Here is a 288,358-nt window from a genome sequence, read left to right as displayed (position 1 = left end):
CCAGATCTTAACTCTTAAGACTCCAGGAAGGAAGGAGTGCTGCGGGGGCCTGAGGACGGCCACTCACTGGGGTTCCCTGATTGAACCTGGTCCCCAGATTCCTCAGGTGACTCCTCAGCCAGGCCTGGGGTGAGGAGTGAGAGGGAGATGGGGACTGGGGTAGGGGGAACGGCGACTCCCCAGCCTCAGGATCCAGGATCTGGAGAAGCATTCTTCCTGCATTTAGCAGAGATGTGGAAGGAAGCCATCTCTTGACTTGGCCCCATTCATTCCATTTGTTTGGGAAGCTTTTTTATTCCCCCTTTCCTTAGTTCAAGTTCATTTAACAAGCTGAATTTCTACAACTGGCTGAGATCTGATTTCCTGCTTTAAAAAAAATAATACACAGAAACAACAAAAGTCATTCTAACCATCCGTGAGCCTGACAGCAACGAGGTACCCCTGCTTCAGCAGTCACCTAGATTCAGGTCAGCAGGGGCTGGGGGATGGAGGTGGAGAGTTTCTCTGAGTCCTGAGGTCCAGGGTAGGTAACCCAGGAAACCTATGGGCTATTTGGGACAAGTCAGACCTCAGAGGGTCATAGTGGGTTGTTGGAGCGACGATTCGAGCTGACATGGTGTTCCTGGGAGACTCTCCCCGTCCCAACACAAATCATTTGGTGTTTTCAGTCCCCGTTTGGCAAAGCACCACTGAACACAGAGGCTTTATCGTCTTCCTTTGGGACCCCCACTCCCATAGCTAGACAGGAAGCGTTATTGGTTGATGAGCTTGGGCTGTGGCCCAGCAGCATCCTAAAGGGAAAGCAAAAGTGACTTTTAGGGAACAAATCAGATCATAGCTGCTTATCTAGAATTTTTCCTAACCCTTAGCCCAGACCTAACAGGGAGAAGGAGGGGACTCCCTGCATGTATAAAGGAAAGAGAAAGAGCTGACTAATGTTTTTGAGCCTTGTATGCTAGGAATGGTGCCTGACTATGTATTATAATACTAGCCAAAATGTGATGGACACATTCTGTATGCCAGTCTGTGGTGAGGGTCCCAGTTTGATTCAAGTGGACCTGGACAAGTCTGGAATACCACAAAGGAGGACTCCATTAGAAATCTATTTGCACATGGACTGAGAGGTCTCCTGGGAGAGAATCTATCCCAAGTGAAAGGAGGAATTACATGGCTTTGCTGTGGCACCATCCATTAGGATTCATTTTAGCTGAATGTAGCATGGGGCAAAACCCCCTAAAATTACCTACAGGTTAAACAAAATTGAAACTTATTTTCTGGCCAGGTGTGGTAGCTCACATCTATAATTCCAGCACTTTGGGAGGCCGAGGTGGGAAGATCACTTGAGCCTAGGCATTCAAGACCAGCCTAGGCAACATGGCAAAAAACGCCATGTCTACAAAAGATACAAAGATTAGCTGGGTGTGGTTGCATACACCTGCAGTCCCAGCTACCCAGGAGACTGAATTGGGAGAACTGCTTGAGCCCAGGAGATAGAGGCTGCAATAAGCTGAGATTGTCCCACTGCACTCCAGCCTGGGCAGCAGAGTGAGACCCTGTCTCAAAAAAAAAAGAACAACAAAAAAAGAAATTTATTTTTCTTTCATGCAAATAAGGTCCAGAACCAATGGTACAGCACCGGACTGATCCCACTGTATTATTAAGAACATAAGTTTCAGGCTGGGCATGGTGGCTCACGCCTGTAATCCAAGCACTTTGGAGGCCAAGGCGGGTGGATCACCTAAGGTCAGGAGTTCAAGACCAGCCTGACCAACATGGTGAAACCCTGTCTTTAAAAAAAAAAGAAAGAATATAAGTTTCAATATTTCTGCTCCACTCTTTGAGAACATAACCTCCACCAACAAGCTTTCCTCATGGTCCAAGATGGCTGTTGGAGCTCCAGCCATTTCATCTCAGCCTATTGGCTGAAAGAAAGAGCGAGGAGGGCAAAAGGGGCATGCTTCAAGGTGAGTCAGTTCTTTAAACAGACTTCTTTACACACAGAAGTTTTGCTTACATCCTGTTAGCCAGAACTTGATCACATGGACATATTAAGTCCCAGGGGAGGCTGAGAAATCTTGTCTTTTGCCCCAAGTGGCAAGAGGCCCAACTGGGAATCAAGATTCACTTCTTAAGGAGAACTGAGAGGGCAGATTTTTGGTTAGGCAATGAACAACATGCCTGAAGTGACCCAACCAAGAAACCTAAGCTAAGCTCTGCTCTACGCCCTGCCCCATGGATACCTGGCTGAGTCTCGGGGAGATAACACGGTGTAAGAAAACTCTAAAAGTTGGGGGCCTGAGTGCTAAGCTGGGGTTCCTCCCACTGAGAGTAACATAAAAAGAGGGTAGAAGAGCTTTTTACCTCCAGGAGCAGTGGTTCACGCCTGTAATCCCAACACTTTGGGAGGCCAAGGTGAGTGGATCACTTGAGGTCAAGAGTTCGAGATCAGCCTGGTCTACACAGTGAAACCCCATCTCTACTAAAAATGCAAAAGATTAGCCAGACGTGATGGCGGACACCTGTAATCCCAGCTACTCAGGAGGTTGAGGCAGGAGAATCCCTTGAACCTGGGAGGCAAAAGGTGCAGTGAGCCGAGATTACGCCCCTGCACTACAGTCGGGGTGACATGAGCAAAACTCTGTCTCAAAAAAAAAAAAAAAACGAGCTTTTTGTCTACAATGCCCTTAGTTAGAACATAGCTCAGCTTTGATATTCTGAGGACTCCCAGGCCCAGTGAAAGATGGTCCAGGTGTCTGGCAAGGTGTCACCAATGCCAGGGAGTAAGCACATGGGCAGGGCATCCCCAGATGCCCTCATTAGTCCTTGAAACAGGGGAAGGAGGAGAATCTGCAAGGCTTAGGTGACCACTGTCAAAGTGACCCATTCATACTCAAGACTAATGAGACTGGGAAAATGCCATGACTCATACACTAATCCTCACAACCAACTGCCCGGTGCTTAGGATTATTCTCATTCTAACGGTTGAGGAAAAGTAATGGAAAGTAATGGAAACATCACAGAGCTGGTCAGCAGCAGAACTATGATTAACCTGGTGTGGAGACCTCAAGAGCCCTGTTTTTTTCACGCCATGCCCCACAAGCCTTCTGTCTGCTCAGAAGAGTCAGGGGCTGGAACAGGGAGAATGAAATGGAAGAACAGATGAAGCCAGAAGGACACTTCTGAGTCTTTCCTTCCCAGATCACTCCCTTTGGGGAAGGATCCTGCCCCAGTCCATATACTTTGGGGGGTGTCAACTGTGGAACCCCATTTCCCTGACCATCCAATGGGCAACTAGGCTAAACATACATTTAGGCTCTCCTCCTGGGAATTCGAATCGAGTGGATATTCTCAGGGAATGAAGGCAGAGGCAGAGTTATCCTACAGCAGCCCCCTAAAGAGACATTCTGTGGGTTCCTGAGATGTTCAGATTCGCCCTGGTCCTATCCTTCCGTTCCAGGAGTTACCAGAATCCCAACGAGGCAGAGATGCCAGTACCTAATCTCCCTTTTTCCTTAGAAAGAAAACATGGGGCTGAGGCAGGAGAATTGCCTGAACCCAGGAGGCGGAGGTTGTGGTGAGCTGAGATCACGCCATTGCACTCCAGCCTGGGTAATGAGCGAAACTCCGTCTCAAAAAAAAAGAAAGAAAGAAAACATGGAGTTTACTGTGTGTATAATGTACCCCAGCTTTAAAGGCACTAACTCCTCTGGGAGACGCACTTTTTTTTGGTCTATTCTCTCTTCTTTTTTCTACCTGGAATACTGATGAGATGGTTGGAGCTACAGTGATTGTATTGCAGCCATAAAATGAACTTGAGGATGGAAACCAGCTTTGAAGATGGTGGAGAGAAAGGAAGGAGGAGCCCGGCCCCTGAGGAGTTTATGAAACTACCACACCAGTGCTGTATCATCTGCCTTCTGGCTGTAGGAGAGAGGAAAAAAAAAAAAGTCTTCCATCTTACATAGGCCAATATGATCACAGGTCTCAGTTATTAGCAGCCAGAATGAATCCTAAGCAATACACCCATTCTTTTGCTTAAATTAGAATCAGTAACTTTACTTCTAATTATAGATGAGTCAGGTTCCTTGGAATTAATGACAGTGTAACTAGGAGCCCCAGGGGCAACAGGCATCCCTCAAAAACTATAATACTAAGGTCGCCTCCCTCTCTCCTAATACTTCTGCCCTTGGCCCTGTGCTGCTGAATCTCCCACTGACAGGTGGGACACTGTGCAGGTGAAGGGGAACTCCCAGTCTTGCAGATGCAGGCACACACTTAGAACGCTGCTGACTGGGACTGGTTCTAGAAGATGGTAAAGACATACATCTTGAAATCGGCAGGCGAGGCACAAGGTCTTGGCCTCTCTATGCCTCAGTTTTCTCATCTTTGAAATGGAAAGGAAGTAACATCCTATCAGAAGATATAGCTGAGGGTTTCAAGTTACTGGATATAGACATGCTTTGTAGCCAGGGATGGTGGCCCCTGCCTGTAATCTCAGCTACTCCAGAAGCTGAGGTGGGAGGATCACTTGAGACCAGGAGTTTGAGACAAGTCTTGGCAACATAACTAGACCTCATCTTTATAAAAAAAAAAAAAAAAAAAAAGTAATGCTTTGTAAACTATTATGCTCTTTACACATTATTACTATTAATATTACTTTTTTAGCTGAATTTGGCCGTGGTAATAGGCAAATGGGCTTGTGATCTAGCGTAGGAATTCAAACAACATTTACAACATTAATTGTGTTGTGAAATTAGTTCTGAAGCTTCAAACAACTCACTTACTTTTGGGCCAGGCACAGTGGCTCACACCTGTAATGCCAGCACTTTGGGAGGCCAAGGTAGGTGGATCACTTTAGGTCAGGAGTTCGAGACTTGCTTTTGAAATCCTACTAACTTTAAGCTGGAGAAGGCCTCTGCTATTACCAGTTACTCTCTAGCTGTTGCATGTGTTAACGTAATGTACATTTAATGATTTAAACAACCTTTAAGTGAGATATATTCACACCCACTGCCTGTCTTTAAAGGTGGTCAAAATTCAAAAGTCTTGTAACCTTATGATTGAATTAAGTTAGGACCAACACCCGAATATTATACTGTCTTCATTGTTCTGTGCACTCAGCCACTGTAGCAAAGGACCCACATAAAATGAATTTATCATAAGCTGAGAGAAAGTTTTGTCTAAGTTTTTCCATTTTTTAAAGATAATCCTTCGCATTTGCAAATTAACAATTTCCAAAGTGCTTTTGGACAGTGGGTCATCCAGACTCACAATGACCCATTATAAGGACAGGTATTATTTTGCCCGCTATACAGAGGAGCAGATTATTTCAGAAGAGTTAAATGAAAGTAAAATGATTTGCTCAGCATCACACAGCTGGTACGCTACAGAAGTGAGACTCGGAGCCACCTCTGCTTCCTGTTGCCTCCCCAGGAAATGGTGTGGAATTGCTGTGTGATGTTGAAGTCTCCCTTTGTTTGGGCTGTAGCTTAAATTTAAAAAGCAAGAGTAAGGTGAGCACTGAGAGAATAGCTTTCCTACTTTAGTCCATCAAAGGATTACCTGAGGAAATTACAGGATAGGTCCAGGCAGGGCCAATAAATTTTTGTGTTAATAGTGGGCCGGGCACAGTGACTCATGCCTGTAATGTCAGCACTTTGGGAGGCTGAGGCAGACAAATCATCTGATGTCAGGAGTTCAAGACCAGCCTGACCAACATGGGGAAACCCCATCTCTACTAAAAATACAAAAATTAGCTGGGCATGGTGGCGCATGCTTGTAATCCCAGCTACTCGGGAGGCTAAGGCAGGAGAAACGCTTGAACCCGGAAGGCAGATTATAGTAAGCCGAGATCATGCCACTGCACTCCAGCAGAGACTCTGTCTCAAAAAAAGTTTTTTTAAAGAAAAAAAGAAAATAAATTTTTATGTTGACATTGTTCTAGAATTCTTGCTATTCTCAGTATGGTCCTGGGACTGGCAGCATCAGCACCACGTGGAGAGTGTTGGAAATGTACATTCTCAGCCGTCCACACTGGCTCATGTCTGTAATTCCAGCTGCTCAGGAGGCTGAGTGGAGGATCGCTTGAGCCCCAGAGGTCGAGGTTGCAGTGAGCTATTGTGCCACTGCACCCCAGCCTGGGAGACAGAACAAGACCCTGTCTCAATCAATCAACAGAAATGCAAATTCTCAAGCCCCATCCCAGACCTACTATATAAAAATCTGCATTTAAACAAGATCCCCAAGTAATGTGTGCACACTAAAGTTTGAGCAGCCCCGCCCGAGATGATTGGGATGCGGGTCTTCTAGACCCCACATTCCCAAACAGTGTCTTGGAAAAAAAAAAATTCCAATTCATTTGGTTAATCCACTTGATTCCACAGGGTAAGTCAAGCAATTAAAACAACCAAAAACAGCTTTCTAATTGGTGCGACAGCCGCAGTTGGACCCTTGATTGCAGACTGGGAAATGAGCCTTAAGGGCCAACATTTGGGAAAGCCATCACAAACATTAGCGCTCATCTGCTCAGCAACCCTGCAGAGTGAGGCCGTTATCACCCCTGTGTACATGGAAAACTGGTTCTCAGAGAACAGGAGTGACTTGGAGGAGACCACGTTGTTGTAAAGAGCAGAATCAGATTCAAGTTCAGCACTGTCTGGTCCTGCATCGTAGGGCCCACCCGGTGCCCTGGTTTCAGTTACTCTATAGCAGTGGTTGGAAAGTTATTAGAAATGCTAAATTTTGGGCCCCGCCCCAGAACTATGGAATTCGAAAGTCGGGGACGGGGGCATTCAGTCAGCTGTGTTTTACAAACTCTCCCGGCGATTCTAAAGCAGCTGGGGCTTGGAAACCTCTGTCTACAGATCCAAGCCTGATGAGACTCAGGGGAGGAGTACCAGGTACCTACCAGGGCTGACTAGAGGCCCACAGTACTCAAAAACATGCCAGCTTTCCCGGTACCTGAAATTCCAGCATGGGTACCTGTCCCTTAACACGACGCTGTGGGGCCTGAAAGTGCATGAACTACCTTCAAGCTGTTTTTGTTTTTTTTTTTTTCTTTTTGAGATGGAATCTCGCTCTGTTGCCAGGCTGGAGTGCAGTGGCATGATCTCAGCTCACTGCACCCTCTGCCTCCCTGTTTCAAGTGATTCTCCTGACTCAGCCTCCCGAGTGGCTCGGACTACAGGTGCGCGCCATCATGCCTAGCTAATTTTTGTATTTTTAGTAGAGATGGGGTTTTGTCTTGTTGGCCAGGATGGTCTTGATCTCTTGACCTCGTGATCCGTCCACCTTGGCCTCCCAAAGTGCTGGGATTACAGGCATAAGACACCACACCAGCCTCTTTGAGCTGTTCTTAGCAGCTGGGAATTTGTTTCCATGACCTGGGCATTTGTTAGAAATTCGGAGTTCAGAACCCCTCCCCAGACCTACTACATCAGAATCTGTGTGTTAAGGAGATCCCAGTGCACCTTACAGGGTTGAGGAGTCCCACAGTAGATGAGCCCTAAGTTTGCAGTCCTCACTCCTGCGTATAAATTCCAAGTTTACTTCCTCCTTAGGTCTTCCCATCCGACCCAGTTACTAACTCAGTAGGTAAAACTTTCATGAGCCCATGAGTTCATGCAGTGTGTGCCAGAGCTCACTCTGAGAAACTGAGATAAGTGAGTCTCAGCCAGTCACTGCCGCCTCTTGGGATCCTACTCTCAACCCTAAGAAAAGTCCTGGGATGGTGACATTGCCCTGAGAGTCTCCAGTGAGAAGGCAAAGCCAAGAAAGAGATGAAAGACTACCTAGCATGAAACTCAGAGAAACCGGGTGAGTGAGTGAGGTGAATGGGGAGGTTGGCAGCAAGGCGAGGGGCTAGAACCTGGGAAAATAGAGCAAAGGGTCAGGGATGAAGTCAGTGGCTTTGAAAATGGACTCTGCAGACACGGGCTATGCACCATGCTGGGCACCCTCCACGGCGTTGAACCCATTTCTCCTCCTTGATTTGAGTTCTGCCTCAGTCCCCCACTGGGCACACCAGCTCCCACCCCAGGCCCATCCTTACGAGCCAGTCAATGCCCAGTTTGCCCCACCCACATGCCCTTGGCAGTTGCTCTCAGCCTCCTCCTTCCATTGACCCTTGCTTACCAGATTCTATTTGCCTACAGCACAGACTATCTGAACAATAACTAGGTCTTACAGAAATAAGCGATCTGTGGACAAATCCAAGAGAGAAAAGCAGCTAATCTGGAGGACAGGGAAGGAAAGACTGACATACAGACATCAGAAATGGCCAAGAAAAACCACCCAAATTCGGGACAAGGAGAAGAGAACAGAAGAGGTGGAGTTCAATGCCTGTGGCAAAACCATACGCACTTGGAGGGAAATCTGATAGGCGCACGTCTGGGACTTTGAAATCAAAATGCTCTTCAGCGAGGGCCATCTGATATTCAGGAAGCCTTTGGAATTATTTTAGTAGGCTTCCTTAAGCTCTTTATTTTCAACATCAGGAACTTGCATTCTGCCAGAAGAGGATTACGTGCACATCAGATTGAAGCCTGTAAGCTTCCAGAAAAATGTAGCATGGCCCTGGCCTATATGGGATCCTCTTGGCCAAAACGACCATCCATGCACCCTGGCCTTTCTCTCTGAGTTCTCCTCCATCTGTAGCTTTTCTAATCCGGGCATCTTAGTTTGCTAAGGCTACCATCACAGAACATCACAGTTTGGCTTGAACAACAAAAATGTATTTTCTCACAGTTGTGGAAGCTGGAAGTCCATCATCAAGGTGCCAGCAGGTTGGTTTCTGGGGAGGCCTCTCCTCCTGGCTTGCAGACGGCTGCCGTCTTGCTGGGTCCTCACACGACCTTTCCTCTGTGCATGCGCACTCCTGGTGTTTCGTCCTCCTCTTAAAAGGACACCAGTCCGATTTGATTAGGGCCCATCCTTATGACCTCATTTAACCTTAATTACCTTCTTAAAGCCCCCATCTCCGAATACAATAACACTGAGGGTTAGGGCTTCAACAGGTGAATTTGGAGGGGAAACAATTCAGTCCATAACACTAGGGATGAGCAACTAGGCTGCAATCACTTGGTAAAATACAGCAAGGGAAGCCTGTTATGCAGTGGGCTGTGCTCCAAAGGCTGCAGTCCTAAGAAAGTCTCCTCACCCTCTATTCAGTTAGGAAAAGAGGGAGTCAAATAGTCTCTATTTGCAGACAACATGATTGTATATTTATTTATTTGTTTGTTTTTGTTTTTTGTTTTTTTTGAGACGGAGTTTCGCTCTTGTTACCCAGGCTGGAGTGCAATGGTGCGATCTCGGCTCACCGCAGCCTCTGCCTCCTGGGTTCAGGCAATTCTCCTGCCTCAGCCTCCTGAGTAGCTGGGAACTACAGGCACACACCACCATGCCCAGCTGATTTTTTGTATTTTTAGTAGAGACGGGGTTTCACCACGTTGACCAGGATGGTCTTGATCTCTTGACCTAGTGATCCACCCGCCTCGGCCTCCCAAAGTGCTGGGATTACAGGCGTGAGCCACAGCGCCCAGCATGATTGTATATTTAGAAGACCCCTTCATCTCAATCCAAAATCTCCCTAAGCTGATAAGCAACTTTAGCAAAGTCTCAGGATACAAAATCAATGTGCAAAAATCACAAGCATTCCTATACACCAATAACAGACAAAGAGAGAGCCAAATCATGAGCAAACTCCCATTCACAATTGCTACAAAGAGAATAAAATACCTAGGAATACAACTAACAAAGGATGTAAAGAACCTCTTCAAGGAGAACTACAAACCACTGCTCAAGGAAATAAAAGAGGACACAAACATATGGAGAAACATTCCATGCTCATGGTTAGGAAGAATCAATATCGTGAAAATGGCCATACTGCCCAAAGTAATTTATAGATTCAATGCTATCCCCATCAAACTACCATTGACCTTTTCAGAACTGGAAAAAAAAAACACCTTAAACTTCACATGGAACCAAAAAGAGCCCACATAGCCTAAGCAAAAAGAAAAAAGCGGGAGGCATCATGCTACCTGACTTCAAACTATACTACAAGGCTACAGTAATCAAAACAGCATCGTACTGGTACCAAAACAGATATATAGACCAATGGGACAGAACAGAATCCTCAGAAGTAATGCCACACATCTACAACCATCTGATCTTTGACAAAACAAGCAATAGGGAAAGGATTTCCTGTTTAATAAATGGTGTTGGGAAAACTTCACCATGCACAGAAATCTGAAACTGGACACCTTCCTTACACCTTATACAAAAATTAACTCCAGATGGATTAAAGACTTAAACATAAGACCTAACAACATAAAAACTCTAGAAGAAAACCTAGGCAATACCACTCAGGACATAGGCATAGGCAAGGACTTGATGACTAAAACACCAAAAACAATGGCAACAAAAGCCAACATTGACAAATGGGATCTAATGAAACTTAAGAGCTTCTGTACAGCAAAAGAATCACTATAATGAACCAGCAACCAACAGAATGGGAAAATTTTTTGCAATCTACCCATCAGACAAAGGGCTCATATCCAGAATCTACAAAGAACTAAAACAAATATATAAGAAAAAAACAAACAACCCCATCAAAAAGTGGGCAAAATATATGAACAGACACATTTCAAAAGAAGACATTTATGTGGCCAACAAACATATGAATACATGCTCATCATCACTGGTCATCAGAGAGATGCAAATCAAAACCACATTGAGATACCATCTCACGCCAGTTAGAATGGCGATCATTAAAAAATCTGGAGACAACAGATGCTGGAGAGGATTGGAGAAATAGGAACACTTTTACACTGTTGGTGGGAGTGTAAATTAGTTCAACCATTGTGGAAGACAGTGTGGCGATTCCTCAAGGCCTTAGAAATAGAAATTCCATTTGACCCAGCAATCCCATTACTGGGTATATACCCAAAGGACTATAAATTGTTCTGTTATAAAGACACATGCACCCATATGTTCATTGCAGCACTGTTTACAATAGCAAAGATGTGGAACCAACCCAAATGCCCATAAAAGATAGACTGAATAAAGAAAATGTGGCACATAGACACCATGGAATACTACGCAGCCATAAAAAAGGATGAGTTCATGTCCTTTGCAGGGACATGGATGAAGGTGGAAACCATCATTCTCGGCAAACTGACACAAGAACAGAAAACCAAACACTGCATGTTCCCACTCATAAGTGGGTGTTGAACAATGAGAACACATGGACACAGGAAGGGGAACATCACATACTGGGGTCGTTGGAGGTGGGGGGCTAGGGGAGGGACAGTAGCAGGTGGGGAGATTGGGGAGAGATAACATTAGGAGAAATACCTAATGTAGGTGATGGGGGAATGGAGGCAGTAAACCATCATGGCACGTGTATACCTATGTAACAATCCTGCACGATCCATACATGTACCCCAGAACTTAAAGTCAAATTTAAATAAATAAATAAATAAAAAGAAAAGAAAGTATCCTCGCCCTCTGGACCTCGGCTTCCACCTCTGTAATGAACGAAGGGTGACAAGGAACCCTGTGGGGCCTAGATTCTGGCCCTGGCTCGCCAACATCCAGCTGAGTGTTGTTGATTGAGTGTACCCTTTCTACAAGCCATCTTTCTCCTGCATAAAAAGAGGTATCAACTCAACAACAGCAAAAACAAAGAACCCAACTCAACAATGGGTAAATGACTGGAATATGGACATTTCTCCAAAGATACACAAATGGCCAATAGGAAGGTGAAAAGATGCTCAACACCACTAATTGTTAGGGAAATGCAAATCAAAACCATATTAAGATACCACTTCACACTCATTAGAATGGCTATTATCAAAAAACAGGAAACAGCAAGTGTTGGAGAGGATGTGGAGAAATTGGAAACTTTGTGCATGGCTAGTGGGAATGAGAAATGGTGCAGCCGGTGTGAAAAAGTTAGATACAGAATTACCATATGATCCAGCACTTTTGCTCCTGGGAATATACTGAAAGAATTGAAATCAGGAACGCAAACAGATATGATACACCCACGTTCACAGCAGCATTCACAATGGACAAAAGGTGGAAGCCACCAATGAATGAACAGATAAACAAAACATAGTGTATACACAGAGTGAATATTATTCAGCCTTAAAAAGGAAGGAAATTTGGCTGTGCGCAGTGGCTCATGCCTGTAAACTTAGCACTTTGGAATGCCAAAGAGGGTGGATCACCTGAAGTCAGGAGTTCGAGACCAGCCTGACCAATATGGCAAACCGTCTCCACTAAAAATACAAAAATTAGCCAGGCGTGGTGGCATGCACCTCTAATCCCAGCTACTCGGGAGGCTGAGACAGGAGAATTGCTTGAACCCAGGAAGCAGAGGTTGTGCTAAGCCAAGATCGCTCCACTGCACTCCAGCCTGGATGACAGAATGAGACTCTCAAAATAAAAAGAAGAAGGAAAATTCTATCACATGCTACAACATAGATGAACCTTGAAGACATTATGCCGAGTGAAATAAGCCAGTTGCGAAAGGACAAATATTGTATGATTTCACTTATATAAGGTACTATATAAGTGAGTACTAGTCAAATTCATAGAGACAGAAAGTAGAATGGGCCAGTAGAATGGTGGCTCATGCTTGTAATACCAACCCTTTGAGAGCCTGAGGCAAGAGGATCACTTGAGCCCAGAAGTTTGAGACCAGCCTGGGCAACGTAATAAGACTTCGTCTCTACAAAAAATTAGCCAGGCATGGTAAAAATTAGCCAGGCATGGTAGTGCACACCTGTAGTCCCAGCTACTTACGACACTGAGCGGGGAGAGTTGCTTTAGCCCAAGAGGTCAAGTGAGCCATGATTGTGCCAGGGCACTCCAGCCTGGGCAACAGAATGAGACCCTGTTGAGAGAGAGCGAGAGAGAAAGAGAAGAGAAAGAAAGGAAGGAAGGAGAAAAGAAAAGGAAAGAAAGCAAGCAGAATGGTGGTTACTGGGGGCTGGAGGAAGGCATTGCGAGTTAGTGTTTAATGGATACAGTGTTTTACTTTGGGAAGATGAAGAGAGTTCTGGAGCGGGATGGTGGTGACGGTTGCATAACGATATGAATGCACTTAATGCCACTAAACTATGCAGTTAAAATGGCTACGATTCTAAATTGTATGTTATGTATATTTTACCACAATAAAAAATAAAACAAAAAAGAGTCATTGGACCCCATCTAAGGTGTCATCCAGCTCTAAAATTTTATGCCTCTTGTTACTTAACAGAATATAAGAAGAGATTATCTTGTTTCCTTCACCAAATAGCAAAATCGAATCCTCAGCTTTTTTCAGCCTGTGCTGACCAGACCTGTTTGGAAAACAAAACCCCTGAGAATCTGTGGGTTTGGCTGGTCTCTTGTTTAGCCAAGGGGAGACTGGGAGCCCCTGAAGAATCCTGCAATTTGCAGGCAAATCAGGGCAGGTATTTTGTGGTCCTTGGGGGAAATTTTTTTTAATCAGTGTTCTTAGACTTTTGGGTGAGTCTTGTTTATTGTATTTCTGAGCTGGACGAGACATACCTTCGGAGAAACTCAGAGCCCATCTGTTTAGTATTTAGTGCAAACTCATGGAGAGTACTCAGGCTGAAAATTGGTTTGGGGTTTGGGTGTTTAAAAAACAAACAAAACTCCTTTAACTATCATGCAGATGAGTGTAGTGACTTCAAACACAACTTAAAACGTACGCCTGGCCTCTGAAAGCATGCAAAATGTCATCTTCTGCTTTCCTGATCTTTTCGCATTCTAATTTCAGATGTCTGCCCTTCAATGAGATGAGTGGCTGTCAGTTTAAATACCAGACTCTCGATTGTGGATATCCTTAAGGCACCCAAGGAATTTCGTAGCTACACAAAGAACCAGTTTCCAACTTGGGTGCCTACCTGTGTCGGTGCTAATTCCACGGAAATCCTCCGCTGGAATACACAGTGGAGCACGGTAGGTATGTGTATTGCAGGTTTTGACAATCCATCTTCCAACTCCAGGAAAAGTCTGTGGTGATCTCCAAGAGCCTGCCTGCAACCTAGAGTTTAGAAAAATCGTCTCATTCACCTCACTGTTCCCAGTTTGGGATCCCCAGGGCTTGGTGCGAAATAGAAACTCACTATCTACTGATAAAAGAAAAACTTCAGCTGAATTAAATTTAAAGGAGTGTAATTGAGCAATGAACCCTTCGTGAACTGGGCAGCCCCCCAGAATTACAGCAGATTCACAGAAACTCCAGGGTTGCCTCGTAGTCAGAACAAATTTGTAGGTAAAAAAGGTAAAGCGACGTACAAGAATCGGAAGTGAGGTACAGAAACAGCACGATTGGTTACAGCTCAGCATTCGCCTTATTTGAAGGCAGTCTGAGCCCTCCGCAGTCTAGAGTGGTAGAAGGATGGCCGCTGGGATTGGCTAACACTTAGCTATTGTTACAGTGCATACTATTCAGTTCAGTTACCAATTTTGTCTGACTATTAAGCTAGGCTATAGTTCATTCACAAATATAGAAGTACTGAGTCCTTCTCGGGTCATATTTACTTTGCTTTAACACTATTGAGTTGAACTGTCATCTTGGGTGGGACAGAATGGAACATAAAGGTCAAACTCTCAATTCAAAATCAGCCAACTGCAATAGAAATCCTTCACTAGCCAGGCACGGTGGCTCACACCTGTAATCCCAGCATTTTGGGAGGCCAAGGTGGACAGATCACGAGGTCAGGAGATGGAGACCATCCTGACCAACATGGTGAAACCCCATCTCTACTAAAAATACAAAAAAAAAAAAAAAAATAGCCGGGTGTGGTGGTGCATACCTGTAATCTCAGCTACTCAGGAGTCTGAGGTAGGAGAATTGTTTGAACCCAGGAGGCAGTGGTTGCAGTGAGCCGAGATCATGCCATTGCACTCCAGCCTGGGCAACAAGAGCTAAACTTGGTCTCAAAGAAAAAAAAAAGAAAGAAAAAAGAAATCCTTCACCTTCTGAGTATGGTAGAAAGAAGAAATTCCCAAATTTGTTATTTGCCCTAATTAATACCCAAATTAAAAATTGCATACGTGGTGTTATTTGTAATCCTAGTGTCTATTAATCCTAAAAAGCAAAAGCAAACATAATAAGGGGCTGATGATTAGTTTTTCTCATTTAGGCTTACCATCCTAGCTAATTTGGTCTTGACAAATTCAGAACAGGGGATCTGTATGCAGCCAGCCACATCTGCAGGTCCCGTGTGACTTAGTCAAGCCTGACTGACTATAGAGCCATCCGCTGATGCCTTCCCCCAAAATGTTGAGAGCCCTGTCTTGCCACCAGGCAGGCATGTTTCTTTCCTTTTTTCCTTTTTCTTTTTGACATGGAGTCGTACTCTGTCACCCAGGTTGGAGTGCAGTGGTATAATCTCAGTTTACTGGAACCACCGCCTCCTGGGTTCAAGCAATTTTTCTGCCTCACCCAAGTAGCTGGGATTACAGGTATGTATCCATCACACCCAGCTAATTTTGTATTTTTAGTAGAGAGAGGGTTTCACCACGTTGGCCAGGCTGATCCTGAACTCCTGACCTCAGGTGATCCACCTGCTTCAACCTCCCAAAGTGCTGGGATTACAGGCATGAGCCACTGCACCTGGCCATAGTAGGTGTATTTCTGAATAAGTTCCTATATAAATCTACCTGGGTGAAACTCTTGCATTTTATATTACACTATGTACTTTTCGAAGTGTAACATATTGTAGGTGTATCATTTTATACATGATACAAAATATATCATTTTTTACTTTTTATACATGATACATCACTAACCATGTGGTGAAATCAAAAGGATTCCCATTTTGCAGAAGAGAAAACTGAGGCATGAAGAGGTGATTTCTTCCCCTGAGTTAGTAGTGGAGCTTGGATCCTAATTATTTCCCTACTTCTCTGGTTTAATCCTTTCCTATGCACATTTATAAGTTTAAAACTTAGCATCAGGCCAGGCGTGGTGGCTCACGCCTGTAATCCCAGGAGATTGAGACCATCCTGGCCAAAATGGTGAAACCCTGTCTCTACTAAAAATACAAAAGTTAGCCAGGCATAGTGTCGGGTGCCTGTAGTCTCAGCTACTCAGGAGGCTGAGGCAGGTGAATCGCTCGAACCCGGGAGGCGGAGGTTGCAGTGAGCCTCGATCACGCCACTGCACTCCAGCCAGGGCGACAGAGTTTGACTTTGTCTCAGAAAAAAAAAAAAAAGCTTAGCATCTCCCTGCCAGTTTTTAAGACAGTCTGCATATCATTTCTTCTCTTGGACATACAACAGCCAGCGGAGATACCCAGGATGCCTGCCAGCTGCCAATCATTTCTCTTCTGGGACAAGGGCTTTCTTCCAAGTCAGCGGGCTTCTTAGACTATGCCATCTAGCCACTTTTGTTGCTAGGCACAGAACCCCTCTAGGAATTTGGAGATTTATGGCCAGAATTCACAGGAAGGAGAACTCAGTACAAAACAAAGAGCTGGGCCTCAGGAGGAATGTCAGGAGGGCTGGCTGGTTCCGGGTCCAAAGTGGCCCGGGGTCCGCAGCAGCAGTTTGGCAGAACTTCTCCCTAGTCTAGAACTCTCCTATTAATGAGACTTAGCTTACCCAAGACACACAGGGAGTTTCTGTCTTGCTACCGCCTGCCTAATGCCTCGCTGCTGCTCAGAGGATAGAGAGTTAATTTTCTAAAGTCAACATATTAGATGAAATTCCAGTAGAGTCCAAATTTGCCCTTGAAAATTCTTTAAATCTCCAGAGAGTCCAGTTTGTGTGGTTTTCTGCATGTGGCTCTCTTCGGTAACGTGTATTAGATGCAGAATGTATGGAGTACTCTCCTTCAAACTTTTTATCTGGCACTGTCCTTTAAACTTGCCTGTAGGGAGCATCTTCTCCTGTTCTTGGATGAACATTTGCGACAGCCCTTTGGGTTTTTTCTTTGTTTTAGTTCAGAAAAAAAATTTACATGCCATAGACCCATGGTGTCTCTCACGCCTGTAATCCCAGCACTTTGGGAGACTGAGGCAGGTGGATCACGAGGTCAAGAGATCGAGATCATCCTGGCCAATATGGTGAAACTTTGTCTCTACTAAAAATGCAAAAATTAGCTGGGTGGGGTGGACGGGCCTGTAGTCCCAGCTACTCAGGAGACTGAGGCAGGAGAATCGCTTGAACCCGGGAGGCAGAGGTTGCAGCGAGCTGCTGAGATCGTGTCTGCACTCCAGCCTGGGCAACAGAGCAAGACTCTGTCTCAAAAAAAAAAAAAAGGAAAGAAAGAAAAATTACATGACATAAAATTAAACATTGACCATTTCAAGTGTAAAATTCAGGGACAGTTAGGACATTCTCAGTGATGTACACCCACCAGGTCTGTCTGGTTCCGGGGCATTTACATCATCCCGGAAGGAACCCACATACCCATCAGCAGTCCCCATTACCCCGTACCTCAGGCCCTGGCAACCACAAGTCTGCTTTCTGACCCTATGGGTTGACTTTCCCGGATATTTCATATCAATGAACCCATGCATTCTGTGGCCTTGTGTCTGGCCTCTTTAATTCAAGACAATATTATTAAGGTCCATCCACGCTGTAGCACGGATCAGTACTTCATTCCTTTTCATTAGCCCTTTCATTTTGGTTTACTCTTTGGTTTTAAAAAGTCCTAGGGTAACTTCCTTTTTTGTTTGTTTGTTTGTTTTGTTTTGTTCTGAGATGGAGTCTCCCTCCCTCTGTCGCCCAGGCTGAAGTACAGTGACTCGATCTTGGCTCACAGCAACCTCTGCCTCCCAGGTTCAAGCCATTCTCCTGCCTCAGCATCCCGAGTAGCTGCGATTACAGGCAGCCACTACCACACATGGCTAATTTTTGTATTTTCAGTAGAGATGAGGTTTCGCCATATTGGCCAGGCTGGTTTCAAACACCTGACGTCAGGTGATCCGCCCACCTCAGCCTCCCAAAGTGCTGGGATACAGGTGTGAGCCACCACGCCCAGCCTTAAGGTAACGTTCTTTGCAAACATGGTCTCCATTCAGAAAATCAAACCTCCAGTCCAATCCACACTTAAGTCTTGACTCACAGATGAGCCTCCTGCCCCTGCTCTTGCTATGGCCACCAGCAGGAAGGCCACCACCCTTGGGGACAGCAGACAGTGTCCTTCTTTCTCTCTTTTTTCCTCCTTAGTTTGCTCACTTCTGTTTCTGGTTTCTGGCCCCTCTGGGCTGGAGCATGAGGAATGAAAGAATTTTCTGCCCCTAGAGAGGGGAAGAAAATTTGCCACTTACTTGGTTCTATAGTGAACTGGCTCTAAGCTCTCTGAGTCTGATGGACATTTCACAACCTTTCTCAACATCTGCTTTGTGCTCTTCCACAGCTCCCACTGGGGCCCTGAAGTTGTAAACATCTTGAGGTGGGCAATGCATTTTCCCCTTTTTCCTGCTGCCCAATGACTTCATGCAGTCTTTGGGACATCCCATGGCCTCTCCAAATAGCCTTCTTGGGCAGGATTTAAAACTCTATAGACTTATCGCTCTCCCACGGGAGTACAGGACCCTAAACATAATTGAAATTACATAGAAGTATTTATAGAGAGACAAACAAATTGGTTTTATCACATTAGTGGGCTATGAAATCATTCTGTTCAAAAACTGTATTTGAAAGTAAAATTTGGCTGGGCATGGTGGCTCACACCTGTAATCCCAGCACTTTGGGAGGCTGAGGCGGCTGGATCACTTGAGGTCAGGAATTTGAGACCAGCCTGCCCAACCTGGTGAAACTCCATCTCTACTAAAAATACAACAATTAGCCAGGCATGGTGGCACATGCCTGTAATCCCAGCTACTCGGGAGGCTTAGGCAGGAGAATCACTTGAAGCCAGGAGGCAGAGGTTGCAGTGAGCTCTATTTTCAGTTTTCTGAGGAACCTACAGACCGTTCTCCATGGTGGTTGCACTCATTTACATAACCACCAACAGTATACGAGGGTTCCCTTCTCTCTGCATCCCTGCCGGCATTTGTTATTGCCTGTCTTTTGGATAGAAGTCATTTGAACTGAGGCAAGATGATACTTCACTGTAGTTTTGATTTGCATTTCTCTAATGAGTGATATTGAGCACGTTTTCAAGTTACAATTTGCGAAAGCACAGTAGTGGATTGCACTATGAATCTTCTCAGCCTTGAATATGTCCAGTTCCTTTCAGAAGGCTGTTGGGCTGATTTACAAAGTCCTTCTGCAAAAGTTCAAACATTTCTAAAATCTGTTTAATGACTTGCAGCAAAGAAAAAATTATATGCTACGTTGCCAAAGTTTTTTTTTTTTAAATACTATTTCAGCTTAATCATAATTACTCTGAGTAGGTATAAAAATATTTGTAACATTGAACAATTGCAGCTTGGAGTTCAGTTGGTAGACTATCACAGCTGGTTTGAATAAAGTAGAATTACATGTTCATTGCAACCAATTCCAAGGTCATTGCTACTCGGTAGTCAAATTTAGCAAAACATTGTTTTTATCATGAAGCTGTGTTTTGGCAAAATATATATTTGTATTGAGACCACAAAAACAATCTTATCTTCAAGGCTGAACATTTTAACTAAATTTAAAATAATGTTTACATTTATTTTGGATGTTTCATCTTTGACAAAATGAACTTCCCAAAGCTTTATTTTGATTCTGTGAGTTGGCTGAAAAATATCAAACCCTTCTGAGAGCGAGCTGATACTTGGAATATTGGATAACACTAATGACAAATTGGCATCATTTATCTGTTTGCAAAGTTGTTCTGCCAATGAAACCCACATATTAAGTTACCACTTTTTTGTTCAGCTACAAAAATACTTGGAATATAAAAAGAGCAAGATTGATTTTTTTTATTGTGGCAAAATACAGATACCATAAAATTTACCATTGTAGCCATTTATTTTTAGACTGAGTCTCACTCTGTTGCCCAGGCTGGAGTACAGTGGTGCAATCTCAGCTCACTGCAAGCTCTGCCACCTGGGTTCAGGCAATTCTTCTGCCTCATCCTCCCGAGTATCTGGGATTAGAGGCACGTGCCACCGCACCTGCCTAATTTTTGTAATTTTAGTAGAAACGGGGTTTCACCATCTTGGCCACGCTGGTCTTGAACTCCTGACCTCGTGATCCACCCACCTCAGCCTCCCAAAGAGCTGGGATTACAGGGGTGAGCCACGCCATTTTTAAGTATATTATAGTTGTCATTAAGTATATTCACATTGTTATGCAACCATCACCTTTATTCACCTCCAGAACTTATATTCCCAAACTGAAACTCCATGCCCATTAAACACTAACTCGAATTTCCCCCCACCCTAGGCCTTGGTAACCACCATTCTACTTTCTGTTTCTATGAATCTGACTCTCTAGGTACCTTATGCAAGTGGAATCATACAATATGTGTCCTCTTGTTACTGGCTTTTTTCACTCAGCCTAATGTCCTCAGGGTTAATCCATGTTGTAGCATGTACTAGAATTCCCTTCCTTTTCCGGGCTGAATAACGCTCACTCTAGGTACACGCCACATTTTGTCTCTCCCTCCATCCACTGACAGACAGTTGGGTTGCTTCTACTTTTGTCTGTTGTGAATGATGCTGCTACGAACATGGATGTACAGTATCTGAGTTCCTAATTTCAATTCTTTGGGGCTGATATCTAGAAAAGAAGTTGTTGGATCACATTATAATTTAGGTGTAAATTTTTGAGAAACTGGCATACCGTCTTCCACACAGGCCGTCACATTCTACATTCCATTCATCATGCGCAAAGTTTTCACTTTCTCCCTATCCTCTTCAACACTTGCTATTTTTGTTGTTTTCTGCTTTTTTTGTGGGGGGTGGGCGAAGTCTTGCTCGGTCCCCCAAGCTGGAGTGCTTGGGCTCACTGCAACCTCTGCCTCCAGGGTTTAAGCGATTCTCCTACCTCAGCCTCGTGAGTAGCTGGGACTACAGGCATGTGCCACCACACCCAGCTAATTGTTGTATTTTTAGTAGAGACAGGGTTCACTATGTTGGCCAGACTGGTCTTGAACCCCTGACCTTGTGATCCGCCCACCTCAGCCTCCCAAAGTGCTGGGATTACAGGTGTGAGCGACCACACCTACCTATTTTCTGTTGTTTGGTAATAGCCATCCTGATAGGTGTCAGGCACATCTCACCATGGTTTTCATTTGCATTTCTCTCATAATTAATGATGTTGACCATGCTTTTTGTGTGTTTACTGGCCATTTGTATATCTTCTTTGGAGTAACGTCTTATTCAAGTACTTTTCCCCCCAAAAAGAACATGATTAATTTTAAAGAACAATCTTTTGATAGAAACAAAAAAATCACAGTTCACAAAGTGGAGTGTAAGTGTATTTTTCTGTAACTGCACATGTTAAATCATCTTCTTTGGGTACAGCTGCCTACAAATAGTCACTCGCTTTTGCCTTAGATGTTGATACTTCTGTGGCAGATTTGTGACTAACTGGTTTTCAGATGGTTGGTGACTTCAGCCCTGTGGTGTGTTGGCACACATCAGCGCTTTGTGCTAGGTGCATGCTTATCATCAACTTGCTTGAGAAACAGAAATGTGGTGTTTAAGTTTTTACTAAATATGCACAGAAATGTTTCTGAGCTCATTATGGCCTGCAGGGTTCATTGAAAAATGTAAAAATCATTACCAAACAATACAATGAATAAGGAGAGCTGCACCACATGGTAAATGACAGCACAACTGTAGCAGAAGCACTCAGCCTTCTCGCTATATACCACCCCTACCCCCGTAGGACTGTTGAGCCTGAATTTCCCACACATATTTTAAAACGTCTGGTCTACAGGTTCCCATCTTCCCATTGACACCATCAACTGGCAGGCTGGTGGCTTTGAGCATTTTGCAGGCCATAGCCCAGGCTATTGGTACAGGCCATTGGCACAACTGGCTGGCATGCCAACTGCCCATGAAGTCAGCAGCATCACATCAAATACTTTCTCCTCCCACCAGGCGCAGCTGGCAGCAGTTAGCTTTACCGAATCACTCGTGTCATAGTGCGCTTCATTTGGGAGTGCCCTGTGTGCTGTCCTGACAAGAGGGGTGTTGGTTATGACATGCAACAAAGAGAGATGTTGCTAGGCAGCTTCTGGGTTTAACCACAGATCAAACTGTCCCCATGCAGTCCCCATAACTAGATGAGGCCGTGGTGTAGAGCTAGAAGTATCAAGTGGTCTCCAGCCCCATCCAGTCTGCTTGAATGCAACTATTATTATAATAGTTTACTTGGAAGTTTGCTTCGCAACTATGATTATAACACCTTGCTTGGAAGTAAAATGGTGAACCAGATGGGGACTATGAGACGACACACCTAAACAGGAGCCGTCCTGTGCAAACTAGGGACAGTGGCTGCACACCAATGGTTCACAACCGATTCATAGGAAAACACACACATCCTTTGCCCACAAAAACTCTGGTCCCTGCAGAGCAGCAAGTCCCATTTGCTCCTCTGCCAAGCGAACACTAAGAGTCCTCTCTCTTGCCTTAAAGATTTCCCAGGTAGGAATCAAACACCAATCGTGATACTCCTCAACTGCTTGGGCACAAAAAATAAGCGATGGGTATATTGAATATTGGCCCCCACTCTCTTCTAGCTTGTAGGGTTTCCGTTGAGAGATCTGCTGTAAGCCTAATAGGCTTACCTTTATGGGTAACTTGATCTTTCTCTCTGGCTGCCCTTAATATTTTCTCCTTCGTTTCGATCTTGGTGAATCTAACGATTATGTGCCTTGGGGTTGGTCTTCTTGAGGAATATCTTTGTGGTGTTCTCTGTATTGCCTGGGGTTGAATAGTGTCCTGCTTTGCTAAATTAGGAAAATTTTCCTGGATAATGTCCTGGAGAGTATTTTCCAGCTTGACTTCATTCTCTCCGTCACATTCAGGTACACCAATCAAGCGTATATTAGGTCTTTTCACATAGTCCCATATTTCTTGGAGACTTTGCTCATTCCTTTTTATCCTTTTTTCTCTATTCTTGTCTTGTCGTTTTGTTTCATTAAGTTGGTGTTCGACCTCTAATACCCTTTCTTCTGCTTGATCCATTCGGCTGTTTAAGCTTGTACATATTTCACTCAGTTCTCGTGTTGTATTTTTCAATTCCATAAGTTCATTTGTATTCCTCTCTATATTGTCTATTCTTTTCAACATTTCATCGAACCTTTTTTCCAAGTTCTTCGTTTCTTTACATTGGGTTAGAACAAGTTCCTTTAACTCCCAGAAGTTTCTTATCATCCACCTTTTAAAGCCTACTTCAGATAATGGAACACAGTCCTTTTCCATCAGGGCTTGTTCCGTTACTGATGAGTCCTTTTCCATCAGGGCTTGTTCGGTTGCTGATGATATACTTAAAGAACAAAACTTTCAGCCCAGAATTTCATATCCTGCCAATTTAAGCTTTACATTTGAAGGAAAAATAAAATCTTTTAGGAACAAGCAAGTACTCAGAGATTTTATTACCACCAGGCCTGCTTTACAAGAACTTCTAAAAGAAGCATTATACACAGAAAGGAACAACCAGTATGATCCTTTCTAAAAATACACCAAAAAGTAAAGAGCATTAACATAAAGAAGAATTTTTATCAACAAAAGGACAAAATAGCCAGTTAATATCAAATGGCAGCAACCCTAAAGTTAAATCAACCAAATCTCCCAATCAAAAGATACAGACAAAATCCAACGGTATATCCAAAGATATACATAGACTCAAAATAAAGGGTTGGAAAAAAAAAAACGTACCAACCAAATGGAGAGCAAAAATAAATAAATAAAAAGCAGGAGTTGCAATTTTCACATTTGACAAAATAGATTTCAAAGCTATAAGGATACAAGGGTAAAAGGATTAATGTAACAATAAGAGATCTTAACACCCAGATACGTAAGACACATAGTGAGATTCAACGAGACAACAAATTGATAACGATATCCAGTATTTGAACTCAGAGCCAGAACAAATAGAGGTCTCCATTTTAAACACATAAAATATGCATTAACCACTTTAAACACTCAAAATATTGATCGGCCATTATTGAAACCCATTTTAGGAATGAAGTAATATTCCTTTTTCCCTCTTTTTCTTTTTTTTCCCCTTCTTTTTCTCTTTTTCCACAAAAAAAGAAATAAGCGATGGGGAACTCACTCCTTTGAGAGACAACTCACCTCACTTCTGGGTGATACGGGACCGGTAAAGGTATTGAAGAGGCAGCTCAGAGGGCAAGCTCTAGAGTCAGACTGCCTGGGGCACAGCCCAGCCCTACCATCTAGCAGCTGTGGGAACCTGGATAAGTTACTCACTTGCTGCTTCCCCTGCTGTAAAACAATAAGAGAACATGCCTTATATGACAGTATGTAGAATTGCCAGATTAAATTTAAATTCACTACATTTGAATTTTAGATAACAAATAATTGTTTAGTATATCTATGTCCTATGTTTAACTGGGCATCCTGAATTTTTATTTGCTAAATCTGGCTACCCTACTGGCATAGAGGTTAAGACAGTGCCTGGCAGGTAGTAAGTTTTATAGAGTCAACTGTTGCTCAGATCCTTCGGCTACAAGGAACAGAAGCCATGTAGCAGAAGACGAGATTGTGGTGCGGGGAGTCAGAGTTCTTCCCCTTGTCTCGCAGGTGACTTCTGGCTTCTATCTCCTTGTCTCTCAGAGGCCATGGGGACCTTCCCAGTCAGGTTCCCTCCACTCCATCTTTCTCTAAGCTTGGCTTCCCACTAATATCTGACCCAACATCGTCACCAGCTTCAAGTCTACATGACCTAGTAGATCCAACCTCGTCTTTGTTTGAGTTGTTCCAGGAGTAGACGCTGAAAAAAAAAAAAAGGTTTTAGGCAAATAGTTTATTTGAAAGGAATCCCTTTGTAAAGGAGTGGGGAAGTGAGACAGGGAAGATGGATGTCAATTAGAGGACATTATCAAATGAATTACCACCACGGACAACTGAAACTTATCCTCCTGGGAAACTCTGGAAAAGAGAGTTATTTCAACCAACGGGTGAGGAAGCCAGGCATTTACCTGCTAAATCAGCTTATCGCGGTGAGGGCTGCTTCTACGGTCACTAACTTGATAGAGACCACACAGGTATGGCCACGATGCTGCCTTGAGCATGTAGAGGTAAGAGTGGAGGGGACATGCGTGGGGCACTGATCACATCATCTTCTGCAAGCATGCCTCCCGGCCCCTCCATGGACCAATCTGTGTCTCTTAGACAAATTCTTAAGAGAGAGCACCTGGTTGGCACTGGTCAGCCAGAGGACTGGCTGGCCCCAGGTCAGCTGGTGGCCCTCACCCCATCCATCCACTGCTCAGTCGTCAGAGTCTATGGAAGTGTCATGACCTGGTCCTCCCACAGAAGCTCTGGGCTTCAGTAGTCACCACGGAGACAGACAGAGGCGGGGGAAACTCCATGCACAACCACTGCATTCTGATAGTTTGTCAAGTTTGTGTTTACATACAGAGCTAAAATGTATCTCTTGAGTCTGACCCCCTCTAGGTCAGAAACCTTCCAGAACAGCCCTAGTCAATCATTGGCTATGGGAAGAGAGTACCTTTCTCATACCTGAGGCTGCATTTATGGGTCCTTCTGTCTTCTCTCCAGATTAAATCAACATCCTCACCTTCTTCATCTCCTCTTCATACCATGCTTGTGTTTTCATTTGGACAGAAGAACCCTCAGTCCAAAAGAGCAAAAGGGTGGAGGCGAGGAACTCAGGTTCTGCACTGGGCTCTGAGTCTGGCAAGACCTGCAAGCCCAGCTGGATGGGAACATGGGGCAGAAGGCCCAGCCTTAGTGCCAGCCACCTTGTTATGAATGCCTGAGATGGCAGTGTATTCGTCCATTTCCACACTGCTGATAAAGACACACCCCAAGACTGGGTGATTTATAAAGAAAAAAAGGTTTCATGGACTCACAGTTCCACGTGGCTGGGGAGGCCTCACCATCATGGTGGAAGGTGAAAGGCACATCTTATATGGCAGCAGGCAAGAGAGAATGAGAGCCCAGCAAAAGGGGTTTCCCCTTATGAAACCATCAGATCTTGTGAGACTTATTCATTGCCAGAACAGTATGGGGGAAATCGCCCCATGATTCAGTTATCTCCCACTGGGTCTCTCTTACAACACATGGGAATTATGGGAGCTAAAATTCAAGATGAGATTTGGGTGAGGACACAGCCAAACCTTATCAGAACTGCAGCCTGCTGTCTCTGGCAGGAGCCACTCAGCAGAGAGGTGAGGAACCTGCTCTCGGCCACCCAGGCCAAGCCGGCTGTCCAGGAAACAGAAGTAAACAATCCTCCTGGTGGCCCACGGAGCCCACACCACTGCCAGTGGGATTCCAGGAAGCTGAGGAACTGTCTTTGTCAAGAGAACGTCCCCCTGAGATGGACCCATAACTAGGCCATTTCTCTTCATGTGAAACACTTCATTAAAGAATGTTTTCATCAGGGGCATGAACCAGGATCATGACAAATAACAAATAAGAGAAGCAAACGAGAGCCAGCCAGGCAAGAGCACAAACTCCCACGCATGCTTAATAAGGCTCCGTGCTGGCCCCTGGCTTCATCCAACTCACTCTGACCTTCCCTAGAACAGAGCTCTCCAGAGTCCACCAACAACTCAGTCCCACGCCAGGGCTTTCTTCAGACACGAGAGGCTTCTCCATCATCATCAGAGCTAGCCTTTCCTTTAGCAAAGGTTGCCACCTCTGCTAGCAACCTGGGTTTGTAGCGATAACAAATCGCTACAAACTGGGCAGCTTACCCAACAGGAATGTATTCTCTCCTGGTTCTGCAGGCCAGAAGTCTGAAGTCAAGGTGTCAGCAAGGCTATGCTCCCTCCTAAGGCTCTAGGGGAGAAGAATTCCTTGGCTCTGCCAGTGCCAAGTGGCTGCCATGCCGTCCTTGGCCTCATTCGCTTGGGGCGAGATCACGCCAATCTCTACCCCCATCTTCACACGACGTCAGTATCATCTTTCCTGTCTTTTTATATGGACAATTGTCATTGGGTTTAGGGCCCGCCCTGTTAATCCAGGACAATTTCATCTCCAGATCCTTAACCTAATTACATCTGCAAATGGGACCTTTTTTCCAATAAAGGTCCCATTCACAGATTCCCAGGATGTGAACGCAGATGTAACTTTTTGGAGGCCGCTGTTCAACACCAGCTCAAAAGTCCAGAAAAGGTCACTCATGAAGGATTTCTTGAATGCCAGCTCTATGCTGGACTCAGTGTCTTCTGCAGCCTCCCCCCCCGCCACCACCGGAGGCCTCGCAGCTTCTTGGACCATTACTGCACCTTCATTCTGTGGTCAGTGCCTGGCCACGCAGATATTGGCAGCTGTCGCCCTCCATCCACCCAGGACCCCAAACAGTAGGGGAGGGCTAGGGTTTGCCAAGCAAGTGGCCACTTCTTCCTGGTCAGTCTGGCTGTGAAATTATCACAGGCACCCAGGAAAATAACCCAAGTTGGGAAGTCAGCACAATATAGCCAGACGTCAGCCAAGCAGCCTGAGAGCCTCTCATCGGGCATCTGAACTGAGAGAATGTGTCAGTTTCCTAGGTGATAGGGTTTGGCTGTGGCCCCACCCAAATTTCATCTTGAACTATAGCTCCCATAATTCCCACATGTTATACAAGTGACCTGGTGGGAAATAACTGAATCATGAGGCTGGTTCCCCCATACAGTTTTTGCAGTAGTGAGTAAGTCTCACAAGATCATATGGTTTTATAAAGGGTTTTCCCTTTCACTTGGTTCATTCATTCTCTCTTCTCTGCCACCATGTAAGACATGCCTTTTGCCTTCTGCCATGATGGTGAGGCCTCCCCAGCCACATGGGACTATGAGTCCATTAAGCCTCTTTTTCCTTTTTCTTTTTCTTTTCTTTTTTTTTTTGAGACAGAGTCTCACACTGTCACCCAGGCTGTAGTGCAGTGGCATGATCTCGGCTCGCTACAGTCTCTGCCTCATGGGTTCAAGCAATTCTCCTGCCTCAGCCTCCTGAGTAGTTGGGACTACAGGTGTATGCCACCACACTCAGCTAATTTTTTTGTATTTTTAGTAGAGACAGGGTTTCACCATGTTGGCCAGAATGGTCTTGATCTCCTGACCTCGTGATCTGCCCACCTCAGCTTCCCAAAGTGCTGGGATTACAGGCATGAGCCACCATGCCCGGCCAAGCCTCTTTTTCTTTATGAATTACCCAGTCTCAGGTATGTCTTTATCAACTACTGAAAATGGACTAACACTCTAGGACTGCCAGAACAAAGCCCCTCAAATTGGATGCCTTCATCAGTGGAAACTGATTCTCTCACAGTTTTAGAGACCAGAAGTCCAAAATCAAGGTGTCAGCAGGGCTGTGTTCTCTGTGAAATTCTGGGTAGAATTCTTCGTCGCCTCTTCTGGTTTCTTTCGGTGGTGGCTGCCAGCCCCTGGCATCATGCTGGTCTCTGCCTCTGACTGCACAAGGCCTTCTCCCTGCGTGCCTTGCGTCTGTCTCTGCGCCCCGTCCCTCTTCTTATTAGGATACTGGTCATGTCGGATTAAGGGTCTACCCTTCTCCAGGGTGATCTCATCTTAACTGCACCTGCAATGGCCCTATTTCCAAATGAGATCACATTCTGAGGTATTAGGGGAGAGAATTTCAACGTATTTTGGGAGGGCACGATTGAGCCCACAGCAATAAGCAAAGGGCAACACACGGTCCAACTCGGGCTGCATGAGGTTCCCGTGGGACAGCCACACCCACATACCTGCTGTCCGTGGCAGTCCTTTGCGGGGCCCAGGACTACCTTACAGGTGGAGACTAAACTCAGATCCAGAGCACTCCTCTCAGTGGGGAGGAGGACAGCCCTGGTGGACCCAAGCTGCCCCGGGCTGGAGGTACTGGGGGCTGAGCACCTGTCCCTCCCCACCTGGCCTGCACAAACCACCTGCTCTCATTCCCTACGCCTCCTTCTCTACCCACCTCCCTTCTTCAGCTCCTGGTCACTAGTACTGGTACTGGCAGCTGGTACTTATTTGTGATGTCAGACGATGTCACTCTGTCCAGCACCCCAGGGGCTTGTGTCTCACTCAGAGGGGAAGCCCAAGTCCTTCGCTGGCCCCAGTGCCCTGCACTGGCAAGGCGCCTCTGGTTGGCCTCTCCGTGTCCACCCCCCACTTCTCCACTCTGCTCTCTGCAGGTCCCTGACCCAGGAGGCCAGCCTGCAACGGGTCCTCTGGCTTTGCATTGGGTTCCAACAATAAGGGAACCTGTGTGGGAGAAGAATGGAGTTTGGGTGTTCATTCCCCCAGCCTTCTCCCTGCAGGGGTCCCCATGGGCCAGCAGTTGCCAATCAACCGGAAGCAGCCCTCTCCTGTCTCCCCAGGTTCCTGTGGCTTCTCTTTTCTTTTTCTTTTCTTTTTGAGACGAGTCTTGCTCTTGTTGCCCAGGATGGAGTGCAATGAAGTGATCTCATCTCACTGCAATCTCTGCCTCCTGGGTTCAAGCAATTCTCCCATCTCAGCCTCCTGAGTAGCTGGGATTACAGTCATGTGCCACTATGCCTGGCCAAGTTTTGTATTTTTAATAGAGACAGGGTTTCTCCATGTTGGTCAGGCTGGTCTTGAAACTCTCAAGCGCAGATGATTCGGCCTCCCAAAGTGCTGGGATTACAGGCATGAGCCACCGTACCCAGCCTAGTTTCTCTTTTCTTGCCTCTTTAATTCCAGGGGTGGTAATGGCATCTGGGATAGGGGGTACTGTGCTATTCCTTGGGGTGTCTCTACATCTGCCTACTCTTTGCAACAGTCCCTTAGGTAAACTCCCCCCGATTCCTCCAATGTGAGCAGGCCATCTGCTTCCTGCCAGGATTTTAACTGACATCCCCTTCCTGTCTCTCTGGCCTTGCCTTCCAGCATTCTCCCTCTCCATCACTCCCACCTTTGCACAGGCTTTCTTTTCTTGCCTTCTCTTTCCTAATACTCTTATCCACACAACTGACTCTCTCGCCCCTCGACAAGGCCTCTCTCAGCTATGGCATGCGAAGTGCTGCCTGCCCTGACGACTTTCAAACTGAGCAAACTCAGAAACTCCGGCTTCAAAGAGCTCAGCCTCAAGCAGCTGCAACGACCAGCAGCCCCAGCATTTCTGAGCCCCCTCAGCATTCTCGATTGTGGTCAGAACGCTGTCCCCTTCTAGGACACTACACAGCATGAGCATCTGCTGTATTTGTCATCTGTCTTCCCTGCCTCTAGGATAGAAGTTCCACGGGGGCAGGAATGTTGGACTATTTGGTTGGTTCTGGATGGATCCCCAGTACCGAGAATGGTGGCATGGATGAGGCATTCCTGCATTCACGCATCCATTCCACAGACAGGACTGCCCGTCCGCAATGTGTCAGGCGCTATCTAGGGAAACGCAGCCTTCATCCTCATTCCTTGCCCCTTTGATTTCTTTCCCTTACTTGGCCTCTGCTGCCAGACCCTCTGGCCCCACGCTGCCATCCAGAGTGCCAGCCTTCCAGGCGGCAGTCAGAGCTAGGCCTGCCACCTGCTGTGCTCCATGGCTGGATCTTGGAGCGTAAGCGAGCCCCTTCCGTGCGACAGGAGCACAGGTGGGCCTCTCCTGGCTGCCTCCCCTGCTGTGTGAGGCTGAGCTCTCTGAAGCCCGAGTTTCTGAGTTGGCTCATTTTTAAACAATGATAGGATTTCCACATTCAGCACTTCCTCACAGGCCCTGGGCAACTGCCTTGGCAGGCTTCCTTCCAGCCCTGTCATAAATCGCTCCTGAGTCAACCTCTTTCTGTTCAGTGCGAGCTTAGTAGCACCTCACCTCCAAAACGCACATCATCAGAACGTGGCAAGACCGTATCTATGGAGATGAGGGGTTTCTCTCTAGCATCTCTCGGGCGCAATGAGCATGGAGGTCACCACAGAGTTAGGAAACTTAAAAATGAGCCAACTCAGAAACTTAAACTTAAAAATGAGCCAACTCAGAAACTCCGGCTTCAAAGAGCTCAGCCTCACACAGCAGCGGGAGCAGCCGGGAGAGGCCCGCCTGTGCTCCGGCCACACGGAAGGGGCTCGTTTACGCTCCAAGGTCCAGCCACAGAGCACAGCCACGGAACCACTTTCCCTCAGGGTTCTGGAATGTAGCTAAAAATGTAAGCCAAAAAGAAACAAGAAAAACAAAAACAACTGCATGCAAAAGAACCTTGTTTCAGCAGGCCTGTTGCACCTTTTATTTTATAAAAGCGAGGGGGGCTGCTGATTGATTGGAGTTTTACCTGCTGAAGCCCTAAAGATGGCAAACACCCTCAAAGAGAACTGCAAATAAAATGAATTCTAAGGCCCGGCATGGTGGCTCACGCCTGTAATGCCAGCACTTTGAGAGGCCGAGGCAGGAGGATCACTGGAGGTCAGAAGTTAGAGACCAGCCAGGCCAACATGGCTTTAGTAGAAACCCCGTCTCTACTAAAAATACAAAAATTAGCTGGGTGTGGTGGTAAACACTTGTAGTTCCAGCTACTCAGGCTGAGGTAGGAGAATTGCTTGAACCCAGGAGGCAGAGGTTGCCGTGAGCTGAGATCGCATCACTGTACTCCAGCCTGGGTGCAGAGCAAGACTCTGTCTCCAAAAAGAAAAGAAAAAAGTGAGGAGGAATTCTAGGACCTGTCTCAAGCTTCACTGAAGAGAGTAGAAGCTAGGTGGGTCAGTGACACTCAAGGTGTTGCATGCGGTGGGTGGCAGGCATCCGTGGTGCCTTCCAAGGGCGGGCAGAACAAGGGAGACAGGACATCTTCACTCTGCTCCAGTTCCAAGATATGGGGGAAAAGGGATCATGCTGAGAACCCTGCGGGATTCCCCTGGGCACACAGTGAAAAGACATTGCCCTCGGACAGCACACAGAGCTTCTGTGATCTTACCGCCTTCATGGTAAGGACAAAGGGAAAAATGTGGCTGAAGCAAACTGAGAGAAAGAAAAGTGACTGCACACAGGGATACACCTGATGAGCCCGCGCCCCTCCCTCCTCTAAACCCAGGAGTGTGTGGTGCACCGCCTGCCGCCCAGTGGATGGGAGCCCAGGAGAAACCTGGGGGCACAGGTCAGAGCTCTGGGGCACTCCCGGCATGTAGAGAACTAGGAGTGGCCCGATGTGGGATGCAGTGCACTTTTTAGACAGAAGTCTCCTCCCACCCTCCAGCCCTAAGACCAGGAAAGACCCTGCAGAGGCTGGGGTTTGCCTGTGAAGGCTCCACACCTCCTTAGGGAAACTGCAGGCTCCACATGACCTGAGGTTTCCCCAGGTGGTAGGACCACAGCCCCAGTGCAAAGGGCTTCTCCTCCCCTCACCATGGCATCACAGCAGCACCCCTGCATGACACCCCCCAGCAGCCTGGGGAGCCCCGGAGGCAACGCCTGCATACTCAGGAGGGGTCCTCCGGGATTCCTCTGCCCCACCCTGCTGAAGCCAGCTGCCTGGGAAGCCATTCTCACAGGCACTCTTAGGGAACCGCAGCTCAGGGAGCTGTCCCTCAGTGCTCCCCAGCTGCCAGTCCAAAGGGGCACAGAGTGTGCTGCCCTCTGGGGCATCCTCATGGAGCCCCCCTGCGACCTGTCAGCAGGGAGCAGAGTTCTCCTCTTCCTACTTCTCTTCTTCTCTTCCTCCCCATTCACCTCAGCTGACACCAGGGAACAAATCAGCTCTGGTGGTGCCCTTGTGTCCCCAAAAAGTGCCTTGCCTGGGCAGGGCCAGGCCAAGAGGGACCTGAGAGAAACTCTACCTGTGTTCAACTACTCCGCAGAGCCCGGAGCCCATGCAAAGCTCCTCCCCTCCAGCCTAACTCTCTCAGGGGCATTGTTCATGGTCCCCGCCCTTTGTTTCACTGCACTTGCTCAGAGGGCACTAAACCACCACAGCACAGGCCCACCGGATTCTTAGCTATTGTTTGTCTCTGTTTCTCAAGTCAGCTTTTCTCAACACTGGATTAGAAGTGTTTGCAAGGTGTGGAGTGCCAGGGAGGCCAGCGAGGTGGCCCAGGGCGCTTGAGCTGTTCACAGCCTGGGTCTGAACATTGCCCTGTCCACCCACACCCTCCCTCCCTTTCTACTCTTGAGTCTCCTGGCAAAGTCCACCCTGGGTTGTGTCCTGGGTTCCCATTCTCTCTTTGCCTCTTGCACTTGGCACGGTCTTCCTGGCCTTGACCTTGGCTTCCCCTTGACAGTTTTCAGGTTCACACCCCAACACGTCCTGCTGTGCTGTCTTTAGCAAATGTTTCACCAGCTCATCCTGGTCCCAACACCCTCTTATTCTGGAACCATCCCTCACTTCCACCCTTCACCCGCTGTGGGTGGTGCTCAGAGCAGCACCCCAAGTAGGAACAGACACTATTCCTACACTTGCTGGAGCAGGGCGGAGGCAGGTGTTATGTCAGCCTTAGATGTACCTCCCGGCGGGGCTGAGGGCGTGGAAACAGTGGATGGGTGCATCATTCATGTGGCTATAGCTTCAGTGTAATCTAGAATACGAACAACTCAGTCTAATTAGACTGACGGGGCGGGGAGAGGGACTGGTTCTAGACCTGTCCATGGTGGAGTTGCAAGGAATGGAGCCAGGAGTAGGCCGGGAGAAGGAAGCAGTGGAAAGTGCCTCCCAAAAGCCCTCCTATACTAAGGAGATACTATGGTGCCTGGAGAGGACACTGATTAGCAACAGACAGTAGTCCAAATAACGAGGGACTAAGGAAGGTCAGGTGATGTTGATAGAGGACCCAGGTGCAGGAAATAACTAACACTCCAATGTAAACAGGTGGTAGAGTGGGCAAGTAAAAAGGAACAAAAAGGCTAGTGATGGTCCCACACAGTGGCTCAAACCTGTAATCCCAGCACTTTGGGAGGCCAAGGCGGGAGGATCATGAGGTCAGGATATCAAGACCATCCTGGCTAACACGGTGAAACCCCATCTCTACTAAAAATGTAAACAATTAGCCAGGCATGGTGGCACAAGCCTGTAGTCCCAGCTACTCAGGAGGCTGAGGCAGGAGAATCACTTGACCCCAGGAGGCGGAGGTTGCAGTGAGCTGAGATTGCGCCATTGCCCTCCAACCTGGGTGACGGAGCTAGTGATTATGCCTGAGGAGTGACACTGAGTTATTAAATGGTGAGTGCCAGAGAGCTGGGCATAGAATGCTTCACATTCTCCTGCTCAATGGCAGGTAACATAAAATGTAAGACAGTAGGGAGGGGTGGGATCATGCCAGCTGCAGAGGGCACAGCTGTGGTTGTCATCAGTGCCGTGCACATTAGAGCTGATCAGCTCTCGAGGCATCTGCTAGGGTTTACCTTCCCCTCCTCCTCTGAAGTTAGGAGAGTCATGCAGCTTGCCCTGGCAATGAAATCTGGACAGAAGGGGCAGTGTCCTTCCAGGACAAAGATTCAAGAACCAGAAAGCCAGTCACTCTGTCTCCTTCCCCTCACTGTGGCCGTGGTCCTGCAAGCCCATGTCAAGAGAAAACTGCTAAGAGCCTGAGTCCCTGAGTGGACGCTATGAGAAGAATACATCCTTGGACAGGTGACATGAATCAGAAATACACTCTAGTTGTGTTCGGCCCCTAAGGTGTGGGAGTTACTTGTTTTTTTGTGGTTGTTGTTGTTGAGACAGAGTCTTGCTCTGTCACCCAGGCTGGAGTGCAGTGACGCAATCTCGGCTCACTGCAATCTCCGCCTCCCGGCTTCAAGCCATTCTGCTGCCCCAGCCTCCCGAGTAGCTGGGATTACAGGTGTGCATCATCACACCTGGCTAATTTTTTGTATTTTTAGTAGAGACGGGGTTTCATGATGTTAGTCAGGCTGGTCTTGAACTCCTAGCCTCATAATCTGCCTGTCTCGGCCTCCTAAAGTGCTAAGATTACAGGTATGAGGGGAGTTACCCGTTACTTCAGTACAGCCTAACCTAGCCCAGCCACTGGAAATGCAAATATTTTTAAAACACCTGGCTGGCAAAACAAAATCAGTAGTGGTGGAACCTGGCCCATGGCAGAGCCAGATTATCACCCCTGGCTAGAAATTGTCAAAATACTGAATCTCAGTCAGCTGTCCCATCTTTGGTAAAATAACAGTCCTAGATCCTGAAGCATAAAGGACCCAACAGATGACTTACCAATGAACACTGTTGCCGCCTTTCCACTTCTCTCCTTTCTGCCCTTATCCACTCCTTCTACTTCCCATCACCATTCTTCTGTGACTTTTCTCCCATTCATCTGTCCATGAGTTACTGTAACAATTAAAGTTTTTCTTCATCCGGAACTCCCAGGAGTTTCTGAGTCCTTTGCCAGCCTTATGTGGTTGAAAAGACTAACCACCAAAAGGCAATTCCTCAGTACCTGGGATTTCCCATTTCATGGTGGAATCATAGAATCAGCATCAAGAGTGTTCAGGGGTGTCCACTAGGAATAGGATGAAACCTGGTCCAGGCAGGAGCAGATGTGGGGAAGAGCTTTGGCTGCATGAGTGGTCCCTAGAAATAGACACCGCCTAATACGTAATTCTTAGAGTGGGAGAGGGAATGATACTGAACTTGAATCTGATTGGTAGCACCCTCCTAGGAGAGCGTTTATCCCGAGTGGATCCATCAAGGCAGGAGACAGCATCGAGGTTTGGAGGCACCAAGCCCCAGAGATGGGAGGCTCCCTGTCTTAGTCCATTTTGTGTTGCTATACATAACCTGAACCGGGTTACGTATGAAGAAAAGAGGATTATTTGGTTCACTGTTCTGCTGGCTAGAAGATGGGGCATGTGGTGAAGGCCTCGGGCTGCTTCTACTCATGGCAGAAGGGGACCTGTGTGTGCAGAGATCACATTGCAAGAGAGGGAGCAAAAGAGGTGGGGGGAGGTGCCAGGCTCTTCTTAACGACCAGCTCTGGAGGGAACTAACGGAGTGAGAACCACTCCTCTCACTTCCTCCCACAGGGAGGGCATTAATCTACTTATGAGGGGTCCACCCCACTACCCAAACACCCGCCTTAGGACCTGCCTCCAACGTGGGAGATCACATTTCAATGTGAGATTTGGAGGGGACAAACACCCCAACTATCGCACCACCTCCATGTTCCTGTTTCCTCCTCTGTACAATGGGACAATACAGACTCACCAAGTGCCTCCTCTGAACTAGACTCTGTGCCAGGCCCTGATGAATGTGCCTGGGACCTTTCCTCAGGGATCTCATTGAGTTGAGCACAGTGTGGCATAATGTGCTGGTCTGTGAATTGTTCATTCCCAGTATGCAATATGATTAGGAGCGTTCACCAGGATACAAATCCATTTTCATCACTAGGCACACCGTCTAGATCAGCTGACTTTTTATAGCATGCAAGGGAGTGATTTACAAATTCTTCATTTTGAAAGGTAGCACACAGTTGGTGACACAGATCTATGGACCACACTCTGAACAGTACCGTCTAATGGCTTTGAGACTTGATCTAAAGAATTAGCAGAAGTAAAAGCATGATGCTGGTACAGCAACAACAGAAATTAAGGCCCCTCCACATCCTCTTGGCACTCACCGCCAAGTTCCTCCTGAAAAACCTGCGAGGCTCCACCTGCAGGCTTTCTCTGAGGGCCAGCATGAAGGGCCAAAAGATGCTGGAGCGTTGATGTCCCCCAGGTGCACCCTTCAGTAAATGATGAGCAGGACATGGAGGATAAATAGCCCAGTGTTGCTGGGCGTGATGGCTCATGCCTGTAATCCCAGCACTTTGGGAGGCCAAAGAAGGTGGATCATGAGGTCAAGAGACTGAGACCATCCTGGCCAACATGGTGAAACCCCATCTGTGCTAAAAATACAAAAATTAGCTGGGCATGGTGGCGCACACCTGTAGTCCCAGTTACTCCGGAGGCTAAGGCAGGAGAATCACTCGAACCCGGGAGGCAGAGGTTGCAGTGAGGCGAGATCACACCACTGCATTCCACCCTGGGCAACAGAGTGAGACTTGGTCTCAAAAAAAAAAAAAAAAAAACAGCCCAGTGTTTGCCCAGGGTGGGACAATTCCGTGCACATTGTATGCTTTCTCTAAGATGTCCCGGCAGGACCACACCCAGTTGTCCATGGTATGACCTGCTTGTCAGCAAACCCTGATTGGTTCCTTCCTTCCCTCCCTGACACACCCATTCTTCTGCCAGTGCCTTCTGAGGTCGCCTCCCAATCACACTCCTTGCACACACACTCATCTCAGGATCTGCTCCCGGGAAAGCCCTATCCAAGACACTGGACCAAGGTACCAACCCCAGTGGTCAAATGGTAGCACTTCTCTTTTCTGAACACTGTTGAGGTGATGAGAAAATGGGCCCTTGGAGTTTGTGCTGTCCGTGAGAGTCTCGCGTGTTTCCTAGTACCACGGCCTTGTCACCCACCACTTAGATTTGCCCACAGGTCCAGGTTTAACGTTCTGATATTATTAACTTTAGGGAGATGATGGAGTGAAGTGGAAAGAGAAAAAGAGGGCACTGTCTGGAGACCCCAGAACAGAACTCTTGATTTTGCCCCAAACCTCTTCCTCTCCATGAGGCCTCACCATCCCCCGCACCCTCTGTCCCCTTGCCCAAGCCCCCACCTCTAGGAGTCAGCCTTGATTCTTCCCTATTCTGCAGCCTGCACATCCAACCCATTGGCAGGCCCTGTGGTTTGTGACTTGAGAACCTGGGTGGAATCTGTTCATGTCTCTCTAAACCACTCCCAATTCCCAACCACCATCAGCTCTCTCTGGGGCTACACCAATGGCCTCCTAATGGGTCTTGCTGCCTCCATTTTGCTCCTTAAAATCCAATTTCCACATGGTGTTCAGAGAGACCTGCCAAAAATGTAAATCAGATATGCCTTTCAGTGACTTCTCATCTCAATCAGAATAATATCCAGACCCTTTACTGTGACCCACCAGGCCCCACGGGATCTGGCTTCTGACTTTCTCCAACCCAAGCCTCTGAGCTCTAATTGCAATGGCCTCAAATGTCCCCAGTTCTTTCCTGCCACAGGGACTTTGCCCTTCTTACGCTCTCTGCCTGGAAAGCCCTTCCCTGTGCCTTCACATAATGATGGGAGCTCCTTCTCATCTGCCAAGGCTTCATTCAAATGTGACTCCTCAATGAACTTAATTACCCTATCTAAAATGCCACCTAACACACACCAGAAACCCCAATTATTTTCCATCACAGCACCTATTTATTACCGTTCTAGCGATGATCACTAATCTGCAGGGGTCCTATTAGTTTACCTGTGTATTGCCAGCCTCCCCTACTGGAATGGAAGTTCCACAAAAGCCCAGATTCATCCATCTCCTTTGCATTACATCCCCAGCCCTTGCAGGGTGCCCAACGTCATACAGGAAGTGCTTAAAACATTTTGTTTTTCCTTAGAGCAGAGGTTTCATTACATCTTTTTTAGTTTTTGGGGGGTAAAGTGTACATAGCATACAATTTACCATTGTAACCACTTTTAAGCAGCTAGTTCAGTGGTACCAAGTGCATTCACAGTGTTGCCCAACCAACACCACCATCCAGCTCCAGACCTTTATTTTCCCAAACTGAAACTCTTCCTGTAAAATAGTAACTCCTTGTGTTAGTCTGCTTTCATGGTGCTAAGAAAGACATACCCAAGGCTGGGTAATTTATAAAGAAAAGAGGTTTAATGGATTCACAGTTCCATGTGGCTAAGGGGGCCTTACAATCATGGCAGAAGGTGAAAGTTACGTCTTACATGGTGGTGGGCAAGAGAGAATGAGAGCCAAGCAAAAGGGGAAACCCCTATAAAATCATCAGATTTCATGTGACTTAGTCACTATCATGAGAAGAGAATGGGGGAAACTGCCCCTGTGATTCAGTAATCTCCCACTGGGTCCCTCCCACAGCACATGGGGATTATGGGAGCTACAGTTCACGATGAAATTTGGGTGGGGACACGAACCACATTGCTTCCCGTTCCCACTCACCTAGCCCCTCATACCCACTATTCTACTTGCGACCTCTATGCATCATCTCCTCTACCTAGTTTATATAAGTGGAATCATACGATGTTTGTTCTTCGGTATCTGGCTTATTTCACTCAGCTTTTTTCAAGCTTCATACATGTTGTAAGATGTACCAGAATTTTCTTCCTTTTTAAGGCTGAATAATATTCCATGTATGTATAAACCACATTTTGTTTATCCATTCATTTGTTCATGAACAATGCTTCTGCTTTGTTCTGTTTTTTAAGTCACAATCTATAGTTCTGCCTCTGGCACTTAAAACATAACCTTATGCAGGTTATTTAACCTAAGACTCTATTTCCTCCCATGTAAAACAGGGATAAGGTACCAATTGCCTTACATAAAGCCCTGGTGCAGTCTTACACACAGGGAAATTTAGCAAATGCTGTTTTCTTCTGTGTCTGTCAGAATATTTTCAACTGGCCGTGCATGGTGTCTCATATATCTTTTTAGTTTTTTAGGCAGAAAACTAAAACAAGAGATGCAATAAAATGTCTGCTCTTAAAAAAAATGTATTAAGCATTTCCTGCAGTGATGTCGGGCACCCTGCAAGTTTTGCAGAAGTAATCCCAACATTTTGGGAGGCCGAGGCAGATGGATCACTTGAGCCCAAGAGCTTGAGACCAGTCTTAGCAACATAAAAAGACCTCACTTCTACCAAAAATAAAATTAACCAGGTGTGGTGACATCACGCCTGTGGTCCCAGCTGCTCAGGAGCCTGAGTGGGGAGGATCACTTGAGCCCTGGAGATTGAAGCTGCAGTGAGCTATGATGGTGCCATTGCACTCCAACCTGGGACAAAATACACAACTGCTAGAGGATTAAATAATAAGGGGCTTTGGTGTCTCACATAATCAGAAAACCTACCTTAGGGGAGTTCCAGGGTTGATTCTCAAGGATGTCATCGGGGACTCAGACTCTTTTCCATGTGTCTGCTCAGCCTTCCTCATGACTTCGTCCTAGGCTTGTCCTTGTGTTCCCAAGATGATGTTTCCAACATCACATATGGGTATGACAATATTTGGAGGGAGAAGATGAGCACTTCCAGGCAGGCATCTCCTTGAATTAGGGAAAAAAACCTTACCCAGAAGACACCAAGAAATCCCTCCTCCTATGGGTCCCACATGCATCCATTTTTGTTGCAAAGGAGGATGGGAATGTCATGTATCTGGCCATTTCAGTCCTTTACTGGGGGAGAGGAAGAAGGGCCTGGACGGTTGGTAGGCTACACCCAAGTGCTTCCCTAATCTTTCTTCCCTTTCCTCTCTGCTCTTGCGTTTCCTTTTCCCGAAGCACCCTCAGCCTTTGTTGGTTTTGAATTAGGGATTCCACACCTTTCTCACAGCTGTGTTATTCTGTTTGAAAAGAGAGGCTGCAGGTGTTGTTTTGCAGGTGTGTGGGCGTTTGAAGAATGAGGCCCCGGACTGTTGGAGTATTGAGAGCATGTGCTGGGGGATAGAAAGAACTCCTCAGAAAGAAATCCAGGTGTCACTGGAGGGAGGAAGCAGACAGACCGCTAAGCAGCCTGGGGGTCAACAGAGGCTGAGACAGGAGGAAGGGGGAGAAGCCTGCCTGGGCTTGAGTTAAGCCAGAGGTTCTCTGGGAACAGTTTAAGGAGGAAAGAGGGGAGAAAAGCAATTTTATTTCAAAACTTTCATTTGGCCTCTGCTCTTCCTCCTCATACCACCCTGCCCTTCGTCTCCACCTTCCTGTTCCTTCTGGACTCTGATGCTACTCAAAGCTCCAGCCTCAGCTGTGCAGGTCCAGGGAGGAGCCTCTCCCGCTCCTCCTTCTGTTATTAGAGGACTTGTCTGCTCCTAAGCCAAAAAAGGACATAATGGACATTCCTGATTTTTTGTTTCTTGAGACATAGTCTGACTCTGTCACCCAGGCTGGAGGGCAGGCAGCCTTTAATTGAGACGAATCTCTGCTCACTGCAACCTCTGCTTCCCAAGCTCAAGCGATTCTCCTGCCTTAGCCTCCCAAGTAGCTGGGATTACAGGTGCATGCCACCACACCTGGCTAATTTTTGTATTTTTTGTTGAGACAGGGTTTTGCCATGTTGGCCAGGCTAATCTTAAACTCCTGACCTCAAGTGATCTGCCCACCTCTGCCTCCCAAAGTGCTGGGATTACAGGTGTGGGCCACTGAGCCTGGCCTGAAAAAGGACATTCCTTACATGGTAATGAAGGGACCTGAGGAGACTTCAGCGTGGGCAGGGTTGATGGGACCAGCTGAAGCCATCGGGAAGCCTGGAGCTCTCCACTCTCACGGAGGACAGAGTGCATGTATATATTTCATAAAGACATGAAAATCAAAACGCAAGCCACAGACTGGGAGGAAATATTTCTTTTCTGTGAGGAAATCCTGTCTTTTTATTTTCATAAGTCTTTCAAAGAGCAGAAGTTTTAAATTGATGAAGCACATCTTATTATTTTTTCTTTTATGATTCATCCTTTTTGTTTCCTAAGAAATATTGACCTAACCCAAAGTATCAAAGATTTTCTCCTGTTTTCTAGAAGTTTTATAATTTTAGCTTTTATATTTACATCTATGACCTATTTAAAATTAATTTTTTTTTAATTGAGACGAAGTTTCGCTCTTGTTACCCAGGCTGGAGTGCAATGGCGCGATCTTGGCTCACCGCAACCTCCACCTCCTGGGTTCAGGCAATTCTGCCTCAGCCTCCTGAGTAGCTGGGATTACAGGCATGCGCCACCATGCCCAGCTAATTTTTTGTATTTTTAGTAGAGACGGGGTTTCACCATGTTGACCAGGATGGTCTCGATCTCTTGACCTCGTGATCCACCTGCCTCGGCCTCCCAGTACAATTAATTTTTGTTGTTGTTTTACAAAGTCTCACTGTGTCACTCAGGCTGGAGTTCCACTGCATGACCTCAGCTCACTGTAACATCTGCCTCCTGGGTTCAAGTGATTCTCCTGCCTCAGCCTCCCACGTAGCTGGGATTACAGGTGTACACCACCATGCCAACTAATTTTTGTATTGTTAGTAGAGACAGGGTTTCACCATGTTGGCCAGGCTGGTCTCCAACTCCTGATCTTAAGTGGTCTGCTTGCCTCGGCCTCCCAAAGTGCTGGGATTACAGTTGTGAGCCACTGCGCCCAGTCTCAAATTAATTTTTGTTTATGGTATGTGGTTGTCTGTCCATAGTTTTTAACCCAGAACTAAGTGGTTCTGGATCCTGGGAGTGTCATTTAGGCATTGTCTTAAGCTCTGCTACATAGTATGCAGTTCACAGCTTAGTCCTTGTTGGAAAGATACAGCTGGAAACCCAACTTTCATACTTACTGGCCATGGTGTGCATGTATTATTCTGCTTCCCAGCATCTGAACCGCTTTATTTTGTGGTTAATCTCCCATCTGAAAAGCTGGAGCCTGCCTCCCACTCTAGCAGTTGAAAATGCCAGATTCTCCAGTCCCTGCCTCCCTTGCATCTAAGGCATAAGAACATGATCCAGGCCCCATGGATTCCTTGAATTCAGCCTGTGTTGACTGTCTCTGCCTGAAAACCCGGGGTGTTTTCTGCTTTCCTGGCTGAGCGCTCGCTGATGCTGGCTGAGCCTAGTGTGCACTGTGATTCAGACATTTTCGTGACCGTCGCGGCTTCTCTGGCCCACTGACCTTTCTTTTTCTTCAGGTGCATTAGAGTATATTTCATGTGAAGTGACATTCACTCTTTTTAAGTGTACAGTTCTATAAATTTTGGCAAAATTATACAGTTGCTTAACCACCCCCGCAACGAGTTACAGACTATTTCCTTCACACCAAAAACTTCCCCTTTGCCCCTTCGCAGTCACTCCCCTCTCCCAGCCTCCACACCTTTGCAACAATTGACCTGATTTCTTTCCTGCAGTTTTCCCCTTTCCAGAATGTTATGGAAATAGAATCCTGCAGTGTGCTGCCTTTTGTGTCTGGCTTCTTATACTTGGCATCATGCTTTGAAGCCACTCACGCTGCTGCATACGTAAGTAGCTTGTTCCTTTTTACTGCTGAGTAGTAATTCCATTTTATGAGTTTATCAGAATTTGTTCATCCTCTCACCAGTTGATGGATGTTATGAACATTTGTTTCCAGCTTGGGGCGATTATGAATGAAGCTGCTGTAAGCTTTCACATATAGATATTGGTGTCCACATGTCTTTATTTCATCTGGATAAATACCAAGGAGTTGAATGACTGCACCGTATAGTAAAATACACATTTACATAACTTTATAAGGAACTGCTAAACGGTTTGCCAAGATGGCTGTGCCAGTTTTCATTTTCACCAGCAATGTGTGTGAGTCCTCATTGTTCCATATCCTCTTGATATCATCAAGTTTTTAAAATTTGAGCCATTTTATGGCCAAGAAACATATGAAAAAATGCTCATCACTAACGATCAGGGAAATACAAATCAAAACCACAATGTGATATCACTGTACTCCTGCAAGAATTGCCATAATCAAAAAATAAGAAAAAATAGACAGAGTGCAGTGGCTCACACCTGAAATCCCAGCACTTTGGGAGGCCAAAGTGGGCAGATCATTTGAGGTTAGGAGTTCGAGATCAGCCTGGCCAACATGGTGAAACCCCATTTCTAACTAAAAATACAAAAAGTTAGCCGGGCGTGGTGGTGTACACCTGTAATGCCAGCTACTTGGAAGGCTGAGGCAGGAGAATCACTTGAACCCAGAAGGCAGAGGTTGCAGTGAGCCAAGTCGCACCATTGCACTCCAGCCTAGGCAACAAGAATGAAACTGCGTCTCAAAAAATAATAAATAAATAAATAATGTTGGCAGGAATGCAGTGAAAAGGAAACACTTCTACACTGCTGGTGGGAAACTAAACTAGTACAACCACTACGGAAAACAGTGTGGAGATTTCTTAAAGTACTAAAAGTAGAACTACCATTTTTGATCCAGCATTCCCACTACTGGGTAACTACCCAGAGGAAGAGAAGTCATTATACAAAAAGGATATTGCACACACATGCTTATAGTAGCACAATTTGCAATTGCAAAAATATGGAACCAGCCTGAATGCCCATCAGCCAATGAGTGGATAAATTGTTTTATACACACACACACACACACACACACACACACACACACACACCGTGGAATACATTCAGCCATAAAAGGGAATGAAATAAAGGCATTCGCAGCAACCTGGATGGGATTGAAGACCATTATTCTAAGTGAAGTAACCCAGAAATGGAAAATCAAATGTCGTATGTTCTCACTGATAAGTGGGAGCTAAGCCATGTGGCTGCAAAGGCATAAGAATGAAATAGTGGACTTTGGGCACTTGAAGGAAAGGGTGGGAGGGGGTCGACAGATAAAAGACTGTAAATTGGGTACAGTATACTCCCTGGGTGATGGGTGCACTACAGCTTCACAAATCAACGCTAAAGAACTTACTCATGTAACCATATACCACCTGTTCCCCAAAAACCTATGGAAATCATATAAATTAAAAACATTTTGAGCCACCTTAGTAGGTGTGTGGTGATATTTCATAATGATTTTAATTTGCATTTGTCTAATTACAAATGCTGTTGAGCATCTTTTCATGTGATATTTGCTTTTCTCATATCTTCTTTGGTGAATTATCTATTTAAATCTTTTGGTAATTTTTTTTTTTTTTTTTAGTTTTAAGAGTTCTTTACACATTCTTGTTACCAGTCCTTTATCAGATTTTTTTTTTAACAAATATTTCCTCCCAGTCTGTGGCTTGTCTTTTTGTTTTCAGAAATCTTTCAAAGAGCAGAAGTGTTCAATTTTGATGGTTCATCTTATTTTTTTGTGTGTGATTCATAATTTTTGTTTCCTAAGAAACATTTACATAACACAAAGTATCAAAGATTTTCTCCTGTTTTCTAGAAGTTATATGATTTTAGCCTTTACATTAATATCTATGACCTATTTCAAATTAATTTTTATGTATGGTATAGACTGAGGTTTTTTGGTTTTTGCATATAGATAGCCAATAATCCTAGTACCATTGTTTAAAAGACTGCTTTCTTTGTTGAGTTACTGTGGCATTTACGACAAAAATCAATTGATATATGTATGGGTCCATTTCTGGGTTCTATTTTTGGTTGTATTGATCCATGCATCCAACCTTTCACCAATATCAAACTGTACTGATTACTATAGTTATATGGTAAGTCTTGAAATCAGGTAATATAAATCCCACAATTGTGTTCTTCTTTCTCAACATTGTTTTGGCCAATTTAGGTCCTTTGCTTTTCTATATAAATCTTAGAATCACCTTGTCAATTTCTCCAAGAAGCCTGCTTAGATTTTGATTGAGAGTTCATTGAACCTGGAGATCAATTTGGGGAGAACTGGCATCTTTGTAGTGTTGAGTTTTCAGACCCATTAACATGGTATATATCACTTAAGTCTTTTTAAAATTTCTCTCATCAGCGTTTTGTAGTTTTCAATTTACAAATACTGCATATTATTCATCTTTAAGTACTTTATGCTTTTTGGTACTATTGTAAATGGTATCATTTTTTAAACTTTCATTTCCACTTGTTCATTCTAGCATTTAAAAAAAACTAAATAAATACATAGATTTTCGTATATTTATCTTGTATCCTGCATTCTTGCTAAACTGACCTGTTACATCTAATAGTGTCTGGAAATTCTCTGGACTTTTCTATGTAGACAACCGTATTGTCTATAGTTTTATTTCTTCCTTATCCTTATGCTTTCATTTCTTTTTCTGATCTTATTGTACTCCTAGTTAAGATATTAACTAGGAGTGGTAAAAACAGACATCTTTACATATTCTCCAATCTTTGAAGGGAAGTGTCCAGTGTCTCATCACTAAATGTGATGTTAGCTATAGGTTTTTGTAGATGCTCTTTATTAGAATGAGGAAATTTCACTTTATTCCTAGTTCACTGAGATCCTTTATCATGAATACATGTCCAACCTTTTAGTACTTTTATTTTATGCTTAAATCAGTCAGAGATGGTGTCTGTTTCAAGTAGAAACCCTAACTGATATACCAGCCCTGCAATATTGGTTTGTAAGTTCCTTAACCTCACCTGAACCAGTATCTGAATTGAAGCCTAGTGATGACAAATTTAAGTCCTCTTAATTTTACCACCCAAAGATAGTCGCCATAACAATCTTCAAAGGTATCCATTGTGTTGAATAAATACCTTGACTTCAAGTGATTATTTTTCTCTCACTCCATCCTCAGTAACTTCACTGATTGTAATTGTGTAAATAATATAAACCCATTGTCAAGAACCTGAACAATTCATAAAGATATAAAGAGAGCAAAGGTCACCTGGATGTCACCATCCTGAGATAACTGCAATTAACAATTTGGTGATTATCTTCAAGCCCCTCTTCATACATGCTCACATGTACATATATGGTCTTCCATAAATGAGCCCAGGACATACATGCTGTTTTATCCTAGGTGTGCTGCCTCCTCCTCTCTCCTCCCACATCAGAACCCCACTTGCCTCGCTCATGGTTCTTTGGATGACTGGGCTCAACTGCCTGGTTCCCACATGGAGTTTCTCACGTAGTTGTAGTCAAACTACATGGAGTCTGGAGCAATGGTCATCTGAATTCTTGTCTGGGCTGGATGTCCAAATTGGTTCCCTATTGTGACCAGCAGTTGATGCTGACTGTGAGCTGGGAACGCCACTGGAGCTGTTGATTGACATGCCTACATGTGGCCTCTCCATGTGCTTCAGACTATTCAAAGCAAGAAGGCCAGGTTCTAAGAGGGAGCATTCCAAGAGTAAGAATTTTAAGAAACCCCAATGGAACCTGCAATGCTTTTTATAACTTGGCTTCAGAAGTCCCAGAGCATCACTTCTGCCCATGTTCTTATTGATCACGAGTCATCAAGGCAAGACTGAATTCAAAGAGAGGAGAATTAGACCCATGTTTCAAATGAGAGAATTAGCAAAGAATTTACGGCCATCTTTAACTTGCCACATTTATCAAACTGTATATATGTATTGAGCACCTCCTACCTGGCAGGCATTTTGTAAGTCCTGGGGATGCAGAGGTGACAAGATAAAGTTCCTGCTCTTATGGAGCTTACATTTGAGTGTGAGGGATGCAGACAATAGACAAGTGAGCAAATAAAGCTAAACAAGCAACATATATATATATATGGTTACACACATATATATTGAATTCGCTAATTAAATGTTCCCCCTTGCTCCAAAGTCCCCGAAGCTTTAGCTGTACTTTGCTTTGGGCACCGTTGCCTTTCTCCCTCATACTTCAGGTATTGATTTTTCAGTTAGTATCTTTTGGGGGACTGGCCATTTCTATCCCAGCCATCTCTGAGAGTTGCGTGGGGGGCAGACTTCCAACAGTGACTGCACAGTTCCAAGCAGGGGGCTCTGGAGTCAGATCGTGTGGGTGAAATCCCAGCTCTGCCAATCTGCCAACCATGTGGCCTTGGCAAGTAACTTCATTTCTCTGTGCCTCGGTTTCCCCACCCATAAACAGAGGAACTGGGGCTAATCACAGAACCCATTTCCTAGAGTTGTTATGACAACTAACATTCCTGAGCCTCTCACAGCAGTGCTGGCACATAGTAGGTGCTAGACCAGTGTTTGTTGAATGAGTGGACAGCTCTTGAAGCCTCTGACGGACTTCAGTCAGCTCTTCTGCTGCAGGTGGTCCAGCCAGCATGTATCAGCCACACTCTCACACATTGGCCAGCGCAAGCGTGCACCAGAGCCAGGCTAAAGTAGGCTCCATGGCGCATGTTTCAAAATAAGCCTTCACGATGAGCAGGCATGCTGCACCTGTCATTTCAAGAAAACTAAGCAGATATTCCCCTCAGGGGCTGCAGCGAGGCCAGCTCCACAGCCAGCACATTCCTGAGAAGGTGGACAGGCTCCAGGAGCAGGAGCAAGCCTTATTAATAATTAACACCTCACAGCGAGAGATTTTTTGCCAAAGTCAGAGCTTCGTAGCGCAGAGTCAGAATTTAAATCCCATAACTGCATGGCCCGGGACAGCGACTCAACCTGGCACAGCCTCAGTTCCTGGTCTGTGAATCAGGAGTGCACCACCCTTCTGGGTGGTTTGTGCTAACAACATGGTGTGAGTTCTGAGTGTTGCCACACCAGCGTTAAGCCGAATGGCTTACCTCATGTGCCTTCCAGGCCCCGGGGAAGTAGGCTAAGGCCAGCCTGGGAAGATTATTTGCAGGGAATTAAAGTGGGAGAGAGCAGGATTAGGGCAACCTTCCAACCAGGGGCCCAGCAGCTCCCATCTGCAAAGGACTGATGCTCCCTTTAGCTGAGAATGAGCACTCGCTGCTCTAAATGTTTACAAAGCGTTGACAGGAGGAAGAGTCAGTCATGAGCTAGAGAAGCTGGCTGAGGGGATGCCCTCACCTAAGGAGGCAATACCTTTAAGGCCAGCGCTGCTATGTTCCCCACCTGTCCCCTCCTCCACAACCTCTCACCAGCAGGGTTACAGCCAGCATGCATCAGTTCTGCAGATGATGGCTGGTGTCATCCGGAAATGAGGAGACCTGGCCTGGTCCCTGCCCTGCCACTCACCAGGACACCTGGGCAAGCCACCTTCCCCTCTGGGCCTCATTCCTCACCTGTATAATGAGTGTGCTGGGCCAGTGACCTATCCAACCACCTAGCTCGCATGCCCTGAGACAGCATGATTCAAATGGGAAGGGAAGGGATTGAGGAGAAAGCAGGGAATTCCTACCAGGTTTAAAGGCAATAACGAACAACAAAAAAAGATACCAAATTGTCACCTAGAGGGAGAAAGAATTCACAGTTGAATGATGATGTGGTTTGGATCTGTGTCCTCACCCAAATCTCATGTTGAAATGTAATCCCCAATGCTGGCAGTGTGGCCTGGTGGCAGGCGATTGGATCATGGGGGCAGTTTCTCATGATTTAACACATCCCGCCTCAGGTGCTTTGTCACAATAGTGAGTTCTTGTGAGATCTGGTTGTTTAAAGTGTGTGGCACCTCCCCTCTCTCTCGCTCCTCCTGCTCCAGCCATGTAAGACGTGCCTGCTTCCCCTTCACCTTCTGCCATGGTTGTAAGTTTCCTGAGGCCTCCCCAGAAGCAGAAGCCACCTTGCCTCCTATACAGCTTGCAATTAAACCTCTTTTCTTTATATTACCCAGTCTCGGGTAGTTCTTTATAGCAATATGTATAGGTTAGTAGACTAACATAAATGAGTAAATGATAAATGAATTAATGAATGCATAAAAGAGGAGATGAGGATGATATATGGGACTGACTGCTAACAAGCAACAGACTTTCCTCCCAGGGACATGGAAAGGATGTAACTCAATTTACCTCCAAAGGTAAATTATATAATCCATATGAAATCAATACGATCAGAATTATTCAAAGATATTTTCAATAATATAAATAATTAGCATTTATTGAGCACTATTTACCAGAAGACATTGTTCTTTGTGTTTTACAACTATAAGCTCATTTAATCCTTGCAATAATATCAAGTAGGTAATATTATAACCCCAATTTACAGATGAGAAACTGAGGCACAGAAACATCTAAGGGTAGTCTTGTAGTCTTGCTTCAGAGCTCAAGGGATAACACTCCCAGTACTGTTTTATGGTAGTCAGAATGGCACTGAGCCCGAAGTATCCCCTGGCTATGATGTTACTGAGGAGGGTATTGTCTACCCGTGCCCCACCTCCATCATTCCCTCAAGAGTCAGAGTCCACACCGAATGGGGCCAGAGAAGGTCTAAGCTTCAGGACCCCTGGCTTCTCCAGTTAGAAACCCTGGGGTTTCCCACTGTCCTGCACCAACTCTACCTAGTGCCACCTTCATAACTCTGCTGGCCGCATGGGGAATCTGGGACCCAGAGCTCCTTCCCTGAGCACCAGCATAGGCAAGGCAGAAGCCCTTTGCTTCCCTGAACCACATACAGGCTCGGGCCCCATCCAGGATTGATACCCCACCTCCAGAAATGCATTTCCCCAAGATCGGGGGTGCCAGGCTTCCTGCAGGATGATTGCATTGGCACAGAGACCCCAAGTCTTGCATAACAGTTCAGGGCCTTAGAAGGGTAGATGAGAGTTCATGTTGGGTTAGGATCTTCATGTTAGTTCTACTACTTAAAACTGACTTCAGGCTGTAATCTCAGCACTTAGGGAAGCCAAGGCAAAAGAATTGCTTGAGGCCAGGAAGTCAAAACCAGCCTGGACAACACAGCAAGACCCCATCTCTATTTGAAAAAAAAACAAAAAACTCTGACTTCGAGTTGGTCACAAGCCTTTCTCTGACTACCAGGACACACTCTACTGGTGAGACTGAAATAGATGAATTCTTCTTTGGTCACACTCTTGGGATTTCAAGCCCCTACAATAACTTTAAGAGGTAAAAACATTACCATTTTTTATCAACTCTACGAGGCACCATTATTTTATATACCACTAAGAAAAGGAAAGGCGAAGCTACTAAAACTTTGATGTGCAAAACATTGTAATACTCTCCCAATTTCAGAAGCGTTGAAGTATGGGCTTCCCAGAATGGATGAAATGTGGTGTCATCACCACTTTATGGATTAGAAAACTATGAACTTGGGGTAGGTTATTGAGCCAAGTTCATGTGGAAAATTAAGACAACCAGTTTTTGAAGCTTGCTCTGCCACCAAATCCTACGTCTTCTGCCACTTGACCTGCCTCCCTGAGAGGTGTGTAAGACAGAAGAAACGGGCAGGCCATCCCTGCAGAGAGACACACACATCAGTGATGGGCTATTTATGGGGAATCAGACTTTGCCTTGAGCTGCTTTGGGACACTGTAATTGAAGTGAAATCAGAGTGCAGATGGAAGGGCTTGTCATGCAGCAGGCAAGGCCAGGAAAAGGTGATTGAAGAGCAGGGAGGAAAGAGCCCTGGGAGGAAAGAGGGAAGAGGGAGGGTGTATCCCTGGACCCCACCCTCAGCTCTCCAATTTATCAGCTGGGTGATCCCTTCCCTGAGCCCCATTAATAGAAGATGAGCCAGGCCTAGTGGCTCATGCCTGTAATCCTAACAACTTGGGAGGCTGAGAAAGGAAGATCAGTTGAGGCCACAAGTTTGAGACTTGCCTAGGTAACACAGTGAGACCCCCATCTCTAAAAATAAACTTAAAAATGAGCCGTGTGGTGGTGCACGTCTGTAGTCCCAGCTACTCCACAGACTGAGGTGGGAAGATCACTTGAGCACAGGAATTCGAGTCTGCGGTGGGCTATGACAGCACCACTGCACTCCAGCCTGGGTGACAGGGCAAGACCCTGTCTCAAAACAAAACAAACAGAAACCAGAAAAACCAAGGGGAAATCAATTTGAGGAGGATCTTCAATGAGATGCTGAATAACAATGCATTTTAAAAATTATAAAGCATTCTGGTCAGGCAAGGTGGCTCACTCCTATAATCCCAGCACTTTGGGAGGCTGAGGTAGGCAGATCACCTGAGGTCGGGAGCTCGAGACCAGTCTGACCAACATGAAGAAACCCCGTCTCTACTGAAAATACAAAATTAGCCAGGCATGGTGGCAGGTGCCTGTAATCCTAGCGACTCGGGAGGCTGAGGCAGGAGAATCACTTGAACCCAGGAGGCGGAGGTTGCAGTGAGCCCAGATCACACCATTGCACTCCAGCCTGGGCAACAAGGGCGAAACTCCATCTCAAAAAAAAAAAAAAAAATTATAAAGCATACTGGCCGGGCACAGTGGCTCACTCCTGTAATCCAGCACTTTGGGAGGTCACAGCAGGCAGATCACCTGAAGTCAGGAGTTTGAGACCAACCTGGCCAACATGGCAAAGCCCGTCTCTACTAAAAAATACAAACATTAGCTGGGTATAGTGGCTGGCTCCTCTAATCCCAGCTACTCGGAGGCTGAGGCAGGAGAATCGCTTGAGCCCAGGCGGAGGCTGCAGTGAGGTGAGATCACGCCACTACACTCCAGCCTGGGTGACAGAGTGAGGCTCTGTCTCAAAAAATAAAAAATAAAAGTGAAAAATCATAAAGCAGTCAACAAATTTAAGTTTCCTAAAATAACAAGTAAATATACACAAATCCAAGCAGCAAGTGGGACCCATCTCACATGGGATAGCACGCTATCACACTGAAGAGAAACCCCAAAATGAACTGAAACACAAGCCTTTATTTACTCTCATCTTTTGAAAATTGCCAAAAAGGGATTCCATTCTCTTGCTTGTCTTGTGTGGTACAAGATGTATCTGTAACTGATAGCTGTGCTGAAACTCTATTCAGCCTTTAGGCTCAATCTCTGTCTCCTCCTCTCCCTCCCTTTCTCTCACCCTGAATTCCCAAGACTTAAAAGAAAACATAACCCATGAAGGCATTTCTTACAATTCCACCCATTTCAGAATGTACCTTTTTTTTTTTTTTTGAAACAGAGTCTCGCTCTGTTGCCCAGGCTGGAGTTCAGTAGTATGATCTTGGCTCACTCCACCTCCCAGGGTCAAGTGATTCTCCTGCCTCAGCCTCCTGAGTAGCTGGGACTATAGGTATAAGCCACCACACCCAGTTAATTTTTGCATTTTTAGTAGAGGCGGGGTTTCACCATGTTGGCCAGGCTGATCTTCAACTCCTGACCTCAAATGATCTACCCACCGCAGCCTTCAAAACTGCTGGGATTACAGGCATGAGTCACCACGCCCAACCTCAATCTACATTTTTTGACCCTTAAAATTTCTGTGATTTCATCTACCATCATGTAACTATGATGGTTATATTAGCCATCATAGACCCATAACCACCAACCACCAAGGCCCAGAAGCTGCCCATTAGGCAAGGGTGTGGGGAGCATGTGAATATTTCCTGTTCCTGGCATATAAACATAAGCATCAAGGATCTCTTGACCTATCACACAGCAGCTGTCAGATTCCTGACTGGGAGGTAAGAATAATGCAAGGTCTAAGTTCTCCCAGTGACCAAGCTATTTCTATAGATACATAAGCTTAAGATTTTGCCAGGCGCTGTGGCTCACGCCTATAATCCCAGCACTTTGGGAGGCCGAGGCGGGCAGATCACGAGGTCAAAAAGTCGAGACCATCCTGGCCAACATAGTGAAACCCCATCACTACTAAAAATACAAAAATTAGCTGGGCGTGGTGGCACGCACCTGTCATCCCAGCAACTTGGGAGGCTGAGGCAGGAGCACTGCTTGAACCCGGGAAGTGGAGGTTGCAGTGAGCCAAGTTCATGCCACTGCACTCCAGCCTGGCACCTGGCAACAGAGCAAGACTCTGTCTGAAAAAAAAAAAAAAAACACTTAAGATTTCTCCCCAAACTCTCCCTCAAAAACAGCGAGCTACCTTACATTCAAGACCTTACAAAATCTGGCATGTTACAGAAAAAGCTCTTTTGTTATCCTGCACATTTAAATACTATTTTGAGAAGCTACATTAGTCTGAAGAAAATCAGTCAATGCCAATTTGGAATGCTTGTAAAGATGCTGATAATCGCACGATAAAAATAGTGAAAAGGAGACAGAAACACTTAATACTGATTTGGTCCTCACAGGGAGGGGCCTTACAATTGTGTGAGAAGTGGTTAAGAAAAAACACACACACTTTTAAAAGACTATAATGCTTACGATATGGAAGTTATAAATATGTTTCCACTTCCATAGGGAGGAATTTTTCCCTGTTTCCGATGACAGCATCATGTATAGTTTCAAAACATGTGGCCTCTCAACCAATGTGTACTGAGGTGTTAAACTGTTAGAGAACTCCAGGGAATGAGGATGAAGATGCTGATGTCAGCCAGGCACCATGGCCTGTGCCTGGAATCTCAGCACTTTGGGAGACCAAGGAGGAAGGATCATTTGAGGCCAGGAGTTCAAGACCAGCCTGACCAACATGGTGAAACCCAGTCTCTACTAAAAAAAAAAAAATACCAGAAATTAGCCAGGCATGGTGGCACGTGCTGGTGATCCGAGGTACTTGGGAAGCTGAGGCAGGAGAAAAGCTTGAACCCAGGAGGCAGAGGTTTAGTGAGCCAAGATTGCACCACTGCACTCCAGCCTAGGCAAGAAAGCAAGACTCAGTCTCGAAACAAAAAGAAAAGAAGAAAAATATTTTTAAGATATTTGGTTTCATATTTTCATATGTATGAAAAATCCTTGATTTGGCAACATTTCTGCTCTACTTAGAATTCTCTGAAGACTCTTTGGTTAGAGAGAACAGTTGACTGTAAATCACCTACCGCTATAGTTGTGTGATGTTTTGATTTTTCAAAGGGCTTCTCTGTCTGTCATATTTGATCCCCATCCCCAGCAACCCTGCGTGGTAAACAGGACACTTTCCTCCAGTTTACAGGTCAGAGGAAGCTTAGGTTTAGAAAAAAAATAAAAACTAACAAACATTTGTGAGCTCTCACAATTGCTTTGTTCTATGGGGTGGGCACTTTTTAGTGAGAACTCCTCTATTGTAAATTTTGGAAAAACCAGCTTGAACTAGCTTATACCAACAAACCAAAGAACAAAAAGGAGGCCGGGGGAATTTATTGGTTCATATAAATTCAAGAGGTGGGTTGAGGGTACCTCAAACAATATCATATTCTCTCCCTGACTCCTGTGTGGGTGCCATTCTCAGGTAGGCTGCCCCCAAGATGTGGCAAAGAGGCAAAGATGGTCATCATCCCTAGGGCTGGATCCTGCCAGCTTGGCAGCCTGGTGGAAAGCAAGGTTCTCTTCCACTGTTTCCTTTTGTTCTGTTTTGTTTTGTTTTGAGATGGAGTTTGGTTCTATTACCCACACTGTAATGCAGTGGCATAATCTCAGCTCACTGCAACTGCCTCCTCCCAGGTTCAAGCGATTCTCCTGCCTCAGCCTCCCAAATAGCTGGGACTACAGGCACACACAACCACACTTGGCTAATTTTTGTATTGTTGGTACATACGGGGTTTCGCCATGTTGGCCAGGTTGGTTTCGAACTCCTGACCTCAGATGATCCACACAGCTAAGCCTCCTAAAGTGCTGAGATTACAGGTGTGAGCCACCATGCCCAGCCCACCCACCACTGTTTTTTAGCCTAGTTCTGGTGCTGGGACTCTAAATACTGATGCCAAACCAAGTGTACATGTTCTTAAGCATCTCATGTAAAACCATATTTAATATCAGAACCTGTCCAGACTTTTAAAAATGCAATGAATCATATATTGGAAATGAGAGGGGCATAGATTGGACTCATTGTTATGTCCTCAGAGACAAGGGTCCACTTAATGCAAGGCCAGGCAGTGCTTTGGGACACGGGGGGCCCAAGGGTGGTGATGCCCTGGGGGAAATGCCTCCAGGCAGTCTCCTCCACCTCCTGCTCATTCTTCCTCCTCTCCTCTTTCTCCATCACCTCCTCTACTGCCTCTCTCCAGCTCCATTGTACACTGGCACTGAGAACACAGGAGGTAAGGATTTTCATGTGACATCTATATCATTTCCTTTCAGATTAGGTACTCATTGAGGAAAAAGAATTAGCAAAATCCATTGAACATGTGGAAAATTTTTATCTTTAATGCAGACCTGGGTTAGAATCTTCCCTCAGCCATTTAAATATATAAGTTCTTTCTCTTTCTTCCTTTCTCTCTTTCTTTCTCTTTCCCCCTCCCCTCCCTTCCCTTCTTCCTCCTTTCTTTCTTTTTATGGTGGTCACACTTTGTTGTCCAGGCTGGTCTTGAACTTCTGTCCTCAAGCAACCCTCCCACTTGGGCCTCCCAAAATTTGGGAATTACAGACATGAGCCAGTGTACCCAGCCTCACACCCACCTCTAGAAAATATATTACTCTGTCAAGACCAGCCTGGCCAACATGGTGAAACCCTGCCTCTACTAAAAATATAAAAATTAGCTGGGTGATAGTGGCACATGCCTGTGATCCCAGCTACTGGGGAGGCTAAGGCCAGAGAATGGGAGGTGGAGGTTGTAGTGAACTGAGATTGTGTCACTGCACTCCAGTCTGGGTGACAGAGTGAGACCCTGTCTCAAAAAAAAAAAAAGAAAAGAAAAAGAAAATATATTACTCTGCAACTTAGTCATTTTAACATAAACATCTTTTCGGATCAGTATACAATATCCATCTCTCAATCTAAATTGTTTTTAATGTATTAGATATCCTGCATGTAGATATACATCATCAGCTCAACCACTCCCCTATTTATGAATGTAGTTGGGCTTGCTATTGCACACAATGCAGTAATAATGTGCTTGACCTGCGTCTGCCATATAGTAAATCCAAATGTTAGGTTTTCCATCTTCCTTAGCTATCTGGATGCCCTCACAGTCAGATAGAGAATTAGAATGGACAGTGAGGTTAGCAACTCCAAATACCGCACTGCTAACTGTGGTCTACATCTCTCCTTCCTGAGTCCGGAAGTTGTCCTTGGTTTCTGAATTTGCATTTGGCACTAGTCCTTTGCCTGCTTTATTTCAAAGGCAGAAATCTCAAAATGTTAAATGTCTGGAGTAGCTCTAACAGCAGTAGAAAAATGCTCCAGAAGCGAGACAGGTGGAGCAGCATCACACTGTGAAAGCGTTTAGAACAAGGAAAACACCATGCAATTCTGAACTAAACTCCAGCTTTGGCCGGGCACGGTGGCTCACGCCTGTAATCCCAGCACTTTGGGAGGCTAAGGTGGGCAAATCACGAGGTCAGGAGTTTGAGACCAGCCTTACCAACATGGCAAAACCCCATCTCTACTAAAAATACAAAAGTTACCTGGGCGTGGTGGTGCATGCCTGTAATCCCAGCTACTCGGGAGACTGAGGCAGGAGAATCACTTGAACCTGGGAGGCGGAGGTTGCAGTGAGCTGAGATAGTGCCACTGCACTCCAGCCTGGGCAACAGAGCAGACTCCATCTCAATAAATAAATAAATAACTCCAGCTTTAACTAAGTTGACCATTGTTTCTATTTTGAAATGGTGGTGAGGAAAAGCAAGTCAAAGCCCTAGAAACAAAAGGATCCCGAATTCTCAATCCAACAGAAACATGGAGGTTTCCTTTCCTAAAGGATAGGAAATACACTCGTCTTGTCTTACAAGTCTCCTTTCAATCTATACAAACGAGTCCTCTTTTTTGAATGCCTATTTGTTGCCACATTAGATCTACAATCGTAGTTACTCCCTTGAAATCCTTAACTATCCTAGTCCAAGAGTGTGAACTTGGGAATACACAGAAATCCAAATTCGTATCCTGGTTGTGGCTCTTATTTACTAGTGATTGCTACCCAGAGAAATGCTCAGCCTCTCTGAGTCTTCACTTACTCATCTGCATCGTGGGGATAACTTGTGAGGTGTGGCATGGGCTACTATAAAAGGATTAAACCAAAGTAATATACGGCAAGTATGTGACACATAGTAAGTTTTCAATAATAGTGCTCTTCATTCTAGGCCAGCAACTATATGGAAACACTGGGCCTAGTGTATTAAACAGTGTATAACGTGCCCTATCACATGGCTTACAATTTATTTGCTGTCCATCGATTTCCATGGAATTGCCAGTAGAAGTTAATCCTTTCAGAGCACTCCAGAGCTAATGAAGGTGACATTGGCCTCACATCCAAGGAAACCTAAGTTACAGAATGAAGAATTCACCCAAAACTTAATCACTGCATTTCTAGGGATGTCTGCTTGAGGCTGAAACCTGTAGGTGACTTTTGGACAGTTTCACAACAGCCCTGCTTGTTCCCATTGTGAAACACACTAAATAGTAATTAGGTCTGGGTGCAGTGGCTCACGCCTGTAATCCCAGCACTTTGAGAGGCCAAGGCAGGCAGATCACCTGAGGTCAGGAGTTTGAGACCACCCTGGCCTACATGGTGAAACCCTGTCTCTACTAAAAATACAAAAATTATCCAGGTGTGGTGGCAGACACCTATAATCCCACCTACTCAGGAGGTGGAGGCAGGAGAATAGAGCCACTGCACTCCAGCCTGGGTGACAAGAGTGAAATGCCATCTCAATAATAATAACAGTAGTAGTAATAATAATTAGCAATTTAAAGTAATGAGGAAAGTGACAGTTCTAACAAATCTTTTAAAAGCTTGTACTCTCTTCCCTCAGCTGATCAGGGTCTAATATGGTCTTGTAAGTTTTCTGAGAGAGAGAGAGAAAGAAATCTTTAAAAAATAGGAGGAGGAAAGGCAAACGGAGATAATTCACATATAAGATGCTGGCACAGGAAGCAAATACTTGAAGCAGTGATGTATTTGCAAGGACAGTGGTAGACTACTGATGCTCTCATTTAGTTGTTAAATATTGAAGACTTGCCTTCTCCTTCCCAAAGAGAGTTTACTACATGTAGAACACATAAAGCCAGGTCACCACTGAGCATGAAGGAATGCTGCAATTTTCCTGATCAGCTTCGTGGAGGCTTTTAGTGATCCTGAGCTCGTTCCTTCGTAAGGTTCCAGCTCTTCCAAACATGACCCGTATTGTCTACTCTAACGTAAATCAAATACCTTTAGTTCCTATTTGTTACTGTTTCCAGGTCCTTCGAAAAGCTGGTTTCTTTCCCTCTGGACCAAAGTCAGTTATTAGTGTTCTTAAAAAGTGAGACTTGCCAGGCGCAGTGGCTCATGCCTGTAATCCCAGAACTTTGGGAGGCCAAGGTGGGCGGATCACCTGAGATCAGGAGTTTGAGAACAGCCTGACCAACATGGAGAAACCCCGTCTCTACTAAAAATACAAAATCAGCCAGGTGTGGTGGCATATGACTGTCATACCAGCTCCTTGGGAGGCTGAGGCAGGAGAATTGCTGGAACCTGGGAGGCAGAGGTTATGGTGAGCTGAGACCGTGCCATTGCACTCCAGCCTGGGTAGTAAGAGTGAAACTCCGTCTCAAAAAAAAAAAAAGTGGGACTCAGGGGCCGGGAGCAGCGACTCGTACCTATAATCCCAGCACTTTGCGAGACTAAGGCTGGCAGACTGCTTGAGCCCAGGAGTTTGAGACCAGCTTGGGCAACATGGCGAAACCCAATCTCTCTAAAAAAAAAAAAAAAAAAAATTAGCCAGTCTTGAGTCTTGGTGGTACACACCTATAGTCCCAGCTACTCAGGAGGCTGAAGTGAGAGGATCCTTTGAGCACAGTTGGTAGAGGTTGCAGTGAGCCCGGACTGAGTGACTGAACTTCAGCCTGGATGACAGAGTCATCTCTGTCTCAAAAAAGAGAAAAGAAAAGAAAAAGAAGTGGGACTTACACCATTTGCAAGTATTTGCTAGTATTCACCATGAAGCATGATTTTATTAATAAATGTCTGCATTTCAGATTACAGAGAAAAAAAAATGGAAACCATCCAAAAATTGAGAACTGAATAATGGTATAGCCACATGATGAAGTATTTGCAGCCATTAAAAGACGTTTTAAAGAAAAAAATACGTTATAAACATGGAAAGATTTTCTTTAAAGGCATGATACAAAATTATATACATATTATATAAACATTTCACAGAAAAAAAGATGGAGACATGACAAAATGATAAAAGCACTACATTCTGTGTAGGGCATTTTCCTGTTTGTTTCTCTATGCCTTCTAAATTTTCTATAATGTGCATTTACTTCTCATTAGAGTGGAAAGTCAAATAAAGAAATGGAGAATGTTTCCTGAATGAAGGGCTTTAATCAGGGTCTTTCTTACCAGTAGAATGAAGCAGCACCACCTTGACCTTTATTCAAAATAGTGTATTAGCAATTACAGAGTCTGTTTGTTTCTTAGTAGTGTGGCCCTAAGTCCATTAACTTTTTTGGCTGCCATCTTTATACTCAGCTTATAGTCCAATAAAGGTTTTTCCGTAAAGCCTAGAATTCTAGGCTTTATCTCTCCATTAATTTGCAACTTTTCTTAATCTGTCACCGATATCCTCAAACCAGAAACTGATTAAAATGTCAAGTAAAGTAAAAAGAAGACAGAACCTGCTAATTCACACCACCACAGATCCATCAATGAACAAACTTTGAAAACAGCTTTGGAAGGGTGAGACATCTACTTCATTAAATTCCTACCCAACCCTCCTCTCTCCCTTATCCAAAGATTTCATGAGAAATTGTTTGGTGACTCTTTGGTACCAACATATAAGCATTCCTGAATAAACATCTTACAAGATCCACATACAGCCTGTGGATTTTCTTATTTTTGACCAAGGAATACTTGTTTTCTGCTCTTCTATGTGGAATAGCATAAAATCATCAGTAAAGATGAGAAAATAATCTAGTATCTCTAGATTAATGAATGATCACATTGACCAAACCAGAAAGTTTGGTGCATTTAAATTGTCTTAGGGCCAGGCATGGTGGCTCACACCTATAATCCCAATACTTTGGGAGGCTGAGGCAGGCAGCTCACCTGAGGTCAGGAGTTCGAGACCAGTCTGGCCAACACAGAGAAACCCTGTCTCTACTAAAAATACAAAAAATTAGCTGGGTATGGTGGCTGGAGGCTGAAGCGCAAGAATCACTTGAACCCAGGAGGTGGAGGTTGCAGTGAGCCAAAATTGTGAAACTGCACTCCAGCCTGGGCAACACAGCAACACTCAGTCTCAAAAAAAAGGGCCTTAGAAAATAGTTAAAGATAAAAATGTGTTAAACCTCTATTAGGTCATATGGTATAAATTCCACTATTATCTAGAGGAAATTATAATACATTGGAAGCTACCTTAAAGGATTCTTGTCTAAAAGCTAAAAGGATAAATACTAGAGCACTTTTCTGTGTAGGTCACATAGCATGGTAAAGGTACTGATTCACCAGTGATCATCTGCGTGACTTTGAAAAAGCCACTTGGACTCCCCACCCCGGGAGCAAGCTTCTTTAAATTGTAAAAATGGAGGTGATACCTAGCCTTAGAGGGTGCACTAAAGACAAACTGAGGCAATTAATAATCGGTAGCATATATTATGGTGCTGTGTGCCATACACTCCAGTACTTTGCACGGTTCACATTATTTAGTCCTCACGTGACCCTGGGAGGTGGTACAATAACCATCCCCATATTCTCGACGTGCTAAGATATGAGGTAACTGGCCTGATCCACACAGAAAGTGGTGGTCCTGGCATTTGAAGCCTGACTCCAGAGACTGCACTCTTAGAAGACTACAGCTACTGAGTAAATTTTTTTTTTTTTAGTTTTATATATTTATTTATTTATTTTGGTGAATATTTCTTTTTGCCTCCCAGCATTCACTCTTCTATCTTTTGATAACAGACCCTTAAGTTCTTAGACTCTCCCTATCTGTGTCTAATCCTGGTGAGACTAACAATCAGGATGTTCATCTCTAGCCATGACAAAAGCCAGTCTCAATTTCCCTCATGACATCACACATGGAGGTACCCAAGCTGATCCATTCCCTTAGGAATGCCTTGAAAGGCTACTGGAGGTGGGTACAGTGGCTCACACCAGTAACCCAGCACATTGGGAGGCCAAGGCAGGAGGATCACTCGAGCCTAGGAGTCTGAGATCAAGCTGGGCCACATGGTGAGACTCAGTCTCTACAAAAAATACAAACATTAGGCCAGGCACGGTGGACCTCCTGAGGTCAGGAGTTCAAGATCAGCCTGGCCAACATGGCAGAACCCCACCTCTACTAAAAATAAAAAATTAGCCAGGCATGGTGGTGCACGTCTGTAGTCCCAACTACTTGGGAGGCAGAGGCGGAATTGCTTGAACACAGGAGGTGGAAGCTGCAGTGAGCAGAGATCGGTGCCACTGCACTCCAGCCTGGGTGGAGTGAAACTCTGTCTCAAAAAAAAAAAAAAGCTGAGCATGGTGGTACATGTTTGTAGTCCCAGCTACTTGAGTGGCTAAGGTGATAGGATCACTTGAGCCCAGTTCGAGACTGCAGTAAGCCATGTTTGTGCCACTGCACTCCTGCCTGGACAAGGGCATGAGACTGTGTCTCAAAGAAAAAAAGATTATAGGGCCTGCTACCTGGATTCAAAGAGCTACCTGTGGTTAGTGTCCCAGTAAACCCTCTTTTTTCCTAAGTTAGCTAGAGATAGTTTCTTTTGTTCAAATCTGAAGAAGTGATATGTCAAAACCACTACACACTGTAATATGTATCATGTGTGAGAAGTGGAGGACTACCAACAACTAAAAGCCTCAGTTTCCTCATCTGTAAATGGGGATAATAACAGTACCCAAACTGCCCATAATTGTTATGATTAAATAAGACAATGCATACAAAGTACTTAGCGCAGCATTTGGTATGTAGAAAGTACTCAGTGACACCCATTATTGCGAAGTGCTCAGTTATTTTTTAGAAAAGGGGCACTTAAGTAATTATTCCCATTAGATGAACCAAATCTCTGAAATGGAAATAATTACGGCCAAAAACTCCATTTTCCCACAGATAAGGATAAGTTCGAATGATTATTATGCAGGTTGCCTACCGTTGTTACGTAAGTGGACTCCAACCTGAGCTTTCCAAGGAATTATTTGTCCAGGGACATATTATTCCTCCCACTACAAATCGTTAAGATTGAAGACTAGCTGACTGTTTAATAAAAGAACACCTCAGCACTCAATACAGCTAACTTGGTCCTGACACTCCTAAAACTTAAGAGTCAAGCGGGTGGAAAATCCAAATGAACTGACAAGTAGGGTTTTTTTTTTTGCAAGGAGAGTTACAAAATAATATTAACACATTACTTAAGATCTCTGACTGTGAATGTATCCTGGCACGGAGAGCATTTCTGATTGAGACAGCTACTCCAGCCTTACCCATTTCTCCTCTCAAGTCTGAATTTACGACTTCTTCCTTTTCATCTTTTCCTTCCTAACTCCACCCCAAAATGATCATTATTTTGTCTGACACCTGCTTGAATATTATGTGTAAGACTTAGCTATAGAGCAGAAAGTCATCAGGAAAACATTTTAACAAAATAAGCAAGACAAAAACCCAAAGACTATACACACACAGTCCAGGAGATCTTCAGAATCTATTTCACAATTGCTACAGCACCATGTAAATTGGAACATCCATTCTGGCACTGCCATCTGAGCCAAAAGTGCCTTCTTTAAAATCCCCACTGTGGGGTTCAGTTGGCAGGTGCTGTCATGAATCGAGGAAAGGGAGGAAACTCAGTCCTCACAGCAGTGATGCACGGTAGGGGGTGAGGGGTAGAGATGGAGCAAGGGAGCCAACCATATGGTCAGGAGGTTGGTTAATCACAGGGAGAATGAACAAGTAAGCAAATATATTGAAGATTTGGGGAGTCTAGTTTTTAAACGTAGGGTGGAGAAGACACAATTGTGGAAAGGGAGAAGACTAGAATAAACCCCGTGAAGCAGATGTGAAATAGATCAGCGTGTGCTTGTTTTTAATATACATATGGATGGATGAGGTAACAAGCATAGATGCATACATTTCCAAATCTGTCCACTGGGAGAACGCACAGTGGCAATGCTAGCACAGGGGCAATGAGCACAGCCTTAGCATCCAGATCTTGCTTTTAAATACCATTCTCCACTAATATGAACCAGGACCTCTGGAGACATGGCTGATGTCAGGACTGGGGTAGGGAAAATAAAAGATGAGCCTGGAACATGGTGCCAGAATGCAAGGAAGTGCTCAGTGAACCATGGGGATGTGTCCAAAGGACATAGGAGCTAGCTGGAAAGTGATCCCATTAGTCAAATCTTGGACAACAGGGGCATCAAAATAAATCATGATAACGTATAGATAATAAAACAGGAACCCATCTTCTATACTCATATAAATACTAAATAAATGGGGAAGAAGACACCCTGTCTCTACAGAAAATTTAAAAATAATCTGGGTGTGGAGGTGCATGCCTGTAATCCCAGCTAACTCCAAAAGCTGAGGGGAGGATGGCTTGAGCTCAGGAGTTTGAGGCTGCAGTGAGCTATGATCTCACCACTGTACTATAGCCTGGGCAACAGGGCAAAACCCTGTATCAAAAAAAAAGAAAAGAAAAAGAAAACCATTTGGCAATAACTGATTCAGACAGGGGATCATCAAAATGGATGCTAAAAGTAAAGGGCAAAATGTTGAGGAATAGGATATTGACAGTCTCAAAATAGCTACCCAAAAAATACCTAATTCCTCATTAATAAGTACCTGTAATAATCATTTCACTAAGTGTGTATGTGTGTGTGTGTGTGTGTTTGTATACATAAACATCATGTTGTACTTTTTAAGTTTATACAAAAAAAACAAATACAAGGGGAGAAAATACTAACTTAACAGTGGAGAAATCTTGAAAACATCATAACCAACTGTTAAAAATTAACATGACCAGTAATGGGAAAAACTGACATGATGTTCCTGATATAATGCAGAAAAGACAGCATCGCCTCTCTGGTATTCCTGCCCAAAATTCATAACCTGAATCTAATCATGAGGAACTATCAGAGAAACCCAAAGTGCAAATCATTCTACAAAGTACCTGGCCTGCATTCTTCAAAAATGTCAAGGTCACAAAAAAGGAAAAACCAAGGAACCACTCCAGATTGAGGAAGACTAAAGGGAAAAGGGAACCAAATGCATGTGTCGTCCTGGATCGGACCATGGGCCATAAGACAGAAGGGTTATTATAAAGATATTTTTGGAGTAAACAGCAACATTTGAATGGGGTTCATGGATCAAATGGTAGAATTTTATCAATGCTGGTTTCCTGATTTTAAGTACTGTCATCATGGAGGAGTCTCCTTGTTTTTAAAAAGTATACACTTAAGTATTTAGGACTAACAGGACATCACAATTGCAACTTAGTAATAAATCATTCAAAAAATAATGTGTATACCTAGCTATAGAGTGATATGGGCTGGATGTTAACAACAGAAGGATCTAGGGGAAGGATTCTTTTGAACTATCCTAACTTCTCTGCAGGTTTAAAATTATTTCAAAATAGTTAACAAATAAGACAAGTAGTCTTTAACCTGTTAGGAATCTGTTACCCTGGGATTTTCGTGGTTTCTGAGACAGGGTCTCACTCTGTCACCCAGGCTGGAGGGCAGTGGCGCCCTCATTAGCTCACTGAAGCTTCAAGGGCTCAAGGGATCCTCCTGTCTCAGCCTCCTGAGTAGCTGGGACTACAGGCATGAGCCACCACACCTGGCCAACTTTTCTGATTTTTAATAGAGATGAGGTCTCATTATGTCACCAGGATTGGTCTCAAACTCCTGAGTTCAAGCAATTCCCCCGCCTCAGCCTCCCAAGGTGCTGGGATTACAGGTGTGAATCACTGTGCCCGGCCTACACTGATTTTTATACTATTACAAAAATCTCTGCTTAATGGTTTCATCATCGTAGGTAAACGTGTTCAACAGAAAAGTTGAAATAAATGTAAAGCTTTTCTTAATAGGCAGTAATGTAGATAAAATGAATATTCTGAATCCTCTTCATGACACAATCTCTTCAGACATTTGTTCTTTGATATTTAAATACAAAATTTCAACTATACCATGACCTATGGGTGAAGTTGGAAATTATAGTAACTTTATAACTTTATCATTATCTACATAATTTGATACTTTATAAAAGTATAATTTCACTACTTGTATTTTAGTTATAGTTTGGTATTTAAAAGTTAATGTAAAATTTAAAAATCACCTATGGTAGCAAATGTTTGTCCTTAGAAGGTTTTTAAAGTCCTTTTTCTTTTTAGGGGGTGAGGGGTCATGTAGTATCAAGTGGCAGTACCACCTGAGGCCAAGACCACAATGTGTTTCTAAAATAATTTACAATATTTCTAGTAAGTTTGGTAATTAGACCTGAAGAGAAATGAAGTTGCAAAGATATTTAAAACAAGGGCAGTGGCAGCACCCTTGGAACAAAGTGTCCCACAGGGACATGTTTGAGAGACTTCACTAGTTTTCAATGTACAGTAAGTGGTTCCTTTTTTGTTTATTTTTAACGTAACAATTATGTCAGGGGAAAAAAACACCTATGATAAACTGGACATTAAAGTTAACATAATCTCAGAAAGTGAGGTAGGAGGGCCTCACGAATCCTTTAATATTCTCCACTTGAAATTATCACCCAGTATCAAAAATTTTAGTAGGATCCAAGGAATCCTTAACAATTTCACAAAAAAAGTACATACACTTTTGGTTCTCTTTGACTATAATGGAGAGAGAGAGAGAGAAAAAAGGATTCATTCATTCAGGGCTCACTGCAGCCTCAACCTCCCCAGGCTCAGGTGATAGTCTCACCTCAGCCTCCCAAGTACCTGGGACTACAGCCACCAAGCCCAGCTAATTTTTCTATTTTTTTGTAGAGACAGGATTTCACCATGTTGCCCAGGCTGGTCTTGAACTCCTGCGTTCGAGAAGTATGCCTGCCTTGGCCTCCCAAAGTGCTGGGATCACAAGCGTGAGCCACTGTGTCCAGCCACGAGGAGAGATTTCCAACTCTCCAAACTTCTGCTATTTGGAATCACATTTTTACTACAAGAGCCAAAATAAAATGGGAGTGAGTAATGAATGAAAAACACTAAAAAATAGAGCTGTGTGTGCATGTGTGTATATTGGTGGGGAGGAAAAGAAACAGAAAAGCCAACAAGCCTCACTTCCAGCAAAGCCCTGGGTTTTTAGATTTTGGTAATTTTTGGCATCTTCCTATAATTACAAAGTGATTAAAGTGAGACAAAAACAAAAGAGGAAGTTAAAAAAAAATACACCTTTGCTGGCCAGGCGTGGTAGCTCACACCTGTAATCCCAGAACTTTGGGAGGCCGAGGTAGGCAGATCACCTGAGGTCGGGAGTTCAAGACCAGCCTGCCCAACAGGGAGAAACCCCGTCTCTACTAAAAACACAAAATTAGCCAGGCATGGTGGCACATGCCTGTAATCTCAGCTCTAGGGAAGTCGAGGCAGGAGAATCACCTGAACCTGGGAGGCGGAGATTGCAGTGAGCCAAGATCACACCATTGCACCCCAGCCTGGGCAACAAGAGAGAAACTCCATCTCAAAAAAAAAAAAAAAAAAACAAGAGTGGGCTTTTTTGCAGAAATTGATAAGCTTAATCTCAGTCTGGGCATGGTGGCTTATGCCTGCAATCCCAGCACTTTGGGAGGCCAAGGCAGCCAGAGGTAGGAGTTCGAGACCAGCCTGGCCAACATGATGAAACCCTGTCTCTATTAAAATACAAAACTTAGCCCAGCATGGTGATGCGTGCCTGTAATCCTAGCTACTCAGGAGGCTAAGGCAGGAGAATCTCTTGATCCCAGGAGACAGAGGTTGCAGTGAGCCAAGACTGAGCCACAGCATTCCAGCTTGGGCCACAGAGCGAGTCTTTGTCTCAAAAAAAAAAAAAAAAAAGAAAGAAAGAAAAAGAAATTGATGAGCAGAATCTTAAACTCACATGAAAATGCAAGAGACGCCAGGCGTGGTAGCTCACGCCTGTACTCCCAGCATTTTGGGAGGCCAAGGCAGGTGGATCACGAGGTCAAGAGATTGAGACCATCCTGGTCAACGTGGTGAAACCCCGTCTCTACTAAAAATACAAAAAATTAGCTGGGCATGGTGGCACATGCCTGCAATCCCAGCTACTCAGGAGGCTGAGACAGGAGAATTGCCTGAACTCAGGAGGCGGAGGTTGCGGTGAGCCGAGATCGCGCCATTGTACTCCAGCCTGGGTAACAAGAGCGAAACTCCATCTCAAAAAAAAGAAAAAAAAGAAAGAAAATGCAAATAGCCAAAGCAAACTTCAAAGAGAACAGAAATTGGGGAAGTCACAATTCCCAATTTCAAAAATTACTACAAAGCTACAGTAATGAAGACATGTAGTACTAACATAGATATATAGATCAGTGAAACAGAATTTCAACTCCAGGAGCAAACCCATACACTCATGAGCAACTAACTTTAAACAAGGGTGGGAGAAAAATTCAATGGAGAAATAGTCTTTTCTACAAATGATGCTGAGATAACTGGATATCCACATGCAAAAAAAAATGAAACTGGACCCCTACCTCACACCATATACAAAAATTAAAGCTAGGAATGGTGACTCATGCCTGTAATCCCAGTACTCTGGGCAGCTGAAGTGGGAGGAATGTTTGAGTCTGGAAGTCTGAGACAATCAGGTTGGGCTGATTTAGTGAGAACCTGTCTTCACCAAAAAATTTTTTTAATTAGTCAGGCATGGTAGCACACTCTTGTAGTCTCAGCTTCTTGGGAGGCTGAGGTGGGAGGATCACTTGAGGCCAGGAGGTTGAAGCTGCAGTGAGCTGTTACTGCACCAATGCACATCAGCCTGCGTGACAGAGAGAGATCCTGTCTCAAAATAATAATAATTCAAAATAAATGAAAGACCTAACTATAACAGCCTAAATTATAAAACTGTTAGAAAAAAAAAATTAGTGTAAATCTTCATGACTTTAGATGAAGGAATGGTTTTTTAAATAGGAAAAAAAATTAAATCTTCATGACTTTGGATGAAGGAGTGGCTTTTTAAGATATAAAACAAAAGCTGGGCAAGGTGGTTCTCACCTGTAAACCCAGCACTTTGCAAGGCCAAGGTGGGTGGATCACTTGAGGTCAGGACCAGCCTTGCCAACATGGAAAAACCATGTCTCTACTAAAAATACAAAAATTAGCTGGGCATGGTGGTGGGCACAGAATTGATAAGATTCTGCATATCAATTTCTTTTTCTTTCTTTCTTTCTTTTTTTTTTTTTTGAGACAAAGACTTGCTCTGTGGCCCAGGCTAAAATGCTGTGGCTCAGTCTTGGCTCACTGCAACCTCTGTCTCCTGGGTTCAAGAGATTCTCCTGCCTCAGCCTCCTGAGTAGCTAGGACTACATTACTCGAGAGACTGAGGCAGGAGAATCACTTGAACCCGGGAGGCAGAGGTTGCAGTGAGCTGAGATCGTACCACTGCACTCCAGTCTGGGTGACAGAGCGAGATTCCATCTCAAAAAAATATGTGTGTGTGTGTGTGTGTGTGTGTGTGTGTGTGTGTATATATATATATATATATATATATATATATATATATATATATATATAAAACTAAACACAAAAAAACTGAAGGGAAAAAACTAAATTAGACTTGGTCAAAATTAAAAACTTTTGGGCTCCAAAGTACACTGTCAAGAAAGTGAAAAGACAAGCCACAGAATGGAATAAAACATTTGCAAATCAATACATAATGGTTTAGTATCCAGAATATATAAAAAACTTTCAACTCAACAGGTAAAGATAAACAAGTTTAAAAATGGACAAAGGATTTCAAAAGACATTACTCCAAAAGATATAAAACAGAAAATAAGCACATGGAAAGAGGCTCCACAGCATCAGTCATTAAGTAAATGCAAATCAAAACCTCAATGAGACATTTCACACACACTAGGATGACTAAAATTTAAAAAGGGAGTAATAAATGTTGCCAAGAATGAGGAGAAAGTGGAACCCTCAAACACATACTGGTGGAAATGGAAAATGGTGTGGCCATTTTGGAAGAGCCTGGCAGCTCCTCAAAAGGTTAAGAATTACCACATGATCCAGCAATTCTATTCTTAGATATATACCCAAGAAAATTGAACACACGTTTGTACAAAAAAAAACTTGAACATGAATGGTCAGAGCAGCATTCTTCATAATAGCCAGAATTTGGAATCAACTCAAATGTACATCAATGGGTGAATGGATAAATAAAATATAATATATCCATTCAATGGAATGGAATAATATTCAGTCACAAAAAGGATACTGATACATGCTACAACATTGATACACTCTGAAAACATTATGCTAAGTGAAAGAAGTCAAACATAAAAGACCATATATTGTATTATTCAATTTGTATGAAATGTCCAGAAAATGCAAATTCAAGGAGACAGAAAGTAGATTAATGGTCACCAGGGGTGATAGGAAGGGGACATGAGGAGTGACCGCTAGTGGGCATGGTGTTTCTTTTTGGAATGATGAAAATGTTATGGGATTATATAGTGGTTAATAGTTGCACAACTTTGTAAATATACTAAAACCATTGAATTGCACACTTTAAAAGAGTGAATTTTATGGTATGTAAATTGTATCTCAATTTTTTTAAAAAGGCAAATGGCTCACCTTAAAAAACTGATTTCCTCACTTCTCTTTCAGGCCACCTAAGAGATTTCAAAAAATACAGAAATGTTTGCAATGATATTTGACATTTATAATCCTACTGCAACAAATACTATAATCAAATTTATTTTTAGCCAAATTATTTGCAGTTATCAGTTGATAGCCCAAATGTTATACCTATTCTTGCTTCTAAATAATAAAGATCTGAAAATTCCTCTGAGTTCATGATTTATCTCAGTCATTTTTTTTTTTTTTTTGAGACGAGTCTCACTCTGTCGCCCAGGCTGGAGTGCAATAGTGCAATCTTGGCTCACTGTAACCTCTGCCTCCCAGGTTGAGGTGGTTCTCTTGCCTCAGCCTCCCGAGTAGCTGGGACCACAGGCACCCACCACCACACCCAGCTAATTTTTCTATTTTTAGTAGAGATGGGGTTTCACTGGGTTGCCCAGGCTGGTCTCAAACACCCGACCTCAGATGATTCACCCGCTTCAGCCTCCCAAAGTGCTAGGATTACAGACATGAACCACCATGCCCAGCCTCAGTCATTTTTAAAATTTATATTTTTCTGAAGTAACTGAAGCCAAAACAAATTTTCGTTTGAGAAATTTTAGTAATGTTGTCATCTAGAAACAGGTAAAACTCATTGCTCTTGAAATGATTATTTAGCACAGCCATCTTAAAGTAGTACTTTAAAATTTAATTCTTCTTCCTAGGACAACAAAAAAGGCAAGAAACAATTTTTCAATATTGGTATTCATATAAGTATGTTCTCATGCTGCTATAAAGAACTGCCCAAGAGTGGGTAATTTATAAAGGAAAGAGGTTTAATTGACTCACAGTTCCACAGGGCTGGGGAGGCCTCATGAAACTTACAATCATGATGGAATGGGAAGCAAGCATGTCCTTCTTCAAATGGCAGCAGGAAGAAGTGCCAAGCAAAGGGGGGAAATACCCTTGTAAAACCATAAGATCTCATGAGGACTCACCATCACAAGAACAGCATGACGGTAACCGCCACCGTGATTAAATTACTGCCCACTGGGTCCCTCCCACAACATGTGGGGATTATGGAAACTATTAACACAATTCAATTTGGTGGGAACACAACCAAACCATATCAGTATTACAATATAATATGTAAACCAGATACTTTAAACCATAAAACAAATTCAGATTTCCTTTCCCTTGGAATAGAAACAGCACTATAGGGCTTAATCTATATAGTAATAAGAATTTAAGTGAAATATTTTCAAAGCACTAAAAAATATATATATACTCTTTATATTTGCCTTTTATAACATTGTTTTGTGTATCTGGTTTTCCATATCAAAAGTCTGTAAACTTTGCATTCACACTATAATCTATAATAGAAGCTTTGGAAGCATTTGAAACAGAATGACATTGTAATTCAAGTCTGATATTACTGGCTTGTTCTATATATAGTTAAATAAGAAGATTGAGTCTCCCAAAAATCCAAGAGTAGGCCAGGCATTGTGGCTCATGCCTGTAATCCCAGCACTTTGGAAGGCATAGGTGGGTGGATTGCTTGAGGTCAGAAGTTCGAGAACAGCCTGGCCAACATGGTGAAACCCTGTCTCTACTAAAAATACAAAAATTAGCCAGGTGTAGTGGTACACACCTGTAGTCCCAGCTAGTTGGGAGGTTGAGGTGGGATAATCACTTGAACCTTGGAGGCAGAGGTTACAGTGAGCCAAAATCTCACCACTACACTCCAGCCTGAGTGACTCTGTCTCAAAAAAAAAAACAAAAAAAAAAACTAAGGGTAAAGAGGAGGGCTTAACCATTTGAGAAATAAACATCAAGGTCTGCCATGATTAAGCTACTTTCTAAAAAAGCATCAGTGGATTATAATAGGGCAACATGGCTTTCACTGCTTAAATTCAATGAAAATTGCATATATTGTTTTTACTCTTGAACACAGTGGTTTATACTATATCAGAGTGGTTAATCACAAGAAAGACATGAACACAAAAAGGAAAACCTTTTCCAACTTCAGTATTATTTTAGTAGCAATGTATATAAAATCCAACCACTGCTTTGGTGACCTTAGGAGAGAGCAAGCCTAAGAGACAAAAACATTTACACCTTTTAATTAAATTATACCATCACCTCATAAAAGTGTGAGGTTCAACATTTGTTTTCTTAATAACAAAGCACTTGGCCGGGCACGGCGGCTTATGCTTGTAATCCTAGCTAGCACTCTGCGAGGCTGAGACAGAGAGATCACAAGGTCAGGAGTTCAAGACCAGTCTGGCCAAGACAGTGAAACCTCATCTCTACCAAAAATACAAAAATTACCTGGACGTGGTGGCAGGTTCCTGCAATCCCAGCTACTCAGGAGGCTGAGGCAGGAGAACTGCTTGAACCCAGGAGGCAAAGGTTGCAGTGAGCCGAGATAGTGCCACTGCACTACAGCCTGCGCAACAGAGCTAGGCTCTACCACAAAAACAAAAACAGAGCACTAAACAGTTTAATACAGAACCTAACTGATGGTTAAGATGTTTCTAAAATGTATGCAGAACTCTTAAGACGATACTGCACCAAGGAGTTCTTTTAAATTATGTATATTGAAATGATGGTGTTATACTTTAAATTAAAATGCAACAAAATCTTGATAAAACAAGACATAGGAGAAATAAAAATTGATTTCTAAATGAAATGTGTACTACCTTACCCTCGAGTGAATCACTGGGAAATACGAGTGGAAAACAGATATCCTGGCTGTGAAAACAATTGCATACTCAAATTGGAAGGAGTCATAACACATATTAAGCTTCAAAAAATTGCTTTAACAGTTTTCTTTTTTGGAGCATGTCTTTTCTAAATAATTCTCACTTATCTTTCCAGAAAATATAACAGTTTGTAAGAACCCATGCAAAAATGTTTCTCTAAGGCCATGAATTGGTTTGCTAAGTTGCATTGTTTTATTCAAGTAAAAAGCCCTTCCAGAACAAGGAGTATGCAAAGAAAACCAATCACCGTCAACTCTTGGGCCTCTATACCTGTTAGAACTCTACCACTTTGGAAGCCAAAAGATAGAATGCTCATGTGAGCATTTGCAAAATGTTCTCTATTTACATTTTTAAAAATCTAATACATGTAAGTTTTTCTGGCAGATTCTTTTCGTATGTTACAAAACAAAACATCAAAAGCTCAGAGTAAGATAAGAATCCTTTTTCCTTAGAAAGGTCAAGCAGATACTTCTTGACATCATGTCCTTTACACAATGGCATATTGTTCATATAAAAGGTCTCTTATCCTATAAAAGTCTTGACAAAGGCAGCCTTCTAATCCAATGCGTCCAGTTTCCGTCTAGAAAGCAAACAAAAAAACTTCTTTAGTACATTTTCTATTCATTAATATGCAGACACAGTAACTGAAATAATATGAAATAGATTACTTTATGATTGGTCAGGACATGGGTTTCTCTGATTCACAGCATATGGATATAATATTGAAGTCATGAATTTTACATAGACACATAAATGTCAGAGGATTCAAATAATTAAAATTTACACTGAAATTATGTATCATTTCTTCAAGAGTCTTTCATGAGCCTTCAAGTCAATAAGACTTTTGTAAACCTTTGAGGTCATCATCATGAATATAAATTACTGATCTTCAGTTTTGTGAAAATACCAATCAAGAATTACAGAATTTCAAAATGACAAAACATCAGAGGTATGTGTTCAATTCAGCCCTTATTGAAACACACTTACTCTACGGACTGCTACTTGATTGTTGCAAACAAGTACACCGCCTACAAATTCAGCTTGAATTCCCTCCCGTAAAAGAACTTGTTTGAAGTCTGACAGTCTTGGTTCATTCATAAAAACTGACTGATGTCCAGGAACCTTAGATAAGGACAAAGGGGAAAGAATAACTTCAAGTAAAACACCAGACACACAACTTACTGAATAAAGTAAAATATTACATAATCTCTAAGAGATTTTCTATTATTCCCTGAAGTCCTCTGACAGATCATTTCAAGACTATAAACCACATTCCAACTTGTTATTCCAAATTTTACCCCATTATTTAACATTACAAAGCCCTTCACATTTTCTGTTTCACAATCAGTTTTATTAGTCATACCTCATCATTACAGAGACATTGCGTAATGTTATGCTTCACTCACCCACTTGCCTAAGGGTGTCAACTAGAGTGCCATGGGCAGGACTGAATCAAAAATTCATTTTCTAGATTCCAGTTGTTGGCTTACTTCAAAGGCCAGTTCCTCCCTAATCCCATTTTCCCTGTCACTCCTCCCTCAGAGCAAACGCAATGGATGCCACAGGTTCTACAGTCAGCAAGGAAAGTGGTTATTGCCTAATGCTGCTGCTTTCTGCTTTGATAATACTTTGAAGAGCACTAACTTTAGCACAGAAGAAAAGAATATTCTAATTCCTCCTCCCAATTTTGAGCGTTATACTAGAAAGGAATCTAGCAACAGAGACTGTTTCTCTGTTCTGAATTTCATAGTAGGGCTAAAGACATAAACTGACATGCATGTAGGATTCATAGCTTTAATATTTTCCCAAGTTTAAATATCTAGAGCCTTTGCTAATTAACTAGGTATCTATCAATATTATGTAAATGCTAGACTAAATTATATCTAAACTTAATTAAAGATTTCTAACTATATCAAAACCAAAAGTTCTTTCAACTGAATGAACAACATTAAAAAATGGAGTGCAACAGTATGACTTTTGGCTGGATGCAGTGACTCATGCCTGTAATCCCAGCACTTTGGGAGGCTAAGGTAGGTGGATCACCTGAGTTCAAGACCAGCCTGACTAACATGGTGAAACTCCATCTACTAAAAATACAAAAACTAGCCAGGGATGGTGGCAGGTGCCTGTGATCCCAGCTACTCTGGAGGCTGAGGCAAGAGAATCACTTGAACCTGGAGGTAGAGGTTGCAGTGAGCCAAGATTGCGCCACTGCACTCCAGCCTGGGCAACAGAGCGAGGCTCCTTCTCAAAAAAACAAACAAACCAAATAGTATAACTTTCTTAGAAAATTATAAATCTCAGGTCGGGAGGGGTGGCTCATGCCTGTAATCCCAGCACTTTGGGAGGCCAAGGCGGGTAGATCACAAGGTCAGAAGTTTGAGACCAGTCTGACCAACATGGTGAAACCCTGTCTCTACTAAAAATACAAAAATTAGCCAGGTATGGTGGCGCATGCCTATAATCCCAGTTACTCAGGAGGCTGAGGCAGGAGAATTGCTTGAACCTGGGAGGCAGAGGTTGCGGTGAGCCAAGATCGTGCCACTGCACTCCAGCCTGGGCAACAAGAGTGAAACCCTGTCTCAAAAAAAAAGAAAAGAAAAGAAAACTATAAATCTCCTGATTGGAAGCAGGCAGGTGATCCTCACAATCATCAAACTTAATATTTAAAAATCTATACCAAAAAAACAAATCATGAAACAATTATGTACCTTAAAAGACTTGCTAAAGATATTTCATTCCTTAGCTATATAGAATTGACATATACACAAAGACATATACACAGAAACATGTCGTGAGTTCTTTTTAAAACTCCAAAATCAGTCTACATGTGAGACATATTTTATTTTCAAGACAGGGTCTTGCTCTATCATACAGGCTGGATGCAGTGGCACAATCATGGCTCACTGTCGTCCTCACTCCTGACATCAAGCAATCCTCCTGCCTCAGCCTACTTAGCTGAGACTAAGGCGCACTCTATCATGCCCGGCTAGGTTTCTGCCATATTTCGTAGAGACAGGGTGTCACTGTGTTAATCAGGCTGATCTAGAGCTCCTGGCCTCAAGCAATTCTCCCACCTCAGCCTCCCCAAAGTACTGGGATTAAAGGCGTGAATCACTGCTCCCAGCTGACATGTATTTTAAATGGTTAAAAATATATAGACGCACTTAGTTTTGGAGTAGGGGAAAAAACCCAAAAGATATGAAAACTTGAAGGATGACAAATTCAGGAAGAAATCAAAAAAGCACATGCTTTTTTTACCTCATGAGGTGGCAAGGGTTCCAAAGTAGGAATGATCTCACTTTCTTCACCTGTTTCTTTTTCATCATCTCCGAACAGACTTTTCATGGCCTTTTGTTGCGCTATAACGCTGGCATCTGAGGGAGCATCCACTTGCATTTCTGAGTCTTCTCCATCATCCTTTAGTTCTCCTTCTTCTAAAATAACCCCTGTGTCCACTTTGGAAACTCTCATATCTAAGACACCATCTATCCAAGCCAATTCAGCATCTTTTGCCTTACAAAACTGAAGAGAGCTGACAAGTGAGTCTTTTAATCTCACCTAGATATGCAAAGGAGGGGGAGAGAAATAAAACCCACAGAATACAGATTAACAAATTAAATAAAACCTATTATCACATTCTAACTCTGGTAACATACTAAAATTGGAAAATCTTTCACTCATCTGAGCCTCACAATGACCTGCAATGACCTCATTACCTGTAGATCACTGGGCCCCAGTCTACTTTCCAAAAGAGAGATACTTAACCCTGACTACACAATGAAATCACAGGGCAATTAAAACATCTAAATCAGGACCTCTAACATAACTGGTAAGATTAAGACCAGAGCACTGAGTTCCTCTGACTCTCTGACTCTCACAAAGCTCTCCAGATGATTCTCACGTGCAGTCAAGGTTGAGACCCACTGATCGGTCCCATCCTCTAGTACTTGGCATACCTCAGGAGTTACTGAACTGCTTGTCCTTTCCTGAATATACCATACTGTTTCACATCTCCATATTCTTGGAATGTTGCTTCCTCTTACTCTGCCCAGAATAAATTTCCTGTCTGGTATGTTCGCACCCATTTCTTCCAGATATAGACATTACTCCGGCCTTAAACTGACACCAGCTACCCATTATCAGACAGAGTTCATTTCTGTACTGTGCTAGTCCTGTATTTGGTATCCATCTCCATTTGTTCCAATTAGGAGTAGAACCCTGATATCTGGGAATTTTTCTAAAACTTTTGAATTCTTTTATTTTCCTCACCTTTGTACTTTTGCAAATATGGTTCCTTCTGCCTAGAATATTCTTCCCTGCCTTTCTTACTCTATCTGTTCTGGCAACCCATCAAAACATCACATAGAATTAGTTATCACTTTCTGCAGGAAACCCTTTCTAAACCTCTAAATGTGGGTGGTTTCCCCTCTTGGTACTCTTATAGTATCCTATACTTCCTATCTCAGCGGCACAACAACGTGATAAATGGTATTTCCTTGTTCTAAGCCCCTTACCCTATCAAGTCTGAGGGCAGGAGACCATCCATGTCTGTCTCACACATCTCTGTATTTCTAATGTATCTGTCATAACCTGCAACAAAAAGTACTTATTTCTACTCAGTGGCAACTCCTGGCATGTTTACCTGGTAGATGTGAGTTTCACTAGTGGCATCAACTGTTTCATGTAGCTTTGGCATGTACACTTTAATATCTTTCCCACCAAAGGCACGGCAGCACTCTGCCAGATCTTGACTGGCCTCTGGTGGGCCATGGACGATGATCAACTGTCGTGGCTTCATCTGATTTATGATTTTTTTAATGGAATCCCCATCAGAGCGTCCTTCATAGTCTATGTAGGTAACACGGGCTCTGTAATTAAATATGATTATTCAGTATTACCTTTCTCATAATTCTAAAAAAGATGGCTTTTACCATGTATACAATATATAAAACTAGGATTTGAGAAATACACATTATATTATCTGTATTATTATTTTTATTTATTTTTTCTAAGATGGAGTCTCACTCTTTTGTCCAGACTAGAGTGCAGTGGCATGATCTTGGCTCACTGCAACTTCTACCTGCTGGGTTCAAGCAATTCTCCTGCCTTGGCCTCCCAAGTAACTGGGATTATGGGCGTGCTCCACCATGCTGGGATCATTTTGAATTTTTAGCAGAAACGGAGTTTCACCATGTTGACCAGGCTGGTCTCAAACTCCTGATCTCAAGTGATCCACCTACCTTGGCCTAACAAAGTGCTGGGATTATAGGTGTGAGCCACCTCTCCCGGACCTATCTGTATTATTTAGACCTTATCCACACTCAAAAATATATACTAAATGATATTACTGGACAAATAAAACACTTTGTTCTCTGATGATTTAAAAAAGATTCCAAAATGATCATTTGCTGGTAATATTTAACTAAGTAGAAGGGGGGAAAAAAGGTTTCTTAACTACTTCAGATCACAACAGTATTTTCTAGACATCTGGGTACTAGAGATGTTTAAGTCAAGGAGTATATTTTATGAGACAAGCAATTACTCAGAAAAATTAAATTGTGAGTTACATACACTATTCCCTTTCACCTGCTTACAGACTAAACAGGCCAGAAATAATATTTCCTCATATAAATGTACAACTTAATGGTAGAATTTAAGCACCCCATCCCCAGCATCACCAATTCAATTCCTCTGGCATTCACATACCATTAATGAAGAAAAAATACCATGCCACCATACTTCACAAGTCTCTTCATACAAAAAGAAATGAAATTTTAAAAGCACAAACTTACTAAAGAATATTCAGAAATTTTGCTTGAAATAACGTAAATTACATAATTCAATTGCTTGAAATTTTATCTTATAATCTATTTTCAAAATGTCACAAAACCACTTACTTTATTTCAATAGACTCTGTTGTAGAAATACATTTAGTAGGAACATCAGATAAATCCTGATCCATGGGTTCATCTCCATTTGTCAAACCAGATTCTAATTTGCTTTTTTCTTCTTCAGTAGCTTGAAGCTCTGGCACCAAGAAATCCTCTGGTCTAAAAAACATGTCTCTAATTAGAAGTAGTAAAAACCAAGCTAATACTACATAACATATATAACTAACTAGTAGGTGGCATAATTTTTGGAGTCCTCACATATCTCAAGATTTAAATATACATTTGATCCAAAGCCGATGCTATTTCATAATATCAATTACCAGATGACTGTATGTATTACTTTTTCATAACCATGTACAAGTGTTCTTTAAAACACATTGTGTGGGCTAGTGAAAGGCACTAGCCCACACAATGGGCAGGTCATTAGATGCTCTTAGTGGCTATCCCAAGTACTGTTGCAATCTGGTCCTGCTTTTTTTTTTAAAAGAGGCAGGGTCTCACAATGTTACCCGGGTTTGTAGTCTCGAAGTCCTGGTATCAAGCAATCCTCCTACCTTGGCCTCCCAAATAGCTGGGACTACAGGCACAAGCCACTGCAACCAGCCCTGTATACTTTTCAATTAATTTTCTTGATTTCTGTGGTTTCCTTTGCCAATTCCCAATACTTGTAAATCTTAGAACTCCTCTTAGGTCCTTAAGGCCCCATTATTTCCTCTCTATCCAAAGAAAGTGGATACCTCTCCATTTCCACATTATCAAGAAAACCAAGACAAAATCATTAGCTTCCACATAAGCCTTCATCTTGATTTCAATGTACTATTAACACATCTATCTTCCCATTTTTACTTCCAATGAGAGTGTTCTACTTTTTAATATAACCACACTTTAACATCCTTTAGCCTCTTGTAATTGTCTTTGTCCCACCCACAAATCCACTCACACATTCCTCTCTGAAAATTCCAGCCTCTATTTCCCAAGACCCAGATTGGAGTCCAGTATCTCCATGTGTAATCCACATAATAACAAGAGCAGTGGCAACCACTTAAAGCACATTTACCATGAGCCAGGTTCTAGGCTAAGTACCATATAAACATGACCTCATTTAATTCTCATCCCCATTTTTTTAGCTAAGGGAATTGAAGCTAAAGATTACTGTCCATATGTTAAACAGACTGGCCACTTGTTAAGTGAAATGGTAAGCAAGCCCAATCAATGTTGTTATGTTTCCTCCCTATCGTTTAAGGGCCAAATAGACAGTGGATTTTTCTTTTTTTTTTGTTTTTAAGAGACAGGGTCTCACTCTGTCACCCAGGCTCTACAGTACAGTGGCACAATCATAGGTCACTGCAGCCTCAAACTCCTGGGCTCAAGTGATACTCCCATCTCAGCATCCCAAAGCAATGGTTTACAGGTGTGAGCCACCACGCTTGGCTGGAAATTTCCTAATTAAACCCAATAATGACCTAAATCCACTATATGCTCAAGAGGGCATTATAGGCATACAAACAAAATACAAGAGAGGGACCTGATTGTGTTGGAAGACAGGAAAAGTTTCTAGTAGTTTCTGAGGCCAAATTCAGCACCTGGAAATCTGGGATGGAAGGTGAAACAGGGCTGAAGAAAAAACATGTGCAAAGACATGACATAAAAAAACCAAGCACAAGGAAAAAAAGAAACCAAGCAGAAGGAAACAGAGAAGGCTGATACCACCAGAGAGGAAACACACACTGAAACACACAGAAACATGATGGAAAAGTAGGGAGGAATCAGATAGTGAAAGACACTGCATTATACAATTTACATTTACCAGGGAAATAAGATTCCTGAAAGACTTTTTTTTACCCAGGATGGTAGAGTTTTCAAATTTGCAATGACAACATGTGATTTCAGTTGTTTTTCTAATGCTAAGTATAGATTTTGTAGATTTTCCATGGTTCCACTCATGCTATCTCATATTTCTCTTAATCTCAAAAAACCTGTATAATATTTAAGACATAAGCCATTGGTAATGTGATCACCAGCCACCCAAAGTTCTTTTACTTTTTTGAAGATAGAGATGGGGGTCTCACTATATTGCCAACTCCTAAGCTCAAGTGATCCTCCCATCTTGGCCTTCCAAAGTGTTAGGATCACAGGTGTGAGCCACCACTTAAACAGTGCCAAAGTTCTTCCTATCCTACATCTTCCTCTCTTTTTAAGTGGGGAAAAAAAGTCTTGATCATGTTTTTAAACTTTTAGCACAACTAAGTAATAACACTGCCAGTTTTCTCTTAATATTCTCTAGATGTTCCTCAGCATCTCTATTTTCATGTTTAAAACTACAAGTCTTCTGTGTCTTCAGGCTGAAGTACTCAGAAATTAACCAAGTACACATGACTAGAAAGATCAAATCCACTGAAGGGAAATAACACCGTTAATAACTCCAATTTGTAAGAGAAAAGTTTGTTTTGCTCACATACTTGATAATCTCTCCATATTCATCCCATTTAATTCTTTCTTCTGGGGCAGGAAACATAGGATAAGACTTTTTTGCCTGTTTGAAAAAACTTCCTTTACGACTGCCTTCACCTTTCATCATCAAGTCATGCTTCGTCTTATGAGCTGATGGCTGGTCAATATCTTCCTCAATGTCACTCTCATCACTGGAATCTATATCTGCCCTAGGAGGATTTTAGGATAGATCAAGGTCATAAAGTTTCAAAGGTATTTTAAGTTAATATGTATAAATTTATTACTGAATCAATACTAAAATTAAATATTAACTCAAATAATATACAGTTACGTCAGTCAACAACAATGGGCCACACATACAACAGTGGTCTATAAGATTACTGTACCTTTTCTATGCTTAGATACATTTAGATACACAAATACTTAACACTGTGTTACAATGGCCTACAGTATTCAGTACAGTAACATGCTGTACAGGTTTGTAGCCTAGGAACAATGGGCCATATCATATACCCTGGATACATAGTAGGCTATACCATCAAGGTTTGTGTAAACACACATCCTAATGTTCACACAATGACTAAATCCCCTAACGACACTTTTCTCAGAACATATCCCCATCGTTAAGTGACACATGACCGAAATAACATTCAATATTATTGGACTGACATTTTATAAAGCATAACAAATAAATGTATAAAAATATTAGCACTGACAGGATCTGGTATTCCAGCCATTTGAAAGATGCCTGTAACAAAATTAAGTCTTATGAAGATTTAAAAAATATTTTCATGAAACATTTAAGTCAAAGACACATTATTCTCAAATTGCATCCATAGACTTATAATCGTCTGAAAATGACTCACTCTTTTGACTGCTCAAGCTTTTTAGCAGCTTCTTTCTTTAGTTTCTCTTTTTCCAAGTATTCCTCAAGTTCTTTCCCTTCAAGCTTCACACGTTTCCTCAGCTAAAGAAAAATAATAGACAAAAGGAAATGTTAATATTAGGGTTAAAACAGTGGCCATCATCTTTAAACTGATTTTCTTCTGAAATTAATCAAATTTCTATTACATGCGATTATAGGTCCTATTTAGATTAGTATTAAAATTGAGCTGTCACACATCATCTAGGATGGGTTTGATTTAAATCAAACTGGTTGGCCAGGCACAGTAGCTCTTACCTATTATATAATCCTAGCACTTTGTGAGGCCAAGGTGGGAGGACTCCTTGAGGTCAGGAGTTCAAGACCAGCCTGGGCAACACAGGTTGACTCTGTCTCTATGAATAATTTAAAAATTAGCTGGGAGGCTGGGCACAGTGGCTCACACTTACAATCCTAGCATTTTGCAAGGCAGGAAGATCACCTGAGTTTGAGATTAGCCTGGTCAATACAGTAAGACTTCATCTCCACAACAAGAAAAAAAAAAAAAGGCCTGGCATGGTGTCATGCATCTGTAGTCCCAGCTACTCAGGTGGCTAAAGTGGGAGGATCACTTGAGCCTGGGAGGTCAAGGCTGCAGGCCACTGCACTCCAGCCTGGGTGACAAAGTGAGACCCTGTCTCAGAAAAAAAAAAAAAAAAAAAAAAAAAGCCACGAGTAGTAGGTAGCACACACCTATAGTCCCAGCTACTCAGGAGGCTGAGTCTGAGGATCACTTGAGTCTGACAGAACAAGACATCAAACTGGTTAAAAATCACCAATCAGGAAAAGAAAATAAAGATACATGTTTTTATAATTTGGAGTAGTGAGGCCCAAAAGCCATGATGGGAAAGATAAATAAATGCAGCACATGAATAAGGAAAATCTCCCTTTGACATTTTAAATCCATTAAATAAGAAACTGAAAAGAAAACAAAAAAACTAAGAAAAATATTTTCAGCACTATACCAACAGAAACTATTTTTTCCTAAGAGCTCTTCTAAATTAGTTAAGAAAAAGATAATCAACATATGAAAAAATACAAAATACTTAAAAAGGCAATTTACAAAATAAGAAAGACAAATAACTACTGGCCATGAAAAGATACTTAATTTTACTAATTTTCAAAAAGTACAAAATATTAAAAACGTAATTGTTTTAATCTATGAGATTGGCAATGACATACATGGGGAAAGAGTAACTTCCTCCACTGTCTGTGGGAAAATTAGTGCAACTATGTTAAAAGGCAATTTGCTAACATCTAAAAATAAAAATTTTCTTGTCATTTGACACAGTATTTCTACTTCTAGGAATTTATCCTACTGAAACAATCATAAATGTGTAAAAAAAGTGCAATAGTACATTGCAGCAATGTTTATAATAGTAAAAAAACTGGATAAAACTTTAAAATCCATCCAAATGGAATGATTAAATCAGTAGTTCTCATATATTTATCTCAGGACTGCCTTAGACTCCTAAAAATTAGAGAGCCCCAAAGAGCTTTTTGTTTTTGTGGGTTATATTTATCAATGTTTACCTTATTAGAAATTAAAACTAAGCAATTTAAAAATATTTATCTATTCATTAAAAAATAACAAAACTGGCTGGGCGCAGTGGCTCAAGCCTGTAATCCTAGCACTTTGGGAGGCCGAAGTGGATGGATCACCTGAAGTCAGGAGTTCGAGACCAGCCTGGCCAATAAGTGAAACCCTGTCTCTACTAAAAATACAAAAAGTACCCAGGCATGGTGGCACGTGCCCATAATCCCAGCTACTCAGGAAGCTGAGGCAGGAGAATCGCTGAAACCCAGGAGGCAGAGGCTGCAGTGAGATTGCACCATTGCACTCCAGCCTGAGCAACAGAATGAGACTCCGTCTCAAAAAATATATAAAAATAAATAAATAATACAAATAAAACCACATGGCAACATTAACAGATTCTTACAAAAAAAAAAAAAATTACATTTTCCAAAGCAAAAAAAAGACAGTAAGAATGGCATTAGTTTATTTTTTGGAGACAGGGTCTTGCTCCATTGCTCAAGCTGGAGTGCAGTGGTGCAATCATAGCTCTCTGCAGCTCAATCTTCCAGGCTCAAGCAATCCTCCCACCTCACCCTTCTGAGTAGTTGGGACTACTACAAGCACCCACCACCACACCCAGCTAATTTTTTTTTTTTGGGTAGAGATGGGGGTCTTGCCATATTGTCCCAGCTGGTCTCAAACTCCTGGGGTCAAGCAATCTGCCCTCCTCAGCCTCCCAAAGTGCTGAGATTACAGTCATGAGCCATTGCACCTGGCCTATAGAATTATTTTATATTTTTGCAAATCTCTTTAATGTCTAGCTGAACCAAAGACAGCTGGATTCTCACATTTGCTTCTCCATTCACTCTCTTGCAATATGTTGTTTTGTTTAAAGTATACGAAAAAAATTCAGGCTTACGGACATGTATAGTTGGAAAGGGAAAAATATGTAATTAGTCCTTTCATGAATATCATTTTTTGATACTACATTAAAACTCAGAAAGTGGTTGTTTCTTAAAGATTAGTTTTAATGTAGAATCTGAAACCATACTGATAGACTTTTTGTACTCCGTTATGTTAGATTTTTTTTTATGTATCTTCCATTTTGTGGGGTTTTTTTTTTTTTTTTGAGACAGGGTCTCGCTTCTGTTGCCTATGATGAGTACAGTCATGTGACCACTGCTCACTGTAGCCTTGAACTCCCAGGTTAAGCAACCTTCCCACCTCCCAGCCTCTTGAATAGCTGGGACCACAGATGTGCACCACCATACCCAGTTAATCTTTTATTTTTTGTAGAGACAAGGTCTTGCTATGTTATCCAGACTACTCTTGAACTCCTGGACTCCAGCCATCCTCCTGCCTCAGCCTCCCACAGTTCTCAGATTACAGGAGTGAGCCACTGTGCCAACCCTGTCTCTTAAACTTTGAATGGATCTTTTAATTTGTGTATTATTTTGTAATATAATTAACTGGTTATTTGGAAAATACTAGTTCACCAAGTTATCCAGATCCTACAAACATTGATAATATTTTTAAAATCACGTTTACAAACCACCAATCTTATCAAAAGTCTTTTCAAAAGTCTTTTCAGTTTAAATTGTCAATGTCAGTGCTGGGTATAAGTTTTCCAAAATTCTAATTTTCATTTGAAAGTTAGAATTTTATCAGATTTAAGCCAACAAATGCTGTCAATTGTTTTCTTTAGAGTGACAGGCTTTATTAATTTTCAGGAAAATGTCTGCCAAACACCCAAATCTGAATAACCCTGTCATTATTTCTTTCTTTTTTTTTTTTTTTTTAATGAATGAGAGGTTCTTATGTTGCCCAGGTTGGCCTTGAACTCACAGCCTCACCTCCTCAAGCGCCAGGACAACTGGCCCAAGCCACCACGGCTCCCAACCCTGCCATTATTTCACATAAAAATGGTGTTCCAAGGGCCGGGCGCAGTGGCTCACGCTTGTAATCCCAGCACTTTGGGAGGCCGAGGCGGGTGGATCATGAGGTCAAGAGATCGAGACCATCCTGGTCAACATGGTGAAACCCGGTCTCTACAAAAAATAAAAAAATTAGCTGGGCATGGCGGCGCGTGCCTGTAATCCCAGCTACTCAGGAGGCTGAGGCAGGAGGATTGCCTGAACCCAGGAGGTGGAGGTTGCAGTGAGCCGAGATCATGCCATTGCACTCCAGCCTGGGTAACAAGAGCGAAACTCCGTCTCAAAAAAAAGAAAAAAGAAAAATGGTGTTCCAGACTGGGCACAGTGGCTTATGCCTGTAATTCTAGCACCTTGAAAGCAGGAGGTGAGAGGATTGCTTGAGGCCAGTTCATGAGCACTATAGGCAACATAGCAAGACCCAGTCTCTACAAAAAAGAATTAAGAATTAGCCAAATGTGGTGAAACACACCCGTGGTCCCGCTGATAGGAAGGCTGAGGCAAAAGGGACACTTGAACCCACAAGTTCAAGGATGTAGTGAGATATGATTGTGCCCCTGCACTCCAACTTGGGCAACAGAGACCCAAACTCAAAAAAAAAAAAAAAAAAATAGGTGTTCCCAGAAAAAAAGTGGCTAGTTTAACTCACGACTCAAATAAACATACAAGTGTTTTTCTTGGAAACAGCTATTATGCTTTAGTACACAACACAAGTTCTTTATTAATACTTCCCATCTTACAACCCAAATTATTTTTTAAAATCTTTTACTAAAAGAACTTAGTAACTTTTACTACTCCCTCAAGGAAATTTTTTTTTCTTTTTTGTAGAGACAGGGTCTTGCTATGTTGCCCAGACTGGTCTCAGACTCCTAGCCTCAACCAACCCCTTCCACCTCAGCCTCCCAAAGTGCTGGGATTACAAGCATAATCTAGTACGTCTGGTCCCTCAAAGATATTCTCTTTAAAATGTCTTTTGTTTAATACACATTTATACTTTGTAGAGACAGAGTCTTGCCATGTTGCCCAGGCTGGTCTCAAACTCCTGGCCTCAAGTGATCCTCCCACCTCAGAGTCCCACAGTATTGGGACTACAGGCGCATGCCACCATGCCCAGCTAGTTTTTGTATTTTTAGTAGAGACAGGGTTTCACCATGTTGGCCAAGATGGTCTTGATCTCTTGACCTCATGATCCGCCCGCCTCGGCCTCCCTAAGTGCTGGGATTAGAGGGGTGAGCCACCATGCCCGGTCTCTCAAGGATATTCTTAAGTGAAAGTACTATTTTTTTTTTTTAATGACAAATGTATGGTGGTGAAAACTGCAGTGACTACTAGTGGAGCTTCAGGCCAAGGTGAAAGCACTTTATGCACCACTGATCTTACTCCTCAGTATAAACATAGGCACAGTGACAAGGCAAATATCACCTGACCAGTATTACCAAAAATATTTTGGCCTTGTGGACTCCCTGAAAGGGTCTCAGGGACTCCCATGGGTCGTTAAACCACACTTTTGAGAACCGCTAGATTAAATAATCACAGTACACATATACAATGTACTATCATAAAATTACTAAGAAGCATTCATTTATTTATTCAAAAACATTTAAACGTTTCTAACACACTGGGTACTATGAAAGGTAGACCTATATCTTCTTACATTTTTCAAGAAGGACTCAAGTGAAAATACAAGTCTTAAGAATATGTGGAATATGTGATAATTTGGTTCCATCTCTCTCTTTTTTTTTTTTTTTTTTTTTTTTTTTTTTTTGAGATGAGGTTTTGCTATGTTGCCCAGGCTGGCTTCAAACTCCTGGGCTCAAGCAATCCTCTTGCCTCAATAGCTGGGACTATAGCCACATGCCACCATACCTTGCTCGCAGCTTTTTTCAAAAACAAAAATAAAAACCAGATATTAGTATATCAATAAGAAAAAAAAAACAGAATATATATGCTTCAAAAAATGTCAACAGTCATAACAATTAATTGCAGTATGTAGTCGTGACCTGGACAAAAAAGGTAAGGGTAATTATAAAGGATATTGTGGTAATCGGTAAAAGGTGAATGTTGAAGGGGGTCAGTGGGTAAAATGGTAGTATGGTGTTTATTTCCTGATTTCAATGGATGTAAAATGGTTTTGCTGGAGATTGCCCTTGTTTTTAGGTAACACACATTGGCAATGTTTAGAGGTAATGATGAAATATTTGAATTTTTTCTTCAAATGATTCAGAAAAAATAATATTGTGTCTATAGGTATAAGTGAAAAGCAAATCCATTAAAATGGTGACAACTGGGGAATCTGAGTATAATATATTTGTAGCGTTCCTGTTAAGTTTGAATTTTTTTCAAAATTGAAAGTAATGAAGAAAGGGGAATCTCTCTGAAACTATTCTGGTTCAGGGGCTGCCCAGTGGGGTAAGAGAAGGGGAGACAAGTAAAAACAAAAAAATCAAGCCAAAATCAGATGATTTTCATGTAGAAAATAAATAGGTGATTTACATGTTTAAGGCCAGGAGCAGTGGCTCACACCTATAATCCCAGCACTTTGGGAGGCCAAGGTGGGAAAACTGTTTGAGGCCAGTAGTTCAAGACCAGCCTTGGCAACACAGCAAGATCCCATCTCTATAATTTTTTTTTTTTGAGACGGAGTTTCGCTCTTGTTACCCAGGCTGGAGTGCAATGGTGCGATCTCGGCTCACCGCAACCTCCGCCTCCTGGGTTCAGGCAATTCTCCTGTCTCAGCCTCCTGAGTAGCTGGGATTACAGGCATGCGCCACCATGCCCAACTAATTTTTTGTATTTTTAGTAGAGACGGGGTTTCACCATGTTGACCAGGATGGTCTCGATCTCTTGACCTCGTATAATTTTTTTTTAATTAGCTGGGCATAGTGGCACGTGCCCGTAGTGCTAACTACCTGGGAAGCTAAAGCAGGAGGAGCACTTGAGTCCAGGAGTTCAAGACTGCAGTGAGCTATTATCATGCAACTGCACTCCAGCCTGGATAACAGGGCATGACATGACCCTGTCTCAAAAAAAAAAAAAGTTAAAAAAAAAAAATACATGTTTATATCCGGCATCCCACATTTGCCTACTATATTCTTTGAAAATAAGTTTTATTTAGAAAATAGTGGGTTTTTTTGCAGTCAGCAACGTATTTATCTCTGATTTAGTTTGTGCCTGTTGCTATAATACATTTTGCTCTCCATCTTATTTTTCATTTAAAATATGTAAGATTAATAACTTATTCAGAAACAGATTTCTAGAATAACCAACTCTAAAATCTATTTCTTCCTACTCCTTCACCATATTACCTCCAACTTACTCCTTTTTCTAATCCAAAACTACTTTGACCTATTAATCCTTATTCATTTATCATTTTTCCTTTCTAAATAAGACTTGATTTAGAAGGGCATCAGACACAGATGAAAAAATACCAAACTTAGTAAACTTTTCTTGTCTAACACAATCAGAAATCTGGTTTATTCCATATTCACTTTTTTGATCATCCATGAATGAAACCAATACACTCATTGAGGGCTTCCAATATGTCAAGCACTGTTCTTCTGGGTGCTAGGGATACCAAAAAACAAGGCCTTTTTCTCATGGAATTTCTCATCATATTGCAGTTGATGGTGGGAAGAGGAAGACAACAAACAAGGAATACATCAGGTGGTGATGAGTGCTGGAAAGAATAATTAAAGTAAGGCGATGGGCAGCTAAACCAGGCAGGTATTTTAAATCTGTAGTCAGAGACCTACCTGAGGGAGTAGGCCTCAGGTTTAACCTGAGACCTGAATGACCAGGAGCCAGCCACATGCAAAGCCAGGAAAGAACACTATAGGCAGAAGAACAGCTAGTGCAAAGATCCTGATGCCCTGTAGGGCATAGAGAAAGTAGAATGAGCTAAGGTCAAAAGGTAGGTGGTGATCAGATCATGTGGGATCTCAAAAGCCTGGTAAGTAGCATGGATTTTATTCAAAGAGAAGAAGAAAGGCTTTGGATCCATTTAAGCAACTGAATGACATGAAATGATGAATGTTTAAAAGATCTCTGGGAGTTGCTATCCAATAGGTAGAGTTTCAGTTTTGCTACATGAAAAAGTTTTAGAGATCTGTCATACAACAATGTACATATAGTTAACACTACTATACTGTAATGGTTAAGATAGTGAACTGCATGTGTTTTTTTGTCTGCTTTTGTGGGACACAGTCTCTCTCTGTCACCCAGGCTGGAGTGCAGTGGCACCATCCAGGCTCACTGCAACCTCCACTTCCCAGATTCAAGAGATTCTCCTGCCTCTGCCTCCCAAGTAGCTGGGATTACAGGTGCACACCACCACACCTGGCTATGTATGGGGTTTTCACCACCAAAAAAAAAAAAAAAAAAAAGATCTCTTCATTTGCTGTGAGAAGAGGAGATTAAGGGAGTAAAAAAGTAAAAACATATTAGCTTAGGAAACATAATGTGACTCAATCTCTACAAGAAATTTTAAAATTAGCTGGCCATGGTAGTGTGCGCCTGTAGTGCCTGCTCAGGAGCTGAGGTGGAAGGACAGTTTGAGCCTGGGTGGGCAAAGCCACAGTGAGCCATGATCACGCCACTGCACTCCAGCCTGGGTGACAGAGTGAGACCCTGTCTCAAAAAATAAACAAACAAAAAATGCAGAAATAGAAAAGCCAGTTAGGAAACTACTGCACAAGTCCAGGCAAGTCCATTTAGCACAGGCTAGGATAACCATGGTGGAGAGAGAAGAGCTGACAAATTTAGAATATGTCTGGAAGATTTGCTCACAGATTGTGAAGTTTAAAGAAAAATGAAAAAATGAGTTGTAATAACCTGTGTATTACAAGTCAAGACAGTATTTTCCCTTTCAGGGGAGGGAAGGAGGGTCAGAGAGGGGTTTGTGGGGTGCTGGTGATATTCTATTTCTTTATCATTTCTATTTTTTATCTTAGTTGGCTCTGCCCAACATGCTATAGAAATATTCTATTTCTTAATCAGGGTACAGGCTAGACAGGTATATTCAATTTGTGAAAATTCATCACGCTATACACTTAACATACATTTCAGTATATATTACACTTCAGTGAACATTTTATAAACTTCCAGATTTTTGGCTTGAATATGTGGGAAGTGCTGCATTCTGTAAGACGGAAGAACAGTATTGGGAGTAGGAAAAGAGTAAAAATTATTTCAGATGTATCAAGTAGAGGGAAAAACTGATAGATAACGAAGACAGGTGGGATAACTGCAAAATAAATATCACTAAGAAAGTGAGCAAGAAAAGGTCCCTGGGCATCAGCATTGGTTATTAAAAAGATCAGAAACTTAACAGTCGATGTTTTGGCTGTTTCTCATTTCCTCAGCATGCTTCTGAACATCATTTCCTACGGTTTTCCAAACTTAAATCATTTTTCTTTTACTAATTCCTCAAACGGTTTATTAGACCTAACTGAATATCTAGTAATTAAAATTTTCAAATTCAGTATTTCATGTCTGATGAAATCGTTTAAAGTACTTGAGTTCTTTTAACTTTGTATTTCTAAGCTACTAAATAACCCCAAAGACACCATTTTACTTTCCTATACTTGCTCAAAATTTTTGCTCAACAATTCTGTAATCACAGTACATGTATCTCAGATTTTAGATACTGATATTACACTTTTCTTAAGTATAGTTAAGAAAAGTGGTACAGATAACCCTACCACATAGCTTTTAATGAACTAAACCTTCCTTAAAAATGATTGCTAAGGGCCAGGTGTGGTGGTTCATGCATTTTGTATAATCCCAGCATTTTGTAAGGTGGAATGGGGTGGGGGTGGGGGTGGGGACAGCTTGAGCCTAAGAGTTTGAGATTACAGTGAGCTATGATGGCATCACTGCACTCTAGCCTGGGTGACAGAGTAAGAATCTGTCCCTAATTAAATAATTAAATGAGTGCTACAGCTGGGGACGGTGGCTTACATCTGTAATCCCAGCCCTTTGGGAGGTCAAGGTGGGTGGATCACTTGAAGTCAGAAGTTCAAGGCCAGCCTGGCTGAAATGATGAAAACCCTGTCTCTACTAAGAAAAAAAAAAATCAGAAATTAGATGGGCATCATGGCAGGCACCTGTAATCCCAGCTACTCGGGAGGATGAGGCAGGAGAATTGCTTGAACCCTAGAGATGGAGGCTGCAGTGTGAACCAAGATCGGGCCATTGCACTCCAGCCTGGGCAACAGAGTGAGACTCTGTCTCAAAAAAAAAAAAAAGTGCTACGAAAACAAAATGAGAAGCAGCTTTATGATACTGCTTTATGTTAAAGGTTTAGTCACCTTCATGTTAAGGTTTAGTCACCCAAATCTTCGCCCAACTCTGGCAGTTATTAACCATCCTATTATATCAATTGCTACAAACTTTAATGATATACTAGTTTTAAAAAATTGATAGATTTGATGGGCTGGTTATTAAGCAAATGATCTTTGGGTATATTGGTCATTGAGCTAATTGTCTTGTTCCTATAACAGGAGATAAGGCAGCAAATGCAGATGCAGAATCAAGTTAGTAAACTTAGTGGTGGAAAGATAAAGGAATTCCTGACTCACTGCTTCAACTTCTATGTTAAGTTTGAGACAAGATCATGTGCTATAAGTGAAGGCTAAGAACGAGCTGTGGGATGTTTGAGAAGAAACAAGATATAAAATTGCCTTACCATGAGAAAGGGAACATTCTACTGAATGCTGAGCACTGGTGTAGGGTCTCCTTTTGAGATGTGAAGTCATGAATGTGAGAACAGATCTGTATGTACCATAGTGTTTAACTTCAGTAACGTAAAGCTGCTAAGTACAGGCACAAACCAAGCAAATGGTTTAACTAAGGTCAAAGCCTTTCCAGATGACTAAAATAAAAGTGTAAGAGAGTTAAAGGTATTTGGAAAATTATGATTAATTATGGACTACTGACTTTAAGGCTGGAAGGATGATGGACAGTAAAAGGTGAGGTTCATGAACTGAAAGTCCCAATGGAAGCAAAAAGTTGTTGTCATGGGAATAACAGAAAAAGTCAACTGTAAATTCAGAATGGGATGCTCAAGGTGGAGATCTGGAGACTGTTTAGCCATAAGAAGGTTTCAGGTATAACCACAGGAGCAGACAACTTGATAGCAGGAATGAGGTAAGATGAAGGAAAAGATTAAGAAATAGGGTGTCAAGTAACTGAGAATTGGACAGATTGTACACATGAATGCTAAAGTCAATGAGAATGAAGTCCTGAATACCAGTCAACAGGAATACTCTCAGGCAGGGTTAAATGTCACCAATGAGTAACAGAATGACCAAGAGATCATTAAATGTCAGAAACAAGGAGGGGGCCAGCATATCAGCAGGTCTGAAGGCAAAAACTAAAAATGGAAGACAAATAGCTAGGAAGCCGTAATACAGAACAAGGAAGACATGTACTTCACTCAAAGTACATGAAACATAGAAAGAGTACTTACTTCAGGAAGCTACAGGATAAAGAATATCTTTAGGAAACAGTCTGATTTAAATTAAGCAAGAGACAGGAAAGAAACCTTTCAGAGATTGAGAAAACATTGTATATGCTTACCCTCTGGGTAAACTGGAGGGTACCAAGGAAGAGTTTAAGAATGAGAGCTTCTTTTGAGACCACTCACGGCAACATAAAACAACGTCTCTATACAAAAAATATGAAATCCCATCTCTACTAAAAATACAAAAATTAGTCAGGCATGGTGGCACGTGCCTGTAGTCCCAGGAGGCTGAGGCAGGAGAATTGCTTGAACTCGGAAGGTTGAGGCTAGAGAATCACTTGAACCCGAGGACAGAGGCTGTATTGAGCCGAGATCACACCACTGCACTCCAGCCTGGCGACAGAGCAAGACTCCAACTCAAAAAAAAAATTGCCAGACATGGTGGCACATGTCTGTAGTCCCATCTACTTGGGAGGCTGAGGGAGGAGGATCCTTTAAGCCCAGAAGTTTGAGGCTGCATGGATCTATGATAGCACCACTGCACTGTAGACTAGGTAACAAAGCAAGACCCCATCTCAAAAAAGAAGAATGAGAATCTCCAGTTAAGGAGCTCTAAAATTTGTGCTATTAAAGGCTCTCTTCTACAGTAATTTTTTTTTTTTAGAGATAGGGTGGTGGGTCTTGCCATGTTGCCCAGGCTGACCTCAAATCCCTGGGCACAAGTGATCCTTCCAACTCAGCCTCCTGAGTAGTTGGTACTACAGCACACACCACCACTCCTGGCTCTCAAGAGTAATTCTGATAAAAATCCTAAAACAACTTCAAGTTTTATTTTTGGTCACTGTTTTTTATACATCATGCATAATGTATCCCCCAAACAGTTTTAAAATAAAGTTCACATGCAAGTACTTACCTCTATTTCTGTAATTTTTTCAGAAGGATTATCAATTAGGAAACGTGCTAAAGTGCCCGGAGTAGTTCTGTAAGTTAGGATGATTGAGTTTTTAGGGTCTTGACACCATTGAATGAAGAGATCCCTTGAAAATCCACATTCCAGGTCAGGTTGGCTGGCAAGTACAACTTTAGGGCTAGGTACCCGAGCCAAGTCAGAAAGACCATGACATAGAGAGAGATGGCGAAACTGAAACGGATTATTTCTTTTGTCTTCAAAACATCTCATCAATTTATCACTCATCCATTCTACCTAATATGGGGGAAAAGATGACAATAATTATAAATACTATATTATAACTTCAATATATTATCTAATAGACAAGGAACTTAAGTTCTATCTTTTACCCCCACTGGTTGCTTAAATTTGTACTGTTTTGACAAGAAGCTTATTTTCCGCTTTCATTTCCCTTTAGATTCTCCCACCCTAGTTTTCATCCCCCCAAAAATCAATTTTGCTTATATTTCACATATAAATCACCTTAAATCTTTTTTAAAAGGCAAGGTATATGTTCTAAATGAAAACCTTACTCCCAGAGATTGCTATTTCAAGGCAAAGAGCTTATTTAAAAGAAAGAACAATGAATAACATGTATATGCTATGAGGTAGGTTCTACTTTTGTCCCCATTTTACAGATTAAGATACTAAGAGTCAGAAGAGAAGCAATTTGCCTAATCTTTAAAACAGGGACAAAAATAAAAACTACTTAACAGAATATATAGGGATTAAATGAAATAATACATTTAAAGCACACAGAACAGTAAATGATTAACGACAAGTTATCACCATTATTAACAATCTCTTCAAGAGAAAAATAAAATCCGAAAAACAATTAAGACACTCACTTCCAGGGACCCAATCACTGTCGCAAACTTCTTTATTACAAGTGATAACATGAAAACAAACCTGGGACTTAGAAAACTCCACCACGTTATAACTGACATTATTCAGGAGTGCCAATGAGTAAACACCCAATCCTGCATCTTTAGTTCTCCAAATCTGATCCAGAAGTTGAGCAAGTTCCAAAACTCTGCCTGCTGTGTCCACTGCTATTAAAACATTTCCATCACCTCGAAGTGTTTCCAGGACATTTGCTAGAAAACAAGAATGTAAAATCCCTATAGTACATAATAGTACGCTACAAAACTAAATTTCAACTCCCTTTTTAAAATGAGAAAGACTGTAATTTACAAATAAGCAACTACACTAAGCCAGGTACTAAATGAAAGAATTTTGTTCAGATCATTACAACTGCTTTTAATTCTGCTGAATATCTCTTCATATATTCAGTGTCATTAACTCTCAATCTTTTTTCATTGAAAAATTATAAATCAGTAGTCCTCAACATTTTATACATCATAATACACATAGAAAATGGTGTATCACTGAGAAAATTGTATGACTAGGCCAGATGTAACCAGTCTGGTGCTTCCAGGCTGCCCTGGTCTCACCTATCCACCCCAATGAACTTTGTTATGATAAATTCCCAAATTTATATACGCACATATACACCCTCACATAATTATAATATGGTCATCCCTCAGTATCCATGGGTACTGGCCCCAGGACCCCCCACAAACACCAAAATCCATCAGATGCCCAAGTTCCTCATTTAAAACGGTGGCCAGGCATGATGGCTCACACCTGTAATCCCAGCACTTTGGGAAGTCAAGGCAGGAAGATGGCTTGAGCCCAGGAGTTCGAGACCAGCCTGGACAACACAGGGAGATCACGTCTCTATAAAAATAAAAAAAAACTGGCAGGCACTATGGCTGACACCTGTAGTCCCAGCACTTTGGGAGGCCGAGGCAGGTGGATCACGAGGTCAGGAGATTGAGACCATCCTGGCTAACACAGTGAAACCCCGTCTCTACTAAAAACACAAAAAATTGGCAGGGCGCAGTGGCTCACGCCTGTAATCCCAGCACTCTGGGAGGTGGAGATGGGCAGATCAAGAGATCAGGAGATCAAGACCATCCTGGCTAACACGGTGAAACCCCATCTCTATTTAAAAATAAATAACTAAAGGCCGGGCACGGTGGCTCACGCCTGTAATCCCAGCACTTTGGGAGGCCAAGGCGGGTGGATCACGAGGTCAACAGATCGAGACCATCCTGGTCAACATGGTGAAACCCCATCTCTACTAAAAATGCAAAAAATTAGTTGGGCATGGTGACGCATGCCTGTTATCCCAGCTACTCAGGAGATAGGATAGGAGGCAGGAGAATTGCCTGAACCCAGGAGGCGGAGGTTGCGGTAAGCTGAGATCGCGCCATTGCACTCCAGCCTGGGTAACAAGAGCGAACCTCCGTCTCAAAATAAATAAATAAATAAAATAAAAATATAAAAATACAAAAAATTAGCTGGCATGGTGGCATGCACCTACAGTCCCAGCTACTCACAGGAGGCTGAAGCAGAAGAATCACTTGAACCCAGGAAGTGGAGGTTGCAGTGAGCCGAGATCTCGCCACTGCACCCCAGCCTGGACAACAGAGTGAGACTCCATCTCAAAAAAAAAAGAAAAATTAGCCAGGCGTGGTGGCACACACCTGTGGTCTTAGCTATGTGGGAGGCTGGAGGGAGACTGCTTGAGCCAAGGAGTTTGAGGATGTATAGAGTTGTGATTGTACCACTATACTCCAGCACATACAACAGAGAGAGACATTGTCTAAAAAAAAAAAAAGTAACTGCAAATAACCTATGTACATACTCCTATGTACTTTAAATCATCTTTAGATTGCTTACAATACCTAATACAATGTAAATGCTATGTAAATGGCTGTTACACTGTATTTTTTAACTTATTTTAAATTATTGCATTATCATTTTTTATTGTTTTTTAAAATATTTTCAATCCACAGTTAGTTGAATCTTCAGATGTGGAACAGCAGCTACAGAGGGCCAACTATGTATAATATATAGTTTGTATGTATATATCCCTACAGAATAAAATATACATCATAGTCCCTTCTAATAAGTGTATCTTTATGGATTTCCTTGCTCAAATGAAAGTCCCCTTGGAAATATGTGATAAAACTGAACTCTAACAAAAATAAGAATTAAAAAGCTGCTAATATTTTTGCTTTTTCTTTTTTTTTAAGACAGGGTCTTGCTGTCACCCAGCCTGGAGTGCAGTAGTGCGATCATACATCACTGCAGCCTCAACTCCCTGGCCTCAAGCAATCGTCCCACCCCCACCTGCCAAGCAGCTGGAACTACGGGCCTGTACCACCATGCCTGGCAAAAAAAAAATTTTTTTGGTAGAGGTGGGGTCTCACTATGTTGCCCAGACTGGTTTCAAACTCCTGGCTTCAAGCCATCCTCTCGCCTCAGCCTCTCAAAGTATTGATCAACATGTCAGGCATGAACCACAGTGTCTGGCTTGAGCTTCTTAAAATTAGCACAACACAGTGTATTATTAATAGTTATACTTTTAAAATAGATAAACTAAAACAATGATTACAAACATGTTTAAAAATGGAATCTAATTTTCCCTGCTGAAATCCCGTATAGCTTATTTAAAAAGAGTATAAGGCCAGGTGCAGTGGCTCATGCCTGTAATCCAGCACTTTGGGAGGCATACGCTGGCAGATCACCTGAGGTCAGGAGTTCAAGATCAGCTGGCCAACATAGTGAAACCTGTCTCCAATAAAAATACAAAAATTAGCCAGGTATGGTAACACATGCCTGTAATCCCAGCTACTCGGGAGGCTGAGGCAGAAGAATCACTTGAACCCAGGAGGCGGTGGTTGCAGTGAGCCAAGACTATGCCATTGCACTCCAGCCTAGGCAACAGAGCAAGACTCCATCTCAAAAAAAAAAAATAGAATATAAGATGAAGCAAGCAGCAATGGCCTACTATATTACAGTGTAAAACACCCAAAAATTAGCGGACTATTTGTATCCTCATTTATCCATTTATCTCTTTGTTCATTTTCTTTTAGAGTGCATTTTTCTAATAGATTTGTATGAAGTCTTTATACATAGACATATGCCAGTGAGTGCCTGGGATAGCTAGCTATGTACTGACTGGCATAGAGAAGCCAACCTTTACATTCTTCCACAAAAGTTATATTCAAACCAGCTAAAGTTTCTTCTTATACAAAAACTGATGATGACTTAATTTTTTTTTCAAAAATACTGAAGTTAATCAATCTCTTATGACCAAGAAAAGTGTTAAACAGAATAAACAGTCATTCCCACTACCATGTATTTCCACAGCTCCTTAAAAAGGACATTATACATTCGGTACAACATTCACAATTCTGGGGACAGACATAGTAAAAGGCCAGACTTCACCATTGTGCATTATATGCGTTAAGAAACCTGTACTTGGCCAGGCGAGGTGGCTCATGCCTATAATCCCAACACTTTGGGAGGTCGAGGCAGGCGGATCACAAAGTCAAGATATCGAGACCATCCTGGCCAACATGGTGAAATCCCATCTCTACCGAAATACAAAAAGTAGCTGGGCGTGGTGGCGTGTGCCTGTAGTCCCAGCTACTAGGAAGGCTGAGGCAGGAGAACTGCCTGAACCCGGGAGGTGGAGGAGGTTATAGCGAGCCAAGATCGCACCACTGCACTCCAGCTCGGCACCTGGCGACAGAGCAAGACTCTGTCTCAAAAAAAAGCAAAAAGAAAAAAGAAACCTGTATTTGGCCAGGTGCAGTGGCTCACACCTGTAATCCCAGCACTTTGGGAGGCTGAGGTAGGCAGATCACAAGGTCAGGAGTTCAAGACCAGCCTGGTCAACATAATAAAACCCCATCTCTACTAAAAATACAAAAATTAGCCGGGCATGGTGGTGTGAGCCTGTAGTCCCAGCTACTCAGGAGGCTGAGGCAGGAGAATCGCTTGAACCCGCGAGACGGAGGTTGGGGTGAGCTGAGATTGCTCCACTGCACTCCAGCCTGGACAACAGAGCAAGACTCCATCTCAAAAAAAAAAAAAGAAAGAAACTTTTACTTGTGGCCAGGCATGGTGGCTCACACCTGTAATCCCAACACTTTGGGAGGCCAAGGCAGGCAGATCACCTGAGGTCAGAAGTTCAAGACCAGCCTGGCCAACATGGAGAAACCCCATCTCTACTAAAAATACAAGAATTAGCCAGGTATGACAGTGCACACCTATAATCCCAGCTACTCAGAATGCTGAGACATGAGAATCGCTTGAACCTGGGAGGCAGAGGTTGCAGTAAGCTGAGATCGCGCCACTTCACTCCAGCCTGGATGACAGGGCAAGACGCCGTCTCAAAAAACAAAAAAACTGTGCTCCTATTCCCTAAATATACAAAAAGTTACAAAATAATAATAATAAGAAGAAGAAGGACATTAAAGAATACATACTCAGAAGCTGCTCATCTCTCTGTTTTCTTCTAGGCTGCACATATGTAGCATTAAATGAATCTGTGATAAGTAAGGAGGGCCTGCTTAGCATTTCCAGGGAACATCCATTTAAATGGCTATAAGAAAGTTTAAGAACAGAAATATTTTATATCATTTCAAGTAAACAATAGTCGCTTCTTACTTAAAAAATAAGCAGCTTCATTTATAAGGTGTTCCATCCTCTAACTGTAAATTAGACATGCTCATTGATAAGAAAAAGTATAAAGAAGAAAATAAAAATCTTTCAGAGTACCATTACTCAGAAATAACTGATACAATATTTTGGTGTACGCCCTTCTAAGCATATGTTTTTCTATGCACGTATATATTTTTTTCTTTTCGCCCTGCCTTATGGTGCTAACATACATATGTATTTTACAAAGCTGGCATCCCATATACATTCCTATATACTCAGTTCTATATCCTGGTTTTTACCTATGACACAAAAATGTTTTTCTAAACTAAATGTTTGACAATTATAAAAACATTTTACTCTGTCTACACTGTATTTATTTGATCCTTTCCCCTTACTGATATTTAGGTCATTTATTTTTGCCATTATAATCTTTCAAAGAACATTTTTAGAAAAAGCTTCAATTACATTTCTGATTGTTTCTTTAGGTCACACTCCTAGAAATGTATTGACTACAATACATAGTACTGCTAAAAGGCTTTCCAGAAAGATTTAATCTTTTCCAGAAAAGTTCAACCAAAAAGACTCACCAACTCTACATACTTCACTGAAGAAACTCACCATTTAAAAATAATTTTGGCCTAGTGCGGTGGCTTATGCCTGTAATCCTAACACTTTGGGAGACAGAGGTGGGCAGATCATTTGAGCCCAGTAGTTCAAGACCAGCCTGGGAAACATGGTGAAACCTCATCTCACACAAAATAGCCAGGCATGGTAGAGCGCACCTGTAGTCCTAGCTACTCAGGAGGCCAAGGTAGGAGGATCGCTTGAAGCTGGGAGGTTGAGACTACAGTGAGCAGTGTCTATGCCTCCAGCCTCGGCAACAGAGTGAGACTCTGTCTCAAAAAAAATAAATAAAAATATCAATAAGAATAGTAATTTTAATGATATCTAATTAAAAAGATCATTTAAATTTTATTTTTTGACTTTATAACTTTTGTCCATCTTGCAACTGGTATACTTTTTATTTTTTGTTAATCTTTCTCCTTTTTTTTTTTTTTGAGACAGAATCTCACATTGTCACCCAGGCTGGAGTGCAATGACGCAATCTTGACTCACTGTAACCTCCGCCTCCCAGGTTCATGCAATTCTCCTGCCTCAGCCTCCCAAGTAGCTGCACACCACCACACCCAGCTAATTTTTTGTATTTTTAGTAGAGACAGGGTTTCACTATGTTGGTCAGATTGGTCTCAAACTCCTAACCTCATGATCCACCTGCCTCAGCCTCCCAAAGTGCTAGGATTACAGGCGTGAGCCACCACGCCCAGCCATTAATCAATTAACACCTGCTCTTATATCTACGTTATAAATTTTGGGGCAACTTGTTTCCAAGTTTGATTTTTTTTTTTTTTATTTTGTTGTTTCAGACATTAGAACCTGTATGTCATCAAACCTAGCAAACTTTTCTTTCATAACTTGGTCCATTATCTCTATGCTTACAAAGTCTTTTCCAAATCAGAGCTCAGAGTCACCAATATTGCTTCATTTCTATTTAGTTCTAATCCATCTGAAATTTATTTTGTTATATAAAGACACAAATTGATTTTTTTCCAAAATGGTTGAATCCTTCAATACCAATTATTCACACAGCCATCTTTCATTAATCTACAGTTCTAAGTGTCTAAAATTCAGTCTGTTTCTCTTAAATGTTTTAGATCCTCAGGCTACTGTAATGTAACACAAAATACCTATGAACTTAATGTGTGGATAAAACAAAATACACCTGTTAAGAGACTAACTACCAAAATGTTTTATAGTAATGCACTCAATACCAAATAAAGTGCATAAAATAGTAACTAGCATTGTGTTCTCTCTCAAAGGAACTGACTCTGAACATACAGGGCAGTTAGGTTAGATGGTAATTACATTACATGCAGGACAACTCTTGTTGTTAAAACCATCAGATCTCATGAAACCGATTCACTATCACAAGAACAGCATGGGAAAGAACTGCCCCCATAATTCAGTCATCTCCAACTGTGTCCCTCCCACAACAAATGGAAATTATGGGAGCTACAAGATGAGATTTGGGTGAGGACACAGAGCCAAACCATATCACGTTACGAAATAAAAGAACAACCCCATCCACAAAGTTTTGTTAAACAGCAAATCAAGAACGTATAATTTAGTAGGTAAAAATTCATCTCCTTTGCAACATCTCCAAGGAGGTATCTGTTTTGTAGAGTGTATACTTACATGTAAATTTTTTAAATCTCTTATGTCTTATACCAAACTTTCCCCCTTACTATGCAAATAATTAATTTTGAAAACATCCCCTATTTGATGCTTTTAAATTGCTCTAGATTTCTGGTTAAAAACAAAACTGTGTTTCTGATTTTCCCTCCAAAGAATAAAATAATACCGACTGCATTTCCTTTAGCTTTCGCCTTGATATACCTACATCTCCCTCTTGTGGTTAAAGTCAACTGCATAAACAATTTCTTCTTCTCCATCTTTGACTATTTTCCATATTGTTCCACCTATCATATGACCGGCTGGCAGAGGTGTGATAGACAGGCCATGTCCTTTACCTATGTCAACAAGATAATAATACTCAGATTTATTTTACAACCCTAAAGAAAGGTTAGTTCAATAATAAACTCTTAATGTCCAGTGCTAAAATTCAGTCATTTTCTACTTTGCTGCCACAGCACTTCATTTACCCCAATCACTACACTTAGCCATCTCAGCTACTCTCTCTCCTCAACCTAACTGTAAGCTCGGAGGAGGAGGAAATGCCCATGTTAACTTTTGTTTACTATACACAGTAAACACTAAATGAGTCTTTCTTAAGCTAAATATGAAAAGGCCTGAGCTATTAACATTTATTCTGAAATTTTTAAAATTCAAATGGAAATTAAGAGTTCTGTATCAAGGCAGAATGTGCCAACTTATTTATTCTTCAGACCATAATGCCTATAATTTTCACTCCAAATTCTCATCAGTATTTTCCAGCAAGTTAAACCCCATTCATCTAACAATTTACTACTAGAAATTCTTTTTACCTTTCAAATTCACAATTTGAGAGAATTTTAGCTGCTGTATTTTATCAAAGGCTGCATCCACATCATCTAACGTGAAGAGTGTAAAATCTTCTGTATTGTGTCGAGACTAAAAGAATAAAACAAATAAAGGTGAAAAATAACCACTGAAGGAGTGCTAGCAAATTTTTTAACTTGCTTAAATTACCTGATAAAGATCATACATGAACATCTGTCCCATTTTATAAACAGGAATGGTTGCGTAGATAGCACAGTTCAGACCCAACTTTCCGACAGCATACGGGAGGGCACCAAGGTGGAGAGGATCGGGGTGAGACAACAGTACTGCATCAATCTGGTGAACATGCCTATAGGAACACAATCCAAAGGACTACTTCTTGAATCTTTTTAAGGGTAAAGGCAGGATATTCAAAATTATTCACCAATTCTGGATTGAAGACTACGCTGGGGTAGAAGAGCAAAACTAAGACCTAAAATTATGATTACCTGTGAATTTCAATTATTACTACCTGTGCTCTGCATAGCTATAAAAACTGTGGTATAAGGTACACTTAAATATATGGTTGTAGACATATTTTAAAAAGAAGAAAAGGCCAGGTGTGACGGTACACACCTGTAATCCCAGCGCCAAGGCAGGCAAATCGTTTGAGCTCAGGAGTTCAAAATTAGCCCGGGCAACATGGTTAGCCCAAAAAAAAATACCCAGGTATGGTGGCATCAGCCTGTAGTCCCAGCTACTCAGGGGGATGAGGTGGGAGGATCACTTGAGCACAGGAGGTTGAGCCTGGAGATATCACACCACTGCACTCCAGTTTGGGTGGCACAATGAAACCCTGCCTAAAAATAAAACCAAGAATAAAAACAAAATAGAACAGTAGATATCACAAATAAATTGATTTTTTAATAGCTAACCTGCATACTATTTCTTTTTTTGAGACACAGTCTGGCTCTATTGCCCAGGCTGGAGTGCACTGGCATGACCTCGGCTCACTGCAACCGCTGCCACCTGGTTCAAGCGGTTCTGCTTGAGACTTCTGAGTAGCTGGGATTACAGGTACCCACCACCACGCCTGGCTAATTTTTATATTTTTAGTAGAGAATGGTTTTATCACGTTGGCCAAGCTGGTCTTAAACTCCAGACCTCAGGTGATCCCCTCCCAAAGTTATGGTATTATAGGCATGAGCCACTGCACCCAGCCTTGCTTAACTCTTTTTTTTTGATATGGAGTTTCACTCTTGTTGCCCAGGCTGGAGTACAATGGTGCGATCTCCGCTCACTGTAACCTCCGCCTCCAGTGTTCAAGTGATTCTCCTACCTCAGGTTCCCACGTAGCTGGGATTACTGGCATGTGCCACCATGCTCGGCTAATTTTTGTAATTTTAGTAGAGACGGAGTTTCTCCATGTTGGTCAGGCTGGTTATGAACCCCTGACCTCAAGTGATCCACCAACCTCGGCCTCTGAAAGCTGGGATTATAGGCGTGAGCTCAGCTTAGAATTTCAGAAATTATTATTGGCCGGGTATGGTGGCTCGCGCCTGTAATTGCAGCACTTTGGGAGGTGAGACGGGCAGATCACCTGAGGTCATGATTTCAGGAAAGGCTGGCCAACATGGTGAAACCCCATCCACTAAAAATAGAAAAACTGACTGGGCACAGTGGCCCACGTCTGTAATCCCAGGACTTTGGGCGGCTGAAGTGGGCAGATCACCTGAGGTTGGGATTCCCAATCAGCCTGACCAACATGGAGAAACCCCGTCCCTACTAAAAAGTAAAAAATTAGCCAGGCGTGGTGGTGTATGCCTGTAATCCCAGCTACTTGGGAGACTGAGGCAGGAGAATAGCTTGCACCTGGGAAGAGGAGGTTGTGGTGAGCCAAGATCACGCCATTACACTCCAGCCTGGGCAACAAGAGTGAAACTCTGTCTTAAAAAAAAAAAAAAAGTGGCCAGGCATAGTGGCCCATGGCTATAATCTCGGCTACTCGGGAGGCTGAGGCAGGAGAAATATTTAAACCCGGGAGATGGAGGTTGCAGTGAGCTGAGATCACGCCATTGCACTCCAGTTTGAGCAACAAGAGCAAAACTTCGTCTCAAAAAAAAAAAAAAAAAACAATTTCAGAAATTATTAAGGATATTATAGACTTATATGGCCACATATTTACAATAGATTTTTGTCCCACCTTTTTCCGCATGGTAACCACTGACGGTTTTGTTAATTGAATAGTAAAACTTCAATTAATCAGGGAAGCATATGTTCTCATTGACACAAGAAATTAATAAGATGGTTTGGAATTTTTTTTTTCAAGTTCTAGAGTTTTTAAATATTTAAGTCCTTGGGCCAGGAGCGGTGGCTCACGCCTGCAATCCCAGCACTTTGGAAGGCTGAAGCAGGCGGATCTCAAAATCAAGGAGTTCGAGACCAGCCTGACCAACATAGTGAAACCCGTCTCCACTAAAAATACAAAATTTGGCTGGGCGAGGTGGCTCACCCCTGTAATACCAGCACTTTAGGAGGCCGAGGCAGGCAGATCATGAGGTTGAGATCGAGACCATCCTGGCCAACATGGTGAAACCCCGTCTCTACTAAAAATACAAAAAAATTAGCCGGGTGTGGTGGCACGCGCCTGTGGTCCCAGCTACTCAGGAGGATGAGACGGAAGAATTGCTTGAACCCAGGAGGCGGAGGTTGCAGTGAGCCGCCACTGCACCATTGCACTCCAGCCTGGTGACAGAGCAAGATTCCATCTCAAAAAAATAAATAAAAATAAAAATACAAAAATTAGCCAGGCACGATGGCGCATGCCTGTAATCCCAGCTACTCTGTAGGCTGAAGCAGGAGAATTGCTTCAACCAGAGAGGCAGAGGTTACAGTGAGCCAAGATCTTGCCACTGCACTCCAGCCTGGTGACAGAGCAAGACTCTGTCTTCAGGAAAAAAAAAAAAAAATATATATATATATATATATATATATATATATTTAAGTCCTCTTTTCTTGCAAAATTAGTATAATACTGAAAACATAATTGGTTTATTTTATTTTATTTTTTTAAGACAGAGTCTTGCTCTGTTGCCAAGGCTGGAGTGCAAGTGGTACGATCTCAGCTCACTGCAACCTCTGCCTCCCAGATTTAAGCAATCTCCTATATTGGTGGTGGTGGTGTGGTGGTGCATGCCTATAGTCCAAGTAGCTGGGACTATAGCTGTGCACCACCACACCAAGCTAATTTTTGTATTTTTAGTAGACTTAGGGTTTCACTATGTTGGCCAGACTGGTCTCAAACTCCTGAACTCAAGTGAACTGACCGCCTCAGCCTCCCAAAGTGTTAGGATTACAGGCGGGAGCCACCGTGCCTGGCCAATAATTGATTTTTTTTTGGATGAATCAGTATCTCATGGTCATTCTGAGAGCCAGTTCACAATGTTTAGCATCAAAAGATGTAGAAAGTAAGCTAATGTGATCTGACCACAGAACTTTCACAGGGAAAGTGCTTCATCTTCTCAAATTCTTAGGTATTCTCGTTCTCTCCAAAAATTAGCATGCAAAAATCTCTACTAAAATCCATTAGCTTAAGATTTTGCTCAATTTCAACAAGCAAAGCTTGTAAGTCAATCAAAACTTTACAAGTTAAAATGGTCACTATAGCATTTCGGCATAAGTAAAATTAAGCCTTTTGCTATAAACTAGTATAAAAAGGCAATATTTATCACATATAAATGGTATTATAGTACAGAAAAGAAAATTGATTTAATCAAAACCTAAAATTATGAAATGTAACTTACTTCCTCAGGGAATCTATAATATCCATAGAAAAGTGTTCATCCCAGCCGCAGTCCAGTAAAAATCTAAACTCATCAACTTGGAGAAGATAGCAAAGGGCGGATTCTTCTTGGACCCCAGAAAGGGTAGTTAATTTGATAATAGATGTCATTTTTTTTTTTTGGTCCAGAGACAGCAGGCTAAAAGGATCTTTCAAAGGAAATGAAAATATAATTAAACATCAAAGTACAGTCTGGCATATAATATAATAGACAAACTGATTAAAATTATTTCAAATATTTAAGTGCATAGAAATTCCATTAACACGAAAAGCAGTTCAAAGGCCCATTTCCATCATTGCCAAGTTTATTTTTAATTTATTTTTTAACTGAAAGCAAGCTTATTAAGTCATTGCCAAGTTTAAAAGCACAAACATAATCTTAGATACAATGAGTCCTTTGGTGGCTCCCCAGTGGGGTTTAATAAAAGGTAGTGAATGTTGCAATCAAATAGGCTGATATATGAATGTACTCCTATGTCATTTGAAGCAAGTTAATTAACCTTTCCTCACCTATGTATCTCAGTCTATAAAACATTAATATTAATATATATGTAAAAAGGATATTGAAGTATTTCAAATAATGTGTAAATTACCCATAACAGATACTACTGCATCCAAGTTCCTCAATAAATAAATGTTTAGGAATTAATTATCTCATCCTTGAAAGTGAATTTCTTACTTTTTATCTTGCTCTGTGATGGCACTGATTTCACTGTTATTACAATGATTAGTTTACATGCCTTTCTCTCCTATTAGTTAGACCAGTGGTCCTTGAGAATCCGGTAAAAACCTATGGACCTTCCCCTCTCCCCCACCAACTCTCAACACACCAAAACGAAAAACAAGAGTACATATATATGTAGAAATCCACAAACTTTTCAGGGAGTTTAACATTAAGAACGCTTGCATTGGAATGTGAGCAACTGAAAAACAGAGGTGGCATCTTATGTTTGCAACTCCCAAATAGAACCTGATGCACAATCAACATATATCTGATGAAATGCAAATTGGGATGCCTACTATATGTATTTCAGGAACATGTAACATGAACACATTTAGAGGCCAGGCACGGTGGCTCACGCCTGTGATCCCAGCACTTTGGGAGGCTGATGCAGGAGTTTGAGACCAGCCTGGACAATATAGTGAGACTCTGTCTCTAGAAAATACTTAGTGCTCTATAATTGCTACTTATTTATTTACTTCCTTTGTCTGTCATCTTCTCTCCACCTGTGCCCACACAGGAATGTGGACTCCATGAAAGTAAAGACCTTCTCTATTTTGATCACAGTTATATTCCAGCGCCTCCACAGTGCCTAATAGACAGTGATAGTAGATAAATTAAGAAATGGGGCATGGCTAGTATTAAGTAAGCTCATTGTCCTTACCACACCATAAACCAGAACCTATTTACATGTATCTTTAGTATATGGGCACATCCCTGCACATAGTGTTTGTTCAATAAATGTTGGTAAGTTAAAATTTAAAATATATTGACTTGTTTTTTTTTTTTTAAAACGGGATCTTTCTGTCACCCAAGCTGGAGTGCAGTGGTACAATCATGGCTCATTTGCAGCCTCAACCTCCTGGGCTCAAGTGATCCTCCCACTTCAGCCTCCTGGGTAGCTGGGACTAAAGGTATGCACCACCACATTCAGCTAATTTTTCTGGAGAGACAGAGTTTCACTATGTTGCCCAGGCTGGGCTCAAATGATCCACCCACCGGGGCCTCCCAAAATGCTGGAATTACAGGTGTGGGACATTAATTATCTATTTGATGAAAAACGTTTATAAATAAAATTTGGGGAAGGACCTTGGAAATTCTCCTTGCCAAAAAGCTTACTGTGCCACAATTATATTAATGGCCTAAAGGAAACTCTTTTCTACTTAAGTCTTCCTTAATTCCCACTTTCTTCATTTAGGCTATGAAGTAACATGCAAAGTATCTCGCAGCTAGAACTGAGTAAGTTCATGCTAAAACTTATTTGCAGGCAGATCAAGACTTCAACAGACAAAAAGGTATTTTTACTACAATTGTTCATTAAAAAAAGCTGTATCTTTATTAAACATTCATTACTTACTGATACCTGATCTCAGTTGTATGTATGATGAAACACCAGGAATTCTCAAGAGTTCTTTATAAATCTAAAAAATAAATAAGAGCCTTATGAATGTGGTATTATGATTTCACTCTGTTTATAATTACGGTGTTTAACTTGTATCTTGCCCTAACACATCAGGAGCAGCAGCAAGTGGTATAATATATGGTCCTTTTTTAAAAGAGATTTGTCATGATTTTAGAAAGCTTAAGCTTACATAAACATAAAATAATAAAAGACATAAAAATATTTAGGAAGGTTAAGTTGACATAACCTCATGCTATTGAGAATCATAGAAGAGGTGGGATTTAAGATGACTCACTCAGGATTGGTAAGACATGGGTAGAAACAAAGAGAAGGTACTCAAAACAGTAATAACAGGATTGGAAAGGCACAAAACAAAAGCTTAAGAGTACCAGAAATCTCAGATCTCTGCACTTTTGAGTAAAAACTTTTAAAGTACCAGTGGAAAAAATAGCCTGGCACACATTCACAAAAGCAAAAAATAAAAGGCCTAATGAACAGTAAGGGGCCATATGATAAAAGGGCTTGGAAATTTCGAACCTAGTCCTACAGGCAACAGAAACATTTTAAGATTCATTACCAACTAGAAAGATGGTATGATACAGGTAATTCTGTATTTTGGGGAAATTAGAGGGTGTGTATGATTGATAAGATGATACAGAAAGCATGGAGATAAAAATAGAAAGTATTTAGTGGACCACTCCCTCCTAACGTTGCTGATTTTATCCTGGGACCAAATTTCTTCAGTCTCAAATGTATTTTATAGCTCTGTGACATCAATACATTAGTTGCTATCTAAATAATCAAGGCTTGAAATGCTACATGCTGATTCTTCACTTCTGAGAGTCTATTACCAGCTCCTGATTATTCTTCCCTCAGGAACGCTTTGCCTATCATTCCCTTTCTATTCCTACTGCCAGCACCCTAATACAGGAAGGGCCTCATTACCTTACATTTGGGCTTCTCAGTTTCTCTGCCTCTGGTCTTTCCTCCCTTCATCCAACCTAAACATTGCTACCATATTTATCTTCAGAAACACCCTGCACATATTACCCTTTGCCCAGAAATCTTTTAAGTACTGCTTAAGAAAAGACAAACCGAATGCCTTAACTGGCAACGGAGGAAGTCATCCTGACATCACTGCTCAAAGTCTTCAGGCCCAGCTGAAGACATTTCCACCTCCTTACAAATCCCCACATCTAGTATAGACTAGAACACCTCTGTCAACAGACATATAATACATGCCACAAATGTACTTTTATTTCTTCATGGCCACATGGAAAAGTGAAAAGAAACAGGTGAAATCAATTTTAACGTATTGTATTTAACCCAATAGATCAAAATATTATTTCAACATGTAATCATGTTGAATATTTTACATAAATATGAGTTACGTTCATATTAAATCTTCAAAATCCAGTGTGTATTTTAATATTGACAGCCGATTTGAATTAGACCAACCACATCTGAAGTGCTCAGTAGCTACACGTGGCTAATGGCTACTGTAATAGTGCAGATCTAGACTCCAAGCCATAAAAATCAATGCTTTCCACTAGATAGAGCATCGTGTTGTCACCCCTCAGGAGCAGGTTGGCACCATCCTATTTTTGTGTACATGTCTCAGACTGGATTTTCAGGGTACTGCCAAATATTTACTCTCCCAGATTAAAAACTCAAGTCGCCTTCTTACCATCAACTTGGCAGTGACCAGGTGAATCCCATCTGACATTTACTTCATCTCTCTCTGATCTTCACTGTCATGCCTCCATGGAGACACTCATTGCCTCTGGTCTTTCCTCCCTTCATCCAACCTAAACATTGCTACCATATTTATCTTCAGAAACACCCTGCACATATTACCCTTTGCCCAGAAATCTTTTAAGTACTAAAATTGTACTTAAATCTTTTAAGTACAATTCATTTTTAACTGAATGATTGTCAATTTCCTTTCATCTAGATTTCCTGTTCCCAGTTGATCCTCCATACAGCTGTCAGAGACCATCCTAAAAAAACAAGTATCCTCCTGCCCACTCCTTGCACAAAATATCCACTGGATTCCTGCTAACTACTGAATAAAATCTGAACTCCCTACTGAAAATCAAGATCCTCCAAAGCTGATCTTAACCTACCTCTTCCTTCACCAATAACTCTTGCATTAAATGCTCAAACAGGTTATTATCCCATTCTCCCTAAGTATGCTAAAGCTTCTCAAAGCTCTGTATTCTGCACCGAATCCCGGAATTACCTTCTCCTTTTGAGCTCAGCAAATTCCTTTCCATCCTAATAACCCAGCTCAAATATTTATTCCTTTACAAAGCTTTTTTGTTGCCCTAGGCAAAGTTATTTTGTTATAAAGGGGGCACGAAGAATATTTGTTGAATGAATGTCCCATGTATAAAGGAGTAAAAGTGATCATCTTTGTATATCCAATGCCAAGCTCAGTGGTCAAGGCAGCATAAATGGGTACTGCAGGAAGGAATGAAGCCTCATCATATCATAAATTCCTTCAGGGCCCTGGTTTTCAGATAGTACTTCATCACAAATATCTATCACAGTTAACTTGCCCTCTCAATAAAGATCAAATGATCGTGCATGTTGCTGGGTGCAGTGGCTCACATCTGTCATCTCAACACCTTGGGAGATCAAGGAGGACAGATCGCTTGAGCTCGAGTTCCAGACCCGCCTGGGCAACATGGCAAAACCCCATCTCTACTAAAGACACAAAAAAGTAGGCAGGCGCAGGGGCTGCGCTGGTGACCCCAGCTACTTGGGAGGCTGAGGCGGGAGGACTGCTTAAGACCAGGAGGTGGAAATTGCAGTGAGATGGCACCACTGCACTCCAGCCTGGAAGACAAAGCGAGACCCCATCTCAAAGAATAAAAAATCATGACCATGGCCTGGCAAGGTGGCTCAGGCCTGTAATCCCAACACATTGGGATCCTGGCCATGGCAGGTGGATCACCTGAGGTTGGGAGTTCAAGACCAGCCTGATCAACATGGAGAAACTCCGTCTCTACTAAAAAATACAAAATTAGTCAGGACTGGTGGTGCATGCCTGTAATCCCAGCTACTATGGAGGCTGAGGCAGGAGAATCACTTGAACCCAGGAGGCGGAGGTTGCAGTGAGCCAAGATCGCGCCATTGCACTCCAGCCTGGGCAACAAGAGCGAAACTCAGTCTCAAAAAAAGAAAAAAAAAAAAAATCATGACCGTACATATTGATGACAACTAAGGTGAACCAATCAAAATCCAAGGGAAAACAGAAGAGTTTGGGTTAGCCTTGGAGCTCACTTAGTGGGAGGTCTCTTCCCGGTCAGTTGAGGGTTGCAAGGCCGGGTATGGTGGCTCATGCCTGTAATCCCAGCACAGGCCAAAATGGGAGGATCTCTTGAGCCCAGGAGTTCTACACCAGCCTGGGCAACATAGTGAAACGCCGTTTCTAAGAAAAGAAGGAGGGGGGGAGGGAGAGAGAGAGATTAAAGGGATTGCAAAATTAAATTAAATATTAGGGGATGGGGCTGGACGCGGTGGCTCACACCTGTAATCCCAGCACTCTGGGAGGCCGAGGCTGGCGGATCACGAGGTCAGGAGTTCGAGGCCAGCCTGACCAACATGATGAAACCCCATCTCTCTTTAAAACCTTTTAAAAATAAAAATAAATAAGGAAATGGGTATAAATGATAGCTCAGGTTCACCTGGTCACAGGAGGCCAGACTTGCCGGTGTTGGAGCTAATCTGAGCTCCTGTTTTCTAAAGAGCACGTAAAATAACACGAAGTCAAAAAAAATTAGGACTTGGGATTTCACAGTGATAGTGGAAGCACTCGAGGGCGACGGTGGGGAGGGCTCGGAGGGCCAAGACCCTTTTAGTACAGCACGGTACAAACATCCGAAAGGTCTCTGGAATCGATGAACAAAAAGGACCCCTACGTGGTATGGTCTCGCAGCCCAAAACGACGGAAAGAGCCCGAGCGCTGGAGGCTGAGAACGCCGCAGCCACGAGGCCAAGGACTCAAAGCTGGCGTCGGTTTAACTCCTCCAGCGCCGAGAGATGGAAGGGGGAAGCACAGGGAAACAGAAAGGAGGGAAGGAGATCCCGGGAGGGAACAGCAAAACAGCCGGGAGCTTGAGACCCATGGAGAAGTCACTTCTCTTTCCCTCGCTGACCACTTCTGCCGGAAACGGCCGGGACAGTCGCAGCCGGGAACGCGTACTCTGGAGAGACCCGGTCGGAGACAGGGCCCGGCGCTCCCGGAGGGCCTAAGACGCCGCCTCCCCCAGCCAGAGGCTCGCTCCTTTCTCCCGCCCTCACTTGCCTCGTCAGGCCTCCCCTAGTGTCGTCCACTGCCCTTCCCAACCCCTGGGCGAATCCAGGTTCAAGAGGGAAAAAAGCTGATGCTGGCTCAGCAGCGCCGGAGACGACCGGCCGGCAGAAACCCCACAGTTGCGGCCGCCATTTTGGAGCTGGAAGCGAGCGGCGGAAGCAAAGAGCACCCAGGACGAGACCATCTCCGGGGGGTGGGCACAGGGCTGTGGGAAGAAGACGGCTTACGCCTGCATGCCTCTTCGGCATTGAGCCAAGTTTTACTCAGAAATTATTGGTAGTGTTTAGTAGCTAAGAAAAAATGAGAGGAGTCAACCCTCAGGAGGAAGAAGTAATGTGATTTGCCGGCGCCACCCCTCTGCTCCCTGCGGACGCTGCGAATGGCAAGTCCCGAGGTCGCAACTTCTACGGAGGCGGGTGGCTGAGTTCTCCGTTGTCCTTGGGGTCTCCGGTCGCTGTTGCCACTGGGCCTGCAGGTGGGTTTGGGGAGCCCGGGCGGCCGCGGCGCAGCCGATCACGGCAAGGGTGGAGGGGTCCTGGCGAGGGTGGAGAGGAGGGTTCTAGACAAGCCTTCAGTGCTGTGCGTGTATGGAGCGGGGTCTGCGCTTCCCTGGGCCTTCCTAGCTAAGATGACAGGAAAGGGAAAGGTTTCTTTGGGTGGGGGATGGGGTTTCCGGGCCGGAGCTTTTGGAAAGGGTTTTCTGAGGCTTTCATAGCAGAAAACGTCCGGATAGAAGTGACCCAGTGACCGCCTGCTAGCCGGACTGGAGAGGAGACCAGCCGCGATCCCACCATCTGGCCTGAAGCGAGCAGCTTACATTCGTCCAAGCCCCAGCCTTCTGTCACCTCGCTAACCTCGCTGTCTTCCAAACCGCAATCCTCTTGAACCGACACCGTTGCACCAAAATGATGTGCTTACCCTTTTGCTTTGCTTTTCTATTTTTATTTTTATTTTTGAGTCAGAAATTCACTTTTGTCACCCAGGCTGGAGTGCAATGGCGCAGTCTCGTCTCACTGCAACCCGAGTCCAAGCGATTCTCCTGTCTCAGCTTCCCGAGTAGCTGGGATTACAGGCGAACAGCACGCCCGGCTAATTTTTGTATTTTTAGTAGAGACAGGGTTTCACCATGTTGACCAGGCTGGTCTCGAACCCCTGACCTCAGGTGATCTGCTCGCCTCGGCCTCCCAAAGTGCTGGATGGATTACAGGCGTGAGCCACCGCGTCCGACCAACCTTTTGCTTTTTTTAAAACGTAGTATTTAAAATCGATCTTGGTTTCCAAGACCTCAAGGAGTTCCAGGCGTCAAATAATTTGATTCCTCCCGTGCATCCTGCAAAGTTTTCGCAGGTTAAATCGACAGTTTTTAAGCAATACATCTACAAGTACTGCGGGGACTGGTTAGACAGTGTCTCCTGGTTTACAATGTGAATTTGGAGTGATTTATTTAAAAAGATACACACCAGATGCGCTTTTCTTTTTAGTGGTTGAGTGAGGGAAAGCATGGGGTTGAAGAAAAATATTAGGAAAAATAAGAAAAAAAGAGATTTATATGAATGTTTATCTCTATACTTAGTATTAGAGACAGTAATATACAAGAGCTTGGGCCACAGTGGCTCAGGCCTGTAATCCCAACACTTTGGGAGGTCAAGATGGGAGGATCTTGAGCCCAGGAGTTTGAGACCAAGGAGCCAGACTGCCTGGGTACTAATCACAGCTATACCACTTACCTGTGTCTGTGACTATAGGCAGATTACTTAATCAGGATTGTCCCCAGATTTCTTCATATGAAAAAAATAAGCCTATTGCTTTGAGGACATTGTATTAGCTAAGATGTATGTAGTGTTATCGTGAGGATTATATAAGTTGGTGATTATGAAAAGCATCAAGAAGGATGCCTGGCAGTGCTTTAAGATTCAGCTCTTGCCAGGCCTGGTGGCTCACGCCTGTAAACCCAGCACTTTGGGAGGCGGAGGTGGCCGGACCACCTGAGGTCCGGAGTTTGAGACCAGCCTGACCAATATGGAGAAACCCCGTCTCTACTAAAAATACAAAAAATTATCCACGAACACAGAGACATGTATTGTCTGGTGTTCTGCAGTTTAGTGCTTTCAACTTTATCTTATTTAAGGCACTCATTATTCCCACACTTGACTGGCTCAAGGTTATAAAGCAAACAAGTGGCTGACATGGCCACTTGGTCTGTATCACAAAAAGTACCTAAAGATATAAATACAAATAATGTTGCTTAATGAAGGCACCATCTTTTAGGAAATAAAGTCAGGTTGATTACACTTAGATTTATATGTCGAAGAACCATTTGCATCAAAATCTGTGGGGGAGTTCTTTGAAGTACAGATTTTCCAGCCACACCCTGGAGATAAGGCCAAGAAATCCCTAGACTGAAAAGGGGCTCCTCCAGTGATTGTTATGTACAGTCAAGTTTAAGAACTCCAGCTGTAAATAACAGACTAAGACTTAAAACGAATTGATGGCAGTTGTAAATTAACTATTTAAATATCTAATCCTTAACCGCTGTCATAATTTTCTAGACCAGTGATATGCTGGAACATGTGTAGCATTACACTTTATAAACTACAGTATATAATAATTATGTGACTTGTAAGTTCATGACCACTTTCTAAACCAGACACTTTGGAAGACTGAGAAATAATTTGAATTGTGAGGTCAGGTGCTGTGGCTCAATCCTGTAATCCCAGAGCTTTAGTAGGCTGAGGCAGGAGGATCACTTGAGCCCAGGAATTTGAGGTTCCAGTGAGGTATGATCATACTACTGCATTCCAGCCTAGGAAACAGAGCAAGACCTTGCCTTTTAAAAGAAAAGTATGGCCAGGCACAGTGGCTCATGCCTGTAATCCCAGCACTTTGGGAGGCCAAGGTGGCCAGATCACGAAGTAAGGAGTTCAAAACCAGCCTAGCCAACAGTGAAACCCCATCTCTACTAAAAATAGAAAAATTAGCCGGGAATGGTGGCGCGGCTGAGAATTTGCTGGACGTGGTTGCTGAGGCAAGAGAATTGCTTGAACCCAGGAGGCAGAGGTTGCAGTGAGCTGAATTTGCACAACTGCACTCCAGCTTGGGCCACAGAGGAAGACTCTGTCTCAAAAAAAAAAAGAAAAGAAAAAAGTATGAATTGGATTACTATGCCACCCAGTATCAGAGGAGAGGCAGAAATTTAGTCTACATAGTCCTAGCACAGCTTAGTGCTGAGCAAGTGCTGACAACAATAATGTATTGATTGTCTTTGTACGATGATATGTCTTCTCAGTCATTGTACATGATTTATTAATTTAGGTCCAAATGCACACAGGTGTATTTTGACTTCCTCTGTATATACAAATTTTTGCAGAAAATTGGCAATCCAACTATATTTTTATTGAATTAGTGCAATTTATTTTTCACATGATAATTATTGCAGGTTCAGCATTCCTTTTTTATTTTTTATTTTTTTTTGCCAATCAGTTTGAGCTTATGAGGTTAGCCTTGAACTGATGACCTCGCCTTCGCGAGCGCCATGACCTCTGGCGGGAGCCACTTTGGACCCCAGCATTCCTGATCAGAATATTGAAAATCCAAAATGCCCCCAGATCTGAAACTTGGGACCACAAGTTTGAGACCAGCCTGGGCAACATAGCAAGAGCTACAAAAAAAATTTAAGAATTTTTTTTTTTTTTTAATTAGCATGTGTAGCTCCAGCTACTCAGGAGGTTGAGGCGGGGAAGATGACTTGAGCTCAGGAGTTAAGACTGCAGTGGGTTTTGATAACTCCACTGCACTCCATCCTAGGTGACAGAGTGAAACTTAAAAAAAAAAAAATTCGTATAAGATTACCTTCAGGCTATAGGTATATATATAAAGCACAATTGAATTTTTTTTTTTTATGAGACAGAGTTTCACTCATGTTACCCAGGCTGAAGTGCAATGGTGCGATCTCGGCTCACCGCAACCTCCACCTCCTGGGTTCAAGCAATTCTCCCGCCTCAGCCTCCTGAGTAGCTGGGATTACAGGCACGTGCCACCATGCCCAGCTAATTTTTTGTATTTTTAGTAGAGACAGGGTTTCACCATGTCGACCAGGATGGTCTCGATCTCTTGACCTCCTGATCCACCCACCTCAGCCTCCCAAAGTGCTGGGATTACAGGCTTGAGCCACCGCGCCCGGCCCACAATTGAATTTTATCTTTAAATTTTGTCCTATCCTCAAGATAGCTCATGTATATGCAAATATTTCAAAATCTGAACAAATCCAAAATACTTCAGGTCCCAAGCATTTCAGATACAGAAAACCCTATAGTTTAGAACCGTATAGTTCTATTCCCACCTTCAGCATTTAAAAGCTTTTAAGTGGACCAAGATGGCCGATTGCTAACATCTCAGGACTGCAGCTGTCAGTGAAGGCGCGGAGAACTAGACGACGCCACACTTTCAGACAAATTCTGGTCGCTCACGGAGCAGAAGATCCCCAGTGGAGGAATCACACGGGTCGCCAGTGCAACTTTCGTGGCCGGCGCAGCAGTTCCACCTGCGCCTCAGCACGGCAGCTCTTGGAGCAGAGTAAAGAGGTTCGGAGGACCCACAAGGGCTGCCAGCGCGACACCAGAGCCCGGCGCAGCAGCTGTGACGGCACCTCGGCGCGGCAGCGCTCAGCGCAGAGGCGCAGAGTAAACGGGACCGGCTCCCCTTCTGACCGAGGTTTGGAGCCCCGGGAAGGCAGAGTCACCCACTACGGACACAAGAAGGAAGCCACACAAGAGAATCCTGGGCAGAAAAGCACCATCAGTTTTAACACTGCTGCTCTGGCCCTGGGAACTAACAACCTGGACGCCCACTCAAGAGACCTAATCTGAAAGTTGGTAAATTCAAAGACCACAGGAGGATAAACTTACAATGACGGGAAGAAACCAGCGTAAAAAAGCTGAGAATACTCAAAGTCAGAACACCTCTCCCTCTAAAGATGATCACAGTTCCACATCAACAATGGAACAAGGCTTGATGGAGAACGAGCGCATCCCAACGCTAGAATATCGCTTCAGGGAATGGATAATAACAAACTTCTGTGAGTTAAAAGAACATGTAGCCCAACGTAAAGAAACTAGGAACTTTGAAAAAAAAGTTTGATTAAATCCTATTGAGAATAGACAACTTAGAGAGGAGTATGAGTGAAATAATGGAACTGAAGAATACAATACAGGAACTCCGAGAAGTTTGCACAGGTTTAAACACTCGAATTGTTCAAGCAGAAGAAGGGATATCAGAGGTCAAAGTCCAACTTAATGAAATAAAACGCGAAGAAAAGATTAGAGAAAAAAGGATAAAAAGGAATGAGCAAAGTCTCCAAGAAATGTGGGACTATGTGAAAAGACCAAATCTACGTTTGATAGGTGTACCTGAATGTGACAGGTAGAATGAATCCAAGATGGAAAATACCCTTCAGGAAATTATTCAGGAAAATTTTCCTAACCTAGCAAAGCAGGACAATATTCAATCCCAGGTAATACAGAGAACACCACAAAGATATTCCTCAAGAAGAGCAACCCCAAGGCACATAATGGTTAGATTCACCAGGGTTGAAACAAAGGAGAAAATACTAAGGGCAGCCAGAGAGAACAGTCAGGTTACCCACAAAGACAAGCCAATCAGACTTACAGCAGATCTCTCAGCAGAAACTCTACAAGCCAGAAGAGAGTGGGGGCCGATATTCAACATCCTCAAAGAACAGAACTTTCAGCCCAGAATTTCATATCCAGCCAAACTAAGCTTCACAACTGAAGGAAAAATAAAATCTTTTATGAACAAGCAAGAACTCAGAGATTTTATTACCACCAGGCCTGCTTTACGAGCTTCTGAAAGAAGCATTACACATAGAAAGAAACAACCAGTATCAGCCCTTCTAAAAATATACCAAAAAGTAAAGAGCACCAACATAAAGAAGAATTTACACCAACGAATGAATAAAACAGCAAGTTAACATCAAAGGGCAGTAACCTTAAATTTAAATCGACTTAAATCCCCCAATCAAAAGACACAGCCAAAACCCAACGGCATGTTACATCCAGACCTGTTCCACATGCAAGGATACACAAAGACTCAAAATAAAGGGATGGAGAAAGATTTACCAACCAAATGGAGAGCAAAAATAAATAAATAAAAAGCAGGAGTTGCAATTCTCGTATCGGATAAAATAGATTTTAAAGCAACAAAGATATAGTGGTAAAAGGATCAATGCAACAACAAGAGCTAACGATCCTAACACCCAGATACATAGAGACTTAGACACAATGAGACAGAAAATTAATAAGGATATCAAGGACTCAAACTCAGATCCGGAACAAGTAAACTTAATAAATATTTATAGAGCTCTCCACTTCAAATACACAAAATATACATTCTTGTCAATACCACATCACACCTACTCATAGGTTTAAATGAAACATTGATTGGCCATTATTAATACCCACTTTTTTTTAAGAATAAAGCAATATTTCCACTCACTCTCCCTCTTTCTCGTCCTCTTTCTTCCTCTCCTTTACTCATTTTTTTCTTCTTTACTTCACTCAAAAAAAAAGAAATCAACTTGTAAACCTCTAGATCCAGGTTGGCAACGTCTTTCTCATTGCTTGAATTCCTTCCTTCCCTTCCCTTCCTCCCTCCCTTTCTCCCCCCTTCATCCCTTCATCTCTCCCTTCCTAAAAAAATTAAAAAAATAAAATAAAAAAAAAAAAGCTTTTAAGTACCATAAACATCAATTCAGGGAGGGGTTTCTTAGGCACAAGCTATGATATAATAGGAGCCAAAGCTGTAGAGTGAAGCTGAATTTGAACTCCAGCTCTATTCTTAATAGTTATTTGGATTAAGCTATTTTATTTTGTGTGTGTGTGTATGTGGCATGAGTCTATGAAGGATTAAGCTAATTTCTTATCTGTAAAATGTAGGTAATAGTTATTTCACATTACATACAGAAATGTATGATGGCTCTGGTACCTAGTAGTCGTTCTTTTTTTTTTTTTTTTGAGACAGCGTCTTGTTCTGTTACCCGGGTGATCTGTGATTTCAGCTCACTGCAACCTCCATCTCCTGGGGTCAAGCAGTCCTCTCACCTCAGCCTCCTCAGTAGCTGGGACTACGAGCATATACCACCACACCCAGCTAATTTTTTGATTTTTTTTTGTACAGACAAGGTTTTGCGATGTTTCCCAGGCTGGTCTCAAACTTCTAGGCTCAAGCAATCAATTCGCCTTAGCCTCCCAAAGTGCTGGGGTTATGGGGATGAGCCACCTAGTGGTCATTCTGTAAAAGTAAGTTTTCTTCCTTTACCTTTTGTTTTTCTTTCTTGAGTCGGAGTCTGGAGTGCAGTGGTGCCATCTCAACTCACTGCAACCTCTGCCTCCTGAATTTAAGCAATTCTCCTGCCTCAGCCTTCTGAGTAGCTAGGATTACAGGTGTGCACCACCACTCCTAGCTAATTTTTGTATTTTTAGTAGAGATGGGGTTTTACCATGTTGGCCAGGCTGGTCTCAAACTTCTGACCTTGTGATCTGCCTGCCTCAGCCTCCCAAAGTGCTAGGATTACAGGTGTGAGCCACCACACCCAGCCCCTTTACCTTTTACAGAGTAATTGATATTCAGGTCTACTGTGACATTACTGAATATAGTTTTTTTCCCTCTCATATCTTAATTTTCCTTCTAAAATTAGTTTTCAGTAATTCTATTTTTACCTAAAGAATTCCACTTCTGGCAAAATTGTATTATTTGTTTTTGCATTGCAAGAAATTCTAAATGTTTTACACATGTAAAAGTTCTTAATCAGAGCCAGGTGTACTGATGCATGCCTGTAGTCCCAGCTACTTGGGAGGCTGAGGCAGGAAGAATACTTGAGCCCAGGAGTTGAGAGCTGTAGTGCCTGAATAGCCACTGCACTCCAGCCTGGGCAACGTAGTAAGTCCTCGTCTCTTTTAAAAAAAAACTGTTCCAAAACAGCGTGAGGAGAATGCAAACAGTCAACTGTTGGCAAGTACAATTTTTGTATCTTACCACATCCCTAGTGAAGCTTTATGTAAAATTTAATAAATAGACTTGGTGCAGTGTAATTTTTATATTAATCATTGTCCCATATATAATCTTCAATTAGATTTTTAAGCATTACACTACATTCTGATGCCAGGCAAGCAGAGAGGCTTATTATGCTTTTAACATCTGTCTCTTACATCTATGTCTATCATCTTCCTGTTTCAGGTGCAATTTATTTATTTTATTGAGACAGATTCTTGCTCTATCAACCAGGCTGGAGTGCGGTGGCACAATCTTGGCTCACTGAAGTCTCTGCCTCCTGGGTTCAAGCAATTCTGCCTCAGCCTCTCCAATAGCTAGGATAACAGACATGCACCACCACAGCTGGCTAATTTTTGTACTTTTAGTAGAGATGGCATTTTGCCATGTTAGCCAGCCTGGTCTCGAACTCCTGACCTCAAGTGATCCACCCACTTTAGCCTCCCAAAGTGCTGGGATTACAGGCATGAGCCACCACGCCCGGCCCAGATGCAATGTAAAAGCTATTTCAAAAAAACAAAAAAGTCCAGGTGCAGTGGCTCACGCCTGTAATCCCAGCACTTTGGGAGGCCTAGGCAGGCAGATTATGAGGTCAGGAGTTCAAGACCAGCCTGGCCAATGTAGTAAAACCCCCGTCTCTACTAAAAATACAAAAAAATTAGCCCGGTGTAGTGACAGGCACCTTTAATCCCAGCTACTCAGGAGGCCGAGGCAGGAGAATTGCTTGAACTGGGGAGGCACAGGTTGCAGTGAGCTGAGATAGTACCATGGCATTCTAGCCTGGGTGACAGAGCCAAGACTCCCTCTCAAAAAAAAGCAGGGAGGTTGTAATTCTGATATTTTCTTTTTTCTTTTAGCGATCATGGTAAACTTCCTTCAACTTTTGCGGGACCAGTGGGTTGTTCTTTTTGTCCCTATGGGATTTGTCCTTGGCTGTTACCTTGACAGAAAGAATGATGAAAAGCTGACTGCCTTCCGGAATAAGAGTATGTTATATAAAAGGTTAGTCTGCATTTTTAAAATCAGCAATTGGCCAGATTTTGGGAATATCCTTTTTAATATGTGCCAAAAATAAATAGAAGGGGTAATTTTCCCCCCTGAGGACTTAGATTCAAATTATACTGTTTTTTAGTCTTGTTCGTTATTGAATCCTTGGATAAAACAATATGATTACCTCTAGAATGTAAACAGTCTCCATTTTGTGAATAGGCTATTTCAGGTCTTTGACAGTATCCTCTTATTTTAATTCAAAGTGCATTTAATATGAAACAGTTTAAAAGCAGTTGACCAAAGCCTAACTTAGATACAGCTTCCACATACATTGTCATATATATTATCTTAAGACATGATACAGACTGGGCACAGTGCACGCCCGACCAGTAATTACAATTCTTTAACCCAGAAAAATGAAGCTGATGATATGGTTAAAATCATGAGAGAAAAGAATGAATATGATGAATTGAATATGTACATTTTTTTAATGGATCAGTGTAATAGAAAATAAAATATTGGCCGGGCGTGATGGCTCACACCTGTAATCCTAGCACTGTAGGAGGCTGAGGCAGGCAGATCACTTGAGGTCAGAAGTTGAAGACCAGCCTGGCTAACATGGCGAAACTCCATCTCTACTAAAAATAGTTAGGTGTGGTGTCGCAGGACTGTAATCCCAGCTACTCAGGAGGGTGAATCAGAATAGCTTGAACCCAGGAGGTGGGGTTTGCAGTGAGCCAAGATTGTGTGACTACTACACTCCAGCCTGGGCAACAGAGCAAGACTCCGTCTCAAAAAATAAAATAAAAGGCTGGGCATGGTGGCTCACACCTATAATCCCAGCACTTTGGGAGGCCGAGGTGGGTGGATCACGAGGTCGAGAAATCGAGACCATCCTGGTCAACAAGGTGAAACCCCGTCTCTACTAAAAATACAAAACTTAGCTGGGCATGGTAGTGCGCGCCTATAGTCCCAGCTACTCGGAGGCTGAGGCAGGAGAATTGCTTGAACCCAGGAGGCGGAGGTTGCGGTGAGCCGAGATCATGCCATTGCACTCCAGTCTGGGTAACAACAGCGAAACTCCGTCTCAAAAATAAAATAAAAATTTTGACTGACTTCCCCTTTTATTTCTTATCAAAGTTTTATTTTCACTTTTTCCATTTCTTCCTTTTTTGCTTTCCACACAGGGAATTGCGACCCAATGAAGAATATACCTGGAAGTAAAGACTGGCTGACGTATGCAGTGTTCACATTTTAAAGTTCTGAGAGAAATAAAATCGTATCACTGTTGAATTTGAAGAATCTGAAATGTCTTTCTTTATATATGAAGGTAGTTGTTATAGTGAATCTCAAGCTTCTCTTCAAAGAATCAGTATGTCAGTATGTTCAGCTCTCTTATTCTTTAATTCTCTATTTTAAAGTTTAACTTCCTCGTAATTCTAGTTAATAACCTTCTCCCCAGGTTCTAATCAGTAGTTCACATCTGCTCCTCCTCCCCCTCATCCTGATTCATCCCAGTCACTTTCCTGCTTGCAGAAACACCCATCCTGCCACTCCAGTTGGGACTCCTGCTCTTTTTAAAAGAGCCAGTCAGGATTAGTCTAGCCTGTGCTGTCTAACCCTAGCCAATAGGGGATGACACACCAACAGGGGCGACCCTCCCCGGCACCAGGCATAAGTACCCTTCCCCCCACTTGTCCAAGACTGCAGTGGCCATCATTGCTCCATTCATTCTCCCCGCACCCATCTATAGAAGTAAACTGCCTTGCTGAAATGACATATCTTTGAGTGCTATTTCTTTTGCAGCAGGGTCTTTCTAGTAACAAGCATACTTAGCTTACAAAATAATTATTAGGTAATTATTGTATTAACTAATTGTATACCTGATTGTAAACATTGGTATTAATAATTAGCTTTTAATTTGCTGTTTCTCATTTTGGATCACAGTGCTATTAAATCATAGAGCCAATTTTTTATCAGATATTTTTCAGGGAAAAAAAATTTCAAACATTGTGCTTCAATGAGACTTCAAAAGGATGATGCTAAGATTTTGATAAAAATCACATAACTAAAAATTTTAGTGACCTTAGGTTTGGCAAAGCTTTTTCCTGTTGTAAAATCTAGGATACACACAGGAAGCAAGGATTTTTAAAATATAACACACAAAACATGAACTAATTTAAAAAATCAGTAAGTTGTACTTCATCAAAATTTAAAACTTTTGCTCTTCAAAAAACATATAGAATATGTAAAGAATCCTTATAGCTTAATAATAAACAACTAAACTTTTAGATCAGCAAAAGATTTTAACAAACACTGCCAAAAGAGATAAGAGGATGGCAGGTAAGCACATGAAAAGATACTCAGCATTAGTAGTCACGAGAGAAATGCAAATTAACAGCATAATGAGATAGTACTATACACCTATTAAAATGGTTAAAATTAGGCTAGGCTGGGTGGCTCATGCCTGTAATCCCAACACTTTGGGAGGTCAAGGTGGGTGGATCACAAGGTCCGGAGTTGACCAGCCTGGCCAACATGATAACCCCATCTCTACTAAAAATACAAAATTAGCCGGGTATGGTGGTACATGACTAATCTCAGCTACTTGGGAGGCTGAGGTGGGAGAATTGCTTGAACCCAGGAGGCAGAGGTTGCAGTGAATGGAGATAATGCCGCTGCACTCCAGCCTGGGTGACAAAGCAAGACTCTGTCTTTAAAAAAATTAAATTTAGGCCGGGCTCAAGCCCGTAATCCCAGCACTTTGGAGGCCGAGGCGGGTGGATCATGAGGTCAAGAGATCGAGACCATCCTGGTCAACATGGTGAAACCCTGTCTCTACTAAAAAAATTCAAAAAATTAGCTGGGCATTAGTGGCGCGTGCCTGTAATCCCAGCTACTCAGGAGGCTGAGGCAGGAGAATTGGCTGAACCCAGGAGGCGGAGGTTGCGGTGAGCTGAGATCGCACCATTGCACTCCAGCCTGGGTAACGAGTGAAACTCCGCCTCAAAAAAAAAAAAAAAAAAAATTAAAAAAACTGAAATGGTTAAAATGTAAAAGACTGACTACTGATTGTTAGCAAGGATGTAGAGCAGCTAGAAGGTACACCCTGCTGGCAGGAATATAAAATGTAGCTGCCAGTGGTTTTAACACCTTGGAAATAAGTTCAGCAGTTTCAGGTTAAACATACCTATCACTTGACCGAGCCCTCCCAGTCTGGGTTATTTACCCAGGAGAAATGAAAGCATATGTCTGCACAAAGACTTACATGAATGTTCATAGCAGCTTGATTTGTAACAGCCAAAAACGAGGTAACCCAAATGTCTATCAACAAATGAATGGGTAAATTGTGTTGAATCCATATCATGGATCCATATCAACCCAGCAATGAAAAGGAATGATCTATTGATACATACTATGGATGAATTTCAAACAGCGCTGAATGAAAGAAGCTAGATAAAAAAGAATACATGCTATAGGATTCCATTTATATAAATATAAAATGTTTTAAATAGCAATCTATAGTAACAAAGCAGTTCAGTGGTTGCCTCAGAGATCAGGGTCCAGAAGGTGGCTCATGCCTGTAATCCCAGCACTTTAAGAGGCCGAGGCAGTGGGATCACTTGAGATCAGGAGTTTGAGACCAGCCTGGCCTACATAGTGAAACCCTGTCTCTACTAAAAAACTTAGCAGGGCATGATGGCCTGCACTTATAATTCCAGTCCCAGGCAGGAGAATTCCCTGAACCCGGGAGGTTGAGGTTGCAGAGGCACAGGTTGTAGTGAGGTGAGATCATGCCACTGCTCTCCAGCCTGGGTGACAGAGCAAGACAGTCTCAAAAAAAAAAGGAGGGGGGCCAGGTGCAGTGGCTCATACCTGTAATCCCAGCACTTTGAGAGGCTAAAGCAGTGAAGCAGTTGGATCACTTGAGGTCAGGAGTTCAAGACCAGCCTGAACAACAATGGTGAAACTACTAAAAATACAAAATTAGCTGGGGCATGGTGGCCCATGCCTGTAATCCCAGCTACTTGAGAGGCTAAGACAGGAGAACCACTCCAACCCAGGAGGCAGAGGTTGCAGTGAGCTGAGATTATGCCTTTGCACTCCAGCCTGGGCAACAAGAGTTAAACTGTCTCAAAAAAAAAAAAACGGGTATATTTATCTTCTTGATTGAGGTGGTGGTTTCACAGGTGTAGTATACATGCCATCTGTTATATGTATGCGTGTGTCAACATTTATCACATTGTAGACTTTTTTTCTCCCTCTTTATTCCATATAGACTTTAAAACCCATAAAAGCAAGGATTAGCGTTGTTCCCTCTTTTTTTTTAAGATGGAGTCTCGCTACAAACCATAGTGCTTACAGAAAATAAATTTTTTAAAAAAGAAAAAAATGGAGTCCCACTCTATCTCGGCTCACTGCAACCTGTCTCCCGGATTCAAGCGATTCCCCTGCCTCAGTCTCCTGAGTAGCTGGGACTAAAGGTGCGCGCCACCACGCCCAGCTAATTTTTTGTATTTTAGTAGACACCGGGTTTCATCATGGCCAGAATGGTCTCGGTATGCTGACCTCATGATCCACCCGCCTCGGCCTCCCAAAGTGCTGGGATTGCAGGCGTGAGCCACCGCGCCCACCTGACATTAACTACATTTTTTTTTTTGAGACAGAGTTTCGCTCTTGTTACCCAGGCTGGAGTACAATGGCGCGATCTCGGCTCACCGCAACCTCTGCCTCCTGGGTTCAGGCAATTCTCCTGCCTCAGCCTCCCGAGTAGCTGGGATTACAGGCACACACCACCATGCCCAGCTAATTTTTTTTTTATATTTTTAGTAGAGACGGGGTTTCACCATGTTGACCAGGATGGTCTCCATCTCTTGACCTCATGATCCACCCGCCTCGGCCTCCCAAAGTGCTGGGATTACAGGCTTGAGCAACTACATTTTTTTAAAAAAAGAAACAGAAATGGTGGTTTGCAATTTTTTTCGCTTCATAAGACTATGATTTATTTCCCTGGTTCGGCCACACAATTCCTTAAGAACATGGACTTTTCCCGGTACAAGACTATGAACTGTACTGAGATGCTCAACAAACGGTAGCAATACTCTCCTTCCTCATCTGGTTCTCTCTGGCAGTCTCCATTCCCTTACCTCTCACTGCCACTCTGCTCCTTTGACCCTGCAGTCCCCAAAGTCACCAATGGTCTCCATAGCAACAAAATTTAGTGGGCTCTTATAAGTCCTTATATTGCTTGATTTCTTGGCAGCAACTGACATTGACTACTGTCAGGCCTCCATGTGCAGGCCTGGACCTAGAAAGTCTGAAGTCCTGCCTGCCTGCTGATCGCCCCGCACTGCCCCCGCAACCCCGCCTGAGTTTTGTCATTACCCCTGATCGCCCAGCAGAGTGAACCGGGGCATTAAGCTTCCCTTCCTACCCTGCCATTTCACTATTGTTATGATAATGTGAATACTCCACCCCACCCCACCATCTTAACTGTTCTTGCTCTGTGAATATCTCTCCACCCTACCCTACCATCTTTACTCTTACCCCACCCGCCATTGTAACTGAACTTATGATAATGTATAGTCCTCGCCCCTACCCCCACCACTGTAACTGATCTTACTCTAACTTCCACTGCCCACCCCAAACCTATAAAACCAACTCCTATACTCCCGCCCTTCACTGTCGCCCTTTTCAGGCTCAGCCCACCTGCGCCTAGGTGAATAAACAACCATGTTGCTCACAGAAAGCCTGTTTGGAAGATCTCTTTATTAAATGCGTTCAATATTCGGTACTATTGGATGCAAATAACAACTACTCCTTGAAGTGTCCCTGCCCAGGCCTTCCACGTCACAGTCTCTTGCTTCTTCTCCCTACTTCTTAGCTATTGCTTCACTACCCTGAGGGCTCAGCTCTAGACCGCTTCTCAGTCTCTTCCTTTTCCCTAAGATGATTTTATTCACTTCTACAATTTCAGTTACCCCCCTTTTTTTTTTTTTTTTTGAGACAGTCTCACTTTGTTGCCCAGACTGGAGTGCAATGGCACAATCTAGGCTCACTGCAACCTCTGCCTCCTGGGTTCAAGCAATTCTCTTGCCTCAGTCTCCTGAGTAGCTGGGATTGCAGGCATGAGCCACCATGCCCAGCTAATTTTTGTATATTTGGTAGAGACAAGGTTTCATCATGTTGGCCAGGCTGGTCTTGAACTGCTGGCCTCAAGAGATCTGCCTGCCTCTGCCTCCCAAAGTGCTGGGATTACAGGCATGCACCACCATACCCAGCCTCAGTTACCTTTTTTGTGACAATTCCCCATTGAGTGCAAAGCGGCCTCCTGAACTTTAGATCCGGTATCCAACCATTACTCAACATAATTACTCCAATGTCTCATAGATGTTTTAAATTCAGTATCTCCAAAATGTAAACTCTGTCTTACTCTCTTCCCAAAACCTTGCTGCTCCTCCCATGCTTTCCCAATACTCTCAGTATTACTCCTGCCACAATGGCTGCCCAGGGCACAAACCCAGAAGTCACCCTTACACTTCTGTCTTCTACAGTCCCTAATACCTCACTGTGGTAGGAGTTATTAAGAAATTATTTTTCCTGGGTGTGAGGGCTCACGCAGGTAATCCCAGCACTTTGGGAGGCCAAGTTGGGCAGATCGAAAGGTGAGGAGTTCAAGACCACCTTGGCCATTATGGTGAAACTCCATCTCTACTACTGTAGCAGGTGCAGCCATGGGAAACGGATCTCTCAGACACCAAATATAGGAGGAAGGAGTTTATTCGGCTGGGAGCAAGGTGGCATAGTTGCCTAACAGCCAAGCTCCCCAAACAAAGGAAGGTTCCTTCTTTATATAGGCTTATACTTTAGATGTTACACGTGGAAGAATCTTAGGTTTATAGTTTAACATATGAAAAGGGTCTCAGTTTACAGTCTTAGGAATTACATATGAAAAGGGTTTCAGGGGCTGGGCGCAGTGGCTCACACCTGTAATCCCAGCAATTTGGGAGGCCGAGACGGGTGGATCATGAGGTCAAGAGATTGAGACCATCCTGGTCAACATGGTGAAACCCCGTCTCTACTAAAAATACAAAAAATTAGCTGGGCATGGTGGCGTGTGCCTGTAATCCCAGCTACTCGGGAGGCTGAGGCAGGAGAATTGCCTGAACCCAGGAGGTGAAGGTTGCAGTGAGCCGAGATTGCACCATTGCACTCCAGCCTGGGCAACAAGAGCGAAACTCCGTCTCAAAAAAAAAAAATGAAAAGGGTTTCAGTTGACAGTCTCAGGAATTACATATGAAAAGGGCTTGTGTTTGCAGTCTCAGGAATTACATATGAAAAGGGCTTCAGTTTACAGTCTTAGGAAGGAAAAGGGGAAGTTGATCTGAGATGCCTGGGTCTCCCTCTTCACCCCCACCTTTGAGACCCTCACCACTTTATATTATTAGTGAATTAGTGAGAGGTCTCACTTTCATTCTCACTTTCCAGATTTTCTGAAGAAACCGACTGATAATGTTTCATATAATACGCCTGCGATGTCAATTTTTGGCTAACTACAGTAGTGACGAATTCCCTAATCATCTGAAGGAACAGGGCGAGTAGACAAGAGAGCAGTAAACAAACACCTATTATTATTATAACACTTAGATGAGGGTTTTGAATCCTCCCAAGGATGAGAACCAACCTCCAAATAAGGACTCAGGGTTAAATCTGTGCCATATCTGTACAGGCACGTGTGCCACTTTGGTTATGTCTTGTGCAATATCCTCCACTGCTTGCCCCTGGTCATCTATGTGCAGACAGCAGTTGGTTAGGTTGAATTTTCCACAGACTCCCCCCTCGGCTGCTAGCAAATAATCTAGGGCCAGCCGGTTCTCATAAATCACGTTTCTCATTTGAGTTTCTTGTCGGACCAAGAGGGACGGAGCTTTGCCCATTTCATTAGTGAGTATTTCCAAAACAGCCTACAACCAGATGATCCAGTTGACCATGTAAATAGGGGTCCGGTATCTCCATGAGCCATCTTCAGCCCATGTGGCCAGCCCATAGTACTCACTAATTCTCTCCGGTGGCCACTCACCCTCTGTCCAATTCCCTAGATTTAGGTCTCTTTTCTCGCTAGCAGAGTAAACTGGATGCCCTAACAGCTCACATATCTTAACAGATAATAGGAAGAAAGGGGGCTTGATGATGCCTATGAGACAGCTACCTGTCCATCTCATGGATTGCACACCTTATATTGAGTACCATTACATAAACAGGTTCCCTTCTATGTCCCCATACATTTATAAGAACTGCAGGACAACAGAATGGCAGAAACTTTTACGTCCTACCTGGTGTACATACTGAGGGCATTCTTCAAAATTAGTTAATGTTCCTACTGTGCAAGTCCAAACATTAAGAAGAACAAGTCCCATGATGAATCTCCTCATGCTTCGACTGTGGACCAGTCAGCTTCCGGGATGTGACTGGAGCAAGGCTCGTTGTCCTTTTTAAGGTGATTCTGCAGTCCTTGCCTTGGTCTAAGTTTCAGCGGTTGCTGGTTTTTATGCAGCTGTGGTGGATTCAGGCTGGGACTCCCTCTACCTTCACAGCTGTGGGATTGGTCAGGATCAGGTCTGAGGTCCTTTCCATTGTGGCTTTAGAGGGGCTGTACTCCCATCCTTTATCTACACATGATTACCTAGTAAGAAAGGGTGAACTGGGGAGAAAAAGGCTTACAGGACATATGTTATTTACTTAGGTTGAAGTATCCTAAGCAATTCTCCTTAGAGCTTAGCTAGCATCCTAACTCAATCTTTCCCCACACCCAAGGAGTTCCTAGGAGTGCCCAGAGTAGGGGAGGGGGCCTATGGTATAAGACTTCATAGGGGAATATCCTGTTTTTCCTAAAGGGGGTGCCTCTAATTTTGAATAACCCCAAGGGAAGTGCCTGCACCCACTCTAGTCTTGTTTCCTGACAAACTTTCCCTAAGCTGTTTTTGATTGTCTGGTTCACTTTTCCGGAACACAGGTCGGTAGGCAGCATGCAGTTTCCAGGTGATACCCAAGCCTGTTGCTGTTTTCCGGACTAAAATCTGCCACAAATGCTGGTCCACTGTCTGCTCTGATGTGCAGTGGCAGTCCAAACCTAGGGATAAGATCTCGAAGCAGCACACGGGTTACTTCATGGGCTCTTTCAGTCCCATCCAGAGTATGTGCACACCAGGACCAACAAATACTTATGTCCCCCACACTTGGACATTTCAATAAAGTCTACCTGGAGATCTTTAAATGGAGCTGCTCAATAAGCTTGAATTCCAGGGGGAACAGTTGAACCCTGCCTCCTGATGTGTTGCCGACATGTAATGCATCGCAGTGCCACAGTTTTGGCCAAGGCTGCTAAGTGTGAGATGTAAAAGTACCAGCCCAACATCTTTTCAAGCGACTCTTGACCTAAATAAGTGGTCTCATGTATGGCTTGTACGCCTGCTGCCCCAGCAGCTGTGGTGCTTCTATTCTTCCATCTGGCAGTCGGATCCATCCTTCTTTAATCAGTTGCCCCCCTTCTGTCTGGAGAATGTCTCTTTCCTCCTTAGAGTAAGTAGGTGTTAGATCAGGGATCTGGGGAATCAGCGGGGCTGTAACTGCCCTTCGGTAGGGGGCAGATGCTGCCTTACGAGCTGCTGAATCCACTCAGGAATTTCCCAGGGCCACGGAGGTGTGGGCCCACTGATGTCCTTGGCAATGCACGACGGCCACCCTCCGGGACTTCCAGACTGCCTCTAGCAGCTGCAAAATTTCATGCTGATACTTTATTTCTTTTCCCCCTGAAGTTAACAGGCCTCTCTCTTTGTACAGTGCTCCATGTACTTGGAGAGTCGGGAAGGCATATCGAGAATCAGAGTAAATGTTTACAACCTTATCTTTACTCAGCTCTAGGGCTTGAGTTAAAGTGATGAGTTCAGCCTTCTGAGCTGAGGTGCCTTGAGGCAGGGATTCAGCCTTGATTACAGTGTCCAGAGTTACCATGGAGTAGCCTGCACATCTGTCCCCTCGTGGCTTGACAAAGCTGCTCCCATCCACATGCAACTCCCAGTCTACTACTGTCCATGGCTGATCCCGAAGATCAGGCCTGCTGGAATAGACTGTGTCCAGGACTTCAACACAATTGTGTTCAACAGGACCCTCTGACATTGGGAGCAAAGTGGCGGGGTTTAAGGTGTTGCAGACTTCAATTAGGTGATGCGGGGATTTTCACATAGCAGGCCCTGGTATTTGGTCAGCCTAACATCTGATAAGCAGTGGTGCCCTCCGGTATTCATTAGAGTCACTACTGCGTGAGGTGCCTTGATATTTAGATTCTGTCCCAGAGTTAGCTTATCTGCTTCTTGTGCTAGCAGAGCAGTTGCTGCCAGGGCCCTTAAGCATGGGGGCCATCCTTTGGAAACTCCATCCAGCTGCTTGGAGAGGTAAGCTACAGGCCTGGGCCAAGGTTCTAGTGTTTGGACTAGAACCCCAACTGCCACTTTTTATCTTTCTGCCACATATAATGTGATGGGCTTTGTTAAATCAGGCAGCCCCAAAGCTGAAGGTGACATTAGTTTTGTTTTCAGTTCCTGATAAGCCTGACGCTGCTGGGATCCCCATTCAAAGGGCTCCTTGTCTCCCCACTTAGTCACATCATAGAGGGGTTTGGCTAGTACTGCGAAGTTTGGAAATCCACAATTTATAAAACCCACCACTCCCAGGAGCTCTCTCACCTGCTGTTTAATCTCAGGTTATGCCATTTTGCAAGCAGCTTGCTTCCTCTCTGCTTCTAGGCTGCATTCCCCCTTCCAGATGGTGAGCCTCAGATATTGCATTTGCTGTTTGGCAAATCTGGGCTTTCCTTTTAGACAATTTATACCCATAGTCCTCCAGGTGCTGAAGTAAGGCATTTGTTTGCGTGGGGTGTCCCAATAGAAGGTTATCAGCATACAGGGGCAGCATGCAAGCAAGAAGCTTCTGGGGGGCAGGTCCAGGTGTATTGAGTGGTTACACCTGCTTCTGGGTTTCTGCCATTCAGATGCAAATACTTTTTGACCCTCCAAGGCCAGTCCAATGCTAAGGAGGTATTCATTAAGTCCAATTAAGTGAACCAACTATCCTCTGCTGGAAATAATCTCAACTGCGTATGAGTTGGATGCAAAGCCACGCAAGCCCTGCATGGGCCTGGGTGATAATATCAGTCTTCTGCTTCTGGCTAGGAAGGCTCCACCCTCCTTCCCAAGGGACAATGAGAGCCTGGACGACCCCTGCCTGAGGCATTTTTAGCTGCAGGGGAGTCTCCTTTTTGAATGGGATAGTGGCCCTTGATTTGCACAACAGGTTTTGCCGGAGAAGCGGGGCAGGGGCAGTCCATTAAGTACAAGAAAGCCTGTTCTCTTAACACCTTAATAGCTCTAACAGTATTGGTTCTGTTTATTTCCATGGGCGATTACAGGGCTGTCGCCCAGACTGTGGACTCTTTGGGGGCATATGAGTCCAGCCCCCCTCTCTTTTAGTCCAGTGGCCCTTCCTTTAGATTGAACAGAGCCCCTTCACTTTTTATTTAGATCCTTGTGCTTAGGATCACCCTCTTCTCCCATTAACTGTGGGCATTTTTTTTTCCAATCTCCTATTTCTTGACAAAATGCACACTAATCGCATTGCAGGCACAGGCGGGCAGGCTGTGGGGCTTTCCAAGAACTCCCCTTTTTTCACACTCTTGGGGGCGTTCCTCTCAGAGCAGCAGCTATCAAATCAGACTTCTGTTGAGCCTGACTTTCTCTTTCCCTATGATTTTCCCTCTGGCTTACCGCCTCTTGGTTTACAAACTCTTGGTTAGCTACTTCCAATAACTGAAGTATTCATACATGCAAATCCTGCCTGTTTCTGCCACTGAATTTGCCTGGACTTGGGAGTCTGCATTTCTCAGCGGCCAGGGGGATGGTGGTTTCTAGCAGTCTATCCCTTGGCTACTAAAACAGTCGCTGCCTGCTCTCTTAGCCACTTCGGAGGGTTTAACACTAACTGCAACCACGAGTCTATGTATGGAAATTGATCAAGGTGTTCTAGCTCACGTATATAACCTCATGCTTTACTTTGGAGCCAAGGGGCCTGTCTAGGGTCCCCTCTGGGGGCCAACCTACCCTAAATGCTGGCCAATCTTCCCTACATAAAACCCTTAATTTCCCTGGTGTCATAGTTACTTTGTAATTCTCACTAAATCCCTTCTTGAAATATTTCAGCATCGTTTCTAAAGGGGTGGAATGGTTATGGGAGTGAGCTATATTGACAATTCAAAGAAACAATTCCCACACTTAGGAGAGTGTTAGTTCACTCACAGCAGTTCCCGCCTGGCAAGACACAGCCGGGAGCACTCTCCAATTTACATTCACTTCGATCCTTTTAGAATGCCCAGAGGCTTCTTCACTCAGCCTTATGTGGCTGGCTCTAATTTTTTACAAATTGCTTGATGACACAGACACACATCCACACACACAGACACACATCCGATCGCTGTCCTTCTAATTCAAAACCATAAGCAAAAGCTTCCGAGGTTACAGAGAGCTACCTTCCAACGTGCCAATCTGGCACCCGTGGGTGATCAGGCCACACTTCCACCCAAAACTGGGTGGGCTACTTTCCAGGGTTCAAGCTTACCAAATTGCTCGGCAACACAGACAGACATCCACGCACACAGACACACATCCGATTGCTCTCCTTCTAATTCAAAACCATAAGCAAAAGCTTCCAAGGCTACAGAGAACTACCTTCCAACATGCCGATCTGGCACCAGTGGGTGATCAGGCCGTGCTTCCACCCAAAACAGGGTGGGTTACTTTCCCGGGTTCAATCTTACCAAATTCAGTGAGCCGGACTTCCCCAAATGCTCACTCCTTCTCGGTGTTCAGCCACTGGGTGGATCCACACTGCAGGGCCTCCCTGCTCTGCTCTGGTGAGGCTTTTCCACCAGACAAACACCTGCCCAGGAGCACTCTCAGGATGTGTCATCCCAGCGAGCAGGAGTCCCCCTGCAGGGATGCTCCACAGGGCTAGGCAAACCACCTAAGATACTTTTTCCCACCTTCTGTTATTCAAGATTCGCTTCCCGGCCAATGCACCAAAATGTAGCAGGAGCGGCTGTGGGAAACGGATCTCTCAGACACCAAACATAGGAGGAAGGAGTTTATTTGGCCGGGAGCAAGGTGGCATAGTTGCCTAACAGCCAAGCTCCCCAAACAAAGGAAGGTTCCTTCTTTATATAGGCTTATACTTTAGATGTTACACATGGAAGAATCTTAGGTTTATAGTTTAACATATGAAAAGGGTCTCAGTTTACAGTCTTAGGAATTACATATGAAAAGGGTTTCAGTTTACAGTCTCAGGAATTACATATGAAAAGGGCTTCAGTTTACAGTCTTAGGAATGAAAAGAGGAAGTTTACAGTCTTAGGAATGAAAAGGGGAAGTTGATCTGACATGCCTGGGTCTCCCTCTTCACCACAAATAAAAAATTAGCACCTGAGAACGATCCAAGATGGCTGATTGCTAACATCTCGGGTTTGCAGCTCCCAGTGAAAGCACAGAGAATGAGAGGACGCCACACTTTCAGACAAATTTTTGTCGCTCACGGAGCAGAAGATTCCCAGTGGAGGAGCCCCATGGGTCACCAGCGTGACTCTTGTGGCCGGCGCAGTGGTTTTGCCAGCACCTCGATGTGGCAGCTCTTGGTGCAGAATAAACGGGACTGGTTCCCCTTCTGACTGACGTTTGGAGCTCTGGGAAGGCAGAATCGCATATTACGAACTCAAGAAGGAAGCCAGACTGCAGATTCCGGGGCAGAAAAGCACCATCAGTCTTAACGCTGCTGTTTTGGCCAGTGCAGTGGGTTGCTTATATTCCGGCCCTGGGAATTAACAACTTGGACGTCCACTCACAGACCTAATTTGAAAGTTGGTAATTACAAAGATGACAGGTGGATAAATTTACAATGATGGGAAGAAACCAGCGTAAAAAGGCTGAGAATACTCAAAATCAGAATGCCTCTCCCTCTAAAGAGGATCACAGTTCCTCATCAACAAGGGAACAAGACTTGATGGAGAATGAGCGCATCCCATTAACAGAATCAGGCTTCAGAAGATGGATAATAAGAAACTTCTGAGAGCTAAAAGAACATGTTGTAGCACAATGTAAAGAAATTAAGAACTTTGAAAAAAGGTTTGACAAAATCCTAATGAGAATAGACAATTTAGAGAGGAATATAAGTGAATTAATGGAACTGAAGAATACAATACAGGAACTCCAAGAAGTTTGCACAGGTTTAAACACTCGAATTGATCAAGCAGAAGAAAGGATATCAGAGGTCGAAGTCTGACTTAGTGAAATAAAACGAGAAGACAATATTAGAGAAAAAAGGATAAAAAGGAAGGAACAAAGTCTCCAAGAAATGTGGAACTATGTGAAAAGACCAAATTTATGTTCGATAGGTGTACCTGAATGCGACAAAGAGAATGAATCCAAGCTGGAAAATATTCTTCAGGATATTATTCAGGAAAATTTTCCTAACCTAGCAAAGCAGGACAATATTCAATCCCAGGTAATACAGAGAACACCACAAAGATATTCCTCAAGAAGAGCAACCCCAAGGCACATAATGGTTAGATTCACCAGGGTTGAAACAAAGGAGAAAATACTAAGGGCAGCCAGAGAGAACAGTCAGGTTACCCACAAAGGGAAGCCTGTCAGACTTACAGCAGATCTCTCAGCAGAAACTCTACAAGCCAGAAGAGAGTGGGGGCCAATATTCGACATCCTTAAAGAACAGAACTTTCAGCCCAGAATTTCATATCCAGCCAAAGTAAGCTTCACAACTGAAGGAAAAATAAGATCTTTTATGAACAAGCAAGTACTCAGAGATTTTATTACCACCAGGCCTGCTTTACAAGAGCTTCTGAAAGAAGCATTACACATAGAAAGAAACAACCAGTACTAGCATTTCTAAAAATATACCAAAAAGTAAAGAGCATCAACATAAAGAAGAATTTACATCAACGAATGGATAAAACAGCCAGTTAACTTCAAATGGCAGTAATCCTAAATTTAAATAGACTAAATCCCCCAATCAAAAGATACAGCCAAAACCCAATGGTATGCTACATCCAGACCCATTTCACATGCAAGGATACACAAAGACTCAAAACAAAGGGATGGAGAAAGATTTACCAACCAAATGGAGAGCAAAAATAAATAAATAAAAAGCAGGAGTTGCAATTCTTGTATCTGATAAATTAGATTTTAAAGCAATAAAGATATAGTGGTAAAAGGATCAATGCAACAACAAGAGCTAATGATCCTAACACCCGGATACATAGAGACTTAGACTCAATGAGACAGAAAATTAATAAGGATATCCAGGACTCGAACTCAGATCTGGAACAAGTAAACTTAATAAATATTTATAGAGTTCTCTACCCTAAATACACAAAATATACATTCTTGTCAATACCACATCACACCTACTCATAGGTTTAAATGAAATATTGATTGGCCATTATTAATATCCATTTTTTTAGAATAAAGCAACGTTTCCATTCTCTCTCCCTCTTTTTCTTCCTCTTTCTTCCTCTCCTTCACTCCTTTTTTATTCTTTCCTTCTCTCAAAAAAAAAAAAAAAAAAATTAGCACCTGTAGTCCCAGCTACTCGGGAGGCTGAGGAAGAAAAATGGCTTGAACCTGGAAGGCGGACGTTGCAGTGGCAGAGATTGCGCCATTGCACTCCAGCCTGGGGGACAGAATGAAACTCTTTCTCAAACAAAATAAAAAAAAAATTATTTTAGGCAGATAGAGAGGAAAAGGGGTCCTTGAAAAGTTTTCTTCTCTTTTAAAAGCAGCTCCAGAAACATTTCCTGTCTGTCATAAAAGCTCTGGCTTTTAGACCCGGGCTGGCAACCTTTAATATGCAAATGCAGGCTCTGGCTCTTAGAAACTGGGTCCCCCCCAACATGGCGACTCCCACCATTGTCCTCTTGCCCTTGCTTCCACATGTGCCTTGCAACGTGGCCGCCCGGCATATCCCCACGTGTGTTTAGAACCTCCTGGTGCCCAGTATTTGCATATTATAAGGCTAGGGTGGGAAGGCCAGTTTTGTTTTGTTTTTTGAGAGTGAGTCTCGCTCTATCGCCCAGGCTACAGTACAGTGGTATGATCTCAGCTCACTGTAACCTCCATCTCCCAGGTTCAAGTGATTCTCCTGCCTCAGCCTCTTGAGTAGCCGGGGTTACAGGCGTGCGCCACCACGCCTGACTAATTTTTGCATTTTTAGTAGAGACGGGGTTTCACCATGTTGGCCAGGCTGGTCTTGAACTTCTGACCTCAGGTGATCTCACCTCAGCTTCCCAAAGTGCCAGGATTACAGGCGACAGCCACCGTGCCCAGCCATTTTTTTTTTTTTTTTTTTTTTGGTGAGATGGACAGAGAGAGAAACTCCGTCTCAGAAAAAAAAAAAAAAGTGCATCTTAATCTGGTTTCCAGGTGCAAGATGTGTGCCTATCCTTCCATTTAAGGTTCATCAAACTGCTGCTACCTCCCCGTTTCCCACACAATTCACTGCACCTCTAATTTCCCTCTAAAGGGCCAGAACACCTATGCTGGTAACAAGCCACTTGAATTTGAATCCTAGCAAGGTAACTTACTATCTTGGACATTGTACTCTTCTTAATCTCTCTGTGCCTTGGTTTCCTCATGTGTATGAATAACATCAACACCGACATCAAAGTTTGCTGTATTAAATTTGATAATATGTGTAAAGCAATTAGAAAAGTGCCTAGCTCATGGAAAGCCCTATATGAATATTAGCTAACTTTTTTGTTTTCTTTTTTGTGTGTGTGATGGAGTTTCACTCTTATTGCCCAGGCTGGAGTGCAATGGCACGATCTCAGCTCACCCCAACCTTCATCTCCTGGGTACAAGCGATTCTCCTGCCTCAGCCAACGGAGTAGCTGGGAATTCAGGCATGTGCCACCATGCCTAGCTAATTTTGTATTTTTAGTAGAGATGGGGGTTGCTTCACGTTGGTCAGGCTAGTCTCGAACTCCCAACCTCAGGTGATTCGCCTGCCTCGGCCTCCCAAAGTGCTGGGATTACAGGTGTGAGCCACTACCCCTGGCCTAGCTATCATTTTTATACAAGTGCTAGGTTTTGGGAGAATGTAATGACACCTTTGCTTAACAACCTTTAATTGGAGGAGGAGGAGAAAGATAATAAATAGTTATTTGAACACAGTAGAAAGTTCAAATAAAGTGGAAAACAAAAAGAACATAGAACCCAGGTGAGTGGTCCAGACCTCCGGCCAGAAACCTAAGAATCCATAGAAATGGGTGGGAAGCGGAACAGATCCTCCAAACAGCAGGTGGCGCTGTAGCATCTCCCAGAAGGCCCGCTAACAGAATATAGGAGGACGGGCTACCAAGGTCACGTGTCGCTGGCGTTCACTCGCTCTTTGCTCCACGTGACTCACATCCTCACGGGTGATTGGTCTACGTACTGCACGTGGGCGGGGAGACTGGGGCGGACCAGGGAGGGGCGGGATAGGCGGAGGAGAGGGGCAGGGGGCGGAGCTGGAGGGGGTGGTTCCGCGCGGGGGCCGTTGGCTCCAGACAAATAAACATGGAGTCCATCTTCCACGAGAAAGTGAGTGTCCGCGTTCGGTGGGGAGCTGTATGTCCGTGCGGTGGGGAGCTGTCTGCCGCGCGGTGGCGGGCGTGGAGCGCGGCATCACAACCTCCCAGGGGGCTGGGTGGGGCCCGAGTCGCCCCCATCCGGATCTCGCCGGGCGAGGGGCGACCCCGCAGCCTCCTGCCTCCTCGGCTCTGGAAGGGGAGCATCACAGAATCCCCCACTTCCCCCGCTGCTTCCTAGGCCCCCGCCCGGGAAGCCGGGAGGGTGTATGGGCGGGGCCGGGGCGTCTCGGGACAAGGGAGTGGGGTGGCGCCTAGTGGGTTCGCTTCTGCCTTTTTCCGTCACTTTCAATCGCTTTTCGAAGGATTCTTTGACCTCCGCAAGCCTTCTCTCTCCCTAGGGTCTAGCTAGAGTGACCTCTGGGACATCTCCCTCGACCCCTCCTACCCCATTCCTGGCAGAATTAACTTTTTCATCTCTGGACTGCTCAATTCTATATTGCAGTGTAGAGTCTTCCCTACACGTAGATCTTTGGAGTCTTGTTCATGTCTTTCCCCTGCACTGGGTCCGCAAGCCTCCCGAAGGAAGGGACCTTGGCTCCCCCACACTGGGGCCTGACACTTAGGAAGTGAAGTAGGAAACCCGGCTTGTCCCTTAACAGGGAAGTCGTCACAAGTTTTTATTACGGGATGTTTGGGTTTGGTTTCTTTGGGTACTCCCATCTTTCCGGAGCAGGCGGCCAGCTTTGTGTTTGGGTATTAGGAGTGGATTGGAATGATTTTGTTGTGGTCTGCCTAGCCCGCTGTCACTTTAACTCTTCAGTGACCATGCACTTGAAGATACTGTTTGTGATAAGTGGAGAAACTTGTCTTTACTCACATGCTATTAATCCAGCCATTTGTGTGTGAGTGAAGCCTTCCCCAGGACAACTTTGGCATATGATGTCTTGTTTCATAATAGTTTCGTGTTTGGAGTTGCTGGCGAGGCTGTTATTTAATAGGAGGAGCAAAGGGTTTTTGTTTAATTAAATACTTGTAAATGATCAGTAATTATCACGATTAATTATCCCAGACATTTAAAATTCACACACACACAACAAATAAAGCAAAGGCAATAAATTTACCAGATGTAAATCTGTAATATGAATCTATTTAAAAATTTTTTATTTTAGCGATGGGATTTCATTCTGTCACCCAGGCAGGTGTGCAGTGGAGAGATCCTGGCTCGCTGCAGCCTTGACCTCCTAGGCTCAAGCGATCCTCCTGCCTCAGCCTCACTGGGACTTCTGGTGCATATCGCCATGGCCAGCTAATTTGTGTGTGTGTGTGTGGAGATGAGGGTCTCGCTGTGTCGCCCATGCTTGTCTCAAACTCCTGGACTCGTGATTCTCCCACCTCAGCCTCTCGAAGTGCTGTGATTACAGGCATTAGCCAGCCACTGTGCCTGGAACAAATTGTTAAGTACAATATTTTAAATTGTAGAAAACATCTAGGAAACTTTTAAAATAGACTGATTTAGAGTGGGGGAGGAAAGACTCAGTCGTATAGTTGTTATTAATCTTTTGGTTTGATTGACATGACTTACAAATCATAGACAATAGAGATTTAATTACTTGGCTCAGTAATTAAAGAGTGGGTGGAAAATACACATGTACTTAAAAAAAAAATTTTTTTTTTTTTTTTTTGAGACCAAGTTTTGCTCTTGTCACCCAGGCTGGAATGCAGTGGCACGATCATGGCTCACTGCAACCTCTTCCTCCCTGGTTCAAGGGATTCTCCTGCGTCAGCCTCCAGAGTAGTTGAGATTACAGGTGCCCACCACCACATCCAGCTAATTTTTGTATTTTTAGTAGAGACAGGGTCCATGTTGCCCAGGTCTTGAACCCCTGACCTCAGGTGATCCACCTGCCTTGGCCTCCCAAAGTGCTCGGATTACAGGCATGAGCTACCGCACCCAGCCGTATTTTTGTTACTAACTTTCAAAGGCTTTGATGTGGGACCACATCTCAACATGGAAGGCCTTAAATATGTTCCACACTACTTCCTGAGATTTAGACAAGGTTTTCAACGATATTGATTGTTACCTAGTTGGGACACATTTCTACTGAACCATGGTATGAAAAAAAGTTGGGTGCTAGCCTAGTGAAAATCTACTTACCTGAAAGAAGTCCCTCTTAATTCTTAGCATGTGTGTAGGCCTACAGATACTTCAGGAATACATTTAATGTTATCATCAAGTTGTATGTACATAGCAAATGAAGATTCAACAATTTAGGTTGATGTTTTTGTTTTTTGAGATGGAGTCTCTCTCTCCTGCCCAGGCTGGAGTGCAGTGGCGTGATCTTGGCTCACTGCACTCTCCACCTCCCGGGTTCAAGTGATTCTCCTGCCTTAGCCTCCTGAGTAGCTGGGATTATAGGCGCCCACCATCATGACCAGCTAATTTTTGTATTTTGTTGTTGTTGTTGTTGAGACAGAGTTTTGCTCTTGTTGCCGAGGCTGGAGTGCAATGACACAGTCTCAGCTCACTGCAACCTCCGCCTCCCTGGTTTAAGCGATTCTCCTGTCTCAGCCTCCTGAGTAGCTGGGATTACAGGCGCCCACCACCATGACTGGCTAATTTTTTGTATTTTCAGTAGAGACGGGGTTTCACCATGTTTGCCAAGAGTAGTCTTGAACTCCTGACCACAAGTGATCTGCCTGCCTCAGCCTCCCAAAGTGCTGAGATTACAGGCATGAGCCACCGTGCCCAGCAACAATTTAGTTTTTTGGGCATACTCAAGAGTATGCACCTATAACCATAGGGCCCATTGTTAATCTCCTGTATAGTCCATTCTGGAATGTTTGGGCTTACTATGCCATTTTTCAGTTTACTCCCTTCCTCTCTGCAATATACCTTTAACCCTTGCTAGGTCCCGGGTTTGGAGAGCCAGAAACCAACTCTGGCCCTAAAGAAGCTGTGAAGGTCGGACTATCTGCCTACAAAGGGCCTTGTAACCACTTGCTCTGGAACTTTGGTTTCCGCTTTCTGAGTGATCATTTTGAGTACCCTTTATTAAGTTAAAATTCAGTTTCTCACTGATAAATCTACAGTGCCTGAGATAGGGCCTGGCATAGAGTAAGTACTCAATAAATTTTTGAATGGGGTGGGGTGTGGTGAGACCTGTCTCTATAAAGAACAAAATTAGCCAGGCATGGTAGCACATGTCTGTGGTCCCAGATACTTGGGAGGCTGAGGTGGGAGGATGCATGAGTCAGGGAGGTCAAAGCTGTAGTGAGCCAAGATTCCACCACTGCACTGCAGCGTGGGGGACAGAGCAAGATCCTGTCTCAAAAGAAAAAAAGATATATTTTTGAATGGATAAAGACAGGTCTTTGATTTTCTGATATGTATACGGTGCTGTTTATCTAAAGTAAACAACTTTTCTATAAGTATCTTAAGGCTTTGCAGGCCAGCTCTAGTCTCTGTCACACATTCCTATTTGTGTCTGTGCACGTTTTTCCCAATGATCCAAAAATGTAAAGTGCATTCTTACCTGCTGGGGCAAGTCGAATTTGGCCCATGGGGCTAGAGTTTCCCAACCCCTAACTTAAACCTTCATGCTAATTTTGTGACCACTAACTACTGGATTTTTGTCCTTTGTTTTCGTTCTGGTGCCTGCTTTCTGTCATGTTTCTAAGTCACTTCACTTGCTATGCCAGTTGTATTGGTGTTTTTAATGTAATGCAAACTGAGAATACTGACTAAAGTTGCTGGGGTTGTACATAAAATTATCGAAAAGATTGAAAATATACTGAGCTTTGACGCTGTGGCATTCATTATGCCCTTTTGCGATTGCTGGCTTTTAGCCATCTTTAGGATATTTGAGCTTTAGGAGAAGCCAAATTCTGTGTGAGTGACTTGAAGTGCTAATAGCACAGATTTTGAAACCTCTGCCTGGGTTTGAGTCTCAGCTCTGCCTTTTACTACTTGTAAAAAACTATGGTGAACCATAGTTTGTAAACTCCAAACTGATAGTAGGACAGAAAATTTGTGTTAGCAGAGGCATTTGTGTTACTGTTTGAATTAAAAAAAAAAAAAAATAGGTATAGAGGCTGAGTTTGGTGGCTAATGCCTGCAATCCCAACACTTTGGGAGGCCGAGGTGGGAGGATCACGAGGGCAGGAGATCAAGACCATCTTGGCTAACACAGTGAAACCCCATCTCTACTAAAAATACAAAAAAGTAGGGATGGTGGCACGTGCCTGTAGTCCCAGCTACTGTGGGGGCTGAGGCAGGAGAATTGCTTGAACCTGGGAGGCAGAGGTTGTAGTGAGCTGAGATCACGCCACAGCGCTCCAGCCTGGGCAACAGAGTGAGACCTCCGTAACAACAACGAAAAAAAGAAAGAAAGAAAGAAAAATTAGGTATAGAGGAGCACACAAATCATTAAGAGTATAGCTCAGTGAATTCTCACAAAGTGAACACGTGTACACAGCGAGGAACAGAAGATTTAGCTACATCCTATAACCTCCCTTTTCTAGGTACTAACTCTTCTTCCACCACACTCCCACCAAAAATAACCACTGTCATGAATTCTGACATCATAAATGAGTTTTGCCTGGTTTTGAGCTTTTTTTTTTTGAGAGAGAGTCTCACTCTGTTACGCAGGCTGTAGTGCAGTGGCACAATCTCAGCTCACTGCAACCTCCGCCTCCCAGGTCCCCTGCCTCAGCCTTCCATGTTGGCCAGGCTGGTAGTCTCAAACTGCTGACCTCAGTTGATCCACATGCCTCGGCCTCCCAAAGTGCTGGGATTACAGGCATGAGCTACCATGCCAGGCCTGGTTTTGAGCTTTTGTGACTGGAATTGTGCAGTGTATATACCCTTTTGACTATGTCCTTTTTAGCTTACCGTTGTTTGAGAGATTTATCCATACTGTTCCAGGTAGCTGTAGTTAATTCATTCTCATTGTTACATAGTATTGCTTTGTGAGGAAACACACTTTCTATTCTGCTGTGATCCCAGCTATCCATTTGGGTCATTTCCAGTTTTGGGGCCATTACAAATAGTAATGCTGTCTGTAATGCTATTTTGTGTTACTAAAAATAGTAATGCAATTTGTAGCACAGAAATGGTGCTTTTGTGAATATTCTTATACATACCTTTTGATGAACGTATGTTTGCATTTCTGTTGTTTACATTATGTTCCTAGTAATGGAATTGCCAGATCCTAGATGTATGCGTTAAGCTTTAGTAGATGCATTAAATAATTATCAGTTATTATTGGTTATACCAATTTACCCTCTAACCAGTAGTATACAACAGTTTCTAAATCTCTAATCTCCAACATTTTAGCCATTTTAGAGAGTTTGTGTGATAACCCATTGTGGTTTTAATTTACATTTCCCTGATGACTAATGAAGTTGAGTACCTTTTTTGTGTTCTTTGTAGCCATTTGTCTGTCTTGTAAAGTGCTTATTTGTCTTGCCTATTTTTCTTTTTTCTTTCCCTTTTTTTTTTTTTGGAGACAGGTTCATACCCTGTCACCTAGGCTGGAGTGTAGTGGTACAATCTCAGCTTACTGTAGCCTCAGCCTTTTTGTGGCTCAAGTTATCCTGCCATCTCAGCCTCTCAAGAAGCTGGACTATAAGCATGCACCACCATGCTTGGCAAATTTTGATTTTTTTTTTGAGATGGAGTTTTGCTCTTGTTGCTCAGGCTGGAGTGCAGTGGTGTGATCTCAGCTTACTGCAACCTCCACCTCCTGGGTTCAAGTGATTCTTCTGCCTCAGCCTCCCAAGTAGCTGGGATTATAGGCATGCACCACCGCACCCAGCTAATTTTTATTTTTTGTAGAAATGGGGTTTCACCATATTGCCTAGGCTGGTCCCAGACTTCTGGGCTCAAGTAATCCTCCTGCCGTGGCCTCCCAAAATGCTGGGATTACAGGCATGAGCCACCGCAGCCAGGCTTGGCTATATTTCAGTAGGATATAAGTAGAACATCTGTCTATCCCTTCAATTTGCATCAGTAAGAGTTGCACTCTGATAGTAGAAATATAGAAAATGGAGAAAGAAGTGGAAATAAAAAGTCTATTCTCATGAGAAGACTTGAGGGATAGTGTTCTCTCTAGCTCCAAGCTACTTATTCCTTTCCAAAAGACGAAGGTAAACTTATCTCAGACTTAGGCTGTCTCAATGCCAGAACTTGATATTTCCTGTAGCAATGCAGTCTTCCTATTCCATTATATACACATAACCTGCATTTTTTTCACCAGCTGAATTTTGTTCCTAGAACATTGATTCATCAGGAAAAATATCCCATCTTGCAAGGTGGTTCTCTTTAGAGTCTACTGTGTAACATAGCTTGGGACAAACTGCATGATGTCAGATAGGTTGGGTTAAGGAATAGATTTTATTGGGGAAAGAGAGCACTTGGAGGGCCAAGGTTAGCAGGAAAAGGAAATGTTCTCTCATCTGCCATCAATTCAGGGAGGGGCAAACCTGGTGTTTACAGGGACAAATCCATCCTATGAGTCTCCCTTCTTATCAGATAGCATGGGAAAGCTACACTGTTGTAGAAGGAGGGTCATACGCAGGCTACTCGGTGCCAGGAAGCCCGGACTTGGATTCAGAGTGCCAGTTGTGTGAGAAAGCCAACTTACCAGTACCTGAAGGGCTTGAACTCATGGGAAGTTGTACCTACTTCCCACAAGGAAGAAGCCTGTCATGGAAGCTGAGCTTCGGTGCAGTCCCTCTTGCTGGCTGGTCCAGGAGCGAGCTCCAGGGTTGTTTGGGACAGTTCGGCACATTGCATTACACTGTGTATATATTATCTGTAGAGTTCCATGAAGAGAACTTCAGTCCTGTAACTGCAAGTTTTAACATGGAACAGAATTTTTCTCACCTGTATTAATTCTTAAGATTTAAAATTCTATCAACAAGCGTTTAGGGAGGTTTTTTGTTTGTTTTTCTTTTTCTTTTTAAGACCAAGTCTTGCTCTCTCACCCAGGCTGGAGTGGCAGTGGCACATGGCTCACTGCAGGCTCCACTTCCCAGATTCAAGCGATTCTTATGCCTCAGTGTCCCGATTAGCTAGAACTACAGGTGCACACCAACATGCCTGGTTAATTTTTGTATTTTCAGTAGAAGAGACGGGGTTTCACCCTGTTGGTCAGGATAGTCTCAAACTCCTGGCCTCAGGCAATCCACCTGCCTCCGCCTGCCAAAGTGTTGGGTTTACAGATGTGAGCCACCATGCTTGGCCAAGATTATCATGTTAAAAGAATAAATGTTGGCCGGGCACGGTGGCTCACGCCTGTAATCCCAGGACTTTGGGAGGTCAAGGTGGGCGGATCGCAAGGTCAGGAGATTGAGAACATTTTGGCCAACATGGTGAAACCCTATCTCTACTAAAAATACAAAAATTAGCAGGGCGTGGTAGCCCGTGCCTGTAGTCCCAGCTGCTCTGGAGGCTGAGGCAGGAGAATCACTTGAACCCAGGAAGCGGAGGTTGCTGTGAGCTACGCGCCACTGCACTCCAGCCTGGGTGACGAGTGAAACTCTGTCACCTCCCCGCCCCCCCGCCACCACCAAAATAAAAGAATAAATGTTCTAGGGAGCTGGGCACAGTGGCATGTTTCTGTAATCCTAGCTGCTCGGGAGGCTGAGGCAGGAAGATCTCTTTAGCTCTGGAGTTCAAGTCCATCCTGGGCAACATAGTGAGACCTTGTTTTTTAAATAAATAAATAACTGTTATTGGGACTGAAATTTTTTTTCACTGTTAGTAATTTACTCTGAATTTACAATGAATTTTACAAGAATGAATTTATCTTAGGTACTAAAAATGAGGGAGACTAAATGTTTTATATAGTAGTTTTCAGTAAAATATGAGATTTGGGGCCGGGCGTGGTGGCTCATGCCTGTAATCCAAGCACTTTGGAGGCCAAGGCGGGTGGATCACCTGAGGTTGGGAGTTCAAGACCATCCTGACCAACACGGTGAAACCCCATTTTTTTTTTAAAAAAAAGAGAAATTTGATGCATTTGACAGATGATCATGTTTGTTTAAAATCATTCTTAAATTTTTGATCATGTAATTGTAGTTTTATTAATGGTAGATTTGTAAAATAAATGTTAAATGAAAATTCATGTACCTATATTAATTACGCTTATCTAAAGCTGAAAGTTCTGTTCAACTATTTTTTTTTTTGACACAGGGTTTACTCTGTTGCCCAGGTTGGAGTGTAGTGGCACAATCTCTGTTCACTACAACCTCTGCCTCCCGGGTTCAAGCAGTTCTCTGCCTCAGCCTCCCGAGTAACTGGGATTAGCGTCACCTGGCCTGGCTAATATTTTGTATTTTCAGTAGAGATGAGGTTTCACCATGTTGGCTAGGCTGGTCTTGAACTCCTGACATCATGATCCATCCGCCTTGGCCTCCCAAAATGCTGGGGTTACAGGTGTGAGCCACTGCACCCGGTCCCAGTTCAACTATGTTAAAAAAAAAAACAAGTTACCCGGGCCCAGGGGCTCATGCCTATAATCCCAGCTCTTTGGGAGGCTGTGGTGGGCAGATCACAAGGTCAGGAGTTGGAGACCAGCCTGGCCAACATAGTGAAACCCTGTCTCTGTTAAAAATACAAAAATTAGTCAGGCATGATGGTAGGTACCTGTCGTCCCAGCTGCTCGGGAGGCTGAGGCAGGAAAACCGCTTCAACTTGGGAGGTGGAGGTTGTGGTGAGCTAAAATTGAGCCACTGCACTCCAGCCTGGGCAACAGAGCAAGACTCTGTCTCAAAAGAAACAAAACAAAAAAAGTTAATGATTAAATTATTTAGGGGAAAGATACTACACAATTCTGTTTAATAAGTCACATTTTACTTTTTTCTTTTGGAAATATTAGCAAGAAGGCTCACTTTGTGCTCAGCATTGCCTGAATAATTTATTGCAAGGAGAATATTTTAGCCCTGTGGAGTTATCCTCAATTGCACATCAGCTGGATGAGGAAGAAAGGATGAGAATGGCAGAAGGAGGAGTTACTAGTGAAGATTATCGCACATTTTTACAGGTACTGATTTTAAACTCACTAAGTCACTTTTTTTTTCTTGAGACAGAGTCTAACCCTGTTACCCAGTCTGGAGTAAAATGGCATGATCTTGGCACACTGCAACCTCCACCTCCTGGGTTCAAGTGATTCTCCTGCCTCAGCCTCCCCAGTAGCTGGGATTATAGGCCTATGCCACCACGCCTGGCTACTTTTTTGTATCTTTAGTAGAGACAGGTTTTACCATGTTGGCCAGGATTACAGGTGTGAGCCACCACACCTGGCCCACATTTCTTTTAAAAACAGGGATACTATTTAGAAATATTCTTCCTATAGGGATCTGACTGGTGAATTCTGATTGCGCCTTTAACTTTGGAAATGGGAATGCATGAGATGTTATTTTAAATATGCACGCTGATGACAGTTTGTATCCTTCTTTCCCCACCCTGACCCTGCTTCAACTACCTGTCAAAATCAACAGCAGCCTTCTGGAAATATGGATGACAGTGGTTTCTTCTCTATTCAGGTAAGTAGTCACGCGTGTGTACCATGTGCTGCTTACATCCCAGGCACTGTTTCACAGCCTTTCAGTAGTCACTGCAACAATGTGACCTTCAGAAGTTCTTCTAATAGATCATGTTTACCGAGTATAAGATTATACTCTAAAGTACTAGATAGCTTTTCTTTTTTTTTTCTGAGATGAAGTCTCGCTCTGTCGCATAGGCTGGAGTGCAGTGGCGCAGTATCGGCTCACTGCAGTCTCTGCCTCCCGGGTTCAAGCAATTCTTTTGCCTCAGCCTCCTGTGTAGCTGAGATTATAGGCACCCACCACCATGCCTGGCTACTTTTTGTATTGTTAGTAGAGACGGGTTTCACCATGTTGGCCAGGCTGGTCTCAAACTCCTGACCTCAAATGATCTTCTTGCCTCAGCCTTCCAAAGTGCTAGGATTACAGCCATGAGCCACCATGCCCGGCCAACTAGAATACTGGATTTTTATATAGATAAACATGAAAGGATTGTAGAATCTTCATGTTAGAATGGGGCATTTAAAAATTCTTTTTTGAGAAAGATTATTTAATTGGCATCTGGATTTTTTTTTTTTTTGAGACAGAGTTTCACTCTTGTTATCCAGGCTGGAGTGCAATGGCGCGATCTCGGCTCACTGCAACCTCCGCCTCCTGGGTTCAGGCAATTCTCCTGCCTCAGCCTCCTGAGTAGCTGGGACTACAGGCGTGTGCCCTATGCCCAGCTAATTTTTTGTATTTTTAGTAGAAACGGGGTTTCACCTTGTTGACCAGGATGGTCTCGATCTCTTGACCTCGTGATCCACCCGCCTCAGCCTCCCAAAGTGCTGGGATTACAGGCGTGAGCCACCGCGCCTGGCAACATCTGGATGTTAATAGTAACCTTAATTCTGGCCAAGTGCGGTGGCTCATACCTGTAATCCCAGCACTTTGGGAGGCCATGCAGGGCGGATCACAAACTCAGGAGATTGAGACCATCCTGGCCAACATGGGGAAACCCCGTCTCTACTAAAAATACAAAAATTAGCTTGGCAAGGTGGTGCCTGCCTGTAATCCCAGCTACTTGGGAGGCTGAGGCAGGAGATCACTTGAGCCAGGGTGTTGGAGGTTGCAGTGAGCTGAAATCATGCCACTGCACACCAACCTGGCGACAGAGCGATACTCCGTCTCAAAAACAAGAAAAAAAAAAGAAAAACCTTAATTCTAAGAAGTCACAATGTTCAAACTTACCATCTGTTGGGTAAATTTGAGAAAATGCAGTACCTTGCTACCTTCCTTTTAAATCAGCCTACCAGATTGGATTTCCTTATCATGGTCTGTGGGTTTTGATCTTTGTTTTTTTTTTAACGTATACCTCTCTTTGAATTCGGTGGTGGTTGTACATATGTACTTGGAAGATTCTTTTATCTGTGGGTCTTTCATTCTTCTTCTAACACTGTGAGTTGTATCCAGAGTTCTTTCGGAACCTCTCCTGAGCGACCTATCTTTGCAGATATCTTTGTTTATTTGTACTACCCTCCTGGACTCCTCCTCATCCACCAACACGTCCATCTAGTGCTTAACTGTGCCACTGTTAGCAGGTGATGGCTACTGCAGGGCTAGAATCGGAGGTCAGAGCAGGCCCAGCACTTGGCGTTTCCTGTTTGTGCCTTGCTGCTCTTGGTGCCTATTCATGCTGCCTTGCACTCACTTTTTGTCTTTGCTGGTACCAGGCTCACTTGCTTCTTTGTTGGCTGTCTTGGAGGGTAGATAGTGAATTTTCAGAAATTTCCTTTTTTTTTTTTTTTTTTCGTCAGACAGATTGAAATAATCAGGTTTACCTTTTCTTTTTTTTTTTTTTTGAGACAGAATCTTGCTCTGTCACCAGGCTGGAGTGCACTGGTGCAGTCTTGGCTCACAGCAATCTCTTAACTCCCGTGTTCAAGCGATTCTCCTGCCTCAGCCTCCCAAGTAGCTGGGATTACAGGCACTGGCCACCACACCCAACAAAATTTTGTATTTTTAGTAGAGATAGAGTTTCACCATGTTGGCCTGTCTCGTCTTGAACGCCTGACCTCAGGTGATCCACCCACCTTGGCCTGCCAAAGTCACACACACGCTTTTTAAAACTTATAGCTAGCGTAGCACAGTGGCTTATGCCTGTAATCCCAGCACTTTGGGAGGCTGAGGCGGGTGGATCATGAAGTCAGGAGATCGAAACCAGCCTGGCCAACATAGTGAAAGGCCTTTACTAAAAATATAAAAATTAGCTGGGCGTGGTGGCACATGCCTATAATCCCAGCTACTCCAGAGCCCAAGGTAGGAGAATCACTTGAACCTGTGGGAGGAGGTTGCAGTGAGCTGAGATTGTGTCACTACACTTCAGCCTGGGTGACAGAGCAAGACTCCATCTCAAAAACAAACAAACCTATAGCCTTCTAGAGGAATTTGTATATGAAGTACACAACTAACATAGCTACAGTTCTTAAAGTGTTTACACAACTAACATAGCTACACTTCTTAAATTTGGAATGGAGTGGTTTAGCTTATGGAAAGTTGCTATTTTTCTTAACAGGTTATAAGCAATGCCTTGAAAGTTTGGGGTTTAGAACTAATCCTGTTCAACAGTCCCGAGTATCAGAGGCTCAGGATCGATCCTATGTAAGATTTTGTTTTGCATTTCATACATTTCTTTTCCCAAATTTGATTTTTAAAGTTACAGTTTCTTAAAGGAGAAATATATTTTGAATACTTTCAATGTTCCCTGTTTCATTCTCTCAGACTTTCCTAGTTCACCTCTGTGATGTCCATGAGCATCTGCCCTCTAGCCTTCCTGGCACCCCAGTGTCCGTGGCAGCACAGAGCTGACCCTTGAGTGGTGTGTGAGGCCATCTTTGGCACGGCATCACTAAGCTGCTGCAGAGACGTTCATATGGTTGTGTGATCTTTTCAAAACATCAGTGATATTCAACTGTAAATATAATCTTGTTATCACAGATTTTATATACTATTTGCCAGTAGACAACATAAATATGAATTTAGTATTTCAAGTTAATATTGTGTGTTTCTTTTTTAGAAATGAAAGATCATTTATATGCAATTATAAGGAACACTGGTTTACAGTTAGAAAATTAGGAAAACAGGTAAGATTTCTTACCCTTCCATGTCTTTTTTTCTTATTCTGTATCCCATTTAAAATCGGGCCAGATACAGTCACTCATGCCTATAATCCCAACAGTTTGGGAGGTGGGGGGATCACTTGAAGCCAGGAGGTGGGGGATCACTTGAAGCCAGGAAGTGGGGGATCACTTGAAGCCAGGAGGTGGGGGATCACTTGAAGCCAGGAGTTTGAGACCAGCCTGGGCAACAAAGTGAGGTCCTGTCTCTACAAAAAAAAAAAAAAGACCAGGCATGGTGGCTCATATCTATAATTCCAGCTACTTCAGAGGCTGAGGCAGGAGGATCACTTGAGCTCAGTAGTGTGAGGCCAAAGTGAAATATGATTGTGCCACTGTACCCCAGCCTGCGTGACGGAGTGAGACTCTGTTTTATAAAACATAAAAAGGAAAATAAAATTAAAAAAAATTTTTTAAAAAGGATTTTTGCATTTAAAAGTAGGAAACTGACCAGTAATGTGTGTGTGGGGCATGGTTTTGATCCTGATAGATAGAAAATTTGTCATTTTATTTTATTGAAAATTTGTCATTTTAAAACGTACTATCAGTTTTTCTTATAAATTTATTTGTGACAAGTATATGCAATTTAACTATATCATAAGAAAAATTCCGTCTCCCTCCCTGACGCACGCACGCTCTCTTCTCTCTCTCTCTGTATTTTATTTATTTATTTATTTATTTTTTTTTTTTGAGAGGGAGTTTCGCTCTTGTCACCCAGGCTGGAGTGCAGTGGGACGACCTTAGCTCACTGCAGCCTCTACCTCCTGGGTTCAGGTGATTCTCCTGCCTCAGCTTCCTGAGTAGCTGGAGATTACAGGCATGTGCCACAATGCCTGGCCAATATTTTTGTATTTTTAGTAGAGAATGAGGTTTCTCCATGTAAGTCAGGCTGGTCTTGAACTCCCAACCTCAGGTGATCTGCCTGCTTTGGCCTCCCAAAGTGCTGGGATTACAAGTGTGAGCCACTGCGCCTGGCCTGAAAAATTCTCTATTAAAGACACTACAAATGTGGTTACTTCTAAGTGGGTTTTTATGTGATGACTATGTTCTGTCAGCTAATTATTACATTTATAGATTTGTATTTAGCACAGGGCTGTCACAAAGCCTGGAGTAGTGTCAAGCATGAAAAAAAGCATTCAATTATGTTCGCTTTAGTGCAACAAGATTATTCATATGATTTCAGAAGCCAGGTAATACCATCTACATAAAATCACTTCTTTTTTTTAAAAAAAACATGAACTATGTCTTCAGCAAACTATTTTAAGAAACAAAATCATTTAACATCCTTTTTATTAGAATTTCGAATCTTCAAAAGAGGTTTATTGAAAACCAGCTAGTCCAGTAAAAAAGAATAAAGCGCCATTGCACTCCAGCCTGGGTAACAAGAGTGAAACTCCGTCTCAAAAAAAAAAAAAGAATAAACTATGGATACATGCAGCAACATGGATTAATCTCTAATTATGTTGAAAGAAAAACCCAGAAACAAAATACTATATGCTGTATATGGTACCATCTACATAAAAGTCTAGAAAAGTGCAGATTCATCTGTAGGGATGGAAAGCAGATCGAGCAGTGGTTGCTTGGGGACGAGAAGTCTAAGGAGGAGTTAGAGGGGAGGGTTACAGAGAGGCACAGGAAACGTGGCAGTGATCAGTGTGCTCACTGTCTTGGTTGTAGTAGTGGTTTCATGGGAGTACAGTATACAAATGTCAAAATATTTCTAAGTCAGATGCGGTGGGTCATGTCTGTGATGCCAGCACTTTTGGAAGCCAAGGCAGGATGATCGCTTGAGCTAATGGAGTTCAGGATCAGCCTGGGCAATGTCACAAGACCCCATCTCCACACAAAAAATGAAAAAAAAAGTTGTCTAGGCGTGGTGATGCCTCCCTGTAGTCCCAACTGCTAGAGAGGCTGAGGTGGGAGCCCAGAAGGTTGAGGCTGCAGTGAGTCATGATCACACCACTGCACTGGTGACAGAAGAAGATCCTGTCTCAAAAAAAAAAAAAAATTTCAAATGGTACACTTTGAATATCTGCAGTTTATTGCATGTCATGTCTACCTCAGTGAAGCTGGGTTTTTTTTGTTTGTTTTTTAATAAAAACTGAAGGTGGCTCATGCTTGTAATCCCAGCACTTTGGGAGGCAGAGATGGGTGGATCATGATATCAGGATTTCTAGACCAGCCTGACCAAGATGGTAAAACCCCATCTCAACTGATATACAGAAATTAACAGGGCATGATGGCACATGCCTGTAATCACAGCTACTCAGGAGGCTGAGGCAGGAGAATCACTTGAACCCAGGAGGCGTAGGTTGCAGTAAGCAGAGATCACACCACTGTACTCCAGCCTGGGCGACAGAGCAGACTCCATCTCAAAAAAAAAAAGTAAATGCCAAAAAAGATAAAAGTCAAGAAAGAGTATATTGAATTAAATCAATAAAAGATCATTCAAAAACAAAAACCCTACTTCTACTTTTTTTTTTTTTTTTTTGAGACAGAGTTTCGCTCTTGTTACCCAGGCTGGAGTGCAGTGGCTTGATCTCAGCTCACCGCAACCTCCGCCTCCTGGGTTCAGGCAATTCTCCTGCCTCAGCCTCCTGAGTAGCTGGGATTACAGGCACGCGCCACCATGCCCAGCTAATTTTTTGTATTTTTAGTAGAGATGGGGTTTCACCTTGTTGACAGGATGGTCTCGATCTCTTGACCTCGTGATCCACCCGCCTCGGCCTCCCAAAGTGCTGGGATTACAGGCTTGAGCCACTGCGCCCAGCCCCCCCTTTTTTTTTTGGAGACAGAGTCTCACTCTGTCACCAGGTGCCATGCTGGAGTGCAGTGGCGCGACCTCGGCTCACTGCAGTCTCTGCCTTCCGGATTCAAGCAATTCTCCTGCCTCAGCCTCCTGAGTAGCTGGGACTACAGGCACACGCCACCACACCCAGCTAATTTTTTTGTATTTTTAGTAGAGACGAGGTTTCACCATATTGGCTAGGATGGTCTTGATCTCTTGACCTCATGATCCGCCTGCCTCGGCCTCCTAAAGTGCTAGGATTACAGACGTGAGCCACCACACCAGGCTTCTATTGTAGTTTTTACAATCATATTATTCAGTTAAAGAAAAGAGCTCAACTTGACATATTTCTAGAGTTTAAACAATCTTACTAAGCTTAGATGATTATACCTATTCTTATTTCCTTATTACCTGTAATGTACACTAAAATATTGACAATTTTTTTTTCAGTGGTTTAACTTGAATTCTCTCTTGACGGGTCCAGAATTAATATCAGATACATATCTTGCACTTTTCTTGGCTCAGTTACAACAGGAAGGTAAGTAAAGGCTGAAAATTTTGTTATGTTATCTTCCAGAGTAGTTAAACAGGCACATTAGATGTAAGTGTGACAATACTGTTTTTCTGGCAGTGGCAGTGAACTAACCTTTAGGTTTGACATGGTGAATGTTAGGCTGTGATTTGGGTGAAGCTGTTCAGTTAGAGTTGTCACTGACACCTGGCCATCCCTCTTCTGAGGATGCTGCCTTCTTTGCAGCCCTTCTAAGTAATGGCTTCTTCTTTTATACATCACATACCTGAGAGGAGAGATATTTTTGTTCTTTGCCTCTTCTAGGCCACTGTTCTTCTCTATAAACTCCAGTTTCTTTGAAATACATGCCCCTGGATTAAACTATTCCTTGCCCTTTTGCACTGTCCTCAAGTCTCTTTTCATCAGTGATTTTAGGATCTGACTCACTGTCTTTTTCTCTACTTCAACGTCTTTTATCCTTCTTAATCATTCCTATATCATTAATCAATCCAATCAATCCAGTACCTGCTTCTTAGTTTCAAAATCACTTACTCTTGCTTAGCTGTTACCAGTAATCATAACCACCATCAGATCTCAATTGCAAGCATATTACTCTTTAAATACCTCTTATCTTTTTTTTTTTTTTTTTTTTTTTTGAGACAGAGTCTCACTCTGCCTCCGGGGTTAAAGCAATTTTCCTGCCTCAGCCTCCCGAGTAGCTGAGATTATAGGCATCCACCACCACACCCAGCTAATTTTTGTATTTTTAGTAGAGATGGGGTTTCACCATGTTGGCCATGATGGTCTCGATCTCCTGACTTTGCAATCCGCCTGGCCTGGCCTCCTAAAGTGCTGGAATTACAGGCATGAGCCACCGTGTCCGGCCTCCACCTCCTATCTTTAAACCATGTTTTATCTGGTTTTTTATTCCAACCATTCTTTAAACCCTACCATGGGGCCCAAGCATTTTCCTTATATGCATTCTTTTGCTTATACTGCTTGTTTTCTGTAATCCATCATTATAATCACTCCATTGCATTCTTCAGCTTGTTTCCCCTTCTCTCCCTCCATCATACTTGAATGACAAAAATCTCAACCCTGATTAAAACCAAATCTTGACTTTGTTCATTCCTGTACCAGAGTAGCTGGACATGGCTAAAAAATAACATAAAACATGATTGGTTTTACTTTTTTCTTAAATGATCTATCCATCTATTCATCCATCCATCCGTCTGTCGAAGAGACTGAGCCACTCTCCAAAGCCCAGGCTGGAGTGTAGCAGCATAATCAAAGCTCATTGCAGCCTCAAACTCCTGGGCTCAGGTGATCCTCTTGCCTCAGCCTCCTGAGTAGCTGGGACTACAGGCTTATGCTACCACACCTAGCAAAGGTTTTACTTCAAATTTAGTATAATCACAAAATTCAAATGAGTCCTTAGTGCTGCGTGATATTTCTACTATGTTTTCTTAGTAAATCCATGTACCACCCTCCAAGATGTTTATAAAAAAATCATGTACCACTCGCCAAGATTAATTTCACAGCTTATGTCTTCAACCCTTTAACCACTTTCTTCTCCCTTGTTTACAAACTTTGCTTATGGCCTTCTGTTACATTCTGCTGAGAATATAGAAGCAATTAAAATTATGTTATCTTTCTGTCAGCAAATTTATCAATTTGCTTATATCGCTACTTGTGCTTTGAGCCTATTAAAATAGATGAGTGGTCCCCTACCTCTAGCCAAGACCAGCCCCTCACTTGTGGGCTGGATCCCAGCTCCTGTCACCTACTCAAGATGTTCCTGCTTTCATCTCTCCACTCTCTTATATAATCAGTTTCCCTCCTTTTTTTTTTGTAGTATTCCTAGAAGAAGAAAAAGAAGCGCTGTCTCTCCATTGATTGAAAAGAAAAAGCCTCTCTTAATTCTGTGAAACTCCAGCTGCTTCCCTGTTTTTATTTTTTCCTTAGAATTGCCTCTAGTGTGCCTTCTTTTTTTCTTGAACTCTGCCTCCCAGGTTCAAGCGATTCTCTCGCCTAAACTTGCTGAGTAGCTGGGATTACAGGCATGCACCACCATGCCTGACTAATTTTTTTTATTTTTAGTAGATACAGGGTTTCACCATATTGGCCAGGTTGTTCTCGAATTTGTGGCCTCAAGTGATCCACCTGCCTCAGCCTTGCAAAGTGCTGGGATTATTTCATGGGCCACCATGCTCTACCACCTTTTAACAATGGTATTTAGAGATCACAGTCTGAGTGCTGGCAGCTTTTTGCTACGAGGTTTGTTATGATGTTATTGTGAATTCACATTTAGGAATATAGTGTTTTTAATTATTTGATTTTAGATACTTGTATCTTTTTTCTATCTAAAACCTTCATTCCTAACAATATCCCTTCTTTGAAACCCTGCATCTTTCAGATTCCTTTCATGGATCTTAGTCTTTCCAATCTCTGACTATTGAAGTGACCTAAGATTAAATCTTGTACAACTTCTTGATTATGTGCCACTGCATTCCTTTAAGTCATCTCTAATTAAGATCTACGTGTCAGTAATTACTATATTTTTATCTTCAGTCTTGATATCTACCCTGAACACCTAGCTTTGACTAACTCCTAGCTTTGGCATCTCCACTTGGAAGTCCAAAAAGCATTTCAAACTGAACATATCTATGAAAGACTTTTTTTCTCTCTATCCATGCTATCCATAAGGTTTTCCATTTCCATAAGGGTGACTCTTCTTGTACTCTGGTTCGTACATATTATACTGATAGAGCAGCTCAGAATGCTTCTTAAACAGTGTAATATGAGGCGGGGAGAGGGGAGAAAAGAAAAAAATACTGTATAATGCCTGTTATTTCCCACCCTCACTCTTTGTCCTTCACTGGCTTCCCAGCACACTTAGAATACTATCTGAAGTCTTAGGCTGGGCATGGTGGCTCATGCCTGTAATCCCAACACTTTGGGAGGTTGAGGGGGCAGACCACTTGAGGTCAGGAGTTTGAGACCAGCCTGGCCAACATGGTAAAACCCTGTCTCTACCAAAAAATACAAAAACTAGCCAGTCGTGGTGGTGCACACCGGTAGTCCCAGCTACTCAGGAGGCTAAGATAGGAGACTCACTTGAACCTGGGAGGCAGAGGTTACAGTGAGCCAAGATCATACCACTGCACTCCATCCTGGGCAACAGAACGAGACTTTCTCTCTAAAAAAAAAAAAAAAAAAAGAAAAAACACCAACCTCGCTAACATGGTGAAACCCTGTCTCCTAAAAATACAAACATTAGCCAGGCGTGGTGGCAGGCACCTGTAATCCCAGCTACTCGAGAGGCTGAGGCAGAAGAATCGCTTGAATCTGGAAAGCAGAGGTTGCAGTGAGCTGAGATTGTGCGGGCGATAGAGTGAGACTCCATCTCAAATTAAAAAAATATATATCTATATCTATGTCTATCTATCTATCTATATGATAGAAAAACTTAAATCAATTAGACTGCTTTAGGTATACCCCACCCTTAGTGTAGCATCTAGCTTGGGAAACCCTGGATTTCTGGAATCATATTTATACAGGTATACTAGACTAATGTGATTCTTTTGGGATGCAAACCACACATTTGACACCTTAATTAGCTTTTAGGTATTTGGCTTCCCAGTTCCTATTTTCAGTTACAAGGGGTATACATGTGTGGGTCAGGGTGGGGGTAGCTCTTTCCACAGACGATGCATTTTAGCCATGTTACTAGTTATTGCACACATTATCTGTGTTCTCACAACAGCCCTGTGAGTAAGTGTATTAGGGTTCTCCAGAGGGATAGAACTAATAGGTAGATATATATGAAGGGGAATGTATTAGGAATATTGACTCACATGATCATAAGGTGAAGTTCCACAATAGGCTGTCTGCAAGCTGAAGAGCCAGGAAGCCAGTCCAAGTCCCAAAACCTCAACAGTAGGAAACTGACAGTGCAGCGTTCAATCCGTGGCCAAAGGCCCAAGAATCCCTGGCACGTCACTGGTTTAAGTCCAAGAGTTCAAAAGATGAAGAATTTGGAGTCTGATGTTTGAGGGCCGGAAGCATCCAGCACAGGAGAAAGATGAAGGCTCAGCAAGTCTAGTCCTTCCATGATCTTCTTTCTGCCTGCTTTATTGTAGCCATGCTGGCAGCTGATTAGATGGTGATCACCCAGATCGAGGGTGGGTCTGCCTCTCCTAGTTCACTGACTCAAATGTTAATATCCTTTGGCAACACCCTCACAGACACACCTAGGAACAATAATTTGTATCCTTCAATCCAGTCAAGTTGGTACGCAATATTAAACATCTCAGGAAGGTACCAGTATCATATGTTTAGGAGTAGAAACCGGCCGGGCACGGTGGCTCACACCTATAATCCCAGCACTTTGGGAGGCCGAGGCAGGTGGATCACGAGGTCAAGAGATCGAGACCATCCTAGTCAACAAGATGAAACCCCGTCTCTACTAAAAATACAAAAATTAGCTGGGCATGGTGGTATGCGCCTGTAGTCCCAGCTACTCGGGAGGCTGAGGCAGGAGAATTGCTTGAACCCAGGAGGCGGAGGTTGCGGTGAGCCGAGATTGTGCCATTGCACTCCAGTCTGGGTAACAAGAGCGAAACTCCGTCTCAAAAAAAAAAAGAAAAGAGTAGAAACCAAGATTAATGGGTAAAGTAAACCAAGACAAATGCAACTAGGAGGTGGGAGAACTGGGATCAAATGCAGGCAGTCTGATTCTAAATCCCTTGCTCTTACCCATTCCTTTATTATCTCTCTCATACCAGTTAGTGCATAGCCTTATATACTTCTCACAGTCACTTGATAAGATGGCTATTCCAGCCACACAGTGGAGAAAGTGAGGCTCAGAAACTTTAGGTAACTTATCCTAGATGACTTTACTAGTAAGTATGAGAATCATTATTTGAATCAAGATCTTTCTGAATCCTCAGCTGATATTTTTCTTTTTTTTTTTTGAGATGGAGTTTTGCTCTTTTTGCCCAGGCTGGAGTGCAATGGCGTGATCTCGACTCACCGCAACCTCCACCTCCCAGTTCAAGTGATTCTCCTGCCTCAGCCTCCCAAGTAACTGGGATTACAGGCATGTGCCACCACACCCAGCTAATTTTGTATTTTCAGTAGAGACGGTTTCACCATGTTGGTCAGGTTGGTCTCAAACTCCTGACCTAAGGCTATCCACCCGTGTGGCCTCCCAAAGTGCGGGGATTACAGGCGCAAGCCACTGCTCCTGGCCCTCAGCTTGTATTTTTTTTTTTCCCAGTATACTGTGCTGCCTCTTTACCAGCATTTTACATCAATTTTGAATCTTTTTCTAGCTGTTTAGGTTGACTTTTGCCCCTCCCTTTTTTTCTTTTTAGGTTATTCTATATTTGTTGTTAAGGGTGATCTGCCAGATTGTGAAGCTGACCAACTTCTACAGATGATTAGGGTCCAACAGATGCATCGACCAAAACTTATTGGAGAAGAATTAGCACAACTAAAAGAGCAAAGGTAAAAATAAAGCCTGCAGTATGGAATATGTGATAGTATTTCATTACAAGAATTAAATTTTCATGCTTACATTGAAATATGTGGTTCTTGTATTGTTGGTGACTCTATTTTAGACCCTATATTTTAGCGAAGTTTATTAGTTTAAACTTGAGTCAACTCTTTTAAATACTTAAATATATTAACTTAGCCAGGTATGGTGTATTCCTAGCACTTTGGGAGGCCAAGCCGGGCTGATTGCTTCAACCCAGGAGTTCGAGTCCAGCCTGGCAACGTGGCAAAACCTCATGTCTACGAATAGTACAAAAATTAGCCAGATGTAGTAGTGTATGTCTGTAATCCCAGCTACTTGGGAGGCTGGGGTGAAATGATCACTTCAGCCTGGGGAGATCAAGGCTACAGTGAGCCATAATCACACCACTGCACTTCAGCCTGGGCAAGAGAGTCAGACCCTGTCTCAAAAAAAAAAAAAAGGAAAGAAATGGAAAAAACACTTAGTTGGATTCAAATTACAACACAATCATATTGCTAAATGAGCTTATTTTCCAGAAAACATTTTAAATTTTGACTTACATAAAACCTTTACATTACAAATGCCTTTGTGTTCTGTCTAAAATAGAAGACTGGTTGCAGTTAATACCAGTGCTTTTGTTCTTTAGAGTCCATAAAACAGACCTGGAACGAGTGTTAGAAGCAAATGATGGCTCAGGAATGTTAGATGAAGATGAGGAGGATTTGCAGAGGGCTCTGGCACTAAGCCGCCAAGAAATTGACATGGAAGATGAGGAAGCAGATCTCCGCAGGGCTATTCAGCTAAGTATGCAAGGTAAAGACATTCTGATGTGTGCTTTATTCATTGCTGAAGAATCCATTTCAATTATTCTTAGGATTCCTTGAAGTTAATGTACTCTTAGAAGTTTTTTGACAATTACTGCAGAAGCAATAGCTGTATAGTGGGCTTTTCCTCTAGATTTCTTGTAATGGAAATCACTTTTTACAACCTATATTATATTAGGAGTAGTTATATTTTTACTTCTGGTTATTTTATTTTGTTTCAATACTCTACTAACACAATAGTAAACTGAGGTTAATCTTTGTGGGTTTGATCCTTACCCAAACCAGCTGTTTCATGAATGTATGCCATTAGACACTATAGAAGGGCCTGGACAGGTAATATAAACTGATTTTACAAAAATCCAACATTTATTGGCTATGTAATTTAAAGCTTAAACCCACTTTGGTGGGCCTAGTTTTTTAGTGATATAAACCATCAATAGGGAAAAGCGAAGACATCTCCCCTAGACAATCTAGGCAAAGAAAAATGTTAAGGCATAGCTCCAAGTAGCTTAATTAAAAGTTTAAAGTGGGTAGTTTTATTTTTCTCTAACTCATATGTATTTGCTTCTACTTTCTAATGAAATTATTTATCAATTGATTTCCTTAGATATCTAAATAAAATTGAGATTTCATTAATAGGAAGATTATTTTTATTCTGAATGTTTCCTGCTTCTAGGCATGCCTCTGAGTACTCCATATGGTGTGCAATCCCATTTTTGATTAATAGAACCCTGCTGGATTAGCAGGGAGAGAAACCAGATTTTTGAGATGGAGTCTCACTGTTGCCCAGCCTGGAGTACAGCAGCACGATTTTGGCTCACTGCAACCTCCGCCTCCCAGGTTCAAGCAATTCTCCTGAGTAGCTGGGACTACAGGTGCCTGCCATTATGCCTAGCTAAGTTTTTGTATTTTTAGTAGATACAGGGTTTCAACCTGTTGGCCAGGCTGTTCTTGAACTCCTGAGCTCAGGTGATCCACAACCTTGGCCTCCCAAAGTGCGGGGATTATGTGTGTGAGCCACCATGCCCAGCCAGAATAGAATATTCTTAAACGTTTTAAAAGCTATTCAAATGAGTATAAACAAACTTATTGTTACTTGAATTGGTAAATACAGTGATTGGTTTTTGTTCTGTTGTGTTTTGTTTTCAGGTAGTTCCAGAAATATATCTCAAGATATTCCACAGACAACAGGTACAAATCTTACTTCAGAAGAGCTTCGGAAGAGACGAGAAGCCTACTTTGAAAAGTAAAGTAGTTGGTACAAATTAAAATAATGTGTTTAATATTTGCTTTGGCTAATTTGTCTATTTGTAAATGATTACTGCCTGAATCCTGTTTTGGTTTTTTTTTTTTTTTTTGGACATGGAGTTTTTGCTTCTGTCACCCAGGCTGGAGTGCAATGGTGCAATCTCAGCTCAATACAGCCTCTACCTCCCGAGTTCAAGTGATTCTCCTGCCTCAGCCTCCCAAGTAGCTGGGATTACTGCATGCCCGGCTAATTTTGTATTCTTTTTTTTAGTAGAGTCAGGGTGTCTCCATGTTGGTAAGGCTAGTCTCGAACTCCTGACCTCAGGTGATCTGCCCACCTCCACCTCCTAAAGTGCTGGGATTACAGGCATCAGTTACCATGCCCAGCCATTTGAATGTATTTTTTAAAACTTTCCAGCAAATAATGTATGAAACAAACTGTAGTTTTAAAGAAAAACTTTGCCCCAATACTGGATAAATTACCTGAAATTGCTGGGCATGGTGGCTCGCACTTTGGGAGGCCGAGGTGGGTGGATCACCTGAGGTCAAGAGTTTGGGACAAGCCTGGCCAGCATGGTGAAACTCCATCTCTACTGTAAATCTGAAAATTAGCCAGACATGGTGGCATGTGCCTGTAATCCCAGCTATTTGGGAGGCTGAGGCAGGAGAATCACTTGAACCCAAGGGGGCAGAGGTTGCAGTGAGCCGAGATTGCACCACTTCACACCAGCCTGGGCAAAAGAGCAAAACTCTATCTCAAAAAGAAAAAAGAAACAAACAAAAAAAACAAAAACCTGAAATTGAGTGAAGAAAACCTTGTAAATTTTCATTTATTAAAGGAAAAATTGAATTAGGATAAGGCAAGAAGCTATTGATCCTTTGGATGTGCTTCTTGCTTACCTCATGAACTCTACAAGATTCCTATACCAATCAGTGAGAAAAACAGCTTGTGAGGTATGGAAGCACATTCCCAAATAGAGGTGGTAGGTCATTTAGCTGCTCATGGATGCTTCAGGGGGTCCTGCAATTCTGTTAGCATCAGGGGGATGGATGCAAACCATAAATCTGGGTCAACTTCTAAAACCTTACCTGTAGCCAGCCTTGTAAGGGCTTGCTAAATAGAAATTTCACCATATGAAAATCCCTTCTTTTCAAGTAACTAGCATTCAGACTTTTGTCTCCTGCCTTTTTTTTTTTTTAAAGAAAAATAAAACTCCATGTTAAAGATTGCAAGATAAATAATCAGCTGCGTGCAGTGGCTTATGCCTGTAATCTCAGCACTTTGGAAGGCCGAGGTGGGCGGATCACAAGGTCAGGAGTGTGAGACCAGCCTGACCAACATGGTGAAACCTTGTCTCTACTAAAAATACCAAAAAACTTAGCTGGGCATGGTGGCGCACACTTGTAATCCCAGCTACTTAAGAGGCTGAGGCAGGAGAATCGCTTGAACTCAGGAGGCAGAGGTTGCAGTAAGCCGGGATGCACCCCGCTGCACTCCAACCTGGGCAACAGAGCAAGACTCCATCTCAAAAAAAAAAAAAAAAAGAAAAATCTTGCCTTAGAGTCATCTCCTTCCCAATGCCACTTCAGTTCCACACTTCATTTTGCACAGGTGCTATATTTCCTATGATACTTGTAATGGTTGCTGCAGAGTTTAAAATGAGGAAATTGAGGCCAGTATAAGAACAATCAGATGCCAATTTATTTATCTCCCGGGCGAGGTTCTGTGGTCCTAAGGAAAGGGGGCCAGAGAAGTCACACTTAACTTCTCAGGGCAGGGGGTTTTATGGGGGTTAGAGCGGGGCTGGCCTAGGATGCATGGGGTGTGCTGCCATTGGGTAAGGCTTGGCGGGACTTCTTCAATTTTCACGGGTTCAGCTGTATAGTTTTAGTGCTGAGGTTCAAAATGCATAGCTTGGTGCTGAGAGTGCATAGTCTAGTGCTGAATATAGACCTGGGGGCAGAATGCAGAAGTGAGCAAGGGGATCCTGCATGGAGGAGCCAGATACTGAGTAATGTGTTCTGCCTGATAAACTGTTATCAGGCATAGAGAGGGGTGGGTGTTGTTCATCCGGCTCTTAGCAAGGCTATTGGCCTTACAATACTGTGATAAGTCATCAGTGCATTAGGATGCGTGATGCCCAGGCTGGAGTGCAGTGGCACAATCTCTGCTTTCTGCAACCTCTGCCTCTTGGGTTCAAGTGATTCTCCCACTTTAGCCTCCCAAGTAGCTGAGATTATAGGCACACACTACCATGCCTGGCTAATTCTTTTTTTTAACTTGGAGTCTAGCTCTGTCACTCAGGCTGGAGCAGTAATTTAAATGTAAATTATTGTATCATAGAAAGATAAGAGGAGTTTTTTTTTAATTTTAAAATAAAATATTTTAAAAATCAGACCCGCTGATCCTAGGTCAGAAAACAAAAGGCTCATAGCTGAATCTGAGCTATTATCTGCTGTATTTCATACATTCTAACATACACATATTTACACATTTCAACATCTCTGAAATTAAGCAGCATCTTACATTGTTATTGACTGTATTTTAGCAGCATCTAAAAATATTGGAGCATTTTACATTTGATGGTATAATGAAGAAAATATTTACCTTTTGTTTTATTTAAGTCACAGCTCAGAAGTAAATGAAGGAAAATTCTGATCAGCTGACATCTTCCTAATGTGAGATATTTCTAGTCTTTATTCAGCATAGATTACTGGCTAATTATATGTTAAATTTCAAAGCAGTGTTTATTAGTGCTTTTTACCTTTAAGTTTCAAAAGTAACTTTTTTGTTTTAATAAACTCCAAATTTATACAAAAGTAGAAAAACTAGCAAAATGAACTTGTGTTTATCACCCAGATTTCCCAAATACTAGCACATGGTCAGTCTCGCTGCCTTTTTTTTTTTTTTTTTTTTTTTTGTGACAGAGTCTTGCTCTGTTGCCCAGGCTGGAGTGCAGTGGCACAATCTCTGCTTACTGCAACCTCTGCCTCTTGGGTTCAAGTGATTCTCCCACTTTAGCCTCCCAAGTAGCTGAGATTATAGGCACACACTACCATGCCTGGCTAATTCTTTTTTTTTTTTTTTTTTACTTGGAGTCTAGCTCTGTCACTCAGGCTGGAGCAGTAAGTAGTGTGATCTCAGCTCACTACAACCTCAGCCTCCCAAATAGCTGGGACTACAGGTACATGCCACCATACCCGGCTAATTATTTGTATTTTTATTAGAGACGAGGTTTCACCATGTTAGCCAGGATGGTCTCCATCTCCTGACCAAGATCCACCTGCCGTGGCTTCCGAAGTGCTGGGACTACAGGAGTGAGCCACCACGCCTGGCCTAATTCTTATACTTGTAGTGGCGCCAGGGTTCCACCATGTTGCCCAGGCTGGTCTTGAACTCCTGACCTCAAGTGATCCACCCCCTTGGCCTCCTAAAGTGTTGGGCCACTGCACCTGGCCCAGTCTTGTTTTTTAATACTCCCATCTTCCATCTTTCCGTTGGCCCACCTACAAGTTTGGATTATTGTGTAACAAATCTCAATTATATCATTTGTCTGTAACCATTTTAATGTGTCTCTAAAATATATGAGCCTTTTTAAAACATAGCTAAATGCTGTTGTCATAAAATAGTAATCATAATGATTAATTGTAATTCTGAATCATCAATTATCTAGTTAATGTAAAAAATAAATCTACTTAATTAGAAAGACTAACATTCTAGAAAGTTTATTTTAAGAAATATCAAAATTAAAAGAAAGCCTATATGGCTAGTTGTAGTGGCTCATGCCTGTAATCCCAGCCTGTAATTCGCTGGCTAAGGCAGGCAAATCACTTGAGGCCATGAGTTCAAGACCAGCCTGCCCAACATGGCAAAAGCCTGTCTCTACTAAAAATACAAAAAAATTAACAGCTGGGTGTGGTGGCACACACCTGTAATTCCAGCTACTTTGGAGGCCGAGATAGGAGAATTGCTTGAACCCAGAGGTGGAGGTTGCAGTAAGCCATGATTGCACCACTGCACTCTATCCTGGGTGACAGAAAAAGACTGTCTCAAAAAAAGAAAGAAAAAGAAAGCATACTCTCACCTCCTTCAGTAACTGATGTTAGTATTTTGGCACATTCTCTTTCTGTGACACATAGACACTTGCCTTGTAAATATTGTACCCATTTCCCATAACAGTAAATAGTCTTTGTAGCAGGTTGCATGATATTTCATAAAATGAATGGATGTGGCATAATTTATATATGAGCTTTTTGAATTCTGCTGTTACAATATTGCAATGAACAATTCTTTTTTTTTTTTTGAGATGGAGTTTCGCTGTTGTTACCCAGACTGGAGTGCAATGGCATGATCTCGACTCACCGCAACCTCCGCCTTCTGGGTTCAAGCAATTCTCCTGCCTCAGCCTTCCAAGTAGCTGGGACTATAGGCACGCACCACCATGCCCAGCTAATTTTTGTATTTTTAGTAGAGATGGGGTTTTATCTTGTTGATCAGGATGGTCTCGATCTCTTTACCTCGTGATCCACCCACCTCGGCCTCCCAAAGTGCTGGGATTATAGGTGTGAGCCACCACGCCCGGCCTAATGAACAATTCTTATACTGCCTCTATGCCTTAAATCTCTCATCATTTCTTCTAATTTTTCTGAGGATGTCAGATTATTGGGTTAAAGGATATGAACATTTTTTAGGCCTTGGTACAGATTTCTAAATTGCTTTACAGAATAATTCCCATGTGATACTTCCATCATGTTTATTTCAGACTTTTTTGTTTTTGCCAAACTATAATGGTCTAAAGACATACTTCACAGAGAAACTATGATACAAACTTTACAGGTATATCTAAGAAAAGTATATTTAAAGTATAATAATAAACCCCTTTTTTACTTAAATTTTTTAAATTGGATTAAAAATATGAAACTTCCAACAAATTGAACTTTTTAGAATATTAAAGATAATTGGGTAATACCCAGTAATGACTAAGTAAGTTATAATAAGCATGATGTCAGCAATAATTAGGGCTTGTTAGTAAACAGTGTCAGGCAACCTTGTACCCTTTTAAAAATGTTCGAATAGCGATAGACCTCCTTCCTAATTGGAGGAGGATTGATTGATGAGGAAGTTGCAGTGATGGTTAAGAGTTTCAGCCTCTTGGCTTGATTTTGCAAATACTGGTGAGAACTTGGAAAGAGCTTGAGAATATCTTACATAGTCACATGTTGCTGAGAAGAGTTAAGAACTAACTTCTTGATGTTCATTTAACAATGACTTGGATTCAAAACCTTATAGAACTCATTAGTAGAAGAGCTGAGAAGCTAATACTTGCCTTTCACTAAAATTCCTGATTAGTTAGCTTAGATAGTTCCTTGTCTCTCTAGGTTCTGTCTTTGGGAGCTTGGCTCTAAGGTTATCAAGCTACCTCTTCCCTCTTACCTTCCCCAAATTGACCCTGGTGCTGATTTCTTATTCATATGAATTTTCTAGTTTTTCTTTTCCCTTTTTTGAGCATTTGAAGCTTCATACTGGATACAGTAATCACAATATTCATGCATAAAGAAAATCATAAAGTAATTGCATAATTGGGTAAAGTAAATGCATAAAGTAATCATTTAGTTTTCAAGCATTAAAAAAAATAGTTTTGGCTAGGTGCAGTGGTTCACGCCTGTAATCCCATCACTTTGGGAGGCTGAGGCGGGCAAATCACCTGAGATCAGGGGTTCGAGACTAGCCTGGCCAACATAGCGAAACTTCAGATCTACTAAAAATACAAAAAATTAGCCAGGTGTGGTGGCGCATGTCTGTAATTCCAGCTACTCAGGAGGCTGAGGCAGGAGAATCAGCTACTCGGGAGGCTGAAGCAGGAGAATCACTTGAACCTGGGAGGTAGAGGTTACAGCGACCCTTCCAGCCTGGGTGACAAGAGCAAGACTCAATCTCAAAAAAAAAAATGTTTCTCTGTAGTGTAAAAAATACTGTTTAAAAAATCACCCTATTACAGACTCACAGTTTATGAGTCATTAAATAATATTTTCAGGCCAGGTGCGGTGGTTATGCCTGTAATCCCAGCACTTTGGTAGGCTGAGGCGGGTGGATCACCTGAGGTTGGGAGTTCAGGACCAGCCTGACCAACATGGAGAAAGTGTGTCTCTGCTAAAAATACAAAATTAGCTGAGCATGGTGGTGCATGCCTGTAATCCCAGCTACTCGGGAGGCTGAGGCAGGAGAATCACTTGAACCACAGAGGCTGAGGTTGCATGAGTCGAGATTGCGCCATTGCACTCCAACCTGAGCAACAAGCAAGACTCAGTCTCAAAATAATAATAATACTTTCAAGCCATGACATTTTTTCCAGCAGTAATCTTTAAATCTGTTTTACCATCATAAAACCCCAACAAAACTCTATTACATCAGCTATGTTACTGTAAAACCTACATTAACTCATATATTATGAGCATGAAATTAAGCAATATGTGTGAAACTATTTTATAAACTGTGAAATATTCCATAGATAACATGTTGGCAGTTACTAATGTCTTCTCTAGATGTGGCTTTGAAATGGATGCAGATTCTTTCTGTTATAAAAAACATAGTTACAAATGTTTTATAATGGGAAGAAACATAAATATCTTCATGGGCATCGATTACTTTGAGTTTTTGATTGCCTAATACTTGAGCCACTGCTTCAGTGATATGCTATGGTTTATCAAACAATGTTGAGAAACAGAAACTACTGGGCATGTTTCAAGGAGAAAAGTACTTAATACAGAAATTAGGAGTTTACATAATCTTAAGATAAAGGTGCAGCTCTTAGCTGGGCCTTTAGAGAAATCAACTTGTAGGAAGAGCTATAACCACTGCCCCAACTGGGACAATGAGTAATGAGGATATCACAGTTAAGAACACACTGCTATAGTGATGATCCTGGGATTAGAAAGCTGCCACCACAGTTGCCTAGACATGGAACATGAAGTCTGGCCCCCACTGCAACAGTAGTGAAGCACAATTTTGGGACTGGCATCTCCATGACATTACTTGCCACCAGAGAACAACCAAAGTAGTAGGGAGATGGCTAGGCCTCATTTCTGCCTTATTTATTTATTTATTTTGAGACAGAATTTCACTCTTGTTGCCCAGGCTAGAATGCAATGGTGCAATCTCAGCTCACTGTAACCTCTGCCTCCCGAGTTCAAGCGATTCTCCTGCCTCAGCCTCCCACGTAACTGGGATTACAGGCATGTGCCACCACACTCAGCTAATTTGGTATTTTTAGTAGAGACAGGGTTTCTCCATGTTGGTCAGGCTAGTCTCGAACTCCTGACCTGAGGGGATCTGCCTGCCTCAGCCTCCTAAAGTGCTGGGATTATAGGCATGAGCCACCGCACCTGGTCTTATTTAGTTAGTTATTGTTGAGACAGTGTCTTGTCTGTCACCCAGGCTGGAGTGCAGTGGTGTGATCTTGACTCACTGCAACCTCCGCCTCCAAGCCTAAAGCAATTCTCCTGCCTCAGCCTCCCAAGAAGCTGGGATTACAGTCACTCACCACAGTGCCAGCTAATTTTTATATTTTTAGTAGAGGTGAGGTTTTGCCATGTTGGCCAGGCTGGTCTTGAACTCCTGACCTCTGGTGATCCTTCTGCCTCAGCCTCCCAAAGTGATGGGATTACAGGTATGAGCCACCATGCCTGGTCCATTTCTCCTTTTTTTTTTTTTTTTTTTGAGATGGAGTCGTTCTATGTTGCCCAAGCTGCAATCTCAGTTCACTGCAGCCTCCACCTCCCAGGTTCAAGCAGTTCTCCTGCTTTACTCTCTTGAGTAGCTGGGAATGCAGGCGTGTGCCACCACGCCTGGCTAATTTTTGTATTTTTACTAGAGATGGGGTTTCGCCATGTTGGCCAGGCTGGTCTCAAACTCCTGACCTCAGGTTATCCACCTGCCTTGGCCTCCCAAAGTGCTGGGATTACAGGTGTAAGCCAGTGCCCCCAACCCATTTCTGCCTTTTAAAGCTCATGTGAGCATGTAATTTGTAACCAGAATCCTCCTTGTAAAAGAATCTAAGACATGTAGCTTTTAGCTTTGTAACCTCTGTAATGCTGAGGGCACAGCTGGGTGTATGCTGAGTGCCTCTTGGACATGTTCCATCTCAGTGTCTTCACAGCTGGAAGGTGTCAACATTGTTTTAAGGTCGGTAATTGGTTTACTTCTCATTTTTCATAAACTAAAAGTAGAATAAAGGCTATCCCTCTAATGTTGCTAGCTCACCTGCCCCCCCACCCTTGCATTCTCACCTACCTTCTTGAGTGGAGGGGAAGAGGGCATGGGCGGGAATGCTCCATAACTCAGTCCGTCTGTCTTGCGTCATGTCGCAGCATCAGGATATGCTAATGGGAGGACACTGCCCTTGTGTGCTTCATTACCCGTGCACACTAAAGTCTTACACTTACACACAGGTCAGTATTCTGGCTCAGACCAACAGGGAGAAATTGCAGTTTTCATTGGTTGGACTTCCTTTACTCTTCACACTTTTAAAATACAAAATTAAGAGGAACTCTAGAAAAAAGTGTACCATTCTCTTAATAATTGTTGCAGGTAGTTTAAAAATTCTGACTTTTTTTCAAATTCTTATGTGCCTTCTTTTTTTATAAACCCATGGCTTCTCATTCAGACTGTCAGCTGTTTGTGAGTTTTGGTTTTTGGTTTTCTGTGTTTGTATTTATGTATATGAAATACAGATTGAGGCCGGGCACAGTGGCTCATGCCTGTAATCCAGCACTTTGGGAGGCCAAGGCGGCTGAATTATCTGAGGTCAGGAGTTTAAGACCAGCCTGACTAACATGGTAAAACCCTGGGTCTACTAAAAATACAAAAATTAGCCAGGCATGGTGGCACATGCCTGTAATCCCAGCTTCTCAGGAGGCAGAAGCAGGAGAATCACTTGAACCTGGGTGGTGGAGGTTGCAGTGAGTTGAGATCATGCCACTTTACTCCAGCACAGCGGACACGAGCAAAACTCTGCCTCAAAAAAAAAAAAAAAAAAAAAAAAAAGTAATATAGACTGAGTATCCCTTATCCAAAATGCTTGAAACAAGAAGTATTTTAGATTTGGGTTTCTTTTTTAGGATTTGTGAATATTTGCAATATACTTACCAATTAAGCTTTCCAAATCCAAAAATCTAAAAATCTGAACTGCTCCACCGAGTACCTCCTTTGAGTGTCTTGTTGGTGCTCAGAAAGTTTCTGATTTTGGAGCATTTGGATTTCAGATTTTCAGATTTGGGATGCTTGATCTGTAATTTCAGATTTACATAAAAGCAGAAATAGTACACAGAGCTCCTTATATCTTTCACCCATAATCTCCAATAGTTGGCCTTTCTCAACCATTTGGAAATAATTTGCAGATATGACTTTCCATTGTGTCTCAGTTGTTCAGTGTGTATTTTCTAAGTATAAGGATATATATTCATACATATTTACATCATAACCATCATGTTTAAACATTTTAAAAATAGGGATTTGTGGCCAGGAGTGGCGGCTCATGCCGGTAATCCCAGACTTTGGGAAGCTGAGGTGGGCAGATCACAAGGTCAGGAGATCAAGACCATCCTGGCCAACATGGTGAAACCCCATCTCTACTAAAATATACACACACACACGTGTCGCACGCCTGTAGTCCCAGCTACTCAGGAGGCTGAGACAGGGGAATCGCTTGAATCTGGGCAGAAGAGGATGCTGTGAGTGGAGGTTGTGCCACTGCACTACAGCCTGGGCGACAGAGCAAAACTCCGTCTTAAAAAAAAAAATGGGGATTTGTATTACATTGTTTTTCCTTTTGAAAAAAATTACAGAGGAACTTAATGCAATAGCTATTACTTAAAGTCTGATAATGTAGTAGTAGTTTTCATTTCTTTAATTTATCAAGTGTTCAGTGAATACTTACTATGTAACAGCACAGTTATCAGCCCTGGGGGAAATCTATGAATAAGACAAGATTTGTGCTCTCTCTGGGTGCAGTGGCTATCGCCTATAATCCTAGCACTTTGCAAGGCCAAAGCGGGTGGATCACCTGAGGTCAGGAGTTTGAGACCAGCCTGACCAACATGGAGAAACCCTGACTCTACTAAAAATACAAAATTAGCTGAGTGTGGTGGCACATACCTGTAATCCCAGCTACTCGGGAGGCTGAGGCAGGAGAATCACTTGAACCCAGGGGGCAGAGGTTGCAGTGAACCGAGATTGCGCCATTGCACTCTGGCCTGGGTAACAAGAGGAAGACTGTCTCAAAAAAAAAATTTGTGCTCTTCCGAGCTTACATGCCATAAAGAGGGAAATAAACAGAACACCAGATGATGATAAGTTTATGCTGAGAATTAAAATGAAGTGATGAGGTAGTGGGAATGTCAAGTGGCTACTTTTGGTGGGGTAGTTAGGAAAGGTGTCCCTGGGTAGCTTTTTCAACTCAGACCTGAATGAAAAGAATGAGCCAGTAACAGAAACATTATGTTAACTCATATGGTAGTTCAAGATGCTTTATCTGCTCAAATGTATTATTTTCGGTGACTTTCAACAATAATAAGGGTCTATAAACCAACAGTCATTCACATAAGAATAGCCACCAGTGAATCTTTTTGTATGATAGGTTGTTTCTTTTTTGAAACAGTCTTGCTCTGTCGCACAGGCTAGAGTGCAGTGGTGCAATCTTGGCTCACCACAACCTCTCCTCCCCGGTTCAAGTGATTGTCTTGCCTCAGTCTCCTGAGGAGCTGGGATTACAGGTGCTCACCATCATGCTCACCTAATTTTTGTATTTTTGGTAGAGATGATTTTTTACCACGTTGGCCAGGCTGGTGTCAAACTCCTGACCTCAAGCAATCCACCCGCCTCGGTCTCCTAAACTGTTGGGATTACAGGTGTGAGCCACCATGCCCAGCCATGATAACTTATTTTATGGTGAAAATACCTATCTCTTAATTTGTGTGATTAAATTTAAATTTTATGTCTAGGATTCCTAGGATCAGTACTTCTATATTTTAAAGTAATATATATCAGACTAACAGCTCTTGCATTCTTTTCATCGCAGTCACTACTTTGATTTGTGGAACAATGTATTTTCTACATGAATAGTTTTTCTCATGATGTTTATTCTTTAGTTGAGTTTTGTTTTTTGATTTTTCGTTTTGAGATGGAGTTTCACTCTGTCTCTCAGGCTGGATTGCAGTGGCGCGATCTTGGCTCATTGCGCCTCCAGGGTTCAGGCGATTCTCCTGCCTCAGCCTCCCAAGTAGCTGGGAGTACAGGCACCTTAACCACACCCGGCTAATTTTTGTGCTTTTAGTAGAGACGGGGTTTTACCATGTTGACCAGGCTGGTCTCAATCTCCTGATCTGCCCACCTCAGCCTCCCAAAGTGCTGGGATTACAGGCGTGAGCCCCTGTGCCCGGCCTGTTAAGTTTTGTTTTTTAAATATACATTCACTTTTGAATGTTTCAGACAGCAACAGCAGCAGCAGCAGCAACAGCAGCAGGAGCAGCAGCAGGAGCAGCAGCAGGGAGACCCATCAGGACAGAGTTCACATCCATGTGAAAGGCCAACCACCAGTTCAGGAGCTCTTGGGAATGATCTAGGTAAGTCCTGCTCACCATTCATCATGTTTGTTACCTTCACACTTTATCTGACCATAGGCTTCCTGTGATTTTTGCTTTATATTATTCTTTTTCCCCTCTTTAATCATATTAAGACTCTTAAATAAATTTGTAATCTACTAAATTTCCCTAGATTAAGGAGCAGTTACTATAAAAAAAAAAAAAAAAAGCCATATGTGGTGGCTCCCACCTGTAATCCCAGCACTTTGGGAAACCAAGGCAGGAGGAATGCTAGAACATTATGAACACCTCAACATAATAATATCAACTTCACAGTGATTTGTACAGTCTCCAGAAATTCCTTAGAAATCATGAATACTAGTAGATGAAAAAGAAATACATTCTACCACCTGGAAAATGAAAAATACTTGAGTTTAATCTAAATATACTCAACTATATTTGCAATGGGATGTGCAGAGTTAGTTTCCAGGTCTTGGTTTAAATATGTCTTAAACTTTGGCCAGTTAGTAATAGAAGCTGAGTGAAAAGGTAACTGTATCCAACAAATAAATTGTAAGCAGAATATATAAAGAACTCTTAAAACTGAACAATAAGAAAACCACTCAATAAAAGGATGAAGGATTTGAAAAGATATTTCACCAAATAAGATACAGGGATTACAAATAAGCACATGAAAAGACTCTCAGCATCACTAGTCACTGGGAAATGCTCAATAAAAGCACAACGAGATACTGCAGCACCCCTGTAAGTGTGGCTCAATGAAGAAATAAAACTGACAATACCAAGTATTGGCAAGGATCCAAGCAGCTGGGACTCATACACTGTTAATGGGAATGTAAAAGTGTACTCTTTGGAAAACAGTTTGGCATTTTTTTTATAAACTTAAATGTATGCTTAACCATGTGATCCAGCAATCCCCATCATGCATATATAACCAAGAGAAAAGAAAACTTAGGTTCACATAAAAACTTACATCAAATGCTTATAGCTGGCCGGTGTGGTGGTGCACACCTGTAATCCCAGCACTTTGGGGAGGCCATTGCAGGTGGATCACCTGAGGTCAGGAGTTCGAGACCAGCCTGGCCAACATGGTAAAACCTCATCTCTACTAAAAATATAAAAATGTGGTGGGTGTGGTGGTAGGCACCTGTAATCCCAGCTACTCAGGAGGCTGAGGCAGGAGAATTACTTGAACCCAGGAGGTGGAGGTTCCAGTGAGCCAAGATTACGCCATTGCACTCTAGCTTGGGCAACAAGAATGAAACTCAGTCTTAAAAAAAAAAATGCTTATAGCAGCTTTATTCATAATTGCCAAAAATTACAAACTGCCTAAATGTAGACCTTCATTTGGTTAATAAATGCACAAACTGTGGTATATCCAAACAATTAAATACTACAGGGGATGAACTGGTACTTTTTCCTATTCCTCCTATTATGTACAGCCAAAACAACTGAACATTTGTATAAAACAAGCTGAATGTCAGAGGCAGAGAGAAGACAGATTGGCTGGGGACCTTGGAACCAGAGGAGCAGCATGGTGGGGAGTAGCCTGGGTTTTCTTTTTGCCTCATTTGTCCTGGACTTGGTGCTGGAGAAGCCGTGGGCTCAGACCAAGAGAAAACCCCCTGAAAAGTCTGCTCTCTAGCCAAAAGAGGCAGCCTAACAAGACAAACACTTTTAGATAATAAGCACTCTAATCAAATACCACAGAATAAACTGGCCCCTTCACTCCTGTCAGGAAAGGACAAGTGGGAGCCAAGATATGTACCCCAACCTGGAAGTCATGAGGTACACTTCTCCCCTTCCCCAGCCAAGGTGGTGTCAGAGAAGGCTGAGTGGGGAGCTGGTGTTTTCATTGTTTCTGGAAGGTGACAGCACTTCTTTCCCACGGTGTCAGTGGTCACAGGAAGCCTGAACTTCTACCCAATAATACATAGGCATATCTCTGGCTCCTATGTGGGTGATGTCAGAAAAGAGGCCTAGTAGAGAATCCAGACTGTTGCTGATACCCAGCAATAGCAAGCACACCTCCACAATATCCGTGGAGGCCACAGGGGGATCAGTAACAAGGCACTCTTCTCCCTCCCAGCCAGTTATAGATCAGCGGAGGACTAGGGGGCTACAATTCCCATGTGTGTGTAGCAGTAATCCCCATGACCACCACTCCTTGTCATAACAGGCTTTGAAGAAACCTAGACTTCCACCTCCCTCTGGCTGTGGCAGGGTGGCATTCCCTTTTCCCTACTGGCAGTGCTGTGTCAGACGAGGCTTGCCAAATTGGAAGATGAAAATGATATTCACAGTCTCATAACATAATGCCCCAAATTTTCAAGATTCAGTTGAAAATCACTAAGCCAGGGCGCAATAGCTCACACCTGTAATCCCAGCACTTTGGGAGGCCAAGGTGTGTGGATCACTTGAGGTCAGGAGTTCAAGACTAGCCTGGCCAACATGGTGATACTCCGTCTCTACTAAAAATAGAAAAATCAGCCAGGTGTGGTGCTAGGCGCCTGTAATCCCAGCTACTGGCAAGGCCGAGGCAGGAGAATCACTGGAACCCAGGAGGCGGAGGTTGCAGCGAGCTGAGATTGCACTGCTGTACTCAGGCCTGGGCAACAGAGCAAGACTCCATCTCAAAAAAAGAAAATCACTTATGAACCAGAAAAATCTCAACTTGAATGAGAAAAGACAGTCAGTAGACAACACCTAGATGGCACTGATGTTACTACCTGATAAGGGTTTTTTAAGTAGCCATCATAAAAATGCTTCAATGAGCAATTACAGTGAGCACACTTGAAACAAATGAAAAAATAGAATGCCTTAGCAAAGAAATAGAAGATACAAAGAAGACCCCCATGACATTTTAGAATTGGAAAATAGTAGTAATTGAAATTTTAGGAATTTTTAAGTCTTCTCAGTGGAATGGAGAGGACAGAGGAAAGAATCAGTGAGCTTGAAGACAGAAAAACAGAAATTACCTTTTCTGAGCAACAGAGAGAAAATAGACTAGAAAATTTAATAGAGCCTTAGAGACCTCTGGCGCTCTAACAAGATTTAAATTTGTGTCATGGGGTCCCAGATGGAGATCAGAAAGAGGGTGCGGCTGAAAAAGTACTAGAGGAAGAAGTCATGGCTGAAAGTTTCCCAAATTTGGCACAAATCAGAAACCTACAGATTGAAAAAGCTCAGTGAAGCTCAAATACGATAAACCCAAAGAAATTCACATAGACGCATCATAGTCAGATTTCTGAACACTGAAGATAAAGAATGAAGATCTTGAAATTACCAAGAAATGACCTTACCTACAGCAATTTAAATGACAGCCAGATTTCCCATCAGAGATCATAAAGGCCAGAAGGAAGAGGTACATACAACATTTTTTCTAGTGCTGAAAGGAAAAAACTCTAGGCCAGGTGCAGTGGCTCATGCCTGTAATCCCAGCACTTTGGGAGGCCAAAGTGTGCAGATTGCCTGAGGTCAGGAGTTCGAGAACAGCCTGGCCAACATAATGAAACCCCATCTCTACTAAAAATACAAAAATTAGCTGGTGTGGTGGTACATGCCTGTAATCCCAGCTACTTGGGAGGCTGAGGCAGGAGAATCACTTGAGCCTGGGAGTCGAATGTTCCACAGTGAGTTGAGATTGCGACACTGCACTCCACTAGGTGGCTGAGCAAGACTCCATCTCAAAAAAAAAAAAAGAAAGAAAGAAAGAAAGAAAAAATTAGCTAGACATGGTCGTGGGCGCCTGTAGTCCCAGCTACTTTGGAGGCTGAGGCAAGTGAATCGCTTGAACCCGGAAGGTGGAGGTTGCGGTGAGCCAAGATCATGCCACTGCACTGCAGCCTGGGTGACAGAGCGAGACTGTCAACAAAAAAAAGAAACCCAAAGAAAAAACTCTAAATTCAGATTTATATATCCAGTGAAATATCCTTCAGGAGTGAAGGGGATATTAACAATTTGTCTCCAGTAGACCTACCCTAAAAGAATGGCTAAAGGAATTTCTCTAAAAAAAAAATGATCAAAGAAGAAATTCTGGAACATCAGGAAGGAAGAAAGAACAATGAAAATAGTAAAATTGGGGTAAACACAATAGGTTTCCCCTCCTTTTGAATTTTCTAAGTTGTGTGGTGGTTGAAGCAAGAATTAATAGCACTGATTTGGTTTTCATTATATATATAGGAGATATTTAAGGCAATTATATTACAAATGAAGGGGAGGGTCAAGGAATATGAAGGGAGGTAAGCTTTCTATATTTCATTTGAACTGATGCAGCCACTTTGGAAAATAATTTGACTATTTGTTTAAAAACTGAACATAACCCTGACCATATGACATAGCATTTATCTATGCTATTAACTCCTGGGCATTTCTCCCAGAAAAACAATAAACTTTTTAATTTTTTTTTTTTTTAGTATTATACTCCCTAAGTGCTCTAATATTAGTACTTAGGGAGGGAGGCCAAGGCAGGCAGATTGCTTGAGCCTAGGAGTTCAAGACCAGCCTGGGAAAAATTTCTATTTTTGGCTGGGCACAGTGGTTCACGCCTGTAATACCAGCAGTTAGGGAGGCCAAGGTAGGTAGAATGCTTGAGCCCAGGAGTTCAAGACCAGCCTAGGCAATACTGCATACTCAAAAAAGAAAAAAAAAATTTAGAAAATTATTTTAAATGTTCTTAATTGCTGAATGCCTCCTTGGAAGAGCATTATTTAGTCCTACAACTGACACATTGTTCCACTGACACAATTGCCCAGGCTGGTCTCAAACTCCTGGGCTCGAGGGGAGTCTGCCTGCCTCGGCCTCCCTTAGTGCTAGTATTACAGATGTGAGCCACTGTGCCCAGCCAAAAATAGAAATTTATATTAACACAAAAACATATATATAAATATGTTTTAGCAGCCTTATTGGTCATAATCAAAAACTGGAAACAACCAACATGTCCTCCATGAAACAAACTGTGGTACATCCATAGCATGGAGTACTCTACTCTCAGGATGAAAGAGAAACCAGCTGTTGGCACATGCAGCACCATGGCTAGATCTCAGGGACATTATGCTAAGTGCAAAAAGCCTCAAAGGCTCTTATACTGTATGATTCCATTTGTTCAACATTCTAAAAATGACAGCAGTATATATAGAGAGAACACATATTAGTGGTTGCCACCAGTTAGAGAAAGTGGGTGAAAGAGGTAGGTGTGAATCTAAATCAATAGGAGGGAGATCTTTGTGGTATTATAACACTTCTGTGTCTTGCTTGTGGTGGTCGTGGTGGTTACATGAATACACATGTGTGATAAAATGCCATGTAGAACTATGTACAACAGGTGCCAATGTCAATATCTGGGTTTTAGTTTGATCTTTAGTTACATAAGATGTAACTATTGGGTGATATTGGGCAAAAGGGTACATGAAACCTCTCCCAAACATCTTTGCAAATTCCTTTAAATTGATAATTATTTCAAAATAGAAACTTGAGTTTCTGTAAATACATGAATTGTTGATATACACAACAAATCTCAAATGTATTATGCTAAGTGAAAGAAGCCATATGCAAAAGACTCCATATCTGCTGATGCCTTTTATATGGCAGGCAAGAAAAGATAAGACTGTTGGACATAGGGGGGTGCGGTGGCTCACGCCTATAATCCCAGCACTTAGTGGGGGCGAGGCGGGTGGATCACGAGGTCAAGAGATCGAGACCATCTTGGTCAACATGGTGAAACCCCGTCTCAACTAAAAATACAAAAATTAGCTGGGCATGGTGGCGTGCGCTTACAGTCCCAGCTATCGGGAGGCTGAGGCAGGAGAATTGCTTGAACCCAGGAGGTGGAAGTTGCGGTGAGCCGAGATCACGCCACTGCACTCCAGCCTGGGTAACGAGCCAGACTCTGTCTCAAAAAAAAAAAAAAAGACTGTTGGACAGAGAATATATACTGGTGGCTATCTGGGATTGGGAATTGGGGATTGACCACAAAGGGGCAGCATGAGGGAATTTTCTGGGGCAATGGAATGGTTGTGTATCTTGACGGTGCGTTTGTCAAAATTTATACAACTATAAAAGCGAATTTTGCTTTATATGAATTAAACAAAAAGAAGAAACGTGATCAAATAGAAATACATTTTCTAAGAGCTTACCCTTTGATGACTTTCTGGAAATGTTAAGGAAATGTGTGTTTTGTTTCCCGACAGGTGATGCCATGAGTGAAGAAGACATGCTTCAGGCAGCTGTGACCATGTCTTTAGAAACTGTCAAGAATGATTTGAAAGCAGAAGGAAAAAAATAATATCTTTAAAAAACAATTTAGATATTCATACTTTGCAACATTATCCTGTGTGATTACAGCATAGGGTCCATTTTGGTATGTGTCAAAAAGATGAGGAAATAAGACTTTTAGTGGTTTGCAAACAAAATGATGGGAAAGTGGAACAATGCGTCAGTTGTAGGACTAAATAATGCTCTTCCAAATACTAGCCAAAGAGGCATTCAGCAGTTAAAGACATGTAAAATAGTTTTCTAAATGTTTCTTTTTCTTTTTTGAGTGTGCAATAGCTAACATGTCTAAAATTAGGGCATTTCTTTTCTTGGATCTTTTTGTAGACCAGCTAATAGGCTCTTGCCTCAGGCTTTTTCCATATAGTGTGTTTTCTTATTCTCTCTTGTAGATAATTTGGCTCACATCACATAATGGTCACTTTCATTTCTCATTAACCAAATTAATCTTTCAGGAAAGTGTCTCTAGTCTGTGTTGATCAGAGTAATGGTTCCAGAAGGATGAAGTTCTCGCTTCAACTGTGTATTGTGTGCTTGAGTGTTTCTGGTGTTATTTTCTTTGATCACAACTTTCCTGTTACCTGGCTTTCATTATTTTCCCACAACTCCTGAAAGATGGTAATCTTTTCTGAGGTTTAGACATTTTGTTTGCTTTGTTTTTTAAATTTTTTATAGATACAGGGTTTCACTGTGTTGGTCAGGCTGGTCTTGAACTCCTGACCTGAGGTGATCCACCTGCCTCCACCTCCCAAAGTGCTGGGATTACAGGCATGAGCCACCACACCCAGCCAGGGTTGAGCGTTTTAAACCCTATGTTGGGATCATTCTTTATGACTGGTGCATTCCTTAACTCTGAAATCAGCCCTGCACAAGTACTTGAGAATAAATGAGCATTTTAAAAATGTGCTTTCCCAGATGCTCTATGAATGTCTTTTCACTTGTGTCAAAACCTTACATCTTTGTTGCAACCCCTTCTTCCTGCACCTCGTTACTTTTCTTCTCCAATTGAGAAAACTAGGAAAAGCATAGTATGCAGGCAGGTTTCCTTCTGTTAGAAGACTGAACATATGTACCCACCATGAATGTATGATACATGAAATTTGGCCTTCAATTTTAATCGCAGTTTTATTTTGTCTCCAATGACTGGAGCTTTCTGTTCTCTTTCCGATTGAGTCATGGAATATAGGTGTCTGCTTCACATCTTTTAGTAGGTATAGCTTGTCAAAGATGGTGATCTGGAACATGAAAGTAATTTACTAATGAAAATATGTTTAAATTTATACTGTGATTTGACACTTGCATCATGTTTAGCTAGCTTAAGAACTGTAGAAGTCACAGTACTTAGTGGGTCTGTAAATAAGAAAGTCCATAGTTTTGATAAATATTTTCTTTAATGGAGATGTACGGAGAGTTTCTTGCTGGGTCAATAGAATGGTATGATTTTGGTGAAAACCATGTCTCTCTGAAGTTGATGTTTTAGTTTTTGTGTTCCCCAACCCTCATTCTCTGTCCCCTTTGGAGGCTCTTTTGAATGTTGAATTGTTCGTAAGCTAATATCCAAGAAGAAATTTCAGCTGACAACTTAGAAAATTAAAGTATGGTGTATTACTCTACTGGTGTGTGGCTGCACACATTTTATCAGGGAAACCTTTTTGATTTAGAATTTATTGCTAACTGAAAAGAGAAGAAAAAATATCTTTTATTTATTATTATGAAATAACTTTTTCTTGGATAGAACAGATTTTTTAAGTCATTATTTTGTGCCAATCAAAGTTTTCTGAACTTTCCCTTAGACAAAAGGATAGTTTTATTTTAAAATCAAAAGTTTTTCTTTAATAGTTGAAAATGTTTCAGAAGAATTATAAAACTTTTAAAACTGCTAGGGATGTTGGAGTTTAGTACTACTCCCTCAAGATTTAAAAAGCTAAATATTTTTAAGACTGAACATTTATGTAATTATTACCAGTGTGTTAGTCCTGTTTTCCATGGATATTTGTTCATTACTTTTTCCATCGAAAAGTTACATTAAACTTCATACACTTGAATTGACGAGCTACCTAATACAAAAATGAGAAAACCAATATGCATTTTAAAGTTAGAGTTTGTAAAGTTCATATATTAAATACCCTAAAGCACTTAAGAAAATACGGGGTGTTTGACTTTTAGTTGCTAGAGAGTTTTGTTTTGTTTTGTTTTTTGTTTGTTTGGTTTATTTTTGAGACAGACTCTCGCTCTGTCACCCAGGCTGGAGTGCAGTGGTGCAATCTCGGCTCACTGCAACCTCCACCTCCCGGGTTCAAGCGATTCTCCTGCCTCAGCCTCCAGAATAGCTGGGATTACAGGCGCCCACCACCACGCCCAGCTGATTATTGTATTTTTAGTAGAGACAGGGTTTTACCATGTTGGCTAGGCTGGTCTTGAACTCCTGATCTCAGGTGATCTGCCTGCCTTGGCCTCCCAAAGTGCTGGGATTATAGGCGTGAGCCACTGTGCCCCGCCAACTAGAGAGTTTTTAAAGCAGAGCTGAGCACACACTGGATAAGTTTGAATGTGTTTGTATAGTTTGTTGTGAAATTGTTACATTTAGCAGGCAGATCCAGAATCACTAGTGAACTGCCATCTTGGTGGGATTGGCTTACATTTAATTGAATGTTTAGATTCCATTTCTTAATTCATCAGCCAGTATGAAAAGATGCCAGTGCCAATAACCGTAGTATGAAAAAAGCTAAAAGTTACACAAAGCTATAGTTTATACATCAGATACTGCCATTTACTGCAAACCACCTGCAAGAAAGTCAGGAACAACTAAATTCACAAGAACTGTCCTGCTAAGAACTGTATTAAAGATTTCCATTCTGTTTTACTAATTGGGAACATCTTAATGTTTAATATTTAAACTATTGGTATCATTTTTCTAATGTATAATTTGTATTACTGGGATCAAGTATTTACAGTGGTGATGCTAGTAGAAGTTTAAATAAGCCTTGGAAATACCACTTTCATATTTTCAGATGTCATGGATTTAATGAGTAATTTATGTTTTTAAGATTCAGAATAGTTAACCTCTGATCTAAAATCATCAATGTATGTTTTTTACAGTAATCAACATACAAATATTTCAGTAATATAAACTGTTTGCAAAGGTTGCTGCAGGTAAACTATACTTAAACTCTAAGATCTTGGCCAAATAATTTACAATTCACAGAATATTTTATTTAAGGCGGTGCTTTTTTTTGTCCTTAAAACTTGATTCTTCTTAAGGCTTTATTCATTATGCCAAAGTTAATGAGGGAAAAAAAATCTCAAAACTGGTTGAGTATCATTATAGACAAAACTACCAGTAGTCCATATTGTTTAATATTAAGTTGAATAAAATAAATTTTATTCCAGTCAGAGCCTAAGTCACGTTTTGAATGTCTGAAATTGACACTATTTTTAAAATCATGCTAGTGCCGGCTGGGTGTGGTGGCTCACACCTGTAATCCCAGCACTTTGGGAGGTTGAGGCAGGTGGATCATGAGGTCAGGAGTTTAAGACCAGCCTGGCCAAGATGATGAAACCCTATCTCTACTAAAAATTACAAAAATTAGCTGGGCGAGGTGGCTGGCATCTGTAATCCCAGCTGCTTGGGAGGCTAAGGCAGGAGAATTGCTTGAACCTGGGCAGCAGAGATTCCAGTAAGCCAAGATCCCACCACTGCACTCCAGCCTGGGCGACCAAGTGAGACTCCATCTCAAAAAAAAATAAATAAATAAAAAAGCTAGTGCCAAGAGCTACTAAATTATTAAAACTGGCCCACTGGACTGTACAAATAAAAATTCGATTCAGCCGGGCGAGGTGGCTCACACCTGTAATCCCAGCACTTGGGAGGCTGGGGCAGGCAGATCCTTTGAGGCCAAGAGTTTGAGACAAGTCTGGGCAACATGGTGAAACCTCATCTCTACTAAAAATAAGAAAACTAGGCATGGTGACACACACTTGTAGTCCCAGCTACTCAGGAGGCTGAGAATTGCTTGAACCCAGGGGGTGGAGGTTGCAGAGAGCCAAAATCGCACCATTGCACTCCAGCCTGGCGACAAGAGCAAGACTCCGTCTTAAAAAACAACACACACACAAACTTTACCTGGAATCGAAGAGGCCTCTGGCCACTATTTTCTTTTCTTTTCTTTTCTTTTTTTTTTTTTTGAGACAGAGTCTAGCTCTGTCGCCCAGGCTGGAGTGCAATGGCACAATCTCGGCTCACTGCAACCTCCACCTCTTGGGATCAAGCAATTCTCTTGCCTCAGCTTCCTGAGTAGCTGGGATTACAGATGCTGCCATTACACCCAGCTAATTTTTGTATTTTTAGTAGAGACAGAAATTTCACCATGTTAGTCAGGCTGGTCTCAAACTCCTGACCTCAGGTGATCCACCCGCCTTAGCCTCCCAAAGTGATTATAGTTGTAAGCCACTGCACCCAATCTCGGGCCACTATTTTCAAAGTGAATTGTTTGCTGTATCAAGGCCTTAACAAGTATGGACATACATATGTGACCCTAATTAGGAAATACCAGATTGGATTAACTAATCATGTCGGCCGTGTAAATAACTTTATTTTTCATATTACAAGTAAAAACTTCTTTTAATCTTGGTCCCTTTATAACCAGCATCTTTTTGCTTTAAAAAATGAGCGCCTTTGTATTTTTTTTTAAGTCTTAAACATAATAAAAATATTTTTGTTCGAGTCTGCTTTCATGAATGAAGATTACTGACATGGTTGGTAAATTCTAGAATTTTGATTTTGTTTTTTAATTTGAAGAAAACTTTTGCTATTTTAATTTTTTCCAAAATGGTCTTGCATTGTAAGAATTAATGCTAATAACCTAACTTCTAAATTTGTGGTAATTGGCATGTTTAATAGCATATCAAAAAACATTTTAAGCCTGTGGATTCATAGACAAAGCAATGGGAAACATTAGTGAAAAATATGTAGATATTGCTGATGCATTTAGGAAGCCCTCGGTTGTCTCTTGCATAGTTTAAGGAATGTTTTCTGAACTTTTTTAATGCTTTTTTTTTTGAAAGAGGAAAACATACCTTTTAAATGTTATTTATCTAATTTCTACAACACTGGGATATTAGGAATAACTTTTAAAAAATTACTGTTCTGTATAAGTAAAATATTTGAAATTCAAGTACAGAAAATATCTGAAACAAAAAGCATTGTTGTTTGGCCATGATAAAAGTGCACTGTGGCAGTGCCGCTTGCTCAGGACCCAGCCCTGCAGCCCTTCTGTGTGCTCCCTTGTAAGTTCATTTGCCGTTATTACACGCACAGGCCTTCCTGTCTGGTCCTTAGAAAAGCCGGGCTTCCAAAGCACTGTTGAACGCTGAGAATTCTGTTGTTAATGTGGATGTTCAATGAGTTGTATTTTAAATATCAAAGATTATTAAATAAAGATAATGTTTGCTTTTCTATTTCCTTTTGAATTTGTGTTTATTTTTAATTCATAGCTTGGCTCTTCAAAGTATGATTAGGGCTGGGCTCAATGGCTTGCACCTGAAATTCCAGCTACCCAGGAGGCAGAAGCAAGAGGATTGCTTGAGCCCAGGAGTTCAAGGCTGCAGTGAGTTATGATCTTGCCACTAAATTCTAGCCTGGGTGACAAAGCAGGAAAAAAGTATGGATGGAGGACCAGCAGCACCTGTATCACCTGTGAGTTTTTCAGAAATGCAGTTTCAGGCCACACTCAGACCTACTGAATCAGAACTTGCACACTTTTTTTTTTTTTTTTAAGAGACGGGGTTTCACCATTGTTGGTCAGACTGGTCTTGAAATCCTGACCTCAGGTAATCCACCCAACTCAGCCTCCCAAAGTGCTGGGATTACAGGCGTGAGCCACCATACCTGGCCTCAGAACTTGACTTTTTACAAGATCCCCAGGAGAATAAAGTATAGAGTGAAGCTTAAGAAGCACCATTTTATGAATTGTTTTTAACCAGCTGTGGTGATGAATATGAATATTGCAGGCCAGCACAGTCCATAAATAATCTATTTCAGCTGCCAAAAGGTCCATTATTACTGGATCCCCAGTCTTTAGCAAGAGAGGCTAGGAATTCCAAAATTTCATTTGCAATCTGATTTTTAAATGTTTGCTCAATTGGCCAGGCGGCGGTGGCTCACACCTTTAATCTCAGCACTTTGAGAGGCCAAGGTGGAAGGATCCCTTGAGCCCAGGAGTCCAGCCTGAGCAACATTGGGAAACATCCCATCTCTATTAAAAAAATACAGAATTCTGCCTTTAAAAAATGATATGTTTGCTCAATTGATTTTTAACTCTTAGGGTCAAAGAAAACATTAGTAGCAATTTTTAAGAGTGCTGCTTTTCTTCATTTTATCCAACTCTGGACAGCAGAATCCAAATTTAATACTGGAATCCACCTAGACTGATTGAGGAATATATTGTCCTCAAATTTTATGAGGGTTGTCTATTCATTTTAGCTTTAATTAGGATTGGGCGCAAGTTTTGAGACATGATAATGTTACGGGACAGGGGTCTGGTTCCACCCCAAGAGAGGGTTCTTGGATCTTGTGCGAGAAACAATTCAAGGCAAGTCCATAAATTGAAAGCCAGTTTATGAAGAAAGTAGAGAAAAGAATGGCTACTCCATAGGCAGAGCAGCCCCAAGGGCTGCTGGTTGCCCATTTTTATAGTTCTTTCTTTCTTTTCTTTTTGAGACAGTCTCGCTCTATCTTCAAGCTGGAGTGCAGTGGCATGATCTCGGCTCACGGCAACCTCTGCCTCTCAGATTCAAGTGATTCTCCTGGTTCGGCCTCCTGAGTAGCTGGGACTATAAGCACACACCACTATGCCCAGCAAATTTTTGTATTTTTAGTGGAGACAGGGTTTCACCATGTTGGCCAGAATGGTCTCAATCTCTTGATCTCATGATTTGCCTGCCTTGGCCTCCCAAAGTGTTGGGATTACAGGCATGAGTCACCAAGCCCAGCAGGTTATTTCTTGATGATATGCTAAACAAGGGGTGGATTATTCATGCCTCCCCCTTTTAGACCATTTAGGGTAACTTCCTGACATTGCCATGGCATTTGTAAACTGTCATGGTGCCAATGGCAACGTAGCACTGAGAAGGACTAGAGGTCACTCCCATCGCCATCTTGGCTTTGGTGGGTTTTAGCCGGCCTCTACTGCAATTTGTTTTATCAGGATGGTCTTTATGACCTGTATCTTGTGCAGACCGTCTATCTCATCCTGTGACTTAGAATGCCTTAACCATCTAGGAACACAGCCTAGTAGTTCTCAGCCTCATTTTACCAGCCCTATTCAAGATGGATTTGCTCTGGTTCAAACACCTCTGACATTTCCCCACCTCCCTTTTATAAGAAAACCCTTAATCCTAAGGGTTGCAGAAAGATGAAGATGCATCTTCTGTAACTTCATCAGGCTGAATAAGGGTGGCAATATTCCTGCCTAACTATGAGAGTCTCTTGTATTAGGGTAGAGAGGAGCTCAATCAGTCAGTGTGGCTCCCTATCCTTCCTCCCTTCCCCATCCCCTGACAACTACCGTTGTACTTTGTCTCTTTGATTCTAAGTATCTCATGTAAGTGGAATTATGCGGTTATTTGTAGTTTTGTGTGTGTGTGTGACTAGTGCATTTCAATTAGCATGTCAAGGTTCATCCATGTTGTAGTATATGTCCAAATTTTCTTTTTAAAAGCTGAACAATATTCCATTGTATGATATATACACATTTTGCTTATTCATTTATCCATCAAAGAAAACCAATAGCTTTTTTACATACTGTCAGGCCTCCATGTGCAAGCCTGGACCCAGAAAGTCTCAAGTCCTGCCTGCCTCAGCTGATCTCCCCATCCTCTTGCATTCACCATTGTCCCTGATCGCCCAGCGGAGCTTCCCAGGAACATTAAGCTTCTCATCCCACCCTGCCATCTTAACTACTTTTACACCTTACCTAACCCACCATTGTAATTGAACTTATGGTAATGATACTCCTTGCCCCTACCCCCAACACTGTAACTGATCTTACTCTGTTACACCCCTGCCCCGTCCCCAAAAGATTTGCCCCAACCTATAAAACTAACTCCTATTCCACCACCCTTCCCTGACATCCTTTTCGGCCTCAGCCCACCTGCACCCAGGTGAATAAACAGCCATGTTGCTCACACAAAGCCTATTTGGAAGTTCTCTTCATTCAAAATGCACGTTTTAACACATACCAGCATTAACCTGGTTAAAAAGTAAGATGGAAAAATACCAAGCCCGAAAATGTCAAATTCCTGAACACCAGAGAGGTACTATAATCCAAGCTGAGCACAGAGGAATGGCCCTTCTTTGTCTCAGCCCTGAGCCACATGTCACCACATGGCCCCAAGCAGCTCTTCTTGTGCCCAGAGTCCTGCTAAGTCTCTTAGAAAATGGTTCAGCCAGGTTCTTCATCCCTCTAAAGTGGCTCAAAACTAGTGCAGGAGGCCAGGAGGGGGCAGATCCTATGCCACCTCCATTGCTTTTCTGCCTTCTTCAGATCCATTTTTTTCCAAAAGCTGTGTCTGAATTCTGCACAGGGGTACCTCTATCTCCAACACTGAAACCCCGCCCCCCCTTTGAGACAGGGCCTCGTTCTGTTGCCCAGACTGGAGTGCAGTGGTATCAACTTGGCTCACGGCAATCTCTGCCTCCTGGGCTCAAGCAGTTCTGCCTCAGCCACTGAATAGCTGGGATTACAGGTGCGGGCCACCACACCCAGCTAATTTTTGTATTTTTAGTAGAGATGAGGTTTTGCCATGTTACCCAGGCTGGTTTAGAACTTCAGGTGATCTGCCCACCTTGGCCTCCCAAAGTGCTGGGATTACAGGCATGAGCCACACCATGTCTGACTAAATTTAACTGCTTTGAACCACCATCTCACACATCTTCCAGGAGCTTCTTAGTTAAATACAGAGGATATCTACTGTAAAATTCCATTTATATAGGATCCTTGGAATAGTCAAATTCACAAAGACAGAAAGTAGAATGGTGGTTGCCAGGGGGATAGTAGAGGGGAAAATTGGGAGTCATTTAACGAATATCAAAAAAATAAACAAAAATAACAAAAAAAATAATGAATATGGAGTTTCAGTCTGGGAAGATGAAAAACTTTCTGAAGATGGACAGTTGTGGTGGTTGTACGACAACGTGAATGTACTTAATGCCGCTGAATTGTATAACCATTTAACAATGGAAAATGGTTAAAAAGGTTGATTTTGTGTTATGTATATCTTTTTTTTTTCATATTGCATTTTAGGTTTGGGAGTACATGTGAAGAACGTGCAAGATAGTTGCATAGGTACACACGTGGCAGTGTGATTTGCTGCCTTCCTCCCCTTCACCTATATCTGGCATTTCTCCCCATGCTATCTCTCCCCAACTCCCCACCCCCCGCTGTCCCTCCCCTATTCCCCCCAACAGACCCCAGTGTGTGATGCTCCCCTCCCTGTGTCCATGTGTTCTCATTGTTCAACACCTGCCTATGAGTGAGAACATGTGGTATAAAATACAAAGGATTGATCACTGTATTTGCTCTCTTCCAAAATCCCACCTAGGTGGAAGTAAAGAAAAAATATATATATGTAAGAATAGAGGAACCAGAAGAGGAGATGCATTCATTGTATTTGGTTCAGTTGTAATAATAAAAACAAATATAACAGTGACTTGATGTGCTATGGGTTTTTTTCTCCTCCAATCTTCAAAAAATGTGGAGACTGCTAGTCCAGGGATGATATAGCATCACAGTGTCAGGAATCTGCTCTTTCTCTTTAATTGTTACAGGAAAGGGGTCCTGATCCAGACCCCAAGAAAGGGTTCTTGAATCTCACGCAAGAAATAATTCAGGGTGAATCCGAAGTGCAAACTGAAAGCAAGTTTATTAAGAGGGTAAAGGAATTATAAGAAAGTAAAAGAATAAAAGAATAGCTACTCCGTAGACAGAGCAGGCCCAAGGGCTGCTGGTTGCCCATTTTTATGGTTATTTCTTGATGAGATGCTAAGCAAGGAGTGGATTATGTATGTCTCCCCTTTTTAGACCATTTAGGGTAACTTCCTGATGCTGCGATGGTATTTGCAAACTGTCATGGTGCTGGTGGGAGTATAGCACTGAGGCGGACCAGAGGTCACTCTCATGGCCATTTTGGTTTTGGTGGATTTTGGCCAGCTCCTTTACTGCAACCTGATCTATGGGCAAGGTCTTTATGACCTGTCTTTTGTGCTGCCTGGAGGCAGTCTGCTGACAGAGACACAGGTGCTGGCTGGTGTGCACAAACATGGTAAAGGGATGAGGGGTGCAATGGGGGTACTGGCATCTTGGCTGTCATGCATCCAGGTAAAAAAATGGGGGCTCAATTACTATATATGAAGGGGAGAACAGACTTTGGGGAACAATTAGCAGTCATTTCCAGGTGAGACAACATAAGAGAGATGCTAACTTTTTTTTTTTGGAAGATGACAAGTTGATGTAGGAATGAGCAGAACCAGGAAGCTGAATACTGAGTGTTCAAGAGTTTCTAGCAGTATGCAGGAAAGGACAGCAACAAGTATCCTGGGAGGTGAGGGTTAGATGTAGACTGAAATCAGGAGGTGTGGCTAAAACTCTTTGAAAGAAACAGCAGAATTAGCCGGGCATGATGGTGGGTGCCTGTAATCCCAGTTACTCGGGAGGCTGAGGCGGGAGAATCGCTTGAACCCAGGAGTTGGAGATTGCAGTGAGCCGACATTGTGCTCTACAGCCTGGGGTGACAGAGTGAGATTCTGTCTCAAAATAAAAAAAAGAAAGAAAGACAGAAAAGAAAAGAAAAAAATAGCAGATTCCTGCTGGGTGAGGTGGCTCACGCTTGTAATCCTAGCACCTTGGGAGGCTGAGGTGGGTGGATCACCTGAGGTTAGGAGTTCAAAACCAGCCTGACCATCATGGTGAAACCCTACCTTTAAAAAAAGAAACAATAAGCCGGGCGCGGTGGCTCACGCCTATAATCCCAGCACTTTGGGAGGCCGAGGCGGGTGGATCACCAGGTCAAGAGATCGAGACCATCTTGGTCAACGAGGTGAAACCCCGTCTCTACTAAAAATGCAAAAATCAGCTGGGCATGGTGGTGCATGCCTGTAATCCCAGCTACTCGGGAGGCTGAGGCAGGAGAATTGCTTGAACCCAGAAGGCGGAGGTTGCGGTGAGCCGAGATCGTGCCATTGCACTCCAGTCTGGGTAACAACAGCGAAACTCCGTCTCAAAAAAAAAAAAAACAGTAGATTCCTTAGAAAGGAAACATTCATATATATATAATTACATATATACATATGTACATATATATGAATGTTTATTTCATGAATGAATATATATATATATATATATATTTTGTGGCCATGAGATGGCTCATGTCTGTAATCCCAGCACTTTGGGAGGCCGAGGCGGGTGGATCACCTGAGGTCAGGAGTTCAAGGCCAGCCTGGTCAACATGGTGAAACCCCATCTCTACTAAAAATACCAAAAAATTAGCCGGACATGGTGGTGGGCACCTGTAATCCCAACAGAGCAAAACTCTGTCTCAATAAATAAATAAATAATAATTTGCAGAACTAAAAGTTCTTTTGGAAAGGGCTCAGGGTGCCCAGCATAATGTATGAAACAAAAACCCACACCAAAGCACACCATTATTAATTTCAGAGAATCAGATATAAAGAGAAGATATGACAAGCTTCTTGGAAGAAAACAAGGCACAGCGAATAATCGATTACAGCAGGAAAAGAGGGTCCTGGGTAGAGAGAACTGAGTCTAGCCAATCGACAGAATTCTTGACTTTCTTTTTTTTTGAGATGGAGTTTTCCTCTTGTTGCCCAGGCTGAAATGCAATGGCGCAATCTCAGCTCTGCAACCTCTGCCTGCTGGGTTCAAGTGATTCTCCTGGCTCAGCCTCCTGCTAGGATTACAGGCATGCGCCACCACCCCCGGTTAATTTTGTATTTTTAGTAGAGATGGGATTTTTCCATGCTGGTTAGGCTGGTCTCAAACTCCCAATCTCAGGTGATCTGCCTGCCTCAGCCTCCCAAAGTGCTGGGATTACAAGTGTGAGCCACTGCATCCGGTCGACGTTTTGTTGAAAACAGAAGCACTTTACAATTCTCTTGGGAAGTTTTTGAAAGATTCTGTAGTAATGGAAAATCGTGCAAATTTAAAAACTGAAATCTGTTAACTTCAGGAAGAACAAAAGGTAGAAAAATCAAGGCAATATAATCTTAGTACATACACCATTTGACTCAGCTGCAGTGAATAAGATTTATATAGTCATGTAAGGTAAACACTGATTACTTACTTTACCAATAATTATGGTATCACCATAATGAAAGCCCAGAGGAAGGGAAATAAAGGCATGGGGAAATACAAGAGTGCAAAATCTTTTATTTTTCCATAATGGAAAGTTGGTAATGTCTAAAATTAATAAGAAAATGGCAATCAAAGCCTAATGTTTAGAAATTCAGAGAAATATCAGACTAAATTTTAAAGTCTACTTTAAAATTGAGTTTTTGCTTTTAGTTGCATAAATAAATTCATTTTGATGGTTTTCTCAGGACAGATGAACTGGCTGGGTGTAGTGGTTTATGCCTGTAATCCTAGCAGTTTGAGAGGCCAAGGTGGATGGATCACTTGAAGTCAGGAGTTTGAGACCAGCCTGGCCAACACGGTGAAACTCTGTCTCTACTAAAAAAAATACAAAAAATTAGCCGGGCGCTGTGGTGCCCACTTGTAATCCCAGCTACTCCGAAGGCTGAGGCAGGAGAATTGCTTGAATCAGGAGGTGGAGGTCGCACAACTACCCTCCAGCCGGGCGACAGATCGAGACTCCCTCTCAAACAAACAGATGAACTATTTTCTCCTGAGGAATACTGATGATCCCACTGCTTGAGAAATGGAAACCAGCTTGCAACTAATAGTTATTTTTTGTCTTTTTTCCTGTTCTTTCCATTGAGGTTTCAAAAAATCCTAGGTTCAGAATTTCAGCTGGGCAGCTTCGACTGCACCACCTGTAGCCACTGAGGTTCATGGGCTGCGTTTGAGGTGTTGTTTTTTTTTTTGAGACGGAGTTTCGCTGCTGTTACCCAGGCTGGAGTGCAATGGCGTGATCTCGGCTCACCGCAACCTCCGCCTCCTGGATTCAGGCAATTCTCCTGCCTCAGCCTCCCGAGTAGCTGGGATTACAGGCGTGTGCCACCATGCCCAGCTAATTTTTTTTTTGTATTTTTGGTAGAGTCAGGGTTTCACCATGTTGACCAGGATGGTCTCGATCTCTTGACCTCGTAATCCAGCCACCTCGGCCTCCTAAAGTGCTGGGATTACAGGCTTGAGCCACCGCGCCCTGCCTGAGGTGTTGCATTCTATTTTGCTGGGTTGGTTTTGCTGCTTATTGAGTGATGAAGAGCAATATATTAGCTACAGAGATATAAAAAATTTCCAACATATGCAAAAGCAATAGACTAGTTTAATGACCCCTTATATACCCACCCTCCAGCTTCAACAATTATGTTTCTGACAATTCTTGTTTCACCTACCCCACCTCTATTATACACACACACAAACAACATACACACACGGGAGCAAAGTCAACTTCCATTATTTTGAAGCACATCCAAGATATCACATCACATTATTTACCAATATCATCTACTAAGTTTCTTGGGTCATAGTCCATCTCACAGAAAGAAATCCCCCATGAGAAACTTCTTTTAGGACATAAGTTTTATATTAATTACTTAATATATGATGTAAAGGCATATATTTGCATTTATTTTCTTCATTAATTGCAGAAAAAAGGTTTTGAAAAAGGATTGTTTTTTATGGCATATGAATTTACAGAAATGGAAATCCAGAGAATGTATACCTATATAAAATATAAGCTCAATTTACAATAGCTAATCTTTTCACTGTCTTCCAGGAACTGAATTTAGTTCTTAAGTTTATGTCACTCCCCATGCCACTCTGAGTAAAAGCCAGAGTCCTTACAATGGCTTACCAGGCCCTATGTGATCTCCTCACTTTAACACCCTTACTTCTGGGTCCTCGTTGCTTGCAAACCATTTCCAACCCATTCTGTACTAGCCGTCATTGCCTTCCTTCCAATTTTCTAATCCACCAAGAATTCTCCCGCCTCAAGATATCTGCATCAGCTGTTTCTTTCTGCCTGGATTCCCAAATACCTACATGTCTCATTCTTTTTTTTTTTTTGAGACAGTCTCACTCTGTTGCCCAGGCTGGAATGCAGTGGTGTGATTTCAGCTCACTGTAACCTCTGCCTCCTGGGTTTAAGTGATTCTTCTGCCTCAGCCTCCCAAGTAGCTGGGATTACAGATGCCGGCCACCCCACCCCGCTAATTTTTGTATTTTTAGTACAGATGGGGTTTCATCATGTTGGCCAGGCTGGTCTTGAACTCCTGACCTCAGGTGGTCCACCTACCTTGGCCTCCCAAAATGCTGGGATTACAGGCATAAGCCACTGCACCCTAGCCATTTTTTTTTTTTTTTTTTTTAAGTTTCTCATGGAGATGAGGTCTTGCTATATTACCCAGGCTGGTCTCCTGGCTTCTGAACTCCTGGGCTCAAGTGATCCTCCCCTCTTGGCCTCCCAAAATGCTGGGATTACAGGCATAATCAGCCGAGATATCTGACTCTCTTGCTTCCTTCAAGTTTCTGTGCAAAGACTACTTTATCAGTGAGGCCTTCCTTGATCACCGTCTACAACATTACAAGTATCCCCTCTCCACACATCCTTCCTATGTCATCCTCAACCTGCTTTCTTTTCTTTTTTTTTTTTTAATTGAAAAGGGTCTCTTGCTCTGTTGCCCAGACTGGAGTGCACTGGCAAGATCATGGCTCACTGCAGCCTCGACCTCCCAGGTTCAAGCAATCCTCCCACCTCAGACTCCTTAGTAGCTGGGACTACAGCTGGGTGCCAACATGCCCAGCTAATTTTTGTATTTTTTGGTAGAGATGGGGTTTTGCCATGTTGGCCAGGTTCGTCTCCAACTTCTGAGCTCAAGTGATCTTCCTGCCTCAGCCTTCCAAATTGCTTGGGATTACGGTGTGAGCCATCGGGTCTGACCTCACCCTGTTTTATTTGTTTGCCCCCACTCATACCCTGACAGTAGCCATCACCACCTGTCTTAAATTTATTTCATTTTATTTAGTATCTACACCTTCCCAGTAGAATGAAAGCTTCATAAGATGAAGTACTGAATTTTTTTTCCTTTTGCTGTATACTGTTCCCAGAACAATGGTAAGCACATTAACAAGTTGCTTATCATCGATATGCCACATTTTCAAAAGCTTTGCAAACACTTAAATAGAAGTCACCATGTACCGGGCACTGTTTCAAGTACTTACAAATACTACCTCATTTAATCCTCATACAATCCCACCTAGTAAGCACTACTATTACCATTCTGCACTTTACTTTGAGAAACCAGTGCACAGAAAGGTTAAGTAACCCATCCAAGATCAAACAGCTAATAAGTGACAGACCCAAGCAGTCAGGCCTCGGAGGCTGCACATCTAACCACTGGGCTATGACGTCTTTTTTTTTTTGAGACGGAGTTTCGCTCTTGTTACCCAGGCTGGAGTGTAATGGCGCGATCTCGGCTCACCACAACCCCCGCCTCCTGGGTTCAGGCAATTCTCCTGCCTCAGCCTCCTGAGTAGCTGGGATTACAGGCACGTGCCACCATGCCCAGCTAATTTTCTTTGTATTTTTAGTAGAGATGGGGTCTCACCATGTTAACCAGGATGGTCTCGATCTCTTGACCTCATGATCCACCTGCCTCGGCCACTATGATGTCTTTCACATGAACGCAGGGAAAGCATTTAATAAACACTTCCAGAATGAGATGTAAATTTGATTTACATTCAGATATCCAGGGTGACTCCTGGATGTAAAAAAATAAAATAATTTCAGCTTTCAGAGAGAACTCCTATTGCCCGGTGCCATCAGATCCCAAATACTGGAGGCAGTATTCCCAGTGTTCTGTTCACAAACTATGCGATCTGTGGTAGCCCGCCTTGTGAATAAAATCAAAGTGAAAGATACCAGTATACTTATTGCTGTGCTAAAAGAACTGCAGACCAATCACATCCTTTTGAAACCAAAATATGTGTAAGTCTCCCTGGCTAGATGCTGTATGTCCATGTATCATGCACCAATTGCTTGAAAGTCACATGACAACTTTTCTTTCTTTAGGGAAGGAAGCAAGCAAGGCAGGACACTGTGTGTTACAGCCACAGTGTGGGCATTTGCATAGCTAGTGCCGCCAATATCATGCGTGCGTTGACACTATACGGCACTTCTCTATCAAGTTGCCCTGCTGTCCTCTAACGAGTTATTTTGAAAAAAAGGTTGTCCGTTTTTCAACTACTTGGGTGAGGGCAGCTTAATGAAAAAAGCTCATCGTATGTCAAAGAAGGTAGGGTTTCAATTGTGAGCTAGAAAGCCACCAGAGATTTCTCCTATAGAGGGCAAGTGTGTTTTCTGCTTGGACACCTGAATTTGCAACCCATCCTTTATTTTACTTTTTTGCAACCCACCCTTTCTATCTTTGTAGCCTCAGTTCCTACTATAGGGCCTGTCACGGAGCAGCTAATCGATACAGTGACGCGTGTGAATTATTTGAAGCCTCTTCCTGCACAGTGGAACGGCCACGCCAAGTCTCCCGGCTTCGCTGGGTGTAATCCCAATTAAAACATTCGGTTTCGGCCGGGTGTGGTGGCTCACGCCTGTAATCCTAACACTTTGGGAGGCCGAGGCGGGCGGATCACCTGAGGTCAGGAGTTCAAGATCAGCCTGGCCAAGATGGTGAAACCCCGTCTTTAAAAAGAAAAAGAAAAAAAGAAAAAGATAAAGTAAATAAATTTTAAAAACACTCGGTTTCAACAACACAAGGAGGGTCCGCAGGGTCCCCGGGCTACCCACCAAGGGTCGGCTCTGCTTTGAAACGCAGCTGCAGGAGGCCGAGGAGCGCCGCGATGCCCGGGTTTTCCCGGCTAGTCCACCCGAGGCCGAAGCCGGCCGGCTGCGGGAACTCAACCTCGCGCAGGGCGCCGGCAGCTCTCAGTCCCGTCCGCGCTCGGTCCTCCGCGCTCCCAGCCTCCCTTGCGCCAAGGACACATCCGGCGGCGTCGCGGGTGCTGTCTACGCCACCGCGGCGCCTGTCTATGATCCTCTGCCACTTTCTGAGCGAGTGTCATGGCGGTCGGCGTCGAGTTGGCAGGCGTAGCCCACGAAACTGGGGAAACTCACTAGAGCTGAGGAAGAAGTGGCCCAGTCTGGACGGTGGGAATTCGTGGGAATGAGCAGAAGGTCTTCCATGGGTGACTGTGTCATAGAGGCAGGCCCCTGGTAAAATTCCAGGCCAGGCCTCGGCCTTCCTAGGCAGAACCCGGAGCCGGCGTTGCCTGACAACCCCGCTTTGTGTTATCCAAGCCTGAGTGTTTTGGACTAGTCTCGCCAAGGCAGGCGTCCAAGGATATTTGGTGGGATCGTTCGACGGCGCTAAACGTTTTTTAGTTTCCGAGCGGACCAGGTCGTTCTCTATAAACTCGCCGTGATGTCGTCCTGGCTTGGGGGCCTCGGCTCCGGATTAGGCCAGTCTCTAGGTCAAGTTGGGGGTAGCCTGGCTTCCCTCACTGGCCAGATTTCAAACTTTACAAAGGATATGCTGATGGAGGGCACGGAGGAAGTGGAAGGTAACAGCTGGACCGAGGGAGGGGAGGGCTTTTCTAAGACCATGGGAACGTGCGTTTGGTCTCTGCTTCCATCAGTCAGGAGACGCGGAGAGGTCGCGAAGGAATACTGCTCCTCCCTTTTTTCTTCACACACCTCCTCTTGCCTCTTCTCAACAGATTTTCTAAGACGAAAGACCGCTGAGGGCCAGGGGAAGAGTCCTGGTTCCCTTCCCTTTAAATACTCTGGACGTTCAAAGTACAGTAGAGTGAAACTGTTTCTACGTTAAGTCGAGTTTATTTTTGTTTGGTTTATCCACGCCCACCACTTACTTTGCCCTGAGTTTGGGGGCTGATCTTATTCTTATCTTCCTGTATTTTGACACGGTTTAAAGAATTGTATATGTGTTTTCTATTTTTGTAACAGTTGAAATAACTAATAATTTAAACATTTAGTGAGTTTTGCTCTTTCGTCTTGAGTATGTTCGAAACATGGGCATGTTTTTCTATTTTTATTTTTGTTTATTGTGATGATACATTGTAGCTTTCCAGCTGAGAATGTATTTTTGTGTAATCGCCCATTTCTCCCATATTTCGAAAGTAGAATAGGGAAGATAACCCTATTCTTAAGGTACCCTTAGCAATCTTAACTCATTTTTGAAGTCCTCAATCTTGTGTTACTAATAAATAGTGACCCAGAGTTACATGGTAATCAGTGGCTACATTAATTACCATTTTAATTTCTTGGCATTTCAGTCAGCACAGTTCGGATCAAAACAGTGTTTAAGTTTCAGTCTTAAGTCGGCTCCTGGGAGATAATGGGCTGTTTTTTGGGGTGAGAGCTGCTCCTTTGACAATTGTATTTCTTATAAATAAATGTAATAAGCATTCTGGCTTAGTTTTTTTGATTGCTAATGTAACAGATTCTTCATATTTATTTGGTTAAAATCGGGAAAGATAGTTTGATAGAAAGATAATGCTTATGTTTGGAGTTTCTGTACGGTCTGTTTAGATGGAAGGAAGAATAGACTGGGGAGCTACCGAAATCCATTTTACTGCTTGAGGTTCCCCATGCTATAAAAGTGCATTAGTGAGACAGGTTTGGGGAGGGAAATGAAACGGCTTCTTTATGTGTGGGGGAAAGCATGGGACCTTGAGGGCAGTCAGAAGCTCAGAAGGGTTAGATAACTATGGGAAATGACTAGTCTCTCCTTGTATCCTAGATAGGAGAAAATGGTTGGCTGTTCCTTTGACCCTAAGCCAGAGAATGTGCATTCCTCAACCTGAATGTCTTCCAGGTTGAAGGTGGAATTCATTTTGTTCTGCCCAATGTGCTCCTGTTTTCTCAATCTTAATGGCTTCCCTCTCAGCTCAGTTGCCTAAAGTGTAAATCTTCATATCTTTGTTTTGTGTCTTTTTTTATCACCTACTTCCAGTTGGTCACCAAATCTTGTTTATCCTATGCCAGAATTGTCCTTTCCTTTATTGCTCTTTATTCTTTAGATCCCTATAATCTTTCCCAGGGACTATTTCTCTTTCATGTCCTGTCATCCATTTCTCCCTACTCCAATCAATTTTCTATTGTATTGTCAGTTACTTTCTAAAAACAAACGTGCTTAAAATTTTTTTGACTTTGTTACGGGGTAAAATCCAAACCTCTTAGTTTTGGAAAGCCAAGACCCATTCTATCTGGGTTTTTTGTTTTATTTTGTTTTTTGAAACAGAGTCTCACTCCGTCACCCAAGCTGAAGTGCAGTGGTGCTGTCTGGGCTCACTGCAGTCTTCAGTTCCTGGGTTCAAGTGATTCTCCTGCCTCAGCCTCCCAAGTAGCTGGGATTACAGGCACGTGCCACCACCCCCCCTAATTTTTACATTTTTAGTAGAGATGGGGTTTCAGCATGTTGGCCAGGCTGGTCTCAAACTCCTGACCTCAGGTGATCCACCTGCCTTGGCCTCCCAAAGGGTTTAGATTACAGGCCTTCAATGTACCTTTTCTAGTTGCTATACCAATTGCTGTATGTATGCGCATACACATGCTTGCTCATACACAGAACCTCTGTCCTGGGATTTTGTCAGGTACTTACACAACTTCAAGCCTTTACATGGAAAGCCCTTTCTTCTCTCTTTCCTCCTTCACCCAGAAAAAATTTTGTGTATATCCCTGCTCACATGTCAGATAATTAAGTACTTGGTGAACCATTCTGACTCCCATAGAAGTTGAGTTAAGCTGAATGTTGGTGACCTGTGTTCTCACAGAATTTTGTGGATCACTCCCTGACCGCACTTAACATGTTGAGTTATAATTTATCTGTTTTCTTGATGCCCAGGTTGGGGACTGAATTTTTTTCCTCCTTATATTACCAATATATGGCATCTTCCTTTTGGCACATAGTAGATGCTCAATAAAAATGGCACAAGTAGGTGATTAGAAATCTGCAAAGTTGCTTAATGCTTTTATTTTCCCTTTATATTCCAGTTGGACTTGCTTAACACCTAATTTATTGATTTTGTAAATTTTTTAAAATGGGGGTCTGACCATGTGCAGTGGTTCACACCTGTAATCTCAGCACTTTGGGAGGCCAAAGTGGGAGGATAGCTTAAAGCTAGGAGTTGGGGACCAGCCTGGGCAACATAGGGAGATCTCATTTCTACAAAAAGTTTTTAGCTGGGCATAGTGGCATGTGCCTGTAGTCTCACCTACTTCGGAAGCTGAGATGGGAGGTTTGCTTAAGCCCAGGAATTCAAGGCTTCAGTGAGCTGTGATTGCACCACTGAACTCCAGCCTGGGTGACAGAGACGACCCTGTCTCAAAAAAAGTAAAAGGAAAGGAGGGTCAGTTCTTTTATTCAGTGAACAAGTATTAGTGTTTTGCCTATGTCAGCAATGAAAAATAAAGCAGTTCCAAAATAGCGCTATAGGGACAACTTGAAAGCCATCCATATTTACAATATCAGAAGGTTGCAGTTTTACCTAACACTACTGATTTCTTCAAGGTTAGGAGCTTGGGCTTTAAAATTAGATAGACATAGGTTGAAATTCTGCTTTTCTGCATTATAAGCTGTGGGATTTTTGGCAAATTATTAGAAATTAACCTCCATAAAGCAGTTTTCTTATCTGTTAAATAGGGATAATCATACCCATTGAGAGGTTAAGATGATTAAATGAAATCATGCGTGTAAAATGCCTGGAACTGTGCCTAGCAAATTGTAAACATTAATGAATGGTAAATGTCATATTTGCCCCCATTGACAAAGTCAGAATATTTTTGTCTAATATCTCCCCTTTGTATTTAAAAAGGCCAAGTTTTTTCTCGGGGAGGTATGGAGTTTACATGAACTTGTAAAATCCTTCTCTGAAACAGTTGCTGCTTTTAACAATTACCTTTCTAAATAGATTAGATTATACCTGGTCCTCTTCAGAGTAGCAATTAAACAGTCTTTTCATAGTTTCAAGCAAGATATATAAACAACCACAAATGTAACCTTACATTGTGATTTTCTAAACAAGAGTGTTTGTCACTGTAGTTATTGCATGCTTCTTTTGATTTCAACCAAGCTTGTCCAGCCTGTGGTCAGCAGGCTGCTTGTGGCCCAGGATGGGCTTTGAATGAGACCCAACACAAATTCATAAACTCTTTTTTTTTTTCTTTTTATTTTTTGAGACGGAGTCTTGCTCTGTCGCCCAGACTGCAGTGCAGTGGTGTGATCTCGGTTCACTGCAACCTGTCTCCCAGGTTCAAGTAATTCTCCAGCCTCAGCTTCCCGAGTAGCTGGGATTACAGATAAACACCACTATGCCGGGCTAAACTTTCTTAAAATATTAAGAGTTTTTCTGAGCAGGCATGGTGGCTCACACCTGTAATCCCAGCACTTTGGGAGGCTGAGAGGCAGGTGGATCACCTGAGGTCAGGAGTTTAAGACCAGCTTTGTTAACATGGTGAAACCTCGTCTTTACTAAAAAATATGAACATTTTGTATTTTTTACAAAATTTTTTCGTAAAAAAAATTGTCTTTAGTAAAGACAAGGTTTCACCAGGCGTGGTGGCACAGGCCTGTAGTCCCACGTACTGGGGAGGCTGAGGTGGGGAAATCACTTGAATCTGGGAAGTGGAGGTTGCAGTGAGCTCAGATTGTGCCGCTACACTCCAGCCTGGGCAACAGAATAAGACTCAGTCTTAAAAAAGAAAAAAAAAAAGATTTTTTTGGCCAATTTTTTTTTAGGCTCATTAGCAATTGTTAGTGTATTTTATGTATGGCCCAAGACAGTTCTTCTAGTATGGCCCAGGGAAGCCAAAAAATTGGACACTCTTAATGAACTGTAGTTCAGAGAAGTTATTTTCATATTAATGAAATGCTGTAATGAAAAAAATACTAGTACCTAGAAAAAAAAAAGCTAACTCTGGATGATGTTTTTTTTTTTTTTTTTTTTGAGACCGAGTAGTGCTCTGTTGCCCAGGTGGGACTGCAGTGGCATGATCTCAGCTCACTGAAGCTTCTGCCTCCCTGGTTCAAGCAATTCTCCTTCCTCAGCCTCCTGAGTAGCTGGATTACAGATTACAGATGCCTACCACCACAACTGGCTAGTTTTTTTTTGTTTTTGTTTTTTGTGGGGTTTTTTGGGTATTTTTAGTAGAGACAGGGTTCCCCATATTGGCCAGGGTGGTCTTGAACTCCTGATCTCAAGTGATCCGCTTGCCTCTGTTTCCCAAAGTGTTGGGATTACAGGTGTGAGCCACCATGCCTGGCATAGTTCCAGCTTCCTTTCTGGCCTACGCGTTTCAAGGAAATCACTTCTCTTCTAACTACAAGCAGCTCGAAAAAGCAGACAGTAAAACACAAATAAGACAGCTCAGGCACAAAGGGAGGTGGGGGGAAAGTCTCTTGGGTAACCGCCAAACTTCACTCTCATATAATGGGCCCCAGTAAAACAGTGGGCCTTAATAGGCACATTCCTTTCCCTTCAGGTGTACTAAAATTGGGAAACTAAAGCAGACTCGGGGCGGGGGGGGTATTCCTGCAGCTCCAGAAAATGTGGAATAAACACACAACTCTCCCTCCCAGATAAACATTATAGAAAAACAGAAGCAGCTCAAGCCTCTTATAAACTCTCCCACCCTAAATCCTTAAAAACTCTTAGACTGGGAAAGAGTGTGCCTCTAACCTAACTCAGCCAAATGCCCCTCTCAGGTTTGTTTTCTCAAAAATAAACCTGTCTTAACTGGCAAGCTACCCTACATGTTTCTCTCCTCTTTCTTTAATTCTTAAAGTTAGAAATAAGGCCTGAAGCCACAGTTGAATAAGTTTCATCTAAAATTATAGCAGCATAAGCCCACAGAGAAATAGTTTTAATTTGCAGAACTTAATTTCCCACAACAAAATTTTAATGAATGCTTTTTTTTCTTTTGAGACTGAAGTGATAAATTTCTTCTGAATGCTCTTATATCAGCCTATTATTCTGTGTAAACTCCGTGAAATACATTTTCCTGAAAATACCTGTTTATTCATATGATACTGATTAAATATTCAACATTTGCTGTTTCTTTTGTAGCAGAATTACCTGATTCTAGGACAAAGGAAATTGAAGCCATTCATGTAATCTTGAGATCAGAGGTAAGGAAAATAAAAAACTACTTAAATTTTTTTTTTGAAGTCATGAAAGTTACTCAAATATTATTTTCATCCTTTCTTTTTAAATGTACTGCTTTATCACTTTTTCTCTCTTCCTGTTTAATCTCCGTTGTTTTTATCAGCCTTCTGTATATCAAAAATATATTTACATGTTGTTGCAGTTTGCTATTCTTTAATATTCCTATCTCTTATTTCTGTATGCTGTAAGTAGGAAAACTACCAAATGTAGAAATTAATAGTAGCAATACTTTATCATAATCCAGGCTTTACTGTGTTCCAATAGTGAACTAAATTGCAGTGGTACATTTACGTATAATGTGAAGAATGCAATTCTGTTTAATCTGGAGATTTAAAAATCCCTAACTAAAATAATAATAATGTTTGGATACAAAGAAGCTTAGAACATATGAATAGCAGCTGGGTGCAGTGGCTCACGCCTGTAATCCCAGCGCTTTAAGCCAAGGCGGGTGGATCAGTTGAAGTCAGGAGTTCGAGACTAGCCTGGCCAACATGGTGAAACCACCTCTGTAACTAAAAATACAAAAAATTAGCTGGGCATGGTGGTGCATACCTGTAATCCCAGCTACTTGGGAGGCTGGGGCAGGAGAATTGCTGGAACCTGGGAGGCGGGGATTGCATTGAGGCGAGATCACACCATTGTGTTCCAGCCTGAGTGACAGCAAAACTCTTTCCAAAAAAAAAAAAAGAATATAGGAATAGCAAATTAATTTTACTGTTTTATTTATTCTTAGTGTCTAGATTGGGCGCAGTGGCTCATGCCTGTAATCTTAGCACTTTGGGAGGTGGAGGTGGGAGGATGGCTTGAGGCCAGGAATTTGAGACTCGTTACAAAAAATAAAGATTAAAAAATTAGTCAGATGTGGTGGTAGGTGCCTGTAGTCTCAGCTACTTAGGAGGCTGAGATGGGAGGATCACCTGATCTTAGGGCCCAGGAAGTCAGGGCTGCAGTGAGTTGTGATACTGCCACTATGCTCCAGCGTGGGTGACAGAGTGAGACCCTGTATCAAAAAAAGAAAAAGACACTTTAATGATTTAAATACAGCAAATCCAAATTTTAATTTCTATTTTTCTTTCTGGTTTTGAAAGCATAAAGACTCAAAATAAGCAATGTTCTTTGAATTTAGTTAACTGCTTTTTAACTCTTAATTGTACAACCTGGAATATCTTTATCTGGTAATTTTTTTTTTTTTTTTGAGACGGGAGTTGCCCAGGCTGGAGTGCAGTGGGGCGATCTCAGCTCACTGCATGCTCCACCTCCCCAGTTCAAGCAATTCTCCTACCTCAGCCTCCCGAGTAGCTGGGATTACAGACACCTGCCACCATGCCCAGGTAATTTTTTGTATTTTTAGTAAAGACAGGGTTTCACCATGTTGGCCAGGCTGGTCTTGAACTCCTGACCTCAGGTGATCCACCCGCCTCGGCCTCCCAAAGTGCTAGGATTATAGGCATGAGCCACCGCACCCGGCCATCTTGTCAAAATTGATTCCAAATTTCAGTTACTTTCCTAATAGATTTCACATTATTATTACATCTAGTTCTTTTTGTTGTTGTTGTTTTGAGACAGGATCTTGCTTTTTTGCCCAGGCTGGAGTATAGTGACACAGATAGCTCACTGTAGCCTTGAACTTCTGGGCTCAAGCCATCCTTCTGCTTCAGCCTCTTGAGTAGCTGGGATGACAGGCTTGCGACACCACACCCAGCTAATTTTTAAAATTTTTTTGTAATAGGCTGGGAATGGTGGGTCAGTCCTATAATCCCAGCACTTTGGGAGGCTGAGGTGGGCAGATCACTTGAGGTTAGGAGTTCAAGACCAGCTTGGCCAACATGGTGAAACCCCATCTCTACTAAAAATACAAAAATTAGCTGGGCATGGTGGCATGCGGCTCCAATCCCAGCTACTCAGGAGGCTGAGGCAGGAGAATCGCTTGAACCCAGGAGGTGGAGGTTGCAGTGAGCCAAGATTGTACCACTGCACTCCAGCCTGGGCAACAGAGCGAGACTTCGTCTCAAAAAAAAAAAAAAAAAAAAAAAAAGGATGATGTAATATTTTGGGCGGTCCAGTCAGGAAACTGGTTATTTTCTAGTTCATTCTCCTAGGTGATTTCATAAGTTTTCCATTTTCTTATTGTCAGTTTTAGAATAGTTGCCGATAATTTTTAAATTGATTTTTTAAAATTCCTGTGATAGTAAAAAAACAAAATGTTTTAAGATACAGAAAATATGGCTGGGCACAGTGGCTCATGCCTGTAATCCCAGCACTTTGGGAGGCCAAGGTGGGCGGATCATGAGGTCAGGACATCCAGACCTGACCTGACTAACACGGTGAAACCTGTCTCTACTAAAAATACTAAAAAATTAGCCGGGTGTGGTAGAACATGCCTGTAGTTGCAGCTGCTCGGGAGGCTGAGGCAGTAGAATCACTGGAACCCAGGAGGCAGAGGTTGCAGTGAAGTGAGATAGCGCCACTGCACTCCAGGCTGTGTGACAGAGCCAGGCTCCATCTCAAAAAAATAATAAAAAAATAAAAAAGATACAGAAAATACAAGTTGATTGTGATCCCATGGTTTTTCTTAGATTTATAAAAGGATTCAGGGTATCCTTATGGTAATTGATTGATAGAATATTTTATTCTATTTTGAAAAATATGTAAATTTTCTCTTTGTTGGTAGACCTCTAAGAAAGAATAAAAGAAATAAATAATCAAGTTTTACGAATAGTTAGGACTACTTAAAAAAGAAATTAAGTTGATTTTAGAGGACCCTGGATTAAGCAGGGTGGAATATTTTAGATATGAGTATCTGTGGACTTCAGCAGCAGAAATGTAGTCAGACTTTAGAGGGACTCAGCTAGAACTGGAGGCCATCAGGAGTCTCTCTCTTTTCATTTGTACTCTCTTCTCTTGTATTTATGCTTATTCTTCTTTCAAACCAGCCTCCTTTGTTCATATTCCACATAATTGAAAATATTGTCTCTGGCAACTCTCTTCATATTTTATGGGTTCAGCCACATGAAGAGAATTTGTCCTTCATTTGCTCTTTTAGCCTTTCTTTTGCTTTTGAGACAGGGTCTTGCTCTGTTACCCAGGCTGGAGTGCAGTGGTGTGATCATGGCTCCCTGCAGCTGTGACCTCTCAGACTCAAGCAATCTTCCCTTCTCAACCTCCTGAGTAGCTGGGACTATGGGCGCAAGCCACCATGCCCAGCTAATTTTCATATTTGTATTTTTTGTAGAAGCGGGGTCTCCTTATGTTTACCAGGCTGATCTCAAACTCCTGGGCTGAAGTGATTCTCCCGCCTCAGCCTCCCAAAGTGTTGAGATTATAGGTGTGAGCCACCGCACCTGGCCCTTTCTCAACCTTTCTGACTCTTATATGGCTAGGGAGATAAGGGCAGACAACCAAGTAGATATTGACTATATTCAGAGTTTTAAGGTTCTTTTTTTCGTTCTTTCTTTTCTTTTCTTTTTTTTTTTTTTTGGAGACAATTTCACTCTGTCACCAGACTGGAGTGCAGAGGTGCTATCTTGGCTCACTGCAACCTCTGCCTCCTGAGTTCAAGCAATTCTCATGCCTTAGACTCCTGAGTAGTTGGGATTACAGGCACACACCACCACACCCAGCTAATTTTTGTATTTTTAGTAGAGACGAGGTTTCACCATGTTGGCCAAGATGGTCTCCATCTCTTAACCTCGTGATCTGCTCACCTTGGCCTCCCACAGTGCTGGGATTACCGGTGTGAGTCACCACACCTGGCTGAGTTTTAAGGTTCTAGTTACTAATCAGAGTTAAACAAATAAACAAATAACCTTAGGTAATTTTGTGTGGGGAAAAAAAACCTGAAGTAAACTTTCATAACCAGTTTTTGACTTAAGTATATCGCCCAGTTATGTATGGTGTTTTTCATATTAACAGTTTATAGAAAATCATGCAAAAGCAGCCAGTAGGATAGAAGATAATCAGCTGTTGTGACCATTGGTCTTGTTTTTTATTACTGATTCTTCCAGATAATTAAGGTCTGTATTAGATTTCTAGGGATGGAGTCCCAAACTAGGATTTGTAGATGTTGTAATTATTCCTTTGATTATTCCATTGGTTTTCTCTGGGAATTTATGTAATCGTCCCTGGATCATTATTTTCAGATCTATTAACATCAGAAGTTCCTAGAATCTAAGAAGAAAACAGATGACATCCCCAAAGTGAAAAAGTCTTCACCTTTTAGCAAGAACTTTTTGTCTCACCATCAGTCTCCTTTTTCTCATTCATCGTTAAACTGTGTTTATAGGTGTATTAGTAGAATGCTTACTAAATTGTTATCTGCAATGACTTGTAAATTCTTTTCTGTAGAGGGTTTAGTGTCCATTTCTCTTGTCCTATTATGTTCTTATTTCAATTAAATAAGGAATGAATAATAGATTAATATAATTTAATATTTGGGTACATACAATTTGAGTAATTTTTTTTGTTTTTCAACATCTTAAAAGACTGTGTGAGATGTCTAGGTTTATTGAATTAGGGTATTTTGTGTACTTCTAACTTTTTTCAAACAGTTCCAGTAGTGGTTTTTAAATTTGGAGTTTTCAGAGGTGCTTCAGGGAGCCTGAAAGACAGACAAACAATGTGAGATTTTAGCTTCCTCCCTATACTTCAACCAGAAAGATTTCTTTAAAAAAAAAAAGTTCTGTTTGGGGAGAAAAAAGCTCAGACATGTATTTCATTCATTTACTAGATGTGTATTGACTACTATATGCTAGAATTGGGTATACAAAGATGGGGAAACATTGATTAGTGGCTTTTTCTTAGCAGAAAATCAATCTGAGCAAAATGTTAATTTTTCCCCGTTTGGTTTAGAATTATGCATATTCTATATAAACATGGTCAGAGCATTTTTAACTTTAAAAGCATATTTTAAATTTCAGAATTCTGTCCGAGACCTGTTGTATTTGACTTTTTTGGGGGGGAAGCAGTATGGTTTTCATAATGCTGTGCAGATAACTAATTGCATGTTTTACTTGCAGTCTTTTGTTGAAAATACATTTTTTTTCCTAGAATGAAAGACTTAAGAAACTGTGTACTGATCTAGAAGAGAAACATGAAGCATCAGAGCTTCAAATAAAGCAACAGTCTACAAGCTACCGAAATCAACTTCAACAAAAAGAGGTAAATGTGATCACAGTTACTTCATATGTATTTCACTGTAATGTATTTAGGTATGTTTTTAGAGTTAGAATATAGATAAAGGTATATTCAGGTCTATGAAAATAAGGTGATAAATTTAATAATTCTCAACTCAGTTTGATATCCCTTATTTAATAAGAACTTTGTAAGGTTTTCTGTGAAGTTTACATTATATATTTGTTTACTTTTTTATTGTTTTTGAGACAGGGTCTCACTCTGTCACCCAGGCTGGAGTGCAGTGGTGTAATCTCCGTTCACTGCAGGCCTCCTGGGTTCAATTAGGATAGAACAGTAGTTCCTCCTACCCAGGGCTTTACAGTCAAGCCATTCTTTTGCCTCAGCTTCCTGAGTAGCTGGGATTACAGGTGCCCGCAACCACGCCTGGCTACGTTTTGTAATTTTAGTAGAGACGGGGTTTCGCCATGTTGGCCAAGCTGATTTCGAACTCCTGACCTCAGGTGATCTGCCCGCCTCAGCCTCCCAAAGTGCTAGGGTTACAGGTGTGAGCTACATGCCTGGCTAGTTTACATTATATAAACCAACCTATGTGATGTGTAATTTTTTCATTCCAAAAGAAGAAGAAAAAGGAAAGTATCTTTAGACATCTGTTGCTTATAATTTCTGATTTTATGAAGCCTAATATTTGTTGTATTGGCAAGTGCTTGATTTTCCATGGAAAAACATTAAGTGTAGTATAATCTACTTATAATTGTCTTATAATGTTTTTGAGTTTTTTTAGTTTGAAATGACTGCCTTGTAATTGATTTATCTTTGCTTTACAGTGCTGGTAGTAGGTATTATTATATAGTTTAATGTTATTCTGAATCCTTAAAATACAGTCTATATCCTCATGTGTCATGCTGTTACTGAATTCTCTTTAGTTTTTAGTACGTAAGTGGACGCCAGTAAATACTTAAGTTGAATTGAACCATTTCCTGTTTTATTATCCAGATCGTTTGGGTGTTTTTCAGTTTTTGACTAAATGTTCATTTCTACCATAACTTTATATTTGGGTTTTAAAAATCTAGGTGCCATGATTTCTGGTTCCTTTTGTGATATGCTAAGGTGAAAGATAGAAGTATGGCACATTAAAGATATACATAGGCATTGAAAGAAGTAGTGCTTAAATTTTCTGTTTTTTTTTTTTTTTTTTTTTTTTTTGATACAGAATTTTACTCTCTTTGCCTAGACTGGAGTGCAATGGCGCAATCTCAGCTCACCATCAACTCCGTCTTGCAGGTTCAAGCGATTCTCCTGCCTCAGCCTCCTGAGTAGCTGGGACTACAGGCATGCACCACCATGCCCAGCTAATTTTTGTACATTTAGTAGAGACGGGGTTTCACCTTGTTGACCAGGATGGTCTCGATCTCTTGACCTTGTGATCCGCCCGCCTCAGCCTCCCAAAGTGCTGGGATTATAGGTGTGAGCCACCGCACCTGGCCTAATTTTGTATTTTCAGTAGAGATGGGGTTTCTCCATGTTGGCCAGGCTGGTCTCGAACTCTGGACCTGAGGTGATTCTCCCACCTCGGCCTCCCAAAGTGCTGAGATTACAGGTGTGAGCCACCATTCCCGGCCCGAAAGTAGTGCTTAAATTTTCAATTTGTTGGGAAGTGATAATTTTATAAAATGGAATAAAAAAATGAATTACTACAAAAACAAAATGAATACTCCAAAAAGCAAAGTTGCAAGTTCAAATAATTTTTTTTTGAGATAGAGTGTCCTCTATTGCCCAGGTTAGAGTGCAGTGGTGCAATCTCGGCTCACTGCAACCTCTGTGTCCCAGGTTCAAATAGTTCTCGTGCCTCAGCCTCCCGAGTATCTGGGATTACAGGCATGTGCTACTGCACATGGCTAATTTTTATATTTTTTGTAGAGATGGGGTTTCACCACATTGGCCAGGCTAGTCTCAAAATCCTGACCTTAGGTAAGCTATCTGCCTTGGCCTCCGAAAGTGCTGGGATTACAGGCGTTAGCCACTGTCCCCGGCTGCAAGTTCAAATTAAAGTTACAAGTCTCCTTGTTTTTTCTCTCACGATTCCCCAGCTCTACTAAAAACAGAAAACTTAGCTGGGCATGGTGACGTGTGCCTGCAGTCTCAGCTACTTGGGGGGTTGAGACAGGAGAATTGCCTGAACCCAGGAGGTGGAGGTAGCAGTGAGCCTAGATGGTATCATTACATTCCAGCCTGGGCAACAGAGCAAGACTCTGCCTCAAAAAAAAAAAAAAAAAAGAAAAGAAAGATTCAGCAGATATAAAATTACCACCAAATTGCTTTACAAGTTTTTAAACCTTACTCTTCCCCTTGCTGTACTTGCTATGGACTGGTAGTGAGCATTCACTGCATTCATCCGTGGATCACACTTTGAGTAGCACTGACTTATAAACATTATGATAGAACAGTATTTCCTCCTACCCAGGGGTTTACAGCTGAATCTTTAAAAGCATATACATGTTGGCTGAGCGTGGTGGCTCACACCTATAATCCCAGCACTTTAAGAGGCTGAGGTGGGTGGATCACGAGGTCAGGAGTTCAAGACCAGACTGGCCAACATGGTGAAACCCTGTCTTTACTTAAAAAATACAAAAATTTGCTAGGCGTGGTGGCTCATGCCTATAATCTCAGCTACTTTGGAGGCTGAGGTAGGAGAATTGCTTGAACCAGGACCTGAGAGATAGAGATTGCAGTGAGTCAAGATCATGCCACTGCACTCCAGCCTGAGCTACAGAGCAAGACTCCATCTCGAAGAAGAAAAAAAAAAAAGAAAAGAAAAGCATATACATGTTTACACCACCTAGGAGATTATAACTTAGTGTACTGGGAAGAGGCCCTGGTGCAGGTTGAGCATTCCTACCAAAATACAAAATGCTCCAAAATCCAAAACTTTGAGTGCCAGTGTGATGCCACAAGTGGAAAAGTCCACACATAAATACTGAACACAAGCTTTGTTTTATGCACAAAATTGCTAAAAGCATTTTATAAAATTACTTTCCCATGTCCCTATGGGTATTAAGGTGTATATGAAACATAAATGAATTTTGTGTTTAGACATGGGTCCCATCCCCAAGATATCTCATTATGTTTATGAAAATATTCTCAAATTGGAAAATATCTGAAATGTGAAACCCTTCTAGTCTCAAGCATTCAGATAAGGATACTCAACCTGTACTGATAATTTTTAAAAGCTCCATAGGGGATTCTGATGCTTACATCACAGTTGAAAATACTGGTGTGGAAAATTTTGGCATTTTATTTTCTACTTAACTATCCATATTAGAGGACACATTAAGCATTCAGGTTTGGAAATATCTGTTATTACAGTTTATAATTGTATAACTCTACAAGTTGATATAAGTATCTTATAGAATGATAACTTTTAAAATATTATAGCTACATTTGAAAAAAATGTAGATTTTAGTACTTTTTACAAGGATGAAAGATATGATTATATGGATCTGCTGCTTCCTGAATCTATCTGCAGCCTTCATTGTGATGTTCATATTCTCCAAGATGGAATTTATCTCATGTCATTTGTGGGAAAATGAATGAAAGTTGTACACTACCATAAATTTGCATTCGAGAAGGGGCTCCAGTATGAAAAACTTGTTTGTTATAACATATGACATACATGTATTTAGCTTTTGTCTACTTGCTTAACTCTATGCATATAGAAATACTATTACTTTTTATTTATTCCAAATTAAAAGCAAATTATTTGTGACACAGATTACTAAAATAAATTGTGTTACAAATTAAAAAAATATATATACTGTTACTTTTTGGCTGTCTTCCCAATATCAAATTTTCCTCAGTTGTGGCAGTGTCTTCTGGACTAGTTTGACTGCTTTACAGAAAGCTCATTTCAGTTCTGTCTATATTGTTTGTTCTTGTGTTTTGAATGATCTTTTACTCAGAGTGGATGTGGCATTGTGTGTGGTAGGTCCTGTGTTTATAACTTCTTTTGTGCTATGACTTGCCAGCCTTCAGTCAAAACTCTGCTGTTAGTTTCAGAATTTATATACTGTTCTCTTCCTGAATAGGTCAGATTTTCACTGCCTCCTCTTTGCCATAGCTAAAGCTAAGAGCTCTTTCAGTACATTATTTCTTTTTAAGATTCATGGGCTAATAACCTTGGGCTCACTGTTTCACTGTTATCTTATCTAAAAAGATTGGATTTATAAGTCAAAGCATTCTTCCAGCTGTGTTGTGCAGACCAATACAAAGTTACCTCTGATTCATGGTCCATTTTAAGCCTATGTCTAGCCATAATCAGTTACGTAAGACTCTTGTACAGGAGATGTTCTAAGGAAATTTCCAATGCATGGACTGACACAGGTTTCATTTCGCATCATTTAAGATTTGGTCATCATAAACAGAACCCTAAGAAATTGCCTATCTACCCCAAACAAAGAAGATAGCAAACCCATGTTGAACTGAGAAATGCATTGTTTTAGTTAACATACGAAATTCTGAAATTTCTACTATTTGTGACATTATTTGTGCTTTGTGTTTGTTTTTTAAATTAAAATGTTACAGTTAGAATCTTATATAAGATAGATTCAGTTAATAGAGGACCATCTTAGACAAATTATTATATTGTGTCTTTTAATACAAATCTACAAAAGGTTAATATGATTGTTTTAAAGTACCCTTTCTAAAACATGGGTTATAAATATATAGGTAGAAATCAGCCATCTTAAAGCCAGACAGATTGCACTCCAGGATCAGTTGCAAAAACTGCAATCAGCTGCTCAGTCAGTACCTTCAGGAGCTGACGGTGTACCAGCCACCACTGCTTCGTCTTCATTCACTTATGGGATTAGTCATCATCCTTCAGCTTTCCATGACGATGATATGGACTTTGGTGATATAATTTCATCCCAGCAAGAAATAAACCGACTTTCAAATGAAGTTTCAAGGCTTGAGTCTGAAGTTGGCCATTGGAGGCATATTGCCCAGGTAGATAAAATTTTTTACAAGTTTTTGAAAACTTTGAGTAAAAATACTGGCGTAATATAAAAAGCTGTATGTAGGGTGTTTGATATCTGAAAGAACCCTGTACTAGGAAATAGAAAACCTGTATTCTAATTCCATCAGTGACTTTCTAAGTGATTTTGGTCATCATCTTTCTCTCCCAGTCTGTTTCCCTTTCTGTACACTATTTGGGAAAAAGTTACAAAAAATTAAATTAACAGATCCTTTAAAAAAAAATAATGTTATTAGTCCAGGACTCAAAAGAGAAAAATGTTGAGTTGCTGTGGTTGAACCAAGAACCTTCTCTTCTGGAGTCCCTGAGACTCCTGTGGTAAAAACACCAGGATTCTGAGGTACCATGTTTGAAACTGCTTGCTTAGATGTTGTTTGAGGTTTCTGCTAGTTCTAGTTACATGCAAAATGGAAATCTGGTCATTGATATTATAAAATATGATAAAGTATTTTATGTTGTTTCTCATGCATTAGCAAGTAATTCTTTGCTATTTGGGGCTGTGAACTTTCTTCCAAGGAGCCCTTTTTTATCTTACATATCAGATTATATTCAGGTGAATATCTCTTACCTGGAATGCTTGAGACAGACATGTTTCACATTTTGGATTTTGGAATCTTTTCCTTTTTTTTTTTTTTTGGAGACAGTCTCTCGCTCTGTTGCTCAGGCTGGAGTGCAGTGGCATGATCTTGGCCTATGCAACCTCTGCCTCCCAGGTTCAAGCGATTCTCCTGCCTCAGCCTCCTGAGTAGCTGGGATTACAGGCACATGCCACCACACCTGGCTAATTTTTTTTTTGTATTTTAAGTAGAGATGGGGTTTCACCATGTTGCCCAGGCTGGTCTCCAACTCTTGATCTCTGATAATCCACCTGCTTTGGCTCCCAAAGTGCTGGGATTACAGGCATGAGCCACTGCATCCAGCCAGATTTTGGAATATTTTCATAAACATAATGAAATATCTTGAGGATGGGATCCAAGTCTAACCATGGAATTCATTTAAGTTACATATAAAATTTATACCCATTAGTGCTTGTGAAGGTAATTTTATACAGTATTTTAAGTAATATTCTATAACTTGTTCATGAAACAAAGTTTGCATTAAGTACTTATGTGTGGAATTTTCCATTTGTGGCATCATGCTGGAACTCAGATGTTTCGGATTTTGGAGTATTTCAAATTTTGGATTTTTGGATTAGGAATTCTCAACCTGTTGTATGCTATGGAAATTGTCAGGAGACATTAAGACCTGGAATTAACTGGAACATTGTTCATTTGAATTTAATTTCATCGTTGTAAGAAAAAAACAAATTATATGAGTAAAAAGATTGTTTTTTGTGTTTTCGTAAATGTAATCTAGTTATGTAAAGGAGAAATCTTCCCAATTAAAATTATCTCCTTCCTTCACAAGTTGCTAGACAATCTCAGTACACAAAATAAGCCTTAGAGAAGATGATCTGTTGGTCCGTCTTTTCTTCAAAAAGCAGTCGTTCTTAAATTTTCTATGTGTAACAAATGACCTGAGGAATTTGGCAATATTGTAGATATTCTGTTGTACCTTCAGAGATGCCAATTTATTAGCCAGTTTTAGGGTCTTAAACTGCTTTCAAACAAATAACTGGTGATTCTGATAAACTGAGGAACACATTTTAAGAAACAATGGTCAGAGTAAGATTCATAGGGAAGAGAATGGTTTTTGGTGTGTTCACTTCAGCATGTCTTGAATGCCTACTCCATGACAGACCTGTACTAGACTACAAAGGTGAAAAAGGCATTATTGGGACCTTTCTGAGGACTTAATTTTCTAGCAAGACATAATAAAAATTAATATTTGTATTACACTTTATAAGATCCTCTCTATGTATTATCCCAATATATTATTATGTTAATAACTATGACATATATTTATTACCTCTATTTTATAGATAAAGAAACTGAAACTTTAAGTAATACAATCTGCTGCCACAGTGATTAAATTATAATTCAAACACATGTTTGTCTCTAAATCCTGTATTTTTTCTATTATGCTTTATTCTTTGAGTCCTAGAGTAGCTTTTGGTTCATTAAGATGTTATGTAGTAGTAATATAAGATAAGTGAACAACATACAGCTTTGAATGAGAAGAATCCAAAAGTTGTTTTATTTATTTGTTAAACCAAAGATTATTCTCTATTGGGTAGAGATCTTCTGGATTATTCTCTATTGGGTAGAGATCTTCTGGGTAAAATCATTTTAAAAAGATTTTGCCAGGCATGGTGGTTTATGTCTAATCCGAGCCCTTTGGGAGGCCAAGGCAGGAGGATTGCTTGAGACCAGGAGTTCGAGACCAGCCTGGGCAACATGGTGAGACACCGCCCCTCCATCCCACAAAAAAAAGAAAAAAATAGCTAGAAATGGTGGGATGTGCCTGTAGTCTCAGCTACTTGGAACACTGAGGCGGGAGGACTGCTTGAGCCCAGGAGGTAGAGGCTGCAGTGAGCCATGATCACACCACTGCATTCTAGCCTGAGTGACAGAGAAAGACCTTGTCTCAAAAAAAAAAGAAAAAAAAGAGAATTTCCTTTTAGAAAGCTGCTCAATTATCTTTACCCTTAAATTTTGTCAAGCTAAGTAAAATATTCTATAAATTTTTTACCTTAACTTTAGTTATTTTATAAAACTGTTGTCCCCCCAATTAGTTAATAAATTCTTAAACATGTTATCTTTTATTTATTGTGTATTATTCACTGCTGGACTAGGTTCTTTAAAAGGTGCATGGCATTCCTTAGTCAGAATCTGTGCAGTGCTCCCTTTTTTAAAGAGTATCTTTTAATGAAGTTTGTTTGTGACTTTCTGTTGACAAGAAAATCAGTATAATTATTTACTAATTCTCTTTTTCTGATCTAGTCTTCCAAAGCACAAGGAACACATAACTCTGATCAAAGTGAAATATGTAAACTGCAAAATATTATTAAGGTAAGTCAAATTTTTGATTCATGATGGCAGTTTCATATCTAAATCTGCTTATTAAAAGCATAAGCCTACAGTCACTAGAGTGAATCAGCATCCAACAGAATGGGAAAAAATTTTTGCAGTTTACCCATCTGACAAAAAGCTGATGTCCAAAATTTACAAAGAACTCAAACAGATTTACAGGAAAAAAACAAGCCCATTCAAAAACGGGCAAAGGATATGAACAGACACTTTACAAAAGAAAACATACATGAGGCCAACAAACATGAAAAAATGCTCATCATCATTGGTCATTAGAGAAATGCAAATCAAAACCACATTGAGATACCATCTCACGCCAGTTAGAATGGCGATCATTAAAAAATCTGGAGACAACAGATGCTGGAGAGGATTGGAGAAATAGGAACACTTTTACACTGTTGGTGGGAGTGTAAATTAGTTCAACCATTGTGGAAGACAGTGTGGCGATTCCTCGAGGCCTTAGAAATAGAAATTCCATTTGATCCAGCAATCCCATTACTGGGTATATGTCCAAAGGACTATAAATCGTTCTACTATAAGGACACATGCACACGAATGTTCATTGCAGCACTGTTTACAATAGCAAAGACCTGGAACCAACCTAAATGCCCATCGATGATAGACTGGACTGGGAAAATGTGGCACATATATACCATGGAATATTATGCAGCAGTCAAAAATGGTGAGTTCATGTCCGTTGTAGGGACATGGATGAATCTTGAGAACATCATTCTCAGCAAACTGACACAAGAACAGAAAATGAAATATCGCATATTCTCACTCACAGGCGGGTGATGAAAAATGAGAACACATGGACACAGGGAAGGGAGTACTACACACTGGGGTCTGTCTATTAGGAGGAATAGGGGAGGGACAGCGGGGGGTGAGGGGGAGCTGGGGAGGGATAGCCTGGGGAGAAATGCCAAATGTGGGTGAAGGGGAGGAAGGCAGCAAAACACACTGCCATGTGTGTACCTATGCAACTATCTTGCATATTCTGCACATGTACCCCAAAACCTAAAATGCAATAAAAAAAAGCATAAGCCTCAGAGACCAGACTGTTAATGTTAAAGAAAAAATGAAAAATAAAAGCATAGGGCCGGGCGCAGTGGCTCAAGCCTGTAATCCCAGCACTTTGGGAGGCTGAAGCGGGTGGATCACGAGGTCAAGAGATCGAGACCATCCTGGTCAACAAGGTGAAACCCCATCTCTACTAAAAATACAAAAATTAGCTGGACATGGTGGCGCGTGCCTGTAATCCCAGCTACTCAGGAGGCTGAGGCAGGAGAATTTCCTGAATCTAGGAAGTGGAGGTTGCGGCGAGCCGAGATCGCGCCATTGCACTCCAGTCTGGGTAACAAGAGCGAAACTCTGTCTCAAAAAAAAAAAGAAAAAGAAAAAGTAAAGCATAAGTCTAAATTAGTAAAATTCTCAGTTATAAAAGTCATTATCATTATATAGATCATGATATTTCTTTTTCTTTTAGAGAGAGGGTCTCACTGTGTTGGCAGGCTGGAGTGTAGTGGCATGACCAGGTCACTGCAGCCTCCAATTCCTGGGTTCAGGTGATCCTCCTGCATAAGCTTCCCATGTAGCTGGGACTACAGGCGGGCACGCTACCGTGCCTGGCTCATTATTTCTAAATTTTTTGTATAGATGGGCTTGCTAATGGTGCCCAGGCTGGTCTCAAACTTCTAGTCTCAAGCCTTCCTCCTGCTTCGGCCTCCCAGAAGTCTGGGAATCCAGACGTGACAGCGCGCCTTATCTTCTTTATTAAATATTTATGGCAAGTAAAGTATATAAAAATCTCTGTCTTTCCAAAATCATTTGGTTTTGAACATTTATTAGGGAGTTTATCTGTCATAAGTCTCTATATTCTATCTAGTAAAACTGTCTTTATTAAAATGTAATTGCTGGGTTGCTGAAGTTTTCCAGGTTTAGGCTGAAAGGATGTGGACAAAATAAAATACTAATATTCATTGGAAATAATTTAGCAGTAGAATTTTGCTAGTTCGTGTCAACTATTTCTTTAAAGAAAAGCCTTACTTACGTGTATTATTGTGGCTGTGAATTAGTTTTAGTGTTAAAATTATTGTCAGATATAGAATTTTTAGTTTTGGGTTTATTATTATTATCATACTAGAGTGGGTAGGATCCAGATCAGACCTTTGTTTAAATCCTGGCTGTATTATTTACATGCTTCATTGATAATAAAGCATTTTTTTATTTTTTATTAACAATAAATAAAACTTTTTTATTATCAATAAAGTAGAGACCATGATAATGCCTACCTTATAGGATTGTTTTGAGGTTTAAATGTAAAGCTCTCAGCCCAGTGCTGGCACGTAAGTAAGAAGTTAATTTACAGATTAGGATCTTTTTTTTTTTCCATAAGAGCATCAATTTTTTCATAGATTAGGATTCTTGGTTACAAGCAACAAAAACTATCTCTGCACAAGTAAAGCAAAAGAGAATTTACTGGAAGAACCCAGAGTAGTCCCTCTGCAGGACTGGAGGAGGAGCTGAGCATCTGGGCTTCAGGTTGGATAGGAGTGGAAAGAGTGTTAGGAATCTGGGTGGCGGGACCCAATGGACAGACTCTTAAGAATGCACTTGTCCTGATGCTTCCTGTCAAACCAATTTCCCTAGTTGACGGACTCAGCTCAAGATCCAGGTTCCAGGGAGAGACACAGTGGGCTCAACGTGGGTAGGAAGGTGCCAAGATTGACAGTTTGGGAGTCCCAATAAGATTGATAAAAGGAAAGGCTGAGTGAGACAATAAGGATAGTGGAACAGCAGGTACAGATTAGCCAGAGGGGTGACACCGGTATTGGTAGAATGTGTTATTAGGAAAAGGAAAGGTTCATGGTCACAGATACTAAGGAAAATACATTTTTACTCATTTTTTGTTTCAGCCTTTTCTTGCTGATGTTCCCTCATCAGATGTAGAAAAACTGTTTTTAAGACGTAAGAAAGGAAAGGGTGAAGTTGTTCAGAATTGTCCTAATTTTGGTCTATGTTGAAATTCTTTTCAGCCTTAACATGTTCTGATAATTATTTTTAATAATGCAGACTTTTGGATAATGGTTAAATATATAGCTTACTTAAATTTATTGACTATAAATTTGAACAACTTTGTTTTCATTTTTAAGGAACTAAAACAGAACCGAAGTCAGGATATTGATGACCATCAACATGAAATGTCAGTACTGCAGAATGCACACCAACAGAAATTGACAGAAATAAGTCGACGACATCGGGAAGAATTAAGTGACTATGAAGAACGAATTGAAGAACTTGAAAATCTGTTACAACAAGGTTATTGGTTTTATTTCTTTATTATTTATTATTATTTCTTTTTAGATGGAATCTCCCTCTCATGCCTAGGGTGGAGTGCAGTGGAACAGTCTCGGCTCACTTTAACCTCCACCCCCCAGGTTCAAGCAATTCTCCTGCCTCAGCCTCCTGAGTAGCTGGGATTACAGGCACCCACCACCATGTCCAGCTAATTTTTGTATTTTTAGTAGAAATAATTCTGCCATGTTGGCCTGGCTGGTCTCAAACTCCTGACCTCAGATGGTCCACTCGCCTCAATCTCCCAAAGTGCTAGGATTATAGGAGTGAGCTCCTATGCCTAGCTGGTTGTTAGTTTTATTAATTTAACATACTAGATGACATAATTAAATGGTAGGCCTAGCACTCTAAGACCAGGACAGTGCTGTGAACTTGCATTGAGTTATAATGAATGAGTAGATGACTGGTTCAGCTTATCTGCCAGAAATTTGCAATGACATCTCTACTTTCAAAATTCTGTGGCCAGGAGTGGCAGCTTATGGCTGTAATCCCAGCCCTTTGGGAGGCCAAGGCGTGTGGATCACTTGAGACCAGGAATTTGAGACCAGCCTGGCCAACATGGTGAAACCCCATCTCTACTAAAAATACAAAAATTAGTCAGATGTGATGGTGCTTGCCTGTGGTCCCAGCTACTCAGGAGGCTAAGGTGGGAGGATTACTTGAACCCAGGAGGCAGAGGTTGCAGTGAGGTGAGATGGTACCAGTGCCTTTCAACCTGAACAACAGAGTAAGACTCCATCTCAAAAAAAAAAAGAAAAAGAAGAATTTGTGAAAATGGAAATGTCCTTTTTGCCTTTGTGGTAAATAGTTATAATTTACAGATTTCTTTGCATTGTTTGGTGATGATTCTTTGGTAATAAATGATTAGAGATATTGTCACTTTCTTTCAAACTTGGATACATAGGTCTTTATGTAGTTGATTCAAATATTTTCCCCAACTTCTTATTTATTTTAAAATACTCTAGTTTATTACAGTAACTTAACTTTTAAGCTTTCCAAATTCTGAACTGTCTTAAATCTCTTGGTGTATATAGCAAGCAAGAACAAGTGCCAAGTTCTTGGTACTTGACATTTGACGTCCTTGTTTTGTGTTTATGTTCTAGGTGGCTCTGGAGTTACAGAAACTGATCACTCTAAAAGCTATGAGATGCAAAAAACTATTCAAGTTCTAGAAACAGAAAAAATGGAGTCTACCAAAAAAATTGAAGAACTTGAGGATAAAATAAAATATATAAATAAAAAATTATCTTCTGCAGAAAATGACAGAGATAGTTTGAGGAGAGAACAAGAACAGCTAAATGTGGAAAAGAGACAAATAATGGAAGAATGTGAAAACTTGAAATTGGAATGTAGTAAATTGCAGCCTTCTGCCATGAAGCAACGTGATACTGTGACAGAAAGGGAAAGACTTGTTGCACAGAGTGCATCAGTGGAAGAAGTATTCAGACTACAACAAGCACTGTCTGGTATACGGTCTTTGTAACTTCTTTCAGATTGTTGTTTAATTGCATGGTAGTTGTTTTTAGAGACAAATACTTCATTAACTGAATACTTTATGGAAATGATATATTCCTGGAAATGACTGCCTGTTATTTGGGTGGAATTGAGTGGAGTAAGAATTAATAGATTGCGAATAGGACTTTCCTATTAAAAAGGATTAAGTATTGCTACCCTTTCTGTAACTCATCACAGCCCACACCTTCCAGTTAGGGAATACAGCCTTTCTTCTTCAAAGTCACTTGCTATCTTTTTGAAGTGGTCTCTATCCAAGCAAAGCCCTGAGTGCTTAGAGCCCTATGTCTTCCACCATTTTCTATGCTCATGATGATACTTAGTTACTATACCAGTGTTCTGTGTTACAGAAAATAAGTACTAAATGAAATAGGCCAAACACCAGTAAATAAAATAAATTTTAAAGTACTTGTACTCATGTTTTAAAAAACAAGTTTACTTATGTAAGAATAATACATTTATTTATTTATCATATTGAGTGATCCAGATGAGTTTATTTGTTCAGAAAAGAAACCCACTGCCTTAGTCCTTCCCCTTTTTTCCATTTCCGTTGCCACAGAATTACTTCAGGCAATCATAATTGCTTTTGCCTCTATTAACTACGGCACTTCTCTGAATGTAGCAGAATAGCATAGTGGGTAAGGACATGACTGGGTTAGAATCTAACTCTATCACTAATTAGCTGACCTTGGACAGGTGAACATCTCTATGCCTTGGTTATTTCATCTATAGGGTTGGGATAATAATGGTATCTTCCTTGTAGTTTTAGTAATGAGGATTATATGAGTTACTGTCTGCCACTCTTTAGGATAGTGCCTAGCCAGTAGTGAGTGTTAAAGAGTTAGCTTTTAAAATTCTCCTTTCTCCAAGATTGCTTCAATCCAGATTTTTTTCTTCTGCAGCCAGAATAATTTGTCAGAAATGCAAAGCAGATTACTCTCCTGCTTTTAGTACTTTGTAGCTCCCTGTGAACTTCGGGATGATGTTTCAACTTCTTAGTTAAACATGATAATGTCTCTCGTGATCTGGTTCCTGCCTACTCTTCAGTTTAAACTTTTCCCATGCTCCTGACATTCTAAGTTTGAGCCATGTTGAATTTCTATAGCTCCTTAAACCAGCAATGTTGCCTCTTTGCTTTGTCACTCTTGCATTCTCTGCTTTCTCTGTGGAGCGTCTCTATGGGTCTTTTAGCTGACTCTTAGTGTATTGATTCAGTGCAGGTATTACCTCCACCGAGAGGAACCTAGCCCTGCTACTTCCTGTCCCCATTTGCTCCTCCTCGTCTGGATTAGGTGTTTGCCTTGTTCTCATAGCACCTCGTGCTTGCTCTATTATACTATGTTGTAATCCTCTGCTTACTAGTTTTTGTTCCTCTCTGAATTGTAAGCTCTTTGATAGCAAGGGCTAAGTTTTTCCAGCTTTTTATCTAGTACCTGGCCTCGTAGTAAATGCTAAATATTTCCTAAGTGAATGTCGAATCAATGATTTCAGCTGTGTTTTTTTGTGTGCCTCTTCTATTGATGGATCTAGCTATAATATCAGATTGGTTTTTTTTTTTTATCAGTATTCATGTCTAAATCACTTTAGATAATTGAGGGATTATGGTATTGTGGTAGTATAAATATACATTAATTACTTTTAAATTGTTTTCCTCCAATCTTAAACCATGTACAGTTTCCTGCTTCTCAGACTAATCAATTCATTTTGAAACGTAGTTGTGGTTAGCATTTTTATCAAGGCAATAACTTATGACTCATCCACAATACAGTTTAATTCTTTCTTATACTTATCCACAGAATTGTATTTTAACATGGTTTCTAACTGGCATTTGCAGTATGATTTATTTGATACAGACAAAAACAAATACAAAATTACAAATATGTGTTTCACTCAGAACAGTAACTGCTTGCCAGTGGTGCTTAAATATACACTTTGTTTTAATTGGGTTGCATTTCTGAGTTTAATATTGAAGATAATTTACTCTAAATAATTTTAATTTCAAGTTCATTTGCTGTTTTTACAGATGCTGAAAATGAAATAATGAGATTGAGTAGTTTAAACCAGGTAAATTAATTTTGACAAATGTTTTGTGTGTAGAGACAGTGGAAGCAGATCCTATATCAAAGTGAGAAATGCATATTAATTTTCTTAGGAGATTCAGAGAGTTGTTTTTCTAATAATTAGAAGTTATTTTGTAAATATATTTTTATATTTTTTCCAGCATGTTAAGGAAACCTATAGGAGTGTTGAAAATGAATGGCTGGCTTCATTCATTTTAGACACTCTTATAAGTATTACATTCTTATAATTATTATATATCATTAAAGAAATACTGAATAGAAACACACAGTTGTATAGATTGCCTGCTTTTTTGTAAACTGGAGATTTCTTGTTACCTGAAAACACTGCTTTAATTTATTTGTAGGATAACAGTCTTGCTGAAGACAATCTGAAACTTAAAATGCATATTGAAGTTTTAGAAAAAGAGAAGTCATTACTGAGTCAAGAAAAGGTAGGTGCTGTAAAAGTGGGGCTGAATTAAAATGGTGTGTGTTATAGTCCACAGCCAAGGGCCAGTTGATATCCAAATGGAATGTTTAGTAATTGAGCTCAAGTCCTGAGAATAGAGCTGATCTCATTGATGCTTGTCAGGCTGGGTTGAAGTACCTGGGCAAAGTTCAGAGTATAAGTGGCTGGCTTTGGGTTTATATTTAGAAATAAGCTAGTAGGCACACAGAAACAAGCAGAAAAGACAGGTGGAAGTTCTGTTTTGGTTTCTGATGATGTCCTGACAGCAGGAGCATACACAGGTAGGTCAGGAGGTCTGGAGTGGCATGCTATAATAACTGTATATACTGCTGTGTGCTTCAGAATGTGTTCATTAGAGTAGACAGGGCTTTCTTGGTGGTGAGGGGTACAGAGCAACAGTTTCAGTGGTAGAAAGAAGGTGTTTTGTTTTGTTTTTGAGTTGGAGTTTCGCTCTTATTGCCCGGGCTGGAGTACAATGACGCAATCCTGGCTCACTACAACCTCTGCCTCCTGGGTTCAAGCAATTCTCCCGCCTCAGCCTCCCAAGTAGCTGGGATTACAGGTGTCTGCCACCACACCTGGCTAATTTTGCATTTTTAGTAGAGATGGGGTTTCTTCCTGTTGGTCAGGCTGGTCTCAAACTCCCAACCTCAGGTGATCCATCTGCCTTGGCTTCCCAAAGTGCTGGGATTACAGGCGTGAGCCACAGCACTCAGTGAAATAAGGCCTTTATAGGAGTACAGAGCGACCATTTCAGTGGTGGAAAGAAGGTCTTTATTGTATATGTTCATAGCAAGGAAGAAATAAGATTCTGAAAGGGAAGGGTATTTAGAAGTATTTTTATGTTTGTATCACTTTGGGGAAATTTCTTGGCTAAGACACGTGCTTAAATATAGGACAGTTATAAGGTAGTATTATTAAGTTAAAGGCCAGTGTCTTAATTTAAATTCTTAATTTTAAAAACTGGTACATATTTTCTGATATATATGTTCAGAAAACATACATACTGAAAACCTTCAGACAGTATAGTGGAATATCTTTCACGCCTTTATGGCTTGGTCTCTTTCCCAGGGACAGTCTCTTACCAATTTCTAGTGTTTTTTTGCAGACTCTTTCTATGCATGTATGATTGTATATATCAGTAGCATTAAAAAATACAAATGTTAGCACATTATAAATACCCTTTTTACATGCCATGTTTCCAACATCTTTCCACGTTAGTATATATGTAGTGTTTCTCAAAGGGACTGCTGTTGGCATTTAAGCAGGAAAATTCTTACTTGTGTGTGCTACCCTGTGTATTGTGGGATTCTTGCTGCTACACTTTTTACCCATTACATGCCAACAGTATCTCCCAGTCATTTAAAAAATTACTATATTATATGTATTTCTCTTTCCTGTCTCTGTTCCCATTGTATTCTGCCCTTTACCTGACTGACCTAGTAGTTTGTAGTTTGCAGACCTTTATGCCCTTATCTGGTAGGGCCTGTAACCTTTTCATGATGAGTTTGGTTTCTGTAGCTAGTCCTGATCACTGTTTCTCCCTTCTTTTGATGTTAAGTAGTCCATTGTAACTCTTCCTTGAATTGTGTCTGCTTGCTGATTAAGAATACCAAGTATCTATGAGGGTGGGCACTTAGGGAGGCCAAGGTGGGATGATTGCTTGAGGCTAGGAGTTCGAGACCAACCTGGACAACATAGTGAGACACCATCTCTACAAAAAAAAAAAAAACTAAATAAAATTTTTTAGAAGTCCCTATGAGGCTATGAGCTTTTAAGATCCACTTTAAGAAAATGTTTGTGGTTCTCCTAATTTGAACAGATAGCTTTGGAAAGACTTAAGAGAATGCCGTTTTCATCTTTCAGCTGTAGTTAGAATAAATTTTTTAATTAGAAGGAAATAAAAATTGTGATACAGATGCTCTACTGTAGATTTTTTTGGTTTTTTTCAACCAACTCTCCATAGCAATGTTAGGTTTCTATTATAAGGTATATATTACGGTGTTTATTTGAAGGAATTTGAGATTCTTATTTTTTTAAATTTTACTTTTTAGAGAGACAGAGTCTTGCTATGTTGCCCAGGTTAGAGTGCTGTGGCTGATCACGGCGTGATTATAGTGCACTAGAGCCTTGAACTCCTTGACTCAAGTAATCCTTCTGCCTCAGCCACCTAGGACTATAGGTACATGCCATCACACCTGGTTCATTAAAGTAGATTCCATATAGGTTTGATTTTTAAAAATCTGTCAATGAAAGAAGACTTTAATATATAATTTTTTACAAACATCATAACTAGAAACTGAAATAATGTTGAAGCATAGAGAACTGCCCGACTTCTGAGATTTTGGAGAAAGCATTAAATACCAAGTAGTAGACTATAAAATGCATATATATTATCTTAAGGAATGTCAGGTGTGATGGGGGAATCTAGTCTGTGCTCAGGAAGTAAAGGAGGGAAGGAGGGTTATTTCTTGGGTCAAGAAAAAGTTCCATATTGCGACAGAAGCATAAGTAATAAGGGAAATTAGTAAGAGAAAAGAAACCTTTCTAATTAGAGAGGCTAAACTTTTGGGTGAAGAAGTGTTGCTTTTTTATGTTTTTATTTAGTTTGTGGCTGTTGATGACTGGATGTTAGAGAATAGAAGTGAGGAAGGCAGAAAGACCTAGGGACATTTTGAAAAGTATGTTTGTATGATAGGTGGGGCCAGGGGATAAAGGGAAGCCACAGTGGAGCAGGATAGGAGAGGCTTTCAAATGGGAACTTTTTTTATAAAGAAGTTGGCACTAGAGGACAAACTTACAGTGATTACATCTTGTCTAGGATTATAGAAATGTTTTGCTTGAAGCTACAAGAAAATTGCGCATGAATGAAGGATGTGGTTTGTTGAATTTCACATGCCATTATTGAGGTATTGTTCAATACTATTTCCAATATAGAGCACTTAAAATAGATTCCCAAGTTTTGTTTCTATGTATGTTTTTAGCCTTTTGGTGTCTCTAATTGAAAGTATGTGTTGCTTTTTTCCCTTTATCATTTCAGGAAGATCTACAGATAGCACTTTTAAAATTGAAAAACGAATATGAAGGAATTAAAAGTACAGCTACAAGAGACTTAAGTTTGGATTCAGAATTACATGACTTAAGACTTCATTTGGAGGCAAAGGAACAAGAACTCAATCAGATTATTAGTGAAAAGGAAATACTGATAGCTGAGATAGAAGAATTGGACAAACAAAATCAAGAAGCTACAAAGGTAACACTTAAATACAGCGAGGCAGCACATTCTATTAAGTAGTAACTTAAACACTGGATTGACGTGCAGAAATGGGTGTGATTTAATTAATGGTTTAGTTCATAGATCTTGACAAACCTCTTTGGTAAAGTGCTAGGTAGTAAATATTGTTGTCCTTGTAGGCCATATAGTCTCAGTCTACTAAACTCTGTTGTTGTCATATCAACAAATGAGTGTGACCATGCTTCAATAAAATTTTATTTACAAAACAGGCAGCATCTCTGAGTTGACTCATGGCTATACTTCATTGACTCCTGCTCTGGTGTAGAGATAAAAATGAACAACATACGCTATTTACCATCTTTGGTTTTAAATTTTTATCCCTAAAATGCTGGGGCTGGGCACAGTGGCTCACGCCTGTAATCCCAGCACTTTGGGAGGCTGAGGCAGGCAGATCACCTGAGGTCAGGAGTTCGAGACCAGCCTGACCAACATGGAGAAACCCCATCTCTACTAAAAATACAAAATTAGCCAGGTGTGGTAGCACATGCCTGTAATCCCAGCTACTTGGAAGGCTGAGGCAGGAGAATTGCTTGAACCTGGGAACTGGAGGTTGTAGTGAGCCGAGATTGGGCCACTGCACTCCAGCCTGGGCAACAAGAACAAAACTCTATCTCAAAAAAGAAAAAAGATTTGCTGTAAAATAGTAGTAAGTACTTTTGTAGTAGGTGTTTTGATAGGAAAACAACGTTTTTAAGAAGGATTAGAAATATCTGAGGATTATTCTATTATGTGTGAGATTTTATAAAATTTTTGTTAAGTACTAACTTGAGAAAATGTTGTAAAGTCACCATGCAAATTTTTCTTTCAGCATATGATTTTGATAAAAGATCAGCTATCAAAACAACAAAATGAAGGAGATAGCATCATCAGTAAACTGAAACAAGATCTAAATGAAGAAAAAAAGAGAGTTCATCAACTTGAAGATGATAAAATGGACATTACCAAAGAGTTAGAGGTACAGAAAGAGACGTTAATTCAAAGTGAAGTGGTGCTAAATGATTTACATTTAACTAAGCAGAAACTTGAGGACAAACTAGAAAGTTTAGTGGATCAGCTAAATGAGTCACAAAAAAGTACTGTAAGCATCCAGAAGGAGAATTTGGAACTTAAGGAGCAAATTAGACAAAATGAGGATGAGCTTTCTAGAATAAGGAATAAGTTAACTCAGTCTCTAAATCAAGACTCTAGTAGTAATTTTAAGGATAATTTACTTAAAGAAAGAGAAGCTGAAGTTATACACTTAAAGGAAAGTCTTTCAGAATTAGAACAGCTCAATGAAAATTTAAAGAAAGTTGCTTTTGATGTCAAAATGGAAAATGAAAAGTTAGTTTTAGCACATGAAGATTTGATGCATCAGTTGGAAAAATCTATTGCTGATAACAAGCAGCTTTCTCTGGAAAAAAACACTATTGTGGAGACTCTAAAAATGGAAAAAGGAGAAATAGAAGCAGAATTGTGTCAGGCTGAAAAGAGGCTGTTGGAAGAAGCAAACAAGTATGAGAAAACCATTGAAGAACTGTCAGATGCACGTAACTTGAATGCCTCTGCCTTACAGGTGGAACACGAGCGTTTAATGAAACTCAGTCAAAAGAAAGACATTGAAATAGCAGAACTCAAAAAGAATATTGAACGAATGGATACTGATCACAAAGAAACTAAGGACATTTTATCATCTAGTTTAGAAGAGCAGAAGCAGTTGACACAACTTATAAATGAGAAAGAAATTTTTATTGAAAAACTTAAAGAAAGAAGTTCAAAGCTGCAGGAGGAATTGGATAAATATTCTCAGGCCTTAAGAAAAAATGAAATTTTAAGACAGACCATAGAGGAAAAGGACAGAAGTCTTGGATCCATGAAAGAAGAAAATAATCATCTGCAAGAAGAACTGGAACGACTTAGGGAACAGCAGAGTCGAACTGCACCTGTGGCTGATCCTAAGACCCTTGATAGTGTTACTGAACTAGAATATGAAGTATCTCAACTGAACATGATCAAGGATCATCTTGAAGAGGAAATTAAACATCATCAAAAGATAATTGAAGATCAAAACCAGAGTAAGACGCAACTACTTCAGTCTTTACAAGAGCAGAAGAAGGAAATGGATGAGTTCAGACACCAGCATGAACAAATGAACGCCACACACACCCAACTTTTTTTAGAGAAAGATGAGGAAATTAAGAGTTTGCATAAAACAATCGAGCAGATCAAAACCCAGTTTCATGAAGAAAGACAGGACGTTCAAACAGATAACTCTGATATTTTTCAAGAAACAAAAGTTCAGAGTCTTAATATAGAAAATGGAAGTGAAAAGCATGATTTATCTAAAGCTGAAACGGAAAGATTAGTGAAAGGAATAAAAGAGCGAGAACTGGAGATTAAACTTCTAAATGAAAAGAATATATCTTTAACTAAACAGATTGATCAGTTGTCCAAAGATGAAGTTGGTAAACTAACTAAGATTATTCAACAGAAAGAGTTGGAGATACAAGCTCTTCATGCTAGAATTTCTTCTGCTTCCTATACTCAAGATGTTGTTTACCTTCAACAGCAACTGCAGGCCTATGCTATGGAAAGAGAAAAGGTATTTGCTGTTTTGAATGAGAAGACTAGGGAAAATAGCCATCTAAAAACAGAATATCACAAAATGATGGATATAGTTGCTGCGAAAGAAGCAGCTCTCATCAAACTGCAAGACGAAAATAAAAAATTGTCCACTAGATTTGAAAGTAGTGGCCAAGATATGTTTAGAGAAACTGTTCAGAATTTATCACGTATCATTCGAGAAAAAGACATTGAAATAGATGCACTAAGTCAGAAATGTCAGACTTTATTGGCAGTTTTACAAACATCCAGCACTGGTAATGAGGTTGGAGGTGTTAATAGTAATCAATTTGAAGAGCTTCTACAGGAACGTGACAAGTTAAAACAGCAAGTAAAGAAAATGGAGGAATGGAAACAGCAGGTGATGACTACAGTACAAAACATGCAACACGAGTCAGCCCAGCTTCAGGAAGAACTTCACCAACTTCAGGCACAAGTTTTGGTTGACAGTGATAATAATTCTAAATTACAAGTGGACTATACTGGCCTGATCCAAAGTTATGAGCAGAATGAAGCCAAACTAAAAAATTTTGGACAGGAATTAGCACAAGTTCAGCACAGCATTGGGCAGCTTTGCAATACCAAGGATCTTCTTTTAGGAAAACTTGATATTATTTCACCCCAGCTGTCTTCTGCATCATTGCTGACTCCCCAGTCAGCAGAGTCTCTTAGAGCAGGTAAGTCTGATGTATTGAGTGAATCGTCTGAATTGCTTCAGCAAGAGATAGAAGAGCTAAGGAAATCACTACAGGAAAAAGATGCCACGATTAGAACTCTCCAGGAAAATAATCATAGATTGTCTGATTCGATTGCTGCCACCTCAGAGCTAGAAAAAAAAGAACACGAGCAAACTGATTCAGAAATTAAGCAGCTAAAGGAGAAACAAGATGTTTTGCAAAAGTTACTTAAGGAAAAAGACCTCTTGATCAAAGCCAAAAGTGATCAGTTACTTTCTTCCAATGAAAATTTCACTAACAAAGTGAATGAAAATGAACTTTTGAGGCAGGCAGTAACAAACCTGAAGGAGAGAATATTAATTCTAGAGATGGACATTGGCAAACTAAAAGGAGAAAATGAAAAAATAGTAGAAACATCCAAGGGAAAGGAAACGGAATATCAAGCGTTACAGGAGACTAACATGAAGTTTTCTATGATGCTGCGAGAAAAAGAGTTTGAGTGCCGTTCCATGAAGGAGAAGGCTCTTGCTTTTGAACAGCTATTGAAAGAGAAAGAACAGGTACGTTCTGGATGGAGTATTGTTGCAGGAAGTTGGGGTGGAGGAGACTTTTTTTATGCTATTCCATTTATATTGTCTTTGAAGAGGACTGTGCATTTGTTCATTTAGAAATATTTATTTCAAGGTATGATTCATTCTAAATAAATTTTCCTCAGAGACATCTGGAAGTTCTCCCTCAAATTGCGAGGTATTTCCAAATATTTTTAGTGATACATTAATTTTTTACAGTTTGCTAAGTAGAAAAAAAGAATTTGGTAGTACTTAATTTTTTTTTCTTTCTTTTCTTTTTTTTTTTTTGAGACAGAGTCTTGCTCTGTCACCCAGGCTGGAGTTCAGTGGCTCATTCTTGGCTCACAGCAACCTCCACTTCCCAGGTTCAAATGATTCTCTTGCCTTAGCCTCCTGAGTAGCTGCAGTGCAGTGGTGTGACCTTGGCTCACTGCAACCTTTGCCTCCTGGGTTCTAGTGATTCTCATGCCTCGCCTCCCAAGTAGCTGTGATTACGGGTGCACAATACCACACCCAGCTAATTTTTGTATTTTTAATAGAGATGGGATTTCAACATATTGATCAGGCTGGTCTCAAACTCTTGACCTTGTGATCTGCCCATCTCGGCCTCCCAAAGTGCTGGGATTACAGGTGTGAGCCACCATGCCAACCTAATATTTTTCTCTAGATAACAGAAGTGTGTCATGAGAGAATTTTGAAGTCACTTCAGTTTAATCAAATCTTAGGTATATTTCAGTAACTTAACATTTTGGAGATTCTTTTTTTTTGAGATGGAGTCTCTGTCGCCCAGGCTGGACTGCAGTAGTGTGATCTTGGCTCACTGCAACCTCCACCTCCTGGGTTCAAATAATTCTCCTGCCTCAGCCTCCTAAGTAGCTGGAATTACCGTTGTGTGCCACCATGCCTGGCTAATTTTTGTGTTTTTAGTAGAGATGAGGTTTCACCATGTTTGTCAGGCTGGTCCTGACCTCAGGTGATCCACCTGCCTCAGCCTCTCAAAGTGTTGGGATTACAGGCGTGGGCCATTGCTCCTGGCCTTAGAAATTCTTATGTATATATGTATGTGAAATATACATATGTCTTTAACCATCTGTAGTAAGAAATACATTTTACATTGTGACACAGTGAGAGAGAGAGAGACTGTGTGTGTGTGTGTGTGTGTGTGTGTGTGTTTCAGGAACCAGAAATTGCTCTTACTACATGTGATACTCTGTTTAAAAAAGAATGTGCTATTCAGGATGAATGACTTGGGCTAGAAATTTAAAAATAATTAAAAGCTGGGTGTGGTGGCTCATGCCTGTAATCCCAGCACTTTGGGAGGCCAGGACAGGCGGATCACAAGGTCAGAAGATTGAGACCATCCTGGCAAACATGGTGATAGTATCCTGGCCAATGTGGTGAAATCTCATCTCTACTAAAAATACAAAAGTTAGCTAGGCCTGGTGGCGCATGCCTGTAATCACAGCTACTTGGAAGCCTGTCGCACGAGAATTGCTTGAACACAGGAAGCAAAGATTGCAGTGAGCCAAGGTCGCGCCACTGCACTCCAGCCTGGCAACAGAGCAAGCCTCTATCTCAAAAAACGATGATAATAATAATGATGATAGAATGTGCTGCTGGGCACGGTGGCTCATGACTGTGATCCCAGCACTTTGGGAGGCCAAGGCGGGCAGATCACCTGAGGTCGGGAGTTTGAGACCAACCTGACCAACATGAAGAAACCCCATCTCTACTAAAAATACAAAATTAGCTGGGCGTGGTGGCACATGTCTATAATCCCTGCTACTCAGGAGGCTGAGGCAGGAGAATCACTTCAACCCAGGAGGCGGAGGTTGCTGTGAGTCGAGATTGTGTCATTGCACTCCAGCCTGGGCAATAGGAGCAAAACTCTGTCTCAAATAAATAAATCAGTGCTAGATGACTCATTAAATTGATTTTTATGAATTGATGAGTCACAACCTGAAATTTGAAAAGTATTGGACATGAGTAATACTTTTCTCGTGGTAGGCTCAGTAAATATTGTAATTCCAGTTCTGTCTGTGTTGCGACTTTGGATGCGTTTTGACCTTATTGGTTTGTTTATTCAGCCTTAAGACAGAAGGTCATAGCAGTTATATGGATAGTGCCAGTAGCTTTTGATAATATTTAAATTTTTAAATGCAATTCATTTTAGTAAGAATTATGAGGATTTTCCGTTTTACTAGATACCGTACTATATATGATAGTATAGTGTAGGGCTTGTTTGGTAGTGTATAGGGTGCTGTGTAGGGCTTGTAGTGCCTTTTTTCTGTGATTTCTATACTTTCAGTAGCAGAAATTTGGAAAAGAGATGATAAGCAGAATAATAAAATATTCAATTAGTGCTTCTTGAGCATTACATGCTGCCAGGCTTAAGATACAAACTGATTTAACTTTATTTGCCAATTAAGTTTCTTCTTAGAGTCTTACATGAACGTTGTGAAAACTTCATTTTTTTCCTTTGTCATCTGATGAAGTAGGCACACTGATGATCAGTATTAAGGTGTTCTTCTGCGATAACTTCTTACCTTTCATGGTACTGGTCTGTAATTGATGTGAAGAGAATCTTAGAGGCTAGAGCTTCCTGTTGTTCACTAACCCAAATTAGCTGTAGCTTCTTTTGGTTATAAGAGTAGAACAGAGGAATATAGAGCAATGATGTCTTCTGTCATTTAGAGACATTTTGGAGTTTTAGCATTTTGTGCAATTTAGTTCTATTTCGTTGACATTTCCAGATATAAAGTTAAAGTAGTACTTAACTATTATATTACTTGAAGGTAATTAGTGTGAATAATTTCTTCCAATACTCTCTATATAATTGAAGAGTGCCATTAGATTATATCTTGAATATAATGAGTAACATCTTTTTTTTTAGGGAGAAAAGGATGTTCTCAACAGGGGATATTCAGGTCTATTTAATTTCTCAAATATTTGTTCTTTCTCTGTAATGTGAAAAGAACATTAACTGAAAAATGATTTGGAAAATATTGGCCTCCCTATCCAGGAGAGGTGTTAATAGGAAAGGAACAGATGGTTTTATATTTTGGTTATAATGATTTATCCTGGGGGATACATTATATATTCTTAAAGAAATGGAAAGTTTACATGAAAACTTAAAATATGCTAAACTATAAATAGGTTCATATGATATGCGTATTTAAAATGGAGAAAAGAAGTGGCTGGAGGCCATGCGCGCTGGCTTATGCCTGTCATCCCAGTACTTTGGCGGGCTGAGGTGGGTGGATCACTTGAGGACAGGAGTTCAAGACCAGCCTTGCCAATATGGTGTAACCCTGTCTCTACTAAAAATACAAAAATTAGCTGGACTTGGTGGTGCATGCCTGTAATCCCAGCTACTTGGGAGGCTGAGGTATGAGAATTGCTTGAATCTGGGAAGTGGAGGTTGCAGTTAGCCAAGATCACACCACTGCACTCCAGCCTGCGCAACAGAGCAAGACCTTGTCTCATTAAAAAAAAAAAGAAGTGACTGTAAAGCAGTCTGACACATTTTTGTGCTTTTTAGAATTTCAGCTATCATCTGAAACTTGTGGCCGTACTTTGCAGTGAAGTTGCTTTCTCTAATAACAATTGTGGATGCCTTATGAATGGACAGATGTGCACGCACACACATACACATTTTGTTGATTTGGGGATTCTGAATACTTTGTTGTATAGGGTAAATTTGAAGACATTTTTGTCCTTCGGGTACCTTTTAAAACATTTCTTTTTTTTCCCCCTAAACAGTCTCAATCTGTTGCCCGGGCTGGAGTGCAGTGGCACAATCTCAGTTCATAGCAGCCTCCACCTCCTGGGTTCAAGCAATTCTCCCACCTCAGCCTCCCAAGTAGCTGGGACTACAGGGGTGGGCCACCACACCAGCTAATTTATATATATATGTATTCTTTTTGTAGAGATGGGGTTTCCCCACATTGGCCAGGCTGATCTCAAACTTCTGACCTCAAGTGATCCACCCGCCTCAGCCTCCCAAAGTGCTGGGATTTCAGGTGTGAGCCACTGCACCCAGCCTTTAAAACATTTCTAATAACCTTTTTCTTTTAGAATAGTTTTAAATTTATAGAAAATTTGCAAAGATAGGTCTCGTAGACCTCATACTCAGTTTCCCTTATTAACATCTTACATTGCTATGATGTATTTGCCACAGCTAATGAACCAGTATCGAGGTATTACTATTAACTAAAATTCGTACTAGACTCGAATTCCTTAATGTTTGCTAAGTATCCTTTTCCTGTACCAGGATGTCATTCAGGATACTGCATTATATTTAGATGTCATGTCTCCATGGCTCCTCTAGACTGTGACAGATCCTCTGACTTTGTTTTTCATGACTTTGACATAGTTAACTACGTTTTTAAATTAGTTAGGAGTCTCTCTGAGCCTACTCTGTCTTGGGAGGCTGCCTGATTTAAAAATTAAATCAATTAATAATTTAATGGAGAAAATGTCTCTTTTTAAGTATGTTTTTTTTTTAAAGCTAAAATTGTTTCTTTCCAAAAGGGCAAGACTGGGGAGTTAAATCAGCTTTTAAACGCAGTTAAGTCAATGCAGGAGAAGACAGTTGTGTTTCAACAGGAGAGAGACCAAGTCATGTTGGCCCTGAAACAAAAACAAATGGAAAACACTGCCCTACAGAATGAGGTACACTTTCACTTTAAAAGAATTACGAGTCAGACAATAAGTTTAATAACTATTAAGAGAACTGGAAAGCTGATCAATGAAAATGACTTTCTCTCTTAGGTGATTTTTCTTAGTCTTCCTTTGCTGTGCAGTAGTAGGATTTTAGTCTCCCACGGTGTATTTTTTTTCAGTCTTCAAAAGTGAAAACTGTGGCATATCTTGGGTATAAAAAAATTGCCCACCCATACAGTATGAAAAAAAATGACATTTGCTGAAAAAGTGGCCTGTCATAAAGAGTACTTTATACAATAGAGTGATTTGTATAATTCCATTTCCTATTATGGTCACAGGGAATAGGATTTTGCAAAGTAAAGCTTCCATTTAAATATTCAAGATGATTTTTTTCCTAGTATAAATGCGTTTTGCAGTGTGAGAGATTGGTATACAAATAATACACTTCAGTAATGGGGAAAAGATTTGATGACGAAGTGGTTTGTATCTGGGGAAAGGGAGCATTTTGTAGAAGAAAAATAATGTCCTCTACCTAGGTTCAACGTTTACGTGACAAAGAATTTCGGTCAAACCAGGAGCTAGAGAGATTGCGTAATCATCTTTTAGAATCGGAAGATTCTTATACCCGTGAAGCTTTGGCTGCAGAAGATAGAGAGGCTAAACTAAGAAAGAAAGTCACAGTATTGGAGGAAAAGCTAGTTTCATCCTCTAATGCGATGGAAAATGCAAGGTAATTTTTTTTTTTTGCATTAACTTTAACTGAACTCTTCTTGAATATCAGGCTCAGTAATTTTTGTATGTTAGCTCATCCTTGCAAAATTCATTATCTGTATTTTATGGATGAAGAAACTGAGGGTAAAGAGATTCAATAACCTCCCCAAGGTAGGCACACACACAGTATGTGTAGGGGTTTCACACTTGAGTCTGTGACTCTTAAGCAGATCTGACATTCAAACTGTCTGTATCTTGTTCATTACCTAGATCATTGCCTCTTACCATTTTAGGAGTACAGTTTGAAATGCTGACTGATTTTAATTGGCTCTGTCCAACTCCCAAAGAACTATTTATGTGGTTTTATTTTTCAATGAATGATCTAAAGTTGAGCAGGATGTGGATATTAGAAGGAAGATAGTAAAGGAAGTAGCAAAGTAAAGACCAAGGTCAGGAGGAAGAATTAACTGGGCTTATTAGAACTCTTGAGTGACCCCGGTCCCTGTTTATATATTTTAATTTCTCTCAATAAAATTTTTTTCTTTTTTTTTTTTTTGTTATAAAAACATTCTATTTTTCACTTTAGGAAAATCATACAAATCCAAAAGAACACAGTCTCACACACCCACAGATCATCTTTTTGTGTGCCTTTTTATACTTTTATGTCTGCGTGTATATATTGTATATCTTTTTTAAAGCAAAACAGATTATAATATTCAGTCTGTTTTATAACTTGTTTCTATCAATAATACAAATGGCAGTACATGTTAAACCATACATGTTTGCAATATTATATGGCCACATCATATGCCATTATTTGAATTTGCCATGATTAACCCAGTCATTTATTATTGGACATTTATTTTGTTTTAACTTTTCAAAATCACTGAGTGTTGACATGATATTCCAAGGCATGTATTTTGTGTTGATGACATTATTTCCTTAGTGTAAGTTTTGAGAAACAGAACTTCTAGATCAAGAACTTCTAGATCAAGATAAAAACTTCTGAGATTATATTGCCAAATTATTTTACAAAAAATTGTGTCAATTTATATTTCTTACTGGTATGTGCATCTTTTTATTTATCTTTTTATGATTTATGACACAAAAGGAGATAAAATGAGACAATAGATACTATCTATCTGCAAAGAGGTTATAGGCCAGTAGAGACAATATTCCTGAGGATGAACCCCCACCTTTGCAGAGGGTATTATTATACCTTCAGATTCAGCTGGAAAACTTGTTTAAAAAGGATACTAAAACTACTAGTGATCATTTGACTCTATGTTTCACTTTGGCGGAAATGCTGTAGCATTTTTTATTCTCATCCTTTTTTGTGTTTTTCAAGCCCTTATTTTTCTTAATGAAAATAGTTTCTAGTCCCTGCTCCTTTTATTTATTCTTCATAATTTCCAGAATAACCTTCCTTACATAGAGCTGTGATCCTGTTACTCCTTTTGTTCGAAAACTGGTCTTGATTCCAATGATGGTCCAAGGCTCCTACCACATTAGCCTTATTTAACATTGTCGGCTGCATCCAGCCAGACTGTATTACTCACTTTCTCAGATAGAGCCTCTGTTTTCCTATTCTTTTTTTTCTGCTTTTTCTTTTCATATGCCTTCTTCTGCTTGAAGAGTCAACCAGATTGGCAGCAAGTTTTCCTGTGAATCTTTATGTATATGTGTGTGTGTGTGTGTGTGTGTGTGTGTGTATATATACACACATTTTTAAATTGCACTTTACCTGTGAATCTTGACTATTCTTCAAATCCATTTTCTCCTAAAGGGTGCTTTATTTAGCATCCCACTTTTCATATCCAAAAACAAACCTTCCCTGGTGTGATGTTTGTCCTTTGAACTTGCATAATACTTAGTTTGAGTCTTAAGTTTGAGGGCACTTATACTTTAATTTAGGGTACAGATAATTGTTGATATGTCCTATACTGTCTCCCACCAATGAAATGTAAAGTCACTGGGGGATAGAAATGGGGCCATTCATTTTCTACCCATCACACTGTATATATTACATATAGTTTAATGGCTACTCAGTAAATATTTGTAGTATCAGTAACTCAGATCTATAAACCTGATTATGGTGGTGTGAGCTCTTACTTAAGAATAGTAACACCTGTTATTTATTATCTTTTTGAGTGCCATCATAGCTTATTTCATTCCTACAGTCACTCTTTAAGTGATTGTTAACCAGCGAAGTTGAATAATGTCTAGAGAGATTTGGCAGCAGAATTTAAGTCTTCTGATTACCAACTTAAATGCTCTTTCCACAAGAGGGTGCTAATGGATAAAGTCTTTTCAAAATGAGTTGATCTTAATGAGCTTTCATGGGCTGCTCTTGAGTAAGAATTTAACTGGAAATTAAAAATCCTGGGAGACTGGCGAAGTATTTTGAATATAATCATTATACATTAAGGAAGTACACCAGTGACATAAGCCTAGATGGGTGCTATATAAACCTCTTAGAAATCTGTGGAGTTAGAGTTAAGAGATTGTGTTTAATATAGTCAGAAAGAAAGATGATAATAAAAGATAACTAATATTCAGAGCAGATCATCAGTGGGATAGCCTTTGGAAAGTTGGGAGTTCACCACGAATGCAAGAGGGTCAAAGGCAAGGGAGTGTCATAGAATCCATTTTGTATTAAATTGGGAGATGGACAAAATGACTTCCAGGCTTCCTTATAAAACATTTCATGATAAATTACATCTTAGAGTTTTATCCTGGAAGCACAAAAATTATGGTGTATTTACTTGTACAGTTTTCTTTTTCTTTTATTTGTAGTTTTTAGAAACAAGGTCTCGCTCTGTTGCCCAGGCTAGAGTGCAGTAGTGTCATCATAGTTCAGTGCAGCCTCGTACTTCTGGGCTCCAACAGTCCTGTTGCCTTGGCCTCCCAAAGAGCTGGGATTACATGTGAGAGCCATCGCACTTGGCCTACATTTTTATTTTGCTGACTTTTCTTATTTAACTTAATTCTTAGTCTTTAAAAGGACTGCCATTTGTTCAAAGTCACTTTCACAGGAAGGATAATTGAATTTACAAAAACAGGGACAATAAGTAACAGAAGAACTCTTCAAGTTTCTTTAAAATTTAACTTGAATTTAATGCAATAAAATGTAGGGAAGATCAGATTCACAGAGATAGAAAATAGAATGGTAGTTTTCAAGGGAAAGGGGGTTACTATTTAATAGGTGTGGAGTTTCAGTTTGAGAAGGTGAGAAAAGTGCTGGAGAAGGATGGGGGTAGGTTGTACAACAGGTTAGTGCCACTGAACCATATACTTAGAACTGGTTAAAATGGTAAGTTTTATGTATATTTTACCAAAATAAAAAATGTAGGGAAGATGTTTCATCTTATTAAAGTATCTAAATACTTTGATATCTAACTTGAATTTAAAGCAATAAGAGGCAGGGCATGATGGCCCACACCTATAATCCCAGCACTTTGGGAGGCGGAGACAGGTGGATTACCTGAGGTGAGGAATTTGAGATCAGCCTGACCAACATGGTGAAACCCTGTCTCTACTAAAAATACAAAAATTGGTGGGGTGTGGTTGTGGGCACCTGTAATCCCAGCTACTCGGGAGGCTGAGGCAGGAGAGTTGCTTGAACCAGGGAAGCCGAGGTTGCAGTAAGCTGAGATTGGTGCCATTGCACTCCGAAGTGAGACTGTCTCAAGATAAAATAAATAAAATGCAATGAGATGTAGAGAAGGTGGTTTCTTCTTGTTAAAGTGTCTAAATAGATAGAAACAGTTTGACTTTTATTCTTTTTGTTTGAAGCCATCAAGCCAGTGTGCAGGTAGAGTCATTGCAAGAACAATTGAATGTGGTCTCCAAGCAAAGGGATGAAACTGCGCTGCAGCTTTCTGTTTCTCAGGAACAAGTAAAGCAGTATGCTCTGTCGCTGGCCAACCTGCAGATGGTACTAGAGCATTTCCAACAGGGTAAGCTCTACGGTCACTTTCAATGAAGAAAAATTGTAGGGAAATTTTGCCTAATTTGAGAGCTATTTTAGATGAGGCATGGGGAAATCTCTGAAAGGTTACCCTTTTAGAGGGTAGGGTAAGTAGCCATCAAAAAGTTAATTTAGACTCCTTTTACAATTAAGACGAGAAAACAAACTTTATTTAATAATTATTAAAGATTTGTTTTCCTATCCTCTTACCAGTGAGAGGTAAGAGTTGAGAAAATAATAAGGAAAGATGATCAAGTAATAAAGAGGAGAATACAACGAAAGAGAGATACGCACTTAGAAAGAATAGTTAAGTTTTAAGGTAATGGCTGGAGGTTGAACCTACTTGAGATAATCATCATTAATTACTGTTCTTTCAAATAGTGATTCACATGTTCATAGCTATTCGTCTATGCTTTGAGGTAACTACATTTTCTAGTCCATATGGAAGATACTTTTTTATAGACACAATAATAGTAACCAGAGCAGTTTTACCCTGAGAACCAAATAGACCTTCTCACATTCTACCTCCTATCTTTAGATTTACTCACTTTAGATCATTCATCCATCCATTTGTTTATTCGTGCATTCAGTAATTATTGACAGTAAATTAACTGCTAGTTGGGGGAGGTGATTAGGGGATATAAGAATGAGGAAGTAACGGAGGCTTTTAGTTTTGTGTCTAAGCAAAACTTTAAATTTGTCCTTTCAGACTTGAAATCTTAAATTTTAGATATAAGAATTGCCAGGCGTGGTGGCTCATGCCTGTAATCCCAGCACTTTGGGAGGCCAACGTGGGTGGATCACCTGAGGTCCGAATTCAAGACCAGCCTGGTCAGCATGATGAGACCCCATCTCTACTAAAAATACAGAAATTAGCTTGGCGTGGTGGCAGACACCTGTAATCCTAGCTACTTGCGAGGCTAAGGAAGGGAGAATTGCCTGAACCCAGGAGGCGGAGGTTGCAGTGAGCCAAGATCGCACCACTGCACTCCAGTCTGGGTGACAGAGTGAGAAACAAGAAAGAAGAAAAATTCTTAAGGTCTACTTTACAATATAATGTAATTATTAGAGTGGGTGTGTATACAAAGCAGTGTGGAACTGAGGCTATGGAGAAAGCATTGCCAAAGAGGAAATCGTTGAGTAGAGTTAGGAAGGGAGAGAAGAATCTCCAAGGTAGACAAGATGGAGAGGGTTTACACAGAGGGAAGTGATCTCATTACTTAAGTACCACTTAACATTACACTAAGGCATATATTGTTTTCTGTTTGAGACATCCACTGTTTTGGATTATTAAAATTTCAAATGGTTTAACATTCCAGTTTTATCACACAATTGCAAAATACTAATGTGACTTTCTGTTCTCTTTAGAGGAAAAGGCTATGTATTCTGCTGAACTCAAAAAGCACAAACAGTTTATAGCTGAATGGAAGAAAAAGGCAGAAAATCTGGAAGGAAAAGTGGTATCATTACAGGTAGGACAAAATAGTTTTCTCGTGTAGGTTTTCTTATTCATGAAACATTTACTTGTAGAGTCTTTGTCTTGGAAATAATCTCTTAAACTGTTCAGTTAGTACTTGAGTAGCTACCCTGAATCCAGCTCTCTGTTGCAGCCTGACAGTGAACAAGATACCCAGGATTTCCCTAAGGTGTTACTGTTTAGAGTAGACACAGCATATGTAAGATGATAATTTACATTTTTTGGCACACACAGGTATTTTAGAGATCTTTGGGGGAAAAAAGCATCCAAATTAATCTATAATTTTCACTTTACAATTTTCTCTTTTCAACAAAATTTACTGAGCACTCTATTTAACATGGATTTAAACAATATACATTATGCCATTAAATCTTTTTCTTTTGTATAATAGCATCATCCTTTAAAAGATTTTTCTATTACATACTGTACTTCATACATATAAACATTATATATAAGGAAAAATGAACTCCTGTGAAGAGATACAACACCAAAACAACTTGCTTTTAGATTTAGGAAAAACTTTTCTAAGTCATAAACAGACTGCAGTAGCTGGTAGAAAATGATAAAGTTCACTTACCTGGCATTAATGGAGGTAATCTTGCTGTTCTTAACATTAATGACTCAAGTAAGTGAAGATGTATGTCCTAATAAATTTTAACATTTTAATTGTTGAGTGGCTGCAAAGCAATTTAGATAATATGTATAAAATGTAAGACTAACAATGCAACAAATGCCCATATTCTCATCACCCAGTGTGAGAAATAAAACTTTTCTTTGAAGTTCTTTTTTTTTTTTTTTTTTTTTGAGACGGAGTTTCGCTCTTGTTTACCCAGGCTGGAGTGCAATGGCCTGATCTCGGCTCACCGCAACCTCTGCCTCCTGGGTTCAGGCAATTCTCCTGCCTCAGCCTCCTGAGTAGCTGGGATTACAGGCATGTGCCACTATGTCCAGCTAATTTTTTGTATTTTTAGTAGAGACGGGGTTTCACCATGACCAGGATGGTCTCGATCTCTTGACCTCGTGATCCACCCGCCTCAGCCTCCCAAAGTGCTGGGATTACAGGTGTGAGCCACCGCGCCCAGCCCCTTTGAAGTTCTTTATGCACTCCTTCATATCCCATTCTTATCTTCCACCTTTTAGGGAACCACTATTCCAAAATGTTATGTTTATTACTTCCTCGTTTTGTTCTCTTTCTTTTTCTGCTTGTTTTCTTTATGGTTCTTATCACATAGATTTGAAGCTCCAAACAATCCATTGTTTGGTTTTGCATATTTTTGAAGTCTGTGTAAATGGAATTTGATCTATATGTAAATTCAGTGATTCTTCTGAGACTTGCTTTTGTTTTTTTTTTTTTTGAGATGGAGTTTTGCTCTTTTGCTCAGGCTGGAGTAAAGTGGCAGGATCTTGGCTCACTGCAACCTCTTTCCTTCCTGCCCCACCCCCCCAAAAGTTCAAGTGATTCTCCTGCCTCAGCCTCAAGAGTAGCTGGGATTACAGGCATCCACCACCATGCCTAGCTCATGTTTGTGTTTTTAGTAGATACAGGGTTTCACCATGTTGGGCAGGCTGGTCTTGAACTCCTGACCTTAGGTGATTCACCCACATTGGCCTCCCAAAGTGCTGGGATTACAGGTGTGAGCTGCTGCGCCCGGTTGAGATTTGCTTTTTTTTTAAAAAAAACTTACGCGATTCAGTCATATTATTATTACTGTATATAAGTGGTTCATTATTTTCACTTCTGTATGCATTGCATGAATATATAATTTACCCATTTGTTAATAAAGGATATTTAAGATATCTTCAATATGTGCAAGAGTTTTTTTCAGGTGTATATCTTGATTGAAATTGGTGAGTTATAGAATATATATGGTCAACTTTAGCTTTATTAGATGATGCTTGTTTTCTGAAGTGATTGTGCTAATTTACTCCTACTAGCAGTTTACATGAGTTCTTGTTCTAATCCTTGTTAACACTTGACATTATCAGACTTTCAAAGTTTTTATTGATCTGATGGGTAGGAAAGTGTCTTAGCCCATTTTGTGCTGATGCAATAGAACACCACAAACCGAGTTATTTATAATGAACAGAAACTTAGTAGCTCACAGATTCTGGAAGCTGGGAAATCCAGGATTAAGGTGCCAGCAACTGGTAAGGACCTGCTTACTGCATCATCTCATGGCTGAGAGAGCAGGAGGGGGCCAAACTCTTCTTCTTGTAAGGAACCCACTCCCTTCATTATGAACCACTCTCACAATAAGGGCATTAATCTATTCATGAGGGTGGTGCCCCCATGAATCAGACACCTCCCATTAGGCCCTACCTCCCAATACTGCCACATTGGGAATCAGGTTTCCAGCACGTGAACTTTGGGGGCTACATTCAATCCATAGCAGAAGGGCTATCTTCCTGTGGTTTTAATTTGCATGTCCCTAATTACCAGTGAGGTCAAGCATCTTTTTTTTTTTTTTTTTTTTTTTTGAGACAGTCTCACTCTGTTGCCTGGCTGGAGTGTAGTCATGCGATCTTGGCTCACTGCAACTTCCGCCTTCTGGGTTCAAGCAATTCTCTTTCCTTAGCCTGCCGAGTAGCTGGGACTACAGGTGTGTGCCACCACTCCCAGCTAATTTTTATATTTTTAGTAGAGATGAGGCTTCACCAAGTTGGCCAAGCATCTTTTAATATGTTTATTGACCATTTATACTTACTTTCTTGTCATCTCATTAATACAAGATGAATTTTATCCAAATAGTAGTTTCTAGTGGATCCAGAGTATACAGTCTGTGGAACTGCTAGAATGGAAATCCAGATCTTTTCTTTTTTCTTAGAGACTGGTTCTTGCTTTGTTGTTCAGGCTGGTCTCAAGCTCCTGGGCTCATCCTCCTGTCTTGGCCTCCGAAAATGTTGGAATTACAGGCAAGAGCGTCTATTCCTGGCATTTTTTTCTTATTTTAATTAGAGATGAAATCTTGCTATATTTCTTGGGCTGGAATGCGGTATCTCTTCACAAATGTGATCATAATAGCACACTACAGCCTTGCATTCTGGGCTCAAGCAGTCCTCCTGCCTCATCTTCTTGACTAGCTGGGACTCTAGGCATGTGTCACAGCACCCAGCCAAATCTTCTTTTAAAACTGGTTTTATTTTTTTTAATGTAAAATGTAATACACATTTAAAAGAAGAACAAGACAAATGAGAAGAATGAATAAAAATAAAAACTGTAATTAATGAAATAAAAACCAAACTATTGGTAGAATAGCAAAATCTAAATGCTAATTTTGGAGAAGTCTAAGTGTAGATTTAAGCTCTAATAACTTTGTAAGTACAAATGCTGTGGGGTTAAAAACATCATTTTAAAGTTTAAGTTTCCTTCACACTAAATTTAGTTTTGTGGATTTTTGAATAGTAAATATTTTATTTAAATTGTTTAATTTAAGTCCCTCTATATATCAATCAGAGTTCAGTCCCTAAAGGCAAAATCAGTAGGGTGTGTATGTATATGTGTCAAATTTATATGTGTGATATATGTGGATACACATATGCAATTTATTACAGGGAATTGGCTACATGATTGTAGAGGCTGGCTAAGCAAGTCTGAAATTCGTAGGTTGGCAGTCAGGATGGGAACACCACATCAAAGGCAGGCTGGAACTCAGCAGGCGTGGGCCAAAGCTGTTGTCCACAGGCAGCCGGGAAAGGAAAGTCACAAGCAGTGTGGAACTCCATAGGCACAGGTGGAAGCTGTGGCTCAAAGAGGGAATTTCTTCTCTTTTAGGGGGAAGCCTAAACCCGGGCTTTTAAGAATTTTACAACTGGTTTAATCAGGCCCACCTAAATTATCCAGAATAACGTGCCTTTCTTAAATCCAGTTGATTAAGGACTTTGATTACATTTGCAAAATACCTTCACAGCAACATCTAGATTATATTTGATTGAATAACTGGGGACTGTGACTCATCCAAGATAACACATTGAAAAGGCTATCACACTGACTGAAGATGGCAAAACTTGACTTGAAATTTACATGGGAGAATACTTGAGAATAGCCAAAAAAAATTGTGAGAAATAATACAGTAAGGAGAGACCTGCCTACTAGATACCATGATAGAGTCATAAATTCATAGAATATTGACTAGATTTGTGGATTAATGAGAATCCAGAAATAGAGCCCAGGATATATTTGAGAAGTTGAAACTAAATCTTAAATTAGTTTAATGAGAAAAAGGATAGCTTATCTAATTAATGATGTTGACACAACCAGCTGTCCATAAGGAACAAAGGAAAAGAAAAAACAGACCCCATCTCCCAGCATGAACAAAAGTCACGTCTAGGTGTATTAAAGCAGAGACTCTCAACTGGGAGTGGTATTGATTATCTGGGGAAAGATGTCTCACCTGGCATTTATTGGACAAGGAATGTCAAAGCCACTCCCATTAAGAAACACCGTATTAAAGATTTAATTTTATTACAAAATATCTTGTAATAAAATCTGGAAGACAACATGTATATTCTAAGGGCAAAGAGGATCCTAACAAAGACCAAGACTTAAGAAGCTATAAAAACAAAGTAGAACATGTTTGATTATATACAATGTAAAATGTTTACATGGCAAAAGATATTGTAGAGTCAGTAGACAAATGGCAGATATGGTAACTATTTGCATAGCCAGGTTAAAAGTTTCTTATCTACTGTACAAGGTGCTCTTACAGATGGACAAGAGAAATACAGCTCAGTAGAAACTTGGGCAAAGAGGTTTTCACAGAAGGGCAGATCCAACTTGCCCTGTAAACATGAAAAGTAATGCTCGAATTCACTAGTAGTGGTCAGGGAAATAAAATTTAAAGTAACAAAGTCATAAGCATTGCTTTATTAGACTTTCAAAAATTCAAAAGAAACGCGGTGGCTCACGCCTGTAATCCCAGCACTTTGGGAGGCCTAGGCGGATGGATCACGAGGTCAAGAGATCGAGACCATCCTGGTCAACATGGTGAAACCCCGCCTCTACTAAAAATACAAAAATTAGCTGGGCATGGTGGTGCATGCCTATAATCCCAGCTACTCAGGAGGCTGAGGCAGGAGAATTGCCTGAACCCAGGAGGCGGAGGTTGTGGTGAGGCGAGATCGCACCATTGCTCTCCAGCCTGGGTAACAAGAGCGAAACTCAGTCTCAAAAAAAAAATAAATAAATAAAATTTTTAAAAAAGAACATTTGTTGCTATATTTCTGGACTTTTTGTTTTTTTCAAGTTTTATTTCTTATTGTTACTTTTTTTAAACTTCTGTCATGTTGTCTTTTAGTGGCATCTGCTCTTTTTATTTAGTTCCTCTAAATGAGGCAGTATTGTATTGAAAAGAATGTGGGTTCTGCCTTTGACACTTATTAGTTGGATGAATTTGCCTAAGGTCATAGAGGTGCAGCTTCACCAGCCTAAATGTAAAGGTTGACTCTAAAATGTCTCTAAGCCTTATAATTTGTGAAATAATTTTTGTATACTTTTTAATAAAGTTTATTTTCTCAGGAACGTTTGGATGAAGCAAATGCTGCATTGGATTCAGCATCAAGACTTACAGAACAGTTAGATCTAAAAGAAGAACAAATCGAAGAACTTAAAAAACAAAGTAGGCTTTTTTTCTTTTTGTTTTTTCTCCCACTACAATACTGATATAGAATCAAATGTAGTCGTTGGCCATAAATTGGCACAGTTGAGTGAGACCAACTTCACTGATGTGTGACTTCCATTTGCATCTTCCCTTACTGATTTGCTTAAGTGTGGTCCTAGTGAAACCATAAGTCTTTAAGTCGGCCTTGTCCAATTAGTTTTCCTGGATGTTGAGGCAATGCCATTGTGTTAGCTGTCACCCTGTTGACCATCAGAGGGCTTGACTGAACTGATTTGACTTTTTATGGATGTGATTTCTCCCTTATCAGTTCATGTGCATGCTGCCTAAAGCCATCCAATTTGTTAGGGCAGAATTCTCAAGTAAAGGAGTAACTTTCTATGGAATGAATGTCTAGGTATAACTAGATTTTTATGATTGTAGATGGTGTTTTACCACAGGCACATCATGTATTTTTTTATTATAAGGTGTCTCATATGCCCTGTCAACTCCCTAAGGTGTGTCATATGCTTAGGATTATTAATTGGTTCAATGATCAGGTGGCTTACAGGTCTTTGTTGAATCCAATAGCTGACAAAGATGGTGTATCCTCATTTCATCTCTAAGTTAGAGGCAACCAGGAAGTCAAAACTATTCTAGGGCTGCATTTAGTAGGTAATGATTCAAGATTATTGGAAAGGTAATAACAGAGCCTAGAATGCATCAACTCTAGATGTCTAGGTTAGGCACAATAGTAACAAGGCATGTAATTAAGAAATACATACCACCTAACATGAACTTAGAAATAAGCAAAAATAGAAGGAGATGGTACATCAGAGGAACTGTCAACAACGGAAGCAGTGACTTAGATACGAGGGAGGCAAGCAGGCCGGAGCCACTGAAGCATGGACATCAAAGAACAAGCCAAAGTAAGTTGACCTAAATCCAGCAGGAGACTGGAGAGGGGAGATTTTTAGGAATACAAAGAAGAAAAATAAGATAGGAAGTAATTGTCCTCAAAATGATTTGATTCTGAGGCAAGTTACTGCCCAACCAAAAGTCTTCTACCTTGTAAGACTTGGCCAGCCTAGAATCTCTAGATCTAGTCGAGGGCCTGGAAATGGACAGCAAGGAAACAATTACATATTGAGTGTCTGTTACAGACATTTAACATAACATGTATTTAGTTTTCTCATCATTTACTTTTTATAAGCATCTGTCAAATAGACGGTATAACTTCCATTTTCTAGATTAAAGACGCAAGATTTGAACTCCAGTCTTTTTACCTATTACCATAGTTCGTGATCTTTCTATGTAGTCCTATCAGGAAAATGGTTATAGTCTTACTTGTATTTTGTTCCATATATCTCCAATTTCCTCTGAAAATATGGTAGCATCTTCTGTATTGTCCTAAATGTTGAAATGGCTGCCTTTATCAAGAGGCAGTATTTATTTAGAAAACAGTCTAGTTAGATTGAAGGCCAGTGCAACTACAGCATTATCTGGAAGTTCTATGGGCAACTGAGAGGAGACACACTGGGAATTGGTATCTTAGGGTTGGGCTAAACTAATGGAGGTGAAACAGCAGTATTGTGAACCAACTCATTGGGTTGTGGCAACTCAATGCTATATGTTATGCTACTGTAATATCTAAGGCAACATCCTTTTTTTTTTTTTTCTTTTTTTGAGACGGAGTTTTACTCTTGTTACCCAGGCTGGAGTGCAATGGCGCGATCTCAGCTCACTGCAACCTCTGCCTCCTGGTTCAGGTAATTCTCCTGCCTCAGCCTCCTGAGTAGCTGGGATTACAGGCACGCGCCACCATGCCCAGCTAATTTTTTGTATTTTTAGTAGAGACGGGGTTTCACCATGTTGACCAGGATGGTCTCGATCTCTTGACCTCATGATCCACCTGCCTCGGCCTCCCAAAGTGCTGGGATTACAGGCGTGAGCCACTGCACCCGGCCTAACATCCTCTTTTAGACACCTATCTGAGTCATTCCCAATAGTTGATGGTAAATGTAAAATTCTATGATTTATTATAGTGAATAAATATTATCCGAGTTCTTGAAGTACAGGTTGAGCATCCCTAATCCAAAGTGCAAAGTGCTCCAAATTCTTAAAACTTTTTGAATGCTGAGATGATGCTCAAAGGAAATGGTTATTGGAGCATTTTGGATTTTGGATTTTTGGATTAGGGATGCTCAGCTGGTAGTACTGTAATATAGACATTCCAAAGTTTGAGAAATCCAAAATCTGAAACACTTCTGGTTCCAGGCATTTTGGATAAGGGATACTCAGCCTGTATTTAGTACTTGTTGAGGCTCTCATTTAAGCTCCCACTAGTAGAATATTTTCAGATGTTCTTGATTATAGATGATAAGGCTTAGGTAGCCTAGGTTTCTGTTATGTAAAAAATATTAATCATTGTGAATGTATAGGAACTCTGGACTCATTTTGTGGAATCGATATTAGCTACAGAGAAAGCTCTGATTATGCTTGTACAACTGGTATTTGAAAGGGCAGGCAAGAGGCCAGTGTTGCACAGACAGGACGGGGTGTAAAGAGGCAGTTGGTTCTGTTATGTCTCTAAGTTATTCTTGCCATTTTCAGCTCTTCTTAATTTTTTTTCTCATATTACCTAACTGCTTTAATATTACTTTTATATCTCTAAATACAAATGCAATTTTATTTTCTCAAAGCTGCACTTTTGATTCAATAATATAAACAAAACTTTGATTGGTTTACTTGTTTCAAAAGAATAGCTGTATATTTTCTCTCCTAGATCATTAAGTACTTTAAATGTTGATTGATGTTGTAATACTGTACTTTATTTTTAACACAAAACTTGGCCAGACAGCAAAAATATTTGCCAGGAGAAACACTTTTGAAAAAGACAGATTGGCTTTTGTTGGAAGAAAGTACACGGAGACTTGAATTGTAAAGGCAAAGTATTGTTTTACTTCTAAGCATCTATAGACTAATGATTAGTTGATATACAGTTTCAACATTTAAACAATATTAGGAAACTCACTTTTAAAAGTATTATATTCAAAATGGTTGATTATGTCATTGCTACCAGAGATGAGATGATTCAGTCTAGTCAAACATATGAAAAAGAAAGCTGTTGCAAACAGTGCCAATATTGAAACAGTAGACTGTGATACTTTCAGTCATTTCTTAGAGTATGTATGTGCATCTGTGGTTATGAATTAAGAGTATTTTCAGGCCTTGTTTGAAAAGTATGAAGACACATGCTTATCAGACACTAAGTATTTAATGAGAACCAACTGCTTGGCTTCCTGTTAGGTGCTGTATGAGATGCTAGATAGTATCCCTTTCCAAGGAGTTTAGCTAAGGAAATGACACATACTGTAGATACTCCATAGGTTAGTAATTTAAGACAGTGATGCACAACAGTGATCATAAGACAGTGCATATTTAGTTCCTCCAGAATCCCATGAAGGGTCAGGCAGCATTCCATGGAGAAAAGGAACTTGAGTAAAGACTTGAACCAGTAGTAGGGAACTGTTTAAATCTTTCTCCCTGTCTCCCTCCCCGTCTATCCCTCTTCCTGGGAAAGTAACAATGAAAATAAATCCTAAGATCCTAAGAGTACTAGAGTTTAATAGATAATGTTGGCTGGTAAAAGAATTATTGCTATCCTTCCTTTTAGAAATTATTCTTTTAGCATTTTACCTGAAAGTGTTCTTCAATACGGTTCCAAGGACTGACTTCACATGCCATCCCATATCCAAACTCAGTATAGTGGCCTATGAAGCACATATGACAGTGTTTTCCATTAATTATTCAGAGTTGATCAGAGTTCAGAATTTCTGTGGAATTATTACTGATGAGAAAATATTCACCTGTGACTGAAACATTAATATGTGTTGTGTTGTGATATTTATGGTAAGATTTGACATTTTTCCTTTCCATCTTGTTCTCTACCATCATCCTTGACATAAATTCCTGCTTAAATGAAAATGATTTGGTTGAGCGTGGTGGCTCACGCCTGTAATCCCAGCACTTTGGGAGGCTGAGGTGAGTGGATCACCTGAGGTCAGGAGTTCAAGACCAGCCTGGCCGACATGGTGAAATGCTGTCTCTACTAAAATTATAAAAATTAGCCAGGTATGGTAGCTCATGCCTGTAATCCCAGCTACTCAGGAGGCTGAGCCACAAGAACCACCTGATCCCGGGAGGTGTAGGTTGCACTGAGTTGAGATTATGCCACTGTACTCCAGCATGGGCAAGAGAGTGAGACTCCATCTCAAAAACAAAAAAAAATGATTGGACAAATTGAAATAGCACAAGATAGTGGTTATTTTGATAACTGATTCAGAAGGGTGGTGAATTTTACAGTGTGGGAAGAAAAGTGAGTTTTTGTAAGCAATACAAAGATCTTTTGTTGTGTCTGCTAGTTTATACCTGTATCTGAAAGGGGGACATAACTGATTTTTTTTTTTTTTTTTTTGAGACAGAGTTTTGCTCTCGTTGCCCAGGCTGGAGTGCAGTGGTGTGATCTCAGCTCACTACAACCTCCACCTCCCGGTTCAAGAGATTTTCCTGCCTTAGGCTCCCGAGTAGCTGGCATTAGTGTCCACCACTATGCCCAACTAATTTTTTTTTTAATTTTTAGTAGAGACGGGATTTCACCATGTTGGCCAGGCTGGTCTCAAACTCCTGACCCCAGGTGATCCACCCACCTGGCCTCCCAGAGTGCTGGGATTACAGGTGTGAGCCACCGTGCCTGGACGATTTTTTTTTTTTTTTAAAGAAGATTTAATTACTGCTTTTAAAAGTCTCCTATGAGTTCAGAATGGAAAATTTCCTTAGACCATTTTTTAAAAGAAAATCTAGAAGAATGTATAAAATAGTCCCAGTTAAACTTGCTGTAATATGAAGCATAAAATCATGTTTTAAAACTACAGATATAAATGAAGCTTAAAATGTTTTTCATGGAACTACCTTTACAGTGCTGGATGGTAAAGTTTTTATTTTAAATACGGACATTCTGTTTTTCCAGGACATGATTTATACAAGAAAACATATAATGTCCCGTTGAACAGAAGCCAAATACATTCCCAGACGCTTTGTTACCCAAACCTTTTGAGGGATTTCTTTATAGATGTTTTTGGCAGAACTGGTGATTTTAGAGGAAACATATAAGAAGTACCAGATGCAGTTTTCTGAATTGCCATAAATGGTTAAAAAATTGTGATGATATAAACATCTGGGTATACTAGACAATGCCAAAATGTGAGTTAAGAAAAAAGTGTATGTTAATTAGATAAATAATTAAACCTTTTTCAACTTAGAGATCATATTTGAAAATGTAAGTCACCCTAATATTAATATCTAAACTAAGCCTCATTTTAGAAATTATAGTTTAAAGAAAAATTCCTCTAAGTGTAAAGGGAAAGTACATGCTGTAGCAATAAGAATGTTTTGAGTTAATGTGTTTTGTGTACTTGCCCTTATTTCTTTATGCATAGGTGAGTACATAATTCAGATCATAAAAGTATTTGTTCTTTTTGTCCAGTGTTCTTTGCAGATATTCTCTTTTCCCAGATAAAAATCAATCAGTCGTTGACTTATTTCTCAAATGTTCATTGTTTATTTGCTGTGTGCTAAGCACTGCAGTAGGCACTAAAGATCCAAAGACAGGAGACAAGGGTCCTGCCTTCAGGAGATTTACAGTCAGGCAGGAAGGGAAGACGACACACATCAAATACATGCAACACATTTTTAGAAAGGAAAGAGCTATCCTTTCTACTTGCTGTTAGTAGCATGGAAGGGTAGAAAAGGCTAGTGAAGGCTTTACTTGAACTTGAATGATTGATCAATTGAAGAGTGTTTCTTGTGGAGGCAATAGATTCTCTGCTCCACCCAGCTGCTGCCATGCAGGAATGTGGGCCCAGTGTTGCCATGTCTTCAGATCTTTCAAGAGATACTGGAAATCTGCTTTTTTTTTTTTTTTTTTTTTTTTGTGAAATATCCCATTGAAAAAAAATTGATTTCAACTTGTGTATTCAGGGTACATGTACAGGTTATTACATGAGTATACTGCATGACACTGAACTTTGGGGTGCAGATGATCTTGTTACCCCGGTAGTACGCATAATACACATTATGTTGTTTTTCAGTTCTTGTTCCCCTCCCTCTCCTCTCCCTCTGGTAGTCTCCAGTGTCTACTGTTTCCATCTTTATGTCCATATGTACCCAATGTTTGGCTCCTACCTGTAAGTAAGAAAATGGGTAACACTTTTAAAATTAAATAGATATTCAGTCTCACATGCCAGAGGAGTAAAAATTAAATATATAATCACTCATAATATTTACTCTTTCTAAAAAGATTAGTTCTGTTTCAGTATGGAGAAAATACAGTACAGATTATCTGAATTCATAATAAAGGGTTGAGGGAGGAGAATGGAGAGGAGAAATAAATTTGATTCGGTTACATTAAAAATACTTATATAAAATATGGCCAGGTGCAGTAGCTCACACCTGTAATCCCAGCACTTTGGGAGGCCGAGGTGGGTGGATCACCTGAGGTCAGGAGTTCAAGACCAGCCTGTCCAACATGGTGAAACCCGGTCTCTACTAAAAATACAAAAATTGGCCAGGTGTGGTGGCACACGTCTGTAACTCCAGCTACTTGGGAGGCTGAGGCAGAAGAATTACTTGAACATGGGAGACGGAGGTTGCAGTGAGCCGAGATCACGCCACTGCACTTCATCCTGGGCAAGAGAGCCAGACTCCTTCAAAAAAAAAAAAAAGGCCACGGGGAGGCAGGGAGAGGTCCGGTAGGGGAGAGAAAGGGGCCTGGGTCTGGGCTTCGGGAGTAATTTCGCTTCGGCCCACGGGCCTCCTCCCTCTCTGCCACCTGCCTTCCTCCCCCACACCCCACCCCCAATGCTGCTCTGTGCCTGCCGCTCCCGAAAAGCCTTGGACATTGACGGCAGCGACGGCCACTGCGAGTATCTGCAGCAACAGCACGGAAATGGTGCGGTGGCGGCAGCAACCCAGGAGGGCAGCAACTCAGCCGTCACCCCTCGCTCTGCTGGCCACTACCTGCAGCAAGATAGGGCTGCCATCGCCTGGCAACCACGAGGAGGAGTTGGCCGCCGCCGGAGCGGCAGGTGATTTGGCTTTTGCACATTTAGGAGGAGCACCAAACCGATGGGAGGTTTTGTCAGCCACACCGACAACTATAAAAGATGAAGCTGGTAATCTAGTACAGATTCCAAGTGCCACTGCTTCAAGTGGGCAGAATTTGCAGAATCAACAAATATTTTCGGTTGCACCAGGATCAGATTCATCAAATGGTACAGTGTCCAATGTTCAATTTCAAGTAATACCACAGATTCCGTCAACAGATGGTCAGCAGTTCAAAGTGGTTTCACAGGCTCTTCAGATAATGGGGGTATAAATCAAGAAAGCAGTCAAATTCCTATCATTCCTCGCTCTAATCAAACCTTACTTGCCTCTGGAACACCTCCTGCTAACATCCAGAATCTCATACCTCAGACTGGTCAAGTCCAGTTTCAGGGAGTTGCAACTGGTGGTTCATCTTTTCCTGGTCAAACCCAAGTAGTTGCTAATGTGCCTCTTGGTCTGCCAGGAAATATTATGTTTGTACCAATCAATAGTGTCAATCAAGATTCTTTGGGACTCTTGGGCAGTTCTCATATAATGACTGCAGGCATTAATGCTGATGGACATTTGATAAACACAGGGCAAGCTATGGATAGTTTAGAAAATTCAGAAAGGACTGTTGAGTGGGTTTCTCCTGATATTAATGAAACTAATACTGATACAGATTTATTTGTGCTAATATCCTCTTCATCACAGTTGCGTGTTATGATAGACAGTACAGGTATATTACAACAAAACACAAATAACTTGACTACATCTAGTGGGCCAGTTCATTCTTCAGATCTTCAGGGAAATTATATCCAGTCACCAGTTTCTGAAGAGACACAGGCACAGAATGTTCGGGTTTCTACAGCACAGCCTGTTGTACATCTATAACTTCAACGAGTCCCAGCAGCCAACCAGTCAAGCCCAAATTGTGCAAGGTATTACACCACAGACAATCCATGGTGTGCAAGCCAGTGGCCAAAATATGTCACAACAAGCTTTGCAGAATCTTCGGTTGCAGCTGAATCCTGGAACCTTTTTAATTCAGGCACTGACAGTGACCCCTTCTGGACAGATAACTCGGCAAACGTTTCAAGTACAAGGGAGTCCGGAACTTGCAAAATTTGCAAATACAGCATACTGCTGCCCAACAAATAACTTTAATGCCTGTTCATTCACACTTGGTCAAGTTGCGGCAGGTGGAGCCTTCACTTCCACTCCAGTTAGTCTAAGCACTGGTCGGTAGCCAAATCTACAGACAGTTACAGTGAACTCTATAGATTCTACTGGTAGACAGCTGCATCCAGGAGAGAATGCTGACAGTCCTGCAGGTATTAGGATCAAGGAAGGAGAACCTGATCCTGAACAGTGGCAGCTCAGTGGTAATTCTACCTTGAATACCAATGGCCTAACACACTTAAGAGTACAAGTGGTAGAAGAAGAAGGGCACCAACAACATCAAGAAGGAAAAAGACTTCGGAGGGTAGCTTGCACTTGTCCTAACTGTAAAGAAGGTGATGGGAGAGCTACCAATCTTGGGAAAAACAAGCAACACATTTGTCATATACCAGGATGTGGTAAAGTCAATGGGAAGACCTCACATCTGAGAGCTCCTCTGCGTTGGCATTCTGGAGAACACCCTTTTGTTTGTAACTGGATGTACTGTGCTAAAAGATTTACTCGAAGTGATGAATTACAGAGGCACAGAAGAACACATACAGGTGAGAAGAAATTTGTCCAGAATGTTCAAAATGCTTTATGAGAAGTGACCACCTTTCCAAACATATTAAAACACAGCAGAATAAAAAAGGTATTCACTCTAGCAGTACAGTGCTGGCATCTGTGGAAGCTGTGTGAGATAATACTTTGGTTACTGCAGGAGGAACAACACTTACCCTTGCCAGATTTCAACAAGGTTCTGTTTCAGGGATAAGAACTGTTAATACTTTGGCTGCCAGCAATCAAGATATCCTTACCAACACTGAAATACCTTTACAGCTTGTCACAGTTTCTGGAAATGAGACAGTGGCGTAAATATTACACAAATACTTATTCATTGTGGTTATTTTTATACAGTAGTAAGAAGAATATTGTTCCTAAGTTCTTAGATATCTTTTTATTGATGTGCAGAAATTTTTGAATCTACAGTAACTTGGTTATACATGACACTGAAATGCCTTACTTTGCGCGATATTCCATAGTATATTAAAAATGGTAAAATTGCATGGCTTTTGTAGGTACTTTTGGAATCTAGAAGAAGTGAAATTTTACCAAGTTATATTAAAGAGAAAATGGAATTTAACAATGCGAATGGTAGTCTAACCAAATGCATCAATCCTGTGTGGTTTAGTGTAAAAATAAGAACATGTTGGTATTTATCTATTGTAAGATAAAAAAGCTGGTGAGTGAAAGAAATCATGATATGATAAAAAATATTGTAATTTCCTTGATGACTGGAATTTTTATTATGCATAACTGACAAATCAAGTTTCCAAGCAAATGTTACATAGTGTAGGCTTTACTTAGCTTATCAATTTGTCATTTTGAAGCTAATTATTTTAATTAGGTTAACTGTATACACTATTTTAAGCGCATTACTCTTGTAAGATTTTGAAAACTACATTTTAACATGGAATCCTGTTGAAAAGCCATGTTTAAGATTTAATTTGCCAAAATAATGTCTTGTTAATATTCTTTCAGTAATGAAGTTGGGCAATATAACCAATGTTTTAAAAAGTTTAAAATGTATAGGTTGAGGCATTTGGGTGGTAAGAAAATGTTACAGTGAATTATCCCTTTTCTGGACTGTTGAAGGACCAAAAAAAATAAGGTGTATTTCGTCTTAGAAGTGATTTTTATCCAATCTTGTTTCCAAAAACCATATGTCTCCCAGGGCCTTAAAAGCCATCATGTAAATTACCAGTAAACTATAACATATGCACATATAACAAAATCAATTCCATGGTGACACTACTCCAACCATATGGATATTAGTCTTAGAAAAACTAGAGGTTTTATGACTTTTTAAGTCTTTTTTTTTTTTGGTCTAGGTAGTCAGTCTGCACTTGAATAAGCATCATTTTCCTTTTTGCTTCTTCCCTTAAAATTTATGTGTATCCAGTACATTTAATTGAGAAACATATGTTTTTTATTATGCTGTATTTTTATTTTTTAATTATTGTTTATATTTTCAATTTAAAAATGTACAAAATAAAGTTACATTGCTGGTCTTGTAAAAAAAAATGTGTATACACACACATACACACACACACACGTATTTATATAAAATCAAGTGTACATAATAACTCCAATGAATAATCCAAATTTGGTCTACAAATAATCCAGTAGACCTCAACCAATCACAGATTCTGATCTAGTGGAATTCAGATTAATGAGGTTATTATACTATATTAATAAAATTATTTTTCTGTGAGTTCATTGCTAAGAAGTAGAAGTTTATTTTTATTTTTCAGAGACAAGGTCTTATTATTATTATTTTGTAGAGATAGGGTCTCTCTATGTTGCTCAGGCTGGTCTTGAACTCCTGGCCTCAAATGATCTTTCTGCCTTGGCTTCCCAGGCATGAACAACTAGGCCTGGCCTAGAATTTTAAAAGATACTTTTCACTCAACAATGAACAATTATAATAATGGGACAATAAAACATTTACCATATGCTCTAGACCTTCAAATTCTGTGTCAGATATAGTTGAAAATTGAGCTAAAAGACAAAGCAGGGCCAGGTGCAGTGGCTCATGCCTGTTATCCCAGCACTTTGGGAGGCCAAGGCAGATAGATAGTTGAGGTCAGGAGTGTGAGACCAGCTTGACCAACATGGTGAAACCCTGTCTCTACTAAAAATACAAAAAAATTAGCCAGATGTGGTGGCACATGCCTATAATCCCAGCTGCTCAGCAGGCTGAGGCATGAGAATCACTTGAACCTGGAAGGCAGAGGTTGCAGTGAGCAGAGATTGTGCCACTGCACTCCAGCCTGGGTGATAGAGTGACTCTGTCTTTAAAAAAAAAAAGCAGATGCTTATAAAGCTTAATCTCAAATTGCAACTATATATGGTATCTTTTAAAAACATATATTATTTGGGCCGGTATGGTGGCTCATACCTTAATCCCAGCATTTCTGGAGGCTGAGGTGGGTGGATCACTTGAGGTCAGGAATTCAAGACCAGCCTGGCCAACATGGTGAAACCCTGTCTCTACTAAAAATACAAAAATCAGCCAGGCCTGGAGGCAGGTGCCTGCAATCTCAGCTACTCAGGAGGCTGAGGCAGGAGAATTGCTTGAACCTGGAAGGCAGAGGTTTCATTGAACTGGGGCACCACCATACTCCAGCCTGGGTGACAGATTGAGACTCTGTCTCAAAAAAATGAAAATAAAAATTAAAAAAATAGATATATATATAATTTGATGCTAAAAGTGGTCTTATGTAACTTGAAATTCTGTAATAAAAAAGATCTAATTTCTAGCTTTGATTATATTTAATTAAATGAAGAGGTTAAATTTCCTTATTAGGTTTAATATTGATATAATATTAAATATAATATTAAATCTATATCAGATTTAATATATTATAGATTTAAATTTTTAAGGCATCTGGATGCAAATATGATATCGGATGCAATTTGACACATACGCATATATTTGTGAAATCTAGCAGTTTTTTCTTCCTTGACTCCTTGGCCTCAAAGATGACAAACATGCAAAATGGAGCAGGGAGCCTCACAAAATATTAACATTAAACAATAATATATGTGATACTGATTCAGGCTAGATTGAAATACGAACTTTTTAGTTATAAGAAATTAAATAAGTACTAATGCTTTATATGGCACTTAACTGTTTAGAAAAGTCACATTTGATCATTCGGTTGATACTCTCAAATCCTTTGAGATAAGCATGTTCATTTTACAAAACAGGCAACAAAGTCTGGCCCTGGTGATAGGACCATGATTCATATCCACTTCTGACTCTGAAGGTCTTTGTTGTGTTTTTTTTTTTCTCAGTCAGGTGACTATTCAGCTAATCTGACTTGGATCTTGCCTACAGGAACTTAGTCATGAAATGTCCAAATGACTTTGTAAGCGGTATGATTCACTTTAAGATGTAGTATGATTCATTTTAAGATGTTTTCTGAAGGGAGTATTATAGTATACTGTCATTAATTACAAACGAAATGTAAAATTATGATGTGCCAATTTGCTGTAATCAATTTTTTCTTCAAACCAAATGTTGAAGACCATGGCACCATCTTTGGTGTTCAAGAGAAGAGACTCTGCTATGGCAAGTTTTACTATGTCATAGATACAGGCAGAGTAACTCTTTCTCCAAACTAGACTAAATCTTGGTTGCTTTATTGCTGAGCTTTTAATGTGCCCCCCTCCACCTATTTTTTTTTCTTTACTTCCAAAAAATTACTTTGGCATGTGAGATTATTTCACAGAAATATTTTATTTGACTTAAAACTCATTTCTGAATAACCATATTTTGCCTGCCCATATAAATACAGTTCTGATTTCAAATTGTGGTTTGAATTTGAGTTTAGTTTTTGTAGAGAAATATTCAGAATCTCTGATGGGAGGGAAATAAGGGTTCCTGGAGAAGAAGAGGCATCGGTGGGGACCTTTGTAGTAGGTGTTTGACTATTTTTTCCTTTCCAAACCCCTCATAGTTAATACCATCCTTCTAGCCTTGCCCTTTAAATTCTGAGTTTTTCCCCTAGACTCAAACATCAGAATATATTTTAACTATTGCTTGAATTTGCAGCAGCCCTTTGCATTCCACATCACATTGTCTCAGTGACAAACTGCATGCTCTGATAGTTTAGGAAATTTTAACCTTGTCATTTTCATCTTACGGATGTTTTGACTCTACGTTTCTGAATACAGAGACTTTAATAAAAATTATGTCAATCTTGATGAGTTTTCATCAAAAAAGTATTTTTGATTTGGACTTTTACGCAGTTTGATTTCTTGATCAGGTTTTCATAGAGCAAAGTTAAAATTTTCTACTTTATTTTACTAAAATGTTTAGCCAGCTGAGCTCTGCTTTGTGAATTTTACTCTGAAGATGTCTGTCATTACACTTTCTTTCTCTCTCTCTCTCTCTCTCTCTCTCTCTCTCTTTTTTTTTGGAGACTGGATCTTGCACTGTTGCCCAGGCTGGAGTACAGTGGCGTGACCTCAGCTCACTGTAATCTCTGCCTCCTAGGCTCAAGCAGTCCTTCTGCCTCAGCCTCCTAAGTAGCTGGAACTACAGGTTCATGCCACTACACCTGGCTAATTTTTGTATTTCTTGTAGAGACAGGGTTTTGCTGTGTTGCCCAGGCTGGTCTCAAACTCCTGAACTCAAGCAATACACCTATCTCGGCCTCCCAAAGTGCTGAGACTACAAGCGTGAGCAACCTCGCCCAGCCTCTTTTTTTAAATAAGAGACAGTATAGTGTAATATTATATTCTGGTTATGTTCTAAAGCAGTGGTGTCCTGTGGGAGTATACTGTGAGCCACGTGTAATTTTAAACGTTTTAGTGGCCATGTTAAGACAATAAAAAGCGATAGCTGAAATTAAGTTTCATGTAAGGACCGGCACAGTGGCTCACACTTGTGATCCCAACATTTTGGAAGACTATGGCAGAATTATTTGAACGCAGGAGTTTGAGACCAGCCCAGGCAACATTGTGAGACCCTAGCTCTACAAAAAGTTAAAAATTAGCTGGTTGTGGTGGTGCACACTAGCTGTTTCCTGAGGCTGAGGCAGGAGGATGGCTTGAGCCTAGGAGTTTGAGGCTGCAGTGAGCTGTGATCATGCCACAGCCTGGGCACCTGTCTCAAATACATATACACACACACACACATTTTTATATAGCCCAGTATAACCAAATTGTTATCATATAGACATGTAATCAATGTACAAATTAATTTTAGAGGAAAGTAGGTGGGAGAAGGGAAATCTCAGAGAAAGGAAAGGTGGGGGTTGGGGGCACGGTAGCTAAGTTTGGTCTCTGTTTCTCTGCTTTCTTTTTTTTTTTCTTTCTCTTCTTTCTTTTCTTTCTTTCAAGATGGAGTTTCACTCTTATTGCCCAGGCTGGAGTACAATGGCATGATCTTGGCTTGACACAACCTCCACCTCCTGGATTCAAGCGATTATTTTGCCTCAGGCTCCCATGTAGCTGTAATTACAGGCATGCGCCACCATGCCTGGCTAAGTGTGTATTTTTAATAGAGACAGCGTTTCTCCATGTTGGTTAGGCTGGTCTTGAACTCTTAACCTCAGGTGACCCACCCACCTCAGCCTTCCAAAGTGCTGGGATTACAGGCGTGAGCCACCACGCCCAGCTGTCCTCTATCTTTTTGTAGCCTTGGGGAGGAATGGAGGAGGAAGGAGAAGATCATGCTCATCTGTCTCCTACTTTAGTTTGTGAGGGAAATGGTTAAGTCAAAACAGGGACAAGAGATTAACTTACTTGCTGAGTTCTATTTCCATTGAGAATGTTGTGGTAGAAAAGGCCCAGATAACACCATGTGCTAGTAGTATACATGTGCACATTAGGAATCTAAAGTGTCTTTTACTGACTCAGACTTTAATAATAGTCCTGTCTACCCCTACCTTTTCTCTCTCTCTCTCTCTCTCTCTCTCTCTCTCTCTCTCTCTCTCTCTCTCTCCCCCCCCCCCCCCCCACCCCCCCTCCTCTTTCTCCCTCTCTCGTCCAAGTTTAAATTCCTTACTGGAAAGACAGGAAAGGAAAAGTGTAGTAGATTTTCCAAATACAAACCTTGCTTTTATAATATGGTTATGGCAACCATCTCTATTTTGGTAAAATTGGCCTATTACATGAATGACATTTTGCAAGTTAGATTTTTGCAATTTAGGAAAACCATAAGCCATCGTAAACAGTTAAACAAGATATTTTATATATGACTTTAGTACCATAAATCATAATTTTGGGCATTGTACAGAGAAGAATGAAAACATAAAGCAAACAGACCTGGCCTAATCTCTAAGGCTCAGAGGAAAATTCTTTAAGAAAGTGAGTTGGAAACACACATGAAAGGTGAATAGGAGTTAATAGGTAGTACTGATGGAAAAGAGCTTTCCAGGCAGGAAAAAAAAGACAAAACATTTGGAGAATTCTTACAATGGGAATTTAGAGTCTAGAAATATACCATACATTTATGGTCAATTGATTTCCAACAAGGGTGCCAAAAGAATAGTTTCTTCACCATATAATGCTGGAACAATTAGATATCCATGTGCAAAAGAATGAAGTTGGACCCCTACCTCACACCATGCACAAAAATTAACTCAAAATGGATAGTAGACCTAAATTTTAGAGTTAAAACCATAAAAGGCTTAAAACATAGGTGTTGGGTTAGGTATAGTTTCTTAGATATGATAACAAAAGCACAAGCAACAAAAAAAGTACATTGGACTTCATAAAAATGGAAAACTTTTGCTTTAAAAGATATCATCAGGAAAGTGAGATGACAACTCACAGAATGGGGAAAAAAATGTAAGTCATATCTGATAAAGGAAGTTGTATCCAGTTACTACTAGGAAAATGCGGCATAATCCAGAGAAAAAGTCTGTGGCAGAGTCTAGCATTTGGATGTGAATGTTTCTAGATAGAGCTCTCCTCTTCATTTCTTTCAGAACAAAAACTTATAATCTAGCTTAAAATTAATGAGCATCTCTTTCAGCTCAAAGTATTCATTTCTGGTGTAACAGGTATAAACTTTATGTTTGACTCAGAGTCTCTTAGTCCAGAAATTCTTGCCCTGTGGCATGGCTTTTTATAAACAGGGTATCTCTTGTTGTAATTCTAGACTTTACCTTTAATACTGCTTAAATTCCAACTATTCCACCAAGATTTTATGGATTTAGCTTCCTTTTTAAAGAATAATTTAAAAATAAAATAGTCTAGGCATCCTTCTAAGTCAGTCATAAGCTGTAGTATCTTGATTTTTATATTAGAGCTGATTGCCTAAATTATATTTTGCAATTTCCGTACCCCCCAGAATAGTTTGCCCTATCAGCTACATCCTGAGCCATGGTCTTAGTTGTGTTAGATACATTTCTTAGCTCACCAAAAACAGAGTCTGGCCAGGAAAATAGAAAAAGGAAAATATTAAATTGTCCTTTCCACTTCCTCCCATTAGAGTGGCTCTGGAAATGTTTCATGCAAGGAGGCAGTGATGAAAATCTCTTCTTTGCTATTAAGTTTTTAAAAAAGATAAAAACCTTTCTTAGTTTTTCAGTGTTCTATTGCAGAGTTGATTACTTTCTTGGGAGTAAACCATGTGAATTAATGCACTCTGGCTTCTAGAGGATGTCTGTATGAGAGCCTAGTTCTCTGGACCAAAGAAGAGATGGAATTAATTGAATTCCCAATTGAATGAAGTAGTTGGGAATACAATTAGAATAAGTGCATATATTCAGTTTATAATAAAGATCTCATAAATATCATTATATAGTCATCCAGACTATTTAATCAGTTAATGGCTGTCTTTATTCACATATTTTAAAACAGATGAGCTCCGACAAGAAATGCTGGATGATGCACAAAAGAAATTGATGAACTTAGCAAACAGCTCAGAAGGAAAAGTGGACAAGTATGCTTTTTCCTTTTAATGTTTATGTGTTTTGTGGAAATTATGGTAAAAAAATATTTCTACATGTAAATGTTTACATGTGATTAAATTTTTCAAAAGGCTTTTCTTTTTCTTACTCTATAGTGAAGAAAGATACAGCTTTAATGAGGAGTCAACAGAGTCACTTACCTTCTTTTATTTTTTTAGTGTAGATTTTTTTCAACTCATTCTTTTTTTTTTTGACACGGCGTTTCGCTCTTGTTACCCAGGCTGGAGTGCAATGGCGCGATCTCGGCTCACCACAACCTCCGCCTCCTGAGTTCAAGCAATTCTCCTACCTCAGCCTCCCGAGTAGCTGGGATTACAGGCGCACGCCACCATACCCAGCTAATTTTTGTATTTTTAGTAGAGACGGGGTTTCACCATGTTGACCAGGATGGTCTCGATCTCTTGACCTTGTGATACACCCACCTTGGCCTCCCAAAGTGCTGGGATTATAGGCGTGAGCCACCGCACCTGGTAACTCATTCTTTTTCTTAAAACAATGTGGAAGAGCTTGGGCGGGCATAGTGTCTCACGCCTATAATCCCAACACTTTGGGAGGCTGAGGCAGGTGGATCACCAGAGGTTGGGAATTGGAGACCAGCCTGACCAACATGGAGAAAGCTTGTCTCTACTAAAAATACAAAATTAGCCAGGCATGGTGGCACATGCCTGTAAGTCCTAGCTACTCAGGATGCTGAGGCAGGAGAATTGCTGGAACTCAGGAGGCAGAGGTTGTGGTGAGCAGAGATCGCACCGTTGCACTCCAGCGTGGGCAACAAGAGTGAAACTCCATCTCAAAAAAAAAAAAAAAAGGAAGAGTAAAAAATATCACCTCAGTAAAAAGTACTTAGAAAATAAAAAATTTAATTTTACTATTCTTTTTTGCTGCTTTTACTGTCCTTAAGTGAACATAATCTTGCTCAAATGTATTACCTCTGAAACCTAGTATACATGCAACAATAGCTCATTTAATATTTTTCAAATGTATATATTATTAGTAAATTTTTAATAAATTTGAATGGGGAAATAAAAGCATGACATTAAACCCAGTAGTTGTCACCGTATAAGCTGCTCAGGTGAACATGAGCCCAGTCAGGCACTTGGAATTACTAAGGTGGTACCGCCTCAGTCAGTTACTGGGTTGAAGCAAGTGGGAGGCTAGTAAGTGATGTGTGAAAAGGTATACATTTCGGGATGTTTGAAATCGTTTTTTATTTTGTTTTGTTTGAAATATTAATTAGACGTCAAGATTTTTTAAGACACTTTAAAGTATTTTGTTTAGACTTTTTAAATAAGGAAATATGTAATTGTTTAATTAAATATTTCTATGTTTAGTGTTTGGGTGCACTTAATGTTGAGTTTGCTTGAGCTGTTTCTGCCTTTCGTTTCATAGAGTCCTAATGAGAAACCTCTTCATCGGTCATTTCCACACACCAAAAAATCAGCGTCATGAAGTGTTACGGTTGATGGGGAGCATCCTGGGTGTCAGGAGGGAGGAGATGGAGCAGGTGACTGGACAATGAAAGCCATCTGAACACATTCATAGCCCAGATAGTGGCTTTGTAGACAAGTACTTCCGTTTACTATATGTAGCTTTTACTGAGTGTAATTTTCTCAGTGTGGACTTGGAATTACTTCTTGTAACATTGAGGAGGTAGATTTGTTCAATATGTATGATTTTAGTTTAAATGTTGTTTTTTTGTTTTTGTTTTTATTTTTTTTGAGACGGAGTTGCCCAGGCTGGAGTGTAATGGCATGATCTTGGCTCACGGCATCCTCCACCTCCTGGGTTCAAGTGATTCTCCTGCCTCAGCCTCCCAGTAGCTGGGATTACAGGAATGCGCCACCACACCTGGCTAATTTTTTGTATTTTTTGTAGAGACGGAGTTTTTCCACCTTGGCCAGGCTGGTCTCGAACTCCTGACCTCATGATCTGCCTGTCTTATCCTCCCAAAGTGCTGGGATTACAGGCGTGAGCCACTGCGCCCAGCCTAAATGTGTTATAACTTAAAAAGCACTTCTCATGTTAGGATGCTGAAATGTTGAAATATCCCCAAACTTTCATTTGAGATTGTGCTTGGGGTGGCATTTTGTTGTATCTGTAGCCTCTAACAGTAGGAAACATTTACTAGGATTTGAACTTGAAAAGCATGTTACAACTATCAAAAATCATGTGAAATTGGTCCCCCCCCTTTTTTTTTCTTGTACTGATAACATGTTTCTGTTTTTAAATGATCTTTCAGTTATTTCATGACGATCAGGGTGGTGTTACCAGGTGGATGACTGGGTGGTTCGGAGGAGGATCAAAAAGTGTTCCCACCACACCTTTGAGACCAAATCAGCAATCTGTGTTTAATAGTGTAAGAACCAATTTTATTCTTGCTTAAAGTGAATAGTGAAATGACTGTATATTGCATTCATTTGCAAAGAATCAGATTTCTTTTAAAAATTATTTTACACAACCCTTTTATTTTGAAGTTGCAGAAACTGAGTTCCAGAGAGGTGATTAAGCTTAAGGATAACAAGCTAGTTTTCATAGTTTTATTGCATATAGGCTTTATTTTAACTCTATATGGTGCTTTTATTTTTCAGAATATTAATTTTTCCTTTGTACTTGATCATGCTGCCATAGGCAGTCTTGCTACTAAATTATCGTAGCAAGATAGAGGATTTATTTTATTCATGTATGTATATTCCAAATTGTTGAGCCAGTAAATACTGAGTACCTGCTGTGAGCTAGACTCTTCCAAGCACTGAGGATGCAGCTGCAAACTGGATAGACAAGGTGCCTGCCCTCATAATACTTAGATTCTCAAAGGAGGAGGCCATTAATGAACCTGAAAACACAGTGCCTGCTATGTTGTAGGCTCTAGATGAATATTAATTGAATTGAGTAGTAGTATGAGTTAGAATGTGGAGTTTCTTCTCATAGTTTTTTAATGAAGAGGATGCTGAGGATAGATGACTTACCCAGAGCTGGTTAAAGAGGAAACCCTGTTTTACTTGGCTGGCATAAAATTTAATTTAAAGGAAAGGTCTACACTACATTATTTTAATCTGATAACGTTATTGGTGATCTTTTGCTATATTCATTGGTTGGACCTGACTTTAGAAAATCATGTCTAATGTGTGTTTTCCTTTCGTATAATTTTTTTTTTTTTTGAGACAGAGTTTAGCTATTGCTGCCCAGGCTGGAGTGCAATGGTGCAACCTCTGCTCATTGCAACCTCCGCCTCCTGAGTTAAAGAGATTCGCTTGCCTCAGCCTCCAAGTAGCTGGGACTACAGCCATGTGCCACCACACTCGGCTAATTTTTTTGTATTTTTAGTAGAGACAGGATTTCTCCATGTTGGTCAGGCTGGTCTCAAACTCCCAACCTCAGGTGTTCCTCCCGCCTCAGCCTCCCAAAGTGCTGGAATTACAGGCATCAGCCACCATGCCTAGCCCCTCATATAATTTTTTATGTTTATGTTAGTAGTTATTAAAATGATCAGATTCATTAAATGCTGTTCATTGATGGCAAGAAAAATAAGTATCATCAGTTGGCTAATTAATTCTGACCATGAGATGTTAAAAGTGAGTGGTATCATTAATGACTTGATTAAATTGTTAGATTTTTGTAATAACGATCATCTATCTAAAGTGCTGATGTTTTCAATTGTTTGTAAAACTGATTTGTAAAAAAAAAATGATTCAAATGGCATTAGTTTTTAATATTTAATTAGAAAAGCTGGTACATTTTCTTAGTTGTAGTGAATATAACTTAATTATCTAGCCTAATAAAAAAGGAAAATATTTTTTCTTAGTCTTTTTCAGAACTTTTTGTTAAATTTCTGGAAACAGAATCTTATCCATCCATTCCACCACCAAAGCTTTCTGTTCATGATATGAAACCTCTGGATTCACCAGGAAAGAGAAAACTAGATGCAAATACACCAGAAAGTTTTAAAGGTAAAACTAGAAATTAATTTTTTTTCTGTATTTTAAAAATTGAATGTTTAATGTATTATGTTTCACAGTGATACTAAATTTTTAGCGTTTTTGAAAATGTGCAATGAAGATTTTCAGAATTCCAATCAGGCATCAGGCTTTTGCGTCATATATTCTTGTAGCAATTGGATATTTAATTGGTTTAGATTAATTTAAATGGTAAGAAAAATTCTTCTCTGTCTGCCTAACCAGCTTTGAATTCTTCCTCTGGAAGTGGTGGAGAACTGGTTAAATCTTTGTTGGCCACCTGCTTTCCTTCCTCACTAATGGTGCTTCTTGCTAATCCGAGTTGGATATATAGTTTAAAGTTTGAAAAGGATTTTTCTCCTTTGAAAATTTAAGTGCTGCAGTCAGTAACCGAACATTGGTATGTTAATATATATAAGCGCAGTTTAATAAGCTGACTGGACTCTAAGACTGTAGAAAGCACTCTTTTATGTTGAAAGATCTGCCTAGAAGCGGATGGTTGGTGGTTGCTAACGTGTATACATATTTTTCTGTCCCACTAGATTGTAAGGGTTTTATTTATGTTCATATCATGTATACCAGCATGCAGGAACATTTACCACATTGAAATTGAATTATAAGCTGTTGGACTGTAAACAAATTCTTTATTGGAAGAGCTCTTTTCTGAAACTTTCATATTTTAATGTAGACTAACATGTTTACTAACTGGACTGTAATATGTTATTATATGTTATATACTCATATCACATCAGATGCCTTAATTTGGATAAAGAATTTATATTCTGAAACTTTTAAAACTTCTGTTTAGACAAATATTTCTGTTTTTCTGGACTTATATAGGAAGGGAAAGTAGTAAAACTTATCGGTCATTTAGATAATAGTTTTGCCAGCTAAATGTAGTGAAAAGTCATGGTTTTATCTAAGAGGTGTAGACTATACTAAAAACATTTTTTCTTTTTACACTAGGTTGTAGCATCTTGAAACAGATTCCCAAATTCATTATGGCAGGCTCTTTCCCTCCCTCTCTTCCCTTCTTTCCTTTCCCTTCTTTTCCCACCCTTCCTTTCTCTTTTCTTCCCTTCTCCTTCTCTCTTCTCTCTTCCTCTTCCTCCCTTCCACTTCTTTTCTCTTTTTTTTTCTTCCTGCTTTCTACCTTTCCCCTTCCTTTTATCAAGTTCAGTGCCCAGCTTAATTTGTATTGATGGGAGATGAAAGCTGGTGATGGTCTGGGTTGATACAGGCTTTGCATGAATTAAGCAAGCTTAGTCTTTAATCCTGAATTTGGAAATGTGTAACACTAGGTAACACCAGGAGCTTGCCCAGAGTTTGGAAAATTGTCATTGACAGGAAAGTACAGCTTGAGACCTCTAAGAGTGCCCAGTGATAAGCAGATTTGATGAATTTGTCTCAGTGCTTTCTTTGCTTCCGGAGGTCTCTTTTATTTGAGTTTCTCACTGCTGAAGTGGGCACCTTCAAAGGATTGCTTGTCCCTTACCAATGAAGTTGTCAGTGGTCTTGGGCACTAAAGCAGAATCTGTTCACTAAGACATTAGGAATTTAACTATTCCAACATAAAGGAATTGTATTAGCCCAGCTTCATAGAAGAATAATCAAGATTGTTTTCAAACCTTTGACTGCTTAAAAGATGATCAGGTAAGGTATGTGTATGTTTTTTCTTTTGGTAAATTAATATTAATTCACCTGTTATGATTGTAATATGGGTTTTTCTTAACGATTACAATTATTTGGGGAAAACATAACTCCTCAAGTCCTTCATTACTCAGGTGGATAAGTGAAGAGTTTGCCTTGCAACATAGATGACACCATTTAAAAAGCTGTTATTATGGCAAATGAAGTTCTTCAGTTATAATATCTGGTATTGAAGTATAATGCAAGAGTTTTAGTGTGTTTAATAAAGTATTAGATAAGCATACAAATACTCTTCTCTCTCCTTTTCTTTCCCTGTTAATTCCTCTTATTCCTTACCTCTTTCACCTCCAGTGTTTCATAGACCCTGCTTATGGGATCTAGAACCCAGCAGCATATGAATTATATTTGCTTAGGGGCCAAATCTGGGAACTTAAAACACATGTATAGCATTGTTTTTATCAGAAAATGTTTTGAATTACCAAGCGTGAACATTAGTCGGATTTTAGCCATACAAATTGGTATTTGTGTTTAGGAATTGAGGCCTATTTGTGCTTTCATTTTGAATAAAAATGGTCCAAAAAGATGTGCTAAATACCAATGTTATTACTATCAAGGTAGAATTTTTAAGTTGATAGTAGTGGGAAGTTGATTGTTTTTATATATCTGTGTTAATCAGTTATTTAACAATATTACACAGATAACTTCCTTTTCTTTTTTTTTTTGAGACAGAGTCTTACTCTGTTGCCCAGGCTGGAGTGCAACGGTGTGATCTCCACTTACCATAGCATCTGCCTCCTGGGTTCAAGCGATTCTCCTGCCTCAGCCTCCTGACTACCTGCAATTACATGTGTGTGCCACCACACCCAGTTAATTTTGAATTTTTAGTAGAGACGGGGTTTCACTGTGTTGGCCAGGCTGGTCTTGAACTCCTAACCTCGTGATCTGCCTGCCTTGGCCTCACAAAGTGCTGGGATTACAGGTGTGAACCACTGCACCCAGCCACACAGATAACTTTTTTTTTTTTGCTATTACTTATATTCAGAGAGTTATTTCATTTTGATTCTTTGTGAACAATAGGTGACTAAATCCACATTTTATTCTTTAGATACAGCAGAATCCAGATCTGGTAGAAGAACAGATGTAAATCCGTTTTTGGCTCCTCGCTCAGCAGCTGTGCCTCTTATTAACCCAGCTGGACACGGACCTGGTGGACCCGGGCATCTTCTTCTGAAACCCATCTCAGATGTCTTGCCCACATTTACACCTTTGCCAGTGTTACCTGACAACAGCGCTGGGGTTGTGCTGAAAGACCTTTTAAAGCAATAGATAATTCTCAAGCCAGAGACAATCTAGCACTTTAAAGGAACCATGAACACTATATGTATGTACTTTATCACAAAGTGGCCTTTGGGAAAAAGTCATGTATTTGTTTGTAGTTGTGCTTTCTCTGAATTTAATAAAAATATTCCTAATGCGTTTAGAAACTGCAGGTGTCAGGAGCAAATGTTTGCTACGTAATCTGCTTTATTCCTTCTGATTTGACCTTATTTAAGCTAGGAACATTTGATTTATCTTTTATCTTAATCTACAAAAATACAGACAGACAAACATGCTAGTAGCTGTATGTTGGCTTTTTATTTCCTTCTGTGATTTCCAAGCTATTTAAGCTAGAGATTGTGGTTTATCAAGAGTGTTTCCTTTTTTTAATGAAGAATAAAAAAAATACTAGTAGTGGCTTCACTGCTTAGTGCAGAAAGTTGATCTGACGCATATATTGATCATCTTTAGAGGACTTTGTGGAGACAGGCCAACAAGATTGTCCCTGGAAGGTCATAGGTGCCCTGAGATGCTTTTTTTGTTTGTTTTAAATAGAGATGGGGTCTCACTATGCTGCCAGGCTGGTCTCGAACTCCTGAGCTCAAGTGATCCTCCCACCTCAGCCTCCCAAAGTGCTGGGATTACAGGCATGAGCCACTCTACCTGGCCCTCTGTGTAGATTCATGTGACTACCACCAGTCAAGATACAGCACCTCCATCACAAGTATCCCCTGTGTCACCCTCTCATAATCACAGCCACCTCTCTCCCTGGCCCTCTCCTTAATTCCTGTCAACCACTAACTGTTCTCCATCTCAGCAACTTTGTTATTTCGAAAATGTTCTATAAATGGAATCAATATGTAACCTCTTGAGACTGACTTTTTTTCACTCAGCATAAGAGATCCATTCAAGTTTTTGGATGTATTTTATTCCTTTTTATTGTTGAGTATACAGTGCAGATGTATCACTTAGTTTTAACAACTAAGATATCTATTTAAAGATATCATCTTTAAATAACTAAATGTTTCTTTTTTTTTTTTTTGAGACGGAGTTCCCTCGTTACCCAGGCTGGAGTGCAATGGCGTGATCTCAGCTCACCGCAACCTGCAACCTCCGCCTCCTGGGTTCAGGCAACTCTCCTGCCTCAGCCTCCTGAGTAGCTGGGGTTACAGGCACGCGCCACCATGCCCAGCTAATTTTTTGTGTTTTTAGTAGAGAGGGGGTTTCACCATGTTGACCAGGATGGTCTCGGTCTCTTGACCTCGTGATCCACCTGCCTCAGCCTCCCGAAGTGCTGGGATTACAAGCTTGAGCCACTGTGCCCAGACATCTAAATGTTTCTTTACACAAATTCATACAACTTTCATATAAGCATTAAACTATACAGCTGCATCTACATAATTAGCAATATCACTGAACATGTGTGTCACTGCCTGCCTCTGTCTGCGGTGTTGACATATGAGGTACAGCAGTCCGAGAGTCAGCTGTTCTCATCATGGTGTTCACAGAGGCAGTGAAATCACTTTGATAGCACCAGTACCCAGATGTTCAAAACTTAAGAGAGTATTTCTTTAATTTTTTTATAAACCCATCATAAAAAAAAATCCCAACTTGAAACTTAACTATATCTGGATGTTCATGTTTTTATTAGTTGTTGAAATTGTACATTTAAAAAGACATTTCTTGCAAATTTTATAAATTTCTATATGCTTCTAAAATAGAAACATTTGTATAACAAGGAAAGATAAAATAAAACAAATTCAAATATGTAAATAGGCCTGGCTGAAGCCAGAACTAAATTGGGTTGTTTGCAAATTTTGCTGTGATTAACTGTATTTCTAATGTATTTGGAAGACTGGAAGTCTTAATTTTATGTTGATAGGTGAAACTTGTTTTTCTGAAAAATGAAGTAACAGAGAATGCTGCTTCAGAATGTCTCCCATCTCCTCAGATAACTGGTTTATATGGCCATTCTTTATTCAGTATACTGTAAAGGCAGTTGTCATACAAGTTCAACATTAGAACTGTCCAACTGCCTCCTCTTGGTTTTTGCCCATTATTATTTCTCTATGAGTTGTTACTCCTTGGTTTTCATATGCTCCTGACAAAGACACTTTCACTGACTGTCCTACAGTATTTGCTGCTTGCCTTTGAAGTTTCAGTTCAGTGTGGAGCAAATGAAATACTAGTTTCGAAGTTAAAAAAGACACGTGGTAGTTTATTTTTAAGAAATAGAATATGTAAAAAGTTTTCTCTTTTAATTTGAAAAAGAGATGCATGGTTGGTATTTAAGTAGTATGTCATCATATTTGAAATGCCTTTTCTGACATTATTGAGTATTTCCTTCTCTGACCAAAACAGCCTGTCCCCCTCTTATCCCATAGTTTAAGTTTAAAAGCTGTTATGGGTGGATTGCATAGTTAAACATCACAGAGCATGATATTAAATGGCTGCTATTTAAATAAGTATGTGACGTTGTCCTAAAGCTATAGTACCAGCTGGGCACGGTGGCTCATGCCTGTAATCCCAGAAGTTTAGGAGGCTGAGGCGGGTGGATCACCTGAGGTCAGGAGTTTGAGACCAGCCTGGCCAGCATGGTGAAACCCCATCTCTACTAAAAATACAAAAATTAGCCAGGTGTGGGTGGCAGTTGCCTTTAATCCCAGCTACTCGGAAGGCTGAGGCAGGAGAATTTCTTGACCCCAGGAGGCGGAGGTTGCAGTGAGCCAAGATTGCACCACTACATTCCAGCCTGAGCGACACAGTGAGACCCCATCTTTAAAAAGAAAAAAGCTATAGTACCTAATGTTTTCATTGTGTCATTGAAACTATAGCTGACTGGTATGCATACTAAGTGTTCGTTGATCTAAACCAGATATAAGTCATTGACTTTTCTGAGACTTAGTTGTGTCAGAGATGAACCACCTGCTCACCAAATCGTCATAGTAACCAGACAGTGATGAAGCATATAATTCTAATGTTGGCAATAGGACATTGCTAACCGTGCGTTTAACTGCAGTATTTTAACTACAGTAATTTTTCTGTTTATTTCTCTATCCCCTCAGTAGAATTTGTGGTTGAATTCCGCCTTCGCTGCCATAGTTTTTCACCACATTCCAAATGGTTTTCAACTCTATACTGTAGTAGAAAATTCATCCAACGATTGAATTTAATTTTAGCATAATACTGGATTAAATTGTTTGAATTTTCATTCCTGTCATTCTTGATTTTTAAGAAATGAAACAGAGCTAAACAACAAAAACCTAGGAATAAAGGAATGGCTTCTTTCCCACTATCCAATTAAACGTCCTGTATCCCCCCCAATAAAGCCTTTGGTTTCTTTTAACCTCTTAACAGTTAATTGAACATAGTACAGAGACTATCAAAATACTTATCCAATTAGTAGGTGGGGGGAAAACTTTGTCTTCAGGGACAGGAGAGTGATGGGAACTTTTTAGAAAACACTATCACGCATCAAACTTAAAAGCATTTGAACTTGATTTTTAAAGATAATGAAGTTTTCCACATATCAAAGTATTTAAAACATCTTCCATCAACAAAAACTTATCTTTAGATTTTGTAAATATCTAATAAGTATAGATATTTATTTTATATATTCCTATGGAAAAATGCTGCTTTCATGTTCTGACATTTGTGATTATTTGCCAGTCTTTACTTTTTAACTTATTAAAAAGTTAAATACTTATTAAGGTATCTCTATGTAAAACTGATAAATCGTCTTTTGATTTTTAGGGAAATATCTAAATGTGGGAAATTTTCAACCCAACCTTAATATTAGGTTGTGTTATTTATAGAGCTATAATGCATTTTTGAATTTCTCAGGAGCTCTGCAAGGCAAAAAAGAAATACTCCAAATAAAAATGATATATGTAAGTTGGCAATGTCTTCATTCACAATAAAAATTTTTTTTAGCAAACAGCTGCTGACTTTTTCTTTAGAAGGGGAGAAATGACTTACACATGTTGTTTGTAACGGTAGTTGATGAACTACTGAAGCTAATGTCTTTATTCACCGGATGTCTGCTATTAGGATACTATTTCAGCCTCGGAAATTTTTAAGTATGAACAATTTAAAAGATGCTTGAGATTACGTATGAGAGAAGGATCCTTTTTTTCATACGAATCAAGCAAAACCACATCTCTACAAATATACAAAAATTAGCCAGGCATGGGGGCACGTCCCTGTACTCTCAGCTACTCAGGAGGCTGAGGTAGGAGAATCGTTTGAACCTGGGTGGGAGAGGTTGCAATGAGCCAAGATTGTGCTGCTGCACTCAGCCTGGGTGACAAAGTGAGACTCTGTCTCAAAGAAGAGAAAAAAAGGATCTGAGAGGTTTTAACCAGCCTTTGCTTTCTTTTTCCTTCAGAGGGTATTGTACATCATTGGCCTCTGGTCCTTTTGGAAGATAATCAGTATGTGTCTTCATTTTTTCTTAGATGTGGAACTTGAGTACTTCTAGTGGTTCATATGATGGCAGGATGGAAAGGGTCATGGCTTTTAACGTTGACAGCAGGATCGGAGTACTGATTTTCACCCTTTCTGTGTGACCTGTCACAAAATTACCTTGACTACGGGTCTTATTTTTCTCATCTCTGAAATGAGCTGGCACCTACCTAGTAAACCTCATGGGGATGTTAGGATCAAATGACATTCATTTATAATGTTCAGTAAACGAATAAATGTGCCACTTGTGGAAGTGCTTTCTAAAGTCCAAAATTCTAGACAGATGTTAAAAGTTCATCACTGCCAAAGGGTAGATAAGAATGTCAGGGAGTTACTGAAGCCAAGAGTTCCTTCCGACAGGTAAGGTGAGGTCAATGCATGAAGTGCCGGCTGCTGCGAGGGCTGGTGAGAGGAGTTTTAAGAAGACTGTGCTGGACTTGGGGAGCAAAAGGTGGTTGTTGGCTTTGACCAGGGCTGTGTTGGTGAGGGGTGGGGAGCAAGTGGAGACTGTTTGTAGGCAACTCTGCTGAGAAACCAGACTGCAGATTGCAGAGGGGGAAGAGGGCATGAGTAGGAGAGGAAAGGGGGGGTAGAAGGAGACTTGTTTGAAGCTGAGAGCCTTGAGCTTATGGTAAATGCGTATGGTAAGGACAGGATTAGATGGAGAGGCTGAAGAGTAGAGAGTAGAGTTCCTGAGAAAGGGAAATGAGATCGGAGCACAGTTTTGGAGGGATTGGCCTTAGGTAGGAAGGACTCCTTTCTTGGGGCTGGTACTATGGAAGAGAGGGGAGATGTAGATGGCGGGTGAATTTGGGTGGGGGAAGTTGTGGGAATTTTTCTCTGCAGTTGGAGGGGAGCTTATCTGCTAAAAACAAGGGGAGTAGGGCGTGGGGCTTGAGAAATTCACAGGTGGGAGAGACACACACATGTCCAGATTACTAAAGAAGTACGAGAAACACTCAGGGGCTCATGCCAGGCGCTAGGAGCTGGGCCTCGAAGAGCGATGGGAGGAGGGGGAGTGGTTGTTTACCGTTATCTTGAAAGAAATAACATTTGAGCACTTAGGAAGGAAGCAAGCTAGGAAATTAAATGTCAGATAAAAGTCTAATGGTTCTTGCCCTAAGCAGTTGTACTGGAATACAAAATGTCACTAACCACAACCTTGCTTTCCTGTCCTTAGGACTTATGTCGTGTGAATAATGATATAGCTGAGGGTTTTATAGCATGTTATTGTCATAATTTAGTACCTCTAATAAATTAATAGTCCACTATAATTCCAACAATATTTGTCTTGAAGATAAAGAAAAATTTTTTAATGTTACTGAGAGAAAAATGTAAAAATGTTTAAAACATGGATCACTTAAGTCAAATATTTGAACCTTTAGTTAGTTTTTGTCTTAGGTCTTAAAATGGGGTCTTCCTGTATGTCAGTCTTTTAGCCTTTCTGAGGTTAAGAGAGTAATAATTTGCACTATACTGATATTTTAACTGATAACTTTCAGCTGTGACTATTTTTACAAGCGTAATCTTTTCAGCTCTAACATTCTTTGACTTCATTGAGTTGTTTTTGACCTTACAAATTAAATCTCAGCGATTTGAAAATATTTGACTGTGAATATGAGAGTTCGGTGAAGTTGTGTTCTGAGTATCTATGAACTCTTAAAAATGTAAGATACATCATTTCTTTCTGTAAAATATAAGGCACTTAAATGTTGAAGGATATTATCTTGTAAGTTTTTCCTCTCAAAATGATGAGTCAGTCTCAAGCCCTCCGTAACCCACATGTAAATGAGAATGTACTGTACTCAAAATGCATGTATTCACCAAAGGACAAGGTTCCCACCCCGAGATGGTGAAGGGAGACATGGTTTTTTAAAGAATTAGAAAATACATATTTGCTTCAGGTTTCCTCTTCATCTGTTTAGATGTATTTAAAGAACCGTGGTGTCATCTGTGAGTCAACACATGAATCAATCCCTTTACTAAAGGGTCAGTTTACTAAAGGTATCTTCAGACACTCTGAATAAAAAGATAGTGGTGGTGATAAATTTATAAGATCTAATGAGATGAGCTTCATTTTTGAAAATTTAGATGGGCTGCTTAGGTTTTGAGATTATTTGGAATCATTTAAAAGTTTCTCCCTAAAGCATTTCCATGCCACGTGCACACTTACTCCGAGGGTAGTCTCAGCCTGTACTGCTCTCGTCAGGAGTAGGCTTGGCAACTTGGTAGCTCCTGTGTTGAAAAATATGACAGTAAAAATCAATTCTTCATAAAATGGCTACTTGAGGAATTAAGACTTCCCTTTTTCTGAGTCTTTTTTTTTTTTTTTTTGTGAGACAAGAGTCTCGTTCATCGCCAGGCTGAAGTGTAGTCGCTCAATCTCTGCTTACTGCAACCTCCGCCTCCCAGGTTTAAGCAATACTCCTGCCTCAGCCTTCTGAATAAATGGAACTACAGGCACGCGTCACCACACCCAGCTAATTTTTATATTTTTAGTAGAGACAGGATTTCACCATGTTGGCCAGGATGGTCTTGATCTCTTGACCTTGTGATCTGCCCACCTTGGCCTCCCAAAGTGCTGGGATTACAGGCGTGAGTCACCGCGCCCGGCCTTTCTGAGTCTTTTCACTTTTATTTTTCCTCCTTTAGACATCAGTGTTACTTGCTGAAAATAAATTTTACCCCGATGTCTTTTTTTTTGAGACAGAGTCTCACTCTGATTCCCGGGCTGGAGTACAGTGGTGCAACCTTGGTTCACGGCAGCCTCTGCTTCCCAGGCTCAAGTGATTCTCCTGCCTCAGCCTCTTGAGTAGCTGGGATTACAGGTGAACACAACCAGGCCTGGCTAATTTTTGTATTTTTGGTAGAGACAGGGTTTCACCATGTTGGCCAGTCTCATCTCCAACTCCTGACCTCAAGTGATCCGCCCACCTCAGCCTCCCAAAGTTCTGGGATTACAGGCATGAGCCATGTGCCTGGCCCTGATGTCATTCTTTAATTTGTGTGTACACGTGTGTATGTGTCAATGGTTTAAAATATTTAAGAGGAGATAATTGGATATTAGGAGGAACATCTGGCTATGGCAGTGTGAAGAGGTCAGCCACTTCTTGCAAAAAACAAGTATAAAACTAAAATTGTCAAAACCAACCATTTGGGGGCTTTGGAAATTGACCAAAGGCAGACAAGAAATCGAGTTATGTTTGAAACGCTTCTAGAGCTTCAGGAGGGAACCTGAAGTCTGTGGCCTTCCTACCTGGGGCTTCTCTCACCCCTCAAACCTCCTGGCTTTTCTAGCCCTGAGCTGATATGAAAAGCAGCAGCTTGGTTGCCTGAGGTCATGAACAGTGGTGGAGGGTGGGTGGTGCAGAACCCATGATGTCAATTAAAAGTGGTGAACTTGAAAGGAAACAAATGGAGAAAACTCCATTTTGCTAGCCTGAGATTGCAATTCCAGATAGGGCAAATGGTGGTCAGCAGAAATTTAACGCGGACATCCTGAAACAGAGAGAGGCATAGAAGGGCAGTGGTTGAGACTTGAGAGCACCCGCGGGAAGGAAAAGCCTAGGCCAGCATGAGACTGGCCTTTGAGTGAGCTGCTTGACCTAGCCCAGATCCAGCTGCGGGGCATAGAGGCCTCAAAGGCTTGAGGTGTTTAACCAGCACAGCCTCCTCTGTCATTTAGCTATGCAGGAGCAAGCCCTGGGAAGCCAGACTAAAAGACAAGACCATAAAACTAAGCAGAGACATGAGCAGCCACAGTCTTATGTGGGAGACAGATTCTGCAGTTACAGTCAACCAAGCTTTAAAAAAATCAAACTATGTCAGAATCAATACTTGCTAAATCGTCTAGTTTTCAACTAGAAATTATGAATAAGACAAAGAAGAAAGTGAGGCCCGTACTCAGGAAAAAAGCAGTCCGAAGAAACCGTGTGGGCCTACAAGTTGGATTTAACCCACAAAAACTTCAAAGCACCAATTCTAAGTATGAAGTATGAAAGGAAAGTTTGTCTAACGAACACGGAGTGAGATATTAACACTTGCAGACTCACTCCCTAGCTTTATCAAATCTTAACAGTGCGCCATATTTTCTAAAGAATTTAAAAAATACTTTTCCTGAAAACTTTGAATATAGACATGAAAGTAGGGTGAGTAACGTAGTGATTCCATGTACTCATCACCAGCTTCAGCAACTGTCCATTCAAGCTTATCGACTCCTACTTCATCTGGAGCCCGCATCTACTTCCTTTTTAAAAATTTAGAAAGGGTTTTTACATCACATCTTAAAACTACCATAAATAAGGAGCAAATAAATAAGGAGTAATGAACCGTGTTCTTCTTTTTAGCGCAATGTAGATGATCAAATGGTGCCTGTCTCTCCTGTTCCCGGACTCTTCAGGAATGTTTTTGGGTTTCGTTTTGTTTTTCAGGGTGTACCAATTTTATTCAACTATTCCTTTCCAGGTGGACCTTCAGTTTGGTTTTTTTCACAGTACAGATAAGCTAAAATAAACATTTTGTGTATATAAAAAACCAAAAACACACCTGTGAGACTAGTATTATGATCCCATTTCACAAAGGAGGAAAGAAGTTATCCCATAGCCAAATTGTCACAGCTACTCTTGTTTCTATAGCAGATTATAAAACATGCCCCCCAAGTTACTAAAAGCATTAATCTATCAGTCTATCTAGGTGTTTGATGACATTTGTCAAAAATAAAAATTTTGTTTCGATCCTTAGTGATATGAGTTGTTGCTCTTGAGAAAAATTAGCCAACAGGGTCAATTACTTCTTGAACATTCCCTTAAAAGTGATCATGGGACCATGTTGTTGGAAGGAGGCTACATGTTCAGCGTGTGTGTGTGTGTGTGTTATAGGTTGGGCACAGTGGCTTACTCCTGTAATCCAAGCACTTTGGGAGGCTGAGACAGGTGATCACTTGAGGTCAGGAGTTTGAGACCAGCATGGCCCATGTGGCAAAACCCTGTCTCCACCAAAAATCCAAAAAAATAATCCCAGTGTGGTGGATCACACATATCAGTTAAGCTTAAGATGGGCAATTTCGATCACAATTATTTATTATAAAATTAATTTGAAATTTGATCTAGGAAAACAGAATTTCTCTATAGTCTAATTCTTGAGATATGTCGGTTGAAGACTCTACACCAGTGGTGTCCAATCTTTTGGCTTCCCTGGGCCACACTGGAAGAAGAATTACCTTGGCCCACACATAAAATACACTAATGATAGCTGATGAGCTAAAAACAATCACAAAAAAATCATCACGTTTTAAGGAAGTTTATAAATTTGTGTTGGGCCTCATTCAAAGCCATCCTGGGCCACATGGCAGGGATTGGAGAAGCTTGCTCTATACTGCTCAGGTGATTTACATTTAATACAATACCCAAATATTGCAATATAGTGATAATACTTGTTTTTTTTTTTCATTATGGAAAACAATTTTATTTGAGATGTAAAATTCACATACCATAAAAGTAATCATTTTAAAGTATACAGTTCATTTTTAGTATATTCAAAATATTGTGCAACTGTCATCTATCTATTGCCAGAACATTTAACAATCTTGAAAAATAAACCTATTTGCATTAAGTAGTCAATTACTAACTTCCTTTTCTCCCCCAGCTACAAGCAACCTCCATTCTACTTGATATTTCTGTAGATTTGCCTCTTCTGTACATTTTTTATGAATGGAATAATACAATATATAGTCTTTTGTCACTGGCTTATTTATTTATTTTTTTTTCTGAGATGGAGTTTCGCTCTTGTTGCCCAGGCTGGAGTGCAATGGTGCGATCTTGGCTCACCGCAACCTCCGCCTCCTGGGTTTCGGCAATTTTCCTGCCTCAGCCTCCTGAGTAGCTGGGATTACAGGCACGTGCCACCATGCCCAGCTAAGATAATACTTGTTGAAATAATTTCACTAGGATATAACATCTACTGGGAAAAAATTAGTCTTTATTCAGCAGATATTACTGAGTACATGTCAGACTGTGCACATAGTTATAATGGTGAAAAAGAGTGTTACTGCTTTTGAGGAATTCACTGTTTACTGAAAGAGACAGAGCATTACAAAATGTGTTATAAAATGGAGGTAGAGTCAAGATTCCCTGGGAAAAAAATTGGAAGTTCCAATTTTGGAGGTCTCTAACAATTTCATAGGAGAGGTGCCATTTGATCTGTCTTGTTAAATGTTAGAAAATACTAGGCTAAAAGATTAGGGTCTAGAGGGATCCATACTAGCATCATCTATATAGCATGGCCTAAAAACTGTATATGTCTGATAAATTAAAAACCAGAAAAAGGCTAGGCACAGTGGCTCTTGCCTGTAATCCCAGCACTTTGGGAGGCTGAGGCAGGTGGATCACTTGAGGTTAAGAGTTCAAGATTAGCCTGGGCAACATGATGAAACCCCTTCTCTACTAAAAATACAATAATTAGCCAGGCATGGTGACACGTGCCTGTAATCCCAGCTACTTGGGAGGCTGAGGAAGAAGAATTGCTTGAATCTGGGAGGTGGAGGTTGCAGTGATTCGAGATCACTCCACTGCACTCCAGCCTGGGTGACAGAGTAAGACGCCATCTCAAAAAAAAGAAAAAGAGGTGAAGCCATTATTACTAAAGCGTAAGGGAGACCAAAATAGAATATCAATAATGAAATAGCTAATAAAAGTGAGAAACCTAGATGCACAGCTTATGGGGGAAAAGCATGGCCTGATAATCTATACACATGTAAGTCAAATGGAAAAAAAAGTCCGTGGGTGGATGTGTAGCCACCCAGTACAGGATACATAAGACTTGTAAAGAGACTTGGACTCCCACACAGTAGTAGTGGGAGATTTCAACATCAATATTAGATAGATCAATGAGACAGAAAATTAATAAGGATATCCTGGACTTGAACTCAGATCCGGAGTAAGTAAACTTAATAAACATTTATAGAACTCTCCACTTTAAACACACAGAATATACACTCTTATCAGTACCACATCACACCTACTCACAGGTTTAAATGAAATATTGGTTGGCCATTATTAAGCACGATTGATGGTATAAGGGAGGTTTTCAATACCCATTTTTAGACTGCATTCTAGCCTGGGCAATTAAGCAACACTCCCGTTCTCTCTCCCTCCTCCTCTTCCTCTTTTTTCCTCTTCTTCATTCCTTTTTTTTTTTTTCCTTCTTTCTTTCTCTCTTTCTTTAAAAAATAAAAAATAAAACTCAGGAAAGCCTAAAAAGCCTAAAAGATAGACTTGTTAAAAAAAAAAAAAAAGTCAGCATGGTGCCGTGCACCTGTAGTTCCAGCTACTTGGGAGGCTGAGGCCAGAAGTTCAAGGCTTCAGTATTTGCCACGATGGCACCTCTGAACAGCCACCGCACTCCAGCCTGGGCAACAGAGGGCCACACTCCGTCCATTAAAAAAAAAAAGGAAAAAATCCTCCATTCTCCATTCAGATTTTCTCAAAACTCAGAACTATATATGAAACTCAACTATATGTAAATAAATCTACCTAAAATATGTTCAGTATTTTCATTCATTTTTCAAAGTTGAATAATGTTTGAGAGAATTATAAATGATGCCTATTATCTACCAAACCTACAATGGCTCAAAGACTAAATCATGAGAAATTTTCATTTCTGTACAAAAACTTTTCTTTCTATTCATACTCTTTGCATAAGTAGACTTTTAAAAATTATTAGATGTTTTGATACCTTTATTGGAGATGTAAATGATATGTAGGACGTCATGGGCCAAGAAAAGAAAATTTATAATTTACTTATTTATTTATTTATTTTTGAGATGGGGTTCTCACTCTGTTGCCCAGGCTGGAGTGCAGTAGTGTGATCTCGGCTCACTGCAGCTCTGCCTCCAGGGCTCAAGCAGTTCTGCCACCTCATTCTCCTGAGTATCTGGGACCACAGGCACACCACCACACCTGGGTATTTTTTGTACTTTTGGTAGAGACAGGGTTTCGCCATGTTGGCCAGTCTGGTCTCGAACTCCTGACCTCAAGTGATCCGCCCATCTTGCCCTCTCAAAGTGCTTGGATTACAGGTGTGAGCCATTGCACCCAGCCTATAATTTAAATTAAGACCAATTGTTTAAAATTACTTATATAATTGTTTTTTTCTCCTAGAGACAGGGTCTCTGTCACCCAGGCTGGAGTGCAAGGGTGCAATTATAGCTTACCTTACTCCTAGGCTCATGCTATCTTCCAGATTAGGCCTCTCAAAGTGCTAGGACTACAGGTGTGAGCCGCGTATCTGGCCTGGTACAGGAATGTTAGTGTAATTTGACATCCCATCAGTATACACAGAGAAGTTTACATGGCTTTGGGCCAGTTAGGGTGTGGGGGTCCTGACAAATCCTGAACCCTGTGCTACCCTTTGCAGTGGTGACCTGAGCCCGAGGCCTCTGTACTTTGCATCCTCTTTGTCCTGAAGTGAGCTGCTCTCTGATCAGTGTCCACCGCTGCCCCAGGGGAGTGCAGGAACCTGTGTACCTGTCACATGCACAGCACAGGGCAGTAGGAAGATGGTGCCCCTCTAGCATCTCCCGAGGCTCCTCCCACCACCAATCCCACTCTTTCCGTGCTAAATTGGAGGCTGCAGGGAGTGGAGCCCAGGTGTTCTCCACTTCTCCTTCAGCTTATCTGGGGCTCTTACATGGTCCTCGAGTCTCAACTCTCACCTCCTGGGTGGAACCCGGGTAGTTTCTTACTCTGCTTTCAATCCTCTGATCCTTTCTACTTCCTGACTTCTGCCCCAAATTTATTTTCCTGGGTACAGAAAAGCTGTTCTGGTATCATAAAATTTCTCTACCCTATGACCTTAGAAAACTTTTCTTCCAGCAAAGCCTGTGTTTCAAGGCTCTTATCTCATGGTAGACTCAAAAACATCTAATTCGAAATTAAGTTATCATGCTTTTGCTGTCATAATTTCTCATCCTAAGCCAACTTCCAGTGCAGCTTTCGATTTGAGATTTCAAAATAAAATGTTCCTTAGAGTAATCTCAGGAGTAATTAGAGATTATAGATGAAGAAGGATAGTGTTAAAAACTGCAGTGCCCGTAAACATTACTGGTAGTTTCACAGGTATCCTGAAGGAAAGGAGAAGGAGTCAAGGGAAAGGGAAAGAAAAGAAAGTCAGACCTTTATCACACATGATAAAGAGAAAAAAAACCTATTGAAACTCATTTTGAAATTGTCACATAATTCTTCACAAACAAAAAGCTCGAAAGAAGAGTTAATCCAGGCTCACGAACCCATGCTCCAGCTTTGACGGTTAACATGGTTTTGCCAATCTCGTTTCATTTGTCCTCCACTAGTTCAGTGGCCTTTCTACGTGATAAAGATACATTAGAAATTATCAGATCTTACAAAATTATCAATAATTCTTTATTCGCTAACACCGAGTCTATATTCAGATTCTCTCATTATATCAAAGGCGTGTCTTTTCACACACTTGGTCAATGCAAATCAGGACCAAGTGTGTGAAACGACACGCCTTTGATATAATGAGAGAATCTGAATATAGACTCGGTGTTAGAGAATAAAGAATAAAGGAAACGCAATGCCAACGTTGCATTTCCTTGCTCTGTTTCTGTAGCAGTCATTTGCCTCTGCTCCTGCAACCATTCGCTGTCCCGTCTCCTCCTTGCTCTAATGGTATCCTGCAAATTTTTCTTCTCAAGCTTCTTTGCCACTGGTTTCCCACTGAGTTCAGCCAAGGGGAAGTACATGTGGGAGACTCAAAGGATGCGAGGAGGGAAAAAGCCAAGGCATTTCTCCTAGCCTCTGACAGCGACCGCATCTCTAGCCCTCCAGCAGCCTCCGCCTGATTCAATTCTTGTAGGCAGCCTTAGTCTCCTGGGCTCAAGCAATCCTCCTGCCTCAGCCTAATGAGTAGTTGGGACTACAGGGACACACTACCATGTCTGGCTAAGCTTTAAAGTGTTTTGTTGAGACAAGGATCTCACCATGTTGCCCAGGCTGGTTTTGAACCCTTGGCCTCAAGCAGTCCTCCCGCTTGAACATCCCGAGTTGCTGGGATGACAGGAGTGCACCACCTTGTCCAGCTCTGATTTAATTTTTTTTCTTGAGACGGAGTTTCACTCTGTCACCCAGGCGGGAGTGCAGTGGCAGGATCTCCACTCACTGCAACCTCTGCCTAGCGGGTTCAAGCAATTCTCCTACCCCAGCCTCCTGAGTAGTTGGGATTACAGGTGCTTGCATCACGCCCTGCTATTTTTTTTTTTTATTTTTTAGTAGAGACGGGGTTTCACAATGTTGGCCAGGCTGGTCTTGAACTTCTGACCTCAGGTGATCCACCTGCCTCAGCCTCCCAAAGTGCTGGGATTAGAGGCGTGAGTCACTGTGCTTGGCCTCTGATTTAATATTAATAGTCAAAGCATATCATTCAATCTACAATTTTGTGAGTTTCCCCCCAATTTGACAGATTGTTTTACAAAAAAATAAAACTGCTTGTCTTTCAACCCACAGTGGTACAGTGAGGAAATGGAGCCTCATTGGAACCAGAAAGATCTCATTCAGAGGATAACCTCTTACATTTATGGTACAATTTGCATTTTGTCGTTTTATGGTTTTGATTGTGTTTGATTCGGATGCTGAGAGGTGGAGCAGATGATAGGATTTCCATTTTGCAAGTGAAAAAGCAGAAACACTTTTTTGTTTTGTTTTGTTTTGAGACAGAGTCTCACTCTGTTGCCCAGGCTGGAGTGCAGTTGTGTGACCTCAGCTTACTGCAACCCTCACTTCCCAGATCAAGCGATTCTCCTGCCTCAGCCGCCCAAGTAGTTGGGACTACAGGTACATGCCACCACACTTGGCTAATTTTTGTATTTTTAGTAGAGACAGGGTTTCACCGTGTTGGCCAGGCTGGTCTCAAACTCTCGACCTCTGGTGATCCGCCTGCTCAGCCCCCCAAAGCCTGGGATGACAGGTGTGAGCCAATGTGCCTGACCCACCAAAAACACTCTGAAGAAGAAGTGATCTCTGGAAGCCAGCACGGGCCTTATAGCAGTTCATGCCAAAGGAACCTTTTTCTTTTTCAAATACACTTGCTACATCAGGAAATGCTGTAGGTAACATGTGTTTTGATGTTAGCAGAACACTTGACAAAGCGTCTCACCAAGTCTTTGCGGACACGGGGAACCATTTTAATGGATAGGAAGCTCGTTATGTAGAAGACTGGGGAACCTGCAGAGGGGAGAGTTTGAATCCATGGACATTAGTTACATAAAGGGAGCAGCTCCAAAAAGAACTTTCTAATAATTAGAGATGTTCAACAGTAAGGTGGGCTCTGTGAGAGAAGTTTGTCTCGCCTGGAGTCAGACAATGAGCAGTGACCCCAAAATAGTGAAGAAAGAGAAGGGATTAGTGCCAATCTGGATGGATTGCTTCACTCCAACTGTCCCGGTAACTTTTTTCCTGAGATGGAGTTTTGCTCTTGTTACCCAGGCTGGAGTGCAATAGCACAATCTCAGCTCACTGCAACCTCCACCTCCCGGGTTCAAGTGATTCTCCTGCCTCAGCCTCCCAAGTAGCCGGGATTACAGGCATGCGCCACCATGTCTGGCTAAGTTTTATATTTTTAGTAGAGACAGGGTTTCACCATGTTGCCCAGGCTGGTCTCAAA

The 288,358-nt window shown here is 41.4% G+C and overlaps 4 protein-coding genes, 3 long non-coding RNA genes and 1 pseudogene across 24 annotated transcripts; 4 read left to right on the top strand and 4 right to left on the bottom strand.

Annotated features, from left to right (window-relative positions):
* Positions 1 to 4,636: 4,636 nt before the first annotated feature.
* LOC128928863 (uncharacterized) lies at positions 4,637 to 29,038 on the bottom strand. The gene is made up of 3 exons (XR_008474554.2): positions 14,832 to 29,038; positions 13,917 to 14,056; positions 4,637 to 8,893 (listed from the first exon to the last, which is right to left on the bottom strand). It is a non-coding gene; the product is annotated as an uncharacterized LOC128928863 (long non-coding RNA).
* Positions 29,039 to 70,777: 41,739 nt separating this feature from the next.
* On the bottom strand, positions 70,778 to 112,977 carry CPSF2 (cleavage and polyadenylation specific factor 2). 8 transcript variants are annotated; one of them, XM_035261301.3, is made up of 17 exons: positions 112,815 to 112,977; positions 108,464 to 108,521; positions 107,580 to 107,692; positions 106,342 to 106,528; positions 102,749 to 102,908; positions 102,565 to 102,670; positions 101,961 to 102,090; positions 99,328 to 99,443; positions 94,889 to 95,076; positions 93,944 to 94,234; positions 82,066 to 82,166; positions 81,208 to 81,408; positions 78,755 to 78,907; positions 77,500 to 77,725; positions 76,116 to 76,415; positions 73,842 to 73,976; positions 70,778 to 73,434 (listed from the first exon to the last, which is right to left on the bottom strand). In XM_035261301.3, the coding sequence occupies exons 3-17, from the start codon at positions 107,593 to 107,595 to the stop codon at positions 73,342 to 73,344; spliced, it is 2,403 nt and encodes an 800-aa protein (XP_035117192.1). In that variant the 5' UTR covers positions 107,596 to 107,692; positions 108,464 to 108,521; positions 112,815 to 112,977; the 3' UTR covers positions 70,778 to 73,341. The 8 variants fall into 8 exon arrangements, with proteins under 8 accessions (XP_035117192.1, XP_035117193.1, XP_035117194.1 ...); XM_035261302.3 differs by lacking the exon at positions 112,815 to 112,977 and adding an exon at positions 112,195 to 112,453; XM_035261303.3 differs by lacking the exon at positions 107,580 to 107,692 and having other exon boundaries at positions 112,195 to 112,977.
* A 254-nt stretch (positions 112,978 to 113,231) lies between these two features.
* On the top strand, positions 113,232 to 123,179 carry NDUFB1 (NADH:ubiquinone oxidoreductase subunit B1). Of its 2 annotated transcripts, XM_035261306.3 has the most exons (4): positions 113,232 to 113,298; positions 120,015 to 120,136; positions 121,745 to 121,889; positions 123,065 to 123,179. In XM_035261306.3, the coding sequence occupies exons 3-4, from the start codon at positions 121,750 to 121,752 to the stop codon at positions 123,099 to 123,101; spliced, it is 177 nt and encodes a 58-aa protein (XP_035117197.1). In that variant the 5' UTR covers positions 113,232 to 113,298; positions 120,015 to 120,136; positions 121,745 to 121,749; the 3' UTR covers positions 123,102 to 123,179. The 2 variants fall into 2 exon arrangements, with proteins under 2 accessions (XP_035117197.1, XP_035117196.1); XM_035261305.3 differs by lacking the exon at positions 120,015 to 120,136.
* Positions 123,180 to 139,476: 16,297 nt separating this feature from the next.
* On the top strand, positions 139,477 to 186,481 carry ATXN3 (ataxin 3). 5 transcript variants are annotated; one of them, XM_002754206.6, is made up of 11 exons: positions 139,477 to 139,570; positions 148,443 to 148,607; positions 149,065 to 149,109; positions 151,664 to 151,749; positions 152,165 to 152,231; positions 155,503 to 155,590; positions 160,942 to 161,074; positions 161,731 to 161,897; positions 163,058 to 163,154; positions 174,642 to 174,775; positions 180,943 to 186,481. In XM_002754206.6, exons 1-11 carry the CDS (start codon positions 139,547 to 139,549, stop codon positions 181,035 to 181,037), a joined length of 1,101 nt encoding a protein of 366 aa, XP_002754252.1. In that variant the 5' UTR covers positions 139,477 to 139,546; the 3' UTR covers positions 181,038 to 186,481. The 5 variants fall into 5 exon arrangements, with proteins under 5 accessions (XP_002754252.1, XP_035117189.1, XP_078191761.1 ...); XM_035261298.3 differs by lacking the exon at positions 148,443 to 148,607 and having other exon boundaries at positions 180,943 to 184,419; XM_078335635.1 differs by lacking the exon at positions 151,664 to 151,749 and having other exon boundaries at positions 180,943 to 184,419.
* LOC128928861 (uncharacterized) lies at positions 140,863 to 198,194 on the bottom strand. Its single transcript, XR_008474552.2, has 3 exons — positions 198,023 to 198,194; positions 180,889 to 180,999; positions 140,863 to 141,001 (listed from the first exon to the last, which is right to left on the bottom strand). It is a non-coding gene; the product is annotated as an uncharacterized LOC128928861 (long non-coding RNA).
* Positions 182,131 to 196,960, bottom strand: LOC144577459 (uncharacterized). The gene is made up of 2 exons (XR_013521468.1): positions 196,830 to 196,960; positions 182,131 to 182,259 (listed from the first exon to the last, which is right to left on the bottom strand). It is a non-coding gene; the product is annotated as an uncharacterized LOC144577459 (long non-coding RNA).
* Positions 198,195 to 198,266: 72 nt separating the features above from the next.
* On the top strand, positions 198,267 to 276,157 carry TRIP11 (thyroid hormone receptor interactor 11). Of its 6 annotated transcripts, none has more exons than XM_078335634.1 (22): positions 198,267 to 198,795; positions 204,322 to 204,380; positions 209,464 to 209,574; positions 214,273 to 214,551; positions 217,462 to 217,530; positions 220,701 to 220,866; positions 222,006 to 222,368; positions 224,438 to 224,478; positions 224,840 to 224,926; positions 227,984 to 228,196; positions 229,047 to 229,193; positions 229,794 to 232,076; positions 236,619 to 236,759; positions 237,287 to 237,480; positions 241,257 to 241,420; positions 242,800 to 242,903; positions 248,424 to 248,523; positions 265,189 to 265,270; positions 266,688 to 266,802; positions 267,538 to 267,654; positions 269,101 to 269,245; positions 272,007 to 276,157. In XM_078335634.1, the coding sequence occupies exons 1-22, from the start codon at positions 198,657 to 198,659 to the stop codon at positions 272,225 to 272,227; spliced, it is 5,340 nt and encodes a 1,779-aa protein (XP_078191760.1). In that variant the 5' UTR covers positions 198,267 to 198,656; the 3' UTR covers positions 272,228 to 276,157. The 6 variants fall into 6 exon arrangements, with proteins under 6 accessions (XP_078191760.1, XP_035117188.1, XP_035117186.1 ...); XM_035261297.3 differs by having other exon boundaries at positions 204,319 to 204,380; XM_035261295.3 differs by having other exon boundaries at positions 229,047 to 232,076.
* Positions 255,282 to 257,815, top strand: LOC144577458 (transcription factor Sp3 pseudogene; annotated as a pseudogene).
* Positions 276,158 to 288,358: the final 12,201 nt, after the last annotated feature.

This window comes from Callithrix jacchus, chromosome 8, assembly GCF_049354715.1.
Source record: "Callithrix jacchus isolate 240 chromosome 8, calJac240_pri, whole genome shotgun sequence".
NCBI classification, from domain to species: Eukaryota; Metazoa; Chordata; class Mammalia; order Primates; family Cebidae; genus Callithrix; species Callithrix jacchus.
The sequence above is the reverse complement of the archived record's forward strand: the minus strand, read 5'-3'. Positions and strand labels throughout refer to the sequence as shown.

What these genes read in the sequence shown, in the direction of transcription:
- TRIP11 (XM_035261294.3), top strand. Translation starts at nt 198,657, where the DNA reads ATGTCGTCCTGGCTTGGGGGCCTCGGCTCCGGATTAGGCCAGTCTCTA. An exon ending in ATCAACTTCAACAAAAAGAG is followed by an intron (nt 209,575 to 214,272) that starts GTAAATGTGATC and finishes ATAAATATATAG; the next exon opens with GTAGAAATCAGCCATCTTAA. An exon ending in ATTGGAGGCATATTGCCCAG is followed by an intron (nt 214,552 to 217,461) that starts GTAGATAAAATT and finishes TTTCTGATCTAG; the next exon opens with TCTTCCAAAGCACAAGGAAC.
- ATXN3 (XM_002754206.6), top strand. Translation starts at nt 139,547, where the DNA reads ATGGAGTCCATCTTCCACGAGAAA. An exon ending in GGCTCAGTTACAACAGGAAG is followed by an intron (nt 155,591 to 160,941) that starts GTAAGTAAAGGC and finishes TTTTCTTTTTAG; the next exon opens with GTTATTCTATATTTGTTGTT. An exon ending in CGAGAAGCCTACTTTGAAAA is followed by an intron (nt 163,155 to 174,641) that starts GTAAAGTAGTTG and finishes TGAATGTTTCAG; the next exon opens with ACAGCAACAGCAGCAGCAGC.
- NDUFB1 (XM_035261305.3), top strand. Translation starts at nt 121,750, where the DNA reads ATGGTAAACTTCCTTCAACTTTTGCGGGACCAGTGGGTTGTTCTTTTT. An exon ending in AAGAGTATGTTATATAAAAG is followed by an intron (nt 121,890 to 123,064) that starts GTTAGTCTGCAT and finishes CTTTCCACACAG; the next exon opens with GGAATTGCGACCCAATGAAG.
- CPSF2 (XM_035261301.3), bottom strand. An exon ending in TTTAACCACAAGAGGGAGAT is followed by an intron (nt 99,444 to 101,960) that starts GTAGGTATATCA and finishes ACTTTCTTATAG; the next exon opens with CCATTTAAATGGATGTTCCC. An exon ending in AAGCTTGAGCAGTCAAAAGA is followed by an intron (nt 81,409 to 82,065) that starts GTGAGTCATTTT and finishes AAATCCTCCTAG; the next exon opens with GGCAGATATAGATTCCAGTG.